This window comes from Plectropomus leopardus, chromosome 16, assembly GCF_008729295.1.
Source record: "Plectropomus leopardus isolate mb chromosome 16, YSFRI_Pleo_2.0, whole genome shotgun sequence".
Lineage (NCBI taxonomy): Eukaryota > Metazoa > Chordata > Actinopteri > Perciformes > Serranidae > Plectropomus > Plectropomus leopardus.
This window is the reverse complement of record NC_056478.1, coordinates 23,324,093-23,539,133: the sequence shown is the minus strand read 5'-3', so window position 1 is coordinate 23,539,133 and position 215,041 is coordinate 23,324,093. Positions and strand designations below refer to the sequence as shown.

The window sequence follows — 215,041 nt, the reverse complement described above, 5'->3', positions numbered from 1 at the left end:
CAAACTCCTCCACTTCTTCTTTTGCAGAAAATATGAATGTTTTCACCTTTAGTTTTTTCTTCCACCTGCTGACAGCCACAGTGATTATTAAGAGCGCTGCAACAACCACCAACACACTGATGAAACAAAACCACCGACCTGGAAAAAAGACTCTGCTTCTTTATCTTTTGTTCGGATGTTTAGAACTGTTTCTAAAATACTGTTTTAAAGGAGAGATGCTGCATCTACTTCCTGTTATGACTGTGATGTCATTTCCTATAGGTTACTTTTAGACTTTAGACTTTGTCTCTGAATTTCATGTAGATGTCTAAACAGACAAAATGTCTGTTACAATTTTGACTTTTACATTTTTTGAAATGTGGTTTTCTCTCATAGGAAAGTTTAATGTTTCTGCACTCAGTGATCCAGTCTAATGCTGCGTCAAAAAACTGTATTAAAGCTCATGTTGAGTCTCAAGCTCTCACACAGTGTCCAGTCCCATGATGCATTTGTGACACTGACGTGTTTCAACTCCCCCAAAAAAAGACGACTGAGGAAACTGATGAAGATTGTTGGTTATGATGTGCAACTTTTTTTCTTTAGACGGTGTTTATTCTATAAAAGACCCTCAGCATGTCTATCTGTATTCAGACACATTAAAGTGCTCAGGGAGAAAAGAGCTGCTCAACCCAACAGAGGGAAGGTTCCCTATGAGAACACTCCCTTTCCATTATGACACTTTTCGTACATGAAGAAACCACAAAATAAAGTGTAGAATTTCTTTATTTTCTCGTTATTTTTAGATATAATAAAAAGAAGGTGGTTACTGACTCCATTAAGGCTGAAAACCCAGTTAAACACGTTCACAGACACATTCACACACCCACAAACATGTTCACAGTTATGCTAAATGAAAGTGAATTAAAATGAGTTGTTCTGCGCACAGAAACATGAAAAAAAAAATAGCTCAAGCCTGCTGTAGCTTCAATAACGGGCAGTAAAACATAAAAATCAGCTCTGAAATCTTTAGCTGGAAGAAAATTTGTAAGGAAGTGAACAAGAACTGAAAACTCTTCTCTGTTCAATAAAGTCAAAATGCAGCTGCTGTTTGTCTAGACTGACTGCAGATGAGAAAACTTTTTTCAGCTGATGCAGGAAAAGATTTCAGACAAAAATAAAGTGATTCTTTCTTTGTTTTTTTTACAATCTTTTAGTGGTCCTGCACGACGTGATGAGTTTATTAGCGGAGTCTGATGGAGGCAGAAGTGTTGGTCAATCTCTATCAGAGGGTGTGATGTTTTCATAGTTCACTGTACCATCATCTTCATCATAACGCACCTGTGAGAAACAACACAACACAATCAAACACACTTTCCAATCCCACAGCTGTGATCTGGAGGCGTCCACTGCACAACATGATGTCATTTAAGTGAAGCTGCCCTTTAATGTCGACCTCATCATGTGCAGTTTGTGTCAAAGAGGAGCTGATTCAGATCTCTGTATTTGTGTCAGTGTTGTATTAAACTACATTATACTGTCATGTTTCACTTATTTTTGCATCCAGCTCACTTGACCTGTTTGTTGTTGTCTTCCTCTGTCTGTATCTACAGTTTATACTCAACAGTAAATACTAGTGCTGGGCCGTTAACGGCGTTAACGTGCTGCGTTAACGCGGGATTCTTATCGCGCGATAAGGAAATTATCGCGCGATAAACTATTCACTAAGTTGGGTCTATACAGTGAGCGAGGCACCAATTTCACTTTGTTGTTTAAGCGCGGATGTATACCTGGTCGAATTACGCGGAGGGGCGTGAACAAGGCGGAAGCTGGTCTGCCTGAGTGACCGGAGTGATTAGGCTCAAGCCGTGTCACAAAGCTGCTGACTGTTAATGGTCTTCTTCATGACCTCTAATGTAGGCCCACAGTTCAGTTAGGGTCATGTTATCAGAGGCTGCGCCCTCTGCTGTTCATTCCAGTTAGCAGGAAAAAGCTTTTTCCACATGGAGACAGAACCTGTGTTCCTAAATGTCTGTGTTTAACAAAATAAAAAAAAGTTAAACACCAAAGTAAATCTTATGGAACATTATTTTTCTTTACCAAATATTATAGTAGAACAGCTTTCTCAAGCATTTTGTGATGCATTTTCATCATTTAGATAGATAGATATTATTTTGAATGTCTTTGGCAAAATTCAAATCTATAATTTTAATCTAGATTAATCTAGATTAACTACAGGATTGCAGTGAGATTAATCTAGATTAAAAAAATTAATCTATGCCCAGCACTAGTAAATACATTACATTATTAGCTGTGAAACTCACAGCGATTTCTTCCATCTGTGTCTTCTTCTCTGAAAAGACAAGCAAAAGAGTTGATTTTAGTTTCCACAGTAAAATCCAGTTTCATCAAAACTTTTTTTTATCTGTGAATGTTCTCACCTTTATTTCTCATCCACATGTTGACGGCCACAACAATTATTATGAGTGCAGCTAAACCCACAGACACAATGGTGAACCTCAACCACCAGTCTGGAGAGACAATAAAACATTTAAAACATTTGTAGCTTAAAACACCAATGCAAAAATGCAGTGTTATAGTAATTGTTGTTATTGATACTTTTTAAAGGATTTAATCTTTTTAAATGAGCAAAAGCGACTTTAACTTGTTCATTATTGCCGTGTCTTTGATTTCAGAGAAAGATTTGTACTCCAGCATCATTCATGCTTTCAAGGTTTTGAAAATGAATCTATGCTGATTTTCTCTGTCACTTTCACCTTTGTGTATTTTACAGAAATATTGGTAAGCTCAATATGAGGACAGAAAAAGTCTGGGAGGCTGACAGAGAGAAGAAAGGTACATTAAACATTGAGTCAGTACCTTTTAGTTTAGGTGAAGCATCATTGGCACCTGCTGTTATGTTATTTTCAGTTGTTGATTCTGTTGTTGCTGTTTTTGTTTCTTCGCCTGAACAGATGAACACAACTCAAACTGCTGTGATGAAATATTAAAACTTCAAACTCAGCAAAATAAAAAATATTTTAGTTCATTATTCTCATCAGTTTGAAGTGACTTTAAACAGCTCAGCATGTTTCTCACCTGAGGTTTGAGATCTGAAGGAAAACTGATGCAGTTTAACACCTTCAGTCACTTCACATTTAAATAACTCATATCTTGATGTGTAGATGGAGAGAGAAGTATCAAAGGTCACAGAGGCATAACAGGGAGACTGTGATGTCCTCATATCTGGTTGTCTTTATCCACTTCTTTACCCTCAAACAGCCACTCAGCTGTGTGTGTACATGTTTCATATGTCCTCACAGAGCAGCGTAACGTCACGCGATCATCGGCCACATGTTCATCCACTGTATATGAGATATTGTGAGAGAAAGAGTTAACTTTATCACTGCAATCATAATTATTGTAATGTTTCAGTAGATTGTTCTAGTAAGACAGTTGAGCTGAAAACATACTCACAGGTAACAACAGAGAGATAAACCACAGTGTCTTGAAATTCTTGTGTTGATTTGTGCCGTCTGCAGGTATACTGACCAACATCCTCATCTGTGACCTTCTTTATAACCAGAGAACATTTATCTGTAACAATCAGTCTATATGATTTAGATTTGTCCTCTGCAACAATCTGTCCAGCAGTAAAAAAGACTTTTGAATGTGCGTTTGCTGATGAACTAAAAAGCCATGTAGTACTGTCACAATTATTCTGATCATCAATCACATTTTCACAGGGCAAATTGACGTCATCTTCGACTCTGACAGTGTAGGAGAGGGCTCCCTGCTGCTGTGAGACGAGAGAGAAATATAAAGAATAAAGAAAAATATAAAAATGCAATGTTTATGTCAGTGTGAAGATAATTTAAGATACAACAAAAGTCTGCATACTGTAAAACTTCAATCAATAGCCTGGGATATTATTTGCTGAAATCACTGAACTCAACAGGCTTAAATTTGAGACGGGAGTCTATACAGGACGAGCTTTACATTTGTTTCACACAAAACGTGCTCAGCAACAATGGAAATACAATCAGATTATTTATTTAACCCTCTGAGACCTGGACAAAATGGCTATATTTGATTCAAAAACAGAAGGGTAATGGATGAAGAAGGTAAAGAGCAACAAAAAAAAGACATGACCCACAGATCAGCAAGAAATCTGTGACAAGTACAAGAAAATTACCTGAAAATTTGCCAAAACAAACAAAAACAAACAAACAAAAATAACCAAAAAAAGAGAAAGTAAGAAAAAAAAAAACCAAACATGATGAAATAAGAAATAAGCAAAACAAAAAAAAATAATTAAAGATTATTTTAATTCTGTTAAATGTCTAATTATGAATACAGGTCACTGGACATTTTTTCCCGAGCTTAAAAAAATGTCCTCTTTGGTGTTCATGGTTTCATTAAAATTACTTATACTTGATTTTTGATAACTTGATTATTGAATTGTGAGAATCTTTGGAAGCTAAAGATTTGTGCAGTATGTCGATACTGACAAAAATTTAAAAATATATACATATTGTATGAGTGATCTCAACAGCTGACTAAGGTTATCTCCAGCAAGTAGCCAACAACCCGGGTTTATACACCTAAAAAACAATAAGAATTAACAGCATGGTAACAAGACCAGACCTCTTATTGAGACAGACATTTATTTGCAAAAATGTGCAGCCACAGTTGGCTATTAAAGGGACTCTGTGTCTTATTGGGATTCGGCTTTGATTTGAAGTTTTACAGTATATGCCTCACTGCTGGTTTCACTAAACTCACTATTCAGCTCACTGGAAATCAAACAAACACTTGTGTGTCTTGGTTAAACAAACTTTAGGTAAGAAAGTAACATTAATGATTGCAATAAGTTTGCTGTTTTAAATGTTTCTGTTATTCCTTTATATGATGTGTATCCTTACCTGTTAAATGAAGCAGCACTATGAGAAATAAAGACATTTTAATCCATCTGAATTCAGCCATCGTGTCTCTCTGTCTCTCTCCGTTTCTTCTTCGTGTAAATCTCTAAACTAGCTGTTTCTTAAAGACAAACGATGTATTTACTTCCTCTAATTAATGAAGTGTCACTTCCTCATTGTGACTGTCATCTTTTCTTTCTCTCATATGTCACTTTTTGGACAAACCACATTAGCTTTTAACTCTTTAACTGCTGACCAACATGAGCTGATACGAAATCCAAACTGAGCAGAAGAATCTGACATTAACAGCAGTGAACAATTTCAAAGTTTCCTCTCAGTCAGCTATTAAACTCAAACTCTCAAAAGTGACTCACACAAGATGTGTCACTTACTGTTAGTTTGCTTTAATGACTTTCATACCAGAACATAAAAAATAAACTGAATACAGATACAGACACATTCAAGTGCCCACAGCACATTTTAACATGTGTATAATGCTCATTTATATTTCCAGCAGCCTTGTGGTGTTGAGTTATTGTGCTGCTAGTGAACCTACTGCACCCCCTCTGGACAAAAAGGCTTTCTACAGTTAAAATGAACGTAACTGTTTGTTTGTTTGGTTTGTTGATTAAGTGGCTGCTTGGTAACATGTGGCAACATTGTTTTCTGATGTATTCTTTTCTGGCGTCGTTCAGCTGCATCATCAAACTCCTCCACTTCTTCTTTTGCAGAAAATATGAATGTTTTCACCTTTAGTTTTCTTCCACCTGCTGACAGCCACAGTGATTATTAAGAGCGCTGCAACAACCACCAACACACTGATGAAACAAAACCACCGACCTGGAAAAAAGACTCTGCTTCTTTATCTTTTGTTCGGATGTTTAGAACTGTTTCTAAAATACTGTTTTAAAGGAGAGATGCTGCATCTACTTCCTGTTATGACTGTGATGTCATTTCCTATAGGTTACTTTTAGACTTTAGACTTTGTCTCTGAATTTCATGTAGATGTCTAAACAGACAAAATGTCTGTTACAATTTTGACTTTTACATTTTTTGAAATGTGGTTTTCTCTCATAGGAAAGTTTAATGTTTCTGCACTCAGTGATCCAGTCTAATGCTGCGTCAAAAAACTGTATTAAAGCTCATGTTGAGTCTCAAGCTCACACAGTGTCCAGTCCCATGATGCATTTGTGACACTGACATGTTTCAACTCCCAAAAAAAGACGACTGAGGAAACTGATGAAGATTGTTGGTTATGATGTGCAACTTTTTTTCTTTAGACGGTGTTTATTCTATAAAAGACCCTCAGCATGTCTATCTGTATTCAGACACATTAAAGTGCTCAGGGAGAAAAGAGCTGCTCTCAACCCAACAGAGGGAAGGTTCCCTACAAGAACACTCGCTTTCCATTATGACACTTTCGTACATGAAGAAACCACAAAATAAAGTGTAGAATTTCTTTATTTTCTCGTTATTTTTAGATATAATAAAAAGAAGGTGGTTACTGACTCCATTAAGGCTGAAAACCCAGTTAAACACGTTCACAGACACATTCACACACCCACAAACATGTTCACAGTTATGCTAAATGAAAGTGAATTAAAATGAGTTGTTCTGCGCACAGAAACATGAAAAAAAAAAATAGCTCAAGCTGCTGTAGCTTCAATAACGGGCAGTAAACATAAAAATCAGCTCTGAAATCTTTAGCTGGAAGAAAATTTAAGGAAGTGAACAAGAACTGAAAGCTCTTCTCTGTTCAATAAAGTCAAAATGCAGCTGCTGTTTGTCTAGACTGACTGCAGATGAGAAAACTTTTTTCAGCTGATGCAGGAAAAGATTTCAGACAAAAATAAAGTGATTCTTTCTTTGTTTTTTTTACAATCTTTTAGTGGTCCTGCACGACGTGATGAGTTTATTAGCGGAGTCTGATGGAGGCAGAAGTGTTGGTCAAATCTCTATCAGAGGGTGTGATGTTTTCATAGTTCACTGTACCATCATCTTCATCATAACGCACCTGTGAGAAACAACACAACACAATCAAACACACACTTTCCAATCCCACAGCTGTGATCTGGAGGCGTCCACTGCACAACATGATGTCATTTAAGTGAAGCTGCCCTTTAATGTCGACCTCATCATGTGCAGTTTGTGTCAAAGAGGAGCTGATTCAGATCTCTGTATTTGTGTCAGTGTTGTATTAAACTACATTATATTGTCATGTTTCACTTATTTTTGCGTCCAGCTCACTTGACCTGTTTGTTGTTGTCTTCCTCTGTCTGTATGTACAGTTTATTCTGAAGTGTGTAAGTACCAACAGTAAAAACATTTCATTATTAGCTGTGAAACTCACAGCGATTTCTTCCATCTGTGTCTTCTTCTCTGAAAAGACGAGCAAAAGAGTTGACTTTAGTTTCCACAGTAAAATCCAGGTTCATCAAACTTTTTATCTGTGAATGTTCTCACCTTTATTTCTCGTCCACATGTTGACGGCCACAACAATTATTATGAGTGCAGCTAAACCCACAGACACAATGGTGAACCTCAACCACCAGTCTGGAGAGACAATAAAACATTTAAAACATTTGCTTGCAGCTTAAAACACCAATGCAAAAATGCAGTGTTATAGTAATTGTTGTTATTGATACTTTTTAAAGGATTTAATCTTTTTAAATGAGCCAAAAGCGACTTTAACTTGTTCATTATTGCCGTGTCTTTGATTTCAGAGAAAGATTTGTACTCCAGCATCATTCATGCTTTCAAGGTTTTGAAAATGAATCTATGCTGATTTTCTCTGTCACTTTCACCTTTGTGTATTTTACAGAAAATATTGGTAAGCTCAATATGAGGACAGAAAAAGTCTGGGAGGCTGACAGAGAGAAGAAAGGTACATTAAACATTGAGTCACTACCTTTTAGTTTTGGTGAAGCATCATTGGCACCTGCTGATATGTTATTTTCGGTTGTTGATTCTGTTGTTGCTGTTTTTGTTTCTTTGCCTGAACAGATGAACACAACTCAAACTGCTGTGATGAAATATTAAAACTTCAAATTCACAAAATTAACAAATATTTTAGTTCATTATTCTCATCAGTTTGAAGTGACTTTAAACAGCTCAGCATGTTCTCACCTGAGGTTTGAGATCTGAAGGAAAACTGATGCACTTTAACACCGTCAGTCACTTCACATTTAAATAACTCATATCTTGATGTGTAGATGGAGAGAGAAGCATCAAAGGTCACAGAGGCATAACAGGGAGACTGTGATGTCCTCATATCTCGGTTGTCTTTATCCACTTCTTTACCCTCAAACAGCCACTCAGCTGTGTGTGTACATGGTCCATATGTCTTCACAGAGCAGCGAAAAAATCACGTCATCACCGGCCTCATGTTCATCCACTATATGAGATATTGTGAGAGAAAGAGTTAACTTTATCACTGTAATCATAATTATTGTAATGTTTCAGTAGATTGTTCTAGTAAGACAGTTGAGCTGAAAACATACTCACAGGTAACAGTAGAGAGATGAACCACAGCGTCTTGAATTCGTCGTGATGATTTGTGCTGTCTGCAGTATATTGACCAACATCCTCATATGTGACCTTCTTTATATCCAGAGAACATTTATCTGTAACATTCAGTCTATATGATTTAGATTTGTCCTCAGCAACAATCTGTGCAGCAAAAAAAAGCACTTTTGAATGTGCGTTTGCTGATGAACTAAAAAGCCATGTAGTACTGTCACAATTATTCTGATCTTCAATCACATTTTCACAGGGCAAAGTGACGTCATCTTCGACTCTGCCAGTGTAGGAGAGGGCTTCTGCTGCTGTGAGATGAGAGAGAAATATAAAGAATTAAGAAAAATACAAAAATGCAATGTTAATGTCAGTGTGAAGATAATTTAAGATACAACAAAAGTCTGCATACTGTAAAACTTGATCAATAGCCTGGGATATTATTTGCTTGAATCAATGAACTCAACAGGCTTAAATTTGAGACGGGAGTCTATATGGACGAGCTTTTCATTCCTTTCACACAAAACATGCTCAGCAACAATGGAAATACAATCAGATTATTTATTGAACCCTCTGAGACCTGGACAAAATGGCTATATTTGATTCAAAAACAGAAGGGTAATGGATGAAGAAGGTAAAGAGCAACAAAAAAAAGACATGACCCACAGATCAGCAAGAAATCTGTGACAAGTACAAGAAAATTACCTGAAAATTTGCCAAAATAACAAACAAAACACAAGAGAAAAAGACAAAAGAAAAGAAAAGTAAGAAAAAAGAAAAGAAAAGAAAAGAAAAGAAAGAGAAAACAAAACAAAACAAAACAAAACAAAACAAAAAACAAAACAAAACAAAACAGGGAAACAAAAAAACAAAACAAAACAAAAAACAAAACAAAACATAAAAAAATTAAAAATAATGAAAACATTGGACACTGGACATTTTTTCCCGAGCTTAAAAAAATGTCCTCTTTGGTGTTCATGGTTTCATTAAAATTACTTGATACTTGATTTTTGATAACTTGATGATTGAACTGTGAGAATCTTTGGAAGCTAAAGATTTGTGCAGTATGTTGATATTGACAAAAGTTTAAAAATATATACATATTGTATGAGTGATCTCAGCAGCTGACTAAGGTTATCTCCAGCAGGTAGCCAACAACCCCGAATTATAGACCTAAAAATCTTCAATAAGAATTAACAGCATGGTAACAAGACCAGGCCTCTTATTGAGACAGACATTTATTTGGGAAAATGTGCAGCCACAGTTGGCTATTAAAGGGACTCGGCGTCTTATTGGGACTCGGCTTTTATTTGAAGTTATACAGTATATGCCTCACTGCTGGTTTCACTAAACTCACTATTCAGCTCACTGGAAATCAAACAAACACTTGTGTGTCTTGGTTAAACAAACTTTAGGTAAGAAAGTAAAATTAATGATAGCAATAAGTTCACTCTTTTAAATGTTTCTGTTTTTAATCCATGAAGCAGCACTATGAGAAATGAATTTCAATCCATCGAATTCAGCCATCGTTCTCTCTGTCTCTCTCTGCTTCTAAGTTGCTTCTTTAAGAAAAATGTAGAATCTACTTCCTCTAATTAATATGTGTCACTTCCTCATTGTGACTGTCATCCTTTTTTACTATATATATATATATATATATATATATATATATATATATACTGTGTATATATATATACAGTATATATATAGCATGTTCTGCATGGGTTCTCTCCGGGGTCTCCGGCAGCTGGGATTGGCTCCAGCCCCCCCGCGACCTTTACAAGGACGAGTGGTTACAGAAAATAATTGACTGTGTATACATATATATATATCTCACTTGTTGCTTTATATGGGCACATAACATCAGCATAACAAGACACTCTTCAAATATTGGTTCACATGAATGGGACAGACAACCTGAAAACATAAATGTCTCTGAGCAGCCACAGTTATCACTGGCATGAAGGCATAATAAAAAAAATCATCCCAGTCCCATACTCATATTTATCATTCTAAATGTATACTTCTTTATTTGCAGATGAAATTGTTATCAGATATATACAGAGAAGAATGTTACTGACTCCATGAAGACTAAAAACTCACTGAAAAACATATTAACAACACAACAAATATATTAACAGCAATGTTAAATGAAAATAGATTAAATTTCTGCACATGGAGACATGAAACTGAGCTCAAGCTGCTGTGGATTCAATAACAGCCAGTAAATCTGAAAGTCAGCTTTAAAATCTTCAGCTGGAAGACAAATTAAGAAAGAGAGCAAGAGTGAAATGGTCTTTGCTGTTCAATGAAGATAATTCCAGCTGCTGTTTTCCTAAACTGACTGCAAATGAGAAAAGTTTTTACAGCTGATGCAGAAATACACATCAGACTAAAACAAAAGTAAGTCTTTCAAAATGACTTTAGGATTTTTTTTGTCAGTTTTATTTTTTTTTTTTTTTTTTACAATTTTTCAGTTTTGTAAAACATGATGAGTTAATCTTAAGGAGGCAGAAGTGTTGGTCAAACTCTATCAGAGGGTGTGATGTTTTCATAGTTCACTGTACCATCATCTTCATCATAACGCACCTGTGAGAAACAACACAACACAATCAAACACACACTTTCCAATCCCACAGCTGTGATCTGGAGGCGTCCACTGCACAACATGATGTCATTTAAGTGAAGCTGCCCTTTAATGTCGACCTCATCATGTGCAGTTTGTGTCAAAGAGGAGTTGATTCAGATCTCTGTATTTGTGTCAGTGTTGTATTAAACTACATTATATTGTCATGTTTCACTTATTTTTGCATCCAGCTCACTTGACCTGTTTGTTATTGTCTTCCTCTGTATCTACAGTTTATTCTGAAGTGTGTAAGTACCAACAGTAAAAACATTTCATTATTAGCTGTGAAACTCACAGCGATTTCTTCCATCTGTGTCTTCTTCTCTGAAAAGACGAGCGAAAAAGTTGACTTTAGTTTCCACAGTAAAATCCAGGTTCACCAAACTTTTTATCTGTGAATGTTCTCACCTTTATTTCTCATCCACATGTTGACGGCCACAACAATTATTATGAGTGCAGCTAAACCCACAGACACAATGGTGAGCCTCAACCACCAGTCTGGAAAGAAAATTTCCATGTTCTTATACTGCATATTGTATTTTCGATGTGTGAAAATACACTGACTACAACTGATCTAAAGAAGGAGACAAAAATATGAAATTGATATCACCTTGTTTTGCTGTTGGACAGTTGACTGCAGTTGCTGTTGTGTGCGTCCAGGCTGTTGTGGTTTTTGTCATTGTTGTTGGTGCTTTAGTTGTTTTAATTGTCATTTGTTTAGGTGTTGCTGTGATTGTGTCCTCACCTGTCAACACAATCTCCAGAATAAATGTTGGCATTGTACCTTTCTTCCAACTAAAGATACAATACATTTCCACACAGCGGATTGTGTAAACTTCACATTGAAACTTGACATCTCTGCAATACAGTAGTTAATGTGTGGCGATGTCGAGACACAAAAACCACCTGGTTATGGTAAGGATTATGTTTTGGCTGGAAGTACCACGTTTTAGTGGCACTCACCCAGCAGGAAATGTAGCTCTCCCCACAGGAAAAGCCAGGCAAGAAATGCAGCACTGTTGCGGTAAAATACAACTGCTTTTTGTGGCATTATCCATGCAGGAAATGCAGTGAAGTCTTAATGTGTGTCATCATTCTCAGTGAAAACAGGAAGAGATCACTAAAAAACACCAGTGCTTGATGGCTAAAAAGCCGCTGGAATACGCATGGATGACACCAGTTTTGTTGCTTGTTGGTCTCAAACAGTCTGCAGCTTGGCAGGCGTCTGCCGCACTGCATTTCCTTCACCTCATGACAGCAAAGTCAGTTCATATTGTACGTCACTTTAGAAATGTTAATGTGATATGTATGAACCACACAAATATATGTATCCCTAGTTTGCAGAATAAATATTATGGCAATAGGCTTTACCTGGATAAATGAAAAACATTTATTTACATTAATAACCATCATCATTTAACACTGTACTTTAATTATTTATGGTACAAAGTCATAAACGTCACAGTGAACGAGCCTCATCAATGTGATTTTATGCCATCCACATTTGTCAGCACAGGATTACAATGTTTTATAAGAGTAAAATTAAATTTACCACTGTAATCAGTATTATTGTATTGTTTCAGTGTATTGTTCTTACAAGACATTACAAAGTAAATACTCACCATGAGAAACACGGATTGCAGTTGTGTTGGCAAAAAGTAATTATCATTTTCCATCTCATCATATTTAGTGAAAGAATTTTGTCATCTATACATTTAATTTACAAAATATATCTTGCTTTGCACTTTCACTTCAAGACAGTCATAAAGGTCACAGTGACAGAGTGGTCTTGACTATTGCTATATTAACGTTACTCTCATACAGCCTCATCAGTGTGTTTTAACCATTCATAGTCAAAACAGTAGTACAGCACATGACATCATTACAAATAAGCTTCATCACTATAATCACATGTATTGTAATATTTCAGTGTATTGTTCTAACAAGACATTATGATGTAAATACTCACCATTAACAACAGAGATGTCATACACAGTGTCTTCACCGTGTTGCTGTCCTGATCTGAACTGTCTGCAGGTGTAACGACCAGCATCCTCAAGTGTGACCATCTTTATATTCAGAGAACAGTTAGATCCAACACTCAGCTGCCCTGATTTAGCTTCAAGAATCTTTCCATGTTCATGCAGCGTTATTGATCTGCCAGAGTGACTGAAGATCCAGGTAATACTGCTGCACTGATAATCTCTCAAACCTTTACAAGGAAGCGAGACAGCAACTCCGACTCTGGCAGCATACGGGGTTGGATTCTGTACAGTTACTGAAGACACAATGAGAAAAAAAAATCAACTTCAATCTCAGTAAGACTCATACGTTGATGGTCAACGTGTCTTTTTCTTGACTTTCAAGACCCTAAACTAAAAGCAGCATTCACTTGACTTTGTTGACTGAGATAATGAAGGTTAGTGCCCTAAAATATATTTATGAAATATTACCAGTAATAAAGTAATATAAATTGTTTATTTAAATAAAATTTAAATTTGTAATTTGTACCCTTACCTGTAAAACGAAGCACCAGAATCAGAAATAAAAACATGTAAATCCATCTGAATGTAATCATTGTTGTTCTCTGTCTCTGGCTTTCACACTGAACTGTCAGAGTCTCTGAACCTGAGTTTTGCATCGGTTATACCTATAGATAAGGTACTTCCTGTGCTAAACAAAGTGAGACTTCCGCATAAAAAAGTTTTTTGTCTCTATTGTCAGCTGTCAAATTTACTCTGAACAAAAACAGAAAAGCGCCATTTCTTTATGCTCCAGTTTTTCACGAGTTAAATTAAGGATAAAATGATATTTGAAAGCTAAAATCTGTTTGATTTAAATGTACAGTTTGATCACATGACACAATACCAATGCATTGCCTATGTGCAAATTATTGGTGTGATTTGGTACAGCAGATTCATTTATATTGTGATTTTAAGACATATATGGGTGCAGCATCTGAGTCCAAGACAAATTCCCCTACTGGGACAATAAAGTATATCATATCGTATCATATTGCATTATATCCTATGATTTGCATGTGAATGCATGAGACAAATGGTGGCCACACAAGATTCTGACCTACTCTTTTGGGTATCTGTGAGCAGAAAACACATTTATGTAGCGCTAAAAATGTGAAATCCCAATAAATCCCCTTTTTCAGGATAAACTGCACATGCTCGTTACATACAGTGTCTCTCTTTAACCTCTTTTAGTACTATCATGGCCATGACAAGGCAGTGTAGTAATCAAACCAACATCATGTTCAGTCCCACCGTTAAAAGAAGATTTTTGAGGAAGCTGAACATGTAGCGGTTGTTGGTCAACAGAAACTTTTGTAATAATGCATCTTGAGTTCTTTAGATGGTGTTTATCAAAAAAAAAAAGACGAATTCATGGTGATGTTTGACAAATGGACAGACTGATTAAAAGTCCAACTCCTAGCACACTAGAATTTGACTCATGACATCCCTGGTGCAATACATTAATACTGTTGCAGCTGCAAGAACACAGATAAGGGGACGTTTTACTGTTCTGGGACCTGTTGGTTCCTCATTGTATCTTAGCAGAATTTTTCTGAGAACTGAAGGAGAAGTAATTTGGTGAGAATGTGGACAACAACAGCAGCAGAGCTCTGGAGGTTTTGGCCTTAAATGAAACTAAAGTTAAACATCAGTAACACATGAGACTCACTGGGACAGACAGTCGACAAATAACAAGTTCCTTCATTTATTCATACTTTACATCAGGGGTTAGGGTGTACCTAAAATTTAACTTAAAAACAAAAACTAAACAACATCCACAAACTGTATTCATGCTATCACAACCTGTATATAGCACTAGCTGAAATTACTGCAGTCTAACACAACAGATCTATAACAGATTGCACCCTTATTGAGGTTATAATAATCAGTTTTTAAAGACTCAGATCTCTCTACTCAGTACTTAGACCGGAAGTAGTAATACCACAGTGTACAAATATTATGTTACAATGTAAGGTCCTGCGTTTAAAATCTTAAGTGAAAGCACAGGAAGTATTTCCACCAAAATATGCAGAAAGTACCAAAAGTTTAAGTGCTCATTGTTCAGAAAGTCCCTGTTCATGATAAATTATGATTTTTGATTGGATTAGCATTATTGATGCATTAATGTGTCCATCATATGCTGCAGAAAGGGCTAATTTTACCTCATTTGTATACTATCAGGTAGCTTAATCCATAAAAATACATCATGATTTATTAGATTTGTTCATGTTCGGGTTCATATTCATAAAGATAGTGATTGAGAGAGAAGTTAAATGGTTGTGAAAAAGGAGGACAAGCAACCATTAAATACAAACACTAGCAAGAGTTAAATTAACAAAAAAAAAAGCCTGATGTCAAAATCTTCATTACAAAAAATCATAAAAGGGGAACATGGATAATTTTACTCTACAAAGACGCTTAGTAGATCATGCAATTGATATCTGAGCAACACGTTGCTATCAATAGGTGACATATTATTTGTTTAGTTTGTTGACAGTAGCATAGAGGTCATTGAGATCAGCAGAGGCTCCAGCAGGAGATGAGGATGTTTTCACAGTGCTGTAGGTCACTGCATCATCTTCATCATCATTTTTATCTTGAACCTGGGACACATCACATTAATCACATACACATGAACATGGTATGTAGTGAGTGTAAGTGATTAACAGACTAAAAATCGTCCTTGACTTGTCCAAAACTGACACTAGAGGTGGTACCTTGAGTGTCACAGCCCAACATGTAGGACCAGTGACCAAGCGTCGGTATTAGACAAGTTGGATGATGTCTTGTTAAATTCACTTCAGTCCTCAGTGTAAGCAGTCAAACAGCTTACCTGGACTTTATTGTTGTTCCTCTTGGTATAGCTGATGGAGGCGTAGGAAACACCATCTACAGAATCAGCCTGCACAGACAAGACAACATCATGGCTGCTCGGGGACATGTGGACTAACATGTGGGCTATATATATACTTATACTACTGTTCTCATCACTTTTGTTTCACTTCAGCTCAGTTCTAATTGCATCATAATATTAAGAGTCACTGTGCGTCCCGACTGGTTGCTGAAGCAGATTGCGTCACTGTGTGTTTGCGTATTTCGCTTTCACCTAAAGATGAACCTCATAGTTTCATTACAATGCACTCTGTTCTGTTTCTGCTGTAAATAATTTGCCCAATGTAAACTCACCATGTTTTCACCTGTTTTTGTTTTGTTTCCTGAAAAGACAAAAAATAAAAATAAAAAAATCAGGCTTACACAGTCAAAATACTGGTATTTAACAACTTCATAAACCTATACATAAAACTTCCATCTGTGAATCTTCTCACCTTTGGCTCTCCTCCATTTAATGAGTAACACAACTGTTATTATGAGCAGTGTCAAGCCCACAGCCAAAATGATGATCAACCACCACCACCAAGCTGGAAAGAGAATCAAAAAAGGTTAGGTCACATGTTTTTGTTGCATTTTCTATCTCAGAAGTATGTAAAAACTGTTACCGGGATGAAGAATCAGCCAAACCGAAAAAAATAAATGTGAAGTCACCTTGTTTTTTTGGTGGACCATTGGTTGCAGTTGTGTTGGGCCCGGATTTTGATTTTGTTGCTTTCGGTTTTGCTGTTTTTGATGTACTTGTTCCTTTGGATGCTGATTTAATTGTTGTTGATGTTGCTGCTCCTGGTTTAATTGGGGATGTATTTGTTTCCTCACCTGGACAAATGGCAAAAAGTAATTATCATTCTCCATCTTATCATATTTAGTGAAAGAATTTTGTCATCTATACATTTAATTTACAAAATATTTCTTGCTTTGCAGTTCCTCTTCATAGACAGTCATAAAGGTCACAGTGACAGAGTGGTCTTGACTATTGATATATTAACGTTACTCTCATACAGCCTCATCAGAGTGTTTTAACCATTCATAGTCAAAACAGTAGTACAGCACTTTAACATGACATCATTACAAATAAGCTTCATCACTATAATCACATGTATTGTAATATTTCAGTGTATTGTTCTAACAAGACATTATGATGTAAATACTCACCATTAACAACAGAGATGTCATAGACAGTGTCCTCACCGTGTTGCTGTCCTGATCTGAACTGTCTGCAGGTGTAACGACCAGCATCCTCAAGTGTGACCATCTTTATATTCAGAGAACAGTTAGATCCAACACTCAGCTGCCCTGATTTAGCTTCAAGAATCTTTCCATGTTCATGCAGCGTTATTGATCTGCCAGAGTGACTGAAGAGCCAGGTAATACTGCTGCACTGATAATCTGTCAAACCTTTACAAGGAAGCGAGACAGTAACTCCAACTCTGGCAGCATACGGGGTTGGATTCTGTACAGTTACTGAAGACACAATGAGAAAAAAACATGAAAAGTCTAATTAAATTAGAGTAAGACTAAGACAAAGTATTTTGATGGTTGGCTTGTCTGTAAATGTCCCTTTTCTTAGCTTTAAAGTAAAAGCAGCATTCACTTGACATGGCTGCCTTATTAATTACATTTACTTCCTGAAGTAACATTAGTAGTATTCATGAAGTTTCAGTGTGTAATTTGTATAATTACCTCTAAGCTGAAGCACCAGTATCAGACATGAAAACATGTTAATCCATCCAAATGCCACCATCGTTCTTCTAGCTGATTTTCACAGTCTAAACTGCAGAGTTATGCATAGGTTATGCACATATACAGTGCTTCCTGTGATTCTCAAAGTGTGACTTCCTCATAACTTCTTCAGTTTTTTTTCATGTCAGGGTTTTGAATTATTTAGCTGGAGGTGAGAAGCATTTTATTTGATTAGACTTATTGTCCACCGTAGAAATTTAGCCTCTCCCAAATAGAGCATAGATAAGCTATATACAGTGCACAAAAAACAGCACACAGTTGAACACACAAAGAACATAAAATATGCAATGTTTTCTTTCATCATTTTTTTTTGACTCTCTCATCCACATTCACTCACATTGAGATCATAATACCCAGATAACAATCCACAGTTTATATCAATGACGCATGAAGCAACCGACGATAAACGTTCAGAGGTCACTACAGTGTGACAAATGTCCTGTGATACTGGAAAGAGCATGTGGGATGCAGAAATGCAGATGAGATTTTTCTAAAATTACAAAAGAGGAAACCGGCCTTGTGTGGTTATAAAGAACAGATGTGTTTCAGACGAGTTTCAGGCTCGTGTTAAGTGTAGTAAGTGTTAAATCAGACAAATAAGTAGCCACCTGTAATCATCCAAATCACCCAATGAAGTTAAAATTCTGGCCTGTAACCTCAAATAGTATTACCATGACTATTAAAAGGAAATTTAGCGACCAAATCAACGAGGAGACGACTGAAGAGAAGAAAAAAGTGGAAGACTGAGGAAGTTGTCAGATGTCGGATGCTTTGCGAAAATACAACTTGTTTTCATAAGATGGTATTTATCAGACAGGCAGCCATGATGATGTTTGTCACATGAACAGAGTCAAACTTCTTACTGACCATAACTCCACTTTTGTTGTCCACGGTTTAATATGATAATGTCTTTGCAGCTGGGAGAGGACAGATAAAGGGATGCATCACTGGTCTGCGGCCTGTTTGTTCCTCATTGTATTTTTGCAGTCATTTTTAATTTCTTGAGAAGGGAAGGAAGGGTGTTTTGGTCAGAGTGTGGGTAACAGTCTGTTAGTAGTAAAATGTTGAAAACATTTTTCTTGCCTCGATGTTTGAAGCCATCGAAAACTGAGCACTGCTTACTTACATTTAATGATGAAGCTGAGCAGATATGCCAGAACTATGAATTACTTGTTGCTAATAATTTCTAGTAAGTCTAATAAGTCTTAACTATTAAAGTCTTAAGTCCAAACTATTTTGGATTTTCACTCATTAAGCTTTTTAATATGATTCTCAAGAGTGACAGCATTTACTCAAATAAAGGATGAGCTACGAGGGTGAATTAAGAGGAAACATAACTGAAACACAGACAGGTGAGGCAGACAGGGACAGTTCAATGGTTTAATAACAACAGTGAGGGTACATACTGTAGGTTTACTGGTGAGGGTTGAAGTCCAAACACAACAGACCGAAAATCCACTAACAAAATTGGAACAAGACAGAAAAGGATACAGACAGGAAGGTACGCATTCCAGGTTACAGGACTCAGATTACAAAGGGTTAAATAAGGCATGACCAACATAAGAACTGCGATGGACTGGCCACTGACTGGGGAAAGGGGTTAGCATGTGTACTGCAGGGCTGATGAGGAAAGTGGGAACAGGTTTGTAGGTGGGAGAGGATGTCAGCTGACCAGAAATGGCAAGAGAGCCTGAGGTCGTCTAGTGGAAGGTTGGAGGATGGCAGGTCTGGGATTGGGAGAAGAAGACTTGGGCCTAAAAGGACAGAGAAGCTAAAACTGCCACATGAGAAATCCCTTGTTCCAGTCAGCTTTAGTCCTTTAAAGTCATCACCAAGTAAAAAGTTTTTTTTCTTTGCATTTTTTGTCCTTAGAGATATAGTAACAAAAACCAATGTTTATTTTTCTTAACATATCACATATTTTTTTAAACATTGTCCTCTGCCAAACAGTTGAGATGCTCATTCATGTTAATGGTAAAAGAGAGAAAAAAAATCTAAATAACATGATTTACTGTTATAATGTAATCTATTAGAATACAACCATATATACATTTTGACAATCTGCTAAAATTATTTCCAGGTATGTTCACCTGCAATAGTGAACTTTGAAAACATCACAGAAATGATGAAAAAAAAATCATACTGATATTATTTTTTCACCAAATATAATGGAATGACGTTAATATATTGCATTAACAACTGTGAATATTCATCCTTTTTTATTTTATAAGAAATATGAATTTATCATGTTAGCAGCAATACTTTTATCATAAAAGGCCGCTTTAACAATTCGGTAAAATATGGTTTTTGACAGTAAAAAACATTATTTGTTTTCTACAGTATACATAATGGCTAACATTAAATATATAATTTATGACTGATTAGAAGACTTTTCTTAGCAAAATGTTCAATGTTAATTTTATGGACCATGTTTTAAAAAAACCATTTTACCCTTATTAGACTCATGTGGACGTGCGAGATTTAACTACTGTTGTAAGGCATGCTGATTTGTCTATGAACAGTCAGCGAATCGCGTTTCAGATTCATATGTCTGGTTTGTTGACAGTAGCTCAGAGGTTGCTGGGTTCAGCTGAGGCTCCGGCAGAAGAGGATGGAGCTTTCACAGTGCTGTAGGTCACTGCATCACCTTCAACAACACGGTCATTTCTTTGAACCTGGAAATAAAAGAAGACGGCATTCAAACACAGGATCACAAGTATACTTAAAAATCTGACTTTTCTGCTTTCACTTTTTTGTGGATTAGATTATAGGAAATCTTGTGTGTGATGTCCACATGTGAGGAAACAATTGATCCTCTAGGTGACCATGACTATTTTTAAAAGTTACATGTCAGTCTGCTTTCAGCTGTTGAGATACTCATTATTTTTCTTTAAATAATATAATATTAATTATTCACAAACATCGCTAGTATGAACAGATAAGAGAGCTTACCTGGGTTTTGCTGGTGGCCGTCTTGGTGAAGCTGACGGAGACGTAGGCAACACCATCTTCAGGATCAGCCTGCACAAAGAAGACAACACCAAAACTCTTCAGGAACATGGATACATACACTATTCCACTAATATACTAATCAACTGTTTAATATTCTGACAGAGTCTGTATTTTAACTATTGTTACTTCTGCATTTAGGCTGTCTGCAGAACTCTTCAAACGTTGTTTCATTAAACAATGCTGTGCCTGTATTTCTGGGTCTTCTACAAAGTAATTTAGGCTCAGTAATTTTGGCTCACAATTTCCGAGACCCAATTATCTGAATAATGTCCAAATTGACCAAAAAGCCACTTGTCCGACAACCTGCAATCACAAAAACAAATACGTGTTGCTGTTTCTCTGAAAGTATGCTTCACGCTCTCACCAACAGAAGCACATCGCTGATATTTATGCGGAATGACATCATCGGACCGTCCTACTTTAAAGAGGCATGACCCACTCTGATTGACATACCCTGATGTTCTTAGCCTAAACTTAACCAATTTCATTCAAGAATGATTCAAGAATTACCACAAATTTTAAGTTAGCATCTGCTACCATTATGATGTTATTCAGCAGGGGCCCGCTACACACAGTAGGTCTTGAGGGCCGTTGTCAGCCCATTCAATGGCAGTTAGCGGGTCAGACCTAGGCTTGACTTTCAGTTTATTTAAAAAAAGAAATGCTTATTTGGTTGGGTGTAAGTATGGATTTCACGTGTGACTCCAATCCCAGTATCCTGGGTGAAAGTCCTGTATTTGTACATTTCACCACCGCTACTCCTGCTTTCCCTTTTTTTTTGTTTTTTTTTTTCTTTTAGTTTTACAATTGGGACAAAGCTGTTTTTGAAAATAATAGTTATAATAGAAAATGGCCCGATGATGGCCTTCTCAGCCAAATGGTATGTGTGGCAGGGCCCTCCTAATCCTACCTATACATTTATTACCACTGATAACAGCCATTAAGGGTAAATGTATAAAAATATAATTATTTTAAACACTCACAGTGTTTTCCTCCATCTGTATATTGTTCCCTGAAAAGACAAAAGATGGAGTCAAATTTAGCTTAGGTTTATTTATTTTTTTTAACTTTCAGATCATCAGCAAATACTCTCACCTTTAGCTCTCTTCCACCTCAAGAGCACCACGACAAACAATGCTGCTAAAACCACAGCCAGAATAATGAACCACCACCAAACTGGAAAGAGAAATATATTTTTAAAACTTTTGGCTGCAGCCTCTGTTCTTTTAAAAATTGAGTAGCCACAAGATGAGTGAACAGCATTTGACTTTTGGAAATGATATAATTTAATGCTTTAACAAATAAAGAGTGAGTGAGGGAGAGACACAAGGAGACAAAGACACCCAAAGACAGAGATATATGAGACACTGAGTCACCTTGTCCTTTTGTCAGAGAATTGTTGTTTGCAGATGTCGTATTGTTTGTCGATGTTGGTCTAGTTGCTGGTGTTTTTGTGGATGTCGGTTCAGTCCTTGGTGTTTTTGTTGTTGATTTTGTCATTGTAGTTTCTTCGTCCTCCCCTGGTTCAAAATAACAAAAAAAGAATGAGGAAATACCTAAATTTTAACATCCGCATTAAGTAAATGAAAAAGAATGATCTCTTCTCAGTACTTTAGATTTATTAAATTAAATCTGTTTCTCACCCATTTTCTCATCAGAGACCTGATAGCTGAACACTGCTTTTTTGCCAGTATAATCAGTCACTTCACACTTGAATGAGTCATGATGCTTTGACTCAGAAAGAGAAGTCTGAAAAGTCGCAGTAGCTGAGCAGCTACTTGGCGATGTCTTCATGTCTCTGTTAACCTCATGCAGCCACTTCACTGTGAGCTTACATGCGTCATTTGTTGACACAGAGCAGTTTAATGTCACCTTCTCGTTGTCCCGATGTTGAGTTACTGGTGAAGATGGAGATATCATGAGAAGACACAAGAGTCAAATTTATCACTGAAATCATAATTATTGCAATGTGCCAGTATATCATTTCAAGGCAGTTTGAGCTGAAATCCTTAGGATGTAAATACTCACTGTTAACAACAAACAGATAAATGTCATTAGTTTGTGATTGATTTTGGCAGGTGTAAAGACCAGCATCCTCAGGTGTGACTCTCTTGATAACCAGAGAACAGTTCTTTGTGATATTCAGTTGGTCTGCTTTTGGGTTTTTACGTATCTGTCCATATAAGACCAGCTCTGTTGGCGAGTTTCCTGAAATGAAGGACCAAGTAGTGCTGCGACACTGACCCTGATCCTCTCTCTCATCGTTTGACGGCAAAGTGACTTCATCTCCATCTCTGACAATGAAAGAGGTGTATTTTTCAGATGTTGCTGTTGAGAAATAAGAGGGAAATATGAAAAATGAGCTCAGAAAATGACTTTGTGGTTCAATGTTAGTGTTAGCTTATTCAATTGTAGATAGAAGAATCATCTGTGAGTATGTCTATGGTACTTAATCACATCTCAAGGCATGTGTGAAAAGGAGCAAATTTAAGTAAATGCCATAGACCTTTCAACATACAGTGAGCTTCAGTCTGCGTTTGCATTGTGACATTGAGGAGGTAAAAAGTTGGGTCCATTCTGTCACTGCTACTGTGAAATGGAGTCAGAAATGATACAAATATTGTGCCCAAAAAACAACAAAACATAAATCACGAGGACCCGTCTGGAACGAACATGTTTTCTGAAGAGAGGTTTTATTAAGATGTCCTGCAGTTAAACAGCAACATTACACCTATACTTGACGGGAGTAAAAACAAATACCTTTGTTAAATGGCAGATAATTGTAGCCTTACCTGAAAACTGAAGCCCCAGTATCAGAAATAAAGACACTTTAATCCATCTGAATTCAGCCATCATGCTTCTTCTTTCTGTCTCTGCTGTTCTGATGCTGTAAACTGTCTGAGTCTATAAACTTCTGGAGAGCCGTATGTATCCACTGTGGTTAAGGATATGTCACTTCCTCATTTCGTAATATAGTGTCCCTGAACGACACAGATAATTTGCTGTTTTACTGGCTGTAAGACATTTTTGTTTGTGTTTGCTCGTTTTTTGAAGTGAAGGAAAAGTGTTTAGATGAAAATGGAGATCTCAACAACAGAATAGATCTGCAAGTTTTAATCTCTGATAAGGACCAGATAAAAACACAAACACAAAGCAGAACATATTAAGTGTCTGATAGTTTTGAAATAATTTGAGGTAAAGCACCAAGCCTCCACAAATCCCAAATTAACTTAAATGCAATGTCTGATCTGTTCATGCTGTTATGAAATGATAGAGTTTGTCACAAGAGTTCTCACATTTGGGCTCAACCACACAGCTAAATAAAACAGCAGCTCTTTGATGTCACCACTTCCGCTGTAGTTTCTCATGCTTAACTGTGTGCTCACTGAAGTCTGTAGTCACCGTGTTCGCATTCATATTACTTTATAGTGGGTAGTCATGTGCATCCATAAGAACATCTAAAATAAAGCTTGATTGATTGGATGATGTTTGTCTGTGTTTTGACACATTTTAGTGTCCAGTGTGAATGTTTAACCCAACAGATACCAATTTTCCATCAGATTAGCTCTGGTTCTTGAACTGGTTCCTCTCAGGATTGTTGGGACCCCGGTGCCGTCTAATGAACCAGTCCCATTACCACAATGTTTGAGCAGAACTATTGTAATCAATCCAAAAAACAAGCATAGACCAACTATTGCTGATACAATGATGTAGACTTACATGCAATACTCCATCCTCTGTCTCTAGACTGTAGAATATGACACGCCTACTGATGCTGTCTTGGCTCACAACTCTGGTCAAGGAAACCTGCTATGATATGGTCCCCATTGGGAACCAACTTAACTTTCTCTTCCTCTTAACATTCCCTGCTAATTTATTTTTGGTTGAAATGCTCCGAATTGTTCAAATCACGTGCAAGAACCAGAGCAGAACTTGTTTATGTTGATGGAAAAGGTGTGAGAGGGAAGGTTTGCTATTAGCGTAGGGGATGGACTAGATGGCTTCAAATTTTGTCTTCGTTTTCTTGGACCATAAAGGTAAAAGTGGAGGAAATTGGTGAATCGTCTTTATTTATAGAAATCTTGGGAAATGGACAGTTTGCTGGTACCTCTTTTCCACCAACATGGAATGGGTTTTGTTCTGGTTCAGACACCTAATTTTGAACCAATCTAAGTATTTTGACCAAAAGCAAATTGGTTCGCAATCCACAACGTTGTTTTGTGTTGTTATGTTTTAAATCTCATTAATCATAAAAGTGAAAAAAGGAGAACACGCACAAAATAAAAACTAAACTAAACAAACAAACAAACAAACAAAAAACACCCAAAGAAGAGTGTATTGAAATGACAATGGTATAAAGCCACAACATGATGAAATGTTTGTGTTTACTCATCTGTCAGTTCCCTATTCTGCTAATAGTCACACAAAGTTAGTGTTGACACTATTTTGAACTTGTAAATTCCCTTTTACGTTTTTTCTGTAGAAAGAAGACTGAAGACAAATGTCGACTTTAACAGCATTCAAATAAAATAGCAAGTTACTGTGTACTGTTGGACAAATGTCACATAAACAAAGCCAAAATGTGACAAAAATGCCACTGTTAATTGAAAGTGGGAGCCCAGATTGATTTTTGTCTCTCCAAAGTCAATATGGATTTCACCTTTTATTTTAAAAGGCACAATACATGAAACAATTACATAAATGAGAGTTTAATCTTTTTTTTTTTTAAGCAGATCACATTATCAGCTATAATGAAGAAAACTGGCTCCATTAAGAACCAAAGCTCATTCAAACTCTACAAGATTAGCAGAAACATATTGGACTCTAAACCAACAGTTCCATATCAAAGTGAATAAAAATGAGTTTTTATCTTCACATAGCAATGAGGTCATGATAAGCTGCTTACAAATTAAAGGGCAATCAGAAAACTCTGCATAAATTAAAAAGGATGTCTTTCTAAGAAAGTAGTTTTCTGGACATTTTCAGAGCCCAAAAGACAAGAAAGAAAACACTGTTAAAAGCTTATTAAAATTAGAAAAGAAAAAAAAAAGAAATCAAGGTGTTCATATCTGGCTGCAAGTGAGAACTGGTTTAACACAGTATCAACGTTTTTAAAAAAATCAATATATTAAACAAGAACTCATTTAAGACATCAAAATGACATAAGGAACCATGTTTTGATGTAAAATAATGCTGTGAAGAAATGTCTAACTGTGGGTGTGATCAGCGGAGTCTGACAGAAACAGAAGGGGCTCCAGCGTTTTCATAGTTAACTGTGCCATCACGAACCACCTGTGAAAAACAAAGAAACGTTTGAGTTAAAGTTGAACAAGTCATTTTGAACTTTAAACCTGAGCAGTTTATAACTTTTTTATAACAACTAAACTCCCAGATTTTTCTCTCAGCTTTTCGGTTCACCGGCGAGTCAGAGGAACCTGAATACACAATCAGTTACTGTCTGATCCCAGTTTTACTCGGTTGGCTGCGGGAAATAAACATTTCACTGTTGGGCTTCTTGCTGAGTTTACAACTTTGATATTGACAGTCATGTATTACAGTAATATCCACAGTTACCACCAGCAGCTCAAAACGATGATTTCCTTTTTTTTATTATTTTTTTTCCAACTCACAGTGTTGTCATCAGGTGGTCTCTGGCTCCCTGGAAAATCAACCACAGAGGAAGATTTCAGCTTTGAGCGTATAATTTGTTAATCAGTCTGAACAAATGTTGGTGTGAATTTTACTTACATGGAGCTCTGAAGAGAAGGACAGTAATCACAGTTATTAGCAGGATTTCAGCCACACGCATCACCAACATGATGTAGTCCAGAGCAGACCGACCTGCACAAGCTGTGCAACACAAAAACATGGGTCAAGAAACAGAATTGGGTTTATTGCCAAGCAGGTTTTTACATACAAGGAGTTTGCTTTTTGTGTGTTTGTTCATTACATCAATCGGAGAAAAGTCAAGAAACAACTGAAAAAACCCCCAACAGAAATATATGAAAATAGCCTAGTATAAAAAATATACGCAATATATCTGTTTTAAGAGGAAGGAGCTTGTTCGGTCTGTCATGATCCCCAGAGGATGAAGCCTGATGACTTTGGTGATCCTCATGTGCCACCAGCGGGTAGATGTTTTTGTTTTTTTCAGTGTAATGTCTCAACAGCTATTTGCCTTGAACTTTGGCTCAGACGTTCGTGTTTCCTTCAGGATAAATAAGCAACCTCGGCTATTCCCTGAATTTTCACCTTGTGCCATCACCAAGTTAAAATTTAAAACAAGCAAACTTAAATCAAAGCCCACTTATGAGTTCTTCCTAGAGCTTTAAATTGAATATCAGTTAAGATGTGGATGAAAGCTCCCAAAAAATCTGGTCATTAAGTATGGTGTTAAATTGTTACTTTGTATAACCAGAAAAAAACAAAGCAGGAGTTTTCAGTAAACGTGAGTTTTTTTCTCTTCTCATGTTTGCTTGTTTCTGTTTTTTGGGTGTGTATGAATGTAAGGAGCATTTCAAAATACTGTTTTATTGACAGTCACTGTGTGGAGCATTTCAAGATATTCAACCTTTTATTATTGGCGCAACACAAATCAGAGAACCCCAAACTGCAAAAACAGAGACAATAAGTGTTTTTCATGCTCTTTTGCCTGCAAGTCTTTGCTAACTGAATTTAGCTGTCAGGTTGAGATCTAACTGAATAAGAGAATATCTTCAAACACAGCACACAAGTGGCAGAAAGAAAGAGAGAGGGATTGTTCAAAACAGATACATAAAAATGTTGAGCCACTACCTTGTAGTCCTGGTGAAGCATCATCGATTGTGGACAATGTCGCGGTGTAATCGGCTTTTTCGGTTGTTGATTCTGTTGTTGCTGTTACTGTATCAGATGAACATAATTCAGCAAACTGCTGTGATGTAATATTACTTCAAATCCACAAAATAAACAAATATTTTAGTTAACTGGCTTGATGCCTTTAAAAAAAACAGAATGAAGCTACAAGGTATGAGTTACAGGTTAGGTTTTAAAAATAAAAATAAAAAAAAAAGATTAAAAAACATTTTCTGTGTTTTTATGATTTACCTCTAATAATTTCTCTTTCTCTTATAAAACTAATAATCAGGTCTTTTTCTTTTTCTTTTTTTGCAACTTATGGGCCATCTTTTTCCAAGTTCCCCATTGCTTTCACATGTTTAAATGTATGTGGAAGGCGTCTGAACGCAGTGAAAGAAAAGTGTGTTGTTCCAGGTTTCAAAGGGTTAAACAGCTCAACATGCTCTCACCTGGATTCTTACCTGAGGACTGAGATCTGAATGAAAACACCTGCACGTAGTCACCATGAGTCACTTCACATGTAAATAACTCATATCTTAATGTGTAAATGAAGGGAGAAGACAGATCAATGGCCACGGTGACGAAACAGCGAGACCGTCTCGTCATCATAATGTGGTTGTGTGTAACCACTTCTTGACTCCGAAACAGCCACTTCACTGTGTGTATACACTGGCCAAATGTCAGCACAACGCAGTCCAGCATTGCCTCATCATCAATTTTATAGCCTTCCACTGGTGAAAAGGGAGATTAAGAGTTAAATTCATCATTGTATTCAGGGTTATTCTAAAGTTTCAGTATATTGCTCTAATCAGACAGTTTGAGGTCAAAACATTATGATGTAAATACTCACTAAAAACAACAGACAGATCGATATTAGCAGGGAGACCCTGTGGCCGCTCTGATCGGACCTGTATGCAGACATAGCGTCCAACATCGTCATATGTGACCTTCCTTATAACCAGAGAACATTCCTCTGTAACACTCAGTCTGTCTGATTTATTTCTGGCAGTTTCACTAAACACCCCATCAGTAACAAGCTCTACTGTTTGCATGCTATTTAAATCACTGAAGAACCATGTGGCGATGCCACAGCTTTTCTGACCATCTATCACATTTCCACAAGGCAACGTGACATCATCTCCAGCCCTGACAGTGTAGAGGAGGGGATTAAATCTTGCTGCTTCTGCTGAGAGGGTGAGAGATAGATATACAGAATAAGGAAAAATGACAAATATCAATATTGATGTCAGTGTTAATATAATATTAGTTTGTATATGTGCCTCATTGTTAGTTAGAGTAAACTAAACTCACTTCAGATGAGAAAGAAAAATTAATGACAATCATGAGTTTTCTGTTATTTACACACACATATTAAATGTATCCTTACCTGTAAACGGAAGCAGCACTGTCAGAAATAAAGACATTTTAATCCATCTGAATTCAGCCATCTTTAGTTGTTTCTTCTGTCTCTTTAGCTCTAACCTGTCAGAGCCTCTGAACTGATGTGCTGAAGAGAAATTAAGAAACTTAAGAATCTCTGACTTTAGTAATTGGTCACTTCCTCATTGTGACTGTTTTGAAATTGCTAAATCTATGCTCCTGAATGCTCAGCCCACATCAGTTTTTTTAATCTTTCTGAATCTAAGCAGCCGTTATATTTTAGTTATTCAGTTAACACTACGTACATTCACACTGATTGACATTAAACAGTAGATTTCTAATCCGCCAGCAACAATAATAAATAGCAGTCTAACAGTAAAGAGGAGTCAGATCACGGTGGCCTGCGAATAGTTCTTTGAAGACAAACTAGAGAAAAGAAGCAGGAAGTTGGCACTGCTTTATTAACCCTTTGAACTCTGCAATAAAATGACCTGCCAAGGCCTACATTTATATTTTTACTTATTGTGATGATGCACTTCAAATGCTTCACAACCCTAAAATCTGTACAAGCTAAACTAAAAAAGTTGTGTCAGTCAATAAACCATAATAATGATAAAAGAATTGATATTGCGTAATTTATAACAATTACAAAAAATGGATGTTTTTTCATCAAATTTTAAGAAATTCCAAAAAATTTTGATGCAATTTTTTTTAAAATATAGAAAATCTTTCTATATTAGGCTAATATTTCTATATTAAGCTAACCAACAAATTATCTGAAAGTAATATTGTCCTCATCCTTCTTTAAAAGAGCCTTCTTAGGAACTTACAGCTATCTGCCCCTTTTTATGAATTTATTTGAAAGCTTCAGGACTCACACTGAGATTTACTAAAAACAGGCCCAGCAGCAGATGAGGAAGTTGTGGTTCACTACAGTTTAAGGACACAAGCCACTGATCTATTTTCAGACACTACAACTCAACACCAATCACAGTTTCGATTCCCCTTGTGGTCTGTCAGATCAGACATTTTATTTCTGGCTGAAGTTTGGTTTTACTTCTGCTTTACTTCATTCAACAAAAATGACCACTCAGGTGCTGCTGAAAACCATTTTATCGTTGGATGGTTTGTAGTCAATGAGACACCGACACAGTTGACTAATAGATAGTCAAATAATAATCTCACAACTGCATATGTGATTTGCTCATCAAAAGTCTAACAATAATTCTTAAAATGTTTGAAAAGGCATCAAAAAGCTAATATAAAACTAATAAAGTCCAAACCATTTTGGGATTTTACTCATTTGACAAACTCTCAATAGTGACAAAATTTACTCAAATAGGGTATGAGTCACGGGGGTAAATTTCACAAATCAGAGGAAGTAGAACTTGAACTGGAATACGGTGAGCTGAGGCAGACAGGGACAGTTTAGTGATTTAATGACAAAAGTGAAGTTTTACTGGTGTGGTGAGTGAACCAAGTCCAAACACAAGTGGTCGAGAATCTACTGGAAAACCAGAGAGAGGCAGTGAAAAGATGCAGACACATAAAGACATGATCCAGAGCAACAGAGGCTGGCCGTAAATTGGCCACTGACTGGGGAAAAGGGGCTGCTGTGTGTGCTGCAGGGTGGATGAGGGAAGTGTGAGCAGGTGGGAGAGGATGTCAGGTGACCAGAAGTAGCAAAAAGGTCTGAGAGCATCTAGTGGCTGGTGTGAGGATGGCAGGGGTGGGGAGTGAAATGAGAGTATGCAGGTGTGAGCCATGCAAAACAAACAACTGGCAAGTTCTCATGACAGGGTGTCACATCTTTTCTTGTATGATGTGTAATTTGTTTTATTACCTTAGGTGAGGTATTTCTACGAGCCCCTCTCCAGCACCCTGTTTTTATTTCTGTATTCTTTTTTTACCTGTTTTTTTTTTTTTGTGTTACTGTTTTTAATGGTCAAATAAAATAAAATCAAATAAATACCTCCTTTGCTATTGGATACTTAAATATCAGGGCAAACTGAAAAGAGATGCAAAAGTTCAAATTATTGCATATCAAACAGGAATAGGTCATAGACAAAAAAATAAATTAGTAATAAAAACTAAAAAAAAACCACAACAATATTCCTGAAAGCAAGTTCATTACAAAAGAAAATTTAGATTCAATTGAACAATCAATTAAAGAGGTAAAGGATATAAATCTTAAACATGCTAATAAAGACGGGTTTAAAATACAAAAGTGCAGGAAGAGAGCAATGAATATTTGATTTGAGGCGGCAGCAAAGAGAAAGGTCTTCGGCCTTAACTTAAAAGTACTGAGAACTGGACTCCAGATCAATAACTCTGTATCAGTGTGGATGAAAGCTGCACATGGCAGTGAGGTCATGATAAGCTACTTATAAACTGAAAGGGATTCAGTAAACTTTGCAAACCTAAAATCAGACGGATGACGTCCTCTGAAAGTGAAGCTCGAGATTTTGAAAACCGATGCAGCAAAAGAGCACACATCCTTTAATGCGCAGCAGCATTCCTAAAATCAGATAAAATATATTTTTTCCATGAAGAAAATACAATAAGATGATAAGCGAAGAAAAAAATCTTGATAAAAAAAAATCAATGTTTCATTTTCGTTGACAAAAGTGTCAGTGCTGAAATGTATTAGAGTAATTACATAAAAGCATAAAACATAAATACTCCATAGATACCCTAGTACAGCAAAAGTACCTCAAAACTGTGCCTAAGTACAATAACTGCATAAATGTATCTTCCACTATTGATAGCCATAAGAGGTGGCCATTCTAGGCTTCTTTTTTTTTTTTCAAGATTTGCAATAAGAAGTTTATTTCTATACTTTTGGATGGCTGTTTGTCTCAGGATGTTTATGCAGAAACAGATTTTCCACTGAAAATCATCTTTGGCCTCAAAAACGTTTGATTTGACTGCGGAGAAAACTGAAGACACGCAGGCCGTTAACTTAATCTCTGCATATTAAAACTGAGGTTTTGGTTTTAGTTGGTTTGCTTGTTCAGTTGTCTCTTTCGCTGGTTGTCACAAAGAAATTTGATGGACAGTAAGGCCACGAGCCGGGCGAAAACTGTCAAGATATATATTTAACTCTCAATCCCCATTTGTATTTGCTTTCTTGTATTGTTTTAACATCTCATGAAACTACCATAATTTAGCCTTTTGCTATAAATAAACATGATAGCAACATATATTGGTATTTGAACTGTAGGATGTAAGTTATTTTAAACTGAGACGTTAATGAAGAGTAGTTCTTGATTTTCTGAAATGCCCTCATCATCAGTTTCTCATCACAAAAACTGTTTTTACACACCTACGCAAGTAGGAGAATAGTAATAAAAAATAGCAGAATTTGAAGTCATTTTTAGTAAGGAAAAGGTTTAGGCAGTTACTTAGCTCTTTGTTCATTGTTGCAGGTTGTGAAAGACATGCAGGATGTTTTTTCGCACTTGATAAAGTTACAACAGCAGCAGAGACGTGGTGGCTTGTTCTTCTCATGATGAAAAACGAGACAATTGAAGACACCTGCTGGCCGTTGGTCTGCATTACCGCCGTCACTGAGGTTATGTTTGGGATCCTGAGTGTGTGTTCATCTGCTCGTTAGCAGGATGCACAAACAGCTCGCAGATTTTACAGGGTTCCCACACACTTTTTCTAATGAATTCTCACAACTTTTTCATAATATTTTATCTCATTACCAAGATCTTATGTGAGTATTTAAAAAGGGAAAACACCTACTTGCCAAGCATTTGTGGATGAGCAAACTGCTAGTTCGCTCTAGCAGTTCGTTACTCGCAAGTTAGACATTACAGCTGCCAACCAGCTGCATATACCAAAAGTACCTGAAAGGGAAGAAAGTAATGCTGAATTTACATGGTCTAAACTCCCCAAAAGAATTTTAAAAAAAATCAAATTGTGAAATTAGTTCAAATAATTTTTCTTGCCATTTTAAGTAAATGAATACAATTGAAAAAAAATCTCTGTAAAAAATGTGTTTTATAACCATCTGCAGCAAGACAAAAAACTGACATCTTCACTTATCCTAGCTTATAATAAACACAAAGGCAACGTATAATAGGGGTAACCAATATTTTAATAGAATTTTAATTTAGATATTAATGACTTGATAAAATCAATTTCCCAAATTGTAACATGGAGATGAATCGTTAAGCATGTTCTCATGACTGGAATGAAATCATTTTAAAACACTGTAATAAAATGGGCAGTTTTCGGGGATACGGTAATACAATTTTCCATTTACGTGACGTCACAGAGGTCAAGAAATAAGATCCAGCAGCTGCCTGCATCCACAGAAACCACTCAAATAATAATAATAAAAAAGAACACGTGGTACATCGTCACAAGATCATCTGTGTCAAATTTAACACATACTGCACTCTTGGTAAACATTAACGTGCTTTAAAGTATCTTAAAGAAATGAAAAGGTAAAGAGGTATGTGAAGTGAAGTGTGTGAAACCAAGTCCCCTTTAAAACATACTGAAAAAAGTGAGACTACGTCCACATGAAGCCATACAATCTTTAAAACTCAGTTTACGTGTTAAAAACAATGCGTTTTTATGCTGTCCACACTGAAACATTTACGCGTAATCTCTTTCTCTTTGTCCCCTTTTTGTTCTGCAAACTATCATCACAGCTGACATCTAATGAGGAGCGGGGCCAACATTAACGTCTTCACACCTGTTTTCTGTCCCCTTCTGCTCTGTGATCACCTACATCGTCTGTTAATAGAGCCGAATTCAGTTCTTTCGTCCTCACTTACTGTACATAAGTGAGGACAAACTGCATCTTAACCAGCTTTAACATAAAGTCGTTATTTCAGAATAATAATATGACTGGGGAGATGACCAATGATTATTTTCGTTACTGATTCCTTATTTTTGCACCTTTCTACAAAAATATCAGAAAATCGTTTCTTTTACAATAAATCCTTTATCCCGACAGACAGTCCAAAAGAAATCATCACATTTTGTGGAGCTGGAAGCAGAAAATCCTTTGCTTAACAGCTTGGACAGTGAATCAAATAATTAACAGATGATCAAAATAGTTGCAGATCATTTTTTTCTGTCCATCAATTCATGACTTTCTCAACTGGACTGAATCTAATTTCACAAAATCAACTTTCTGACAATTAGGATTGCTGATCACAGAGAAACTCACAAAGTGACAGAAGACTATCTTTTTAGTGCTTTTTAAATTAAACTGCCACACACTCCTCAAAAATATACAGTTATCCCCGTATTTTCATTGTCCGTTAATCTGATTTTTTTCTTGATTAATTGATTAGTTTATTTTTTATGGGTGAGTAAGAAAAAATGAAAATATTCACATTCAAGGCGCTCAAATCAGCGAATTTTGACTATTGGCTATATTCAATCTTAGAATTGTATTCAAACAGATTATTAGATAATCAGATTAGTTGGTGATGAATTAAATAGCTGTCAACTAGTCAATTAATTGATTAATTGTTGTAGCTGCAACTGAAACATGAAGCCAGTCTGGATACTGTTCAGGAAAAAGTTTTGTTTTTGGTCGTGAAAGACAGCAGCTCAGTGTGGACAGACGGCCGATACAGAGAGATTTTTTTTTTTTTTAACGTAGCCGGTTTAATGTGAACGTACTCTGAGTCAGTGCAATAGAGATAAAAAAAAAGAAAAGAAAATTTCTCGGTGTGGATACTGGCTCTCTGCAGCAGCTGGTTGTGAGACTTTTCACATTGTCGTCTTCTCTTCAGTTCACCGAGGCTTCGACAGCCCCACAGTCCCTGATTCAACTCTTGGCTTTTCCACCGTTTGGACCCGTTTTCGAGGAAGGGAAAGAGCTTCAGCCACCAGCTAGAAAATGCTGATTTGTATCAGAGCCATTTCGAAAGGTGCCCAGCCGAAATCTGGAAGTCCTCTCCTGTGCTCAACGCTGGCTGATGAAATCGTCAAAGTGGCTGTTAAAGCTTTGGAACAACAAATGTCCTGCCCTTCCTGATTTTCAGTGCAAATCAGTTAGAAAAGTCTTTCTCGCGTCCACTGAGCCTCACACTGAAGCAGCTGTAACAAAGTGCCTCAGTTCGCAGGGGACATTTTTTCTTTTTTTTTCTTGTTTTTTTTTGGAAAAAACCTCAGTAACAAAACTAGAATCTCAGTTAAAATAACAAGGAAAAATATACACAAATATATGTTTACAATATATTTTGTACATTTACATAAGTTCTTTTAAAAAAAATCAACCCAAGGCTGCCTTTTGAAGAGCATTCACAAAAAAGTGCCATCCTCACTTTGCATAATGTAAACATGAGACGCTGATCGTGTTGCTACTGGAGACGACCTCAACCTCCCACGACACAAATTCACAAAAACACCGCACTTTCTCTTCCCTCTGCCAACAAGAAGGCCGAAAGTGTTTGAAACACACCTGACGTACGCAGCATGTCAGTCAGATCTCCAGCAACAACACGTCATCTCCAAAATGTTCACAAATGCAGGCAGCAAGTTGAATTCTGGGAAATTGTACTACAGTTAATAAAAAAAAAACTCCCTTCATTGTATTGCAGTGTGTTAAAGGGCCAAACTCAATTCAGCTTAATGCCTATTTTCCAATCGTTGGCATTAAGTGTCGATCTGATATCAGACGTGGTCATTATTGTTATCCTGAACCTTCAGCAGCGACTTTAGGTGAACAGTCATTTGCTCTCGGCTTTGGTTGCTCTGTTCAGGCTCATTTTCTCCGACCCAGTGACTGGGCGGTTTAGGTAAGACACTCGGTGACGGCGGCTCGCTGAACTTAGCCCCGGCGTAGACCTTCTCGCCATCTTTGAGGTATTCAGGTGCAGCTTCAGCAGGCGGAGTGTTGAAGATCTTCACGTTGTTGGAGTTGTGGAGGGGTTTTTTCTGCTCCCGGAGTGCAGGCTGGTGGAGAGATGAGGGCTTATTCGGACTGCCGTTATCTTTTTTCTTTGCAGAGCTAGGTGGTGCGGTGGTTTGGCCCGGCTTGGGCTTGTGACTCCGTTTGATCATGTTCTGGGCGATTTGATCATTTCGGGGCAGGTTGCGAGCAGGTTGGCCATCTGGCTGTGTGGATCCCCGCTCCACTCTGCCACCTTTGGATTTTAGCAGCTAAGAAACAAAAACAAATGTTCTTATTAATACAGATATCCAATAAATATTATTATTCTATACTACATCCTCATATGGAGCATGAAATTTAATTTGTGGCCATGGAAACAATACAACCCTGATCCCAAAAAAGTTGGAACTGTGTAAAATGTATATAAAGACTGAATGAAATGTTTTGCATATCTTTGAGTTAAATACAGTACAGTTTAGGGCTGCTCTTAGTGAGTCAGAGATTTGAATCATCAGCCGGACACCCTCGGTAGATTGCTTCAGTGTTTTTCTGGGGGAAATTTGTTCCCCTGTGGAGAGAGTCTTTTTGACTTTCACGCTAGTCTTTGGTACAGGGAGCTGCAGACATGCAGGCAGCGGCACAGCGGAGGAGAGAGAAGAGACCTTCTGCTTAGAGGTGGTGAATTTAAAGCACACAGTAACACAGTAACTTTACGATACAATTCCTGGCTTTAGTTTGATAGCAAGTCTCAGCAAAAACAACGCTGTTGCACATTTATGAGCCGTCGTTAGCACTGTTAGCTTGTTTAGTATATTACATGAGCGCCGATGAACATCCCCTGGAGCCTGTTCAATCTTTAAATAAGTAGTATGCAAAACAAAACGAGCCACATCCTGTTTGACTGGCATACTTTTGAGTCGGGTCCAGCCCTGATACAAAGGCTAGATATTTAGTGTTCAAACTGAGGAACTTTATTGGTTTTTGTAAATATACAGTCATTCTAAATTTGATGTCTGCAACAGGTTCTAAAAAGTTAGGACAGGGGCAACCAGAGACTGGGAAAGCTGTGAATGATCAAAAACACCTGGAACATTCCCCAGAAATACAGGTTAACTGGTAACAGATGATGGTATCATGACCAGGAATAAAAGAGGCATCCTCAAAAGCCTCAGTTGTTCACAATCAAGGACATGGCACCGTTGAGCATTTTATGAGCTCTGCAGAGACTCTGTTCTCTGCCTGTATGTTCTTATTTTCTGTGTTCAGGGTGTTTATGGGCCGGTACCTCCAAAGCTCTCAAATGAGGTTAGGGCCTGATAAAAAGGGGGCAACCAGGTGCCAGAATGAATAAAAAATAAATAAATAAGTACAGTAAGGTAAACCCTACATGAAAGTGAATCTGGGGTTGGCTTTAACTTTTGCTTAGTGCTGGCGAGCATGTTTGAAACATTAGCTGACAATCCTGCATGGTATACGTTTAAGTACTGCACCTGGAACAAGAAAAACTATGTAGGATCAGTGTACTAATTCATTTGTTTTACTTGCTTAGCAGTTTGTTTTTGTTTTGTGAGCATAAAGAGGACAAGCACACGCAAAGGTCAGGTGGTTAGACAAAAAATAGTCTACAAGCTTCAGCAGTTTAGGCAAACCTCAAGCTAGGAATGCATTTATATCAAACCTTCAAAAAACTCGTTTTTGTATTTGTCCAATTAACATCCTCAGGGAATTATAGTCCATGAAATATCTTAACCTGTGTTTGAATCAAGCTCCAAGGGAGTCTTCTTTCAATAACTATCACACCTGTATTACAGATGGGATGTCAGTGCATAACTGTTTATGTAACAAGGTTTAAAAAGACAAGAGCCCATAATAATGTGAAAAGTTGAGTACAAGCCCTGCATCATAAACATATTTGAAGTTTTATGAAACCTGCACTGTTTACACAAGCTTCCTCTGCTTGCTTTCTTTTTTTTTTTTTTTTTACAGACAATACTGCCAGCAGCAGTGAGGCTTTTATCTCAGTAGCTGCCAGTAAAAGAGGAAGACCGGCTTGTTCACCACACACACATCTACTTTCGATTCTTCACAACAACGATTAGAAACTGCGTCACTTCAAACCGCCTCAGGCACAACAGCTGACTGTCATTGTTAAATCCACTTTATTAAAAGAATACATTGGGATTTTGCTTGTTTGATGAACTTCATTATGTTTTAATAGGCTTTACGATTACAAAGTTTAACAAAATACTCTGATAGAGATGGGAATAGGTCTGCAAATAACTTACTTAAAGCTGCAGACTGTTTTCTGGGTTAATAGAGTACTAATTATTTATAACCGAATAATCGATTACTTAATACTCATCCCTTGTCTATAACACGTAAAAAATTTTTTTTAAAAAAATAGTGTACTATGCCCATTTTACACTCATGAAAAAAGGGACAATATTTATATGAGGGGATGTTTTGGTAATTTTGCTTAAAAAATATTAATTAACTGAGATTATTGAACAAACACTGGATGTCATGTTAAATTAGTAATAATATTATTATTATTCTTTCTTGGCTCCCTGTTTGAGGTAATTGTGGTTACTCCAACTGGCTGAAATGGGCAGTAAACATTGCTGATCATCTATCAGAGCCGCAGCACAGACAACAACAACAAACCAGGACGGTTACCTCTTTCTTGGCTCCCTGTTTGAGGTGATGGAGGGTCAGCACGGTCTGTGTCCCGGCTGGGAGCTCGCTCCCGGGCTGAACTGAGGGTTTGTTGGCAGATGAAGCAGCCAGAGTGTTGTTGTTGTTGTGGTCGGACAGGCGGATGTTGGGACTGTGTCTCGGAGGCTTCTGGTGATGCAGCGGCGCCGTCGACCGCAGCTTCCTCCCTCCTTTCTTCAGCAGCGCCTGCCTCGCCTTGTTGCCCGTGTTTACCCCATCGCTCCCGGAGATCAGCGATATCGGGCTTTTGTTTTCGACGTTGCCGATGTTGGCTTCATCGCTGCGAGCCGGAGATCCGTCCAACATGTCTTTGAGCTGGCGAAAACATAAACAGGCTGTGAAATTCCTCCACGGCTAAGTTAGTTTAGCTAACAACGTCACGAGCTAACAGTTAGCTAACCAAGCTTTGGAGAATACACTTTCTTATCCACGCAGAAAGACGAGCTGAACGGATATATCGCTGTGTTGTCCGAGACGTCCCTGTGCGTAAACTTGTGGGATTTGAATTATTATTTCTACAGCTAAAAACCCAACGGGCGTCCTTTGTCCTGAGATGGCGTCGGGGACATGGATGTTTTGGACGGCGCGAGTGAGCCTCTCAAAGCAGAAGTAGCGTTAGCATAAAGACAGACGCAGTAAAACTTCCGCCGAGTTTTTTCAAAATAAGACGGCTTATTGACGAACTACAGATGCAATACGGACTGCGGAATATGCAGTCAGCATACATTACATTTCTGCTCACACGCGCTGTTTTCATAGGATCTGTGCAAGATTGACTTCTTCTGCCACTAGACGGCAATACCTGTGACCAATCACACCTGAAGCACTTTTTGCACTTACTAAGGGTTTTTTCCTTAAGTCTAAATTCTTGCTTGTGTTGTACGTCGCTTTGGATTAAAGCGTTTGCTAAATGAAATTGTAGAATTGTAGAATTGTAGAAATAATGTAAAGTTTTTTTTTATTTTATAGACGTATTGCATGAACGGTGTCTTCTACGACCTATATAGAAGTTAAATGTGCTTTTAAGTAAGCCTACAACCTTCATAGATCCCCTGCATGTTTCTATGGAGTGCCCTTTAGTCGGTGTTAAATAAATAAATAAGTGAATAAACATACATATAAACATTGATGCACAGACTATGTTGCACCAATGACATATGACTACGCAATAAATCCATAAAACATAAATACTATTATATTTATATATTGTGTGTTTGTGTGCGTGTGTATGCATATTTCATTTATTGATCATTCATGTATAGTTATTTGATATTTGTTATTTGATATTTAATAGTGATTTGTCCTCCTCTGTGTTAATAATGTGGGCACAATGGTTTGCATTGTTATTTCACAATATATTACAATATTATTGCTACATTTTTGACCACTATTCCTGAAACACGCAAAAAATACATTTCAAAGTGTATCTTGTACTATGAAGTAATTTGATCTCTGGCAATGTGCCATTTTTTAACAACCTGATGACATGTTTTGTATAAAGTATGCATTTGCGAAGTTGTAAGATAAATGCTGTGGATTAAAAAGTACTGCATAAAATGCAGTGGACATGCCGCAAAGTTGTGCTTCATAACTGTACTTTACATTACTGGTTACTGCAGCGTATTGATACAGTGCTGTCCCTTTCTATACTCTTATTTTGTAGACAATGTCTCTCAGCTTCCGATAGTACTAATGTTGTTAGCATGGATGGACAATAAATCTACACTTCCGGGGACCTTGTTTCCAGTAAGGGGCGTGTCTGACTTCATCCTGTCAATGACGTTACATTTTTTTATTGTTTGGCACTTTGCTAAGGCAAGCAGGAGATGAAAGAGATGATCAACTGGATCAACTGGAGTGCCTGCTGTTCACTCTGTCCTTTGGATAAATAAATGTATAATGGCTGTATAATTTTGATTATATATACTGACTATAAATACTCTCTACTGTAAGGATCTATTTACTTGCAAAATTTCATTTGTCAGTTATTGAGTCCACCTGGACCTTTGTGCAGAATTGGAGGAAATTCCTTCCAGATGTCCTTGAGACATTACATTTACAAGAATGAGAAAAATGCAAGGTCACAGTGACCTTGACCTTTGACCATCAAAATATAATGAGGTCATTGTTACCTCAAATCAGATGTTTGTGCTAAATTTGAAGACATTTCCTTGAGGCACCCATGAGGTATCACATTCACAAGCAAGGGACTGTTTGGGAATAGGAGTGTACATGGACCAGGTGAAAACATAATGCCTCCAGCCTGGGCCGGTGTAGAGGCCTAAAATGACAGATGAATAGATATGAAAATACTTTTAGTTGCAGCCCTAAAGACTTTTTGTTTATGGTGTGCTCTGTTTTGCTAAATACCTTGTGAGTATTGTTGCTTACTTATAATAAATAAACAAATATCCACAGACTCTGAACAAAGGTTGGGTATCACACAGTTTTACTGTAGAAAATGTGATGCACAATTGAAAACGTTTTGTTCCTAACAGACCCCAAACTCACCTTCATAACATTCAGTGAAATTCACGTCTGTGTGTGTACAGCTACATCTACACTCATCCCTCTTTTTAGAACCAGGATGAACCTGTTCTACAAAAACACTGACAATAAATAGGAGGGCTGGTAAGTTCCATACAGTACATCTTGTAAGTGCACAAAAGTCTGATAAACTAGCAATCATGAGTGACGCAGGCGCTTCAATCCACTACATAATTATTTGGCAAAGAGAACCAAGAAACTTAAAGGCAAATCTGAAACTCACATGGGAGGACATGTTAAAGGTTCGTATTGGTACAAAAAATAGATATATAAACAATATACAAATACAACAGAAACATCTAAATATCCATCCCTGTGATCGCGGTACATATCATCCGTCACCATGACTATAGAAGGCAAATCAGAGACAATTTAGGGTCCTGGAGGTCCTGGAGGCCCTGGAGCGTCAGGGCTCAGGGCTGTGCCTCAGCTTCAGGCTCATCGTAGATGTAGCTGCCAACACCTCCAGTGTTTACACCTGAGAGAGGGCAAACAGACAGCTTTTACCGTTAAAGGGCCAGTTCAACAACAACAACAAAATTTCCTGTTACAATAATTTTGGAATAGCTTCCTCTGAAAATTCTGCCAACACTATAAAATAAATATACACTGTTCAGCACTTTTCACTGGGACTACTTTCTTCAGTTGAAATATTCCCAATAAAAGCTGTGGCAAAGAGTAATGTACAGGAGAGCCTAACTGATAATCCTCTGGCTTTATTTGGGTGGCGTGAGAGTGAGAGACAGAGCCTGTTAGAAGAATATCAAAGGTCCATGTGAAGTATTAGTGGCATCTAGTGGTGAGGTTGCAAATTGTAATACTCTGGTGTGCCAAGCATGAAGGAGAACTATGGTGGTCTTATATAGAGCTGGTGTTTGGTTTGTCTGCTCTGGGCTACTGTAGAAACAACATTGTGGACTGCATGTGAGATGACCCTCTCTGTATGCACATATAAATGGCTCATTCTAAACTAACAAAAACACAACAGTTCTTACTTTCAGGTGATTATAAATTGATGAAAAAATATAATATATATATAATATATCATTCTGCCAAAATATTCCAATTAATCCTATATACCGGGACCTTGAAATCAAGAGCACTACTTGTTTATTTTCCCTCCATGGCACCTCTGGGGCTCCATACATCTGTATTTCCCCGTTTTCTTCTTCTAAAGCCACTTTCCCCCGCTTGCTTGCTAAGGGAATCCCACAGCACCCACCACAGGGCATGTAGCACATATGAATTGTAAATTGTGAACAGAGCCTATATAATCGCAAAGGAGACTGCATCAGTCATTCCCTTTGAAAAAACAGCCACAGTTTTGTGAAATGGAAATCTGCTAATGAACAAGTTAACTTTGAATGGTTATATAGGATTATACACAGGATTATATTTTTGCAGCTATGGCATAAGCAAGAGCAGTAAGGTCATAATAGGTTTCTTCTCTTTTCAAGTCCACAAAAATATTTCATTTGGTTTCATCCACCAAGGTTTGATGCAACCGATACAATTGTCTCTGATAAATATTTGTGGATCTAAAATGACTCTCTGCGTGCTGTTGTTTGGGGACTTGGAGAGTTTTTGAAGCAATGTCTTGATAGCACATTTGGCACTTCATATTCAAGGAATGTTTCGCCATTATTCAACCTCACTGTTCTCTACAGAGTTTACGATTGTGGAATGGAAGCGCAGACTTGTCTTGCCTTTCAGCTGGCTGCAGAGATATTAAGAGCGTCAAGTCAATGTCTGTGTAAAAGGGACAGCCGGCAGGATGGGGCCTTGAATGGGACAAGTGTGACATTTTGTCGGGTTGTGTGTATGACCAAGGTGGTAGTTGGTGGCTAACTCAAAGAAGAAGAGAAATTCCCCCAAATTTGGGAGACAATAAGGCCAGGGATCAGCTGCCATATAACAGATGTTAAATGATAGTTATTGCCATGTTATGTCTTTGTTTTTGTTTTGAAAGTGCTGCTAATGTGTACGTGTCACACTAGAGACAGACGCTTTTGTGTTACCCGTTACGGCTCTTTTAATTCCACGATGCTGACATGCTATCTAAAATGACACACTAGGGCATCATGATGCTGTTGTTGTTTAGTTCTGTGTAAAAAATGAAAAAGGTGGTATAAAGTAGAGACTTTGGAGCGGCCCTGTTGTGTGATTTCTGTGTAAAAACTGCTAATGTGAGTCTCTCTAGACACCAGCCTGCTGCTGCCCAGTGTTTCTGCCTTCATACCTTTGGGCCCAAACAGCACCGCGTAGCACGGTTTGTGGCAGTATGGTTGTCCATCATGCTGCAACAGAAAAGAACAGAAAGAAAGAGTTTTTATATTATGAAAAACAACAAAAATCATCAGAAATATCAGGACACATCCAGTGTTATGAATGTGTTTTGTGTCTTTCACCTCTGCGTGGCTGCCAGGAGCCAGAGTCTTACTGCATCTCTCACAGCGCAGACAGGGCCGGTGCCAGTTCTTCCCAAGAGAGGACACCTTCTCAGCTATAAACACACACACACACACACACACACACACACACACACCACCATGGAGATAATCACCATGGAAACCAGTCACCGTTAGACAGACAAATTCCAACACTGGCATAGTACATACAAACTGTGTGATATGAAGTAACCTATCTGCTTACCGAAATAAACTGTCTTGTTGCATCTGGGGCAGATGTTGGGCCCCCCAGAGAAAGATGAGAAGCTTGCAGCTGAAAAAAGACACATTGAACTGGAGTTATGTGTATTTCTCCCAACACACGCATGATCTCTGTTATCACCCTTTTTGCTATTTTCATATTGCTGTTTTTTTTACACATCTTTTTGAAACATCTTCATCTGCATCAGTCCTTTGCCAGTTTTTGTCGTTCAGTTAAATTTTTCCTTATTCTTCAAAATCTAACACCAATATCTTTATATGTCAATCATCTATGCAATTAAAGTGACATGAACTAAACCTCCTAAAACCTCCAGAGAGGATACTCTTAGAGCAGACCTTGACTTTTTTTGACGTTGACATATGACGGATTTTCTGTTTTGCTCCACATATTTCTCACCCTTTACTGGTCCCCGTGCGTGGGCTTTTTTCTCCTCCTCTGGTTTGGCATCTGTTTCCATGGAAACGGCAGCAGGGGCTTCGTTGACAGGAGCGTCATACACATAGGAGCCAGCTCCGCCGATGTTCACCCCTAAAACACACGCAAACATTAATTTTTTTAAATCTGAGCAAATTGGATTAATTTCTTTCAAAAAAATGGGAATAAGCAAAGAGCAAAAATTAACAAAAAATAATCTGTAACATTATTTAAAATGTTATTATATAGTTATAGTAATTTTCATCAATGTTTTTATCATTTCCCCCAGATTTTGTTTATTTTAGTTTTTAAATATTTTTATAAATCTACTCATATCTTGCAATTTTTGAAAAAGATATCAAACCAATTTGTTTAGGATTCAAAGGTTTAAATACTTTTAAATACATAAACATCAGGTGAGACATCACCTTTTGGTCCAAAGAGGGTGGCGTAGCACGGCTTGTGGCAATAAGGCGTCCCATCATGCTGCAAAATACAAGAGGGAGGGTGGTTGGGGGGGTGAGCAGAGCCATCCAAGCCCAGTTTCTCACTGTTCTCAACCAGAGTGAAAAGATTTAGTTTTATAATTTTTGTAATAAGCCTGTTTGGATTCACATTATATCAAATAACAAATGAAGCAAGACTTATTCACAGACATTTTTAAGACACGTCTGCTCTCTGTTATTTTCTCTGTTCACAGTAATTTAAAAAGTACTATGACTACAGATCTAAATATGAGAATCAGTCCCTTTTATGGTTTTGTCTCTCTGTAAAAGCCAGTTCCTCAGTAAATGACACACTGTGCTCTTTTTGATAACTGTGTTGTTTCACGTAAATAGAGACTAATGTGTCTTTTTCAGGAAAATGTCTTGTCCTTTAGCTTGACTTTTATGAATGACCCCTTTCAGTGATATAATAAACAACATGGCAGGCTTCATCTGAACTAATGAGCCCTTTTTCTGTCAGGCATTGATGTTCTTTCAGTTAATGCTCTCTAATGGATTTTCACAGACATGCCAGGATCATTAAGGGTCATACACACCGGAGATGTTTTAGCCGTGGTTTTCAGTCTAACATTCAGCTCCTTTTTTTTCTTTTTTTAAATCAACCCAGGCTCTTATTTCACTCACTTTAGATGTGTTTACAAATCTTAAAGTGACTGCAGAGAATCAGCACTGTCACTGACTAAATCAGTAGTTTTTAGCAGTGCTGACTGAGAACACCTTTGTCAGCTCAGCTGTGCTTCTCAGTACTCTACTTTCTCTTTAAAAGCTAATTAAAAAGCCATAAATGCCACAGAACAATTAGAGTTCTATATAATAGACAGTTAAGTTATTAAAGAGGAACTATGCCCATTTTCAAAATTCATACATGTTATTCCTATGGTCTAAGACACTCAAAAAATCTTGGTTAACATGAACAACTCTCTCCAAAATAAAAAAAAGAGTGGTAAAACTCAAATTTGAGATGTCATAAGTATAAAGTCTGGAAGTGCTCCATTGATGATGAGCTCATGAATGAGGTGGGGTTTATAAACTACTCTCCAGCCAGCCACTAGGGGGCAATCAAAGATGACGCAGCCTTTATATGTTATGTTGTCACAAGTTTGAGACTTACTTATCTGGTCTCTGGCTTTGAGAGTTCACAAATATTGATTTGAACTTTCTGAGGCCATGAAATATCACATTTGAATTCCTAATTTAGGTGGTGTTTGCGATTAATGCTAACATACAGCACAGTACCTTAAAGTATAACTGATAAAAGGGCAGTCAGGGTCAGCTTTGGTTTCCATTATGTTATATTTCTGTGTACAAACTACACCAATGAAAGAGCTGCTCCTATGATATGCATTCAGTGTGAACACATCCTTTAACTAAATCACTTTGATCACTTTTTGACCTTTGACCACAGTGAATGTTGTCCTCTCTTTTATAAAAGGCCGAATAAAGTCATATCTCTTCAAACCAATGTATTTGAAACAGCTACAGCAAGTAGTTTAACTGTTTAGCTGATCTTTGCTTCATGATCAGTCAAAAGTCCAAAGAAGTTTATCCATGTAAAATAAAAGCACTTATTGATCACTTTTTGTCACCACTACTTGTTAATGATGTCACAAAAAAAATAAAGTATCCGCTTTAAACATATTGTATTTATACTCTAAATTAAAGCATTATCTTAAAATATGCCCTACAGACGTCTCCAGTCCTTTTGTCCAGTCTTTTCATTTCCTCTTACCTCAGCGTGGCCTCCTGGATTCAACGTCTTGTTGCAGCGCTCACATTTCAGACAGAACTTGTGCCAGTCTTTTCCTAAAGATGACACTTTCTCCGCTGCAGAAAAAGAGACAAGGAACCTGCGTCATAAAACTACAACATTATATGCTCATATTTAAAATGGTTATGGGACATTAACCCAGTCTATGGTTGAGCTCTTCAACTATTGCCTGCACACAGTTCTCAACCTGATGACTGACCTGGCAGTTCGCAGCTAACAGTACTAACTCCATAAACAGTGCCTAAAACAGAAACAGTGCTGACAGCTAACAGTGTTAACCAGAGGGGATCACTGGATAGTGAGCACTAGGTTCCTGAGACGACGCCTCCCCATATCAGCTGTAATAGCCACATCAGCACAGTGCAGATTGGTGGCGATAAACTAACCCTTGGGAAGCACACATAGGAAATCACTGATATGCACGCGCTGCTGAACGATCTACAACAACACAGAACAGAGAAGTTGCAGTTGCAACAAAACACAGAGCTATTGTGAATTCATTTTCTGCTCAGGAAGCCAATACTCCACTATGTCTTTACATAGCAAATAACTGTTTGCTGCTACATTAATGTTCTGAATGTGGTATCCAATTGAAGCAGTGTTTTGAAGCTGCAGACCCCCAGGTCTTACTGTGCTTAAGTACAGTTTTGTGGTACTTTACTGGAGTATTTCATTTTCTGCTACTTCACATTTCTACTCCAATACAATTCAAATATTGTCTTTTTTACGCCACTACATAAAATAGGGGAAAAAAAGTATATTTATAGATTAAAATAACCAAGCAGAATAAAAAGTCAATGTAAAATGTAGCTCCACCTTCACTAGCTGCAGCATTAAAGTGATGGACACATCAATTCATTAACGAGTATAATCTAGTATTTTAATAGACATTATTCTGAAATATGACATTCTGCACATTCAGTACTTTTGGTTCTTTAAGTGAAGTTTGATGCTAATACTTTTGTACTTTTAAAAAGGACAAAAGGACGGACGGAGGAACAGAGAGGGTCGCTGAGAGTCCCAGAATATCCCAGCAGACACACAGAGGTCCTGATACAACGTGACACTTCCTGTTTAGACTCACTGGTCAGCCTGTCACTGAGATATGTGACATTAAGTCACCTTGGCACAAAGCGAGCACTTTGCATTGAGGACATGTGTGTGCCTAACAAGTGTACAGTCGTGTGTTGTTATCATGCCAGAACCTATAACCTGTAAGAATTACAGAATCTGCTGGCCAAATAACATTAACCTACTGGAATTTCTGAAAGAACAATGTTTCTTTACTTTCTCATAAACTACATAAACTACATTTTCACTTTCCCTTCACCACCTTGTTCTACATTCATTTATTTTCTTAAAATATTTTTAAACACTTTTCCTTTTTTTCATCTGTCTTGTATCAATGAAATGCACCTGTGTGGAAATTTTTTTTTTTAAATATAAATTGCTTGGAAAAAAAGGTGGATACTGACAACTTTGAAGCTCAGAATCCCTTAATAGACCAAATGCATGAGCTTTAAATGTGTCAAATGCCTCTCCGCCACAATAAATTCCCTGTGCAGCTACAAAACAACTACCGCCAGAGGTAATATATTTCTTGGAAATTTACTGCAGAGTTTCAAGGCGGATGAGAGAGAAGCATGTTTGGTTGAGCCTGCAGGGCGGGGTTCTGCTGCTGTTCTCCAGAGCAATGAAGATGAAAGAACAAAAAGAAAATTGATCCTTGTGAGCCACGAGCAACCAATAAATTATTTACAAAGCCATGTGGTGTTGCTCCAAACTGAATAGAATATGGACTCTAAACTTGCCAATGAGCAAGATGATATCACCTTTTTTCTCATGTAAAACTACGAAATAACACAGCCAACATTCCCTTGAGAAAGGTCATTGAAAAGGTGGACTTAAATGTAAAGATGGTGATTTGTCATATGCTGACAGTTTAGACTGATGACTGCAAGGACTGTTAAACAGCTCTCTGTAATCTTATCCAGATAGTGAACCAATTATAGCCCAGTCTGGGCTGCGTCACCAGTTAGACTCTGGGAGTCACCATTTGAGGCATTTTTAGACTTTTTTGAGAGAAACTGTCACATTCTTTTCACATCAAAACTGGTAAAAAAAGAAAACAGAGGCACACTGAGGCAGAGCAGAACAGACTCCAGATAATTATAGTAGGAGGATTATTACATCAGGATGTTTGCTGTTCTGGTGGGAATTGACAGTAACATTCAGCTTCCTGTATGTCTGTAAATTCATAACTGAGGTTTTGCTGCAGTACTATCATATTTCTGTTAGGACTATTTTATCCTCTGGTTTTTGTATTATCCTTTTGTTTTTAGTCTGTTCAACTTATAACTTGGTAGAGTTGTGCCTGTATACTGGTTGTAGGGTAGTATACCATGGTATGAAAATTGAGTTATGTCATGCACAGTTGCTTATCTATGGTATTGAAAAAAAATGCAACTGAACGGAGAATCTCACTTCTACTTTATGTATTTTTAAAAGGCTTTTAAGACAAGTAACTCAAGTTTAGATTATGATCAAATGTTTGTTCAACCCCCCAAAAAACTTTTGTTCTAATTCCTTTTAGGGTCACTGTAACTGACAATGATAATAACGAAAAAATGTGTAATACTGTGTATCATGATGAAACCATAATATTTTCTGAGATGATAATCGTAATATAAAGATACTGTTGCACCCTAACTGGCTGCACTATATACCAGGCCACAGTATACTGGGGTCATAGCTTGCTATGCTAAATTAGCTGATCAGCTTTTAACACACTTCCACATATGAGTAGCGCACCTGGGAAAGAGTGTGGGTTTGAACCTTATTTAAAGATAGGCCACATGACAGCTCCCAGAAAGTGAAGCCAAAACGTCCTGATGGCCCCCTGGTGGCCGGCTGCAGTGTAAACCCCGGCTACCCTATGTTAGTGAATGGGTAATGAAATTAAAAACTTAAAAATACACGCCATATAAATATTTTCCAAGGATAGTTTCTAGCATTTGAGGCAGTTCTCATCACCCTGATGTATCTTCAAGTGTTCGTTTTTCTGATAGGACTGATTTTAATAACTTAGTTGACGCAAATAAAAATTGGATTTGATCGACAGCTGTGTGTGCAAATTGGTGTATGTTCAATGTTGCAACTTGTGATTGGTCAGACAGCAGAAACCCAAAACTCATCACCAGCTCAAGATGGTCATAGCTATATCCAGGATATTTTGGCTTCATTTTTATACAGTGGGAGGAAGTAGAGCTTTATACGCAGTCTATTGTTTGAATTTAGCTTGTGCATTGCACTGAATTGCCTTGGTGCGCTAGTCTTCCATCCACACGACTGTTTATGCCCTAACAGTAAAGTTTTTTAAAAGATGCATGTTTGGGAAGCACTGAGCACTCGACTGGACATATAAGACTTGATTATGTTATTGTTATGTGAGAGTTTGTAAGCGAATGTTTTCATATAGTTTTGCTGTTGTTACATGTGCCCCCTTTGACTCCAATTCATGAAAAATTTTCTGTTTAAGGATTCGTTCACCCTGGAGGCATGTGAGTAAAACAAAATTTACTTGATATACAAATGTTCACGTTGTGGAGAAAGTATTCTTTTAACATAACAATGTAGAAAAAGCATTTTTATCCATATTGCACCACACTACTCAACAGTAACCTCAATGTCAACAAAATATTTTGCAACATTAAGTCTGAAATACTTAAAAACATGCAGTACGTTTTATGGAGAATAATAAAAAAATAATTGGACTCAATGGGCTAACTTTTTACCATGTGATTCGGAGAATTTCAGAAAATGATGTGTGTTATCACTATATTAATGTTATGGCCATATTACTAAGCTCTTTCTGAAATTTAAAAAATGTATTGAATGATATTGTTTTTTTTTCTTTTCTTCTTTTAAACAAAGTGGTGAAGTCATGAATTAAGGAAATATTTTGTACAATATTCCCGGATGCCTCTTTGAAGAGTTTTTTTTTTTTTAATGGCATTACATTATATTCTTACATTATTATAATCATTAAATAACTCTACAGAATGAAAAACCTCTTTTTTGTCAATGAATACACGTCACCTCAGGTCTTCTATGATCTCTGTAGCTGCTGACAAATAATACGTCTAGTCATTAAACAAATGTTAAGCTAACAATACACTAAGAAATAAAGAATATCTTTTCATGATGATAACACTCCCAGCCAGCAGTCAAAGCCTCCTCTTATGACAATAACCTCGACGTTGGGCGGTCACAGCAATCATGCACTCACCGAAATACACCGTCTTGTCGCATTTTGGACATTTTGACGCCATGTTCCGTGTGGACAAAGAGATGGAGTAGTTCTCAGTCGGTGATCTGTCTGACTATCTGTCTCCTGTCTGTGTGTCTGCAGTCTGTCTGCTGCTCCAGCGGCAGGAGACACACCTCAGAGGATGGTGGCGGTGATGGTGATGATGCGAGAGTCCGACGCTCACATCCTCCCTGAGATTTTCCTGTCAAATTTTCATAACCCCGCCCACAGGATGACATCATGCAGTTATCATATGCTGTTGCACATAGTATAGGCCTATAAAATGGTACGTTTATGTACAAAAAAATGTAATTCTCTTTTATTGCAATTGTCTTCATTGGTATTCATATTGGTATATTGATTTATTTCATTTATTGTCTATTTAAAAGGGACATACATTAATGCACATCAGTATAAAATACAAATGCTGGGGTTAACAGGACTGAAAACTTACAACTGTAGTCCATTGGTAGGTAACAGACAATAGAAAGACAGAAAGAAAGAAAGAAAGAAAGAAAGAAAGAAAGAAAGAAAACAAAACAAAAATCCATACAGAGGACAAAAGTGCCGGAACTATAGCAATGTAAACTTTATGGTATATAGTGCATGGTGCAAAGTGCCTTGTCTATTGCAAAGGGCAGAATTAAACACATGTTGGTTGTGCACATAAATCACATACAGTATCATATACACATATCATATCATAGATAAAAAGACAAGGACCTATATTGGAGATATTTACTATTTTTTAATCGCCTATGACACTAAAACCCTGAATATAAAGCTGAGATGAACTGCAGGGTAATTCACTGTGGGTTTATTATACTACAAACACAACAAACCTTCACTCCCTATTGACATTCGATCAGTTGTTATAAAAATATGGATTATAGCTGTTGCTGCTTTAAATGGCAAAATGTCACATCGATCTGCTGAGCCATCTTAGGTCAAGAGCAAGAAATGCCAACAGCTATAGTGGATGTATAATGATGAAAATGGATTGTCCCAGGAGAAGAATTGCTAATGGTTTTGGTGCCACTTCAACTTTCAGTTAACAAGTCAGCAATTCTTTTTGTAGTCGAAAATTGAAATAAAATCAAAATCTGGTTGGCAGAAAAAATAAAATCTATGATTCAAACATACCATATTTTTGTAGGTTAAAGAAGGGACTTTCTGATGCCATCAGTCCTCGTATGGAGCCTTCCTGGAATACAGAGGGCCAATATCAATGGATGTTTCTACACATTTGTAAAACTTAATTTTAAATGTGTTTTCCCGTCTGCAGCTATGCATCATTGCAAGTGCCTCTATTTTGGAAATGTGAATAATCCTACATCCTAGCAATGTGTGCTCCCCTGCATTCATCAGTGTCACCCTTCAGCTCTGTTTGTGTCGTCTGTGTGGTTGTTAGGTTACGCTGTCGGTCAGCACAGCTCTTCACAGGGAATGTTAAGTGAAGCTCTGCAGCTCCCAGGAGACCTGCTCTGTACATTCTTGGCACAGAGATACAAGAAGCACTCAAATAAGGTGGCCTTTTGTGTATGGTGAAGTATAAGTATACATAAAAATTCAAAAATACATTTTTTCTCTTTTTGAGGCTAGAAATTGGCCACTCAAGTGTTAGTCTAAATGTTAATAAGTGCAATGAATGACCACATTTTCCATTTCTCGTTTCTAAATATTTGACTTGACTCTACAATGACAGATCCCCAAATCCTGCAGTGAGGCAAAACAGATTGTGATAAATTTAAATAGTGAATCTCCCAAACCCAGGGCCACACTGAAACATCATTGCCCCACATAGCATAAAATTTAGATGGAAATAACAACATTAAAGTAACAGTTTAACAGTTTTGGGAAATACCAGTTGCCAGGCAAACAGTTGTTTCTGGTCCTCACCAATAAACAGTCTGGCACATCACACCTGTCTTGGTTATTGCATGGATCAATTAAATTTTAGATTCTGATTTAAGTGCCAATGTGTGGAATTAGATGTGAAGCTAGGTTTTTCCCTCTGTGGCCAGTCTTTGTGCTAAACTAAGCTAACCGGCTGCTGGCTGCAAAGGCGGATGATGAGCCAACAGGCCCCTGGGCACCAGTATGCAAAAGGCCTTACCACCTCTCTTACAGATTTTGTTATGTGGTAATTTTACTTCTCTTTGTGGTTAATAAGTGTAACTTTGTAGTCACTGTGTATCTCTTTATGGTTGCTTAGTGTCTTTCTCATCAGTTTGTGTCTCTTGGAGTTGTTTTGTCTCAGTGGTGATTTTATATTTTGTCTCTTTATGGTTGTTATGTATCATTTTGTAGTCATTCAGTGCTTCTTTGCGGTTGTTTAGCGTCTCTATATGGTTACTGTGTGTCTCTTTGAAGTCATTCATTTTCTCTTTGTGGTTGTTTAGCGTCCCTTTATGGTTATTGTGTGTCTCTTTTTAGTAATTTATTGTCTCTTTGTGGTTGTTTAGCATCTCTTTATGGTTATTGTCTGCATCTTTGAAGTCATTTATTGTCTCTTTGTGGTTGTTTAGTGTCTTTTTGTGTTTTTTTAGTGGTTTTGTGGTTGTTTCTTGTCTCTTTGTAGTTGTTTTGTGTCTCCTCTTGGTTGTTTAGTGTCTGTTTGTAGTTGGACCATACTAGCATACCATTTGGTACATGAAAACAGTATGTTTTAGAGCTGAGGTTGGTACAGGTTAACATAATTACAGGTCCACAATGGGCAAAGAAGTGATTATAGCTCAGTGCGTCTGATAAGACATGCAAAGTGAAACAAAGTAAACGACCACACATAATGAGTATTTAGTGCTCAGTATGCAATTTGGACGTAGCAAACATTTCATGCAACACTGTAAATAAATAGCGTCAAGATCAGTTAACAGTGTAGGTGTTGTCTTAGGGTCCCTATACCATTTCAGTTTGAAATGTCCTGAAGGGTAACCTACATCATAAAAAAATAGTTTTCACTTAATTCAATTACTGCATGCTAATAGTCACTGGTTGAACCAACCAACCGACTGGTTGAGGGTGGCTGAGAGGGTCTTGGACTGTGCGGCTATTGCTGAACTGGAGACTGGAGAAATTTGTTGTAAACAAGACTCTGAGGTGGGTGTAAGGAGAGGTTAAGCAATGGATTTGTGCCAGTAAGACTTTACTTCCTACTAAGTCTCCTAGGCCAACAAGTGCATGCTGTATTTTAAAATGAGATAAACACACATAAACAGATTGAGCAAAGATGGAAAGAGTGGCAATTCTTTTTCCACATTTAGTGCACTTGGTCCTGAGCCAGCGAGGGCCTGGGAATGCACTAATCTTAAAATAAACATATCCAGATTGTGTCTCTATGTAATTTTGGCACAGGCATCAACTGTGACTGGATGTATTGGGCTGTAGGGGGGTTTACTCCCAAACTGGTTCTGTCTCATATCTGTTTTTTTATCCCTTCACATTTATTTGTCTTGTTAGAGTTTTGTGTTCAACGACAGCTCTTTCTCTTTACTCAAAGGATAAGTCTAGAAATATTCTACATAACAGCCAAAATCACATGTATCTATGCAACCAATAATGAATATGTCTACATATCCAAAGCCTGCTCTTATTCCTCTGTACCTGGGAGCTCCAGTGTTGTCCAAACACTATTAAAAACACATCAGTGAGCCATGCTGATGCACTGGGTGATATTTTCCTCAATTGCCATAACACAACCATGTGTCTTATAATAATTTTAAAAAACTTAATTGCATCACATGTGTTCTGAAAGAGACGTAATGCCAACAGGATTTTGAGACAAAGTAGTATTTATCCTCAGGGGAAGTTGAAAACAGTTGTTCCTATAGTGTCGGACTGACTGAACGACACTGCCAACACTGGAGCAAACTCAACAATGTCGGATGAATTGCCGTGACATTTCGTGCAGACATTTATTGTCTCCAGAGGATAAATCCTACTAATCTTGGTCAGCCCTTGAATTATATTTTTAAGACACCAGCAGCTGAAAATTACAGAGCCACTATTGCATGGCTGCAGTCAGTAGTTTTGTAAAAAATTCTAAGAACAATTTTTTTTTAAAACTTAGAGTCCAACAGATATAACAACAACAGCAACAACAACAAGAGCAACAAAAAAATAAGCAGTAAAAACTAGAACATTCTGTCTTTGAGACTTGAGACAACTGCCTACTACTTTATCCAATATTTAGAAGATTTTTTTTTCTTATTTTGCCTTTATTTGGTAACGTAGAGTGATAGGAATCACCGGGGGAATAGGGTGGCATCAGTTTGTAATGCGGCAAGATGGAAGTTTTCACAGTGTTATGATACACTGCTGGATGCCGTCTGATTGAATGCCGCCAGTAACGGCATAATATAAAGAGCTGGAAAGTCCTTATAGGGTGGACAGGAGGCGTGGTAGATGGTTCCAGCGCAACCCCTGGTGTTTATTTCCTGTATAAATGTAGAGCCAAACCCTGATGTTTTTTCTCAGCCTAACCACAGGCCTTTGTTGCCTGAACCTGGCAATTTGCTTTTGTCAGGTTCAGGCGTCCCAGAATGTAAACAACAGGCACAGAGCGTAATATGAAGACGTGGAAGTCCACTGGAAAAGCAATAAAATGTGACGATTTGGGATGAGAATACATGCTCAGTCACACAAGAAAAGTAATCAAAATGTAATAAATTACATTACTTTGAAAAAGTATGAAAAAAGTTACATTGTTAGAATTTTAACAGCTTAACTGATATGTAACATATTACATTTAAAAAGTAACCGTATTATCACTGCCATTAGGCCACCAGTACACCCCTTTCTCAAATATTTGATCTGTTAAACATCTGAACTTAAATTATTATAACACTGAAATATCCTATCCTATCCTTTCTAAAATAGGAACTATTTTAAGTCCCAAAAGCATAATAAATGAGAGGTGGACAAAAAGGGAAACAACAAGTCTAAAACTATGAATGCACTGGAAGAACTGTAACTTCCTGTACATATTTCAACATGTCATACAGGTTCAGAAGACAAATAACCAAGACATATAAGGTAACTGATATCTCATGCAATGTTGTGTCTTATCAAGTATCATTATCAGTTTGTTCATCTTGGTTCAATGTTACACAAAAGGTGTAATATTTACATGATTTTATAGGTTATGTTAAGTCATTACACACACCATCATGCAAACACATTTCCTCCTTCACTTACAGAAACTTAAATCCAACTTAAGTAATCAGGAAGTGATGCTAACTTTTCGTAAAAAAACAGAAACATTTCTATATAAGGAAACATTAGTTCATGAGATGATGACACACAGAGAGCAGAATGTCTGGTTTCAGATGGATTCAGATGTTATCTACGCTGCTTCTTTTGACAGGTAAGAAGACAACCAAACATATAATGCAGCAGTTATTACATTTGATTAACTCCTTTTTTTTTTTTTTTTTGTAATTTAACGCAGTACAGGTTTGTTTGTCCGTGCCTAAATTTCCCACTTCAGATTAAGTCATGTTCTTATTTCTCATTGATTTCCTTTATAGCTATAAATGGACAATACTTGGCCTTCGTTGTCAGAGATGAAGATGATGTCACTTTGCCTTGTGAAAATATGACACAAAATCAGAATGAGTGTGAAAATGTAAACTGGCTCTTCAGTGGTGCAGGAAACACACCATCAGTGGAGCTGGTTCAGCTTGGGCGGATTGGTGAAACCTCTAAATCAGACAGACTGAGTGTTACAGAGAAATGTTCTCTGGGTATAAAGAACATCACCGGTGAGGATGTTGGTCGTTACAGCTGCAGACAGCACGGTGAAGACGCTCATGTTTATCTGTCTGTTGTTAACAGTGAGTATTTGTATCTGCAAACTGTCATCATAGAACGTTACACTAAAACATTATAATGTGATGAAGTTAATCTTGTTGTCTTTCTCTCAAAATATCTCCATGTTCACCAGTGGAGGAAAGTAAGAGCAATGATAAGGTGACCTTGTCCTGCTCTGTGTCCACGTACGGATGGTGCACACAGAGACTGCAGTGGCTGTTTAGCAGTAAAGATATCAGAGATGTGAAGACGTCACAGTCTTACTGCTCGGCTAGCCTGACCTTTATAGCTTCCCATGACAATGACACATCAAGTTATGGATCGTTCACATGTCAAGCAACCGATATTTTCACTGGAAAAGTGAAGCAGTTCACCTTCAGCGATCAGTCGTCAGGTGAAATGAGCTGTTTAAAATCTATGTTTAAAGGATTATATATTTCTCATATAGTTACTGCAAATGATAAACATAAGGTTCATACCATATATTATTGTATTGGTTCAGGAGAGGATGCAACATCATCACCACAAGGTAGGGAACGAACCCCCCACCCCACCCTCGACAACTAATGTACAATTTATTTTACGTGATGCATTACTGATGGCAGAAGTTTTAGCAGCAATAAAGATGGTTTGATTTTCTTTATTTAATTTCTTTTTTAAGAATGTTTCACCACATTTATTTTTTTTTAAAAGTGGTCAATTTTCTTCAAGATGCAGGATTTAAAATAGACCAGAAAAATGTAGCCATTTTTTAAAAAGATTTTATTATCTTTCCAGACTGGTGGAGATTTATCATTGTGTCTGTGGGTATAGCAGGACTGGTAATAACTGTTTTGACTGTCAGAATATGGACTAACATTAAAGGTAAGAACAGTCACAGGTTCAGCTTTTATAAATGTTTTGATTAACCTGCTTTTTCTTGCTTTTAACCTGCTTTTTCAACTCTTTGTCTTTTCAGAGAACAAAACACAGATGGATGCAAAGATGGTGGGTTTCAAAATGAATCATATTTTTTTTCTGTTTTGATTTTTGTTTGTTATATTTGCTCACAAATATATGTAATTTTTTACTCAGAAAAAGCAGAATAAGAGAAGAGTTATTTCCCAGCAGTGCTTGCACTACCAAACCTGTTCTTTTTTTTTTTAATTGAACCTGGGTGTTTTTTAAAAGAAACATATCACAATGTTTCCCTGCTGCGTTTCTCAGCCGTGTGTGAGCCACCAGACCTGGGTGTGTTTTTCTTTAAGAAGCACATTGTTTCCCAATGGCATTTGTAGCCAACGTAGGTGATTTTAACAACTCTGGGAATTTTTTTTATGGCACATCACAGCATTTCCCAGCTGCGTTTCAGCCATCGAACCTGGACGTTTTTAACCACGACATGATCCTTTCATAACTAGTTGGTTTTTGTGCTTATGTAACGTATCTGTGGTTTTCATAAAAAAAACTACATCCACATTTTTTCTGTATTTGTTTTGAAGGTATTTGTCCATAAACTAAAGTAATGAACACATACAAATTTTGACCTTATGGAAATTTCAGGGGATCAGCAGGCTTCTGGGGAACATGAATGTCTGTCAAAAGTTTAATGGCAAATAATGCAATGGTTGTTGAAATATTTCAGTCAGAACCAAAGTGGTGGACTGACCAGTCAACATGTTATAATCTAGCAGCTGTCATTAGGACCCACAATACAGACACAAGAGACAGGTGGTGGTGTAAACGATTTAATGCTCAGTTTGTGGTATTAAAAAAACTGTGGCAACAGGGTCTCTTTTCTTGCAAGTGAGAGGGTCCACAAAAGGGTTCACATCAAATTGGCAAAGACTGGAGAGGAAAGCCAGGATAAAATCAGGCTTGAAATCAGAGTTTATGATCAGCAGGTGTGTAAGGGCTGCAGGTGTGTGAGGAGTTCAGCTGAAGAGCAGATTGTAGGTGAGTCACGCCAAAGACACACACAGACAGGGGGAAACAAAGGAATTTTGAATGAATGAAAATAAACAAAAATTGAAATACGAGGTAAAAAAAGGTGGGGACGCAAATAAGACGTAAACCTGAGAATTTAATACTTTTCAATACAATTCCACAAATTACAGCCCCCAAAATCACTGGAGAGTTAAATAAAAACCTCTAAACATTATACAATATTTGGAATTTAAAATGACAAACTTGGGTAAACTAGGGGAAAAATATACTTTAGATGTGTTGTAATTCTGACAAGACACTTCATTAACACTCACACAACATACACACACACACACACACACACACACAAATGTGCACACATGATAGGGTCTACTTTTTTTAGTAGAAAGTGATGAAATAATGAAAGCAACACTGGGATTTCCTTGAGCATAGCACTAAAAGCCTCAGGCGTTACTAAGAAGCTGCTAACTCACAGAACAGAATCTCAAGTGTGCTGTGCTGTTTTCTCACAGGTGCGCAACGATGAAGACAATGGTAGAGTAATCTATGAAAACCTGGGAGACCTTTATGCCTCAGTCAGACTACACTGATCAAAAACTGCATTTTCATTGTGCTCTTCCAGCAAGTACACACACTTGTTTGCAGCAAACGCTTAATGCACTGCGTGGACAGAGCTCAAACGCTCAGGCTACACATGCAAATGTACACAATGCATGTAAACATAAGCAACAAACATTTCGGGTGACAGAGGTGGTGATCCCAGCTTCTCAGCTAAGGAACAAAGCCTAGGCAGGTTTTTTGCTATGAAGTTTTCCTGTGGCCGCGGGAGACCACATGTATTCATGCTTTGATTTCACCTAAGTAAATCAAATACAACAACATGTGGATTGTTTAATTCATCATTTTAGAATTGCTGTTTTATTGATGAGGTTTGCAGAGTAAATGCTTTTCTGTACATGTCAACTTTATATCATTTATTGTACTGAACAGAGAATGTCAACTGAAAAACCAAGCAGCCATTTTTTTCCTTGTTAAATAAATATTTCAGACAATATTTTAATTTTAACATGGAGCTGATTACTTGTTCACCCTATGATACTGGTTTTTAAGCTAGATCCAGACACTGTAACGCAATCCTATGTCTGTTTGTTCACTCAGGCACTGCGATACTGAATAATAAAAATCACTGTTTTACCACATTGCTTGCCTCAATCACTCAGTTAATTTTAAACAATACTTTTCTCTTGTAATCCATGTTTCCATTGCAAATGGCCTACCTGCTAAATTCCATCGTCTGGAATCATCTGTGTATTATGAAGAGGGGATACTTTTGCAGCAGGTTGACTGTGCTGTCTAAAAAAAATGTGCATCCAAATATTACTTTTACCAGAAAAACAGAAGCTCTGTCATATTTACCAAAAGTAGTAGTTTTGATCTGAAGTACACACAAATACTAGATAGTGAGCCTTTTTTTAAAAAGGGTAAATGTTTTTTAGAGTCATCACTGGTCATCCGATGTTACTATATCCTTAAAAATATAACTAGTAATTTTATGCAAGAAAACTCACCGTTCCTATAACGTGATAGTCCATTGGTGAGATGCAAACGATTAATAGATAATGTGATGCAAAAACAGAGCGATGAGGAAATAACAGTCTTGCCTCTATGATGACTTCAGCTTCCTCCAAATTAGCTTCAACATGCATCTGATGTGTTTCTGATAAACTGAACTGAGTATCGTGACGCCTACAGAGTACAGCGTGTACCCACTCTGAATACAATTAGATGATGATGTCAGAATCAGTCTTGCCACACTCTGCTGGTCGGTCACTTTAGAAAACTAGGATCAGTAGCTGCATGTGTGTAAGTGCATGTGTTTTTGCAGACCATGTGCTCAAACATTATGTGTACCTTTAGTCTTATGTGCATATGTGCACATTAGCTGTAAGTTTAAGGTTAAGTATTTCAATACTTACTGGGGCCGTCTACCTGCACAGGTGAGTACGTACATATGAAGCAGTCACTGCTAATGAGGACAGGAGCTCTCTGACTGAACACAGGTGTTGGCACTTTTCTCTGTTGTCCTGATTGCTAATGAACTCAAAGAAACGCCTTTAAAGCAGCCAGAACATCATGCCAAGAAAACTTGTAAAGAAATACTTCTCTTGATGAATTTTCTATGCTTAGGGCATTTTTATTTAATATTGCATATGCTACATACAATTTTACAATGTGTTTTGTGGCTCTCTCCCTTTTACAACACACAGAATACAGGGTTGCCTCTGCTAAGCTCACCACTTTTTGCTTTCTCACCACCCTCTGCTCTTTAGGAAAGCAAAGTCGAATTATTACAAATTATTTTCAGAAAAATAAAGTAGGTTAGGTGTAGGTAAGTTAAGTCACGTAAATTAGATTTAGGAAATTAAAGTCATGTAGGTTACTTTTGGGATAGTGAAGTCATGTAAATTAGTTCTAGAAAAGTAAAATTATGTAGGTTAGGTGCAGGTAATTAAAATTAAGTAAATTAGTTTTGGTAAAGCAAAGTCACGTAGATTACTTTTATGATAGTAATGTCACGTAGGTTAGTTTTAGGACAGTAAAGTTGTGTAGGTTTGGTAAGATAAAATAATTTACAGACACTTGACCAGAGAAACATGTATACGTATCTTTAATCTTATCTGAGTGCTGTCAAACTTCCTTAGTCAGGAAATGAAAAAAGTCAGTGTCACAAATGCATCATAGGGGCGTATTTGGTAAAATCTCCTCAGCTTCTTTCCAAGCACCTCTTTATCCACATCCTTTATCCAGTTTTGCAGGATCTTTGTGACGCTGCTGTGACCTCTGACTAATTTAATGTTCATTTTTTCTGATATTTCTAATCAAGGAGTTGGGGATCATTCAATGCAAGTCACTGTTGATGGTTGCTTCAGACTTCACAGAGACAAAAAGTTGTGATGCTCCACCTACATGAGAAACGGGCAGACTAAGAGGAAGTAGTCGCTTCTTTTCCACAGCTAATAGATACTGCTTTCCTCTACAGGACGTACCATTGTAGAGACTCGGACAGTTTCGACAGCAGAGATAGATTAAAGAAGCATGATGGCTGAATTCAGATGGATTAAAACATCTTTATTGCTCATACTGGTGTTTCAGTTTACAGGTAAGGATATATCACATCCATAAAAGAAACATTTAAAAAATAGCTCATTAGTTGCTATTATAAATATTAGTTTCTCACCAAACTTTTGTTTAATCGAGGCAGACAAATAATTTGTTTGTTTTCCAGAGAGTTGAATAGTTTTCTCTCTCATCTTCCCTGCAGCATCAGTCGGACTGCTTAGTGGCTCTTTGGCCGTCAGAAATGGAGATGATGTCACTTTGCCTTGTGAAAATGTGATAGACGATCAGACTGACTGTGACAGCACTTTATGGGTCTACAGCAAATCAAGAAACACTCTAACAATAGAACTGTTTAAACTTGGGCAGATTGGTAAAAACGTTAAATCAGACAGACTGAGTGTTACAGAGAACTGTTCTCTGGTTATCAAGAAGGTCACTCGTGAGGATGCTGGCCATTATGGCTGCATACAGATCAAATCAGGACGACAACAAGGTCAAGACGCTCTGGTTGATCTGTCTGTTATTAACAGTGAGTATTTTTACTGTTTTCAGATCAAACTGTCTTGTTAAAACAATACACTGAAACATCACAATAATTCTGAATACAGTAATGATGGTAATTTTACTCTTTCTCTCACAATATCTCCGTCTTCACCAGTGAGTTACCATGAGGACACTGATGAGGTGACGTTAAAGTGCTCTGTGGCCACATATGAACGATGTACACACACAGTGAAGTGGCTGTTTGAGGGTAAAGAAGTGGATGAAGACAACAAAGGCATAAATACATCACAGTCACCCTGCTCTGCCTCTGTGGCCTTTCAGACTTCCCTCTCCATCTACACATCAAGATATAAGTTATTTACATGTAAAGTGACTGGAGATGACAAAGTGCAGGAGTTTTCCTTCAGATCTCAATCGTCAGGTCAGAAACCAGGTGAGAACAGGCTGAGCTTTTAAAGTCACTTCAAACTAACGAGAAAAAAATAACTAAAGTGTTTGTTCATTTTATGGATTTGAGGTTTTAAAATGACATCAGAACAGTTTGTTGAGCAACAGCAGCAACAGAATCAACAACTACTAAAACAGCAGGTAACATCATAACAGTGTCTTACTTAGTCTCAATCAGTCACATCTCAATCTGACCGCTTACATGCACAGTTAGCGATGAATGATTTCAAGATAGTGACAAAAACATTTTGTCTCTGTTATATGCTGGTTGAGGTTTTCTGTTTGTGTTGCATCGACAGTAAAAGGTTAAATGTTTTGAAAGGCTTCACACAGTGACTGTTGAACATATCAGTATTTTTGAAATATTCTGTACATCTGCACGCATCTAAATACATGTGCACACAAACCTTTTTAGGAAAAAAAAGGAAGGAATTACTTCAACTACCAATCATGTAGTCAGTGCCAGTGCACAGATAAGTTGTGAGTCAGGGGTTCACATACACTGAGCAAAAATGTATTATGTTTTTAATACAGTTATTTCTCAAATAAATCACTAAAATTAAATAGTTAGCTACATTATATTATTACATTATACATTATACATTATACTACTTTTGTGTTCCTGATAATAACTTTCTTCTCCTACATTATTTTTCTGATCACACAGCTTTTACATGTCAGTCTGCTCTGGACTACATCATGTTGGTGATGCGTGTGGCTGAACTCCTCCTAATAACTGTGATTACTGTCCTTCTCTTCAGAGCTCCATGTGAGAAAAATTCACACAGACATTTGTTCAGACTAATTAACAAACTGTAACTGCAGAGCTGAAATCCTCCTCTGTGGTTTATTTTCCAGGGAACCAGAGCCCACCTGATGACAACACTGTGAGTTGGAAAATAAAAACTGAAGTGAATTGATGTATGAAATAAAAAAAACAAAATGTCTATGAATGATCAGGGACTGTCAGTCAGTGTGAATGATGTTTAAGTTCCCGCTGGCGACTGTTCATGTTACTGCAATGCAAGGACTGTGGATGTCTCACTGTTTCAAACTCAGTAAGAAGCTAAACAATGAAGTGTTCAGGTCCAGCAGCCATTTAAGTAAAAATCAGGTCAGACAGTAACTGAACAGCTGCTGAAGTTGTCAGTGAGAGTGTGTCAGAGTTTTGTTTGTGTTGTGTTTCACAGGTGAAAAATGATGAAAGTGTGGCGAACTATGAAAACGTTGAAGAGCCCTCAGTCTCTGTCAGATTGCACTGATCAACAACAATTTCCATATCAACATCAACATTTCAGCGAAATGGGTCCAATAAGCATTGCATTCATTTGAGTTTAGAGTTTTAGATGACTAATTGAGAAATTGAGTGAGAAATATGCGTGTGTTTTTATGCAGTCATTTTTATGTTATCTAGCTTTGCATAGCTATTCATCTTGTATTTAAAAAGTTTCTTCTTGCATCAGATGCATTTTCTGCAGTATGCTAAATTTTAAATTGATTTAACAGGAAAAAAACATTGACTCGTTTTCTTCCTTCGATTGTCTTATTCAGTGATGTACTACCTGTTATTGAAGCTACGGCAGCTTGAGTTCAGTTTTACTTCTACACATGCAGAATTTTAATCTACTTTCCATTTGCATTTCTGTGAATATTTGTTGGGGTTTTAGGTTTCTTTTTTTAATAATATATGATAACAATATACAATAAAGAAATGTTTACCACTTCATCCAAGACTTTGTTTTGGGAGTTCTTCATGTACTTGCACTTGCACTGAAATATGTCTAAACAGAGATATAAAGGAACCCCAAATGACCCAAACGTGCAACTTTCAGCAGTTTTGGATGCACGTGACCAACTACTGTGAGATAATGGTGGAGTCTGTGATTCTAATTCAATACACTTTGTCAGTTTTGCTGGAATTTCTTGAACATTTTATTAATCTTCTGTTATTGTTACAGTCATCCCTGGGACCCGTAACAATGGCAAACCAGGAAACAGAACTGTGACAACTAGTCTCAGTGACCTTAAACCCTCCAGGAGTTTAAGTAGTTTTCAACAGAATTTGATAAACACCTCTTTATACCAATAGCATCTATTCCCATTAGCCACATGTGTTTCTGACATTTATGTGCTCATTATTTTTTAAACCTGCAGGGTTCTGCTGCTGCCCACATCCTCACTAAATCACTTCTCCTTCAGATTAAAACTTTTTTAGCTCTCTCTCTTCTTGTCTCTGCTTAGCTGTCCAATTTTTGTTCTCTTATGTCTTTTAAAAAACCTTCCCTCTGTTGGTTTGAACATCTCTATTTGCATTGGGCACTGACATTTGTCTGAATTAAATTATGAAGAAAGTGCCATTGCAAAAGTGTGCATGGTGGATGCACACGACCTCTCACTGTTGCTGTAGTGACTCAATGGTACAATCTCAGTGTAAAAAGGGATTTTACAACTAGAATCAGTCTGTTCTCTCACTGAGGCACACCTAAGCACCCCTCTCCCTCCCAAAAGCCATAGTTTAGTTTGCACACAGACTGAAGTCAGTTTGAAGTAGTGACTCTCAAAGTATCACAGTGCTGTATTCATTTTAAGAAGCAGTACGTTTGGGACTTTGATTGTACTGCAGGCATAAGATCAAGAGAGGAACATGCTGCCGGATTCAGATGGATTATCATGTCTTCAGTTCTGATGCTGGTGTTTGGGTTTACAGGTAACAATATCACACACTAAAAAAAAAACCGAACTGCATTATTAAGTATTCCTTGAAGTTTTGTTTGCAACATGATGAGTTAAATGAAATTTTTTTCACTTCTCTCTTTTTCAGCGGCAGAGACTCAGAAATCTTCCTTAGCTGGACATGATCACTTTGCCTTGTGAAAACGCGATACATGATCAGAATAAGTGTAACAGTACGACTTGGCTTTTCAGTGAATTAACAAACACAGCAGCAGAGGAGCTGATTACACTCAGGCAGATTGGTGAAATCTCCAAAGTGAAATCAGACAGACCGAGTGTTACCGAGAACTGTTCTCTGGCGATAGAAAATGTTACAGATAAAGATGCTGGTCTATATAATTGCAGAATGTTTAACGAATCAGGACACCAACAAGGTCCAGACTTATCAGTGAGTATTTACATCACAATGTTTTCAGCTCAAACCGTCTTGTTGGAAGAGATTGAAACATTACGATGACCATGATTACAGTTAAGAGGTTTATTTTACTTTTGTTGTCTTTCCCTCACAATGTCTCCAGTGAGTGAAGATCAGAACAATGATGAGGTGACGTTAAACTGCTCTGTGTCGACATATGGAGAATGTAGACACACGGTGAAGTGGCTGTATGAGGGTGATAAAAATGATTTTCCAGACAGGATGGGATCACAGCATTCCTGCTCAGACATTGGGACAATAACTACATTTCTTCTTAACCAGAAACTGAACTATTACAAGTTATTGAAATTTGAAGTGATTGATGGTTACACTAAAGAAATTCATCTGTTCCCCTTCAGCTCTCCTCAGTCCTCAGGTGAGAAACCAGGTGAGAATATGATGAGCTGTTGAAAATCACTTAAAACTGAACTCAATAATTATTCACAACTATTTGTTTGAAGTTCTGTTTCTAACTGTGCAGTTTGTTGTATTTTGTTGTTGTATTTGTTGAAGTGATGCTGCAACAACAATGAATTGAGCACATCTGGGGGCTGCATCACACAGACAGACTTTGCGCTGGCTCAACAAACCATAAAGCCTCGGTTGGAGATAACCTGTCTCTGTTAAATTGGGCTCTCTGCTTCAGGCCCGGAGCACGTTCACATAAAACGAGTCAAATGACATGTTCAGCTAGCTTATTAAATGTCATTCTTATTAAAAAAATATAGTGAAATGTCAGTATTTAATGCTGCCTGGAAAAGAGCATTACAGACACATTCAGTAGCTCACTGAGAGCAACAACAACCCAGTGAATCAAATAAAACAATATTCTCACTCAGATTTTCTGCATCAGTGGTAAACTGTAGGTTCCTGTGGGAAAAAAATGTGAAAATGGCTTCGTTTGGTGGCATTTAATGTAATATTACGGCTTAACAATTTAAATTAAGTGTATTAATATGGTTTTCAGTTTCTCAGCTGGCAAGGGGCTTGTGAAAGGAGCTTTTTAAACTCAGAACATAACCTGCTCCTGACCAAGTTAAGTTTGCCACATAAGTTACCATGGCAATCTAGCCAGGTTAAAGAATACCTTGCTAAGGCACTAATTTTGTATGGTGTCATACAGCCCTCAGAACAACAACATACAATTCAAAGTGCTTTGTAGAGTAATGAAATATAAAACAAAATCGAAGATACAGATTTACAATAAAAGAGAAAAGAGATAAGATATACAAGGTAGAATCAATTACAAAATTAATTTAACGATGGGAAGACAATTTAAAATGATATAAAATCAGGTTTAAAAATAAGTTGGTAGTCATTAGCAGGTGGAGTCGGCAGTGTAAAAAAAAGGAATGTATCTTATACTTACACCTGCCCTTTCTACTGTTTTCCTTTCTCACCATTGTGGCTTTTCAGACTTCTCTCTCTGGGTCAAAGCATCGTGAGTCACTTAGGTCTGAAGTGACTGAGGATTCAGGTTAGATTCTGATGAGCTGTTTAAAATCATTTCATCATTATGTAAAAAGTAACAGTCTTAAAATGACATCATTCTTCCTGATTTAGTCAGTGCAGATAATGAACATGTTTTTGCTATTTCATTCCAGCAGAGGATGCAAAAACCTCCACGACTAAACCAACATTAACATCAAGTGCAAAAAGTAATACTGTCATTATCCCAATGTAAGAAATTAACCACATTAGATGTATTTTGGAATTTTAAATATTATATCATTTGTTCTTATTTAGTTACTGCAGTATTTCACATTGTAAGGTTTGTTATTCATTATTTAATTGATTAGGTGAAGTTGCAACAACAACAGGATCAACAGCAGAATAACCCACAACAAGAAGGTGGGAAACAAATTAGTGACTGATACTAGTATGGCCAAACAAAAAACTCGTGCCTCTGATGTTTAACTCATAACTTTCTCTCTGACTGTAATTTTGTTCCTTGCTTTTTTGACTTAATATGACGTCTGTCACCTGTCTGTTCATGTGTGCTGTCAAACACCATGAATCCTGTCTGCTTTCTAATACACACTGTCTGAAGAATATAAGTTGCGTTATTGGAAACACTGACAGCAATCATCACACGTTCTGTATTGCTGATAAAGACCCAGCCTGCAGTTACCGTCACTGTAAATCACTGTAGATAAAATCAGCAAAATGTATCAAATTTAGATATTAATAGAGCATAAAAGCTGATGTCACACATGAAGTCAAAGAAGACACAGACTGAAGTCAGTTTGAGGAAGTTTAATATCACAGGATGTAGATGCTGTATTCATTTTTAAGAAGCAGCACATTCGAGACTTTGACCGTTGAGAGCGTGAGACCAAGAGAGAAACGTGATGGCTGAATTCAGATGGATTATCATGTCTGCAGTTCTGATGCTGGTGTTTGAGTGTACAGGTAACAACTTTACACACATTTATGAAAGAAACATTAGAAAACTGCACTGATACTGTACTGCACTGAATAGTACTTTGTTAAATTGTCTGGTAAATGTTGTTTGTAAAATGGTGAGTTTAGTGAACTCGTTCTTCATTTCTCTCTTTTTCAGAAGCAGCAGAAACTCAGATATTTTCCTAGTTGGAGATGATGTCACTTTGCCTTTTGAAAATGTGATACATGATCAGGGCAGATGTGAAAGTACAGCCTGGTTCCTGACTGATTCAAGTTACTTAGTGACGCTGTTTGAAAACGGGCAGATTCACAGAGAAGCCGGAGCTAAATCAGACAGACTGAGAATTACAGAGAAATGTTCTCTGGTTATAAAGAAGGTCACACATGAGGATGTTGGTCGTTACATCTGCAGACAGCTCAGATCAGGACGACAACAAGGTCCAGACTCTCAGGTTTATCTGTCTGTTGTTAACAGTAAGTATTTACATCTTAATGTTTTCAGCTCAAACGGTCTTGTTTGAATAATATTTTTAAACATGATAATCATGATTACAGTGATGAAGTTATTTTTTTACTTTTTTTGTTCTCTCTCAAAATCTCCATCTTCACCAGTGAGTGAACGTCAGGACAGTGATCAGGTCACCTGGTACTGCTCTGTGTGGACGTATGGACAGTGTAAACACACAGTGAAATGGTCATATGAGGGTAATGAGGATGACTTTAGGACATCAGAGGGTACATGTTTAGCCTATTTCACATTTCCAACATCTCGCCTTAATCAGAAGTCAAAGTATTATAAGTTACTGAAATGTGAAGTGACAGATGTTAACACTGAAGCAGTTCATCCGTTCACCTTCAGCCCTCCTCAGTCCTCAGGTGAGAACATGATGAGCTGTTTAAAAAATACTTCAAACTGATTTAAAAACAGTTACACAAAATATTTGTTAAGATCTGAGGTTTTAATATTTCATCATTCTTGTTTTCATTTGCTTTATGATGAAGATTTTTCTAAATGTTTGTTGCATTTTTTATGTATTCGTTAAGGTGATGATGAAACACCACCACCAACAACAACTGCAACATCACCAATAACAACTGAATCACCATCAACAACAGGAAAACATTGGACATCAGTGAAAATGAGCACATGGGAAGCTACAAAGCAAACTGCATCTGATAACGACAAAAATGGAACAAGACAAGGTGACTGAACAGAACTACATTTACAGTTAGAGACAGTTGGAGACAAACACACAAAAATCATTTTATTCATTCAGATATTAGAGTTAAAGAGACAGCACAAGAGCACACTAACAAATCATCAGGACCTCTGAATATACTGAACACTCGTATCTCCTCTTTCCAGGCTGGTGGAGGATCATTTATGTGTCTGTGGGTTTAGCAGCACTCATTTATAAGTGCCGTCACAGTCAGCATGTGGACAAGAACTGGAGGTGAGAACATGCACACATGAAACTTTTATGAACAAGAAGTTTTGATCAAACTAAATTTTTATTGTTGAATCTAAAGTCGACTCTTTTTTGCTTCTTGTGTTTTCAGAGAAAAAAACACAGATGGATGAAAACATGGTGAGTTGAAAATCTAAATAATCCTGTCAATGTGCTCAGGTTCACTCACCTATGAACTGTGTTTAGTTTGAACTGTGCTAAAGGCTCTTCTGGCCAAACTCAGCCCTTAACTGATTTAAAGTGAGGAGTGGTCAGCGGATTAAACTGTGACGACTCAGGTGACATCAATCAGCTGACGACCGTCCACTTTCAACCACCTGACTGCTGAGGCTGGTCAGGAGAGCCTTAAAGACAGTGGGAGGGGCATCATCAAAAATCAGGTAAATGTTTGTCTTTGGACACTATAAGCACATCAGGGAGGAAATCTTTAAATGTAATATTATTTTGGATTTCCTCATGCTAAATGTGAAGCAGTGAAAGTCAAAAAATCAGAGAAGTTGGGTCTTCATTTGAAAAAAAAAAACGGATTTCGACTCATTTTGGTTCCTTTGAGCAAGGCGCTAAAACCCATCTGTTCCTCTGCAGCTGTTCTGTGTTTCAACATTGCTGTGCTTCATTTTCATAGGAGCATAATGAGGAAGATGAAGTTGAAGATGAAGGTGTAGATGAAGGTACGGTGGACTATGAAAATGTTGCAGACCGTTCTTCCTCTGTCTGACTCCACTGATCATCAACATCAACTCAGCACAGAGTCCACCGCTGTTAGACACCATCTCATCATATTTTACTTCAGTCAGTAAAAATAAATTCATAAGATGGTTTTAAGATTTCTGATGACTGAATGTGATTTCTGTGCCGAGCTGTTGAGCAGGACTGACAAAGATCCTCAAGTCTAAATCTGATCTCAGTTCAGAACTTTGTCTTCTTAACTGTATCTAGCAGAACGCATAACTTATTATACTTATTTATTTCTTATTTAACGTCTTTAAATAATTGTTTCATGCCCATTGAGCTTCTGTTCATACTGTATTTATCTGATCTATAGTCTATACACTGTATACTTTACTCCATATAGATGTTATACTTTTACCTGCACTGCTTGTTACTAAACATCTTCACCCGGTTTATATCTCAGTATATCCATATATACCCTCGCTGCTCATTCTGTATGTTTTATTACACTAAATGTAAATTACACAGAATTTCTGAACTGCCTTTTGCACTTCTGTTCAGATGCTAAACTGCATGACGTTGTCTCAGGACTTGTACTGTGCAGAAACAATAAAGCTGAATCTAACCTCAAATCAAAATCGCTTCCTGTTGCAAAAGTTGAAGATTTATGGGTTGTAGTTTTTTTGGGTTTTTTTTGGGTAGGCCAACAAGCAGATTTGCATCACTTTTATCACTCAGTGTACAAAGGAAGTTATTTTGATCAACTTTAATTTAAACATACTGGACTACAGTATTTTTAATGAGCTTTGAGTCTTAATATAATCTAACAACAGTGTGCTTGTTGTTGCTGAATGTAATTATCTGAATTGCAAATTGAAAAAAGCATAGATTTATTTGACAAGGTGTTTCTTGGCTCTCAGTCTCTCACACACACTGATGTCAGTACAAGCTTTTCTCTGCTTATCAGTCCACTTCTTGTTCTCTCTGCTCTCATAAACTTTGTTGGGTTAAACAGCTCTGTTTGCACTGGGCTCTTACATTTTTCAATATAACATATAAATACATCTAAGATGACAAGAAAATACAGAGAAGTGCAATAAAAGATGTTCATGTTGGATGCACATGACCTCTTACTGTAGCTGTAATCTGACTCTATAAAGACTGCGATGAGGTGACCTTAAACAGCTCTGTGTCCACATCTGGAGTGTGTAGACACACAGTGATGTGGCTGCATGAGGTTAAAGACAGAGACATGAAGACATCACTGACTGACAAGAGAAGAACTTTCTGGGTCAAAGCATCGTGAGTCATTTATGTGTTAAGTGACTGATGTTTGATGATGTAAATAACAAAACACCTAAGACATCAGTGCTGCTGTTGCACAGCCTGTACAGGTTGGTCTGCTCTGGACATCATCGTGTTGGTGACGTTTGTGACTGAAATCCTCCTAATATCTGTGATAACTGTTTTTCTCTTCAGAGCTCCAGGAAAATTCACTCTGATATTTGTTCAGACAAATTAATGGAGTGTTCAGGTGTTATGGGATTATTTAGCTTTTTGGAGCTTTATGGACTCAGTCAGAGTTCACTCTTTACAATATAACATGCAAATAAATAAATAGCCAACCAATTCATTTTGTTTAATGATTTCTTTCTGTATTGACCTGAGAATTTTACTTTCAGACATCTTGGATGCACACGACCACCTACTGTGACTTAATATGAATGTAAATACATTTTACATCTCTTAAACATCTTAAACATCAAGCTCGTCACCTCTGCATTGTGTTTCTCTGTTCCTCCAACTGCATACCCACTCTCTCACATTCACAGTGACACAGTGAGCCTATAAAAAAAAAACCCCAAACCACAGATACATTTCTCACATCTTAAACGCCCAGTTGTCTCTGCAGTGTCTCACATTCTGCCTATTTTTATGTCTCCAGCTACATGCCCACTTCCTCAAACCTGCTCACAGCATATAGCATGAAAAACCCTTCAAACCTCAGCTGAAGTACTGATGTCAAACACACTCAGACACCACTGTGCCGCAATGTTAAGGTGAGCAGAGGAGCACAAAATGTGTATTTATGTAAAAATATGAACAGACATGCTGTTACATACTGTGGAGGCTCAAAGTAAGAGTTAAGGACAGTTAAGCAGGATGCTCATCAGTGTTTTAACTGTTTTAAGAACTGATAAGCATTTCTTTGTGTCCTAATAACATGTGGACTGTCTGTTCCTGTGAGCCTCATGTGTTTCTGATGTCTATGTGGTCATCATTCAAGAAACAAACACCAGAGCGTCCTGCTGCTGTTACCCACATTCTCACTAAATCACTTCTTCTTTAGTTCTGACATAAAAATAACAGCAAAGACATGATGAGGAACCAACAGATCTCAGACCAGTAAAGCATCATCTTATCTGTGATCTTTTCCAGCTGCTACAAAGTCATCACATTCAACCACGTCTGTCACCTGTCTGTTCATGTGTGCTGTCAAACACCATGAATCCTGTCTGCTTTCTAATACACACTGTCTGAAGAATATAAGTTGTGTTATTATTAATCATCACACGTTCTGTGTTGCTGATAAAGACCCAGCCTGCAGCTACCGTCACTGTAAATCACTGTAGATAAAACCAGCAAAATGTATCAAAACTTAGAAATTAATAGAGAATAAAAGCTGATGTCACACATGAAGTCAAAGAAGACACAGACTGAAGTCAGTTTGAGGAAGTTTATTATCAGAGGAAGCAGATGCTGTATTCATTTTTAAGAAGCAACACATTCGAGACTTTGACTGTTGAAAGCGTGAGACCAAGAGAGAAACGTGATGGCTGAATTCAGATGGATTATCATGTCTGCAGTTCTGATGCAGGTGTTTGAGTGTACAGGTAACAATTTTACACACATTTATGAAAGAAACATTAGAAAACTGCACTGATACTGTACTGCACTGAATAGTACTTTGTTAAATTGTCTGGTAAATGTTGTTTGTAAAATGGCGAGTTTACTGAACTTGTTCTTCATTTCTCTCTTTTTCAGAAGCAGCAGAAACTCAGATATTTTCCTTAGTTGGAGATGACGTCACTTTGCCTTTTGAAAATGTGATACATGATCAGGGCAGATGTGAAAATACAATCTGGTTCCTGAGTGATTCAAGTTACACAGTGACGCTGTTTGAAAACGGGCAGATTCACAGAGAAGCCGGAGCTAAATCAGACAGACTGAGAGTTACAGAGAAATGTTCTCTGGTTATAAAGAAGGTCACACATGAGGATGTTGGTCGTTACATCTGCAGACAGCTCAGATCAGGACGACAACAAGGTCCAGACTCTCAGGTTTATCTGTCTGTTGTTAACAGTAAGTATTTACATCTTAATGTTTTCAGCTCAAACGGTCTTGTTTGAATAATATTTTTAAACATGATAATCATGATTACAGTGATGAAGTTATTTTTTTACTTTTTTTGTTCTCTCACAAAATCTCCATCTTCACCAGTGAGTGAACGTCAGGACAGTGATCAGGTCACCTGGTATTGCTCTGTGTGACGTATGGACAGTGTAAACACACAGTGAAATGGTCATATGAGGGTAATGAGGATGACTTTAGGACATCAGAGGGTACATGTTCAGCCTCTGTCACATTTCCAACATCTCGCCTTAATCAGAAGTCAACAGTTTATAAGTTACTGAAATGTGAAGTGACAGATGTTAACACTGAAGCAGTTCATCCGTTCACCTTCAGCCCTCCTCAGTCCTCAGGTGAGAACATGATGAGCTGTTTAAAATTACTTCAAACTGATTTAAACAGTTACACAAAATATTTGTTAAGATCTGAGGTTTTAATATTTCATCATTCTTGTTTTCATTTGCTTTATGATGAAGATTTTTCTGAATAATGTTTGTTGCATTTTTTTAAAATGTATTTGTTAAGAAAATGATGAAATGCCACCACCACAACCAACAACAACTGCAACATCACCAACAACATCTGAATCACCATCAACAACAGGAAAATATTGGACATCAGTGAAAATGAGCACATTGGAAGTTACTAACCAAATTGCATCTGATAACGACAAAAATGGAACAAGACAAGGTGACTGAACAGACCTACATTTACAGTCAGTAGAGACAGTTGGAGACAAACGCACAAAAATCACTTTATTCATTCAGATATTAGAGTTAAAGAGACAGCACAAGAGCACACTAACAAAGCACCAAATGACCTCTGAATATATTCAAAACTTCTATCTTCTCTTTCCAGACTGGTGGAAGTTTGTCGTTGGGGCTTTGGGTGTTGCAGCGCTCTTAATAATCACTGTGGCTGTCATCAGATGGAGAAGAACTAAAGGTGAAAATATAAACAGATTAAACTTTTATAAACAAAAAGTTCTGATAAACCTGTATTTTTACTGTTGAAGCTAAAGTTGACTCTTTTTTTGTCTTTTCAGGGAACAAAACACAAATGGATGAAAACGTGGTGAGTCCAAAAACTGAATAATTACACAATTGTGATTTTACAAATGGAAGCAGAGTTTGTGGCTTATTACCATGAAATGTGTAGATCCAGAGAGTTTTATATCGTCAGAATTTGTTTTGGGACTGTTGTGTAAGGTTATAGTGTACAGATGTTGAAAATGTGGTGCTCACAATATAGAGCAGAATTAAATTATTTTAAAAGTGAGTGAGTTTGAATCCACATGTTATTGAGCAGCTATTATGTTGTCTTCTCTGTTCAGACTGATCCTGAAGATTGCGTTGCCTACGCCTCCATCACCTACACCAAGAAGAAAGGACATAAAGCCAAGGTGAGCTGTCTGATTGGGGATTCTACTCTAGTTAAAATTAAAGTCAATATGTATTTGATTTTTTATTCTCATGTCAGTCCAAAACTAAAGGTCAGGTTGGTGTGAAATTTACTTTGAGCATTCATGGTTACCAGATACTGAAATATGTTGTTTGTCATGGACTTCCTCCTTTCTTATACAGTAACGTCGCCATTAGACCAACATGTCAACTTTACACACAATAGTTTCACTACATAGACCCCACAGGGAAGTGAACATCGGTTGTTCAGGGCAGCAAAATTAGAAACGTGTTAAGATGATGTCATTCGTGAGTTGTGTTCTGTCCCTGTAGGTCCATGTTGATGATGGAGGCGATGCAGTGACCTACAGCACCTTGAAAGCTTCCTCTTCTTCCTCTGCTGAAGTCTCTGCTGATCCCAGACACTTCTATGCTTCCATCAAAAAACCAAAGAAATAAGATGACGCGTTTTTATAGCGATTGCAGAATTGTTTGAATCATGGGTGTAGAGCGTTAAGCATGCAGAATTATAATAAATGTGACTTCAGTTTGTCATGTTGTGCATTTTCTTGTCTTATTAGTGGCAAAGTGATAATACAGCACCAGTTTAGGATTGTGCTTCTGTATGAGCAGAATGAAGGTTTTAGAAAATGAACTCTTGTTTGTTTTATTGTACCACTTCACTGTATATTGCTTTTTGCTCAGTAACTTTGATTAACCATGTTATGCTTTAATTAATTAATAAAGAGTGGGATGGATTTTGTTGTTTTTAGTATTTTTGGTGTTTTTTTGTCCACAGGCAAATACTGTTGAAAATTTCCACCTCACCTCTTATAGATCTCAAACGCAACACCTTTTCCATTTCTCACCACAGAGTGGCACCAGAGATCCTTCACAACTGTCCACTCAGCTGCACAGCACAGCCTAAACTAAACTCAAGCATACTCCAATGCGATCTTGACCATTTTACACAAAACCACAGATTCAGTCCTGTATTGTGCTGAAACTGCTCCAGTAGATTGAAATTCTGCACTTAAGTACAGATTCAAGCTAGCTTGTACTGTAGTAGAGTATTTCCCTTTCATACAACTTCCACTCCACCACGTCTCAGAGGAAAATACTGGATGAAGTGTTCCTCTGTGGGTTGACAAAATTCTCTTGCGTGAATCAGCTGTTTTTAAAAAAAAAACATTTTGGATCAGCTGGAAAGTGCATTGTCACAAAGTTGAAAATTGGGCTGTTTAAGTTAACTTTTTAGAGATTTGTTTCTTATAGGAGGGCACGCTACAAACATATGATGATCTCATAGAACGTGAAGCAATTATTAATCAAAGTGTGTGTGTGTGCGTGGGGGGGGTCGGTCGACTTTGTTGTTGATTATTCAAATACAAAATCAAATAAATACAAAATCTAACCATTTAAACACCCCACCCAGGGCTTAACTATTACTTAAGTATCTCCTCCAATTTTGCACCACCCTCTTCCCTCTAAAGAACAGCCTCTAAGGGATCTTGCTACTTTTCCAGCCACTGGATAAAACAGTAAGTACAAATACCTGAAATCTGTAACCAGAGTATTTCAGTTAATGCACTTTCCAGCAGCAAGAGAGAAAACATACACTGGCTCATATAAAACAAAAGATTATATTAAAAGACCCTGAAGACCTTAAAGATCCCTTCAAACTGATGTTTATCATGAAAATAAAGCTTTGAGGGACAGGGACAGAAATACTGATACTATTAGTGTCTGAGCAACAAGGCATTTGTTGACAGTATTAGTTGTAACTTGCCTTATGAAGTCAGTTTGCTTCCAATGGGAAGAACTAACTTCCTTTGACACAATGCTTAGAGCAGACATGACACTAACATACATTTACTTTGTGTGAAAAAGCAAGAACGACTCTTTCTCTCTCACATACACACACACACACACATGTATAGACAGTAATTAGTGAGTGTGTTGAGCATGAAGAAATTGCAGTTTTTCGGGGGGGTCGTTAATGCAGTTTAGGACAAAGGGCTGTCAAACAAACTGATTCTGCTTCAGTGGAGCTCCCCTGCAGTACATGACACATTCCACACACAAGAAGGCCCGTCTGTCTCTGACACACGGGGGTTCAAGATGAGTAAATTCATTCAGACTTAAATGTGGATCAGTTCCTAAAGATCACATTTACCACCAATTCTCTGAGGCCTGGTTTCAGATGAGAAATTACAAACATTGAGGGAACTTTGGTGTTTTCCATTTCCTTTTGAGGTTTATCAAATTATTTTTAACTTTCAGTGAAATGTAAATTAATGTCTAGGTTTTTGGTCTTAACTTACTTTTCAGTTTCTCTTGGCTGGGAGTGGCAACAATCAAACTTTATCTCACCTAACCCAACCGACACTCATGAATGAGAGTAATTACATCATTAAGCATACAAATGGGCTAATTTAGCTTTTTCCCCCCTTGTCTAAGGGTCCACAAGACCATGACCCAATTTGGATGTCCAATCACAACTCGGAGAAAATCTCCTGAGCCAATGAGAGGTTGGTGCCACCCACCACCATGCATAATAATAAGGAGCAGAATAATAACACAAGGGGGAAAACTTGCAAAGCTGCAGCTTGTTCAGTGTGCTTTGGAGATTACTTGGCCTCTCTGCAAACCTTCACCATGGTCGACGCCTTCTGTGCCACTTGGAAACTGGTTGACAGTGAGAACTTTGATGAATACATGAAAGCAATTGGTGAGTAACAGCCCTTATTATAAATGTATTTCACCTTTATCTATTTTGTTTAATTTGGCTCACAAATGCATTAAATCGAGGCAGAAAAATAGCATCATGTCAGATTTTTTTGTGCCACAGCAGCCACTCACTAACAGCAAAATTTCACCCCTGTGTCTCGGTCAGGTGTGGGCTTTGCCACCCGGCAGGTTGGTAATGTGACCAAGCCGACTGTGATCATCAGCCAGGAGGGTGACAAGGTGGTGATTCGCACCCAGAGCACCTTCAAAAACACAGAGATCTCTTTCAAGCTGGGAGAGGAGTTTGATGAAACCACTGCTGATGACAGGAACTGCAAAGTAAGTTGACAGAGAGCATTTCTTTTTCATGAAAAAAAATAGACATTAGTTATTAGGACCAAACACAATGGTAATCTGCAAATTCAGGCACTAACATTGTGGCCAAAGCTGGGGGAGTTTTACAAGAAGTGTCCTGCAATATCAGAAGTGCTGAAACCTGGCTTCAATTTAATCCCAGTCATAGAAGTCATAAATAATAATTCATCAAAGATTTCATTCTTACCACTTGTCTCACCTTATTTGCAGAATAGATAATACGTTTAAAAAGTATTATCTCCAAATGCTGTTCTGATCAAGCTTCCTTTGTTTCTATCTTTGGGTCACTGACAAGCCTTCTTGAGATGTCCGGAAACAGATCAGCGTTTGGCTGCATCTCAATGCGCTAATTTTCTGCCTCATTTGCTAAAAACTAAAATTCTTCTCTTTTGTCTTTCAGTCCACAGTGACTATGGAGGGAGACAAGTTGGTCCACGTCCAGAAGTGGGATGGCAAAGAAACCAAGTTTGTCAGAGAACTCAAGGATGGCAAGATGGTCATGGTAAGACAAAACAGATGCAGGTCACACATATTCTAGTCCTGTTAGAAGTTTATCAATATGCATTATGTACATCGAGTATATTTACTGGCAATAGAACTGGAAACTCAAACTGTGAAAGCCACGTGTCCATAAATGCCACTTGGTTACCGTGAGGAAGATATATAAAATCATCATATGGGAAACCGGTTGTGCATTTTGGAAACTCAGCACCAAGAAATGCCTATTTTTATGAAACATGAAAGATGTTTCAGGAGCTCAGAGATTAATTTCCATTCACTAGAACAACTGAGAATGTAACAGTCTTTGTTGGAAACTTTTTTTGCCTCTCAGCTTTCTCAGTCATTTTTTTGTGTGTGCTCTAGAAATAAAAATGAATATCTTTTTTAAAAATATAGGTCAAGAATCAGGGGTATAACATCAAATTCTGGACCCTATATATAAGCTGTAACTGTGGGCCCCCCTGCCCTTCCTCTCTTGATCAAGGCCTCTCTCCTGCATTTTTTGGGTCTAAGGGGCCTCTAAGGGGCAAGAAGAGCCTCAGTGAGCCTCAACTTTTTATTTTACAAAGTTCAGTCTTAGAAATTTATTTTAGTTATCACACTAATTCATAAAAAAATTGCAAACTAAACTTTTAATTCCAAGCTTTTTGAGGCCCCTGGGAGATCAGTCCCAGTTCAGGAATCATTTAAACGTCTGCAGGTGTTCTCTCTGGGCTCCCTGTAGATCTAAAGGATTTTAAAACACAGATATAGAATGAACAAAAAAAGGTCCAAAACACACGTTTCAGACAGTTGTATTGTCTTCCTCAAGCTCCTAAAATGCAGCAAACAGTCTGTTTTGTTTACTTGTGATGAATGTCTTTTAAAACACATTCACAGTCAAATTAGTCCGCTCATATTAAACAGAGTAAATTAACAACCAGTCAGCTGCCAAAAGCTTCCTCATTAGATCCTCCACTCAATCACTGACCTGACCTGTTGAACAAAAAGTATTTTGGTGGTAAAATGATGATTTTTGGAGCATTTAACTCCCTGTCATGGTAACTGTGGTCTCTCCCCTGCAGAATTTGACCTTTGAAGATGTGCATGCGGTGCGTAGCTATGAGAAGGCATGAGATCTCCATCTGGCAGCGTCCCAACCAGCCAAGAAGTGTTGATTTTATAATTATTATTGACTGTATGCTTCTCTTTGCACTTCATCCTCCTCTGCATGTACACAGCCTGCAGGCTGCACATGCTTTGTAAGAATTTTTTTATATGAAAAAAAAAAACATTTCTGTCATGATGGATGGATCATCTTTGTAACCCTGTGTGTAAAACATGGAATAAAAAACACAGAGAAAATGTTTGCCTCTTCAGCTTCATTATTCAGTAAGAGAGTAAATAGGATACTATTTACAAAAGAATTGGGTTCAACCCTCAGACACTGAATAGCTATCTGGTCCAAACCTTGACCTCTGACCTTGCAGAGGAAGGAGATATATGGAAGCAATTAAGGGACATAAATATTTGAATTTTAACAGTCACTGAATACTCAACGTTGAAATTTAAACACCACTGAATTGATAGCATTTAAGTAGTTTACTTCAAAAAACATGTATCTGAATTTATTGGTTTTGAATTTTCCTTTTTGAGATTATATTAGATTAGTTTGTTTTTTCAGTTTATTAATATTGAGATTTTAAACTGAAAATAATTTTGATAGAGCAGTAGTTGAATTCATTTGGTCAAAAGATTCATGCTCAGTTGCCCTTAATTTTGGTATTTGATCATTTTCAACTTGAACTTTCAGATCCGAATTCGACCAATTAAAATTGAGAAACTTGAATTTATTTATTTGTTTTTTAGTTCTGAAACTTACATTATTATATATTTTAATTTCAAGAGGTGAATTCGGGACAAATACATTTAAATACATGCTTTTTATGCTTTAATTCAGTGCTATTCAAATTTCGATTCAATGTCCAGCTATGGAAATGATAATGGTTGAGTAAAAGCATGCTGTTATTACCAAATGAACTGAAAGCATCAAAAATAAAATAACTAAGGAGAAAATGGCCACTGTAACAGTTAAACTATGATCGTTTTTTTCAGTTTAGGCTATTTAAACATTTTTATTATTTTTTTGTCAAGGTGGAAAATATTGCACCCTATTTTGTAAGTCCATCATATGTTTATGTCAAGTAACTATAGCAGTCAAATAAATGTGTGAGTAAAAACTACAAAATTAATTGTTTCGAGATACCAGAGTTTCCAGAGGTTCCTCCCCCTTAACGCTGAAATACAGATCACATGACCGCTGCACTTCCTGTTTACGTCTGTAGAGAATGACCTGCCGTGGTCGGCTGGTTTAGTTTACATGTAGCTTATAAAAAACACCGTACCGTCGTTTTTAACGCGATAAACATGGTGCAACTTTTGTGTTTTGTGCTGCTGCTGTGCGGCGTGGCTCCTCTTACTGCGGCACCCACAGGAAGCAGCTACCTGCCGGGCACAGGTGAGTGAACTTCCCGCTAATGAGCAGTCAGGTGGAGGACGCACGGCGGTTTTATTGTGTCCATGTGTTGTGCCGTTTGTCACCGTTTACATGGCTGACGTTATACAGACCAAAGTGTACCGCTTTAATCAACACTTAACGGGATGAACAATATGAAACGTGTTTTGTAAACCAGCTACAAAAGTGGATATTTCCTAAAATGTAGTGCTGCTTGGTGAATGTCATGCTTGCCGAATTTATCCCAAGACATTTAGGGTTTATATAAAGTGTTAAGTTTTGCTCTGAAAGTTACATTTAGTTTGTAGATCATCTGAAACGTGTTACTTGACAGATTTTTAAACGGAGTTTGGCCTGAAACGTCTCCTCAGAGAGCTGCAGACTCCTCACGTATAGAAATTGGGTTATTTACTTTAATGTTTCGCTGTAAATGTAAAAGGAGTTTATAGCCTGTTGAATAACTTATAATAATAAGTATTAAACCAAGAAAAATGACTGGGCTGTTAGATAAAATCTGAAAAAATGGGACATTATCTCACCACATAACATGCAAGTAAATGGAAAAATGGGTTACCTAACCCTAACCCTAAACCCCCAAGTATCAACCTTATATTACATAACATAAAAGCCTACAATCTGACCAAACTGTATCAGTTTGGTCAGAAATAACCCAAGAACATCTACCATATTATTTATTGCAATTACTGTCATTTCTAAAAACTATAATTTCATTCTCTTTCATCCTTTCTTTGTCCTCATTTTTCCTCCATCTATCCAGGCAGGTTCTGGCACATCACTGACCTCCACCTGGACCCCACCTACAATCTGGCCCCAGACCCCACTAAGGTGTGCTACTCCTCTAAAGGAGCCCCCGCCACCCACGCTGGCCTATACGGGGACTTTCTGTGTGACTCTCCCTACCGCCTCATCCAGTCAGCGTTCACACACATGGCAACGCTCACACAGCCACAGGACTTCATCATATGGACCGGGTCTGTACACTGATGGGCGAGAGTGATAATGACGGATGTTGTGATTTTACTGCTTTCTTCATCGTCTTATTTGATCATTTGACTTCAAAGGCCTTTTCATGCTGCGTTGATGGAAAACTGCCAAACACCAAGTATCTTCATTCAAGTTTTCAGCAATTTGACAAACCAGATCACAGAAAAAAACATAGGTGGCTTTACAGCAGTTTTAATATCCTGTTCTCTCACTACTAACACTCAAAGAGTGTGTGTACGTGCATGTGTGTGTGTGTGTGTGTGTGTGTGTGTGTGTGTGTGTGTGTTCTGTACTTTTCTGTGAAACCACTTTGGGGTTTTCGAGTTTAAGAATGAGGAAGTGTCTGTGAAGTGAAGTCAATCTGGATTGCCCTCACTTCCTCTTTCTATTTTTTTTGTGCCTTTCTAGTTGTAGTTAATTTAAAATATATTTTTATTTGTTGTTACTCATTTTTAGCATTTTTTTATTACATTTGTGAGCAGGATGTGGCATAATTTTGCCCTGCTGACTCGCCCTGTGAATCCTATAAATGACAAAGCTCATCCTGAATTTTGGAATATGACTGTAACTTGTACAAAAAAGCACAATCTAAGAATTTAGTGTGATCGGTGCCACAACTAACAATGATTTTATTCTCTCAGTTCTCTTCATATTTTGGTGCTCAGCTGGTTACCATAATTAAAGATGGAGAAGGTAGAAGAATGACAGTGTCCTAAAGTCCCGAAGCACCAGGCCGTGAAAGATCAGCTCTCCGCTCGCCGTGAAAAGTAGCTAAAAGAATTGCTCTGCATTCTCTGAGAGAAGTGGAAACTAATGTTCACTTCACTGTGATCATGACACAGAAAACCTGTAGGGATCAGTCACAGCAGCAGTGCCATACAGCTCGATTAATCAGCAGCTAATCATCTAAGCCAGGAATTCATAGGCTTATTAAACATGCTTAAGAGAACGCCTCCCCACTTAATCCTCTCCCCCAGGGAGTCTTTTTTCAAGTTTTAAGTTGCTGTGCAAGCAGATTTTTGCTTTACTCTATTGTTATTTGGCTTTGTGGAACAAGTTTGCCTTTTTACTTAAATCCAGTTTGTACATAGGAATTAACGCTATTATGCAACATTGTACAGTTTAGTACAATGTACAAGTATGGTTTATTTTCAGGAAGTACAGTAATATTAAGAAATCCAGCTTTTTCTTTATTTCTGCTTGTAGTCAAGCACGATTTTCTTTTTCTCGAAATCAGCTACGGGACATGTTGAGTTTTTTTGGATAGCATTCAAACTTTGCAAAAGTTTCAAATTTGCAAAAAATTGTCAGGCTTAAGGCATGACTTTGGTTTGTTATTTTTACCCTCCAGGCTCCTGTTTTTGTTTGTGTGTGCATTTGTGAATGAGTGTGTGTTTGTGTTTGTCCTCAGCTAAGCTCAAAAACTACTGGACCAATGAACCTAATATTTTGCGTGCACATGTAGGACTGCATGCTCAAGGACTGATCGAGGTTGTAATGATTAACAATTGTTAGAAAAACCTGTTTTATTGACAGTTTTATACTTTCACTCACTGCTGACGCCTCATTCCTCTTGCTGATGCTGATGGTCAGGCAGGTAAGTTTTCCAGAAAATAAGTGTGGACACAACAGTGGAAAAATATGGTAGATTCAAATAAAAAATGCACCAATAAAGTGACTGATAATTAAAATGTACAGTCTGGGAAATAATTACATTGTTCATCTTCAGTTAAGTTAGGCCCACCCGGGAATTTGTGTAAAACCTGTCCAATAGTTTGACCGCTTGTTTTTGATGCTCCATCACAAATAATGTCTTTTTTATTAGTGTTGCCAAATTTCAGCAAAAAAACTACAGAAACATATTAAAAACTATCTTTTAAATAGGGCGTCATCATTGTGCGAATTTCAACTTAACTCAAAGTCAAGAAAACCCAGAAAACAATAAAACTTGATCCTGTTCTGGGTTCATGATGCTGGATCTCGTTCTGTCTCTCCACCAGTGACAGTCCGCCTCACGTGCATGTAGACGAGCTCTCCACAGACACGGTGATCCAGGTGATCAGCAATATGACCCAGACCATCAGGCAACACTTCCCCAACCTGACAGTCTATCCTGCCCTGGGAAACCATGATTACTGGCCACAGGTAACTTCAGCAGGCCGTGTCTCAAAAATAATGTATACAGTTTAAATGTAGCGAGTTTAAAAGCAATGCTATCATTCAGCAATATGAAGCTTTTAAATTTTTATGGCTGGTCTTTTAACAGGAGAGAAGCTTTTCTGATACACAGACTCTAAATCAGTTTGACTCGTTCAGGTGGTTGGGTGGTATTTTGTAACAGAATTAAATTAATAAACTTCAGTTTGGGCTTTTTTTTAGTAAGATACATCTGAGATTGTTGTTTGTGTTAAAATATAAAACCCTTTAAAGGCAGCATTTGATAATATAACACAAACGCTTAATGACTTGGTTTATCAGTAATAGAAATGGATGATACAAGCTGACAGTTTATTTTCATGAAACGCAAATATTTGCAAACAGATATCAGTCAAGTGCTTTATATCTGGTACTAGATAGTAAACATTGAAATTAAGTGATGCAGCGAGCATCTGGTTCCTGCATCGCTCTTTCAGGGTTTATTTTGCAGTGATGACCCAGTCAGTGTGCAATATCCCACTTTTTTACCATCACTCCCTGAAATAATCAATAATTTGACACACTATATTGATTTCTAATTGTATTAATTTAAAGTGGTTTTACTCCTGCTAAGTGTCTGTGATCAGAATAATGCCCATAGTAAAGATCTTTTAAACAGATCGTTGAATGCCATATTATACCAATCAGAACTGAGTCATGTAGCAGTGTTATATGCCTCTGCATCAGCAATGGACGTGGCTGGAGGTGTTTTTTTCTTACTTCAAATTTGGCACAAATGTCCATTTGAACTCAAGGGTGATGTGCTTACAACCACGGGCGGTAACTCTAGTTTAGCATTTTAATCCTAGACGTTTATTTCATTATAATTGCCTTTTCTGTAAGACTGCATGTCATGGTTGCATTTGCATGTTGCCATGTAACATACATCTGCATGACAATTTATATTCCTGCTAAGTGTCAGTATATCATTGTTTTTAGGACCAGATGCCGACCTCCACTAATGCCATCTACAAAGCTGCAGCCCAGCTGTGGAAACCCTGGCTGCAGACTGACGCTCTGCTCACACTCTCACAAGGTAACATGTTAATAAATGTGTGAGGATGTTTCTCTCATGTCATTGCAGCTTAAGCCTCCCAAACAAAATTTGTTTTAAATATATGAAATCTATTATTAATTGGGTTTAGGTACAATGCAATTTCTTTACATTTTTGAAATTTTCAGCAATTACGGTCTATTTAAGGAAGCGATAGACTTTATTTTGTGCTTTGCTCTGTTTCTTCAGGCGGTTTCTACTCCCAGCTGGTGAAGCCTGGTTTACGGGTGCTCAGTCTCAACACTATCCTCTACTACGGTCCTAATAAAGTCACAAGAAACATGACGGACCCTGCTGGACAGTTCGAGTGGCTGGAGAACACTCTGGAGAAAGCTGCTCAGAGCATGGAGCAGGTCTAACATTTCGTATCTACACACAGTATCTTGAACTCAGACACTTCTACTTCCGTTTGCACTTGAAGAGCTGAGATTTAAATGTGTCTTGCGACTTGTTCCAGGTGTACATCATCGCTCATGTACCAGTGGGGTACCTGCCGTTTGTCAGAAACACCACCGCTGTTCAAGAAATCCACAACGAGAGGCTGGTCTCAATCTTTAGGAAGTACAGTGATGTCATTGCGGGGCATTTCTACGGCCACACCCACCGTGACAGCTTCATGGTGCTGTTGGACCAACAAGGTGAAACATATTTCTTGTTTTCGAAGTTTGATAATTTGGATTTTTTTAGGTTTGCCTTGATTTTCCCAGCACAAAAGGGACACAGCACTTTCAAAAGTAGATATTCTAAAAAAATGTCCTTTTTTCTGTTTTTTTCTTTGTGTTGTTTTTTAATATACCCACAGAGGAGTGTAACCAAGCTAAATGCTAATAATATGTCCCAGTGTAAAGTGATATGCAAATGTAATCTTTTGTATTAAGTCCGCATGAGTACAGAGCACCATAGAGTTCAGGCACATTTGCATCCTCAATAGAAACGTTTTTACAGCCATTTTATCAGATACCTCTTTAAAGCGCTGACCTTTTGATGATGAATCACAGATTAAATGAGGGTAACTTTGGGCTTGTTGTCTAATTTCCAGAATAATTTTAAAAAAACGATGCTCAGCTCTGCCTTAAAGCTACAGGCACGACATCAGCAGAGGCTTTTTGCATTGCTGAGGTTGTTATTGGTGTATGTGAACAAATCAGTAACAGAAAGTTAAACGTATGACAAAGATTTGCAAAAAAAAATTATTTAATTCCTCAAAAACTTTTTTTATTCAGTCAAACGAAGTTGCAGTCTGATGGGCACAGCGGAACACCTTGGCAAAAATATTTGGAGGTCAATAATACTGTCGCACATTTATTAAGCTGGCATGAAGTAATGGTGTCTTTCGAAACTAGACAACCTGGTGCCATCGCTCTTATGCTACCTCTTCAAATAAAGCTGCATATTTGTCTGTTTGAAGGGAACGACAACCAGCCTTTTGTATTTGAAGAACAATGAATCCCCTAACACACGTACAGGTCCGTAACATATTAACACAGGACTGTTCTCTGTTCCAGTATTAGTCTATGCACATTAGATGAATGGTAAAATTAACTGTAAAATAGAAAAACAAAATATATCAGTATGCAGTTCATTAACTCTGTCTATTTACATAGTTGTTCAACTTATTTATATTTATATGTTTTTACAACCTGAGTGCATTCAGTATTTTGTGCAAATGAATAATGTCGTCTTTGTGTTTTCTTGTTCTTTAGGTAAACCAGTGAATTCTCTCTTTGTCTCACCGGCTGTTACACCGATCAAAGCAGTTTTGGAGCCCTTCTCCAACAACCCGGCTTTCCGCATGTACTTGTACAACGCCAAGGACTACACTCTATTGGTAAGATGTTCTGCTCCACACAACCAGCTCACTTTGTCATCCTGATTTTTATAGTTATTAGAACTTAAGGGTAAAAAAACAAACAAATTATAAACACACAGCCCCCAAACTTGACAAAAATATGCGAACACATCCATGGCCATGTGAGGAATTTGAAAAGTTGCAGTAAAAACAGTCAATATATCATAGATAATTCTCTCAAGTGGCAATCTCACATATAGTAAACAAAAAAACAACGAAGTAGTGGTGTGATTTGTAGTGAGATCTTTTTTCACAATTAAATCTAAAAAATCTTCAAAGTTTGAAAAGACTCGGGTCAAATTAAAGTGTCGCGCACTGAAATACCCACTCTTAACTTTTACCAAAAGACAGAAAAAAGAAGTCCCTCTTAATGATTAATCACGGTGTCAATCAGCTCACAAAAACGGTTTCTGGCATTCAAAAAGACTCAAAAGACTTTTTTTCCCCCCTCCCTTTTGGTGCTTTTCTCTCTCTGAAGGATATCTGGCAGTACTATTTGAATCTGACGGAAGCCAACGAGAAACAAAGATCTGACTGGAGGCTTGAATATATCATGACTGAGGCTTTTGGACTGACTGACCTGCGGCCACAAAGCCTGCTCCAGCTGGGCCTGAGCTTCAGGCTGCCGCAGACCAAAGCCTTTGACATGTATTTCAGTCACTACATGGTCGGCTACAACAGCAGCATCATCTGTGACGGAGACTGTAAGGTCAACCAGGTGTGTGCTGTGCTCTACCTGGACCAAATGTCCCACTCCAAATGTCTCACAAAGGGATAGTGGTAGCATCAATATGGATCAAAAAAATGAGGGATTTATCTCAGGGGTCACATTTCGTTGATGATTTTTAAATACATTTTTTATTCTGCTGGAAATATTAAAAGGGAAATTCCTTAGACTGATTCCGCTGCTCCCAAATATTAATCCTAACTGTTATACTTTTACGTTTTTGTTTTCTTTTCCCAATCAAGATCTTCATCTAAGATATTACTTTATGTTATCAAATGTTATTCAAATGCAGTCTGAATTACAAAGTGCACAATTCCACAGCAAGTCAGTATTTTAATACAAAGAAAATGCACTGCTATAGAATTAATCATGAATAGCTTGTTTATGCTGAGTTGCAACCTACAAAGCATCAGAAGTCCTCTAAGGTAAAGGGCTGGGTTTTAATAACAATACCAGTTCCAATACTAGCACCCTTAAACGGATACAGATACCATTACTAATACCCGTGCCCTACCAAATACCAGTCATACCAAATGCACTACTAGAGCCAGTACCCTTCAAGTCATACTAAATCCAGTACCCTCAAACTCATACCAATACCAGTACTAATACTGGTACCCCTTAAGTGATACTTTTACCAGTACCAGTATCCATATGCTGTATTTTCACCAAACACTTTTGGTATGGTACTTAAATCCGAGATCTGTTTCCATCAGAAAGTACTCTTAAATGTGGGTGGAGTCATTATTAATTATTAGGCGCATCACTGCTCAGTCCAGCTCTCGCAGTGTTTCTTCTTGACCTTTGATGTAGAGGAATTGCTGCGTCTCGTTGATCGTCCGTGTGGTTCCACACTGACAATTTCAGAACAGAAACGATCAGGCTGCAGTTTTTACAGTCTTTGTTGAGATGGATTGGACATATAAAAATAGCGGGTTTGTGCACTGAGTCCTTGTAATGCAAGTATGACTGTTCTCTCTTGACCAACCAACATACTGCTGTGTTTCTAGCTCCACTTTTTAGCATTGCATCAGTTTATTAGGTACATCAACAGTGGGATGACAAAAAATGGGATGTAAAAGACAGGTTCTGTTTGTGCCATCCACAACTTTTAACAATGGAAACATAAAAATAACCGTTGCAATGTGGACAGGACTGGACTGGACTGGACTACTTGGTGGGAATAAGGCTCTGTGGTGATACAGATATCAATAGATTACTTGATCTGATACCTTTCTATACCTCTGCACTGGCGCTAGATTGTATAGATCGTCTGTGCTGTGGGGGTAAGAACAGACATGGACAGACATGGATGTAAACTGTAAATGCAACTTTCTTTGTAGACAGAGGCATACAACCAGAAGGCGGCAATTCTAGTTTTTTCTACTTCATTTGTTTTTGAGATTGGTGAAGACTTTATAAGGGAAAGTACTGAGTCTTGATTACTTTTGGCAGTACACACATAATCAGTGTACTTCATAAACACAGTAATGTGTGGTATTTCATTTGAAATTTGTACCACCGAATGACTTGAAGCTCCTCAGTTAATTTCCTGTATCCCTTCTTGCACTAATGGATTATAGCTAATCTCTAGAATGATCTAATTGCTGCCAAGTGTCGACCATCACTTAAGCTAATTGTGTTGATTTATCATGGGTCTAAACAGTTTTTAAGATGCAGTAAAATGGCAGTTAGAACATCTTAGTCTTTTGTAAAGTGACATATTTGAATATGAGTCAGGTTTTGTTATGAGACAGACTTGAATCAGATCCTTTAGATTTGGTCGGGGGTGTAAAATGACAGCCACACTCTTAGAAATGCACATTTGCAGGAAGATAAAAAGAGAGATTTTGATATATGGATACACATAAGTTATTTTACTGATTCGTATGGCATGAGATACAAGCAATAACTATACAAAGAGGGATCATGTAGTGGAAGTTGAAGAGGTGGGAGTACTACTAGGTAGATGAGAGGGTTACAAGGAAGTAAGTGGGTATACTCTCCCATATAAATGCCTTTTTGGCTGATCGGTGGGTATGCTGTAAAAGGCCAGAAAAAGAAGTGGGAACACCCTGTATACCAGCATATGCTCTCCACTGCACCACTGGAGAGATGGATTAAAAGTTTTGACTTTTTTTTTTTTTAAATTTTACCATGTCTTTAAAGTTTGCTTTAGAGCTTCTGACAAATGTTGTTCATGTAAATATTGCATACACCAGCAGTTAATCACAGCACTGAAACATGTTTGTTAAGTATACATTTTTAATAGGATCCCAAATATGAAATGTGTGCAGTAAAACATACCAGAAATGCATTTAACTTGTGTTAAATGTGCAAAAATGATCATTTGTGACATTATTCTGTTGTGAATACTGCTGAAATTGTGTAAAACATTACCAGTGCTGTTGCATGAAGATGATATATAACAATAATGTTAAATGTCACAGGTTTATTTTTCTATTGAGTAAAAACCTTTATTCAATTACCTCGTCTGTTTTAACTGCTGGGCTGTGAGAGTTACTTGAACGCCAAAGAAAAACTTGTGCAGGCTAGTTTGTCTCTGCAGGGGAGCCAAAGGAACAGCAACTAACCTCATCTGACCCTCTCACTTCAATTTCACTCCCCCCACCGTCAGCCCCCCAATCTTATTCTTCTCCTGTTCAAACTTTCCAGAAACTCCTCTTGTCTCTCAGTCACCAAACCAAGCATTCACCCCTCTCCTCTCCCCCTCCACCCTCCCAGCTCTTTTGTCCCTTTGCCGCCCTCCCCAAATGTTTATTACGCTTCCTTTAAAGCTCCACTGGAAAGCTTTCAATCCATCGACCTAAATCACCAAAAGTTGGGCTCTCACAGGAAAAAGACTTACCATATTTTGCTTAAATCAGAGTTTAGTATGTAGAAACTCGTTGCAGAAACCCTAGGGCGCCACCCAAGGGGTTGCTGTATAAATCTTAGGGGTCAAAAATGACTAGAAAAGCAGGAAAAACACATTTCCAAAGAAGAAAACGGTCAATTTTCAGACTTGTTTCTCATCTTTGCTGCATTTGGTGTGATTTATCTCTTCAGACCTCTCAAAGTTCATCAAATAAACCAAACTTGGAGGGAAAAATTACTTCATGATTAAAGTAATCACAATCCAAACATACAGTGTGTGCAACATGTACTACATCTTTTTGAAACTGGTGTTTACACAACATGAAAAGTTTCAAAAAGTCAGGATTATTCAAAGTGTTATGATAGTTTAGATATAGGCTACTTTGATGTGTACCCCACTGTTAATAGTGTTCAAAATGTCAGATGGAGAAAAGAGAGACCGAGTTTTGAGAAAGTTCCTCGAGCAGAGAATCTTCACTTTCCCCTCATGTGCCCCCACTGCCATTATTATTCCCGACTAAGCCTGGCCTGCCTCTACTCGGTGCCTGACACAGCGTAACCGTGGAGACAGAGTTGGTGGCGAGCATGGCGATGCAGAGGACTCCATTGCCACAGTAACGGCAGTAGAGCTCCCAGTCTCCTGAATCCATCGCTGAGGTCACTGTTAGCGTCTATTCTTTAACCTCTGAGCTTGTCAACTCCATTCAGATTGCAAGCACATTAATAAATGTTGTCATGCTATTAATTGGATAAGTATTCACTTTTTAAAGAGTATTGTCATTGATCTTTATTTTTAAATGAACTCTAAGGTAATACTAATTGTCATGTTATTACTAGTGGCAAATAATGCTGAAAAGCAGTGGGAGAAAGTAGCTAAGTACATATACTCTAGCACTCTACAACATTGAGGTACTTTACTTAAAGGTCCCAAAGTCAGATGTCCATATCTTTTTATAAAGCAGGTACATGTGCTTTATAAATTCCGTGAAATTATGAAAACTCTCAGTTCACAGAGAAATGCACACAGTCAGTATTCAGAAACTGTGACTTTAAATGAACTGTCAGGATTTCCATGAAGTTGTGATGTCACAAATGCTATATAAATGAAGAATATGCCATTACATTGCTATTACAGTCATCTCCCAGTTGCAATGATGTACAAAGAGGCTGGGAGCCCAGATGTGGACGGCAATTAAACGCTGACCAATCAGAGCAGATTCGGCTATATCGGGAAAGGGGCTTTTAGAGACAGGTGCTAAAACGGACCGTTTCAGACAGAGGGTGAATACAGGTGTATTCAGGTGGACAGTGTCAGAAAAATAATGTGTTTTTTTTAAACATTAAATCATGTAAATATATTCTAGTAAAAACCTAAACTCGTATGAACCTGAAAATTAACATAAGACCTTTAAGTGCTTCCATTTTCTGCTACTATATTCCTGAACTCCACTATGTTTCAGATGCAAATATTGTACTTTTTACTTCACTGAATTTATTTGATAACTTTTGACATTAATTACTTTGCAGATAAATATATTATAATTTATTTCTAAGACTAGACTAAGTAGGACTTTATTGATTATTTGTAGAAATTCAAAAGTTACCCTGGACAACTTGAGAGGGAAATTGAGTATTTCTACACAGTGTTTTTTTTTTTTTTTTTTTACTTCAGCTTAAGTACAAGAGTGTACATTGCTTGAAAGTTTCTATGTTTCATTGTCCTAAAGTACACGCTGCACTCCATTCAAAGTCGGAGGTTGGAATTTCCGACTTCAGGGTTTCAGGTACATAACACTAAACATGGTAGACAGTGATGACTTGTGTTTCTGTAGCTAGTCCATGGACAGTTGCACCATCAGCGGGGCCTCCTTCCACATATGAGCAGAAAAGAGGAAAAACTCCACATAATGTAACAGACGCCATTACACATTCTATTACACTGAATAATTATCTTATTTGCACTGAATGTCCATCATTACTGATATTCAAAATCGCTCATTCTTCACTGATCCAAAGACATGAATATAGCCTACATTAGCCTACTCGTTAGCTGTGTTTCATTCTAGCTACACCGGTATGCAATCAACAAAAGTCAGTAAAACTTTATGTTTTTTCCTAATGATATACATTTTACTTAATTCTTGGCATTTAAAATTTTTTACCGCTTTCCAGATTAATTTTTGTTCAGAGAAGATCAGGTTCAGAAATTGTTTTGGTTTTGATATTTGATAGTAGATGTTTTATATAAATTAAATATTTGCAAATAGGCTTAACATTGCCTTTTAGTTGATTTCTTCCCATTTACAATGTGCGCCCCGTGCACCTCCATGGTCTCCATGGATACTGCCTTTGTCATGTGACATCAGACTGCTGAAGTCGGGGTATGTGGATTTACCCCGCGTTCACAAGTAGGAACTATGACTTTGAATCTGAAAGCACATGGACACATCAAGACTATGACAAGGTAGTATTATGATCATATTGCTTTCAAAAGTAATGATTATGCTGATGTTTATTTTTAAAAAAAAACTAATTGTAATGTATGTTATCAGAAAATGTCATGGTAAGTCAACGGTAAAATCTAATGTGCCAGACACACCAATACAAAGACCCCTTTCTGCCTCTTATCAACCTGAATTTTTCCAGATATGTTGTCAAAGTGCTGTGAAAAAAAGGCCCATGTCTTTGTTGATGCAGTTTTGCAAGTCTCTCAGGATTTGGGCAGAAATTAAAGTATTTATCATGTTCCTGAAAACAGAAAATCTCTCAAAAGATACACTGGGGCTGAAGTTTAAATAACAAACTTCTCTATTAAAGTAATCCAAAGATTGCAAGTACTGGCAGCAAGGTACAATATTGGAAACTTTTTTTTTTATATTGAGCTTTCCTCCTCTTCAAAATAAAATGTTGGCTAAAAAACTAAGGAGACAGTCACTGATGCTTGAAAGAGGAACACTATAATCTGGCAGTCTCTGTGTCCTCCTCAATGTGTGTGTTTGGCCATCTCTCTGTTTGGCTGACTGACCCACATGTTCAGGTTTGCATACATTTCTGCTTTTGTTCCAGTTGGCCGGCTGTCTGGCTGACTGGTGGCTGACTGGTGGTGCCCCACAACCAGTTAATCTGAGGATTACTGTCAGGACAGTATAGCCATCCAACTGCCCTCTCCTGGGGAGCTGGAATCTGTGTGTGTGTGTGTGTGTGTGTCTGTGTCTCTCTGTGTGTGTGTGTGTGTGAGTGTGTGTGTGTGTGTGTACCATTACCCTTCATGCCTCTAGCTCACCTAATCCCTTTTAACATCTTCACGTTTTAAACACTGACCCTCTCTTCAGTTTTAATAGCCAGTGTCTCCCATTTAATTTGTTTCAGTGCTACACTTTTAAGTAGGGGATATAGGCTATACATATTCATGAAATATCTCCCTGTCTTGCCATGAATGTAGTCCCTGTGAAGAAAGTAAACGCTACCCAGAAAGCATGTCTTGATCCTGATTGAACATTGCAGTTAAAGCTAGATATCTATAGTAAACATAACTACATATTTTATGCCTCCACACTGGCATAAGCCAAGGCTGGACGCATTATGTTTTCAAGTTGTCCGTCTGTCCATCCGTGTAACTGTCTGTATGTCTGTCCATGCGGCATATTCCTGTGAATGCGACATCTTAACAATGCCTCGAGAGAAGATTTTGCACAAACCTTCACTTGAACTCAACAATGAGCTAATTAGGTTTTGGTGATCATAGGTCAAAGTTCAAGGCCACTGTGACCTCATCAGTCTCATTCTTGTGAATGCAATATTTCAAAAACACCTTGAGGGAATTCCCTCAAATTTGGCACAAACTTTCAAGTGGACTCAAGGATGAACTATTTAGATCTTGGTGGTCGAAGGTCAAGCTCACAGTGACCTTACATGTATTTTATTCTTGTGAACATGATATCTCAAGAATACTTTGAGGCAATTTATTCAAAATTAACAATATTCACATGAACCGAAGAATGAGCTGATTAGAATTTGGTGTTCAAAGGTCAAGGTCACTGTGACCTTGCATCTGACTAATTTTTGTGAATGCAATATCTAAAGATGACCTTGAGGGAGTTTCCTTAAATTTGGCACAATCGTCCACTCGGACTCAAGAATGAACTGATCTGAATCTGGTGGTAGAAGCTCAAAGTCAAGGTCATGGTTACCTCATAAAACATGATGCCATTCATGCCACCTGACATTTACCTTTTACAGTGTAAAGCAGAGAGCAAAATATGAGAGAAATAAGTCTTGTTTGCTTTAAGAGTAGTATTAGATCAAAAACAAACTGCATTTTAATTTTGTTCAGTGTAATTACAAAAAATGCTTTCTTTTGTTGTCACACATATAGCCATATTTATGGCTTTCAGGGGCCCAAATGAAGGTGCTGCATAATGCTGAGTGAGTCACTGCTCCACACACCATGATTTATCTGAACACCCACCTGAAATGTTGTCTTGAATTTCTCTTTCATTTAGAAACCTGCACTTGAAGCCTTGACAGTTGTTGCGTTAATGCCGTCACTGAGCAGATTTCTGCATATGGATGCAGAATCTGTATGCAAGAGTGAAAGATTTTGGCATCAGAAGCATTCTGGTTTCAGTCTGTTGCCCCAGTTGTATTGACATTGGAGTGGAAGGTAAACAGTCCGTATGGAGAGCATTGGCTGAAATGCAGTCTTGGAACTCATCAGCTATGTCTGAAAATTTAGCTTTATTAGCTTTTTGAGGATGTATCAGTATTCTTTTGTAGATACTGACCGGGGTATGAAGAGGAAGTCTTGGCTCAGTATCCACTCACTATATTGGAACCCCTGAAATATTAGCTGTTGCCCCCCAAAGGGTTATTGTTTTCAGTAGCCAATCGGTTCCCAGACTGTGCAGAACCCAACAAGTTTTTAGCATCTTTTCACCTCAAATGCAAAGTCAGCAGTGGCCTGTGACCGCAGGTGACCTCGTCCTTCTGGACCTCTGCTAATCCTTTTGTGTAAAAAAGCCTTTGTCTGGTCTGGAAGTCTGGAAGTTGTACTAAAAGTGATAAGCGCTGTGAGTCACCATTACAGGTATTATGTAACATTTTTAATCCCAAGATCGGTTTGACATCCGGGTGAAGTAATTGAGACTATAATTTTTGCCAGTCTACTTTGAATACTGTATTTAACTGTTTTCTTCTTGCATTTAAAACAAAACACCCTCCTCACAGTCCCCTCACCACCCTGCATCATGTGTGAGCATAACCTGCTAATCACTGTGCAGCTGATCTCATTAAAAGATCTAAGTAAGGCGAAGAAAAAGCTTAATCTGTCCCTGTTTGTATATTGTAAAGGTAGATAAATAAGTACTGGGACACTGGAAAAATTAGGCCATTGTTGTGAACTGTTTTTAATTTTGTTTACTCAAGTTTCTTGCTATCAAAAGTTCCAAATATTTTTTCCACACACCAAAAGAAAGAATAGTCAAGAAAACAAGTATTTTTTGCATTTTATCTCACTGTGATCCAAATAATTTACCAGTTTTATGTATTTTTGTAAAGCTCTACGTACATTTATTATTATTATTTACAGTAAAATTTTTACTGTACACATTTTCTATTTTCCTGCATCAACCCTACATCTTACAGTAAAAAATATGCGATGCCACTGTTCTGTTGTTGTCAGAACAGCTAAACATAATGCTCCTTTCATAACTCTGCTGTCCCGTGTGATATTCTCTCACACCCAAGTCTCACACAGTCTATAATGGAGAGGGAGAGACAGAGACATAGGGGTGGGGGGTCTCTTTAGTCTCATGCTTCAGTAGTAATTTGTCAGCGGGCATGAATGGGCTCCTTCATCAGTGAGTGGAGACAGCAACGAGCAATCTGAGTGTGTGTGTGTGTGTGTGTGTGTGTGTGTGTGTGTGTGTGTGTGTGTGTGTGTGTGTGTGTGTGTGTGTGTGTGTGTGTACACTAGTGGGGGTACGGCCGAAGTTGGAGTTTGCTCTAAGCTTCTTGTAGCCCAGATCGCTCCTTTGTATGGGCCCACTATAGGCAGTTCCCCAACAGCCAATCAGACTCCACAGAGCCCATTACTTCACTCTCTAATGGTGGCTGTGTCTAGTTGGACCAGTGTTCACCCAAAAAAATGGTAATTTGAAGCAGGACAAAAAGAAGAAGAGTGGGATTCTTTCCTGAAATGTTCACTTTAGGACTCAAAATACAACTTTAAAGGGAACGCTCTTTGCTTTATATTTTCATATATATATATATATATATCCTGTATATAATGTTACAACTTCGGATGTTCATATAAAAGGTGGTCAAACAAGGTAACGAGGTGAATGTATGTAGAGAAAACCCCTGTGAGACAAAATCTCAGGTTTCACACCGTTCTACTTTGTTTCCGATGTTTTTTTCTACTTTGGCTACAAGCCGATGTCAAATGTTGACAAATTCATTTTTATAGTCATCTGTTCCAGGCACGCTACTGCAGTGTTCACATTACATAGCGTACACTGCTACATGTAGCTACATGCTAAAATCAGGAAAACACATAGTGTCGTTTGCAGATGTTGATTTCTTCCTGAGTTTGAAACATATTTCTGCTTGAACATGTCTGGTTATTTTTTAAGGCAGAAAGGTCTTATGGTAGAAAGTGATGCTTTTCTCTGTTGCAGTCATTGACCGGCTTGCAATTGTGTTTTGGAGGTGCCAAGAGTACAGTTGTGGAAGACCCAAAAATGCTGACCAATCAGAATGGGCTTTTTCAGGAGGGAGGCTTAAAGAGACAGACACTAAAAGTGTGAGTATCTCAGACAGAGAGTTAATAAAGATGTTCAGAACAAATAATATGAGGAAAAAGTGTTTTTATACTCATTTTTTTTTTTTTTTTAGTAAATCAAGTTTGAACTTTTGAACATTTTTTTATGCATTATCCCCAGAGGATTAATCCTAGTGTTTTTCATGTTTGTTTGTTTGTTATTTGCCTCTAGCTTCTCCATCAGACCAAATTCGTGTACACAAGAAGTATCCCAAGTCTAATGGCGATGAAATTCATTGAGCCATTCAGTTTCAGACGCTCCAGATGCTTTCTTTTACCAGCGTTCTGAACACAAAATGTTAACATTGCACACAAAATATTTTATTATCTAACTGTCAGATAGCTGAGTGAATTCCTGATCCCCAGACACTAAAAACTTCATTTTAATCATACCTTTCCTTCAGTGCCATCCACAGGACAAACTTTATTTTGTCTTTAATTTGTTTCTTAAGAAAAGCAAAATCACCTACGTTTGTTTCGTCAAACACTGCGACGCAATAAGAACTGAACAAATTGAATTTCAATTGAATTTACTGACTTCCCAAATGTTTTCCTTAACTTGTGAAGGCCAGGGCAGCTGTGGTTCAGGTACTTTTCACATGTTGAAGTGTCCTTGAGCAAGACATCTGATCAGACCAGAATAAGATACTGTCCAAAAAAATCAAAAATCTTAAAGGTTTAAATTTTTTTACAGGTAAAAACAGAAAACAAAACTCACCCCATTAAAGAGCTGAACAGCCAAACACTTAAAGATACACGACTTAACAACCCTTTCTAGAGAGATGCTGTCTAGGACTGTAAAAAACTGTGTGCATGTGTGCATGTGTGCGTGTGTGCGTGCGTGCGCTCGCTCGCTCACTTCCAGTATAAACGAGTTGGACGGAGGCCAGCTATTGACATCCCGGCTGCACGGTCGAGTCTCCACTTCCAATTAAAATTTCACCCAGAAACGAGGAGTTGTGCATTTCCCACTGGAGTAAAGCTATTGTACATGCACACAAAGCTCTTCTTATTGTGTCGGTGATGAATTTATGAATGGGCACAAAGGATAGCAGCCACTGAAAAAAAAAGTGTCCCATTATAAGGGAGTGTTATGGGATTTGTCTTTGCGTGTGTGACAGGGTGTTACGAAACAATGTCAGAGAGGTGGAACAGTAAAGTATCTATAAAATGGAGGGTTGTTTTTTACATTTTGTTCAGTAGTTATTTCCTGTTCTGCCATGGGAAAAAGACTAAAGGAAGAGTGACAGAAATGTATTAAGATAGATGCGTGCTTTGTAGCCTAGCCTAATCTAACAGGGCTGTCTGCTGGAGGCTCAGAACTAACTTTGGAGTTAGTAGTTTAACAGTTTGATAGTGTATACCTTCCTCTCCGTCTCTTTCCTGAATAGACCGGCCATATTGCAAAGACATGCAACAAGTAATAATTCTAGGAGGGGAATCCAGGAGATTAAGCTGACGGTTAAAGCTTAATCTCTCTGTTCTTTCCTCAGTCCATCCCTCCATCCATCCTTCCCTCTGTTCCAGACTCACACAAGATCTTCCAGCCCACCCTGCCGCCCCTGCCTGCTCGGTTTGCAGGGTCAGTGAGTTTGCCCTCAGAGAGGTCTGTACAGGAAGAGAGGGGTTGAGGGGTGTGGCATGTTGACCAGTGTCTTTGATCACTATGGGGGTTGCAACCCTTTTTATTCCACCTGATCAACATTGTACTGACCTTGTGGTCCGACCCCCAGTGGAGAAACAAATGCATCTGGGGCTCAGTGGAGGTGCACAGGAGAAGTTTTTGCAAAACTTCGTCTTTCCCCTCAACGATTAACTCCAAGCTTTGTCACTGAAAGTCCATGTTGAAATTATTTACATTTTCCCATTAATATTATGTATATTATTACAGCTGGTACAGCTGCAACCCAAGTGCCAAACCAGCAACAAGTTGTTATGAAGCAATGTGTGAGCATTAATGATCAAACTCCTTATGTAAATGTAATTATTATATCAGCAGTCTTTATTGCTGTTGTAGCCAGACAACATTTAAGCTATGCAAAATCTGTGAGCGATAACACTGAAAAGGAACACTGAAAATGTTTTGAAACAGTGAGAGCTTTCATTATGCATTATTAACCTGGCCTCTTTTTGTCTCTGCGTATTGCTACAGCTATTGTAAATTATTTCTTCCCTTACATCAGATCATTTTAAAACTATGATCTATGTATGTAAAAGGTGGAACTGTGTTAGAGATAAAATAGGCAACAAAAAATAGAGTTTGAAGACAAGAAACTGACACAGTTGCAAAATGTAATTATCAGATATTTGGCTGTGTTAATAAGATACTCTGTCTCATTTGTGCGAAATCACAGTTGAAGTTTTACAAGTTGTTTTATTGATTGCATCAATGCTGCCATCTGCTGTTCCTCCAGTAGTGTTGTCTGGCTCTGAGTATTGGAGTGTGAGATTATTTCAGTCAATTAAAAGGTGCCTGTCAGTGGAAAACAGTATCAGAGCTATGAACTGGTATGTTGAGTTGTTGGAGGACATAATATTAAGGAAGTCAAATTGTTTAAAACGGTTGTTTTTCTTTATACAGTCTCAAAATAGAACAAACTTTGCCAGAATTTTTTGGCACAGTATGTGCTTTTGTTTTGAACGTGACATTGAAAAAAAAAATGACTCCTTACTTTTTGCTTAATCTCTCTGGTTCATAGATGTGAATTGTTTAAACTTCACACACATTCTACCAGTTTTTGGTTATTATTAATCATTACAGTTCATATATTACTGTGTGCTCATTTTAATTTTAATTACCTCGCATTTAATTATGTGCAAATAGGTTGCAGGACCTAATACTGTTCATACAAAATTACCAAAGTACATCATCTCAAGATCTTTCCCTCTCCAAAAGAATATTTAAGTATTTTGCATTTATGCCCCAGTGACCAGCAGAGGGCGCCATGGTGCCTCAGTGTGTGGTTCTGTACACTGATAGACAAAAGAGGGTTACAGGTTTAGTTTTTGGTTCTCTCTGTGGTGCACCTGCTTAGATTTCTAATATTTTGAGCTCCACAAAAATGCTTTTCTAATATGAATGTATCCATACATGTTAGGCGATAGATTGTCCTTCAAATAGTCTGGTAGTTCTTTTCCTTTAAAAGACAAATAAACAGTTTTAATTAGAAGTAGGGCCTAGTATATCGATTGCAAGGTACAAAACATTTACTGGGAACAAGCCCTCTCAAGTTTAGCGAAGACTTGTGGGTACCTGTGAAACCTGTTTTAATTAAGATATCTTGAGGTGAGAGGTTTAAGACATGAGAGCTATGCAAATGTAGTTAGTACCAATGAATGCCTTAGTTGGTCTAGTTTCACATAATACCTTTGTGCTACCTAAAAAAAAGAAATGAGTGCAGCAAACCCCTTAAAGTCAGTAATGTTGGCCACCAGTTGTGTTTGCTAGTATTGCAATAACAGAAATAATTCTGTATGGTGTAAGTAACAGACAATAAAACAATGACAAAATGAAAAATACATTTGGGAGACGATCCGGGACAGTTCAGCTGCAGAGTCAACAGAGCCTTAGACTCCCAGAATCCACTGGATGTCCTCATGTTAACTCCAGTTGTCCAGTCATCTTTTGTTAAACAGCCATTCAGCCCCTCAGAGACTAAAAGCCAAATCAAAGAGGCACTTCAGACAGTGACAGCTGCGCCACTGAAAACCAGAGGTAATTTCCAATGCATGTCCACGATTCACTTAATTCACTCCAACACCGGCCCATCAGGGCTGGGGGCAATTATTGCGACCCCTGTCTCCCCTGGGAACCCTTTATTTTCTCTCCAGCCCCCCTTACATTTAGGATTTGCCCCTTTCCCACCCCCACTGACAAAATATTATCTAAACCTTGTGTATTTTTTCCCCAAAAACAGAAATGTATGGGCAGCATGACATATGCAGACACCCATATTCATCATAAATTGTCTGTTTATGTCTTTGAATTATTGAGAAAAATGTAGGAGAGAAGCAAAATGTAAGTGGCCAGAGCATCATAACGAGCTTCAATCTGCTCTGTTGTGAGTGGGAGGTCATTACTTATGTGTTTAATTCAGTGGGAAATTTGTTCACTGACGAATTAATTCCTTATTTAAAGCCCTGCACACTCTCAATACTATAAAAAAAGAAACTTGCAAGAGCTGTCCTGGGTTCTTTATTTTGAATTTTATACTGATTTATATATGTAAATGTAGAGAATCTATTGATAGAGGTTTTCAACCACACAGAATATTTTGCTTTTACAGCTGTGGTTGCCAAAGTTACTAGATTATTATATCTAATCTCTTCTTTTCTTTCCAGCAGTTTTGACTTCTATATAACACTTGTGCTTGATAAGTGCCAAACAAATGGATTTTTTTTCCTTTATACTTTCTTTATGGTGAATTAATAGTACAAAAAAGGTCAACAGCATATTGCATCATATATGATAAAAAGAGAACAAAAACCAGACGATATCAATTCATCTTTTACCTGATCCTTTTTCATAAAGACCAGTATCCAGCAATAATAATGCCTTAACTTGATGAATGATGCTGAGTTTTATGAACATCAGCAGTAAGAAAATAGAGCAGTAAAAGCGAAAAAGTGGGACGTAACAATGGAGAACAGAAGAGAAGAGAGTCTAGCTGCAGGATTTTGTCCCAGCACATATAAACTCACTTCTTTTGTTCGTTTGTTACAAGTTTGTAAAATATTTTATAGTATTTTGTGGACAGCAGTAAGGCTGACTAAGCTGCATGCTTCATGTAAAGCTCACCTCTCAGCCGCTGAGAGTCACAGTGAACCCGAAGAGAGATAAGTAGGCGGACACAAAAGAAATTAATTCAGCATGTTTTAAGTGCAGCTGCCTGGTCACCAGTGAGCAGGTGCCACCCCCACCCGCCTCCCTCCACCCATCTATTCATCTATACGCCCCTCCATTTAATCCAGATAGCTACACTCCAGCGTACTTGCTGTAATAAATCATCCTGTTTTATTGTATGAATTATGATCTCACTGAGCCATTTCAGGATGATGGTGATAGTTGGTCCCTCCATCTTTCCATCTTAGACTACAAACACTTGTCCCTCCACTTCCTCTTAATCCCTCCTCCAATTCCTTTGTCGTTGTATCCCTCCATCTCCATCCAGTGGAGGACTTTACCGCAAACTTAATAAAAGGATTTCAGATTCTGATTAAAAAAATGCTCTTCTAGCAGTGTGATCAAGGCTTTAATACAGACAAAGCATGGAATTAAAATTTACAAAAAATATGATTAAATAGTTTAGATAATATACAAATTTTGGTAGTCAATTAAACCTTTCTAGGTGATAGGTGGTAGTTGTAATGGGATAACAGTGTTAGAGCCTTTGACCTTTAGTCTTTTATAGTATTTCTAAAAATCAGTTTCAGTGTTAAGAAAGTGTACAATGAAAAAAAAACAGTGATGTTGAAACAATATCAAAAAATAACTTTTCCTCTTTTGACTCACAGATCACCAAATCAGTGATTACAGGAGGCTGCATGTAGCCAATTACAGGTCATAAACTTTGTTCATACCTCAGTAAGTCTTGAGTGAATTATGCATTTCTGTACTTACAGATGAAATAAAAAGAACTGTCACAGCTGGATTACTGGACGGACGAACAGGACATAGGCCCAGGCGGCTTTCATCTAATGGCATTCAACTTAACATGTAGCAACCTCGAAGAGATGCAAGAAGACCACAAAGAGGAGCAAATGGATTGAAGAGACACAAAACAGCTACAAAGGTATGTCAAATTACTACAAAGAAACACAAAACAGCCAAAAAAGACACAAATACTGTATACCACAAAGAGACATATAATGACCATAAAGAGAAACAAAAAGACCACAAAGAGATACACTTGAAAGAGACAGATACGATTACAAAGAGATGCAAAGGACCCAAACTGAGACACAGAACAACTACGAGGAGACACAAAACAGCCAAAACGACACAAAAATACCTCAAAAAAGACTTCTAGGAGACCCAGAAACTATGGAGAGATGAAAAGGATAAAAAAAAGAGGAAGAAAATTATTACAAAGAGACCCAAATCTTCCTTTTAAGAGACACTAAATGACTTCAAATCTGTGCCCAGGGGCCTATTGTCTCATAGTCTGCTCATGAGAACAGTAACAAATGCACTCAAAAATGTAAAACTCCAGTACTTTGCAAAAGTCCTAAGACACCATAGATTTGTTGTTTTAGCAAAGTTGCATTAGGATATACAGTATATATACATATATTTCTCAGTCTCTTTATTGAGATACAGACAAAGAACACAGAGAACATGTATGCATTAAAACGCCAAAAATGTAAGAACGAAATGGCTTCTTTAGACTGAAGTCAGTATTTAGTGTTTTGTGCAATATTTAGTGGAATCATACAACCATAACAAAAGGTAGCTCAAACAGTCAACATTAAGCTTTGGACATGTCTTGACTGCATCTGGTCTTAATACACTAGAGGTTTAATATTGTAAATCTCACGTTGTCTGCCCAGGAGAGTTTAAGTGATGCTAAGTGGAAAGTGAGGGAAGTCACACTAAATATGTTCAACTTAAGCCTGTTGAAGTTTCTGAAATATTTACATTTTTAATACTGTATCAACTGTTAACTGTTTATCGGGACTGCTTTTAATCAAGTTTGGTTATGTGCTGACATGTTGTCCTATGTGCCTGTTTATTGTATTTTTAAATCAAATTCCCCCTCGAGGGACAATAACAGCTCTGAACTGAACTGATAGTTTCTGTATGTTCTGGTCCCATTTTGGTAAAGAGACTACTGAGAAATAAATATGTATGATTATTATAACCGTGCTAAAATAACAAAGTTTTAGGTGGTTTAAGATTTTTGCACAGTTATGTACAAAGTGTGCAGTTTAAATGGTCCACTAAAATGGTGAAAATGAAATGATTTAGAAGCTAAAAACCTGCCAACACATGATCCTCTAAGGGAAAACAGGGTTGGAAAGGGGTGAAATTGAGGCCCCTAATTTTGCCTCAGGCCTCCAGTCCACCTCCATCTTAATCCCTCCACCCCTTCATCTTATAGCTCTCCTCCCTTCACTCTTGTCATCCTCTCTCCATCCATCTCCACTTTGGTGTTTTGGCCTCCACAGCTAGTCTCCATCTTTCTGCCACCAATTGCATCCCTTTTCATATCTGTTGCCTTTTCATCTTTACTCTCCACCCCCTCCTCCCACCACCTCCTCCCCTCTCTTCCCCCCCTCGCCGGTGGCGTCCATACACCGACCGGAGCACAGACTCTCTTGTTGTCAGTCACTTTCTCAGCGAACAGACGGCGGCAGCAACAGCAGCAGCAGGAGGAGCGGAGACGGTAATCCCCCCCTCAGTCCACCCCACCCCTTTCCAAAACCCAGAAACCGGTGGCAAAACCTCGCGGGACACCTGTGCTGCCGGATACCCCCTTTATTTTTGGGAGTCTTTGTGAAATTAAAATAAAAAATTGTGGATGATGAGGAGAAGCAGTGGTGATTAGAAAAAACGGGAATGTAGACGCGGAAAGAAGCGGCTAAATCTGCCTCGATTGACGGTGACGGAGCGGTCGGCGGCACCAGCAGCAGCACCAGCAGCATCAGTCGGTCGGCGGATGGAGATGCGTTGTGAAGGCGGAGGGAAGATGATGATGATGATGATGGTGGTGGTGGTGGTGATATAGTAGGTGCTGCAGGGTCGTGCCGCATTGCCTGGCCCGCCGCGAGCGACGCCGGGGAGACGGTGATGCTGTCGTCGTCATTGTGTCACAGAAAGAGAGAGAAAGAGAGGAGAGGCTTTGACATGGAGGGCTGTTTGTCGACTCCGAGCCCAGGCCGCCCGGATCAGCAGGTTGGATGTACCGCCTGAAGCCTGGAGGGACCTGAGTCATGATTTACATGGTGGAAAAAAAATCACAATAAAGTTGAATTCTTTGTGATGGCATTGAAATGTTTCTGTGCGTAAAAGTGGCCCATATGTTGACAATGCACAGGAGCATCATAGCAGCAGTGCCAGTTCAGGGTGGATTACGTCTACAGAGCAGCAGGCCTCCATCTGAAGTCAGCTTCTGATCAGGAAACCATAAAGAGAATCATTTGTTGCTGGAGGTGACAATTTATTCAGTTGTTTCACTGGAAGCTGGTGCGCTGTGGTCCCCCGTGGAGGGACAGCTGTTGCAAAAGATGACTCACTTACAGGCTGGCCTCTCTCCAGAGACCCTGGAGAAGGCCAAGGTGGAGCTGAAGGAAAACCCGGAGACTTTACACCAGGACATCCAGGAGGTCCGGGACATGATCATCACCCGGCCGGACATCGGTTTCCTCAGGACAGACGACGCGTTTATCCTCAGATTCCTCCGGGCGAGGAAATTTAACCACTTTGAGGCGTTTCGGCTGCTGGCACAGTATTTTGAGTACAGACAGCAGAACCTGGACATGTTCAAGAACCTGAAAGCAACAGACCCGGGCATCAAGCAGGCTCTGAAGGACGGGTTCCCCGGGGTGCTTTCCAATCTGGACAGATATGGCAGGAAAATACTGGTCCTGTTCGCAGCCAACTGGGACCAGAGCAGGTAACACGGAGGCAGAGGGATGGGGCTGTGGAAGGCTGTGGGATGGGGATGGAGTCTGTGTTTAACTCATCTGATCAAACACATAAAGACAACACATACACAATAAAGGCAGTGTTTTAAAATCCACTATAGTTAAATGGAGTCTGGCTCAAGGAGCTGTCCATTCAGCACCACAAAATGGATCAGAAAACTACAGGAAACCCTTTGAACCCCTGAGTGGCATCACTTATCTGGTGCTGCACTGTAAAATCTGACAAGTTGATCTTACTTAAAATAATTTTGGAAAGATAAACTAAATAAAACTATACATCTTAATTTACATTTACTTTATATCAAAGTGTAAACTTTCTAGAAATCTAGCTGTTTTTACCTCATTTTGAGAAGCTGTTGCAACTAAAAAATGACGTGAAATTTGTTCTTTCTGAGTGTTAGGCAACTTCAATAAATCAAGTTAGTCTGACTTAACTTGATCAAGACAAAGAGGATTTTACCAGTGATGATGTTAGGAGATCTGCAAATGTTTTGTTAACAGGTTTAAAAATATAAAAACATGACTGACTAGTATACAAACAGCAGAATACAGATATATAGCACAGTAGGCTTGGTTTAAAGAAGCTGATAAAACGTAGAAAGATTGGTTTGATTAAACTTGTCATTTTTTAGTCACAGCAACTTCACAAAATTAAGTAAATATAACAAAATATTAAGTGAATGTAACAATTAGATATAAAGTAAACATAAATTAAGATTAATAGTTATTTTTACTTGCATTTTCAAAGGAAATCATGTTCCTAGATTTTTTTTTTTTTTTAAATCAACCTGTCAGATTTTACAGTTTGCTTTTAGACGCCCTTCACAATTTAAACCTTTTTACAAAATAAGGGGGGGAAAGGCATTCAGCAACTTGGTAAAAAATGCTTAATTAGTATAGATTTAGAAAATTACTTTTAAAAAGCTAGAGAAAAAAGTCAAGGGATAAAAGAAAAAAGCTGAAGAAAACTATATTTATCATTATCATTCTTCTGCCATTTTCTTCTTTATTGTTATTTATTCATTTACTAATTTCTAGGGAGTATTCTTGTGCTTTTGACTAATTTCTTGCTAATTTTGGGGTCTTTTATTGCTCATTTCCTTCTTTCCGTTTTTAAAAAAAGAAATCAAGCCAATTTTGCACAGGTTTCAAATGTGTAATCAGTTGTGTGCGGACAAAATACACCACATGACCAAAAGTATGTGGACATCCAAACATGACCACAGACTTTATTCTGCTGCTATGAAAGCCTCCACTATTCTTGTTCTCTTTTTCTTTCTTTTCCCCCTTTTTAATTTTTCCACCAGATGTTGAACTTGGCTGCAGGGATTTTCTTCCCTTCAGTCACAGGTGTGCTAGTGATGTCCAACACTGATGCTTGGTGATAAAGTCTGGCTCACAGTCGGCTTTCCAGTTTAGCCCAAAGGTGTTGGATAGGGTTGGGGCCAGGTCTCTGTGCAGGCCAGTTAAGTTCTTCCATTTTTAACTGGAAAGAGTTTTTTTTAATATAGGCCAAAATCACAAAATATGCTTCAAAGGGCTTAACAATGTAAACAACATATGACATCCACTATCTATAGAGCCTCAATTTAGTTAAAGAAAAAAAAACTGGTACAGGGGATATAAAGAGACCCTAGGAAGAGTGAAAGAGGAGGAATTCTTCTTCCATGATGTTGTGTAAAGACAGAAACAACAACAGAAAGTAAAAAATAAAACCAATATTTGTGGACCTGGCTTCATGCACAGGGGCATTATCATGTGCCCCAAAGCTGGAAGCACAGTGTCGTCTAAAACACTTGCTCCAAACCTCGGGGTCCCGACCTTTTACTGTGTGTCGCCAAAGCTTTACGGGATACTGCAAGGCCTTCTTGCTTTCAAGGGGTGTAAGAAAACATATATATATTTTTCAACTTACAGCATGTCCACATACTTTTGACCATATACTGTACATTTTATTTTTGACAAATTCATATTCTAATGATTTTTTTAGGCCAGCATTTTTGGGCCAGGTTTTGACCTTATTAACACAAAATTAAGCAATGAACCAGCTGTCACATGCTGCATATGTCATTGTAAGTAGTTCCACCAACAAATTATTTCCATATATTTTATCCGAACAATGTTTCAAGGATAACAGCAACCAGATTCACAAAAAAACACATTCACATGAGAAAAAAATCGGAAAACAGCATTTGTTTTTGTAGCAGGAGCACTAGACCATCAAGATCAGCTGTTGGGTTGCTGTTCATTCAGACAGTCTGACTGTGTCTTTTCTCCCTCATTAAGCAGCTGCAGTCTGCAGTGACTGGATCAGAGCTAGCTAAGGTTAAAGGTAGAAAAGGGACCATGAAATAGGGACATGATTTCATTTGGCTTTAAAATAGGGATCAGATTGGGTTAGTGTTTGTGTAACCAGAGTTCATTGACATTTTGACCTCTCTGTCACTTTATAATTCAATCCAAAGACATCAGATTATCCAGACAGCGTATTATTCGATCTGATTATAGCGTTGTGTATCTGATTAAAAAATACAAGAATGTACCCATCTTGCTCTATCATGATTGTTCTAGAAAACAGACACTCTGTAGACAAAAACAAAATTATTATGTAATAGGGAGCAAAGTGCCATGAGATGCAGGGAGTTTTAATTCCAATGGCATGTGAATTTAGTGCTTAATGTCTCCTCTCTGAACATGAGTCTATTTTATGTTGCACTTGTTATTCTTGTCATCTTCTATTCGACAAATTTCAGAAATACTTGTAGAGCTATTCTAAATATCTCTGAAGTAGAATCATCTTGTGCTTGCAGTTGTTCAGAGTTATGTCTATAGCTTCCAATTAATCAAACTATATTGTCTCTACAGGGAGGCAAGAGGTTTCTTGTTAGAGAATGGGATAGAGGGAGACATGATAATGAGGCAGACAGTAGCAAACTGGACAAAACCTGAATGTTGAATAGATCATCGAAGTAAAAACCCATGAGGATTCACTGAGGCAGCACAACTGGTAGCACCAGCAACCACACATTCACTGCTGACAGCAATTACAACATGCAACCAAAACATCCAGCAGATACTTATTAGCTTCACTGCAATTGTTTTGTGACTGTAAAGAACATCTTATTAATTACCACCACCATGGAGGTTATGTGTTGTCTGTTGTCGGTTTTGTCTGTTTGTCAGCAGGATGACAGAAAACAACAAGCCTAATTGTCATGAAACATGGTGGAAGAGTGTTGCATCAACTGAGGAAGAACCCATTAAATTTTGGAGTGGATCCAAATTACATGATGAAAACACAAATTAGTTTTCATTTTTGTTAACATTATGAGAGCAGGCATTTGCCCTTGGCGCAATTAACATTGCACATGTTAAATTGGTTTGATTTCTTTTAAAAACATTGGGGGAAGGCAATAAGCAGCTTAACAGCACATGGCCCCAAAACAGTAAGAAATTAGTAAAAAGTTACAAGAATGTTACCTGAAAAACAAGCAAAAATAAAATAAGAAACCAAAAACAAACAAGAGAATGGCCTAAAAAAGTAGGGATATACGTATATAACTATATTTTCTCTGTAACGTAACATAAAATAACGCAATGTAACATCAGTTTTCAATTATTTGAAATTTAAATATATTTTTCTGCACATTTTTCCATAGTTTTTGATAATTTTCTTACCCCCCACCCCCACTCCCTGTTCCAATTGTAATGCTGCCACAGTTGTGACAAGGCTTCTTGCAACTATATATACTGTATACTATATATGCAACTATATTTATACTTGTGCACACATCCAAATGTGAACTGTCTGCAATAAACTCCACTAGAGATTTAAAGGAGTTATATGCAGACATATAGTGGTTACACGTTCAGATTTGCATAAAGCCTGGACTTGGTGGAGGTCTGCACTCCAAGTTCCCTTCTAGTTAAAGAATAAATTGCACTTGCACAAATTTTTAGGATGCTTATAAGTGAAATCTGCTGCCAAAATCTTAGTTAAAGATACTGTTTTCATTTCTTTTAATGAGATTTACGATATGAGAACAATTGTTAAGGGCTACAAGTAATGGTTACTTTTAGAACTGATTCAACTGTGATTAATCTCTAACCCTTACTTTAAGATTAGCCCTAAAACACCTATCCAAGGCTTACCAAAGTTATGGGTATGGATCTGATTTGAGCTGATGCAACAGCTATCTATCTATTTTGCTTGTTTGGTGGTTTGAAAGGTGTTAATTGTACCTGCTGTTGCGTCTTTATCTAGAAATGGTTTGCAGCAATTGGATCACAGGAATCTTCGCTTTCCAATGTGTCGTATGAGTAACCCCCTAACTTAAACAGGACAGTTGTGCCAGTGGGAAGGCCATCGGACTGTTAACACTAGCCTTTCTAGTGTAGGTTCTAAAGTAGATATTTGAGAAATGCTTGTTTTATCCAACCAAACTCCAAATATATTCAATTTAAAACGATATACAGCATAAAGAATAGCAAATCATCTCATTGGGGAAGCTGTGGCGGGAGAATGCTGAACATTTTTTTGCTTCAAAACTGACCGAAACAATTAAGCAAATATCAGTATAGTTGCTGATTATTTTTATAGCCTGACCAATATTAAGTTTTTAGGTCAGTATTTGAGAGTGTGAAAAATCTGATCACGATATATTGACTGACATAACATAACATCATGACATAAAAAAATCTTGATACAAATAAAGATTTTATTTTGTTTTTAATTTTGAGTAAGATACTTGTTTCGCAGGAAAGATCAGTGCTCTCTGGTGGACAAATTATGTAATGTTGAAACTGTTTTTTAAATAACTTCAAACCGAATTTTTCATTTTTGTACTGCAGTTTATGACTTTGCATCTACACTATTACAATATATCTGCATAAACTAATATCGAGCAACTGATCTAGCTGTAATTACTGTTTTGTTGAATGACGTAAATGCTCTTATATTCCCTCCAGTGCTCAACAAACAAAAAAATCTTGTTCTTCAGATACACATTTGTGGACATACTGAGGGCGATCCTGCTGTCATTAGAGTCTATGATAGAAGATCCGGAGCTGCAGGTCAACGGCTTCATCCTCATCATCGACTGGAGTAACTTCACCTTCAAGCAAGCGTCCAAACTGACTCCCAGCATGCTGCGGCTGGCCATCGAGGGGCTGCAGGTAAGACACTCAGCGCTTAGAAAGCTTTATTGATGGTGGAGATGTTATGGTTGGTTTAATCTCTGTGAACAGGTATTGGTTTATGAATGCAGAATCTGTAGAGATTAGGACAAGATTCTGGGTTTTGTTTGTAGTCTGAGCTGACCAATCATGTCTGAGCAGCAGATAAACAGTCCATGTGTCTATCGTCTGATGGGATTTAAGCCATATTTTAGTTATTTATATACATTTATCAGCATATACAGTATATGCAGATATCTGTTTGAGATTAGCCAAAATCATCGACACACTGAGGGCGAAATCTCAGCCCAGATATCTGCTTGTTACACCGGATCTTCTCAAATTTTGGCCATAGTCTCCAGAGGCTTATCAGCATCAGACCAATAACCAGTTAGTTCTGGGATTCTGTTCGGTTGTGTCCAAAGTGTGGGAGTTTGATGCTGGAGTGTGTGCTTTAGTTTTAGGTACCTAAACTTAACCAAAACTTATTTTCAGAAGTCACAAACAGTGCATTTTGTTATTTGGGTATGAAGACTGCTTTTAAAAGAGTGTCAGCAGTTAGCATATAAAAGACATTTTAAAAGGTTTTACACATCACAATTTTACTGAAGTAAAAGAAGAAAAACATCTGCAATTGTATTAGTGTTTTTTCTCATTCAATGAATTTATGTCACTCTACAGTATAATGTACTCAGTCTGAGGGAACTAGTTAATTACAGTAATGGATTAGTTCATTCCTTCTCCAAAAATCAGTCTACCACCAATCTGAACAGTAGTTGGTTCCAGCCATAGACTGAATAAATAATCGACTAAGCCACCATGATGTCACCCTTTGGTTTGTGGACCGTTTTGAAGCTTTGAGTTCGGCATATTGAAATTAGCTATAGAGACCAAAACCATTTTTTTGTACCAGGCGGTAAATACGTTTTGGAGCAAGCAAGGTGGAGGGCATGCACATGCAAAAAACTTTTACAGGTGCTGGATCAACAAAACTAACTAAAGAATCAAGACAGCAAGAATAAAACAGAAGATCTGCACTCTGTATTAAAATCTCCTTCTACCTTTTAATGGTGCAACATTTCAATCAAACACAGATGTTTGTCAAATGTGTTCTGTTTTGGAGCCAGCCTCACGTGGTCATTCAATGAACTGCATTTTTTTAGAGGTTGCGTCTTGGTTCCAGCTTCTCAAAGCAGAGAATTTACTGCTCTCATAGCTATAAGTTTTATGTTAAATTTAATCAATTGTCTTTTGGGTTTTAGATTGTTGGTCAGCCAAAACAAGTGCTCTGAAGAGGTCACTTTGGTCTTTGGAAACCAAAAAAAAATGTATTGACTAAAGAACATGTCAGTGTTTGGAAAATACATTTGACAGATGAACTGACCTTGAAGATAAATAGTAGTTGCAGCTCTACACTATACATTTTTCAAGTATTATCTTAGTATCTAGAAATCTGCAGTCTTGTCCCTGAGAGGAGCTATTGTATGTTTCCTGTAAGAGCTGAAGGAAAAGCTATATTTTGGGCCTTATTTCCTTTTGTGCCAGTGGCAGAACAAACCTTTAACATCCACTCTGCACCCAAAATGTTCCGCTTAATAGCAAGCCAAGCACTGTGTTAAAGCCGTGAGCTTGTTAAAGAGAATAACGATATTTCCATTCTGATTACACACTGCTGGGTGTGTTTTTTCAAGGCTCGTTTGGCAGGTGCTGATGCAAAAAAGTAATTTTTTGTGGTTGTCAGTTTGGTTTTCTTTAGCTTTTACTTTCCCCAATAAAAGTCCAGTTTTTCTTACGTGACATATAGAGAGCAGAGAGATCAGACGTGACAGAGCTCATTTGGATTTGTGTGGATTTTTGATATCCTTAAAAATGAAATACTTCTCTGCATTGTCAGGGTACCTTCACCGTTGATACAGAAATGTGTTGCAGGAGAAAAGTGTACAGCTGTTTTTTGGTAACAAGCCTATCCTGAAGGGAAATGTTTTGTGTGTGTGCGTGTGTGTGTGGTGGTGTTATTGCTTTCTCAACATCCTTGTGAATCATCTGCCAATTTGTGTTGGGCTCCATTAGTCAAAGTGAAATCTAAGGGGAAGTGTTTCTGGAGGGAAGTGTTGAGTAAGATGCAGCATGGCCTAAAAGATTATCTGATGTGCTTGTGATGGATGCCAAGCTGTCAAAGTTGCAGTCCTTGAATTTTATACGGAATTTACTTCCTATAATTCTACGTTAAAGCTGACAAAATGAGAGGAGGAAATCAATGAGGGTAAAGAGAGTGATTTTAATTTATAATTCACTGTCGGAATTTCTTGTGGATTTTATCTTTAACTTTACATTTGAAGCTACCTCACAAACACAACATAAATGTTATCATTTCTTAATAAAATTTGACCATAAATTGGGCATGTATAGAACCTTTTTACTGTTGTGAAGGTCAAACAGTAAAGCTGAATGTCTAATAGTATTACTAATTTTGGACCCAATGAAATTTCAAAAACTGTCAAGTACACAAAGCTACACTATGTTAGCATACGATATGATGTGATATGCCATGTTATCATATGATGGAATGCAATCCAATGTGATGTGATACAATACGATGCGGTGCGATGCGATGCGATGCGATACGATGCGATGCGATACGATACGATACGATACGGTACAATATGATATGATATGATATGATATGGTATTATACAATACGATATTTTTTCATGGGCTCAGTGTAACTACATTTGATGTTATATATACAATATAAAATAAGGCCATACAATACAATATAATTTGATACTTTATGATACTATATGATACAATATAACACAATGTGATGGGATACAATATGAAACAATTTGATACAAACTTAAACGATACAATACAATACAGTACAATATAATACAGTACATTACAAAACAATATGAAATGATATAATATGATACAATATGAAATGCTATATTTTAATAAAATATATTTCATCATCCCCTTCGGGAAATTTTTCATTGGCTCAGTGTTACTTCTGTCATTCATTCTACAATTTAAGTGTTCATGCTACACATATAGTCAAGTGCCATTACTAAAAACCCTAAAGCAAACAAACAAACAAAAACACATGGCTGGACTCATGTTTCTGGACAATGAGATTTTTACTTAGGGAATGTGGATTTTTAGCAATCTGCTACAGTGTGTTGCCTTCAATTTTTTTGTGGAAATCAGTGTAGAAATGTACTTCAAGTCTAATGATCAGTGACTACAACTACTTGTATTTTGAAATTTTCTAGATAATGAATTACAATAACAGAACCAAAGGTAATCAGTGTGAGTAAAGTACTTTCTTTTAGTTTGTCCTCTACTACAGAGTAAGATTTCAATAACTAGGATTTTTCTACACAAGCTGGTTAACAGCACGCTGCTGTTCCGTGGAGCGCTGCCAGCTTCCTTTTGGCGCCCATGTTAACCAATTGGGCTGTTCACACTGGTTGCGCCACGGTGCCTATCTCTGCAGCAATAGTTTTGGCTTCTGGTCTGTTTTCCATGCATGAATCTGGCAAGAAAAGAGACTGATGATCAATTATGATCAACATGAAGAACATATATTATCAATGATAAAGTTATCCTATGAATGATAGAACACACTTACTTATTCCACATATTTGTCAGTTGTGTCTAAATAGAGAGCAAAAGAGACGAGCACACACAAACAGACAGAGACGGAGCTCTACGTGTGATTAGAAAAGAGCACAGGGGCAAGATCACTAGCTGAGCAGCATGGAGAAATGCCCTTCTGTTGTGAACAGCAAGGCCTTCCTGCGACGATGGTGTTTCTGCACCCAGTGTGAACCTGGCATAAGCAGGATACTTTGATACTTTTTTCCACTTTCACTTTTTTAAAACATAACTTTTTGGCAGTGTCAGCACGGAGTTGTGTTGGTATGTTGGGAAGAATCTTTCACCGTTTTTATAGACTGAGGGAACAAACTGTAGACGCCAGCCAGTGCATCACTGTGACGAGTCCATATATAACACATTTCTGACGGCTCTCCAGACACAAATTAGAGCCTGAATTATTGATGGGAGCTATTAGCTGAGCCCTGAGTCATTCCCAACTGTGCAACCGTTCACACAAATGGCTGCTCATCATTTGGTGGAGAAAACAGAAGGAAGAATGGCAATAGGGTGATTTATTGATTTGATTTGACAAATAAAATGCAAAAACCACATGAATAAAATCATCAAGGATTAATCTTTTTCCCTCTGGATGAGAAAACACATTTTTAAGGTTGTAATGATATTTATTTTCCTAATGGTCAACAAATTACATGAAAATACCAAACAATTAATTGATTCTACCAACAAGTATTGTGTGTATATCAAAGTCATATATTTTTTCTTCTACTATGTCATTGAGCCCCCGTTTCCCAGAAACTATTATAAACACTCAGTGAGCCTCGCTGTCGCACTGAAAGACATTATGATGAACACACACACTGTAGTTTTGTTGTTTTTTTAACTCAATCCCACATACACCTTCCTGCTGCCCCAAATACTAAATAGAGCAATAAATGTGGATTAATCCGCCGCTCAAAATAGTCCCCAACAAATGCACTGTTTTCTCATGTTTGAGTAACATTTGCTAAAAACTACAGCGCTTAGCTGTTTTAGGAAATTATTTACCTTTTTTTTCACTAATTATGTTTTAAAGATTTATGTCTTCAGGATCCAATAGGCTTGGGGCTAAGAAATCAGAAAATTCTTTGAGATTGACAAGTGCATTGTTGGTTTTAATATTTTCGTGGCAGTTGTTGGAAATGTCAAAATGGTGAAAATATATACTAATGCCAGTCTCTACTTTAACAATAGCAAGAAAAATCTCTGATTCCAAACCTGATTTGTTATGATTCACTGAACATGAGATGAATAAGTCTTCAGCTTTTTTTTTTTTATCTTCACCACCATCTTGATTTTCATGGAGCTCAGAGGGACAATTCCACTGGGTACACCTCTCCCCATTCTGCCTGCGACCCAGTTTCGTTCTGTCCTCCACACAGCTTCATACCACACTGCTGGTGCTTTAGAAGCAAATTGTTTTGCCTGTCCAATTTTGTAGACGTGCAGATTTTGCTAATTTGGTCATTTTTCTTTGATATTAGTGCTTCTACCCCAAGTAAGTAAGCATGCTATGCAGTTAAACAGAATTACAAAAACTGTTCAGAGCGGCTGAAATCAGCTTGTGCAGTCGCCTGGCAGAGATGTCTACTGAGTGCTCTTTTCTAGTAATATATATAAATATTTAGTTTTAACCTCAATTCAAAAGTTTAACCAGGGATTGGGGCTGAAAATTTAATATAAACATCACATTGTTTGCATTTCTATAAATGAATAAATAAATACATTCAACATTTGTGTTTCATCCTGTCGACAATACGTGAAAATAGTAGAGCTGCACACTGAGCTCTACATATTGTTTAACAGCCACACTGAATCACTTCTGTCGGTGCAGGTCTGGTTACAAATGTAAAGAAATCAGTAAGTGTTTAAAAGCAGCTGAGTCAGACTCACCTGCAGGGAAGGGCAGTATAGTTTCCTCTGCATGAGAATTCGATGTAGTTTGATGGCTGATTTACACTGAACGCATCAATCCGTTAACGTCTGTGTGCATCAGCAACTTTATATCTGCTGCTGCTGGCCTTCTTTCTCTTTGTTTCCAGAGATTTTTCATTGTGCTCAGTTCTGGATTATCTGATGTCTAATAAACTGACAGCTTGTGACAAATAATAGCAAATACGCTGAAAAGCAGACATATTTTATTTAAATATACGATTATCCCCTATGTTTTGTGTGGTATAGCTTTATTAAGATTAGTTTAACTCTTGAAATAAGCAGAGTCATCTTTTTCTTGCTGTATATCTACATATTTGGGATTGTAGTGTGCAGTCTGTTTTCACCTGTTTCTTATCAGCTGAAGAAGAGATTGACAGTGTAACAGTGACAAATCACGACCAGTTACCTTGAAATAAGTTAATCTATTTCAAATTGTGTGTGGCAATATTATTTATTCTCAATGAGGGAAAATCAGACCTAAACATCCTAAAGTAAGATACCCTGACATTTTTTGAATTGTTTTTTTGCAATGTAAGAAGTCAAAATCCTCTTTGGTTTGCTATTTATCTTCCAGCTCCGCCTGTATTGAGTCATCTGTTTGCCTTTTTTTGTCTCGTCCTCCATGTTAATGCTGCTCAAACTGCTTCAATTGTGATTTACTCTTTGTCATGGCAACCCTGACAGTGTTGGTTTTGAGCAAACATAAATAGCATGTAAGCCGCATGCCTTGGGATCCAAGTTTGTAGCACAGTATGCTGCACAGATCAAAGCAGAAGAAAGACTGACAGTCAGGATCCCTGCTGGCGGCCCCTAGAGGGATCAATAATTATTACACTCCTAAATATGCATCAGATTTTTGTTCATTTGTTTATTGTTGTTTTATCTTTGGATTATTTTTGGTGCTTTTTTATATAGTCAAGATGCAGACAGGAAATGGGGGGAAAGAGATGAGGAGTAACATGTATGCTCTATTTAGCCTCAACAGCAATGATGCTTAAATTGTTCCATTTGTTTTGAATATTGCATGAGCTGTTAGTTCATCAGCATGGTAGCATGGCAACATGTCCATTAGATTTTTAATTTTTTTTTATACAAAAGTGGCATTTTAATGTGAGTTTGGTCCTGGTAGAAAGCTCTTGGAAATAGAAATGGTTCATCATCTGGGGAATTAGAATATTCTTGGTAAATCATATACCCATCAGTTTTATAAATCTTGATAGATGCTAATCTAGGACTGAAGTTTTGTTCAGCAGATCAGCCCAAATTTGTTTTTTATCGCAATCGCAAGATTTTAACCTTGAACTGCATATGAAACAAAAGAAGATCTAGCAGAAATTCGTCCCAGTTATAAAACAGTATATGGCCAGTTTGGGGCCAAAATCACTAATAGTTTCTGTGCAGCTTTAGGAATCATCCTCTGGGGATCATGAATATATTTGCGAATTTTGTGCACGTATTCGGTTGCTCTCGAGTTACAGAATCCTGCTCTTAATTTAAGTGTTGTACAAACCAAATTAAATGCTTATATTGTTTATTCTTGTTTGATACATCACGCCACAACACATGCATGAAGCATGTGTTGCGGCGTGATTTCCCAGTTGTGTGAAAAGCACATTTCCACTTACATTTTTTTCCACTCTCATACAAGAGATTATATGAAAGAGTGTGTGGAAACACAAGAGGTGAGACAGTGTGCGGTATGGAATTCAAACCCATCCAGTCATAATCCTCAAGGATTACAATGTTACACAGGGATTAAAGTTTCAAGTCTGCAAAACCTGCTTTTGGGTTGTTCTTCTCAAAACAATTTCCAAAGTTATGTATAAGAAAATATGATCTGGCAAAGATGTTGCAGCTATTTTTAATGTTACAGCTTTTGCATAAAGAGGTGTTTAAGGCGTAGGAGATCAATAACCAACCTCACTATATTAATAAAGGCAGAGAATAGAAAAACACACCTAAACATTTATCAGTAAATACATTCTTGATCTCTTCAAACCTGAATTGACATCAGTTTTTTCAGAAACCTTTTGCAATCTATATGACCCTTTGAAAACTGAGCACATAGGTTTGATTTCATTTGAAAACATAGGGGCGGGGGGGGACAATGACCAGCTTGGTAGGTGTCCCACAATATGCAAGAAATCTTGTCTGAAAAAATGTTGAGGAGAGGATTATTAGAAAATAATCCAAAAAAATACAAAAAAATGTCAAGAAAATGATATTCATAAATATCATTCTTTTATACTTAAAATTATGTCAAAGAAAATACATTGTCTAGTTATATTCTCGTTTGTTTTGGGCTTTTCTTCTATGCAACTTTTTACTCATTTTTTGTTTGTTTAGGTTTCTAAGGGTTAACAGATTAGAAGGAAGAATATATTGTCTTTTTAAATTCCTTTTATAAAGATTTTTTTTATTTCCATTTTTATACTTACAGCTTGAATTTGCAATGTTTCTTATTACTGTTAATATGTAAGCTGTTTGAACATGCTGGAGGTGGACTTGAACAACCTCCTGATAGATGTCTTGTGTCTGAGGTCAGTGATGTGAATCACCTCATTAAGGTGATCAGTGACTGCCTGACACCATCTGACCTCAGATCAGTTACCTGCCACTCAGTAATGAATGAGCTGTCCTGAATCTCTGACCGTTAACTGACTGACAAGCCGTGCGCTTCACCCTGCAGCTTCATGCATGTAACCTGCATTTAAAGCTTTTAATGTCTCAATGATGACAATTCTTACATCTGTCTGTCTGTTGGCAGGATTTGACTCAAATTTGGTGACACGTGGACCTAAATGTGGGAATCAGTAGATTAGATTTTGTTGGTGATCTGGATCTGGGATTTTCTCCATTAGACGCTTAATGTTGTGGCCAAACTCTTAATGTTGTGTTCAGGAGTTCATGGGAAAGTCAAACATATGAGACTTCTTGCTGGGCTGACAATAGCAGTTGTGTTCCTGTACTTTTTTCAAACAGGAGGACAGCCTTAATTAGATCATTAAAGCAAAACAATGTCAAGTTGGAGTCAATTAGAGTCAGTCATCACTGTGATATATATAAAAAAAAAAGATGTGTACTTCACAAGACTCGTCCAGGAGACACAAGCTGAATTAAAATTATATTAAATCTTATCAAGTCTGGTTCTATTCTGTTGTTTTGCAGTGGATCAATATGTATAATCAGCTCTGGTGCATCATGAAAAATATCAGTTTTTGAGGCTGACGAAAAGTGCGTATTGTGAAGTGCAGGAAAAATGTATTATTGCTCTTTTCAGAATCATGCTTCAGTGTTGTCTTTCTATTTGAGTCTATTGGGGACGGCTGTTGTGATGTCCAATTAAATTTCTGGTGTGCCTGCTGCATAGTCACAATTTTCAGGAGTTGCGCGTTGCATCTCTTTTGCTCTCTTACCCCCTTTTCCAACAAATTAGCTCTGGTTCTTGAACTGGTTCCCTTAGTGATTACTGGAACCTGGGTGCTGTCTTGTGGACCAGCCTGCATTTTCACCAGTTTTGAGTGCAACTGTTGTAATCAAGGATGTGATATCTATGGAAGGCGTTGCACAATGCACAATGTCAGTAAACCAAAGCAGCACAATCCCAGATTGCATAGATAACCTGCAAACTTTTGTTCTGTTAGTATAGCTATTTATTTTTATCTACTCTAACATGGACAGCGTTACTGTCCATTTCCAATCGGTAGAATATGTCACATCCATTGATGTTGTCACGGTTCGCACTTCTGGTCAAGGAAAATGATGATGGTAATGTGTTGCTGGTCCAGAGTGAAATATCTCTGCTGTTACTGCATCAATGCCATCACATTTGCTCTAGGCATCCATGCTCCCCTGAGGATGAACCCTAATGACATTGATGTTCTCTTGATTTTTTCCAATTTCATGTTTGTTGGATTTAAAAACTTGTCAATCTAATAACAAAAAAAGTGTGCCAGACTTTTCCTTAATTAACACTTTTCCTTTTGTAATTATGTAATATCCTCTTCTCAGACATCTTGACCTTTTCTTAGACCTCCAATTCCACTTTGTCGTCCATGTGTTTAATGAGAAAGTAAGAAAGGAACAGAACTCGTTGACTGGAGAAATACACTGTAGAGAAAGAATGTCATTTTCCTTTTAGAGCTGAAACGGTAGATGACTCAACATTGATTTAAAAGAGCATCAATAAAGTGGTTAATTCAGGCGTCCTTTTCTGGTTCTCACTCTCCTCCTCCTCCTCCTTCTCCTCCTCCTCCTCCTCCTTGGTCCCCTCTGGCCTCCCCACCCCTTTGACTTTTGTTTACTTTACCCTCCCCCTTCATCTTTGTTGGATTTAAAGACTTGTCCCCCTTCCCCCTTATCTCTCCTCTTACTTGCTTTCAATTTAGTCACTTCATCATTGTTCACCAGAGACAATACTGGCAGGGCAGTTTTTATGATGTCAGTATCTGGAAAACGGCAGCTTGTGATTCATCTTTTTGTTTAAAGATGAACTCTGCAGTAACATTGAATCGGCAGTATTCATTAATCATTCTATAGAAACACAACACGATCCCAGAATTTGAATAAATATTTACAGAAATCATCATCAAAAATCAGCTCCCTTCTGTTTATTTTTCACCATTTTTTCTCGTTGAACCTAAAAAAAGCATCTTCATCAGCAGCCAGATGCAAGATACAGTGTGTTTAGTCGTACCCCCCCAGCCCCACTCCTCGCCTTTCTTCCTCCACCCTCCCTGGCTCCCTCCTGCTACATCCCACCCTCGCCACGTTGCCACGGCAACATGTCGGACTGCCACGCTATCTGCTCTGCCCTCTCCTCCAGATGGGTTCCCTTTTGTTGTGCAGAGACAGAAACACATTTCTCCATCTCGCTCCCTTTTTCTTCCAAGACGCTCACAGACGGCTGCTCAGCCGGTCAGCGAGTGCGCCACCAAATACCGTAAATGTATGGTGTGTTATGGATAATTAATAGCGTAATGCTGCTCACTATGTGCACAATACTGTTGCAGAAATACATGCAGGAACTGAGTTAAGGAATAGTTTTATTTTATATTACATTTATATTATTTGCTTTAGTGCATCCTCATCCTGTGGGTGTCTTGTGAGGTTGACAGTTTTGATTTTTATGTTTTAACTGTTGGCTTGATTAGTAGTTTAAGGATGAATCATAACTACTATGATCACCCAACGTTTTGTCTCATGTCATTAGAAGCCATTCAATATCCTTATGTCAACTACATAGTTGTGCAAAATTTTGTCCTGATATTCATAGTTCCCAGAGGATAATTCCAACTGAGACTGGAGACCCTCTGACTTTCCCTCTAGCAGCACTGTCATTTCAAACCTTTCATTTTGACTTTATTAACCATTTTTAGAAACAGGCGGTCTCACTGAGGCATGGAGTATACATTTCTAGAGACCTAGCTAACAGTTTGGTTTACCTGCAGAATAATTTCCATCAGCCTGAGCTGTGCTTGTGCTCAGTGATGATCAGCAAATATTAGCATCCTAACACACTAAACTGAGATGGTAAACCTTTTCCTGCTACAAATCAGTACATGAGGATTTAGTTAACAACAAACTAAGCTTATACCCTTTCAACCAAAATTGGTGCATATATGCAGAGTTTAAAAAAAACAAAAAACACTCCCATTGCCTGTAGTACAGAGCAATATACGCAGCTCTGCAGTGGACGATTAATCTTTCTGATTGTTTTATTGGTGTGTCACATTCCACGTCAAAAACCTGCTGAAATAAAGCTTAGTAAACAACCAAAAGCAGCAAGGAGGCCAGTGAAAATGTTACAGTGGTTCCTCCTTTTTTATATCTGTTAACTAATCAGTCTCTCTTTCAAACTTGGTGCAGACTAATTTAAAGCAATGTTCAAGCGCTGGACGGAGACAGACAATTTGTGGTTGCGTTAAAAAAGAACCTTTCCCGCGAAATACAAAAGCTTGATGTAAGTTGGTGTAAGTTGTTTTTTGTCCAGTGGAAAAGGTACTTTAGATTTAGTCTTGCTCTTTATTAAACTCTCTTTATTAAACCTCTTTTTTAACCTATTTTCATTTTTGTGTTTATGGTTGTCCCCCCAAAAAATCAATGCACGTCAAATTAGTTTCTCACTTTAATCTAAAAAGATATGTTGTTGAAATTATCCTTTCATGTTTTGTAAAATCTGCTTTTGATCAGTTAATAAAAGTTAAATCTAGTGTTAAAAGAGTAGTTGGTTAATCGACTATTTTATTGTTTGATCAACACATTTTGTAATATATGATTAATTGTTTGAAATGTTTGTTTTGCCAAATTGTCAAACACAGCTTGTTCCAGCTTTATGAGCTGCTGTGTTTCTTCATTGTACCTTGTTTTGAATTTAATGTCTTTGGTGTTTGAAGCAACAAAGCAAACAATGATGCGTCCTTTTTTCCAAATTGTCTCAGGTTTTATATTCTAAATTACAAATTTTAAAAGCAAAAAAAAAAAAAGATCATGAAAAGACTCCTTAGTTGTGGCAGCAGTGAAATCAGTCAGTAAATATTTGTATAAATTTGTCCATGTTGACTTCCTATTTGCCTTTCATAGGATTGCTCTCAATAGGAGATCATTTGTTCCTTATGGAGCCTGACTATAAGCAGATATTTAGACCACATTAACATACACATTAGTACAGCACCAGTCAGTGAACTCTCAGTGGATTTACTCTGCATTAGCATTGTTATGTAACATGCAGACCCCTCCAGAATAACCGGGGCTCCTGAGAAAATTGTGTCAATGTCTGCAAGAAAATACATGAAATAGATTTTGACCCAGTGTTTCTTCTCAGGCAGCAGCTTGTGTGTGAAAACACTTTAATTCTTTAGAGGTGATCACTGGGAAAATATCACTTCATCGTCTGATATGTTGGAGCATTGATTCAAGTCTTGTGATCCTCCTCCCTCTCATCATCATCATCATCATGTATAATAAATGATAAAAGGTTTCTAAGCACCCTATAATTTTATATCTCCAGCAGTATAATTAAGACAGCAGATTCATTATATACTTTAAAATTAGGAAATCTGTTAACAGGAAATGAGTTGAAGTGAACTGGGAGTGTTTATGACTTTAACTTTTTCATTCTTTATGAGATTTCCTCCCAGTCTCCCTGATAATATAAATCACAGTGATCGAAACATACCAACAGTCAAGCAGTAGAGTCTCAAAACAGGAAATGGAGCTGTTTTGACCGGGCTTTCTTAACAAACACTGCAGTATTGATTCTCCGCCTTTTATTGTCTGACTGCAGCTGGAAAAAGACAGCAGCTGTCTGTCCGAATGTTCTCCCACTTCGATAAAACAGATTACATGAGCTTTTGACTGATATGAAGGTTTGAAGATGGTTTCAAAAAGAAGCTGGCATCAGCTGATGTTCTCTGCCAATTTCCAAGGTCTGCTCATTGCAGAATTTTCTTTGTCTGTTGAACATGTCTTCGCCAGGAAACAACAGTATTTGTTCAAATATTTAAAAAGATCTCTTGTGGTTGTGCAAACAGTGACTCTCGAGCAAAGATGGATGTATGTATGCTGTTATTCTAATGCAAATAAGGGAAAATTGGGATTTTGTTTGCCTTAACTAAGTAGTTTTACTAGCCTAAACTTAAAGAAAGAGTTCTACATTTCGGAAATATGCAGCTGGGCAAACATAAAACTACATTTCTGTACAGTCACTTGCCATTTTCAGAAATTTGTTTGTGTATGCATTAAAAAAAAAACCAAAATATCAAGCTATAAATTGAGAAATTTCTGTATGAATCAGAAAGTAGAAATTAGCATTAGTATCTAAGTATTAAAAAATATATATGATTGAGTAAAATTAAGTATGCAAAATGTGTTGAGTATGTAAAGAAATGTAAAATAGAAATACAGTAATAATTAAAAAAAATTACTTATTAATCTGTAGGGAGGCTGTAGGGATTGTGCAATAGTTGGCTGTATGTGTTATGTGCATTGTATGTGCAATATTTTGCATGTGCAATATGGATTATGTGCAATTTATTGGCGTGATTGGGTACAGCTAGTGCTGTTTGGTACATATGTTTCTGGGTGTGCTATCTGAGTCCAAGACCCAGACCCTACATAGCCAATGAAGTATATGGTATCGTATTGTATCGCATCACATCGCATCGCATGGCATCGCATCGTATCTTATCGTATCGTATCGTATCGTATCGTATCGTATCGTATCGTATCGTATCGTATCGTATCTTATGTTATCTCATCAATGCTGCATATACGGCCACTTTGCCTCATCGTGCATAAGGCTATTTGGAAAGAACATAGTGATTAAATTAAGTTTCTTTGCCAAGTGATTAATAAGAGAGGCTGCCGCATCTCTGTTGGTCCTCACTAAATAGAGAAAATGAAATCTGCTCTTAGATTCTATTCCAAAACACTGTTTAATAACATAATTTTAGATTAATTAAAAGATATGAACAACATTGTTAACATGTAGATGTGTGTTTCCATTGTACCTTTAAAACTGGTAAATGTTAAACATAGCAGTCTTTTTCACTGAGGACTTGGGATGTATCATTGCAGGAAAAGCATAGGTGGAATAAATACCATTAATACCGATGGCTTAGTCTCATGAAGTGTCCTAGTAAGCCCTGACAGTGTGACCTCCCCAACCTGCATTGCAGCCATCGTAAATGTTATGAATTCCACCTGTGCTTTCCTTGCTGTGACATGTCAGCGTATCTGTTGTGAAAAAGCTCTTATTTCATTATTCAGAGACTTTTTCTTTCCTCAGTTGAGTCGAGCAGTGTATAATTTTCCCTTCGTGTAAGCTTCAGGAATCATGACGCAGGTGATAAGGCAGGCAGGATCGGCCAAATCTGTCCTCTCTCCATCCGTCGCCCTCCTTCCCCTCTGTGTGTTTGGCAGGAAGACAAGATCTTGTTGAGCTTCAGCCCACAATCTGGATGCTCAGGTCAACTGCACCAAACACACACACATACAGGATGGACACACAGATCCAGACGAGGGGCAGTAACCTGGCAGTGTTCAGACATCCTGTAATACATTTTTCTAAAAGCATATCCCATATATTACTTAATAGAAATGTGAAATAATTTTTGGAACAATCAAACAAAATTTGATTAGGTTAAAAATTACCACTTAAAGCACCAGTGGTCGGATGTAACTACATACATTAATTCATGTACTGTAATTAAGTATGAATTTAGGGTACTTTACTTGAGTATTTTCCTTCCACGCTACTTTATACTTTTACTGCACTAGTTTTCAGAGGGAATGTTGTACTTCTTTCTTCACTACATCTAACAGTTTTGTTTTTCTACAAATTAAGATTTTTGTATAAAAACATAAGAAGAGTTTATAAAATCTAATGTTTTGTGATAAATTAAATTGCCAAAGAGTTTACATAAGTACAACTGCAACAGGGAGTTGAAGAATTAATTCAGTCGATTCACGGAAAATGAACTGCCAACTATTTTCATAAACGTTTAAGCCTTCTTCTATATTATAAAAGATTTTATGTTTTGGGGAATGGTTTTTTCTGTCGTTTTGTTTGTAATTTAGAGTTATTTTTTTGGGGTTTTTTTTTCCTTTTTAAATGTTTTAAGTTTGGGGTGTTTTTTCGTTTTTATAATTTTGACTTTTTGGATATGTTTTTCTTATTTTTTAGAACTTTTGAGTTTTGAGGTATGTTTTAGTTTTTTGTCTAAACTTTTTAGGGTTTATATTTTGGGATGTGTGTTGCTTGGTTTTTTTAAAATACTTTTCTGCATTGGGTACTTTTATTTATAATACTTGAAGTGCATTTTAGTAAACAACTATTAAGGCAGAGTAAAGCACTCCACACATCACAAACACACACACACACACACACACACACACACACACACACACGCACACACGTTTAAATACATTTGGATCACTCAGGTTCGTCTCTGTTTCCCTCCCTCTCAGAGCTCTAGTGTGCAGTTGGCAGTATTTTAATAAGTTGCAGAGACTGCAGTTTAATTAGTGTGACCTTCCCTCACAGTGTGAGTCTCTAACAGGAGAGAAACGGTAGTTACCCTTGATACCTCACATACAGTATATATGTTTTACTGTCTCTTTATGTGACAAACCTGCTGTCTTCTGATGTTAAAGAAAGAAAAGTACAGTCAGGAATGGCCCACCAGATAGCACTCTAATTTCTCTGATTTATGGATAAAACAGTATATTTTGCATTTAGTGATTCTATACCTTTTGCTTACACACCCTTTCCTTGTAATCTGTGATTTAATTAGCTTTAATGATGTGCGCCTGGCACTATTTACCTGTTTAAAGGAGGTTGTACTGGTGAACACCGAGGCAGGGAAGGCATTAACTGAAATATTTGTAGATAGATCTTTGCAGTAGATACAGCTAGTGTGAACTTTCAAACTTATATTACCTTGGCCAAGGGGGTTCTGTTTTGGGTCTGTCAGCAGGACTATGTATAAAACTACTGCCTCGATTTTCATGAAACCTGGTGAAGTGTGTAGCATGGGTCAAGGAAGAACTTGTGAAATTATTGAATTATTTCTTTATTTTCAACAACATTGGAAGATAGCGCTCTTGGCCTTGGCGGAGGTTTGCATTCTCCAAATGCCCTTCTAGTTTTGACATGAACTTCAGCACTCTTACTCACATGTTTTACATCATTGATGATGTGGGAGCTAGGTTCTTGAGATGAAGGACTTGAAAGCTATACTTGGGGATCTATTCTTTTTTTTGAGGGTCACTGCAGAAATTTAAAGGGACAGTTCAACCTCCCAATCAAAAGCACATGTTTTCCTCTTGCCTGTACTGCTTTATTTATTAGTCAAGATTGTTTTGGTGGGAGTAGCCATATGTTGAGGTTATTGGCCATATAGATGTCTGCCTTCTCTCAAATATAATGGAAGTATATGGCACTCTGCTTGTGGTGCTCAAAGCTAAAAAACAATGTCTTTTTCTTTGGAAGCATTCTGTGTCCCCTCTCTAAATTTGGACATTTTTTGCGGGTTCATCGCTACAATGCAGACGGAACTCATCATTACTTCTTTTTTTCCTCAGCAACAGTTTTAGGAGTCATGGGATTAATAATCGATCTTTCGATCTGATCAGAGCTGATCAGTTAGATGGATGGCAGAAGGAGTTGCAGCAGCAAATGAAAGCAAACGTTTAGACCCAGCAGACTTGAACAGTTTCACTTTCACTGCACCTGGCATTCTGCTGCTCCATCTGTGCCCAGAGTGTGCTCTGTGCTCCCAATGCAATGAATAAGCAAACAGTATATATATTTCAACAGCACTCCTAAACATGCCATCTCAAAAACATAAACTCAAGATGCAGCATCTGAAGTTTTGATCTGGGCAGGCTGCAAGAAATAAATCAAAAATGAAATGGAAAAAAAACAGTACTACAAGTAAGAGGAGAATATGTATTGTTGATTTGGGTGTAAACTCTCTTGAGAATTAGAATTTGGTTTTAAATCGGAGAAACTGTGGATTCAACAAACATGCTTTCGATTCCTAAATTAAAAGTCTGGACCTTCTGCACCTACATATTTTGGCTGAGCTTCACAAAGCAGTTGAACATCAAAGTATAATCACTGTGCATTATTCATTTAATGTATGACAGAAAGACAAAGCATTCCCTACAGCGTGTTATAACTTGTTTTAATGTCTCCAGTTATTGGAGTCATAATTCTCCAGATCAAAGCAGACATTTTGACTCAGGTGACACTAAAAACATTTATAAAGCTTGTATTTCATTTAAATGCACAACTGGAACCTGGAAGTGACACATCTAGATTGAACCATACATATCGAACTTAAGTAACAATAATAGCAAAAATTCAACTTGTGACTCATGGCAGCTCGAATGCAAAAACAAATGTGCTTGTGACACATTTTTATTTCCCAGAAATGATTTCCTTATTTCCCTAGAATTGATCATGTGAGGAAACTATTGCTATCTAACGCAGTTACACTGAATTATTAAACTAAATCCAGCATCTGTTTTTATAACTGTATTTATGTCTTTGGATGTTTAAAACGCTGCAGGTAACTGTAATTTAATAAGATACTATTTAAACATTATCTAAGGAACATAAGTGATTTCAGCATGACATAAGAGAAAAAGGGAATAGGCTTGATTTGTTCAAAGCTTAGGGAATATAAAGGTAGAGATGACACCAGGAGAAAAAGGGAAACAGATTGGATAAAAAGCTACAAGAGAAACGAGTGCAAGGTTGAACTAATGCTGCTGGTGCCCTTTGAAAAGTGAACTAAAAGGTTCAATTTATCAGTAAATCTGGTTCGTCTTTGACATTTTTGTGGATTTTGTGACCACAAGTGCAGCAGGGTTGAATAACTCAACCCACAGAGACCAGTGAAGTAGCACTGCTCTCTGTTTTCTGTCACATAACATAAGATTCACTGATGATTTACCCCCTTTTTTTTTAACTCAAGCATTAGCTCCAGTCAGGCGTCTCCTCATAAAGGTGTTTTTTGTAAAGAACAAGCCAGCAGCAAAACAGTGTCGTCACTCCGGGCTACACTTTACATTCTGAAAAGAAAAAGCACTCAAATGGATTCAGAACTCACTTTTTTCCCAGTTTTTCACTGGAGGACACATTTACTCATCCTTCTGCGGATGGGAAGTGACAGCAGCAGAGCAGAGCGGAGAGAACTCATCAACCTGATGTGCTGAAGAAAGACGGAGACGGAGAGAGAGAAGATGTATGACCACAACCCCCGACACATAGAGAGTGGTAGACGACACGTGTCAGATGTTGTAACATCAGCTGCTTGCTGGCGGACTGCTGATAGACTCACGCTGTCCAACAAAAATGTTGGATGTTACAGCATTTGTTCTCTAAAACTGGGATTCAGTTTGCAGCTTTTCATGTCTGATAAAAAATTACAAATATGGAGCAAAGATTGACACCAAAAATATAATTTTTAAAACTACCTTCCATAAACAACCTGAGACTGACTGCAAGTGCAATGGTCTTTTGTTTATTATTTTTAGCTTTTAAACATGTCAGGTGTTATTATGTAATATATATATGGAAAATTATTTACATTATCATTTCCTATCTCTAGCATATCATGAAACAGTATTGAGTCTTTACTGATCGCCACAGGGAAAATTTAGTTGTCTCAGTACATGTAAATAGAGACATTTATTTAAAAAAAAAAAATATATATATATATATATATATTATATATATATAGTAGATATAAACTGAACAAGCTGTTCTCATGCACTAACTGTATTTATACCTTAAAAAAAGTAATGCAACCAAAATTCATATGTAGAACCCACATAATCATGAGCCGGTCATATATAACTCATCACAAAGGCTGCAAAGACGTGACCAATGTGCTGACAGAAATAAAGTAGGACGGAATATAAAGAACAAAAATCCATGTAAGAAGGCAGGTTGGGGTGATAGATGGGTCAAACAAACACAGGATTTTCCCCCCAAGAGAACAGTGTTTGTGTCCCATGTGAAAATAGGTGAACCTCAAGTTATTTTAGGGTACGTCATCACCATGTTTCTTTTCTTGAACCTAACTTACTTGACGTTAAGTATGTAATGTGAAAACACTATTTGTTAGATATCATATAAAGCTTTGCATTAGACACATTGGGCTTAAATAAAAATATGATTTTTTTTAAGCATAGAAGTATGATAAACACACTCCTTGCAATTTAACCAGATTTTAAAAACTCCTTTTTTCAACCAACAGTCCAAAAGCCAAAGTGATTCTATTGCATGGATATAATGCAGAGAAAAGCAGCTCATCTTCACAATAACAATGTTAACACCAGATCTAGTGCACATTTGGTGGAGAGCTGCCCACACAATGCCAGCAAAGTCTTTAAAAAAAATCAATTTCATGTAAGAATTAAATTGTACTTATTCTATTATTATTTTTAGAGTAACACATTTGGACATTAAGCCATAGCGTATGGAGATATCGTTCTGAGAATTCTGGGGGAATACTTTCTTTGTATATGGAAGAACAAGACAGTCTCAGTGGAATTTGGTGTACAAATTGGTCTATGTGCTACTTTTAGCATGCTGTGATTTCTGCTTTTTTTTTTAACAGTGCCAGCAAAGTTTTCAAATCTTTAACATAGTGCATTTAAGACTCCATAATACATTTCTCTTATTAACAGGAAGTAGATGACTCTGTAATGTAAGGAGGTTACTCATAGTGATGAGCTCAGAGAATTATATGCGACTTACTACAGCTTTTTAGCCTCTTTTAGCTTAATGTTTTAGTTATGGCACATTTCACTCTTACAACTTTCATCAACTGTGTGTCCAGATACAGCAACCTCTGATATAAACTGACAACACTTTCTGCCCAGCCGACTGCTGCAGGCCAACAACACAGCTTGTATTTTTACCAATGCTTTGCAACGTTTACCCTAGTGTTTGTGGCACTACATTTCAAGTTTTCCAGTGGCATTTAAGCCACCAAATCTGGGTGTTTACAACCAGCCCGTCCCTGCTTTTTCAGCATATATATGTCTGAGGTGTACTTTTATATTCTCCTGACAAGTACCATGATCAGACTAGAAATGTGAACTGAAATGAAATTTGTGAAATAAATACAGACAGACATTTTGAGTCAGCTAATCTTAAGTATGGCTGTCACCAGTGGAGGACTCAAATTCATAAACATCTTAACCGATTTCACCTGCTGTTCTCATCCATTACTATATATTTCTGAACAGGTGCATGATAAAGGCTGACTGAGGGGGCGATCTGCTTCCCATCATGTGGTTCTGTCCTGTCTCTCGCTGCTGTCACAGCTCCCATTTGATGATCTAAATAATAGATGAGCAGCTGGTGACTTGCAGGTTGTAGCTCTGTATGACCTGATGTTACAGCTTCAGCAGGTTCAGCCATTAGAAACACTTTACACACCAAAGGCCAGCCTCACTCCATCTTTCTCATGTTGTCACAGGAACATTGTCCTGACAGAGGCTGTCTTATTCTTATTCTTATTCTATTCTTATTCTTATTTTGCTGTGCTGCTCCAGTTTTGAGATGGATTGGAGCATCAAATGTATTTGTTTATTGTGTTGCAAGAAAATGTGTTACATTACATTTGTCTGGTTTGGCTCTCCTGACGGTGCCCCTTTGACCAACATTTGAGAGTAGCAAAACTGTGAAAAGACGCATAGGCTAGCATTCCTTTTCGACGTATATTTTTTTTCCCTGTCCCTAAAATCTGGTTTTAGAAGAATTGTGACAAAGACGCATATTGTAACTTCTATAAGATGTGAATGCAGCATAATGATAAACTCACACATTGACCTATCCCAGCTGCTCAAGGAAATTACTAAACCTTTTTTATTTTTAAAATTAAAAAATATATTTTAGCTTGTGTCATTGGGCTTGAGCTGAGAATCATAAACCCATTTGATGGGATTTATTTGCAATAAGAAAAGTATAGAATATCACCAGACTTGAAAAGTCTTTGGAAATTATGCACACTGTGTTATAAAAAAAAAAACACGGTGTTGTGGGTTAGAACATTGAAATTGAAATATACAATAGCTGCGATGAAATGTCAGAAGAATAAATGTGATATTGTGATGCAGCTTTCTTGCCGAGAGTAAAATTTTAAGATTAATCCCACTCTTACATCTGTATGGTGAATATGACGCTAAAGCCAGCAGTCGTTTAGCTTATAGCACAGAAACCGGAAATCCACCTACCAGCGCCTCTGAAGCTCACCAGTTAACACTTAACATGAACAAAACACATTATTTTGTCCTCAGTAATGGAATCATAACGTCAAAAATGCTCAGAGCAAAGCTGGTAGAGTGTGTTTGGTTATCTGTTAAAAGACACGTTGAGTATCCTTAAGGTGGACTCACTGCCTGAGTAGTCAGAGTGCAACTTTTATTTCAGACATTTCAGTAAAGAAGCCACTGGTCTGCTGACGAGTGGTTGACTTCTTTTGTTCTACACTTCAGCCAATCGAGCGGTTGTCGACATGTCACGTCAGTACCGCTGAGCATGTCCCTGAACAGACTCACAGCGTTGAAACTGCTGTGTTGGTGGCAGTCTGTCTGTCTGTGTCCCCTCTGGATCTGTGAGTTTTTATAGCACAACAGCAACATATGAGAAACCACACCGCAATGCTGTGTTCAAGTGACATGGGACAGAAGGTAGAGATGGAATGATTGTTGGGATTAACCCACTGAAACCTGGAGCAACATCACTTTTCTTGTGCTGCTGTGACGCCTTTAAGTATTTAAACCTTTGAATCCTGGGCATGTTGGTGCATTTTCTTTCACAAACATGGGGAAAGGGCAAAAATGATTCATAAAAAGCTAGGGGGGGAACTAAATTTATAATTATCATAATTACATATTCAAAACGATGTTACAAAATTATTAGAATTTTAAGCAATTTCTTGGAGGTCTTTTTTTATTTACAAATTTTCTGGTATTTTTTTCCGATATTTTAATAATTTTTTGTTAATTTTTGGGTCATTTCTTCTTGTGTTCTTCATTACTTACTTTACTTTACTATAGCTCAAGATGGTAGCTGTGAGTTTTACTACTGATAAGCTTAATACTGTTCTGGAGGATTCTGCAAACCAAAGAGAGACAACAAAGTTCCAAAGCACCGTTCACAACCAACAAGCAAAACTGGTTGTGATTTAGCAAATCACTGCAGTGTTTCCAGGCACTTAAAGGGTTGTTTTTTACCAACACATTGCTGCCTTTTCTGCTGGGACACTGGCACAAAAGCGTTTGTTTTTTTGCCAGGACATCACTGCATTTCCGTCTAGTGGTGGTTTTACTGAGACATTGCTGCGTTTCCTGCCTGGATAGTTGCACAAAAAACAGTTGTTTTTTGCTGCTTCTCCTGTCAAGACAGTGGCACAAAAAAGTGGCTGTTTCTTAGCAGGACTTTGCTGTATTTCTAGCTACTAAAACTAGATATTTTTCAAGTTCAAACATGATCTTTTTCTAACCCTAACCAAAAATTATTAACATGTCTGCAACATAACTTGCAAAAACATCTTTGCAGTTTGCAGAAACAAACAATGCCATCATTTCTCCTGACAATTGAATTGCAATTCCTTTAGTTAGCTTAAAAAAACACAAAATAGTTGAGTTACAGAGTTTTAATATATATATGTAACTATTTATAACAATGCAACATAACTTGCAAAAACATCTTTGCAATAATAATAATAATAATGATACTATAGTTAATATATACACACACAGAGTTGCTCATTAAACTCTCAGAATGTGCAGAAATATTCAGAATGCTCACTAAATATGAGCTTTAAATCACAATAAAATAATAATGTACTGTATACAGTATGTCAAAATAGCAGTATTTTGTGTGTCATGAGTATCTGACATTTTAAATCCTGGGATAAGCTTTTTTACCATGCCTGCTGTCTTGTCAGTTACACCTGCTAATCAAGACACCACCAGTTAGATGTAGTCTCCTTGTAAAACTATAAAGACATTAATTATGAGGCATTAGTGTAATATCTGTAAAGAAAAAAAGACCATCACCAACCAGATTGTGAGCGATCTCACTGCATTTTACATGCGTGGCTTCAGGTCAGATTTAGAGGAAAATCTGCTGGATTGCTCGGTGTCACAAAGCCGGAGGTGGGCGCATTTTTTCTGCAGCAAAGCGAGCTTTGAACAGAAAATCATTTATAACGTGTTTATCCTCTTCAGTGCAGCCACAGGCTCCCAGGAGGGGGAGGTGAGAGATAAAGCAACAGGGTTTATGGGAGATTTTGAGAAAATACGAAACATTTCTGTCTGTAATCTGGCAGTGAGTTTGTTTTTTTTATGGGTTTTTTTTAAGAACTCACTGGTTCTACAATTCCTCCTGTTGGTGTTGACGAATTCTTCATCCATCACCTTTCTCAATTCTCTCCAACCTTTGGCTGTAACTAAACTTGCTCTGCAGTGACCTGCAGCGAGAGGCCAAAAATAAATCGCCACAGTCACTCATTTGTTTAGGATCGACATCTTGCCTGCAGTTGACAAACATCAGAGAAAATGTTGTAGTGGTTTTAAGAGGCCGATTATACCCACTTTTTAGGAATTTACATTACCTACATAAAAATGCAGGTATCACTATCCTCTGGTAAAAGACTGTGGTTTCTTCTCTCCTGTCAATTTTTATTAATTTATAAATAAAAAAAAATTATATTTGTTAGCATTTTTTTTTTAAAACCTGGAACCTTTGTTGTGCTGATGCAATTTTATTGTTGTTTTTTCCATATGTTTTTCCATATAGATTTTTCTCTGGTTCCAGACTCTCAATTAATTAATGATTTGCATCTTTTATCCTTTTTATACCATTTTAACACCATTATAATTTATTTTTTTTTTATTATTATTATTATTTTTTTAGGGGACTGATGGTCAGACAGAACAATATTTTTGAAGGCATTAGTAAATTGGTGTGGTCTTTTTACACCTATCTAACAATTTTTTATAGCTCGAACAGGTAAATGAATTGTTGAGAAAAAAAAATCCTCAGATAAATCAACAAGGAAGAAAGCATCTGCTTGCCAAAATTAGTTTAATCCTGACAGGCTTTATGTGCTAGTTTTATGATTGTTTTACTGATCCACATCCTAGTTAATATTTTTTGCAATTTTGGTTTTGCATCGTAAAATCTGACAAGTTGATCTTACTTAAAACAATCTTGGATCTGATTGCCATGAAAAAGGAAAGTACATATAACTTTAAATCTTACTTTATATTTACTTTATATGTAAGCATTTACATATAAAGTTTACTTAGATTTAGCAGTATTTACTTAATTTTGAGTTTTGTGTTAAAGTTGTTGCAACTCAAAAATTACAATTGAAATTACTTTGTTCTCTAAGTGTTAGCAACTTTGTAAACCAAGTTATTTTGACTTAACTTTGATGAAGTTCAAAGATCTGTGCATTCCATTTTCTTAACATTGCTGAGAAAATACAAATATGATTTACAAGTTTGCAACCAGCAGAATATATAGAAATATAGCACAGTAGACTTGGTTTTCTGAAGTCACTAAAACTTAAAGAGATTGACTTAATTGAACTTTACAAAATGTTGTATACTTAACTTAATTTTAAGAAAACGTATTCAGATATAACGCAAACACAATTTAAGATAAATAGTTATATTTCCATCCATTTTTTTAAATAAAATCAACTTGTCCAATTTTACAATGTTTTACACATACTAACTGTGGGTTTTGTGGTATATTTGGAAGAATAAAAATCGGAATAATGTGATGGCAAACATGACTTTCTTCAAGAGGATTTATCTGCTCCTTAGATTGGGAAAGAATGTACATTTTGACTTCAATATCTGCATAATACTGATAAAATTGACCTCAAAATGAGCAAAGTTTAATGGTCATTGCACACATATTTATCAGCTTCTCTCTGCCCTTCCTGGTCCTCAGCATCTTTTACTTCTGGACCTCCTTTTCTTTACATTATTCTCTTTACAGCGTCCTCCACCTTTGTTTGAACACTTCCTCCAAACACCTTCTCCCATATTCTTCACTGGGGAGCAGATCAATCTTTTAGCTTCTGTTTCTTCCTCCTCCTCCTTCAGTCCCTCCAGTGCAGCAGAGGCCTCGTAGCTCATATTCCATTTTCAGTGTTTCATGTATAATGCAGCAGGTCCCTCCATCAAAGTGAAAATGTCTGTCAGAGCAGAGGGCAGGCCAGAGGTTCACAGTCAGATCTGACAGCTGAGAGGGGGAAGGGTTGTCTGACCACGCTTTAAATAAGACTCTTTTTACCCACACTGACAAATGCTACACCTATATTTAGTTTATATAACTGGATTTAGAGGCTGTGTAAACATTTATTGTGTCATCGTCATGAAAAAAGTGCATTTACAAGCATTTATTTGAACAATAAACACAGAAAACTGCGGAATCAGTTTAAATAGGCTTCTATTAAAATATTCAGTAAAAAGCTTTATAAAACAAAAACAATGAGGCTTATATGTGTAACATTTTGGACTGTTTGAAGCAGGGTCCATTGGGAACTACATATATTTAAAGAAAAAAAGTTAAAATCAAATTCTTATGAAATACAAGCAACCTCATGTTATAAAGTGTTGGTCAAAGGTAAATTTGGCTTGACAGCAGTGCTAGATGCAGGTTCAGGGGGGTCACCAAAATCCTGTTTGGATTGTGACTATTTACCTCACATTTCATGTAAATAGTGCCGTAGCTGTCCGGTTGTATCTTGCTCTGGATCACAGCATTGGACAGTCTGGTAGCCGACATCGCAAAACCTCTGGCGAGTCTGGGCTTGATGACTCATATTGGTCAAACCCTAATTTACAAACTTGGCCCGACCTCACAGACTCTCACTGTCTCTGTCTCTCCCACACGTTAACAGCTTTTACACAAACGTCTGCCCCGAGCCTTTTTCATCAGCTGGCTTTGTTATGTCAGAATATAATTTCACCATACTGCCTGGACTACAGCCAAACACACACTCACACACACACGCTTACAGTGGACTGTAATTATCATAATTGTGTCCAGCATTCGAGGAAACACCATGTCAGGCCCAGACTCCACACACTAACCTCCATGAACAAGGACTCATTTCCCTCCGGCGTTGTAGCTGCGGTGACTCCAAAATAGACCGGACCATTTCCTATTGACTATGAGATTAGAGCCCATTTACAAAACTAATCTAATGGAAAGGGACAGGAAACTCACAGAGGTAATTTTTCATTTACTGGAACTCAAAGAAGAAAAAAATCTCCCTTGATTGAGACCGGCTTTCTGTTATTTGTGATAAAAACAAAGAGAGATTATAAATCTTGATATTTTTTTATGAGAAATAATGATTGCAGTTGTCATTAACCCTAACCCTTTCTCCTCTGGTTAGAAAAAACATACAGTATTATGATATGAATTTACATCTGTTTTGTCGGACACTGAGCTCCCCACGACCATATCTGTATATACTGTGTTAAATACGAGAGATGTCCATTATGTTAATGGACAATTTAGAAAATTAAGGAGGTAATGACACTCTTACTTGGGGTGTTGAAAACATAAGGGTCCTTGTTAGACAGCAGTTACACTAAAGGGGACCTATTATGCTCATTCTACGGCTCATTCTTGTATTTTGAGTCTCTACTCCACTTACATGCTTTAATATTCAAAAAACACTCCATTTGTCTGTATTGGAACACCTGAAACGCTCAATTTTAATGGCTGTCTTTTTCAGACACCCTCCCGATAAAGTCCTGTCTGCTCTTGTTGGTCAGCGTTTCCAGGTTTTGTGTATCTCTTTGTCTTTAATTCCATGGTTCTGTTTCTTGCACTGTTACACTGTTACTTGTGTTACTTGTTTTGTTTTGCACTGCTAGACTCGTACTTTTTATATTTTATATTTGTATCTTCTATTTTATCTGTTTTCTTTTTTTCTATATTTATGTTGCACCAACCCACCAGAACAAATTCCTCGTATTATGTTAACTATACCTGGAAATAAATCTTTTTCTGATTCTGATTCTGATTCTGATTCTCTGTACTGTTATAGAATATCCAAGTAATGAGCCGTAAAACCCAGAAATTAAAGAGCATTTTAGTTCCTCTTGTTTCCTCGTCTTGAGGTCACTTGGTTTTTTGAATGAGTTTTTGGTTAGACCACTTAAAAAAGAGACTGTCATGTTTTTTTCTGTGGCATAAAATGCGTTAGTAAATACCCCACTTGCAAACTTTGAAGCTTTTATGTATCTTAAAAAAGAGAGTTGCTTACGTGGTGAAATAAGACCACATAATGTCATCAAGCTGAATCGCGCCACACTGGTGCGGCCGTAGTGTTGTTTGTTTTAGCCCAGCAGAGTTTTTTACCTCTGGAGATTGCATTTAGGCTTCAAAAAACATAAAAGTTGTGTTGATTTGTGAAATTTAAATTACTAAACAGAATGTATAAGTACCACATGCATATTTGTTTACCTCAGATCTTATTTACTGCAAAGATCAAAAGTCCAACCGCATAATCATTTTTGGAACTCGGTACATCTTCAATGTATTATGGGAAAAAAGAAGGGCAAAAGACGACCTGCATTTGTGATCATCATGAAGCAAACAAGCACCAATAAGAGATTATGAGATTAACTAACCTATCCCATTTCTCTTTAGTACTGTTTACCTCTGCAAATATACAAACATGCATCACCTGGATGGGATTATCCTCGTTTGCCTGTGTTTACACATATTGCTGTGTCCTTTTTTTCAACAGGACAGTTTTCCTGCTAGATTTGGAGGAATCCACTTTGTGAACCAGCCCTGGTACATCCATGCCCTCTACACCGTGATACGACCCTTCCTCAAAGACAAGACCAGGAAGAGGGTGAGGCCACAAGATAATCCATCAATCAATATTTTTATATTAAGGACTGTAGATGGTCGAAAATATTTTCCTTGACAACCATTAGGCTGCAATGACGGTGCAGAAACAAGTCCATCATCACAAAACACAGTTTGCCTCAGAGGGCTTTACAGCATAAAACATCCCTCTGCCCTTAGACCCTCACATTGTCTAAGGAGAAATTCCCCCCAAAAAAACTCTGTAACGGGGGGAAAAATGGTAGAAGCCTCAGGAATAGCAGCTGAGGAGGGATCCCTCCTCAATTAAATTACAGTTGCATGTAAACATGTTATAGTAGAAACCCCAAATACAAATATGAACCTTAAATGAGCATGACTGATCGTCTTTAAGCATTACTAACCAAGTCGTCAGTTCAAACCGTCCTAGTGTCTATGTCCTTTCCCTTTGCAGATCTTCATGCACGGCAACAACCTGAACAGCCTCCACCAGCTGATCCATCCTGAGATCTTGCCATCGGAGCTCGGCGGGATGATGCCGCCATACGATATGGGCACGTGGGCGCGAACGCTGCTGGACCACGCCTACGACGAGGAGACCGACTACTGTCCGGAGTCCTACACCCTGTCAGTACAAGACCTGGAGAGGGACCTGGAGAAAAACCTGTCCCCGAAAACCATGAAGAGGTCAGCTCATCACTTCTAACATTTTTACTTTTTTTTTTTTTACTTTTTTATGGAAGAAAATGTGTTACTCATTAATTTCCACTCTGGTTTAAAAAACAAGAAGGCTAGTACATGAAAAAAAAAATGTCTGCTGAAATTACAGTATGTCCAGATATAAATGTAAAAAGGATGCTTCCTGTTTTAATTAGCTACATTATGTATCAACAGAACATCATATTGTCAAATTAATTATGTTATCTTTGCGTAATTGTTGTAAACAAATGGGATAATAATGGAGCTACTGTTTAGATTTTATCTTAATGTGTTATTTTTGTCTTCTTCTCCCCCTCATCCTAATACCTGCCATCTTGACTGAAGAGGATGATCATTTGATTAATTTATTAATTTCTCTATCTGACAGCAAAAAAAGCAAAAATATATAATGATACATATCTTCATATTTGCTGTATTTGCCAGAATGGTAACATAATAAGAGATTAAAAACAAAAGATACAGAAAGCTAAATTAAATTAATAATATTAATTAATTAAATAAAGAAATAATAAAACAAATTATAAAATGCCATATTACAAAATGAATAAAGTTAATATACAGCATGTCATCATATATGTTGACATGTTAAATTTCATTATTTATTTTTTTCTTTAGTTGATGTTGAACAGCATTTAATACAAGTTGAATATTGTCTATTAATATTTAAAAATTGCAATTTCAACACGGTTATAGCAACCTGATTTTAAAAAAAAAAAAAACATGATAAAAAGTGAATCAGTTATTGGCCTTCAAACACTAATATTGTCTGACTCGATGAATGTTCTGAGTATGTTTGACATTTCATGCAGTATCATTTCCCCCTATAGGCCACCACACAGTGTGATTCACAGTCACAGTAAATGATCTGACCACTCTGACGCCAGCTGACTCATTCACTCAGACACATTTAGATAAATAACACCATGAGCTCACAGACTCTTGCTGCAGATCCACACAGCCGCACTGATAATTTTCAATAAATCAGAAGTCAGTTGTGAATTGTGAAGTTTATTTTGAGATACTTGTGCTTTACTGAAGTATTTCTATTTTCGAAGACTTCACTTTATTCCTATGTTGTTTGAGAGGCAAAAAAGTTCTATATATTTATGTTTTGGCTTTATTTCTGGAGTAAGTGAAGATGCGATGTCTATCTTTCTACACAGTCAATGGCCACTGCCAATTACAAGCTTACAAGCTAACAATCAACATAAATTTAAAAAATGCTTACCATGCTATGATTTATCTGCTGGTTTTTGTGCACAACAGATTCTTCATCCAAGTGTGGGTCTGACTGAGGCCCAAACATGTATGGCTGAATGTCTCCAAGTGTTCCCTCTAAGGCTCACACTAGCCATTTTGATGCACATGGCTCTTTCACTAGTCAACCCAAAGCTAGTTTATCTTCATGCTAATAATTTGGAACTGGTACTGACTCACATCCAAGTCTGGTCTGAGTTACGAGAGGACCTGTGAAGACCTCTAGTACACACTAACGCTGAACGTTTTGTTTTGTGTGTCCATGCAGGTCTCAGTCTGTGGTGGAACCAGGCGTCCTGAAACGACCAGACAAAGTCAAAAGTGAAGAGGACAACATGCAGCCGCTTCTGTCGCTAGACTAATCCAAACATCCAATAACAGCTTGAAAGCATAATCGATATTTACACACACAAACACACTGACTTACCTGCGCACCTACTGTAAGCGACACGCGCATCCTAAAAAACACCTTTGGCCGGAAAATGCTGCTGCTGCTGTTGGATTCCTGTTTCTCTTGAACTCGAGAAAAAAATCAAAATGAGCTGATGGGAAGCAGTTGAACGAGGGACGTTTCCTCGCACAGAAGGGCATCTTTAGAGCTAGTGATGGTGTTCTCTATATTTATTTATTTAGTTATTTGTCAAGTGCCAATTCCAAAAAACTGTAAATTAACATCTTTGAACAAATCCGGCCCCATCGGTGGAGCAGGAAGAGGAGAACAAACACCAAGAGAAAGAGTTGCCACATATGTTAAAACAGTGTTTCCTACAGTTGCATAGTATATGGGTGAAAAACTGGACATCAAACTTTAAAAAAGGGCTTGGGGGCCACAGTTCCTGAGCTGCAGTTTTTTTCTTCTTTGTACAGTAATTTAAAGGAAAAAACAAGAAGCACGGCTCAGGATTAACGACAATAATGAGCTTGTTCAACCTCCTGGACACAAAACTGGCAGACAGGCAGGCAGGCACTGGGTTTACTGGGAGTTTACTGGGAGGTTATGGGCGTCTTTCAGGTGAAAATAATGTCTGAACTATCGGTCTTGCTCCAGTTGTCTCTTGGAAAAGCAAACCCCCCTTTACGGTAAGAGCTGTCTCTGTGAACTGTGTGTTTTTTTCCCCTCTTTTTTCTGACCCATATGTCACAAAATACAGTATTTATTCTGCCATTAAGAAAACACAAAGCCGCAGCCTCTTTTTAAACTCGCATTATCATGTTTGGCTTAAGATGAACAAAAGATATATTTTGAGAATTCAGTAGATGTCTAGCCACACAAATAAACAAGCCTAAATTCAATTTTTATAAAAGCAGAGAATGGCCAAGCATATCACCCTCTCCTTTGACTTTGTGACGTTTGTTATATATTACTTGCAATAATTATTTTACATCTAAAATGGACAAGAATCACCACAGTATCTGTATTAAAACATGTCAGTATTATAAGATTTAGAGACAAGTTAAGGGGCTGCACTGTTATTTTTTTGCATGTTTTACTAAAAAATTGCGTTTATTTATTTCAGTATTTTGGTGTTTCCTAAAGCAGATTAAAGCTATTTTAATCGCTATTAATGTTATTTAATAATCTTAACTCAAGCTCCACTTTTTAGCTTTCTTCTGAGCTTTCAAATTTATCTCACATTTAATTGTTAATTTACAGATTTAATTGAAGATCAGTGTGCTATCATGTGATAAAAAAAAGAAAACATTTCAGTAATTCACTTTTTTTTGTTTTTTTTGTCTTCAGCATTTGGCTCAGCAACTACATGAAGAAATGCTTTATGGCAGCAGACTCTTAAAGGTGCCCTGTGGAGTTTATGGCCCCTAGTGACACTACGGACCAATGTTTTCATGAATGGGTCCCTGTTTTGTTTTTATCGAGCAAATGCAATTCACACTCCTGCCATTAGTTTAACACTATTCAATGCAATCAACAGTTGGCAAACGTAATGCACAAAAGGGTGTAACAATCAAGATTAAAAAATTAAGCCTATGTGGAATTACCAAAAACAGCAGGTCCTCGAATGGCCACTTGAGGCACAACAAAGTAAATCCCCAAAGACTTTAAATGTTCAACTTTACAGCCTGTTACAAAAAGTGGTTCTGGTCTCTGTAGGTAATTTCAACATATATGATTACTTTACATGGGGTACATTTTTTCAAAACACACCAGTTTATATTTTTTGAAGGCTGAAAGTTAGGCATATTTAAGGGGGGGGGGCACTTGAGTGACAAGTTGTCTGCTCGTGTCCTCAGCCTAGTCAGATCCACCTCTCACTCCTCCTCAGTGGCAGCCTCTCACTCAAATATGGTGACTTTTGGCTCCAGAAAAAGCAAGGTGGTAATAAATTAAAAGGCCGGACTCGAGGTTTCAAACCGACAGTTTGTAAACCAGTTGGTGACATCATGGTAGTTACGTCCATTATTTATACAGTCTATGTACAAAGGGAAAGAAGAAGAATGCTAGTAAACTTGTTGTAAAAAATGCACAATGCCTTGCAAATCTTTTACGGAATATTTTTTAAGGAAGGAAATACTCCTAATAGATTTGTTTGACCTTGTTAAAACCAGGTGTCCAAGAAGTAGACCGAACATTGAAGCCAATTTGACATAGTGGCCAAATCGTGTTACTACAACTTCAAGGTCCATCATGTGGGCCCAAAAAGATTTTGCCCATAGACTTACACTGAGAAAAGAGACGTCCAATTAGTGGATACATTTTGTTTGAGTACGCAGTTCATGAACTGAATTCTTTTGGTCTAATAATGTTTCATAATTCTTGAAGAGTTGCAGGATTAAATCGCAGAGATATAAACCTGAAGTTAGCCCCTCGCGCACCCTAAATCACTGTTGCAGTTGCTCTATGAGCCACACAATATGAAAAGATCTGCATAAATTTGACTCCCAGCTTATCAAACATAACTTTGAACATAATTTTCGTGTGTTTTTAAGAAAACTCCACAGGGCAGCTTTAAGTCTCAAATATCAGAGCTTCCTGACAGCATGTGAATGTGCCAGAGCTGCAGACTAATTTCACTTTTAGAAGCTAATACTGATACACGGTGATAAACGATCTATCTCAGGCAGTATCCGAGTTGGCAGTAATGTAAGCATGATTAACAGTGAGTGTGCTTGAAGTGATTAGCAGTAAATACACTACAGAGGTTACTGTTAAGTTTTATCTCAGAGAAGTATTATTTTACATATACAAACTACAGTATTTTATTGTACTTACAGTATTTTATTTAAATTCTGCACCTGGACAAGCTGCAGTGTAGATATGTAAAATTACATACACACTATTTGTTTGCTTCCCTCACTGTTTTTTTGTTATTTTATACTGACTTTCCAAAAGCTTCATATGAAAGTGGCACCAGATGAACGTGCTTGACATACAGTTGTTTAGGGTTTTTTTTTGACTCAACAATTCACATACAGGCTTATGTTGTGAAGGTATGACAACTGAATGTCAGGCAGGCCGGCAGACAGGAATACTGTGACGATGACGGCAGAGCAGAGCAGCGGAGGAAAAGCCAGTCAGGCTGCCAAGCAGACAGCTGAGCAGATCGCAGAAAGGCCGGCAGGCAGGAAGTGTGAGGTGGCCGGCCGCAACGAGAGCAGACAGCTGGAATGTTAAACTATCACACCAGCGTACATGACATGTCAACCCCACTTACAACAGCTCAGAGGCTCGACTTGGTGCAGAGTCGAGTTAGACTGCGGCCTCAGTGTGATGTCTGGTTCCACCTCTGTTTAAATCAGATGGAGATAATTGGCCACATGTTTTAGTAATATTTTTATTTAATATGTAATCACCCCCTTAGTGCAGACAGTACCTACAGACAACTTTCATTAATTCCAGCTGATTTTCTTAAAGACGAAAATCCTACAAATACATATATACAATCCTGATAATGTGCTAAGAGACCCCACCCTAATTGTGTGTAGCACAAAGTTGTTTTAGTCACTTGACCCTTACCTGGTAATCAGGAAATGTAATTTTTAAATGTTTGAATTTGAATGTTTCAAAAACATCATTACTGAACATAATTAAGGGTTTTGCAGAATCATATTAATACGATTGAATTTTCTCAACATTGACCACAATACATAAAACAATCCTAAATCTAAAACTTTATCAGCATCACTATCAGACTCAAAAAACTCAAATGTAAGATCATTTTTGTTCAATTTTATTCATGTTTTATAGTGAATGGACAGATGCTTGATTTTTTCTGTCACTTTTGCATCTCTTATTGTCATGTTAGAGAGGTGGCTGTACCACTTTCAGTCAGTCAGACACTTTGGGGGAAACAGAGAACTGCCAGTTTTGTGCACATCAGAGAGACTATAGTAAACTGTGGGTCTAACATGAAAACAGAAAACGTTCATCAAGTGTTTTAAGATGATTTCTGTGCATCAGTAGATACCCAAGGTCTATTTTTCACTGTTATAACACACATAGAGAAGAAATTGCCACAAAATCAGGATTCTGTTGAGCTTTTACAACATTGTGTAAGTTAAGGACATGTAAGGGGAAACACTGAACAGTACTATAAACAGACACACACACACACACACACACACATACACACACAGCCACTGTAGATGCTTCCAGTTGTTAGGATACAAAGTTTACATTCATAAACATCTGTATACTGCTTAAATATAGCAAGATCTCACTCAGAACGTCCTGCAGGTTCACTGATTATTTTTAAGGTTTAAGTATTAGAGGTTGGTATCAGAGGCTGCTTTGTTCTGTTGTAAAAGTATGTAGAGGAACTTAAACACAGTAACACACAGGTAAAGATTTACATTTTATGACAAATATACTTTATCTGGTGACGCTTTATGCTTTGCCACACATTTAAGATTTTTTAAATGTTTTTTTTTTCTTTGTCAGTATTTTATTAAAATTGCTATCTACCTTGTTTATTACACAGGTGACAGATTGGTATATGTTGTATGAACTGTAAACAGAATTATGAAGTTAGAATCTGTTTTTTTATTTTTAAGAAATTCAGCATTTTGAATGTTCTTTGTGTGTTGTTGTCATGTCTTTCCTGCTGAGCTTGGATTATTGTTGCTGAATACATTTTTACAAACCTGATGTAACAGACCAGTAGTGATATATTGATGGTTTTCACATTTCTCAAAGCTGTTCTGGAAGTCCTCAGTCAGTTTTCTAAAAACTTTTGATTCAACCTTTGTGGAAAAAATGAACACCTTTTTGTTTTTGCTGGTTTTGAAAAGGAATCTTCACATTTTCATCAAAACTAACATGGTATTTATTCAGCTAAACAACACTGTCTTATTGCAAACAACATCGGTTTTTCACACCAGTTTCCATGAAAGGAAATATAGAGCCTGCATACTGTTACTCTCCCACGCAAAATAAGATCTCACAATGATGCACGGATTGTAGAGAAACATGAAGGAAGCTTGATGCTGAGATTTGCAACATGACATTATTTCCTCTGTTTATTTTGCTTCACTTATTAAAACGAATCCCAAATATACAACCAATGCATTACTTACTGAAGTGTTTATTTGACAGGGACAAATGCATGAAACATTGCTTCATAAGAAATACTAAGTAGATGCTACGCATACAGGTTTCTAGCCAAGGCTAATTTGCAACCCCTGTCCCTGGTTAAGCTAGGACTTCAGCAAAGATGGTAGCCTGCATAGGCAGAGACTAAAATACAATCAAATACAATAACAATAAAATAAAACATTGCAACAACATTTTTTTCAAGATTCAAGAACCATGAAGTTTATTGTTATGCACAATATGCACAGTAAAAACACAGCGGTTTACACCATGCAATATATATTCATAAACTGGCAGTCAAATATTTTCAGTTAGGTGTTATCTGCAGTTTGCAAGTGACAAACATTTGTGTAATATGATGCTGTCACCATTTGAAATTCACCTTTTACAGAGGTCACAAATCTGAAATGAGCTCTGGCCTTCTGCTTGGATCCTGAAAAGCTATATTTTCTGAGGTGAGCAAGCTGCATGATAACCTAAAATGCCTGTCAATCAAACACCCCGAACATAGCCTGTTTTAAGCCGAATTAGATTCATTATGTAACACTGATTTTGTTAAAAAATGTAATCAAGAACAACATAAGATGTGAAATTAACTAAGAACCTAAGACCTAAGAACTGCACTTCAGAATTAACTTAAGACTTCTTCTTTATTTTTTGAGAGATAATGTGGGGGTTTTCCCACTCATTTCAGTATACACACTCAGAGTGTAATCTGAGCCAGCATCTAGTGACCATTAGAGGTACTGCATTTTAATGCACAACCATGTTGGTTTTAGCATTCATTTATAAGGTTGTCATATAGTATCCCAGCTTTGTGCCACCCTTCTGACTAAAAGTGAAGAAAGTGAAACTACAAACCACATACAAAACCAACAAATTATCACATAATTAATAGAATATATGACACATTTAAACACTGAAAGTTACATACAAGATCGTACTGACAACTGTTTCTTTAGTCTCCATTAAATGTAACACAAATTTAAACCAAATTTCCAGAAAATCGTCAAGAGAAAATCACTGTTCATTTCCATACACGACTGTTATGTGAATATTAGGAGTTGAGATAATAAGGAGTTTACACTAATTCTACAGCTATCAAACCACTGCAGAGCAGGAAGGTGAGATGAAAATATGACATTTTATATTTGCTCCATGTACTGATTTGTGGACGGTCACAGCCTTCTCATCCCTCAACACATATTTTCTTGTTTTTGTCTTCCGCAGTTTTGTTTCTCATCACCAGAGCGAAAGATTAAGTGACAACTAAATCACATGCTGCATGTGCATCATTACTTATACACTGTTTGTGTTGTGTTTGGTGCATTTTGATGCATTTGGTTTTATCAGTGTACAACATTTCCATATCAGCAAAGTAAAAAACTTTTTTGTGAGATTTCACTTTTTTTTCAAGCGCAATTTGAAAATGTGCTTTACAACAGGTTTATGGAAACACACTTTTTGATCAAAGCTTCTCCAGTTTGTACTCTAGCTCAAAACATCACATCCTGTTTTTCAAACTAATTCACTTGTGTGGGAGAAAAACAGCGAGCAGGATCTACATTTCATCTGTGATTTGTTTTTGGATGTGCATGCTCTTTAAAACAAACGCTGGAGTAGGCTACAATATTTGAAAATGTTGATTTTTTTTCAAGTATAATCACTTCTGATTATTGGTATGTTTAGGTTTTACATATGCAAATTTCAATAAATCTCCAGTAGTGATGGTGTCAAATGTGGTTAACAGACTTAATTTCAATACCAGTTTGGAAAATCTATAATGAAGGGCCGAATCATGACTGTTTAGCAGATTGTACAAGAAAAGAGGACATTGCCATCATTCACAGAAATAAGACACATGTGCTCCTTGACCAGGAATACATGTATTGTTTTCATCTATCCATGTTCATGTGTTTGAAACTGAATAGCTATAAAAAAAAAAAAAAAGGGAAAAAGTTGACCTCCACATCCAGTTTCAGTAATGTAAATGTCAATGAGAGTGACAAGTAAGCCTCAGCGACCCTGATGAACTTAACTTTTATTTATTTTTATTTGACAGATAAGTGAAACTGGCATTTGTCTTACATGCATCATATATTTCAATTAGTATTTCATTGTTTTCATGAAGAGTTTTGTTCTAGAGTGAGGTTACAAAAAACATAATTTCTGACTTTGAAAACTTAATTTAATCATCCTTTTCTTCACAATACTGCATCACTGTGCTGTCAAACTTTCCATCACAAGCTTGGTTATTTTACTGACTTATCAAGTATTTATTTCCATGGACTAACAATACTAATCTCTCACTGACTTTTACAAATGTTTGGTTTATCTCAGCCAAAGCCTCCTCTTCCATTAATAGCTTAATGTATTGCTTCTTATCATTAAGTGTATGTGCTGTGAGGATTTGGACACTGAATTAACTTTTTTTTAAATGATTGATAATTTCTTGAAAATGAATGCATACCTTTCTGTTGGTGATAAATTTATTTAATTTTCATATCAGTGTTTTGATTGATTGTATAGTTACAGTAGGAGTTACTGTAGGGAGACCAAACTCAAACCTGAATTGTGAAGTTATTATGGAAAGCCAGTATATAATAGGAGCGGAAAAACTGTTCAGTTAGCAGGTGTTAAATGTATAAATGTCCTCAAAGACAATTTGCTGAAATGCATCATGTAAAACAAGCAAAATAAATATGGACACGTAGATTTTCCTCACATTTCTCTTATTTCTGTGTCTTTAGATGTGTCTCACCAATTCAGTTATTGCTGCCCTTTAACAACAATGAAGTATTAGCAGCAGGGGCTGAAAGCTTGAGATGTAACAATCTGAACTGCAGCTGCAGGGAATCAATAATCAAGACTTTCACCTGTTTCCTGGGTGAGGCAGGAGTCACAGACAACATGAGAGGGAACAAAGACATTTAGAGTTTGCTCACTCAGGCTGAAAGCTTCAATACTCTCTCCACTGAATGATAAAAAGTAAACACAGTTCTTGATCACAGGACAGCCTCGTTAAGTTGCACTAGAAGCTATATATGGCGCACAATATACAGGTAAAGCATTTTTAAACCTTTGTTTTACTGATTTCTGGAAAAGGGATTCGAATTGTGTCAGTATTACTGTGCAAAATCTCATTAGTATTACATTTAAAAAATGAAATAGCGAGAATCAAACCATTTTTAAGCCAAAAAATGACCCCCAAAAGCAATATCTACTTACTGATCATTAAAAATGATCAAAATCAAAAGCGTATTGGCCAATGGGGGCTTTTATCCCTGTAAAATTGTCCAGCATGAGATCTTTGTGTAAGAAAGTGAACATTTTAGCAGCGTAAATGAAGAAAAGTGGCAGTGTTTGCAGAAAAGCAAAGAGTAACTTCAATCAGTGAACTGAAAGTTGAGCTTGTGATAATCAAAAGAGGCACTTTCTTTTATGATCTAAGTGTAGATCTTGTTTTGGGTAATTCTTCGGTTCCATTATCATAATTTTAAACTCAAGAGGTAGACACATGAAAACAATACAGATACTTAAACTTTGAGTTCATTCTGAAAGCTCTCTCCTAGAAATAGGTTTCCCAGCAAAGACGATTTAATACCATGGTATTGTTTGTTTGCTTGTTTGTTTGTTTGTTTGTCTACTTCCATCCCTTTTTTTTTCGTCTTTCTCTGCATGGGATTAGGATTGTTTCATCAAAATATGCCATTAAAGAAAAATCGAAAGAGATTCACTCAAACATGGGTTTAATGAATCTAATTCGGCTTAAAACGGGCTATGTTCGGGGTGTTTGATTGACAGGCGTTTTAAGTATGTGAACAAGTATGAAGATTCAAATCTTGTCCCAGGCTTCAGCTCAGAACTCATAAAATACCACTGCTTTGACAGTGCTTTTGGTGTAAGATCACAAAGCTAAAAGCCACCTTTTGAATTCACCTAATATGCCTCTGGATGGCATCAGGTGAAAACACGACTGGACAGAACCAGTCGCTGTGTTATTATACACCAGTAGGGCACCTATAGAGCGGGCAATGGATTGGTCAAACAAAGCATGGACTTTCATGCTGGAGTCCAGTCTTTGTGTCTTGACTGAATCTGATGTTTTTTGTACTACGAACATGTCCCTCCTTCCACTAATCCCAACCATCTGTACCAGCATGTGCGTTTTTCGACGTCCCGGCGTTGGTCGCCATGTGCTTGTGTTGTGCAGTGTCACCCCACCATGTGCTTGTGTTGACATCACAGTAGCAGCATCCCAGAATGTAGAGAGCAGATGCAGAAGGATACCTAGAGTGTCACATGTAGACATGGAGGTCTGAAATTAACATCAATGGATATTCAACTCCCCTTGACTTAAAACATTTGCTTTCAATTTCAAAGCAAATTTGCGTCTTTGCAATGCGCAGTTCAACTTTGGTGAATTTCGACCGACGAAGTTTTAGCCTCACTAATAGCAAAGAAGTATGTAAAGGAGTAATTGATTGTTTAACCAGCTAATACTGTATGCTATTGAACATAACTATATATTACATTGTGTGTGTTTGTGTGTGTGCATGTGTGTGTGCATGTGTGTGTGTGTGTGTGTGTGTGTGTGTGTGTTCACAATTACCTAAATGCGTGTGTGTATGTGGTCCCAGCTATTTCCAAATTGTGCATGTTAACCTATTGTGGTGAAACCAGATTAATAAATTGACAGTAACTGCTCCTAGATGCATTTAACCATGAAAATTTCATCCTTGTGCTGATAAAAATGTAATCCAGGCAGTAATTATGTGTCTCTTCCAAACATATTTGGCGCAGTGAATGAGCATGCATTTGTTTCTCGCAGGAGACAGCGTTGTATCTTTATGTCCTCATACAGCAGGCTGTTATTTGACATTAGTCCAGTTAATGTCCTTCTGTGTCCCCATAACAACAATCTTTCACTTTTTATTATATCTTGTGAGAAACATAAAAAGAGACACAGTAATGGCCTCACAAATTTCTGCAAATATTTATTAAAATTATGACTCACAAAATGCATTTTGGTGATAGTATTCTACATTTTACCACAACAGACATCATCAGTAGAATCCCTTACGTGACTGAAATGTCAATTGTGACCTTAAATTGGCTCCTGAAATGTTTAAAAACAGTGATTAAATCAGGTTGTTCGCCCTCTCATGTGATTACACCACACACCTCTGCTTTATCATACATGCAACAGGTAGTTTACTGTCTCATTAGGAAACATTGTCAAAATTATTGCCCACATTACAGTCTGATGATATTTAACAACACAAAAATATCCTCTCTAATTAAAACAAATTAGAAATTAGAAAACAAATTCTCTGAGCAAACCAGTGTATGAATCTAATCTCTTTCAGTGTGAGACTTGATGAGGTGATCAATCTGCAGAGTGCAACAAATAAAATGAATATTATCTACAGTCTTTATACAGCTTCTGACTGTTGGTTAATGTGTATTTTACACTGTAGAGTGATGCTTGTGTGAATTACAGCTCAAAAATGTGTTGCTCTACCTCCTGTAAATTATACCACCATGCATATTACATAAGAAATCATTGACAAAATAATTGATCCTTCTAAAAGAACCCAACTACCTCACACCATATTTGTTCAGTCGATTCAAATACTCCAAAAACAACATTAATAAATCTTTCATCTTCAGCAATTGACAGCCCATGACATTCAGTAACACCTCTGAAAGTAATCTGAAACCAATTCCTACAAAGGTATTCTCAAAACATTTACTCTGGTACTGTAGCCACTGCCGCAGGTTCCTCGAGGGAGTATACGTGGCATAAGCCTGGTTTTAAACGCCCCGAACTGTCCATACTGTAGGGTAGAAATCAGCAAATCTCTGTCATATACATGAAGCTGGTTTTCCTCTTTTTGTCCTGCTTGCTAGTGTACACCCCTAGAGTGAGTTAATAAAGCAAACACAATGAGTTGACTATCACTCTGTGAAGCATGTTGGTCTCAAATGAATTTAAATACATGCACTCTAATGCAAATTTTAATGCAAAGATCCGGTTTATTTTTTGGATCATACATAATTGTTGTATTTTGTTTAACACATGCTTCTAAGTTGACTCTCATGCTCAAAAACGCAATATTAAAAAAGTTACGTCTGATACAGTGTATGCTGAAGTCACAACAACAGCAACAACAGTGCATTCTCATCCCAACTTGCTGAATACTGCCACTTTGCCAGTGGACTTACACATCAAAATATGATGCGCTAGGCACACTTCTGCATCAGCTTTGGACATTCAAGGACAGCATGTCAGTTTTTTTGTTACATGCAATTTTCTTTCATTTTCACAGGAAATGTATAGTTTCTGCTTATGACATGCATACAGTCTTAAGTAAATTAAGTTACACAGTACGTAAGACACTTAAGACAGTTTTTAGGTTTACTTCCTTTAATTTTAGACAATAGAGGTCCTTGGTTAGATTAAAAAAAAAAAAACATCATGGCTTTAAGTATGGTTGTTTTAAGTGTCATGTGACAGAAATCACTACCATAGAATGCAACACATACTGGTTGCTATTAAAATAAAGCCACTGGCTTTTGGTTTCACACAGGGAAACAAACAGTAGCCTCTGGTGAAAGTCTAGAGTTTGTGTAACACCTCTGCCCACTCTATACAGACTTTCTTGCTCTATTTTACATAGTTTCTACCCACCAGTGGTTTCATAATGCCACAAAGTGTGCCTCTGTTTGTGTCTAATGGTGAAATCCAATGACAAGTACTTGACAAGCTGGGTTATAGCCCACTGTGTCAACAACTGTCGCCGCCATGAAAGGTGCCTATGGCTAACCTTATCTGACACAGAGACCACTGACAAAGCAGCTGCATTTGGCAAGTTGGGAGTGAGAGCAGGCTGGCTGATAGAGGGAATTGTGTGAAATTTAGGGATATTACAGAGAATTTATTACCTCTGTCATTTAAAAGCATTGCCTGTCTTTGAAATAAACATCAGGTGATGTGACAGGCCTAGTGAGTACTTGAAGAGTTCTCTTTTGAACCTCAATCAGAAAACACGGCATACTCTCATAACCAAATGTTTCCAAGGTAAGCACGTCCCAAAATGTTGGCTTTGATACATCTCCTTCAAACCTAGCCAAAGGGTCCTGCTCCTCAAAGGAGCATTGCTCTGTAGTGCAACTATTGGTCAAAAACTGCACAGGAAACCTTTAAAGGCAAGTGGTCAGGCTGGCAAAGTGTAGAGTAGTGTGTCTGAACTGATTACTGGAAGTACTTACTTTTAGCACATTGCATTGTGTTTCATGTTTAAAAATACTGACCGATAAAAATGGGAAACACAGTCCAAAATGTTTCTACAGGAAAAAAAGGATCAATGTGGTCAAGAATGCCAAAAAACCTATGTGAAACATGCTGACAAGTAATGTTTTGCTTCAAGTTAACACACTGTACCCTTCACAAGTGCTGCAGTACATTGACAACATGCAGGGGAAAAAAACTCACTCTCACCATTATTATACAAACATATGTACCTCTATTTAAAATGTGATCACAAATGGAGTCAAGGGTAAACCTAGTATTCCACTTCAGGATCACATGAATATTTATGAATGCTATTAAACTTGTTGTATAGGCCTACAGTCTAGTGACATTAGATTAGATTTAAAAACATAATTACAGCAGACAGCTGCAGCTGCATGGTGTTATCACTGTCTGTAAATATCATGCAGCTGCAGACCGGCTGACAAATCAGGGCCTTCAGAGCAGCCACCTACTGCTGCATCTCCCCATTGGAATAGGATTAATCTGAAGAAGAAAAAAAACACCTGAAGTGCACAGCAATGCCAGGTGTCTTTTAAATGCCACTCCAACAACCACACACACTCAGTAGGGTGCTATTGTAAAAGGTTGTCAGATCTCATTTGGCCATGAAACATGAGGACTCTTCACACTTACATTTCTCAGGCCTGTTGACTTAAACCCTGCAACAGGGCGGCAAAAAGCAACCCAGGGCTAGCTTCACCTCATTTCACACGTGAACTCCTTAACCCAGTGTTAACATCGATCCTCGGGTTAAATGTTCACACTCAAAACAGCAAACAACAAACTGATATTGCTTTGGTTCCAAACTGGATTCACACCAACTGATTTTAAAGGTGCATTCAGAGTGAACACAAAGTATTTTTCCCCGCTGTATGGTGCAAATATCCAATGATAAAAGGCTGTTGCTGTTAGCTTAGCTCATAGCAACATTACAGGAATTTCCCTTTTATTTTCTACCAGTTTGTCTTATTGTCCCTGCAGCTGAGTCATATAGCTGCAGGATAAGTGCAATATTTTTTGCTCGAATGGAAGCATTTCCAGATGTTTACACTACCTAGACTCCAACAGTCCACATGCACTCACATTTTTCCATTGAGTCTGTAAGCATTTGCATCACCTCTGAAATTACTTAGGTTTCAGTCTGAACACTCCTGAAGACTTTTGGGGGGACAACACTGAAATAGCAGTTGTAAATAGACCTGCAAAATAGTGATGTCAGTAAATTGTGGGCTAAAGGTACAGTAACGCAACATGACAGCCACACATCAAACATCAGTTAAGAATGAGCCATGTATGTCTAAATAAGGAGCAGTTCTCATCGACAAAGATTGTCATATCGCACCACCACCATGTTTCTACAGTTGCCCAGAATTATGGATACAATGTAAACACTGACTCCATGTAGGGCCATTGTGAACTGTTCAACATGTACTACCATAGTTAGAAAAAGACTGATTTTGAATGTGATGCTGCTTTACTGAGTCTTTTACAGGTTTAAATCAATGTGTCCATTTGTTTTACAGAGAAGACACCTGCAGATAATTCATCTCTTGGTAAAAACGGCCCTAAAAGTCTGGATCTTAAGAAAAAAGAGGTGAGCACACATAAGCAGATACTAGGCTAACAGCCCCTTCTGCAACATGCCAAACAGCATTGGAGAAACACTGATTTGTAACATGAAACTGCTTCATTCAGTATTTTTACCGCTTTTAATCACCTGGTCCATTTGTTTTGGAGAGGAAGAGACCTCTATGGACAACTCAGCTCACAGTAAAAACCTCCAGAACAATTAACAATAAAGGAATTTTAACTGGGAGAAGTTTCGGCAATGAGCAATCCTCACCATTAGACAAATCTCCCTTAATCTTACATGCTGTTACTTTAAATAACTGTTCTAAGTCAACAGTGTTAAACAAAACGTCACTGCCACAACCATACAAGTCCTCATGCTGCAAAACATGAAGGAATTAATATTACAGCTTAGGAACTGTAAGTGTGAATAAACTGTTAGGGTGAACATTACAGCAGGCCCTGGACTAATGTGGGTCTTATCCCAGGATTAAGCCCACTGTGAAACACCCTTTTGGTTCTTTGTAGTCAAGGTTTTCATTCAGTAAGACAGCAGCAAATTGCCGATAATGCTCAGCAACAATTTTGCAGCAACAACAAGGGAGTGTTGTTGTTGAGATGCAAAACCAGAGCGAGTGAGGTAACTGAAAATATGACAATGTATCAGGCTTTGTGAATAAGCTGATGATTAACATGACATTTATCCACTGTAGCAGACATCACAGCGTCTCATTAGTTGGTCACATCAAACTTGTCCCATGCAGACTCCCTGTCTCTCATCATGCTGAGCAAAACTGATATTTGTGTCAATCTCCATGTTAAACTGGTTTAGATCCCATATGTAGGACTATGACACCATTAATTCCACGAGCTGTACCTCATTTATGACTTCTGAGGTTTAAAGATTGGGAAATAGAACAAAAAGCATATTAAAAAAAAGAATTAACAGTATTTAAGTATTAAATTAATATAAGAATTAGATGGGGGGACCACATAATGTGAACTCAAGCCCTTTTATACCTGTTTGGAATTAAAAATGCTTTTAAATTAGCAAAAAAAAAAAGTGTCCATGTTTGGGAATAAAAAATATTAAACAATTACGTTTAACATGCCTAAGTATGTCTGTAGATTAAAGTGTTGTGCCTTTAATTTAAATGACGCATGTTAAACATATTATAGCATGTCTTAAAGTTTTCATATGCTAAAATGAGCTCACCAGCCTCTTTACTCCTCAATGATATCAGGTCATCTGAGGAGAAAATGTCTCATCTTTATTCATCACCAAGCAACATTTAACATGTTGATGAGACTCGCGATCAGAGACAGGGAGGCTGCTCGGATCAAATGTGGGAGCTCCCGGGGTTTGACCCTCCAAACATTTGCATGCTAATCTGTTGCAGATGCAGCAAAGCAGCAAAACACACCTGGTCTTAATGCAGTATGCAGGATCTAAATCTGCGATTAAAAAATAGGGGATACAAGCTGTTGATAACTATTCTCATGTTTTTTTAAAAAACAGCAGTATGTTAATTCAAGTAATATTTAATCCCATTCAAATGAAACACAAAATTATTCTTTGTTTTCTGATTTCCTAATAATTTCCTGAATTGTTTGCATAATATTTGATGCAAAATGCTGTCCCTGATTGTTCTTATTATTTCTTTTCTTTGTGCACAGTTTTGTATTTTTTTAAAATGTTAAAACAGAATAAATATAATTAATTCTACTTAATAATTTATGTTTTTAATTCTTAAATAATTTATAATAAGTAATTATAAATAAGCAAAACAATATGTTTTACTGTTTACAATTGTCTGTAAGTGCAAATTCCTTACCATAGACAGCTTATATTAAACTGGACTGCAAAAGTCAACTTAAAAAACAAAATGCGCAAGGTGTGTATATTTATTACAGCCTAAATTATAGATATAAGCCTTATGTACAGTTCAGAATGTTCACACACTGCTTCCTTGTTTGGATATCTGTTACATTATTATACATAAGGCACAAGCAAGGCACGGCATTGACGAAATAACCCAGGAACCCCAGGAGCTCAACCACATAGAGAGAAAATAAACACATAATAAGTTAAAGACAAAATAGTTCTGTCCACCCTTGTCTGTCTTTCTGTGGTTTTTCCTAAAAAAATTAGGGATTCCACAGATTTCAAACGTCTTCCCCTGCTGGACTGGGAGATGCAGTGCTATCAGAAGTGAGGTGAGAGTTCAGGTTGTGCTATTGACCCGACGGCCTCGCTGCTCTCTGCTGCTGCTCCAACATGGACCTGATTGCAGGGGTCATCATGGCGGGGGACATGGGCGGGCTTAAAGGTCGTAAGGGGTACTGCGCACTTTTACCAGGGACGTAAATGCACTGGAAGTATCTCTGGCCTGTGGAGGCGACAAGATGAGATGGACAGATTATTGATGATATGGTAGTCAAAAATAAAATGAATATATATGAATGGAAATTCAAACTATGCTGCAACTTAGAAACCTTTTTAATAACCCTTTAAAAGGGTCAATTTTCAAACTTCAAACTACCATCAGTATTACACACCTAAGACTGAAACTGAGATAACAACAATTTAACCAAACATCTTTCGAATCCAAAAGTTTGGTCAGTGACCCTACACTTCAAACTATGACAGTCTAGGTACTCCTCTAGCTTCAGTTTTGGATGCTTATGGATGGCATGTCAATTTCATGTCCCACTTTGTACTCAGTATTTGTTTTGTTTGTGCATGATCAGTTTTGTAATTTTCTTATATTTTAAAACAGACTCAATAATTCAAAATAATTCTAACCCTGGTTTACACCACATTAGTAGAAAGCCCAATACGTGTTATATGGAAGCTAAAGGGCGCCTCATTAGCTGGAATCAGCCGCCAATGGCCACTGACCAAGCTGCTGTATTTGAAGCCCTGGTAATGACAATGGGCCGGAAAATCACCTTGAAAAGTAACTCAAAGATCCAACAAATAAACACAAATGTGCTCCCCAATATCCTAATGGTAACATCTTTTAAATCTTGTTGAGTTCTAGCGAGTGACCTTTGCTGCATGTCACACTTCCCTCTCCTTCTGTCTTTATTTCCTGACTCTCTTTACTGTTAATTATCCAATGGAACAAAAGGAAAATTAAAAGGAAAATTAAATAGATGTGCATCTAAGTACTTTCCATTTCGATACAGGTAAAGTCACGGTTAGTTAATACTATCTAATTAAATTTCACCAACTCTTACTTGGTTTCTTCTTTTCTGTCGTATTGTCATCGGTCTGGGATTCTTCTGCAAGAAATAGGATAAAATACATAATGGTAGTGAGTATGTGAGTGTAAGTCTGTGTGAGAGAGAAAGAAGATAAATCGAAGAGCATCTACATGCATGTAAGTAGGAAAAGGAGGGAAAACAGGGTTTCATTCAGACAACACCATGTGATGTTCTTTTGTATTTTTGTATTCTCTTTAAATCTGACATGAAATTTTATTTTTGCTTGAAATCGACACACGTTTCCTTGATAGTTTTTTTTTTAATGTCTATGTGCCAAATATCATTAACAACCAAAAAACATCTAAATGTTATTTTTTTGGCAATTAATATTTTTATGTTCTCCAATGGGCATAAAAGTTTGTGTTTAAAGTACTTCACCAACAAAATGATCATTGCATATCTGCATATCTTGCACAGTGTAGCACGTGTTTTGGCTTGCATCTTTTTTTCGTGCATGTGTTTTTGCTTGCATATCTTCCCAATACACAAAGAATCCAAAAACTGGGAAAATACTGGATAATTTGGAGTAAAAGTGGGCCACATGTAACAACTGCAAAACAATTTTGAAACAGCTGTTTATAAACTCTCTTGTGCTGGCCCAGGCAAGCTATTTTAAATAGTTTTTTCTTCTGTTTTTTAGTTTAGTTTTGTTTTTATTTTTAGAATTTTAGTGAAAATGCATGTGTTGAAGTATGTATGTTGGAAGCACTGATAAATGAGACTTGGATTATACTGTGTGAGAAGTTGTGTGAGAGTTTGTAGACAAATATTTAGATATAGTTTTGCTTTTGTTAAACACAACCCCTTTTTAGATAGTAAAGGGGCTGACAGATTTAACTGCCAAAAATGCGCATAGATGGTTTCTTTAGATATAGTGTCAGGCATTTAGCAGATCTTTTAGCTGATCATTTGACCATTTGTTGGTAGTGTCCATAAGGAACAAATAAAACACATCATCAAAGATACATGGATGTTGGTCCTATAGGGAAAAACAGCAAATTAAACCTATAAATTTAACTTTGGATGAGAGAAACCAAACCATTTTTGATCACACACTAAGAAACAGGAAATACTGTGTCAGTAGGAAAGTGTAGAGTCACTCGGGGCAGTGGGGGAGTGTTGATACTCCACTGGATGACTCAATAAGAACAGAACACTAATACCCCAATTTAATGGGTTTTGCTTCATGGATTTAATCAATCCAGCTAAGTATTATTGTTGCTATATTCATCAAAGACCATAATCTCTTCTGATGACTCAAGGCAGCTCAAAAGGACTGTAATCTCGTCTCAATCAGCTCAGCTCATTAAATTCTAATCGCTTATGCTCCTAATGTCATTAAAGCAAATATGTATTGAGTCAACCAGTGGAAAGATGGAGGAAATTAACTGAATACCTTAAGCTTTACGGGAAGCCCTTTTTCCATTTTCTATGAACAACAAGCATATAATATAAAATGTGAGCAAACGCTACCTTGTGTCTGACCTGATTGTCAGTCATCCAGGAGATTTAGAAGACGCGCTATCTCTGTTCATCAAAATACTTTATCAGTTCTATGGTCTGGTGTAAATACAGCCAATCAAATACATTCAGATACAGTTTTTAGGCATGATCCTACAGCCCGCACCAAATATTCTCCTGTCATTTCAGATCCTGCCGCTCCCTCCTGCCCTGCACTTTTCCTCCCATTCCCATCAGCTGACCTTCACCCCCCCACCTGCTCACCTGTTTCCCATTTCCCTCATCAGCCCTGCAGTATAAATACCAGCTCATTTCCACTCATTCCCTGCCAGATTGCTTTCAAATGCTCTAGCTTACCAGTCTCTTGTTCTGCTGTCTTGATTTTGACCCTCGTCTGATTTTTTGACTTAAACAAACTTAAACCTTTTATCTTAACTAGTCTGTCTTTAAGTCGTGCTTCTGAGTTTTGGGCTCTGTGACCCAAACTGTCCTATTAGTCACACTTGTCGGGGCTACACAACCCTTTTTTATTGTTATCAGTACTACACTGAGTTTTGTTGTATCATGTAAACCCCAGCATACCTCTACAGAACACCTTTGTAGGGTTCAGACACCCTATAATAGCCCAATCTGACAGACGCAGTGCATCAGGAGTAAAAACAGGCATCTGGGACAACAATTGACATCAAGACCTGTGTTGTTGATTTTTTTTTTTTTTTTTTTTGTGCTGAGTATGTCAAATTCCTTGACATTCCTTGACATTTACTAATAGGAGCACAGAGCACAACTGTAAACATGGTGAACAAAAAGAGGAATCATCTAGTCAGTGCTTTGAGGTGGAACTGTGAAACAGAGGAAAGGTCACAGTCAGTTTTCCTTTCGTTTCACACATCGTTTCCAAACAGACAGTACGCCATTGTTTGTTTCCATTCTTGTTCCTGGATGTTGTACCCTAGCAACTCCTTCCTGATGACATTATGCAGATTATGAAAGACAGCAGGCTATAATTAGTCAGGAGACCAACCAAGCAGCAATTTTTGGGACTGAAAAATTAAACGAATGCAAAATAGCCAAAAACCTGCAGTTCATCCAATGGCCACTACAGGCCAGCTCCAAAACAGAGTAAATCCCCATAGACCCTCATGTTAAAATGCCCAATTTTAGTTTCAACAATCATGATAACTGTAGCAGAAGTGAATTTTTATATATCTATAAATGTATATCTTACCCTTTTAAATTTTTTAAAATCAAAAGTTGTGCATAATTAGAGGTGAGGCTGCTTTGAGTGACAGGCTGTCTGCAAGGCCTCACCACAGTCTGTGAATCAGATCCACCCCTCACTCCTCCTAAGCTCCACCATTTATCCATATATGGTCACTTTGGTTCCAAAAAAACAAGATGGAGATGATCAAAGAGCCAAACACAAGTATCAAAACATGGGGTCAACAAACCAATCGGTGACATCGCAGTAGCATTCAAATTTTTAAAGCCTACAGCACCAATGTGGAGTCCATCATGTCACTTGTTCGAGTCACAGCAAGAATTTGGACTCTATGATCATGAGCAAAATATTGTGTAGTCTAAACCTTGTGTGTGTGCAGAGCCTTAACGTCTTTTAGGAGAAACTTCATACCAGTTTGTTTTGCATCAACATACCAGCAAAGCAAAATCATAACTGCCAACGCTGATCATCTTTCATGCCAGCTTTAAGCTTAAACTCTGGATATATAGCATCATTAATGTTTGAGTTCAGAGGTGTTAGTGGTCGTCATGGAGACTGGATATCACCGGAGATAAATAACTTTCATACTCACTGGCTTGTGGTGGTTGTTTCTCTTTATCTAAAATGAGAGAGGGAGGAGAAAGGGAGAGACTGATCAATGCCGAACATCTACAGCACCTAACAGATTCACTTTCTCATTGTGAATCATACCTTGAGTCTCTTTGAAAGATTTCTTTTCAGCCTTCTCAGGTTTGCCTGAAAGAGGAAAGACAGCCCTCTTACATCCTGCCAAATAACTTTCAGGTGTATATTTAATAATCTGGAGATAATATTCTCCTATCAGTGTAATACAGCTTGACATGTCCTAATTTGAATTTTATGATGCATTAAACAGCCCATTTCATCTCATAATCTGCGACTTTGTTTTCAAGAAGTGTGATTTTTCCTGAGTAATGTCGGTACAGATTAAATGTTACCGTGTCTCAAATATAAGACTCAGATATGTTCTGAGGAAAATCCACTGTTCAACTTATGTCTGTATGACACTGATTTTTACTGTGCAGTATCTTCAAATTTCCTCCAGAGCCAAAGGGCACTTTATTTATTTATTTATTTATTTGTTTTATTGTCTCACACTCTGTTTTGCAGTAAACATGACCAGAAAACTGATTCCAATGGCTCAAATATCAAAATGTTGTTCATCAGCTGATCAAAAAATACCTGAGAGCCACTGAATGTCGCAGACATTTTTTATTCTAATCATCATTTCACTATATGCTTTCTTTAGATGTATTTTGTATTTTCAGTGTTAAATAGACAACTTAATTTCCAGAACATGACTAAAAATAAAAAGACAACTGAGATGGCATTGTAGAAGAATCTAATTGAATAATTAGTGTTTGCTGTATTTGAACATCAGGCTTAAACAAAAAATACTTACTTAAAAAAAATGTAAACCTTCTGGGAGAATCATAATGGTCTAGGAGCTAATACGCATACCACATTAACCTCAACATGTTTGGTTCAAAAGTAAAAGCTATTTTTTACATGTCATCCCCCTGTTTCTCTCTCTACATGTTTCCTGTCTGCCTCTCAGCTGTATACTGACAAAAAACAATACATAACTTCTGCATCCATAGATATAATACTTACTGTTTCACAGGTGTATGCCTCCATGAATCATGAGACATTTGTGTGATATTTGTTCATTATTGGCTATTGAATTCCTGAGTTATGGCCAAAAGTGAGATCACAGTGGCCTTGATCTTTGATCATTAAATTCTAATCTGTTCATCCCTGAGTCCAAGTGGACATTTTTGCCAAATTTTAGGAAATTCCCTCAAGACCTTCTTAAAATATTGCAATCATAAAATGAGACTGACACAAGGTCACAGTGACATTGATCTTTGATCTCTAAATTGTCATCAATTTATCATTGAGTCCAACTTCCTCTAGGTGTTCTTGAAATACCACCTTAACAAAAATGAGACAGATGAGGTCACAGTGACCTTGACCTTTCACCTTTCACCACCAAAATCTAATCAGTTCAGTGTTAAGTCCAAGTGGACATTTGTGCCAAATGTGAGGAAATTCCCTCGAGATGTTCTTGAGATATCGTGTATACAAGAATGGAACAGATGAAGGAACAACCTGAAAACATTATGCGTCTGGCAGCAGCTGTAGCTGGCACAAAGGCATAAAGCCTGCTCCATCCACAAAAAAATGAATTCAATAAAACTTGATTAATCCACAAAGGCAATTTGATTTTGGGCAAGTAAAAACTGACAGGAAACAGAGATATTCACAGACAGAAAAAAGAAGGTGTATAAACAAACATTAAAGTGTAGACTTACTTTTCTTGTCTGCCAATAATTTTGACCTTGTCTTGGCTGAAAATAAAAGATATATGAAATATAAATAACTGCAGGTTTTAGTGCAAGAGTCCTGGTCTGCCTTCAATGCTCCTGATTAATCATGTGTGTCCCAACATGTTACCTGGTTCAGATCTGGCAGGTTTCTCCTCCTTTGCCTGAGAGGTGATATTCGCCCTCCTCATGGCTTCTAGTCTCGTCCTCAGTCTGATCGGCTGTGGTTCTGGGTCTGGATCTGTTTGAAAAACATGAATACAAAGATTTTAATTTAGACATGAACCGAATTCTGGTTTAGCACCTGCATAAACAGAAAAGATAAGGCAAGTGAGAAACTATGCTAAATTGGATGTTCAAAATCAAAACTTTCACCAAAATATAATTTTAATGAACTCATGCATGTTCAGAGTTTTACCTTTCTTTGCTGCAGAGGCCTTGGCTTTGCTTCTGACAGATGACGCTTCTGAGAGGAGCAAATACAATTAATTTCCAATCATCTCTCATGTCACTGACAGGAATAATGATTGACTTTAATGTAAATGACTGCACGTCAGTGTGTGTAGACACCTGTCTTTTCAGAGGCTGATTTCCTCTTCTGCACAGCTGCAGGCTCTACCATAATGAGGAAAGAATCGTGTTTAGTGGCCTGAATCATTTGTTTTCTTAGTAAAATATTAGCTGCTGCTTCACATGATAATTATAAATTCTATGACACCCTCTGGCTTTATGATGCTTTACCTTTCTTAGCTGGTGCGGCAGGTTTGGTTTTCTCTTTCACAGCTGGCTCTGTAAAAAAACAAAAATAGAAACTCAAAGATATGACCTATAAATTAAAAAAACACCCCAATATTTTTACTTTCTAAGAAGCTTGTTTTCTCTTGTTTTATTTTGTTTCTGTAAAGTAGACATTTTTTTATTTTCTACCAAAATTTTCGGTTAAAATGTTTGTTGCATTACCTTTTTTAGCCAGTGTAGGACTCTTAGTTTTCTCTTTTACAGCTGGCTCTGTAAAAAAAGAAAAATATAAAAACTCAGAGATTATGAATACAAATTAATATGTATCCCAATATTGTTAATGTCTGTTTCTGTGATGTCAAGACTTTATGTTCTATAGTTATCTACAGTACCTTTCTTAGCCGGTGCAGGTTTTGTCTTCTCTTTTACTGCTGGCTCTGTAAAAACAAATACAACTGACTCAAAGAAGTACAATATAGAGTAATACCCTAATATTCTACTTTTTAAGATGCTTGTTTTCTCTTGCATTATTTCATTGATGTGAATTTGAGACTTTATACTCATATGCAAACTGTGGAATACCTTTCTTAGCCACTGCAGAAGTTTTGGTTTTCTCTTTTTTTGCTGTTGGCTCTGTAAAAAAACATTTTCATCAATGTCTTGTATGTAATGTTGTATGTTATATCCAGTGTGTAGGATTTAGAGGGATATATTGGCAGAATAGCATATTGTTTAAGTGTGTTTTCTTCAGCATATAATCACCAGAAACTTAAAAACCTTATGTTTTTATGACCTTAGAATGAGCCGTTTATATCTACATAGGGAGCAGGTCCTCGTCTACGGAGATTGCTATCTTGTTTGTAGAGCAGCCCAGAATTGACCAAGAACCAAACATTGCTTCTACAGTCAAGTTTTCACCTCAGCTACTGTAGTTCACAGTCACTCTGCAACAAGCGCCGTCAGAAAACATTGACTTTTTTAACGTGAAACTGTTTTTTTGGTTTTTTTTGGTGTTTAAATCATGTGGTCCTCTGGTTTTGGAGAGATTTCTGCAGATAATTCAGCACCCAGTTACAACCTACTGAACATGAAACTATCTGAGAAAAAATGTAAGCACAGATAATGGACTAGCAGCCAATCTGCCACATGCCAAACAGCACAGGAAAAACACGGATTTTTGACATGAAACTACTTTGTTTGGTGTCTATACTAAATTTAATCACCTGATACATTTATTTTGGAGAGGAAGATACCTCCGTGGGTAATTTGGCCTCTGGTAAAAATGTCTTAGTATCTTAAGTTGCCAGAAAAAAAGTGAGCACAAATTAGCATGTGCAACCTATCTGCAACATGCCAAAGGTAAAATATTTATTTGTAATGTGAAACTGCTTGATTTGGTGCTTTTAATTGTTTAAATAATCTCATCTGTATGTTTTCGAGAGGATGAAACCTCTGAGGATAATTAAGCTTCTGCTAAATACCTCCTGAACAATAAACACTGAAGGAACTCAAACTAGGAGATGTTTCAGTTTGTTGCAATCTGCAGTTCTCTGCTTTATACCACAAAATCCCCTTAAATCTTACACACTGGACCTTTGAATTAAAATGAATATTCCTGAAGAATAAACCGTTAGTGTTTATTCACCTTTCTTTGCAGCACCAGCTTTGGCTTTGTCTTTTGAAACAGAAGCATCTAAAATTGGAAAATTAGTGTTGAATTATGATATTCATCATATCACTGAATTGTGCAATAGGCTACTGTGTGTGTACTTGTAACAGTGGTAACAAGTGTGTGCCATTGAAAACAGCAAATTACTGAGCTGTAAAGATAAATTACCTTTCTTTGTTTTCTCTTTGGCTGCTGTTGGCTCTGAGGAGATAATGGGAGTGAAATAGCCATGTAGAGTTAATTTCCCATAATGAATTCATTCTTACAGCATATTGTGTCATTGTACATCGCTGTTCAATGCCGCAGCTGTTGTTATTTACTGGGAATCCTCCAGTTTATGACAAATGAAGCATTCAGTGGATGTGCAAAGTCATACAGTACCTTTTGCTGAATCAGCAGCCTTCGATTTCTTTTTTTCAGCTGGAAAATATCAGGTATGAATTTTAGTTAGCAGTAGTAATCAAGAGAGAGAAAATATTTGTGAGATATCCTCTTAAATTATTTGTACCTTTCTTGGTTGGGGGAGTCTTTGCCTCCTCCTCAACAGTCTCTGGTTCTTAAAGAGAGAAGAGTTTAGATAAGTCATGACATTGGAGGTTTCCTTATTTTATTCTTCAAATGCAATAAACTGAACTTGTATTTTTTTGCGGCCTGACCCGCTATGATCAGCTTTTGCTGCCCTTTGACACAGCACTAAAGGACCGTCTCCATTTGGTGCTCTACCTTCTGCTTTCTCTGCACAATTAGCAAGTACTAACACAGTAGCAATGGCTAACATCTCACACAGAGCCACAAAAATTTCCTACACACACCAAAAAAGCTTGATTCTGTTAAGAAACCTGCTAATAAGCACTGGGTAACGCTAGCTGTGTGATGCTAAGAGTTAGCCCTGTCACTGTCTGCGTGTGACTCTGTCTCAGGCACAGAGCTCATATTTCCAAGAAAAAGACAGAAAGAAATGAGATCTTAAATAATAAAATTTGTAGTAAACTTGAAAACAAAATCGCAAGGCCACACAGAATTCACAGACATTGGTTAAATCTGGTTTTAAATTTGGTAGTTGCGATCACAAAATTGCAACGTTCAGTCAAGACTGTTTTTTCGCATTGTTTTGGGAGTTAGCACTGTGAGCTGCTAGCTGCAGGTTCAGCCACCTGTATGTTAACTGTGAGCAGACAACTCATATGCTCTTTATGCTCATATGCTCTTTTAGCGCCTTTAATATTATAGCAGTAACATTTTAAATCTCATTACTTTCATTCATCTTCTAAAGTTTATCGGTGTATATTGTGAATCATACATTTTCCAAAATTATTGCAATAATGTTTTCCGAGTTGTTGTTTTCTTTTAAGAGAGCAATAGTACTTTCTATCCGTGTGAGGCAAAATGTTCAATTATATTAATATATTTATTTGAAATGAAAGTCATCTTGTTCTCTGTTAGACTTCTTGCATCCCTGCAGATAAAACATATTGAGCTCTTTAAAAATGTAAACATCAATTTGCATAAAACTTGAAAGATAATCTCCCTGAACAGCAATATACCCACACTCTACTATGTGATCAGGAAACCAAAGGGGACAGAAGAGAGTCTTTCTTTTCAGAGCTTTTGGATTTTATCCCTAAACCTCTAGAAGGTACATTTGTTTGTCGAGAACATTTCATACATTGAGGCAATCAAAAGTCACTTATACTGTGCACTAAAATGATTAAAAAGCAAATACATTTATGAAATCCTGCGAAAATAGTTTGTAACCTAGATTTAAAAGTTGTCAAAGTCATACTTTTTGGAGTGTTTTCTACCTCTGTGGTGCAAACCAAGGTTTTTTTTAAGGATTTTGCTTCATAATGGTGTTTTGACATTACACTCAACACTGTTGTTGTTGTTGTTGTTGTTGTTATCTAAAGAATGGCATCCTTGCCAGCATAAAGCCATCTGTAAGTCTGTTTTTTTAGACCTTTTTTTCCGTGCACAGCTATGCAGCCTGGCTACATCTGATGATAAAAGTTTGTAGTCTGCATCTTCGGTATTTCTTAAAAAAAACTTTTTAATGTCAAACCATATTCCAAATCTAAAATCATAAAAGGTTTTATATGGTTTTTAATGATACAAGATTTTGCATATTTTTCACTCCACTACTGTATATGAGATAATAGTTCAGCCATATTGGCTAAAAGGCTCAAATCTGCACATACTGCATCAGAACATAAGAATAGTGTTAGTCTCTGTTGTGTTTAAATCATCTCCTCTCACCCTGGACTGGAGCCCCAGCCGGCTGACCTTCAGCAGCTGGAGTTATCATCTCAGGCTGAACAGGAGCCTCTTGCTCTTTGGCTTCTGGCTGGACCGGTTCAACTGGTGGGACTGGCTGCACTGGTTCTGGTTGAGGCTGCATCATTGGCTGCATTGGTTGATATGGTTGATACTGTGCATAGAGCGGCTGCTGCTGATAAAGAGGCTGCATAGGTGGAGCTCCAGGGTGGACAGGGTGAGCCGTCAGAACAGGAGCAGAGGGAGCTGAAAGAAATATGTTTTTATATTCCAGCAGAAGACACTAAAAGTATGAAAGACATGAAAATATATCAAAGGAATAGTCTTTTACTGGTATAATTTATAGATGATATGTCAACAGTGTAAATACCTGACATGGTCGGAGGAGGGTAGGGATTGTCTGTGACAATGTGATGAACTGGAAGATAAATGTGTATCTTAAGCAGGCCATCACTTCCAGAGTTATTAAATCAGATATTAATATCCCCCTGTATGAAAACTTTGTTACTTACCGTACCAGCCAGGTGGAGACGGACAGTAGACTGGTGCAGGTCTGCAAGGGCCAACTGAAACAAATAAATGCATACACATGTACCTTTACATTACTACATAAATATATTTGTATGTGCTAATTTATATGAAGTATACTGACATTTGTATAGGAACTCTGAAAATACTTTTTTTACTAAAACTGAAAATAATAGATATAATACCTTCTTGTCCAGATTCTGGGACCTCTTCTGTTTTTTTGGTTTCTGGCTCTGGCTCTGTCAAAGAGAAAACTAACAAGTTTGTTGTTCCACAACCACAAACACATTACTCAGGTGTCTGTGCTGTATCCATCAGCCATCCTTGGACTTCTCTTGCTCCCTCTCTCTCTCTCTCTGTCTAAATCGAGGGTCTAAGGGCTGTATAGACTGAAAAGCCCCTTGAGGCTTGTGATTTGTGATATTGGGCGACATCAATATAATTTGACTCAACGTTAATAGTCTTCGCATGGTTTATATCTACTGAGCAATACTTTTGCTAACTCTAATCACAGAGTGAGTGTGAATGTGACTTATTAGTGGCTGACCCATCCACTTACCTTTTTTGGGAGTCTTGGTGGAAGTCTTTTCCACTTTCCTAGCTTTTGATTGGGCTTTAAAAGACAGGACATCCCGTTAATAAAGTTGAGACAACAACGTGAAAGAATTTGCAAAAATGTGTTTTATAAAGATATATGTAATGTCTTTATAATTCATATGATTTTTTTAGTGTAACATTTTGGCTGATGCACTTTTTGGTGCAGAATTAGATGAAAAGATTCATACCACTCATGTGTACAATTAATATGAAGTTGCAGCTAGCAGCCGGTTATCCTAGCTTGGCATACAGACTGGAAACTGGTGGAAACAGCTAGCTATGACTCTATGCAGATGTTCTAAAATGCACCAGCCAGCATCCATAAAGTTCACTTATCAACATGTTATATCTCAGGTTTTTTTGTCTGCTTGCTCTGCCTCATATGTAATGGACTGCTGGCTGAAAAGGGGCATTTCCCAAAATGCTGACCTGTTCCTTTAACCTTGTTCCTAACCTGGTTCACAGTAAGAAGATTATAGCCCACAGGGAGTCTGAATACCTTTGAGAAAAGCAGGAAATTTCGTGACCCTCCTGATTTTCGGCTCCAGACTTGCAATTCTGGGCATTGCTGGATGCAACACAAGCACATAATTGAATTCATTATACAACAAAAAAAAAAAAAAAAAAACGACGATTGAGTATCATATTTAGTTTTGAAGTCACAGGTGTTATAAAGATATTATGCTACAGTGTTCAGTGTTACCTGTCCTTTTTGGCTTTTCACGAGTCTTTACTGCTTCACGCTCTGAAAAAAAAAAGAAAAAGTGAAACAATATAAATGAGAACTTCACCTGATTATACTTCACCATGCACCGTGAAAGTTATCACTAACTGTATCTCAGAACTATAATATATAAAATGTCAGCACTTTATCTTTTTATCCTATTAGACATTTGTGTGAAATTTTTCACAATTAGTGTATTAATTCTTGAGTTATGGCAAAAAAACATGTTTTTTGAGGTTACAGTGACCTTGGCCTTTGACCTTCAACCACCAAATTCCAATCAGTTAATTCTTGGGTCCAACTGGATTTTTGGAAATGCCAAAAAAAATCTTCTTGAGATATCATGTTAACAAAATAAGACTGACACAAGGTCACAGTGACCTGTGACCTTTGACCTTTGACCACCATAGTCTGTCAACCTGTCTGTCATCAGTTCAACCTGACTCATCCTGAAGTGGATGTTTGTGTTTAACTTAATGAAATTCTGTCAGCGTTTTCCTGAGATGACCTTGTTCTTTAACTAACAATATTGAAAAAGTTCTTCATCAAGTCCAACTGGACGTTTGTGCCAAATTCACTGGTGTGGAGGCATATTAGCTTCATTGGTATTTTGCCTGACAGAGGGTTTTTTTTAATGAGAAGTTTTGTGTGGTGGCTTTAACAGAATTGGTTTGCGTACCTTTTTTCCGACTAACAGCTGAAACTCTTCTTGGAGCATCTGTAAATACAAACATGAGATCATATAATAATCACTTCAAGCTTCAAACTGGAGGACTAAACGTTGATTCTTTTACAGCAATTGTCTGTTGCTGCTGTTCCACATACAGATGGATATAAATATGCATTCATCAGAGTAAATTAAGTTTATTTTATAAAATTACTAACACATAGGAAACAGAATTGTAGTGCAAGAATCCAAACAAAAAAATCTAAAGTTTCCTGAATCGAAATGCATTAAGTGCAAAACTAATAGAAGCTCATCATGTGAAGATGATAAATTGAGACTGAGAAGTATCTCAAACCTTTCTTCTCTGCAGTCTTTGTGGCTGACTCTGTGGTCTTTGCAGACTGTATACAGGGACACACTGAAACCACAAAGCGCACAGGTGAAGTTACAGTGAAGGCATAAGAGATTTAAATAACAGCTGTAATTATCTCTGCTCTCTGACCTGTTGGTTCAGTTTTCGGTGCTTCTTCCTCAGGTTCAGGCACAGGTTTGATCACATCCACAGTTGCCTTCTCCTCATCATCGTCTTCATCGTACTCCTCCTCCTTTTTGTCCTCAGGTTCATCAACTGTCTTCTTCAGTTCAGCTGTCGGCTCTTCATCTTCCCCTTCGTCCTCCTCCCCTTCCTCAAGAGCAGCAGGCTGCCTGGTAACTGAGGAGGAAAACAGCAAGGTAGATTTGTATTCATTGTGAGGTGACTGGTTACGCTCATGTGTTGTTGTTATAAACCACCTATGAATGGACAACAAAGTTTTTTGTTTCTTTTTTTACTTTAACTGGGATAAAATGGTAATTAAAGAAATAGCTTGACATTTTTACACGGCCTGCTGGAAATCATTTCTCACATGACACAAATCTGGACAAAGACAAATCATCTGGTCGTGTAAAAGTGCAAAAAATGTTTATAAACTTGTACATCAACACAAAAACAAGAAAATTTTGGATTTTTTTTTTTTTAAATAGCATTGAAAAATATTCTTATGGTCTTTATGCCCAAAAGCTTAGGTAAAAAAAAGTTTGGTAAGTTTGGTAACACTTCAGAACATTCCCTTATGAAAGATGATTTGATGCATGACACTACATGAAACAGATAGTACCTCACATTATTGGTGTTTTACTCAAATATTTGATTCCACTGTTCAACTGCAATTAAAATCATTTTGTTTAGTAATAAATGTTTCACTGCTATCAGATGGGAGAGTTGGAATATTATTTTTTACATCACACTTCCTGTAAAAACACTAAATATTAAATGTACACACTTTACTTCAGCTAAGATAAAGGTACCAACTATAAAACTTAACAGTTTATGAAAAAAATATAGATCCCCATTAATGGCAGAGGCAGTTTAACGATGTGTTAAATGAGTTCTGATAAGCTCATGTTGTTTTACAGTGTGTAAAAGACTGCTGGAGTACTGGTTGTGTGATACTCACCAAGTGGTTCTGTTTCAGCCTCCTCAGTCTCGCCTTCATCAGCAGCCTGTTTAATGTCATCCTCGTCCTCATCCTCCTCTGCCTCAGTCTGTACTGCCTCCTCCTGGACAGTGAAGGCTGCTGCAGTGGTAGCTACAAATACACACAGTATATTGACACAGCAAGTGAACAAAAACGACTTTTAAAATAAGATAAGATTATCAATCCACACAGCAGGGACATTGACTTGACTTGACTTTTAAAAGAAAAGAATTTTTTTAAAAAGTTTAAAAAATATAGAAAATAAGAATATAGATATTTCAAAAAAATAATGATAATTTAACAAATATCTATCTATCTATCTAGCTATCTATCTATCTATATATATATATATATATATATATATATATATACAGTATTGCACAGGGTGATTTTGCATCCTCTGTACCTTTTGCATCCTAAGGTACAAAGGACAAAGGTGCACTATTATCTAGTGTACCTCTGTATGTATTTCAATACATACAGAGGTAGTATTGGTACTGGGGAATTTGCATCCTCTGTACCTTTTGCATCCTAAGGTACAAAGGACAAAGGTGCACTATTATCTAGTGTACCTCTGTATGTATTGAAGTATGCTTGGCAATATTTTTGGATTGGCAAAATACGGAACCTGGAATGATGCAAAGGAGAAAAAAAGAAATCTAACCACTGCAATTAAATGTATTAATTTATTTAAAACTCAGATTTATCCTGATAAAATATGGTTTTGAACAAGTGCGCCGTGAGGTGGGTGCTGAGGGAATTGACAGGAGGTGGAACAGCACTGTTTGTAAATAATTAACTTTTTTGTTTTACTATAAAAACTCATGAGTTGTTTGAACAATTGTTATATTTTGAACAGCATAACATATGGGAAAGGATGCGTAAAATATGCGAATTTAATTAATTCCTCCGATCGGGCGTGACGGCGTCATCACGTCCGGTCAAAGTTGAAGGGTCGGGGCAGCTCAGGGGACAGTCATTTCTAAACTTGTTTTGATCCATGAAATATCTTTGTCGACTCGGTAGACTTCCTCTGCAGGGAAAAGCCATCGGGATGAGTTACACTTTATGATTTGCCCAGGGGCTTCAGCAGACTACTGCATGTCCAACACCATTTATAAGGAAATATTGAAAATTTTGGCGCATGTAGTCCAGAGACTGATCTACGGATGTAAGTACCTCTGAGCAGTTTTCTTGTAGCAGTTTCTGTAAACCAGAGGGGTAAGATGCTCCGTAGTTCCTCTCCTAACCAGTACACGTCACTACAGTTTCCATTCAACACATATATTGAATGGCTATGATTGCGTGAATTGTGACATTTATTCTGAATCGCTGAATTCTTGAGATTTATTCCACCAGTACAGGTTTATAGTAAATGGATCTTTTTTCAACTTCTGGGAAATAGTCATCTATGTAAACTGTTTCATGTAGGGCTTTAAAAAAGGGGGGCATTGAAAAGTCATGGAAAAGTTTTGAAATTTTGTCCATGAAAATGTGTTGGAACCCTGAATTCAGTCAACATAAAAATTAAATGCAACCCCGACACAAACGTTTTAAAGTTAAAGTTAAAACAAATAGTTTCTTTTTACAGTGTTGTTGAGTCATTTTAAGTTTTTTGTGTTTGTTTATTTGTTTCGGGATTGGGTAATTATACTTCAGTGTTTTACATACATTGTCCCTGATTATACTTTCTTTCTTTTACTTAGTACAATTTTGAATCCAGGACTTTTACTTGTAAGAGAGTATTTTTTACAGCAAAGTATTAGTACTTTTACTTAAGTGAAGGATCTCAGTACTTCTTCCCCCACTGCATAATAAAACTTTTAAATGAAAGTTTTCAGTTATGTTGGACTATACCTGCTAACAAGAGGTCATCAACATCGTCATCCTCATCCTTATCTTCATCATCATCATCTTCATCGTCTTCTTCCTCATCCTCACGAGCTCGGGCCTCTGATGTGACTTCATCATCATCATCATCATCATCATCATCGTCCTCTTTTTCAGCGCCAATAAATGTTTCTTTTTCTTCGTCTTGGTCGAAAGTGAATTCAAATGAACTGGTGTCGATGTCTTCATCATCTTTGTCATCATCATCATCATCGGTTGTGTCATAGGAGATGTCATCGCTGAAGACAGTTTCTTCATCTGTCTTAAGAGCAACATCGTCATCCTCGTCTTCATCGCCTAAGACTCCGCTGTCTGTGCTCTCAAAGGGAGGGACGTCAGCTTCCTCCTCCTCTTTATCATCATCATCATCTTCGTCGTCATGGATGTCCTCTTTAATGACATCATCAGGTTTGTCATCTTCATCATCGTCAAGGTCGACGTGGACTTGGTCGAGGTCCAAGTCGAGGTCCTTGAGGTCACTGTCTTCCTCGTCATCTTCATCGTCTGCAAAGTGCTCGGAGGAGGCGACGGAGATGTCCTCGTCTGATTGGTCCAGATCATCATCCTCATCTGTGTCTTCAGCAACTTTGACCTCTTCCTCTAGGTGTTCATCTTCATCATCATCATCCTCAGCAACAGGTAAAGGAGGAAGATCTTCCTCCTCAGCGAGTTTATGATCATCATCTTCATCCTCATCACTGATGGCAGGAATGGGAGGAAGATCCAGGTCTTCATCGCTGTCTTCTGCAATGACATCGTCGCTGTCAGATGACATGACGCCCTCAGCTAATTTGTCATCTTCATCGTCATCATCGTCCCTCTCCTCATCGTCCTCTTCCTCACTGGAGAGAAGTGCAGATTCACTGACATCTGAGGTGTCAGTAAACGCCTCGTCGCTGGTGTCATCTTCATCTTTTTCGTCATCTTCATCAGGCAGGACTTCTTCTTTGTCGCTGTCTTTGGCGTCAACAGGTACGTCAGACTCAGAGTCAGGTGACACCGCCGACTCTTCGTCCTCAGAGGTGGAGATAGGTTCAGGAGAGACTTCATCATCATCTTCATCAGCAGCATCTGCCTCCTCTTCTTCTTCATCATCATCTTTGTCCTCCTCTTCTGCTGCCTCCTCTTTCATTTCATCTTCATCATCATCTTCATCAATCTCAGCTGCTGCAGGTTCCTTCTCATCTTCGTCGTCTTCATCCTCATCTTGCTCCACCTCAGCAGTCACCCCCACCTCCTCTTCCTCTCCATCCTCCTCTTCATCAGCAGCTGCTTCAACTCCCTCCTCCTCTTCCTCTTCGCCCCCCTCTTCCTCCTCCCCCTCCTCTTCTTCTTCCTCCTCACCCTCCTCACCCTCTTCCTCCTCCTCACCCACAGCTTCTGCCTCCTCCTCTGCTTCCTCCTCCTCCTCCTCTTCTTCCTCCTCCCCCTCCTCTTCTTCCTCCTCCTCTTCCTCCTCCTCCACAGCTTCTGCTCCCTCCTCTTCTTCTTCCTCCTCCTCCTCCTCCTCTTCTTCCTCCTCCTCCTCCTCCTCCTCCTCTTCATAATATTTCTGATACGCCTCATCATACTCCTCTTCATAGTCATCCTCATACTCTTCATCTTCCTCCTCCTCATACTCTTCCTCCTCCTCCTCCCCCTCCTCCTCCTCCTCTTCCTCTCCCTCCTCTTCCCCAGCAGCCTCCACTTCATCTCCCTTTTCTCCCTCCTCCTCTGCCACCTCTTCTTCCTCCTCCTCCTCCACAACTTCAATCACTGGTTGTGTCTTTGCTTGCATCCCTATAACTAAAGGAAACATGTTCATTTTAATCTATATGAAAACATGAACCTTATAAACCGCAGAATAAAACCATTGTGACAAATCTCTTCCCAAAAAACGTTTACAACATTATGGAATAGTATGTAAGTATATAATATAATAGCATATAAGTGATTTATGCTTCTGTGAATTTATTTGATATCTAGGCTGAATATAAAACTTTTTGTAAGCAGTTGCTTATTAAACATCTGGTAGATACGGAGAAACTTGCACTTACACTTAGCTCGTACTTTAAATAGAAAATTTAGGAAGATTACGTTTAGTTTAATTTTACGTCTACTCTGTAAACAGTCAAGCTCAAATATGAATGTGCCAAACACAAACCTACATACCTTTACTTCTGGAGGGTAAAAATTCTCCTAAAACACAGAAAGAGAAAAGGCAAATCAGCAAAATAAAAAAAAAAAGACAGATTTATCCGGATCAAACATGTTACTGTTTGGGTGATTCACATATGGTAGATTGTCCGTTTCAGTAAGTTTAGTAAGGGGCAAAACCAGACGTAAATATTTTTTATTTTATTTTTTGTCCCCATTTACAGCAGCTGTATGCACTATTTTTCAAACCATTTAAGAAATTAGAATGCCTAAAAGTCTTTACAACATTTATGACAAAAACTATAACTTGTAGAAACAATGGATATAGCTACTGTGACGTCACCCATTGGTGTGCGGACTGGCATTTGGGGGCCTGAAGTGAGCATATCTGGGCAAGAGGCTGGGGCTGTGGAAGGAGTGAGGAGTGGATCTGACTGGAAGTCTGTCACTCAAGTGGCCTCGTCCTTAAATATGCTTGATTCCGTGCCTTTATAAAATATAAACCAGTGAGAAAATTTGAGAATCTAGTTTTCGGCACTTCCACATTTGCTTCACTTTTCAAGCCTTGGAGGTTGGTGCTTGGGGAAAAAAAACAACGTGTATAGCCTTCATCCTATTTTGTATCTAATCTAACTCCAGCTGTCTTATCATTCTGAAACCATAAGACAAAAATGTTGAGGATGACTAACTTTTACTCCAGCCACAAAAAAAGAGGCAAAGATTGGATAGGAATAGCTGTAAATATCAGAAGTAATTTATCTTTTGCTCCGTTGATTGGCTGATCCAGTCAAAGAGACTTGAGGAGAAGTAACACAAAGTTGAAGGTATAAAACTTAAAACACTCAGAGCAGTGGAAGCCCTCACTCTGCCCCTGAGGTTAATATTTCAGTGGAGGCAGTTATGACATTAAGTTAGTGAGAAACAGACAAGCTTTAGCAAAGTTATTAGGACTGTCAAGTAATAAACACATACCTTTTGATTATTGGGGGTATATTATTTTACTATCTCCATCACTGTTACAAGGGTCAGGGACAGGGTGGATTGCATCCATCGTTATTTTTAATGTTTGTAGAAAAACAATAATCATAAAATACCTTTTGTTTTCTTAATCTTCACCTCCACTTCCTCCTCCTCCTCCAACCACCTTAAATCTTTGAGATCGTTTATACATCAGGTCAGCTTTAAACTCCATAATAACAATCCCCTCAGTCCCTCAGCCACACATTGTATGTATTTTTACATCTATGAAGGTAGAAGATTGCTACAGTGGCATCATTACCCATCTTAAGAATGATCATCCATTGATGACCCTTACAAATAAAAGATTTTGCCTTTGAAAGTCAAGTAGTGGCAGTACATGTGTGGTTTGCTGTAATAACTTGAATTAAAGCAACAGTATCACTTAATGAGATGCTTTTTATAGGTTATAAAAATATAATTTAAAGAACAGCACATGTATTGCAGCACAACATAAACAAGACTTATACAGCAGCGAGCAAGGCCGCAGCAGAGTGATGAACGCAACAGAAAGTACATTCAAAAATAGCATCAATACAAACCTTTTTTTCGCACTGCGTATAGAGTCCCTAAAGAGTAAGAGAGGAAAATACATAAATGCACTTATAAATGCTATGCTTTACATAGCTTTATGGGATGTATATTTGTTTTTTCCATGTGTACAGTGAATTTACCTTCATCTTCTTCAGGAGCAACCAGGCTGGAGGCAAATTTTAATATTACACTGATCACGTTTGCAGATTCCTCCATGGCAACGTTCACCGCCTTCATGGGGTCCTGGCCGATCTTACTGAGGCCTCCTGGTGGAGCAGGGACAAAATTATATCTTATCATCCAGTCACTCATCTAGTTTGACTGAGATTGTTTACCTTGTTTGTTCTTGAACCAGCCAAACGTATCCAGTTTCAGTAAGAGTTTCTGAACTCTTACTTTGACATTTTCTCAGGACAGACATCCCTCTGTACTGAGGAAATGTCAGAAAACATCAACCTTAGAGCGAAGGGTTAAACTGGGGTTGGCGCTGAACTCAAAAAGATGTAATCTGGATGTAGGGAGCTGATTAATATTCTATTAAGATTAGGGATCACCCACCTTCCAGTTTAACCGTTGCAAAAAGCTTTTGTCACGTATTGCTGCGCAAAGAGCATTTGCAAAAATATCACATTGACCCTCTTTCATCAACTTATTACTCATTATCTGCTTTTAATCCCATCAGAATATTGAGTTTTATCATTGCATTTAAATTTAATATTTCATAGTCAACACAGGACTAGACAGTGGGAATTTTGTTTTTTTAAATAGAAGAGGCAAAGTCTCCCTTTACTTGAACTTGTTTGACAGACACTTTGATGAAGGAGGACCGCTGTTCATTTTAAATTAGGGCAGTTGAACAAATTTGAATCTCATCAAGAGGTTTAGAAAGCAGAGGTTGGACCAAGTCATTGTTTTGCAAGTCAAAAGTAGGTCTGAAGTTTTTGCATTAAAGTCCCACGTCATTCCAAGTCAAGTCTGACCAGTCTCAAATCAAGTCCCAAGTTCCTAACTTCGAGTTTCGAGTCCTACTCAAGTCATAATGTGGTATTCTGTCAAGTTTAAGTTCATGTGTTTATGTCCAGTTTTCCCGCCTTTGTTGATGATGTCGTGTGTTTCACCTGCATCTTCTTTAACTCATGTGTTAGTAATCGCCTTTTGTATTTAAAATCCCGATGTTTCCCCCATTCAGTTGACAGATTGACATGTCACCAGTGTGTGTTCATGCTTTCCAGCCTTATTCTCATGTTTGATTCCCTGGTTTTCAACTCTACTTGGATTTATGGGCTTTATTGTGATTTTTCCAGAACGGATTTTTCTGCCTTTACTGACTGCCCTCTTGTGCTTGACCCCAGATGATGATGCTTGGATTGATGCTCCATGCTTTTCTCTGCAAGTGAGTCCCAGTTTTGTACTAAATCATGACATGTAATGCTGTCTTTGCCACAGTCAGTTTGATTTTAACAACAGAGTTATGACCAATTGGATTTATAAAGCCATGAACGGTTATTAAAAGTTGCATATCTTTGTTAAAACATGCGTGAATGAACTTAAATAAGAAAGAAAAGCTAATGCTGACACACTTTTTTAGCATAATGGCACTATTAACCAGTAACACAGCAGAATTCATTTTTTATGTTTGTCCTGTCTTTTATTTAACTCGTCTCATATTGGGAAAATGCCTATAAGTTTCTCTTCCTACATTGACTTGGTGGAAGGTATCAAGTATTTTCAAATCAAAAAGCTCAAGTACAAGTAAGATCACAAGTCACTGGTGTTAATGTCCAAGTCAAGTTGCCAGTCGTTTGTGATTTTTGTCAATTCAAGTCTTAAATCGTCAAATTTGTGACTCGAGTTTGAGAGACTTAAGTCCATGCCTCTGTGAGAGAGTATCACTGTAGAAACAAGTTGTTGTTACATTATGTGCTACACGTTATCTCCTCGTTCAGTGCTTGTTCATTGTTGAGCTAAAACCAAGTTGTCCACAGATAAGAGTTTTGCATGTTTCACAGTTTTCCGAGCCCCGAGTGCATCCAGAGCTACATAAAAAGCAACAGCCAAAATAAAACAAGAAAAAATATATAAAGAAAAAGGAATAGAACAGAAAATAATATAGCCATAAAATGCATTTTAGAGGCAGAGTTCAGATGAGAGTGATTTATTTTATTTATTATCTTCCAGGACCAGTTTTGCAAATCAAACTCACCTGAAGTATACTTTCAAACATCAGTTTTTTGTTCTCCTAGTTGGAATCCCAATACTTGTGGTTTTTTTTTCAGATTTGAACCACACACAATAGACATAAAAAATAAAGGATAAACATGCTAAAAAATAATACACATCAGAAATATCTCTACTACACAGACTAAACTTCAAACTACCCACAGTATCGTGTTATCCAAATAGAATACTGTCAGTGTCAGACAGAGGTGCAGAAATAAAGCAGCTTGTCCTTTTTCTCTGTGAAGGACTTTCTAACATTGATAGCTAATATTAGCAGTCAATGTTAGCTAATTAGTCAGCTAGTTTTTAATGAGCACTTTTAGGAAAAGCTTCTAGTCTGAGGAGTTAGTAGCTGATAAGGTGCCTTGCCTCTACGGCCTGAATCCTTTAAAACCTTCCTGACGAGAGGAGGACGACCTGGTTGGATGAGAAACACAGCGGCAATAAGCAAAGACATTTAGCACAGTTGTGCAGCAAAAAGAGGAGAGGGGAAGGAAAGAGGAGGTGTTGTTAAATGAAGTTTCTGTGTTCACACTGTGATAAAAATGTAGCATGCAGACCACTGCTGCCTGTTACATCGTAAGAAAACATAATTTCTAATTAATAAATGCATAAAAAAACAAAAGAGAAGTTGATATTTATAACAATATCAAGTTTTTTTGATCTCATGCTCTTTTGTTGTTTGTTTTAAGGCCAAAATTTGATCATGAATGATATCTTACGGGCAGCATTTAGTCTGTGGAAAATGTATGCACTGCTATGTTTTGCTACATTATTTCAGTACCTTGCATGACTCTCTAATAATCTAAAGTGAGAGTCATTTGTAGTAGTTGAGGAAATTAGGAAGCAATAAAGGAAGATGTTGATGTTAGGGTTAGAAAATTGAGTAGATAATTTAATGACTCTCTCTTCTGGAAGCATTGTTTGTTTTAATGTTGTGAGGAGAAATGAAACCATTGCTTGCAACTTAGCGATATCACCAAACAGAGAAAGGTGAAAATTAGTACTTTTCATACCAGGTCAGTTCAATGTGTTATACAGGAACATGAAGATATAGAATCATACTAAAATGAAGAAAGAGAAGGGGACAAAATAACACTTGACCTATAAGACAAAAAAAAATACACACACATATATATATATATATATATATATATCTAAACATATATATATATATATATACTGTATATAATACAGACTATATAACCTTCTCTCCGTTTTGTTCATGTTGAAAGGGGAGAGAGTGAAGAAGGAGTGACGTTTAAGCCCACAGTTGAAGAGATCCTTGGCTACCCCATTTCAGGCCTCAGGATGAGCATCCAACCCCCTTGCCTGAATAAATGTTGGCATTGTATGTTCTAGTAAACCAAGGATAAGCTACATTTGTACATTTCATGTACAGTGGATATGTTGAAACGTGACATTTCTTTACATTTCAATTTTTGAAATTTGAGGTTGTGACAACACTGTGGTTACATGCGGTTATGTTTAGGCACAAAAACTGCTGGGTTGGGGTTTGGAAAAGATCATGTTTTGGCTTAAAATACCAAATTGGGTCGCTACAAATACACCTGGAAATATCAAGAACTCTTGTTAAAAACACTCCCCTTTGTTATTCTTGAACAGTGGTCTGCTGCTTTGCAGTTATCTCACATAAGTGTCTACCGTCCCTTCTTCCTCCTGATGTGAAACTCAGAGTACACATGAGTGTAATCTAAACTATGTCACTTTAGAAATGCTTATATAGGTATGAAATGAACAAATTACATATCTATGGTTTGCTGAACTGACTGTTTAAAACTTTAAAAGTCTGCCAACAGAAACAAGTCTTTCTGCTTGCATAGAAAGGAAATATAGTCATTAAACACACCACTAGAATCAGTGAGTAGCAGGACAAGAAACTTGAAACAATAACAGTTTATAACATTGCTGACCATATAAATGTGGCCTCGGGCTACAAAAACACCTTCTGGACTGCTACCATTTTGTTGCTCTTGGCAATATTCCAGTCTTCACATCTTTTTTGTCTTCATACATCATGCAGTAACACTCTAAATGTTTGGCGTTAACCCTTCCTATGGTCAAACCCTTTAAGAAAGAAATTGTTGTGGACAACTTGTCCAAATGGGGACAAAAGTTGCATTCCTAGTTTTAAAAAAGATTGACTTTTTGGGGACATTTAGGTCACTGGTGTGTGTGTGTGTGTGTGTGTGTGTGTGTGTGTGTGTTTTATGTATGCTTTTATGTTTCAACACGCCTCTCCACATCTGGAACCAGCCTACACCCTTGCAAATGTGTGAGCACGTATAATCAAACCTCATAATCTGCCAGAAAAATACAGAATATCACTTCAGTCAGAATGCATATTTCCACATAATACTAAGTTACACCATATGCAGCATATGGTTGCTCAGTGGCCAGACCACTTGGATACTAAACTTGAGGCAAACATTGGGCCGTTTTTGTGGTAACACTTCCCTAAAATCTGTTCCAGTGCCTCTAACTGGCGCTGAATCTTCTTTCATTCACCAAAGTGCTAACCTTGAAATTGGAGTAAATTGGCAGCCATATGTGAGTCAAAGTTGGCCCGCATTTGGTGCCATAAGTGTGCTAACAGTTAGCAACAACCTGTTTGACTTAGCTATGTGTGGAAGCTGGTAAAAAAAATTATAGACTAAGTAGCTGAAAGGTGACAATAACCAAAAGTGCAGAGTACATTAAGAGAAAACACCTACCTGAAACAGTCTTGTAGTCTGTCAGATCAAACATGATGACAAAAACACAAGACCATGTAATTATGAGAGCCAGAACCAAGATCCAGGCCAGTGGGGAGCTGAAGGTGGATTGGAGGTCTTCTACAAAAGTTTTCTTTTGTCGTGCAGGCGGCACCCCGGCATCTCCATTCTTACCATCGATGACCATTGTGGTGGTGGTGGTCAACGACCGTGCTGCAGAGCAAAGAAACTGAGATTAGATACAGAGTTTGAAATATGGCCTTCTATTGAACAGTTTTATTTCTTAATCCCTTTATTTCTCAAAGTTGTATTTTAGTGTAGTACTTGAGTCCTGATTTCCCAGGCCCCCTTATTGCCATTTTCCATTGACAAGGATGCTTTTCATCAAGCTAACTTATGCCTCTTCACGTCCTCTCTCGTCCCTCTCGACATTGCTCCCCCTTCACCATCATGGAGGATCTTCCAGTCCCATGAATTTACCTTGAGGAGTGTGAAGAAAATAGGCTACTGGAGAAGCTTAGTGTGAGGAAACACAGGTGCATCCCACTCGTCTCTTCTTTGCATCTCTCGTCTTCTCATCTCTCTTCCTCATCCTTAACTTAGTGAAGCAAAGATGCGAGGATGAGATGCAAGTGAAGGAAGTGAGGAGACAGGTTACCATAATGAAAAGCACCCGGTATCCCCTCAGAAAGTACCTTACCTTTAGACTAGGGGTCAACCAAAATTACCAATACTGATTATTAGTAGTTAATGAGACAAATAACCCATCCCTGTGAGCTTAGTATCTCTTCTTTAGTGAACAGATCACTGAAATGTTTCTGAATGCGTATGTCAGCATTGGGGTCCTTGCCCTGCACACACCAGCCATGTCAGAACAGGGTTATGCAGTAGACCAATAATTGCAAGCTTGACTTTTACAAATTCAGTTTTGTTGTTACTGTCCTTATTTTTACTTCATAACTGCCTCTAGTAAAAACCTCAGATGCCAACTCCAGTTTTTGTTTGCTAAGATGTTTAGTGTTCACAGCATAGCTTTGCATCTAGTTACATGCAGAGTAAAGTTTTGTCATTCTAGCCATGTATTTTGATGATGCAAGTGAATGAGCTATTAGTTTTGTCAGTACATAAACACATTTTTCCAGTATGTGTAAATTCAGGCTCTGATTTATATATCCAGTTGCATTTTATGCCATGAGATTAAATTTCAAAGGAGAAAGTGAATTCCTAAATGGGTTGGGAAGGTGGATCAGGTGACATTTGTTGTCAGAAGTTTAATCTTTACATTGCTGACAATTTTCCCAGCACTCTGTTTGTCGACCCATCCTTGCATAGTATTGTTATATAGGAACCAAACGAATCTTACAATTTAAATTTGTAATGGTACAATGTTGAAAGAAATAGCAATACTGTACCTGTAAACACAGATTTTCAAAAGTGCATCATTGTAATTTTGACTCTTTTCCCTTAAGATGAAAGATCGAGGATTATTTTCTTTTGGGTAAAATCAGTTTGAGTGAAGTTGCTAATGTCACTGTGGGTGTGCTCGAGAGCTCAGGCCACCTGTTGACTCTCTTCAGCCACTGTTGGCAGCTACTGTAGGTTACTCCATTACTGCTGACTCAGACAGCTTAGCAGCACTCTAAACACACACCAACACACACACCTCTATCTAACGTCATCACTCTGACTCCAACAGGTCCGTTCAAAATAAGAGTAACCACATTTGATACCTCCGGATCGCTACTGTGGAATTATTGTCATAGCATAGCAGTGGATGGAAATGATTATGTTATTAATCATTCTGTTTTTTTAGGGTTAATAGTTAGAAAAAAAACAAACACTTAAAGAATTCACTCACACATAAAGAAAATATCTACCAATGGTGAATGCATGGCGTAACACTTAATTGATATTAATTTTAAATTAAATTTGGATAAATAATATTTGAAATGAAATTTCAACAATTTATGGAGGTCATCAGGGGTCACTCCTCAGACAGGCTGGAAGGCTGAATGGTTTAAATTATAATTAAATAAATTCATTTAACCTGGGATACAGTGTTCTCTCAACAAGATTTTTTTTATTTTTAATCTAGTGTAACCATCACTGTGAGATTTTCACCTTGACCATCACTGTTATCACTGAAACAACAACAAAAATAAAAACTATCACTGGATTTTTATATAAATTGTGTTCACTTTTACATAAAGCATCAGTAGCTCTCATAAAAGTACAGACCTTCAGACCTTTTTTTCTACTTTTGAGGCAAACTGACATCAGCTTTCATCATATGGTCATCTTCTCCAGGCAGCGTACTGCAAGTAGTGTACGCAGATACATGTAGCTACATGCGAAAATCAGTGAAACGTGTAACATTGGTTGCTGATGTTAATTATTTCTCTTTCATTTAAATCATATTCCTGCAGGAACATGTCCTGTTGTGAAGCTTTTGGTTTGGAAGCTTATATTGGTGATTTTTCACAGTTGAAAGTGTCGCTATATCTACTCTATTATAGTTATTCTCCTAGCTACAAGTACATTGCTACATGTAGCTACATGCTAATGTCAGGGAAACATGTAAAACTTCAAGTATGATATTCTACTCTTCCCATCTTTAGAACGGAGGACAGGCTATTACTGTATAAAATTTACTGTAGCTTATTTCAAATGTATTCAGGATAATAATTAGTTACTAAAATGTGACTTAAATTCTGAAATTGGCAGCACATAGCCTAATATGAGATGTTTCTTTTTTTAACAATCAACAAAGCTAACAAAAGCCATCAACAGTGTGCTTTTATTGGTCATGAACCCAAATTTTAACATTCAGTGTGTAGTTTCTAGTCTGCAATTTTATGAAGAGCTTGTAAAGTTTCTAAAATACATAAACTATTCAAAACATCGTAGAGATTTCAGTCATATTACATTCAACCAAAACTAGGCTACTCTAAAAGTTAAATTCACTTCTAATTAAAGATAGCAGTCTGCAACTCAAGCTGACTAGAGGCTTCCTACTTCAACCACAGAATTTACTGAGGTCTTGCTGTGGTTGTACGCCTGCTGCGCTGCCCAGTTCAACCACAGACCACTGGGTAATATCTCATACAGGACATTTTAGTAGCTGTAGAGTAAAAAGACTTTTGCTTCCTCCTTTAGGTTGTTATGGATCAATTTGAGCTCATACTGTCATCCTGTATAGTACTCACCTCCCTAACCGGCTGCTGTGTCTTTGTATGAAACCTGCCTAACTCAGGTTTCTGCACTCAAGTTCATGAAAACCAGTATCAAACATCAGACCAAAACCACAATTTTTGCCTAAGAATACCAACTGGCCACCTGGTCTATCCAAGGCTCTGGTCCACCACATTATAGAGTTCAAGTATAGATATAATATTCAGTCTTTAAGATTTCAGGTGTCCTGATGACCTTTTGTATAGCCCTGCCAGGTCAAATAATTGTAGTTTAAATATTATGCTGTAGTTTTTATGATTCTGTGGGCTGCTATGATCTATATTGCTCTTTTAATGCTGCAATAACACGCTGAAAACTTGGAACCATGGTTACTTTCCCTATCCTCAGGTACCACCATCAGGCCTAATATCCCACTTATACAGAAAAATATGTGAAAAATCTAAATGTGCATGTTTTTAACATATCTAGTGAGCACTTTTTGGACAATATCACTGGGCTTGAAAGCATTAAAACACTGTGAATCATCCCTCCTCCCTTCACTTTAATGCCTCTGTTGACTATCACTTTTTAAACCCAACTCTAAATGGTTTGAGCAGTCATCCATGTACAATTCCTCCTTTTATGGCTGACCTGTCTCCACACTGTGGATGACACTCACTGGGTATCCATGACAGCTAAGCTCAGAGCAGTCATTAGCAGCTAGTGGCTGCCTGTTCAGTCAGAATACAGGGGAGCGTGGTCATAACATGCCCTTAATGGGTGCACCGAGCGAATTAAGCGCAGCAGAGACCTTTACAATCCGGCTGGTTGAGTGTGATGATGCAGATAATCAAGTTAGGTTTCCATCTCTCCAACTAGCTTAATTGTTGTGCATTTGCTGTTAGTGTTGATACAACTGTTTAGACAGTTCAGATTGCATAAACAGGTGCTAGTTCATTACAGGAAGTCAAAGAAATACTTCATCCACAAAATGACCATTTGTATATCAATTACTCACTCCCTGTTACCTTGAATTCTTGAAGAAAATGTTTTTCATGCATGACTCCACAGTAAACACAGAAATCCAGAAAAGTTGCACATCCTTGATTCATTTAAGTATTTACTGAAAATTTCAAAACTCTCACACAACTTCGTATCAGTGCAGTATATTTCAAGCCTCGTTTATCCAGTCGTTAACTCAGTACTCCCGAAAAACATACATTTTTGCTAAATCTTTCTCTTTAAAACACTTTGAAGTTGAACTTGAGTTGTCTCAGACATGGACTTCTCATGCTGTTTAGGCAGTACTGAGCAAACGACTCGAAAAAGTAAACTACATAAGTTGTGTGAGAGTTTGTAAATGGATGTTTTGACATAGTTTTGCTGTTGTTAAAGGTGAACCCCATTTACTCCAATTCATCAAGAATGGTGAGTATTTGACACACAAAAATTCATTTCAGGGTGAAGTACTATAGAAAAAACTTACATGTCCCCTGTCTTTTTTGCAGCTTATTTGTAATCTAAGTTTGGAAAATGACAATTTTCCAATCAAAAGCAGCTGTAATTGGGTAAATGTTGCTTTTCCCACTGGCTTTTTGGCATTTGCAAACACATATGTTCTCTGCCTCACAGATGTCAACTCACCCCTCCAAAAGCTTTGTAAACACTCCTGACTGACCTGTCATACCTCCTATGATTGCTCTTTAACACACTTGCTGCTAAAAAACCACACAAGAAACGGTATTTATTAATAGCCTTTGGCATGAATACTCTTTTAAATGGGACCGCCAGAAGCATTGTAGTATCAGCACATTTAATGTTTCCACAGCAAAACCAAGCGAGGCGTTATGTTGAGTTTTCCAAAACATTTTTACCGTTAAGATCTTTCTTGCCTTGAACTTTCTTTCTTAAGAAGAAAGTGCAATCCACAAGTGAAATCTTAATGTCTGTTATCACAAGATAACAAGTTAATTATCTTGAGATCTCAGAATTTCAGATATTGTTGTGTTGACTTAACTGATTGGACTTTATTACGTTAAGACAGCTTTATGTCTTGTTAAGCACAATATTCTGAGGTTTAATAATAATTAGTTATTTCTAACAGGATAATAGGCTTCCGTACTTTTACAGTCTGTCGAGGTCAGTCCTTATGGCCATGTGAGAGGGACGACATATCCTAGAGGAAGACATCAACAATTCAAGATGATAAAATTAGTAGTCCCATTACCACCATTTGTTTTCTCTTAATAAGGAGATAATTCAGGGCTAATCAACAGACAACAATTTGACATCCTGAGATAATGAGATCACTGTTATATTATTTTTTAAAAATTTCCTCAGTACTAAACATGAACCCAATAGGAACTGAATTTTCAAGCAATGGTAATCCTTGTCTCATTTTCTCCACTCAATAACTTTCCCCAAAGCTTTCAACCAAATGTCTCTTGTCCTCGTCAGTGGCTGCTAAGGTGTCGTCCTAACTCATCCACAGATGACACAGATTACAATGTGTTTGAAAGCTCCGGAAAAGCCAGTGAGTGAATTTTGTTAAACAATTTCAATCCTGAGAAAATGATGTCAATATATGAGCGTAATTATAGATGGGGGGCAAACGTAGAGGAGGGAGCTCCTTAAACAATTTGTTGCACTTTAAACAAACACTTAGTGATTCAGATTGCAAGCTACCTTGGAAATACAAAAAAAAGACAAAGTAGGAAAGAAAAGTAAGAGAAAGTAGCAAAGCTACCTGCATTAGATTCATTGGCTTGTATGTGGGTGTGTGTGTCACTGCGTGTGCCTCATAACTAGTAAGTAATGTGCATTAATAAAAAGTGTCTGTACAAGTACAGTCTGCTCATCTCCACTCTGCAAGTAGACATTTAATGAACCTAAAAACACCTCTGTGTGTGTGTGTGTGTGTGTGTGTGTGTGTGTGTGTGTGTGTGTGTGTGTGTTTCACATTATGGGCGTGGAATAAAGTTGTGATCTTCTTAAGTTATCAACTTCTGTCTGCTTTCAGGCCCTCTTGGTTTTCTTATTTCATTATTAATGCATATAAATCATCAAAAAGCATATAACAGTATCAGCTGATGTGGTTAAATCCAGCAAGAAGCACAGTGTTGATGGTGACAGATCCTACACGGCACTGTCCATGTCAAAGGGGTCTTAAAGCTGCATTACAAATAGCCGATACATGATAGCAGCATATTTTTAGATACTTCCAATCATGAACACACACCAGACAGCACAACATCGGAGTGCAAAACAAAACAGCCCTGCAAGAGTTTCATATGTATGTTATTAAAAGCTTCCTTTATGCAATAAGGTGTTGAAATTCTTGATGTAGTAATACTTTACCTTCAACTGTTTCAGTCATTGTTTCAAAATAAAATTCCAACAGTAAATCCTTTGTGCAGATTAAGTTGCCATGAAAACAAAAATGTATGGTAGATCCTCAACCCCTCTGTGTGATTTAATCCCAGTGTTTAATTCCAATCCAGCAACGTCATGTGAGGATATATGGAAAACCTGAACTCACTGGTAACGCTACACCACTTTCTTCAGTCTTAGTACTTAAATCTGCATTTTTCTTTTCTTGTTCCAGAAGTCAAAAAAATTTCCAAGTGATTGCGAGGTGGTCCAGACAGCTGACTTCCGTCCAGTGGATGAAGCTGGGGAAACAGACAGAGACCAAGTTAAGATGGTCACTGTCTTTGCCCTTTGCCTGGTTGGGGCTATGGTTGTAGAAAGCGCCGCCTGCCCCCACCCTGTACCGGCTCTGACAGAATTAGATCAACCACGGGGACTGACGGACGGTGGAAGGGAAGGAGGGACAAGAGATTGGAAGAGAGATCTTAAAGGTAACTCTATCCCACCAGCCAATGTTGCTGCTGGTGTCACATGATGTCAGTGTGGACAGTAGTATATAGTTATGCTGCAGAAAAGTTATTAGATCTAAATCTATAGTCAGTCTTATTTCTTTCCTTTTTATGGATTAGTGAAAGTCTGAATCGAATTAGGTGCTGTTACATTCAGGCCGTGTTTCTGAGCCTCAGGCCCGGAGTTATTCTTAGAGCGGCTCGCTGCTGCTGGTATTCTGCTTCGCCTTTTTAGGCCAGAGGCGTGACCTCAACACCCCGTCCACCCCAGTCCCCCCTCCCAATGTTAACTAATCCCCCTCCTGTAGACCCCCTGTGCTCAGTGCAAAGCTGTCATCAAGTGGAGAGAGAGAGAGAGGGAAGATCTGAAAGGCAGTTCAGGCAATTTACTTTAAGTTAAATCAAATTTGTAGTGTTGAAATGGCACTGCAATTACACAAAAGAGCTCAGATCAGTAAAAATACAAAGGAAACACAAACTCAGAGTCTAAGTATGCTTCAGACAAACTAGGTCATGCTATCCATCGTCCAAAGGTAAAAGTGTTCATACCTGTTCCAAACGGCCATCACACTGCCTCCCGTCCACTAGACAAATCTGTATCTTTGTTTCTGTTTGTGGATTTAACTTGCTGAATTGTACAAATGGGAATAACGCCACACGTTTTGCTTGACGTTGTCATGACTTATTGTGTGTTGGTTTCAGAAGCTGTTTGATAATCCAATGATTACTTTGTTAGGCTCATATGGAGACCTTTATTCTAAAGCTGGTGCAAATGTTCAGTCATTCCCCACTAAACACTGCGGGGTTCAAGCTTTATACATGTGATCAGACAAATGCACCACCAGGCTGTCACTATGAACCAAACCTTGTCTCTGAGGTGATAAGTAGACGATTCAGTTGCAGAACCAGGCTTTGTTTTATACTGTGTTTACACAACCCAGCTTTAATATTTGCTTACTAAACTGGACTGAAGTTGTGGTGACAGGTTACATTAACTAAAATGTTTGCTCATTGATCTGGCACTCATTTTACTGAGCTGATTAAATTCCCTTGTGGATGCTTACAGACTTAAATCTTGAAGCAATTACTGGGCCAAGGTGTAAACTTGAAACTAGGGCTGTCAGCATTAACGTGTGAATTGCGATGCGATTAAGGTCTGTGTATGAAGCACTTTTTTTTTTTTTTTTAATCACGTTTCACACCAGCCAAAATTCTCATCTTTAAGAGGCTGTACCAGCCTGAGTTTTACAGCAAGGTGATATTGAGAGTGGTATCATCTGAAACAAGACCTAAGGTCAAAATTATACTCCAGAGTTAGGCTAAATTTTGGCGATGGAGAAACAGCATGGCTATTCCACAGGCTCTGTGGGTACACAAGCCTCTTCTTTACAGACATGTCCACTTCATGCTCGTCCCATGCCGATTTTGCTGCCATTTGATTTCTAATAAAACAATCTGGTAAGAATTGTTTTACATTGTCAATGGGGATTTCATAACTGTGTTGAAATGCAAAATAATTAAAAACATGGTTAAAAAACGCAATTAATTATGATTAACTATTGAAATTCAGCCAGTTACAGATGTTCATTGTTGGGCATCAGACGAGGCTGTGCAGAACTTCTCATCTACACCCTGCAGAGCACATATGAAGTGTTTCCTGAGCATAGCAGTTTCATTTTTGTTTTGGCTCTACAGCTGGCTGAACCCACCCTAACCAGTTGCCAGAATAATTTTTTGCATTGTGCATTTCTGAAAACATTTCTGTGTTATTGTGTAGTGCATATGTGGAAACTACGAGTTATGTTTAAGCATATATTCCCACACATATATAAACTGGCTAACTTCATACTGAGACCTACTCACTTTATTAAAAAAAAATTGTAGTATTCTAGACTTAATTTTATCAAATCAGGTTTAGAATTTGAATCAAAATCCAGTTGAGTCTAAAGTTGCATTGCAAAAAGCATTTACATACCATGAAATTTCCACCACTGCTCCTGGGTGGCCTCGGCCAGAGATGAATTTGATCCTAAAATTACATTTTTGCACATTCAAATTAAAAGAAGTGTGAGCCACAGTTGGAACTTTGTTTTTTTTTTATTAGACCTTGACCTCCTTTGAATAGAAATCCATTGCATTTGTTTACCAGCGATGCAACAAATTTACAGACATGCGACAAAAATACATTATATTCACTTTGGACAACACAATACTTTTACAAACACGTCACAAAACTAGAAGCATAATTAACAGCGTTTTGAAGCATCTTTGGCCGTAACCCCACCTTTACATTTTCATTACACAATTTTGTCCCCAATCGCTCACATAAAATTACATTACATTACATAGTTCGTTTTTCAGTGCCAGTACAAAAAGGAGGAAAAATTACAGCAAACAAAAACCCTTTTCGTGAAAATTTGTGAATGCCATCACTGTCTTAAGATAGACTTAAGGGACTTTTTAACTCATGAAAGTTTTAGGTGACAAGTTGAAGGGAATTTCATTGTTAAATCTTTAAAAAAAAAGTCCTCTCCCTCTTTTTGTCTTTTTCACATTCAGACACTGCAGATTTGTAATTCTTCCATCATTTACCCCTGTATTGTGCTGCAGATAAATATTAGTGATCGAAAGCTTCATCTATAGCATTGCACAGCAAATTATTTTTTTCCCTGCAATAATCATATATTGTGGAAATACTGATTAGATTCCTGTTGGTATTGTCATGCATGTAAGTGACAGCCTAACAGATGTTCTTAATTATTTTTCTTCTCCAAAGTCAGTGTCACAACCACAATGATTCCCACACACACGAGAAGGCCTGTAGCAACCAGCACGCGGTACTTCCTCAAAACTAGAATGAAAGAACAGAACAGAGTCATGTGGCATCATTTACAAATAAGACGTGTGTGTGTGTGTGTGTGTGTGTGTGTGTGTGTGTGTGTGTGTGTGTGTGTCCTTGGTGTGTTTAAGTAATTTTATAATGATTCAGTTTGTCTTATCGAATATAGTAAACTTAAAAATTTAAGGCAGCACGGACACTAAAATATCTTAAGTCAAAACTAATAATTTATTTTTTTAAACAGTGTATGGTCATCTTTAACATAGACTGACATCTGAAGTTCATGGTTACCATCATACTTACAATTAAAGATTTTATTCCCGCTAGGCTGCCAGGAAGTGTACTGGAAGATGGAAAGAAACAGAGAGTAATAATATGATTAATATGAGTAATAATAATGGTTTAAAGGGAAATTGCATCATTTTAGAGGTATGATCACAGTATTATCACAATATCTGTTCGCTCAGCATCAATTTTGTACAAATTATTTTGTATTTGATCAGTAAATGTAATCATTACCTTTGAAGGTTGGATTCCAAGAGCCTTCTGGACCTCTTCCCATGCAATTTCATTGCGCGTACTGTTCAGGAAGTTGCCCTCATAGAACAGACTGTCCACAGTGAGGATGACATTCGGTTTGGTCACCTGTGTGCTGCTTGGAGCTACAACATGGTCACGATCGAAGGTGTGATGCATTACCACCAGAATAATTTTTTTATCATCTGTAAGCACATAACACACATTTTTATCATTGCAAAATATGGAACTTGGAACAGATTGGTGTCCCCATACAAGTTTGATTCATGAGAGTTAAACCGGCCAACCAACATTCCTACCTGGAATGTTCCCAAGTCTCTCCAGCGCCTCGCCGATGTCTGTTCCAACTCGTGAAGAGACGGGACAGAAAACCAGCAGGTAGTCACTTTCTTCAAGAAACTGCGTTTCAACTTGGTCAATTCCCTTGAGGTGTCTAACAAAGGCTTGGTGAGCATTGTTGGTTTCTCCCGCCACATGGACAGAGAAGGTTCTCAACGGCGCTAAAGACAGAGAGGAATGCTTGAGACAAGAAAAGATCATAATCTTCAGAGTGATTTCTCTTTCTCTTCTTTCTCCTTGTTGATTAGATTCAAACACACTCTGGTGTGTTCACCCATTTGATTTGGTTTGTTTATGATGGTGTGAAAGCTGTGAATCAAACTCAGCTAAAGAAGCTTAAAAAAAGGTGTGTTTGTCTTTGTGTATGTTTAAATAATCCTTGCCTCCTCCTTTAGCCACGACCATAATTTTATGGTCCAAAATGCCTGAGTGTTGCCCTGTATCTACCTCTCTGTTGTTATTAATCACATACAAGGCCCAGTTACATGGTTGTCTCTGTTGGTTTATCACTATGAGTAACCCCTCTCAATTTACCAGTTGTCAGCTGATGCATTAATAGTATCAAAATATTGGTAAGAGCATCTTTAAATGTCAGCCTCTATATTTTTAACTGCAATTTATTCTATTTAATACTGAAATAGTGCAATCTTGACAAAGCAACACCAGTGGTGAAGAAAGTATTCAGATCCTTTACTTCGGCAAAAAGTCCTTAATTCAAAACATTCCTTACAGAAGGCAAACAAATGTTTCTAACAAGATTTGTTAAGCAAGATTATCTTTTTAACATGAACACCATTTTTACATTTTTTGAAGCATGAATGCAATCACTAGAGGCAAAAAAACTAAGGTTAGGTTATAAATAAACTATACCGTTTACAGCTGCCTTTTTAGTGACACCTAAAAGCTTTAAAATTCATGAGTATTAACTGACTTTTTTTGCCAAAATAAAAACATTAAAATCTCTGATGCTTGTGTTAACCACAGACCTCATTTCTGGCACCTAACCAAAAACCCATTTAGAAAACCTACTAATTTAAAGACCAGGGAACCAAAAATGTGCAAAAATGCTCACTCATGCCTGTATTTTTTTGGACCTCAATACTGCAGCACTCTGTGGAAACTAGACACACTTTCTGTTTCTGTTTCTTACTCCTTTTTTCAACATGCGTCATGAAGTGAGGCAGGGAAAGACAGGACTAAGGGGTGTCCCTAAATAATACTTTATTTATTTGACATTGAGCCAACTCTGCAACAAATGAAAAAACCTGGGACAATGAGAATTAACGCAGCTACTCTGTGTGAGCTGTAAACGCAGTCAAAAAGTCTTCAATGTGCAGCAAGAGGATGTCTTGACTGGTTACTTGACGGAAGCAGCAGTCAAGTATTTTTGTTTCATTTTTAAATCTTCAACCTTTTCTGCAGAGTTGGTCACATTGTCACAAGGGAGCTCCTTGTACTTGACACCAATTAATGAATTCACTTATACATGTGGAGAAGCTGGAAACAATGTTATTTATAGTAGATAAATACAGATATTTTGTGGCAAAAATTGAGAGCCCCATGAACCCAAACAGCTATAGCATGAAAATTCAGTGAGTTGGTGTTACAACCATGCACGGTCTCCCCTATTCACTGTTCAGTAAAACATTCCCTGTCAAGTGTTTAACTATTATATATGATGTTTTGTATTAAATACTCTAGTACAAATATCTTGAATTTGTTCTTAAGTACAGTACTGAGTAAATGTACTTAATTGCATTCCACCACTGAAAAATATGCGTTAATTAAAAAATTTTAAAAAAGTAAACTTGTTTTCTTACCAGTCATCTGTCTGTGGCTGTTGTCTCTGTGGAAGAGATAAAGAAACCTTTTGTCAACACAATGAAATACAATAAAAAAAACAGTGCTAAACAAGGAATTGCTGCATGTGCGTCACAAACTTTGTCATAGCTGCTTGGCACAAGCTTGATGCAGACACAGTTAACGTTACCTTAGAGGTCTATAGCCTACGTAATTCCGAGTCATGGTCAGCAGTTCACAGCCTCGCAAAGATTATTGAAAACCTTTAAAGTTGCTTACTTACGTAAAAGATTGATAATTTCTTGTTAAAGGCTCTGGCATTATTTGCTCACACTTGACAGCAAAGTAATCATGGTACCGCCCTGTGAGTGCAGCACTTTCACTTTTGTTTTGACAAGCCACGTGATCTTTTCAAGCTGACCATTAGAGAATAAGTGCAGATACAGAGAGAGAGAGAGAGAGATGCAGCTGGTTAGAGGTGAACGCAGCAGGAGCAGGGAGTATCTGCACAGTCGGTGCATTACATGGACACTGGCATTGTCTGTCTCCTCACATGGAGGGGGTGTAAGCACGAGGGGAAAATAGCTCTAAGAAATATAGTAAACATGTTTTCATTTTTAACCTGTCCAAACTGTTACAACATGTCATCATTTCAGGAGAAAGCCACAGACCACAATTCCTTCTTGCAAGTATGCAGTGAATTTTAAGGCTCAACAGGCACGTGCAGAGATGGACACCAGGTGGTGCTCAAACACTTCCTGTTGTGCCTCCTGATTAGATACGTGCCCTTTTTGCAAGACTTATTGTTTTCCCTCTTTTCAAAATGCATACTCAAGTTTGTTTTCATTTTTAATTTTTATGGCATCATTTTTTAATTAAAAGTATGTTTCAATGCCTGCGAGATCCACAAGCCCACTTTTTTCTTTTTTGCTTGAGCACGTGTTTCAGCTGATTGTGAAGCTCATGTGGACAAAAATGCAACTTTAAATATTAGGGTTTTTTAGGATCAAAAAATGGATTCAGTTGTTAAAGTCTGACATAAAAGCATCAATTTCACCAAATGCCGAATCCCATTTAACTCCTCTGGTGCAGCCAACCAGCTCTCACAGAGAGGCTGCTGACAGGAGGACCCGCCCCCCTGATCTCAGCGCTGCTCACTGCTGCTGCATTCACGGTCTGCTCGTAAACTTCTGTGACTAAGTGATGAAAACTGAAATACAATTGGTTGCTGCATCCACAATTTTTGTTAGAGCAAAAAACTAAAAGGCAGATTTTCATGTGTAAAAGTTGTATCAGCAGCATGAGGAAGAGCAGATGTTGCAGTAAACTGTATGAGGCAGTTTGTGATGGCTAAAAGTTAAAAAAAAAAAAAAAGTGGAACAAATTCATTTAACAAGTAATTAATCTTTATTCGTAACACCGCAGCAGCTCATGTCTCTTCTCTCTCCTGAGCATTTGAGTGTTTGTTGTTACTCACTGAGCTCCTGCTGTGTTTGGTTGGAATTACATTTTGTGCACTCGCAGCTCATGATGACTCACAACTGAGAAACACTGTCAGAGAAAATTCACTCTTTCCATGCTGTAACCACCATATTGTTTTGTCTTGTTTATCTGAGCTAACATAAATACTGCATGTTTTTTAAGATGTAGAGGAGTCGGAGCATAAAGTAGCTTCAAAATATTGCCTTGACAATACCTCAAAACTGTAAGACTTGAGTAAAAGCACAAAGGCATTAGTGGATCAAGGTTTTTTAACCAGAAGTCTGGTGGAAGGTAACTAAGTTCATTCACTCAAATATTGTCAAAAGTACAACTCTGAGGTGTTTGTACTTTACACTAATATAATTGTAGAAAAATATGTATATTTTCAGCGTATTTTGCAAAGGGACAAAAAGCAAAAAATATTTGGGGAAATGTAACACATGTCGCAATCACCCTTGGGTCATTTTCAACTGTCCCCATGCTTGGGGTCAACATTTGACTTCTTCCACTGAAATTATTTTGTAAACGATATGTCATATGTAATTATGTTTAAATGTAATGGGTAATTAACAGACATATGTAAATTTGATATATAAACATTTGGTTAATGCTGTTCAAATAGTCTCAGAGTTACTGAGAGTAAACTTAAAAAGTGTTTCAGCTGTCCCCAGTCTCCCCTGCTTTAATTGAAGCGTGACTTGTTCAGGACTTGTAACTTAAAGTTGAAGACTTTGGACTTTTCAGTCTTGACTCAGGACTTGAGCGCAAAGACTTGGGACTTACTTGTTACTTGCAAATCAATCATGAGGCATGTTTTCTTCAAATATTGCCAAAATTACAATATTTAACATAACTAGAAACTGTAAAAAAAAAAAAAAAAAAACAGATATTCTTTTTTTTGACAATCCCTGCACACATTATGTGTGATGAGCACTTCTGTCAGAAAAAAACATGGTGACATTTAAGCTTAAAATAATCAATCAAAATCACTTTATTCTGCATCTCATACAATGTGGCCAATTAGAAATGGAAAAAAAAAAATTTAAAATTGGAAGAGGGCATTTAATAACCAGCATGCATGACAAGCGCAAAACCCCAAAACTTTTCAACCACAGGATTTCATCTTTTAAAAATCTTTTCACTTTCAAACATTAATAGGTAGAGGATCATGCATTTTCCACAAGTCACTCAGGGAGGCTCAAGGGAAAATATTTGTAGCTTTGGAATGGGTCAAAAGAAAAAAAAAAGTGACACCCAAATCCCATAGACTAAAGATGGACAACATGATAATTCCCCACAAGTGTAACTTTTCAATCATTATCGCCTCCTGGTGTCTGACTGCAGTATAGGTCATAAAGCCCGCCCCTCCATGTAAGTGAATGGGACATAGGCCAAACTAGAAGTTCAAATACAAAATACATTTTTCTCAAAGATGGTCTCTGACACTGAAGGTAGTTCTCATCACCCTGAAATTTGTTCAGGTGTTTGTTTTTATGATAAGATCTGGTTTAATGAGTTACTCGATTCTACAAAAAAAGGGATTGACAAATGTGATAGCCAATCCATGTGCTCGCATTCAATGGGGCTGTGCTCACAGTTGATTGGATGGGTGTTTTGGGAAATCCCTTACTGCACAGACTCGGCTCTCAGTGACATCACCATTGCAAGATGGCAACGCCCATATCTCGGATATTTTAACCTCACTTAATTATAGCGTCCATCTTCATATACACTCTATGGTACCCCTTCTTTGACCAATAAAGAAGAGTCCCTTATAAACTGTAAGCATATGTGGTTAACTACAGTAGTAGTAGGTACAGTATTAGAGTAAACATACTCAGTTACAATATATTCCACCACTGTTGTATATAGTAACAGTAATACGTGTAAAAGTGTGTTATATTGTGTAATAGCACGTACAGTGACAGCAGCTTAGGTCAAATCCCTTAGCGAATGAGGCTGATGGGGAGAATTCCCGACAGGCCGTGAAGGCAGCAGCAGATGCGGGTCTTATTTGTTCTGTCCAGCAGGAGGGCGTTCCGCTCAACAACACACAAATACACAGCGGTGAATTATGCCGGTGTACGTGCCTCATATTTAGATGCTGTCAGAGCTTCTGATTTTATCTCGAGAGTTTGTCTAACTCCCGGATCGGGCCTTCCTTCATGTTAGCCCTCCTGGTGGTAGCTCTGCCGGGGGAGAGGCGACAGAGGAGGCCGGGCTCGAAGACATGGAGGCGAAGCGTCTTTGCAGAGGGAGTGAGCTGTAGGACGGTAGGCTCTCTTTGCGTTTCTTCCCCCGTTAAGAAACAATGAAAGGCGGACAGGACAGGTTTAAGGTGTCTCCGTGCAGAGAAAACGGCTTGTTAGCTCGCTAGTTGTGCTGTAGCTGGACATGTTTTCCTCTCCGACGTCGTCAAAATGTTATTTTTTGTGTCCATACAGACAATGATGGTCTTTGCCTCAGACCCATAATGGCTATTTTTTAACGGTTTACAGGACCGAGGAGAAAAAAAAAATATGACCACTTTAACTACATTATAACTATTGGAGATTTTCTGCCTGTTTGATATCCTGTGTTCAGTTTTTCGACCATTGAAGCAGCAGGTCAGTGGCCTTCAACGTGACAAGGGACACATCCACATACAAGCAGCGCTCAAATGTCAAGCATGATGGAAACACAACACTGTAAACATAACGGAGGCTGCAGCCCGCAGCTCAGCCAGGCTGTGCGACTTTAAAGCGGTGGGTCCAGACTGCTCCAGCCACTGCGGCCACATTTGACTTGAGTCATTTGTCAGTTCAAGTTTCACACATTTGAAAAAAACACATTGAATTTAGTGGACAAATTGTAAAGGACGCATGGGCTTACAAGAGAATGAAATAAAATATGTTGTAAGAATAAAGTGCAATTAGTTAAAACCAGGAGCGTTTATAGGTTTTGTGGAGAAAAGATTTTATTTAGTCTTTTTTGGGGTTTTTTTTTTCTTTAAAATTTTTAAAAACATTACCTTTTTTTATTTTAGGTGATTGTTCACACACACACACATACAAATATATATTATATGTGTATATATATATATAGGTTGGGGGCTTTAAAATGAGGGTGCTTCAAATATTCTTAAAGTATTTATATATAAATACAGATATTTTGTGTATATTCTCAGCACTGCAGAGGGAAGGTTTTTTTTTAATTAGTTCAGGGGAGGAATATTCAGTTTAGTAGTAGCTGTAGTAGTAGTAGTATTAGTATTACTATCACGTTTTGGTTTGAGGAATTAGAATCTGAACAAAACTTTTATCTGTTTTATACAGATAACCAAATGGGCAAATTAAGATTATTACTATCATTGCATTGAGAAATACTTTTCAAAACATCAAAACAAACAAACAAAAAACAACCTTCAGTACTTAATGACTATTTGTATCATTTGGTTTAGACATAAACTTAAAGGGCAACTATGGCCTTTTTCAAAATGTATGCATGCAATTTTCTGTGATCTAAGACAAAATCCATGAACAACTTCCTCCCAAATAATATGGAAATAACATACTAGAAGTCATGATATAGGTGGCGTTCCATCGATGTCTTGGTAGGCATTTTTAAGATAGTTGTCAATAGTAATAATTTGTTGTTACTGAATATTAGAAGCGGTTTTGATACTCATTTTTCAGTAACAGTACATGGACACCTGCTACGCTTTCCCGCTCTCTCTTTCTGGTGTGCCGTTATCTGCTACTAACCAAGAAAAAAGAATTTCTTGTTGTAGTGTGCTTTATTTATCTTTTAACAAAAAATCAACTTAAACACCCCAAATGTCAAGTTTTCCCAGTGGTATGGAAAAATCATATCAAATGTCAATATATTTCTAGGTATTGTATACATTTCAGTATCATGTCAACACAGTCTCAGGACACAGCGTTGTGATTCATCATGTATAAATCACCCAATTACTTATTTAAATGATGAGGAATTATGTAACAGCGTTTTAAGCTTTAATAGGATGTTCTGTCTTCTTTCTGTTCTTTTCAGTGGTGATTTCTCCGGGAGTGTTGGCACTCCTAGAATGGACTCTGAACACATCGGAGGGGATATGTCACCTTTGTATGTGCCAAGAAAGAGAAAGTCAATCCAGTCACAACCTAAAAGTGGAGTGCCATGTCCAGGTAAAGATAAAAAACTTCATTCAAATCATTGTGAGCAGGGCACAACTGACGGTGTGCTCCTTCATAGCACTAAAAACCCTCCATTGTGTGTTTTTGTTTCATTTCAAATCAAGTTTAATATTCTCTCCTGCAGTTGTTCAGCGAATACCAGAAAGAACCTGTGAATTAAACTCAGCTGGATATCCCAAGGTGAGATTGAACTCGTAAGATAGATGCAGAACATGAATCCTGTTGCATGCGGTAAAGTTGTCTGCAAGCAAACTACGCAGAGGTTATCAGGACAGTGCTGCTAATTAGAAGTGTCTGAATGTGGTTTTTAAAGTTTATACTCTGCTCGTACTCAAAATATGATAACTTTGTGCGCATATTTAGATCTCCACTTCACAGCTTTGTACTTGAATGTTTCAGAATGACGAGTCTGAAGCTCAAGATGATCTAAAGATGAAGAGAACTTACGGTAGAAAAAGGTAAGAGACTCCTCGGCCTGTTGATTTGTAGATGGTAGATATGCATGACAGATGCTGCTTACTCAGTATGACAATGAATGTGTCTCTTGACACTACGTATCACAACTAAACAATGACATGCAGCTTAAATAGTGCACAATTTTTTATAAATAATGGCTTTCAAATGCATATTATTACACTTTTCAAAATGTCAGATATATAGGGAACGCATGTCATGAGCCAAGGCATCCTCAACTCTCCAAATTTTTTGATTTTGGTTTTGAAATTTATGTCAAACATGTATAAAAGAGAAATGATCACACAAACATGTGGGCAGACAGAAAAAAATTAATATTTACAGATAATAAAAAGCATAAATCAAAAGAAATGGTCAATCACTTGATGATTTGGTTTACATATTCTAAAAGGAGTGAGGAGAAGTACTTATTTAATCCTTTTCCATAAGTCACTGGCTTATAATTAACCAGCTTCTTTGTTGATCTAAACCCATACTCGACTTAATTTTCCTAATATTGTCTACATATGATATTTATTACAATTTATCTTTGTCATACAAAAAATACTTGTAATTATCCTAGTGATAAACATGTCTCTTGGGAAACGCAGCCTCTTTGATGAACTTTTGTGAATAGAACATTTATACAATAAATATGTGTCAGACCTCATCTAAAATCTTAAAGTCACACAATCATGACTGGTGCTCAGAAAGTGCTTTAAAAGTCCAAAATTATTCTTAAAAAATTAATAAGAGTGTTGTTGTGTTTTTTTTGGGTTTTTTTTATCAGGTATGAGGACCTCCAGAGTGTTTCCATAGGAACAGTAGATTACCCAACCACCAGCTGCTCAGTGATGTCATCGGGTGGCCTGGCCAATGGGGCAGACCCAGGGTCCATGGCTCCGCCCACTGCAAGGCTGCCTCCAAGACTCATAGGGAAGGATGTTTGGCCTCAAGGCCCCGAGACCAGCAGGGAGCCTCAGGACCACAGCTGGAACTCCAGCAGGGACCGAGGCCCAGAGGCCTGGGCCCCGGGGAGAGACCGACCTCAGGAGCAGGTGTGGAACTCCAGCAGAGACCGAGCAGGACACTCCAGTCAAGACCAGGCATGGATTCCAGGCAGGGAAAGGGGTCAGACTGGACAGGACCAGGCCTGGATGACGGGCCGGGACCGAGGTCCTGAGCAGGGCTGGGTGGCCGGCAGAGACCGAGGCCAGGATCAGGCCTGGAACGCAGGGAGGGATCCGGGAAGAGACCGGGCCTCGGCAGGGCCAGAGCAGGCGTGGGGAAGTGGACGAAGCCAAGACCAAGGCTGGAGCAACACAAGCAGAGACAGAGGACATGTCTGGAGACCTGGTACGTCCTGATACACATCAGATTGAGATAATATCAGCCTGTTATTGATTCAGTTTTCACATTTTGGTTGTAAAACACATTACGACATGACATTTCACAACTCAACTCTAAATTATGAAATTGAATGAGTTTAAAGACTAAAGTTGTCATTAAACCAGAGCCTCCTGTACTCCTGTACTAATACTACAAAGTTATACCGCAGATCATATAAATAGTATGTAATAGTATTTGAAAAATATTAAATCCTAACTGTATGTGTGTGAGTGTTTTGGGGTTTTTCTAGGATGCAATTTTGAAAAAAATGTGTTGATACACTCTTTTTGGTCGGGATGTCCCGATTTTTGTCCCCGATTCCGATCCAAGTCGTTTGACATTAAGCATCTGCCGATACCGAGTCCCAATCGGATACTTGTATTTACCTGTATAATATAGCTGCACAATGCACTGTTTAAGTACTTTAAAGTTATTAAAATCAATCCCTGTGTATGTTTGACAGTTTATTAGCTGTGTATGCAAAACAAGAAGAACACATGTAAACAGTTCCTAAGGGTTTTTAAGTATTTTTTTTCCAAAAATAAGAAAGTAAACAAATGAAAAATATTTGTATATGCTTCTTAGTATTAAGAGCAGCATTTGTTTTTTCAACACAATAAAGTAAACAAAATAAAATAATGTCTTTAGAACTACTTCTCAAATCCACTTAGTTCAGCATTTGTTTTTTCAACAAAATAACAAAGTAAACAAACTAAAATGTGTCAGAAATTGCTCACAAATCCACTTAGAGCAGCATTATAATTAAATCCCAGAATACTATAACTGAGTATTTTACACAGTTCCACTTCAAAGTTGTGTTATAGCTGAACTTTAACATTCGCAGTCACAACAAATAAAGATCAGTCACAGTTCTGCCTTTGAGAGTATTATAGGAAAACCAGTTCTCAAAAAATGCAAAATGCAAAAACTTAAATTTCTCTTAAAGTGATGTAGCAGGTAAAAAATGAACATGAGAAAAATCAGTTTCTACTTATCGGAGCAGGGGCTTTACAACAACACCTGAATGCTTTCATTTTACGACACCTGTGTGACGGTGGAGGTAAAGAAAGATCTGGGCAGGGCACATGCTCATAATAATCAATCCCAGTCAATTAAAAAAGCATTGATCAGGCACGATACTGATCCTTCTGATCCGACTGGGACATTCCTAACTCTTGGATATGTTATGGGTTTTTTGCTTTGTTTTGAAGACTGATTTTGCTGTTCATGTGTTACTTTAAAGACTTGAACATGAAGAGAGTCCAGAGAGCGGACACTGAGCGAAGCCCAGCTGTTAATAACTTCTGTCAGCCACCAGAGGGCAGAGACTCCTGTAAGTTACCATCCAGTCTGACATTTAATGGGTGAGATGAAACACTTTTGTCCTGCAAAAATAAAGACCAGTTCAGTTGAAACAGATTATTCGTTTTTTTTTATAAAAAGGGAAGAGAAAAGACTGCTCTGCCCTGATTAAACATGAAGAGGATTGATTTCTTACTGGCAGCAGCTAGAGAAGACCCTTGAATGTTCGGGTGGAGCCACTGACAGTGCTATTGTTTGATCAGCAGAGGGCACTTTTTCATTTCATGTCACTGACAACACTAATATTTTGTCTACTTAACTGATTAATGAACATAAGAACATAAATCATATTAAGAAATATTGGGATGACATTAAGCGTTTGCAGTTGTAACATTTTTGGCAGCACTAATCAATAATCCCTGCTGTAGGATGTAACTGAAACTATTTGCACAAGAGAAACACAATTGGAGTTAATATAGAGAGCATAATAAGATGATAAAGAGCAGAGATGCAGATTGAAAGCATTTGTTAAATAATATAGGGGATTTTTTTATGAAATGACAACAGAAAAACCAGCAAATAATTTGATCATGATCAAGTCATCTGATGTAAATATTTCAGGTTCAGATGCAGCCAGTGTTGGTGAGGCATCGACGGCTCAACCCAGCGAGGACCAGAAGCCCCCGATTCTCTCCACCAAGAAGGAGCCTCCTAGCTACCCTCCAGGTGAGACAACCACCGCTGATAATATTTGAGTATAAAAACATGTTCCTTTCATGTTATCTGTGCCGCTCTGTATCAGCTAAAAGGATTCCTGACAGCTTGAAAAAAATGTATTCAGGTCTTTTTAAGCTTGCATATTCAGTTTGGTCCATATTCAGTTTGATGTGGTCACACTAAACCTTTGTGCATAATAATTTTATAAGCTGTAAATTTGTCTTCTTAATTTAATTGATCTGTTGTTTTACTGTTTTTTTTTTGTTTGTTTGTTTGTTTAATAACTGCCTTGTAAGGTGACCTGGAGTGTTTTGAAAGGCACCTATTAAACAAACAAACAAACAAAAAAAAAACAGTAAAACAACAGATCAATTAAATTAAGAAGACAAATTTACAGCTTATAAAATTATTATGCACAAAGGTTTTGAAAGGCACCTACAAATAAAATGTATTATTATTATTATTATTATTATTTAACTTTGTCTTTGTTGTTGGAGATAATAGATACAAATTTGAAAATTGTGAAATGAGTTGGTTTTTTATTTTTTATAAACATAATAGTAACATAAAGACTAGTAGTCTGGATTTTTTGAGGAGGGTTGTATGAGGTATGAGGTACGTATGAGGTCCATAGTCAACCTATTACCTGCAGTAGGCGGCATCCGGCACAACCCCCAGTTCTGAGAAGCAGCAGGAGGCCCACATGGAAGTATTTTAGCCAATAACAGCCAATATCAGTTTAACTGTATGCTGTATTGAGAGTGTTTTCACTGCTTTACTTTTCCGACAGACAGCGATTTCTGATGAGGAACTGTTTGAAAATGCTCTTTTCAAAGCCATTTTGTACTGAGCAAAAAAAAAGTGATTTCACACTGCAGAACACAGGGTCTACAGCTGCCTTTAAACGTTATTTTGTTTGTGTTGTTGTGTGAGTTGGATGTGTAAAGTTTAGATTTACCAAAGTCACATGACAACCCACACTAATTGAATGATTGAGGCAGTGGTACACCACAGGCTCCTGTGAACTAAAATGACTGTTTTTCACTGAAGTCTGGTGGCTTTGGAGAGAGCATAGATGTTGAACTGAAGCCTTTAACGTCTTCCCTGTTGGAAGCAGCTGTCTGGCGAAGAGTAAAGCTGTGATAAAACCTGCAACACAACAAACACTTAAACAGTTGTAGATTGTTTAGGTACTTTGTTTAGGTTTCTAAAATAGGTTTTATAGCTGACCGCATCCACAGCAGTACATTGCTTAGCTTCTGTGTCTGACTCCAGCCTGCTTCTTAGATACGAGGGCGTGCCCACTGACATCTGTTGACTATGGATAAGAACCTCATATCAACCCACTTCAAAAGAATCTGACTATCCCCTTAAGTTAAAACGCAGAGTAACTTTAGGTAAGCTGGTCCTCCTTCTCAAACATTTCCACCATGCAAAATTAAATCTATTTTGTGAACATCCACTAGGAAGCCAAGAGGAGCGCTGGCAGCTCCAGATTGTGGCCAAAGGCAGAGTCACCTGTCCGAAATGTAAAAGTGTGAGCAGGAAGACTGTGGAGGGGCTGAAGAAGCACATGGAGAACTGCAGACTGGTGAGCACCCCGTGTTTAAACACTACGTCAGTCTGAATTTAAATACCAGTAATTCATTTGGTTTAAAGTATGCCGCTTTAATGTGTTGTGTGCAGCAACCCTTTACCTGCCAACACTGTGGGAAACAGCTGAAGTCTTCAACAGGGATGAAGTATCACATCATGGCTGACCACAGCCATCTGGTGAGACCGATCAGCTCTAACCTCTATAGTCTTCAGTTTTTAAACTCTCCACATTGACTGATTTCCTCAGAAAAACAGCAGCATGATATTTCAGCTGTGCAGTTGTGTCATTCATAAAAGCAGTCGTCACTGCCGATTGAAATAGACACTTAGTTCATAACGTTTGTTTCTTCTTTTAGCCCTCAGCAGACGATGCGAAGGACCTGGATGATCGCGCCATCAAAGACAAACTGCGTAAAATCCTGAAGAGACTGGGCAAATTAAAATGCTCCAAAGAGGTAAACTAACAAATCACGTCCTCTCATACTGGGATATTGATTAAGATAACGTAAGAAAAAAATGATGATTCCACGTTTAAATCATTTTTTTTTCTCTTTTCAGGGCTGTAATGCTGCCTTCACCAGCATCATGGGCTACGTGTACCACATGAAGAAGTGTGGGAAGGAGGAGTCTGAGCTGGAGAAGATGCTGCTGAATTGCTCTCACTGCGGGAAAACCTACAAGTCCAAAGCCGGTCTGGAGTACCACCTGAAATCCGAGCATGCGCCTGTGAGTCATGTGTTGTGTTTCATACGCTTATCCAGATGATTAAGTTTACAAAAATCGTTTCATGTAAAGCATGTAGACTTTATTTATGCAAATCACTCCTTAAAACCTGGTTCGACAACCCTCTGACACCTGAGCAAAGTGGTTTGATTTCTTAAAAACGGGGGAAAAGGCAATGACCAACTTGGCAAGGAAAGTCCCACAAAGTGCAAGAAATTAATAAAATAGTGATGGAGAAAATGACCTGAAAATTTGTTTTTAAAAGGGCAGAAAATAATTGGACATTTTTCAAAAACTAGGGAAAAAAATTCCAGAAAAACATATTTAGAGTCATTATAGTTATACACTTCTAGTAATATTACAGAAAAAAAGAAAATATGCATATTTTTTAATTTGCAGCATTTTAAAAAAAACTCTATATTTATTAGTTTTTTCAATTAAAACATACCTGAAAAAGAAAAAGAAAATGAAATAAAAATAAAAAAGGGGGGGGGGTGTGCCTTCCTACCATTTATAATTTTAATTTGCAGCATTTTTTTAAAATTTTTTGCTTATTTTCAGGTAATGGTGATGGTGTTTATTGAGTTGCATTGGAGTGAATCATAATACATTCAGATTTCTGTTGCATCCAATTTAATACAGTCGAAAGCTGTATAACTCCTTATTTCACCCAGACACCCCAGAAGAGTGAGGAGGACGAGGCGCTGAAGGCCCACAGAGAGGCCAACCCAGAGAGGACGGCCAGCGGCAGGGTGCAGCGAGCATCGGCTCAGGTGGCAAATTTCCACCTTGCTGAGATCGCCAACAACGAGCTGCCCAAAGACTGGCCCAAGAGGAAGTTTCAATCCGACCTGGTGCCAGATGACAAAAAGGTGAGAGATGATCGTCTCAAATCTAAATGTCAAGTTTCAGGATATATGAGGGTGTCTTCGTTAATTGTGTAATATTTACACAAAGTAGAACGAAAGTGGGTTGACTGCGTAACTGAAAGCAGTTTGTAAATCTGTTTTCTCTTTGCCTTGTTAAACTTTCAATGACCTCTGATTTATGCTGGTCTTCTCAGTTGAAATATGCCCGACCAGGCCTGCCTGCCTTCAGCCAAGAAGTGCTGAGGAAGTGGAAGAATGAGGTGAAGCTGCAGAGGAAAGTGCAATGCCCCAACCAGGTAGAAAACAAACAGCAGCTGTCTCAGTCTCTACCGGGGTTATGCTGTAAATTCAGTTTTATTTTTTTTGTTTATGTATCACTGCTATAACCTTTCTAGTGAAACAGGGTGTCAACACTGTATGTAAAATAAGGTTTAAAACATGAGGTACCACGACAGAGGAACTGATCAATTTGCACATTTAGAAAGTTATTTGTAAGTGTATTTGTGCATTCTATGTATTTGTTCATTTGTTTTTACTATTATAATTGCTACTTTCTGTAGAAGTCCAGTTTGATCCTTCATATTTGGTATTTGCATTATTTCTATTTCATATTTCTCTTTACTTTTGTCAAAAAATATTTTTAAAATCTCTAAATCAGATGAAGTCCTTTTCTTAAAAGTGTTAGAACGCCTTGTGTAACTTCATTTGCGTCTGCTTCAGGGTTGTGGCTCCACCTACACCAGTGTGTCTGGACTAAAAGCCCATCTGGGACTCTGCACGAGGGTACGTCACCTTTTTTTTTAAATCTTTGAAAGAAAATATGCAGTCCATTGAATATTGCAAGAGTAGTGCTAAATAGGTTTAGTGGCAGAGTAAAAAAACACCATGCATAGGAAAGTATAAATTGATTTTTTCTAATAAGTATTTATATTCAGTCTAAAAATAAACTGCTGATGTGCAGTGCATTTTTAAAGACAAACCAGTGCTGAACTGCTTAAGTTTTGGTGGCCAAAGGTCATGGTCACTCCTTCTCATTCTTGCGAACACAATATTTAAAGAAGGACTTGAAGAAGTTTCCTTAATTTGGCGCAAACGTCCGCTTGGACTCGAGAATGAACTGATTAGAATTTGATGGTTAAAGGTCAAGGTCACTGTGACCTCACAAAATATGTTTTTAGCCATAATTCAACAATTTCTAAGCTAATTATGACAAAATTCCACACAAACATCTAATAGGAAAAAAATGATGAAGTGATGGCATTTTACATCCAAAAGGTCAAAGGTCAAATTCACTGTGACGTAATGTTTTGCTAAATCACTTGTCTGGCCATTATTCAACGTCATTTTGCAGGAACAAAAGGGGAACATTTGGTCAGATACTGATTTGGTGACACTTACAATAAATTGGTAATACTATGCTGATTGTATATATCTTCTGTGCTGCCGGGGGAAAGATGTGTTTGAAGCTTCTGTATTTTTTTTATTTTTATAATGTAAACTGTAACTGCAACTTGACTGAGGCCTACAGCTGCAAGGTAATAATTCTAGTTTCTTTTTAATCTAAATTCAGGGCGACTTTGAGGCTGGGAAATACAGATGTTTGATCTGCAACAAAGAGTTTAACTCAGAAAGTGGCGTGAAGTACCACATCAACTCTGTCCATTCGCAGGTAATCCAAAGTTCACAACAAGTATTATGGAGTTAATGTCAAAACAAAATAAAACATTTTTTTACAAGTGCTCTACTCACACACACAATGTAGTTTGCAAATGAAAAACATAAATAAAGTAATACAAAACATACCTATCAAAAAATACACAATATACAGTATTTCTACAACATCATGCTTCAGAAACAAACACAACATGCCTTATGAGTACAAAAAAAAATCCACAAAGACAAAAAAAAAAAGTAGTGACTTTTGGCGCATGAAAGATGCTGGGATTTTCTCATAAATGTCCCAAGTAATTTAACTCCACAACAGCAGGTGGCACTGTGGGTCAATTTAAATAAAACTGTTTTTTTTTTGTAAAAAAAGCAATAACATTTTTAATTCTCAACTGATTGCAGTGAGTTGTTTTTATATTTATGGGTTTATGATCCACATACAGTAGAAAAAATAAGCGTTGTCTGTAATTTGATCGAAGCTCAAGATTTAGAATATAATCCCTGCTGGATGCTCAGAGGAGGAGTTTGTGTTAGACTGACATAGACTTAATTACTAATATGGTGGAAAATAATTAATTGTCACAAGGAATTTAAAAAATCTCAAGTCTGTTCTTCATTTGCAAATTACATTGTGTTTGTTAGTAAATCGTAGGGCATTTGTACAGCATGTGTGGTTTGTTTGTTAAGTTTTGGCAGGATATTAGCTTCATAAAGTATCTTTAACCATGTGTCTTGATTATGATGAATGACTCCTCTGTCTGTTTAAAGGCAACAATAAATTCAAAGAGTTCCCCTCCTGACTTGTGTTTTCACTCCCCCTCTCCCCGCTACATGTCTCTCAACAGGACTGGTTCGTGACAAACAAAAAGGCCTCCAAGAAGTTTGAGAAGTTCCTCAAAAGCCAGCCTAAGGAGTTTGTCCATAATGTGGACAAGCAGATGGTCGACCACTACCACCATCATCATCATCACCTCCAGCATCATCAGCATCACCACCACCACCACCACCATCAGCAGCAGCAGCAGCAGCAGCTCCAGCATCAACCCATGCAGCACCCTCTGCAGCCACTGCATCACCTCCAGCATCAAACCCAGCTCCTCCATCCAGAGCACCAGAACCTCCCTGCGCAGATGGACACCCAGCTCCAGCAGCCGATGCTCCACTACACCCCTTTAGAGCCTCCTCCTGCACCGATGTGGGTGGATATGGAGCGGGGAGGAGCAGTGCCGGGAGCAGAGCAGGCCCCGATCGAGATGGAGATGGCAGATGTTGATAAACATGAAGAGGACAACGGCGAGATGGTGGAGGAGAAAAGGAGAGAGAAGGGGGAGGGAGGAGGGGAGAGGGGGAAGGCTGATGGGAAGCAGAAGGATTGCTTTGCTTTCAGCGGCGGTGAGGGTGGCGGTGGTAGCGGAGGCAGCAGCAGCAGTAGCAGTAGCAGCAGTAATACCGGCAGCTCGTCCAGCGAATCAGAGGTGGAGCAGCAGGACGGGCAGAGACAGATTGACCAGTGGAATCTGAAACGGCCAGGCAGCATGGAGCCCCACCCTGAGGCTGGAAAGGGACAGAGGAACACTTAAAAATACACCTAAAAATGACACTTAACACTCGTCCTGCTTCAGATTTCAACAGAGGTAGAAAAAGTTAACACCAGGTGTCCGTCCCTACGTTATTGGCTGTGACGTAGAAGAAAACAAACCTGCGTTTTTAACAAAACTAACAGGTGAGAAGGCAGCTGAAGACAGAGCTACAGTTTGTGACGTAGACGTTTTTCGAAGTTGAAGAGATGATGGAAACCTTGAAAAGAAGCTCACTGAGTCAGCGTGGATGTGAAACTACACACACTTCTGGTGTAGAGGTTGTTTCTCCATCTTGAGGTGGTTGTCATTGTTAAGCCAATGTAGTAAACTGTTTATCCGTGTGTTTATCTGTAACAGATTCTTTTCAACTTTTAAGTGTGTCTTATTCTTTTTAAAAAGTCTCATAAGTCCTTTCTGTCTTTTATGTTTACCTTAAAGGGGAAATAGTTACTTTAACATGAAGAGAGGCTGCTACAGCAGAGTATTTTATTAGGCTTGTCTAGTCTCTCTCCCTCTGAAATGATTTTGTGCCTCTTTAAGTATGATCTGTATAACTTCATACTACTCATCATCACCTTTACTTATGACTTAAAAGCCTCCTCTGGGCTAAATAATGATGGAAATGTCATTTTTGTAGTAAAATTCATTAGAAAATGAGTCCCAATACCCGGTACCTTCCTGTACTGTGTTTTTGAATGCAGCTTGGATCATGGCTGGCAACAGCGTGCCATCCTTGAGCCAAATCTGCTGGCAGCTTGTGGTAACATCTGCACAGTCGTCCCTGTAGTTACCAGTCTAAAGTGGAAACAGCCAACTTTCCTCCTCTAACGTTTCCAAATGGTATACTGTCAACGCTGCTGACGTAAAGACAACCAGATCGCTTTCTGTTATCCTTGGACCGTCTCCGGTGAAAGCACAGCACACCTCACTGTGATGACACGACACCCAGAAGTCACTGCTGTTATGTTTTGCCAAGAAATAGTTACAGCGTGTAACTCTGCCTAAAGCCACAAACTGTTGTGGTTACATTCCTATTTTTGTAAGATTAAACAATTGAAATACACCCTGCTAGTCAGAGAACTTTAGAGGTGTCGGTAGGTGTATTTATCTAAATCTGAGAAAGAATCCGTTATTTCCCAAAATGTTGGACTATTCCTTTAAAAGCAGCATCAGCCAGCTCACGTCAGCCTACCTCACGATACGTGCTAAGAAATGCTCTCAACACCCAGTTTCCCAAAGAAACAGAAAACAACAAAATAAGTTTTAAAAATATATAAATATTTAATGTGATTACTTACAGTTTAAATTTGACTCCAACCGTGTGTGAAGCCAATCTCTGTAGTTTTTTAAGATGTGTTGATGTGGTCTCTTAAAAGATGTCAAGATTTCAGAATTGTTGCAGTAATCCATTTTTATTTTCGTGCAATTATAAAAAAAAAAATTGAAACTCAAAGTCCACTTACTTGCTTTTTTAAAGACCTTCTAAAAGCATATTAAAATCTTCCTTAGTGGATGGAGTTTGGTTTTCATAATGTGACCGCAGCATGATAACAACTAAGAAGTCTCCAGAAGATTTGTTTGAAAGCTCTAGAAAAAGCACATAAGTGGACTTTAAGTTACTGTTTTTGTTTAGTTTTTTTCATCCAACTGCTTTCACCATTTTTTAAAATCAGTTTTAAACATTATACTTACATTAAAATCGGTTTTAAACATTCCACTTAGGAGTTTTATCAGCAGGGAAACAAAGTAAAGCACATAAGCCGGTAAATGTAACCGTCAACATGTCGTTGTTGAGGAAGCGAACGGACTGCTGTTCAGGTGGTCAGACACTGACACAAGTGACATTTAACTCAAATGAAGGAAAGCTAACATACCAAGCATTTAACGTGGAGGGTGTTTTTTTCTTTTCTGTTCATCTTTCAAAGACAGAACTGTTTCACGGATATTTAACCGATAGCATGTAGCCTAATGTTTATGTACTCTGTATTTTGTATCTATGGGGATGTATGGTTATGGATGGTTGTCGGACATTTGTTTGTGATGTTTTAACTCTTCTTTTCACAACTTTATAGCAGTTATGAATGTACTTGGTTACTGGTTTCCCCTCTGTTGTGCGCTTCTGTCAAGTTTCCTTCTTTAAAAAAGCATAATTTATCATTTTAGTTGAAACTAGAAACAAGGAGGAGTTCCCTTTAATCTGTTAATCTGTCTTAATTAGAAATATTTACTGTATCTGATTCTGTTTAAAGTGCTTTACCCCTTATTGCCCTCCATTAGATGCCTTTTGGAAGAGTTTAGAATAGAAAACCTCCTAGAACATGGGAAGTATTTCAGAAAAGTATGATTTTATTAATTGATGTTTTATTTTATTTCATTTTATTTTATTTTATTTTATTTATGTGGATGTCAGGCAGTGGTGGAGAACACACAACAAAGTCAGTTTGCTTTCTTTCTTCTCTTTCCTTCTTTATTTTTTTGTTTGTCGGTGCTCCAGCAGTCATTCAGCTTAAGCTGCATTTAGAAACAACAGGGCAGATTAAACCATTTTGCGGCTTTGAGACGTGAGAGGTGCTCAAGTGAGCTTCCACTATTTTTTTTATATATAAATTTCAGTCTTTCAATGAATTTATTTAGCTAATTTTGATTTAGATATGGCACTAATTACTTAAAAATATAAAAAATTGCAAACAAAATTAAACTTTTCATTCCTAGGCTTTTCAAGGCCCCTGTCCCATTGGGGCCCGGGGTAATCCCCCTCCCCAATATAATGCCCCTGCTCAATACTTCAGGGTCAGATATCAGAACAGTTTTTAAACTAGGGGGTCCAATGACCAACAGGGCGAGCACTGGGGCTGAACAGTATATCAGTATTATATCCATATTATGATATGAGACTAGGTATCGTCTTAGGTTTTTTATATCATAATAATGTAAGTGTTGTTTTCTCCTTGTTTTAAAGGCTGCATTACAGTAAAGTGATGTAATTTTCTGTATTTTTTTAGCTGTTCTGTTTTTTTGCCTTTACCTATTTTGTCAATGTATCCACATTACTAATTATTATTTATAAAAA

The 215,041-nt window shown here is 37.6% G+C and overlaps 13 protein-coding genes and 2 long non-coding RNA genes across 23 annotated transcripts; 7 read left to right on the top strand and 8 right to left on the bottom strand.

Moving 5' to 3' along the window:
• Positions 1 to 6,341: 6,341 nt before the first annotated feature.
• Positions 6,342 to 7,476, bottom strand: LOC121955118. The gene is made up of 3 exons (XR_006106601.1): positions 7,362 to 7,476; positions 7,249 to 7,277; positions 6,342 to 6,912 (listed from the first exon to the last, which is right to left on the bottom strand). It is a non-coding gene; the product is annotated as an uncharacterized LOC121955118 (long non-coding RNA).
• Positions 7,477 to 10,934: 3,458 nt separating this feature from the next.
• On the bottom strand, positions 10,935 to 13,663 carry LOC121955874. The gene is made up of 6 exons (XM_042503958.1): positions 13,555 to 13,663; positions 13,007 to 13,315; positions 11,648 to 11,782; positions 11,446 to 11,535; positions 11,333 to 11,361; positions 10,935 to 11,000 (listed from the first exon to the last, which is right to left on the bottom strand). The coding sequence occupies exons 1-6, from the start codon at positions 13,613 to 13,615 to the stop codon at positions 10,935 to 10,937; spliced, it is 690 nt and encodes a 229-aa protein (XP_042359892.1). The 5' UTR covers positions 13,616 to 13,663.
• A 1,720-nt stretch (positions 13,664 to 15,383) lies between these two features.
• On the bottom strand, positions 15,384 to 17,694 carry LOC121955719. The gene is made up of 7 exons (XM_042503780.1): positions 17,634 to 17,694; positions 17,106 to 17,414; positions 16,605 to 16,769; positions 16,388 to 16,480; positions 16,248 to 16,276; positions 15,895 to 15,963; positions 15,384 to 15,664 (listed from the first exon to the last, which is right to left on the bottom strand). The coding sequence occupies exons 1-7, from the start codon at positions 17,692 to 17,694 to the stop codon at positions 15,536 to 15,538; spliced, it is 855 nt and encodes a 284-aa protein (XP_042359714.1). The 3' UTR covers positions 15,384 to 15,535.
• A 2,281-nt stretch (positions 17,695 to 19,975) lies between these two features.
• LOC121955799 lies at positions 19,976 to 23,581 on the bottom strand. Its single transcript, XM_042503882.1, has 8 exons — positions 23,498 to 23,581; positions 22,734 to 23,033; positions 22,349 to 22,603; positions 22,082 to 22,225; positions 21,801 to 21,881; positions 21,689 to 21,717; positions 20,646 to 20,714; positions 19,976 to 20,368 (listed from the first exon to the last, which is right to left on the bottom strand). The coding sequence occupies exons 1-8, from the start codon at positions 23,559 to 23,561 to the stop codon at positions 20,264 to 20,266; spliced, it is 1,047 nt and encodes a 348-aa protein (XP_042359816.1). The 5' UTR covers positions 23,562 to 23,581; the 3' UTR covers positions 19,976 to 20,263.
• A 1,792-nt stretch (positions 23,582 to 25,373) lies between these two features.
• LOC121955648 lies at positions 25,374 to 30,539 on the bottom strand. Its single transcript, XM_042503686.1, has 8 exons — positions 30,383 to 30,539; positions 28,930 to 29,049; positions 28,393 to 28,728; positions 28,004 to 28,273; positions 27,501 to 27,587; positions 26,454 to 26,555; positions 26,336 to 26,364; positions 25,374 to 25,997 (listed from the first exon to the last, which is right to left on the bottom strand). The coding sequence occupies exons 1-8, from the start codon at positions 30,468 to 30,470 to the stop codon at positions 25,929 to 25,931; spliced, it is 1,101 nt and encodes a 366-aa protein (XP_042359620.1). The 5' UTR covers positions 30,471 to 30,539; the 3' UTR covers positions 25,374 to 25,928.
• A 2,470-nt stretch (positions 30,540 to 33,009) lies between these two features.
• pnrc1 (proline-rich nuclear receptor coactivator 1) lies at positions 33,010 to 39,115 on the bottom strand. Its single transcript, XM_042503551.1, has 3 exons — positions 38,906 to 39,115; positions 38,467 to 38,820; positions 33,010 to 36,059 (listed from the first exon to the last, which is right to left on the bottom strand). The coding sequence occupies exons 2-3, from the start codon at positions 38,809 to 38,811 to the stop codon at positions 35,571 to 35,573; spliced, it is 834 nt and encodes a 277-aa protein (XP_042359485.1). The 5' UTR covers positions 38,812 to 38,820; positions 38,906 to 39,115; the 3' UTR covers positions 33,010 to 35,570.
• Positions 39,116 to 40,937: 1,822 nt separating this feature from the next.
• LOC121955370 (cysteine-rich protein 2-like) lies at positions 40,938 to 50,897 on the bottom strand. Of its 2 annotated transcripts, XM_042503300.1 has the most exons (8): positions 50,699 to 50,893; positions 46,372 to 46,466; positions 44,565 to 44,622; positions 44,119 to 44,250; positions 43,705 to 43,773; positions 43,461 to 43,555; positions 43,292 to 43,349; positions 40,938 to 41,530 (listed from the first exon to the last, which is right to left on the bottom strand). In XM_042503300.1, exons 1-8 carry the CDS (start codon positions 50,739 to 50,741, stop codon positions 41,466 to 41,468), a joined length of 615 nt encoding a protein of 204 aa, XP_042359234.1. In that variant the 5' UTR covers positions 50,742 to 50,893; the 3' UTR covers positions 40,938 to 41,465. The 2 variants fall into 2 exon arrangements, with proteins under 2 accessions (XP_042359234.1, XP_042359233.1); XM_042503299.1 differs by lacking the exon at positions 40,938 to 41,530 and having other exon boundaries at positions 42,178 to 43,349; positions 50,699 to 50,897.
• Positions 50,898 to 56,022: 5,125 nt separating this feature from the next.
• On the top strand, positions 56,023 to 59,645 carry LOC121955281. Of its 3 annotated transcripts, XM_042503155.1 has the most exons (7): positions 56,023 to 56,084; positions 56,248 to 56,553; positions 56,664 to 56,924; positions 57,033 to 57,059; positions 57,308 to 57,394; positions 57,489 to 57,517; positions 58,969 to 59,645. In XM_042503155.1, the coding sequence occupies exons 1-7, from the start codon at positions 56,033 to 56,035 to the stop codon at positions 59,044 to 59,046; spliced, it is 840 nt and encodes a 279-aa protein (XP_042359089.1). In that variant the 5' UTR covers positions 56,023 to 56,032; the 3' UTR covers positions 59,047 to 59,645. The 3 variants fall into 3 exon arrangements, with proteins under 3 accessions (XP_042359089.1, XP_042359088.1, XP_042359090.1); XM_042503154.1 differs by having other exon boundaries at positions 56,664 to 57,059; XM_042503156.1 differs by having other exon boundaries at positions 56,046 to 56,084; positions 56,363 to 56,553; positions 56,664 to 57,059.
• Positions 59,646 to 61,522: 1,877 nt separating this feature from the next.
• LOC121955282 lies at positions 61,523 to 63,909 on the top strand. The gene is made up of 6 exons (XM_042503157.1): positions 61,523 to 61,616; positions 61,779 to 62,105; positions 62,235 to 62,513; positions 63,195 to 63,296; positions 63,386 to 63,414; positions 63,718 to 63,909. Exons 1-6 carry the CDS (start codon positions 61,553 to 61,555, stop codon positions 63,787 to 63,789), a joined length of 873 nt encoding a protein of 290 aa, XP_042359091.1. The 5' UTR covers positions 61,523 to 61,552; the 3' UTR covers positions 63,790 to 63,909.
• A 13,731-nt stretch (positions 63,910 to 77,640) lies between these two features.
• On the top strand, positions 77,641 to 79,971 carry LOC121955283 (fatty acid-binding protein, brain). The gene is made up of 4 exons (XM_042503158.1): positions 77,641 to 77,764; positions 77,930 to 78,102; positions 78,539 to 78,640; positions 79,704 to 79,971. The coding sequence occupies exons 1-4, from the start codon at positions 77,692 to 77,694 to the stop codon at positions 79,752 to 79,754; spliced, it is 399 nt and encodes a 132-aa protein (XP_042359092.1). The 5' UTR covers positions 77,641 to 77,691; the 3' UTR covers positions 79,755 to 79,971.
• A 978-nt stretch (positions 79,972 to 80,949) lies between these two features.
• Positions 80,950 to 88,138, top strand: smpdl3a (sphingomyelin phosphodiesterase acid like 3A). Its single transcript, XM_042503273.1, has 8 exons — positions 80,950 to 81,136; positions 81,912 to 82,125; positions 84,139 to 84,283; positions 85,274 to 85,370; positions 85,578 to 85,741; positions 85,846 to 86,026; positions 87,092 to 87,216; positions 87,716 to 88,138. Exons 1-8 carry the CDS (start codon positions 81,046 to 81,048, stop codon positions 88,013 to 88,015), a joined length of 1,317 nt encoding a protein of 438 aa, XP_042359207.1. The 5' UTR covers positions 80,950 to 81,045; the 3' UTR covers positions 88,016 to 88,138.
• A 17,206-nt stretch (positions 88,139 to 105,344) lies between these two features.
• clvs2 (clavesin 2) lies at positions 105,345 to 142,911 on the top strand. The gene is made up of 5 exons (XM_042503699.1): positions 105,345 to 106,276; positions 111,308 to 111,482; positions 139,394 to 139,504; positions 139,934 to 140,166; positions 141,725 to 142,911. The coding sequence occupies exons 1-5, from the start codon at positions 105,888 to 105,890 to the stop codon at positions 141,816 to 141,818; spliced, it is 1,002 nt and encodes a 333-aa protein (XP_042359633.1). The 5' UTR covers positions 105,345 to 105,887; the 3' UTR covers positions 141,819 to 142,911.
• Positions 142,912 to 157,663: 14,752 nt separating this feature from the next.
• On the bottom strand, positions 157,664 to 190,392 carry LOC121955129 (probable serine/threonine-protein kinase kinX). 6 transcript variants are annotated; one of them, XM_042502949.1, is made up of 36 exons: positions 189,982 to 190,392; positions 188,747 to 188,800; positions 183,454 to 183,666; positions 181,088 to 181,135; positions 178,639 to 178,764; positions 178,507 to 178,533; positions 178,042 to 178,098; positions 176,963 to 176,989; positions 174,779 to 176,596; positions 172,901 to 173,032; positions 171,907 to 172,116; positions 171,760 to 171,822; positions 171,417 to 171,455; positions 170,717 to 170,758; positions 170,513 to 170,581; positions 169,976 to 170,029; positions 169,602 to 169,655; positions 169,401 to 169,454; positions 169,259 to 169,306; positions 168,871 to 169,134; positions 167,126 to 167,173; positions 166,999 to 167,037; positions 166,786 to 166,818; positions 166,594 to 166,641; positions 165,531 to 165,581; positions 165,341 to 165,385; positions 165,171 to 165,218; positions 164,952 to 164,999; positions 164,781 to 164,825; positions 164,629 to 164,676; positions 164,341 to 164,451; positions 164,199 to 164,234; positions 162,556 to 162,600; positions 162,437 to 162,463; positions 159,135 to 159,179; positions 157,664 to 158,281 (listed from the first exon to the last, which is right to left on the bottom strand). In XM_042502949.1, the coding sequence occupies exons 3-36, from the start codon at positions 183,638 to 183,640 to the stop codon at positions 158,127 to 158,129; spliced, it is 4,191 nt and encodes a 1,396-aa protein (XP_042358883.1). In that variant the 5' UTR covers positions 183,641 to 183,666; positions 188,747 to 188,800; positions 189,982 to 190,392; the 3' UTR covers positions 157,664 to 158,126. The 6 variants fall into 6 exon arrangements, with proteins under 6 accessions (XP_042358883.1, XP_042358881.1, XP_042358882.1 ...); XM_042502952.1 differs by lacking the exon at positions 188,747 to 188,800 and adding an exon at positions 160,558 to 160,590 and having other exon boundaries at positions 158,235 to 158,281; XM_042502947.1 differs by lacking the exon at positions 188,747 to 188,800.
• On the top strand, positions 173,925 to 182,039 carry LOC121955131. The gene is made up of 3 exons (XR_006106603.1): positions 173,925 to 174,092; positions 179,803 to 179,891; positions 181,954 to 182,039. It is a non-coding gene; the product is annotated as an uncharacterized LOC121955131 (long non-coding RNA).
• Positions 190,393 to 199,547: 9,155 nt separating the features above from the next.
• znf512 (zinc finger protein 512) lies at positions 199,548 to 211,971 on the top strand. The gene is made up of 16 exons (XM_042503956.1): positions 199,548 to 199,772; positions 201,532 to 201,665; positions 201,799 to 201,854; positions 202,074 to 202,132; positions 202,918 to 203,483; positions 204,760 to 204,849; positions 205,440 to 205,544; positions 207,002 to 207,126; positions 207,222 to 207,308; positions 207,488 to 207,586; positions 207,690 to 207,857; positions 208,529 to 208,726; positions 208,918 to 209,019; positions 209,444 to 209,506; positions 210,294 to 210,392; positions 211,237 to 211,971. The coding sequence occupies exons 2-16, from the start codon at positions 201,566 to 201,568 to the stop codon at positions 211,969 to 211,971; spliced, it is 2,652 nt and encodes an 883-aa protein (XP_042359890.1). The 5' UTR covers positions 199,548 to 199,772; positions 201,532 to 201,565.
• The last annotated feature ends 3,070 nt before the right edge of the window (positions 211,972 to 215,041 follow it).

Excerpts from the sequence above, each read along its gene's own strand:
- LOC121955874 (XM_042503958.1), bottom strand. The coding sequence starts at position 13,615 with ATGATTACATTCAGATGGATTTACATGTTTTTATTTCTGATTCTGGTG. Across the intron at positions 13,316-13,554 it reads TCTGGTGCTTCGTTTTACAG|TAACTGTACAGAATCCAACC; the intron begins GTAAGGGTACAA and ends TTGTGTCTTCAG. Across the intron at positions 11,362-11,445 it reads CATGTGGATGAGAAATAAAG|AGAAGAAGACACAGATGGAA; the intron begins GTGAGAACATTC and ends TCGTCTTTTCAG.
- LOC121955719 (XM_042503780.1), bottom strand. The coding sequence starts at position 17,694 with ATGGTGGCATTTGGATGGATTAACATGTTTTCATGTCTGATACTGGTG. Across the intron at positions 16,277-16,387 it reads TAAATGGAGGAGAGCCAAAG|GAAACAAAACAAAAACAGGT; the intron begins GTGAGAAGATTC and ends TTGTCTTTTCAG. Across the intron at positions 15,665-15,894 it reads GGAACAACAATAAAGTCCAG|GTTCAAGATAAAAATGATGA; the intron begins GTAAGCTGTTTG and ends GATGTGTCCCAG.
- LOC121955799 (XM_042503882.1), bottom strand. The coding sequence starts at position 23,561 with ATGATGGCTGAATTCAGATGGATTAAAGTGTCTTTATTTCTGATACTG. Across the intron at positions 23,034-23,497 it reads ACTGGGGCTTCAGTTTTCAG|CAACATCTGAAAAATACACC; the intron begins GTAAGGCTACAA and ends ATTTCTCAACAG. Across the intron at positions 20,715-21,688 it reads TACAGATGGAGGAAAACACT|GCTGATCCTGAAGATGGTGT; the intron begins GTGAGTGTTTAA and ends TTCTTTGTGCAG.
- LOC121955648 (XM_042503686.1), bottom strand. The coding sequence starts at position 30,470 with ATGTGTCTGCATCTTTTCACTGCCTCTCTCTGGTTTTCCAGTAGATTC. Across the intron at positions 28,729-28,929 it reads AGTGCTGCTTCCGTTTACAG|CAGAAGCAGCAAGATTTAAT; the intron begins GTAAGGATACAT and ends TCACCCTCTCAG. Across the intron at positions 27,588-28,003 it reads ATTCAGATCTCAGTCCTCAG|TAACAGCAACAACAGAATCA; the intron begins GTAAGAATCCAG and ends CATCTGATACAG.
- pnrc1 (XM_042503551.1), bottom strand. The coding sequence starts at position 38,811 with ATGTTGGACGGATCTCCGGCTCGCAGCGATGAAGCCAACATCGGCAAC. Across the intron at positions 36,060-38,466 it reads AACAGGGAGCCAAGAAAGAG|CTGCTAAAATCCAAAGGTGG; the intron begins GTAACCGTCCTG and ends TTTGTTTCTTAG.
- LOC121955370 (XM_042503299.1), bottom strand. The coding sequence starts at position 50,741 with ATGGCGTCAAAATGTCCAAAATGCGACAAGACGGTGTATTTCG. Across the intron at positions 44,623-46,371 it reads ATCCAGGAGGCCACGCTGAG|CATGATGGGACGCCTTATTG; the intron begins GTAAGAGGAAAT and ends TGTATTTTGCAG. Across the intron at positions 43,556-43,704 it reads CAACAAGACAGTTTATTTCG|CTGAGAAGGTGTCCTCTCTT; the intron begins GTAAGCAGATAG and ends GTGTGTTTATAG.
- LOC121955281 (XM_042503154.1), top strand. The coding sequence starts at position 56,033 with ATGTCTGGTTTCAGATGGATTCAGATGTTATCTACGCTGCTTCTTTTG. Across the intron at positions 56,554-56,663 it reads TTATCTGTCTGTTGTTAACA|TGGAGGAAAGTAAGAGCAAT; the intron begins GTGAGTATTTGT and ends CATGTTCACCAG. Across the intron at positions 57,395-57,488 it reads AATATGGACTAACATTAAAG|AGAACAAAACACAGATGGAT; the intron begins GTAAGAACAGTC and ends TTGTCTTTTCAG.
- LOC121955282 (XM_042503157.1), top strand. The coding sequence starts at position 61,553 with ATGATGGCTGAATTCAGATGGATTAAAACATCTTTATTGCTCATACTG. Across the intron at positions 61,617-61,778 it reads ACTGGTGTTTCAGTTTACAG|CATCAGTCGGACTGCTTAGT; the intron begins GTAAGGATATAT and ends TCTTCCCTGCAG. Across the intron at positions 63,297-63,385 it reads CCTTCTCTTCAGAGCTCCAT|GGAACCAGAGCCCACCTGAT; the intron begins GTGAGAAAAATT and ends TTTATTTTCCAG.
- LOC121955283 (XM_042503158.1), top strand. The coding sequence starts at position 77,692 with ATGGTCGACGCCTTCTGTGCCACTTGGAAACTGGTTGACAGTGAGAAC. Across the intron at positions 78,103-78,538 it reads CTGATGACAGGAACTGCAAA|TCCACAGTGACTATGGAGGG; the intron begins GTAAGTTGACAG and ends TTTGTCTTTCAG. Across the intron at positions 78,641-79,703 it reads AGGATGGCAAGATGGTCATG|AATTTGACCTTTGAAGATGT; the intron begins GTAAGACAAAAC and ends TCTCCCCTGCAG.
- smpdl3a (XM_042503273.1), top strand. The coding sequence starts at position 81,046 with ATGGTGCAACTTTTGTGTTTTGTGCTGCTGCTGTGCGGCGTGGCTCCT. Across the intron at positions 82,126-84,138 it reads GACTTCATCATATGGACCGG|TGACAGTCCGCCTCACGTGC; the intron begins GTCTGTACACTG and ends TCTCTCCACCAG. Across the intron at positions 85,742-85,845 it reads CTGCTCAGAGCATGGAGCAG|GTGTACATCATCGCTCATGT; the intron begins GTCTAACATTTC and ends GACTTGTTCCAG.
- clvs2 (XM_042503699.1), top strand. The coding sequence starts at position 105,888 with ATGACTCACTTACAGGCTGGCCTCTCTCCAGAGACCCTGGAGAAGGCC. Across the intron at positions 106,277-111,307 it reads GCCAACTGGGACCAGAGCAG|ATACACATTTGTGGACATAC; the intron begins GTAACACGGAGG and ends CTTGTTCTTCAG. Across the intron at positions 139,505-139,933 it reads AAGACAAGACCAGGAAGAGG|ATCTTCATGCACGGCAACAA; the intron begins GTGAGGCCACAA and ends TTCCCTTTGCAG.
- LOC121955129 (XM_042502947.1), bottom strand. Across the intron at positions 171,823-171,906 it reads ACCGAAAACTGAACCAACAG|TGTGTCCCTGTATACAGTCT; the intron begins GTCAGAGAGCAG and ends TTGTGGTTTCAG. Across the intron at positions 162,464-162,555 it reads ATCTTTCAAAGAGACTCAAG|ATAAAGAGAAACAACCACCA; the intron begins GTATGATTCACA and ends CTCTCATTTTAG.
- znf512 (XM_042503956.1), top strand. The coding sequence starts at position 201,566 with ATGGACTCTGAACACATCGGAGGGGATATGTCACCTTTGTATGTGCCA. Across the intron at positions 204,850-205,439 it reads ACCAGAGGGCAGAGACTCCT|GTTCAGATGCAGCCAGTGTT; the intron begins GTAAGTTACCAT and ends TAAATATTTCAG. Across the intron at positions 207,309-207,487 it reads TGGCTGACCACAGCCATCTG|CCCTCAGCAGACGATGCGAA; the intron begins GTGAGACCGATC and ends TTCTTCTTTTAG.